We start from the raw sequence: 283,578 nt of genomic DNA, 5'->3' as shown, positions 1-283,578 counted from the left end.
TGATTAAAAAATGAGAAATTAGAGACATTTATAGCTAAATGGGTGCACATTGAAGCAATACTCTTAAGTGAAATAAATAGGACACACGTGTAAATATCGAATAGTTTCTCTAGTGTGAGAAACTGAAAGTGTAAATAAGGACTAAAATGTATAATAGATAATGTGAAATAGGAAGAAAAGGGGTAAAGGGGAGGGGAAGTGGGAGAGGAAGGGGAAAGGATAGAAGGAAATGGAATTAACATGAGAAAATGGAAAAATGGAAACAAAGTCTTTGTAAATAGGGAGGGATGGAGGGGTTGAAGGGAGGGCAGGGGAAGGGGGAAAAATAAGAACCAAGATGGATTATATAAAGGTACAAATTTCCAGTGATGAATGTCATTATATTGTATACCTAAAATGCACCAATAAAATAAGTTTTTTAAAAAAAGAATCAATAGGACAAAGCTTTACGTCATAATCTATTACTCGTGAGAGGAACTGGACTAAGCATTTTGCAGACCTTGGCATTTCATCTTCGCAACAGCTCTGGGAGGGATGAGTCCCATACAAACCACATTTTACTGATGGGGAAGAGAATTACTACTCAGAAAGGAGAAGACTCTTACCCAAGTCACACAGCTAAAAAGGGCAGAGTCAAGATTCTCACTTGAGGGCCAGGTATTTAGTTCAGTGATTCCACTGCCTGTCTCACAAGCGCAATGTCCTGAGTTCGATCTCCGGTACCAGAAAAAAAAAAGATTCTTACTCGAGATGACCTGGCACTAGCACCCAGCTCCCCAAAACCCCATACCAAGCTTTGCCCACAAGAATATTCAACATATGTTTAAACATAGTTTATACATACATGTATAGGTACATAAGTAAACATACACACTAATTATAAGCTATGAAAAATTGAATTCAGAAAAATGACTGAAAGCAAATATGCCCAAATATTAATACTGATTATTCTGGATGATGGAAGTGAGGGTGTTTTATCCTCTCCTGTATTCTTTATTCTTTTCCGTTTTCTGAATTTTCTCCAGGGAGTATGAATTGCTATGTTAACTGAAAATTTATTTTTAAATAAAGATATTCACCGTGGCTGCAGTTATATCACTTTCACAGCAGGTTCATAATGAGGAAAAAAGACAGGAAGAGCCTTTCCAGAAAAGAGCAGAAGGGGCAACTTTTCCTCCAGCCGGTTATTTCTGCCCTGCTGCTATCAAGAGCTGCCACCAGGTGGGGCTCGAGGTCCAGCCAATAGAGTGTTGGAGGACGAAGAGGTGCAGGAAAATCTCACCGCACTAAAATACCTGGTACTGAACAGGAGCTCCTGCCTGGCTCTGTTTGCAAACACATTTTTGTGCCTTTGGGCTTTTGCTGTTATTGCTTCTTCTGCCTGGTGCACCCTCTCCAACCCCCCACCTGACCCCCTGTCTGCTTAGTTTATCCTTAAGGTCCAGATAAAAAATTTTCTGTCAGAAAACCTAGCCTCCTGGATTAGTCTTGTCTAAAATAATATAAATTTTAATGGGCTTCTTTTTTTTTTTTGGTGCCAGGGATCGAACTCGGCTCCTTGCTCTTTCGAGACAGGTGGCGGAACCACTGAGCTAAATCCCCAGCCCCTGTGGGCTTTGCATTTTAAGAAGCCAAGCTGTCGATCATGCGCTTGGTGTAGGGAGGCATCAGAACAGGAAGTATTTCCAACATGAGAGACAATGGAACCCACGACAAAAGTCCACAGAAGGTGGGACCCTGCATCGTGGCCGGGCCCGTAAAGTGCCATGTTGCTATGTGTTCCCATTCTTGCCCACATACGCGCCCTGTGAGAAGGGAGTGAGAGGGAAGTTCCAAAGAAGGGGACAGAGAGAACAAGTCAAGGAAGGGCCCTGAGTGTTGGCCCAGGCAACGGGAGACAGTGGTGGTACAAGGTGAGGCCGGAAAGGTCAGTGTCAAGACGAGGCCTTTTCCACAGCCGTCGAGGTCTCCACGAGGGTTTGAAGCACAGGTCTCTGTTACAGAAAGAAATCTGGGGGCGTGAAGTAGATACATTTAGAAGTAGAAGCAGAAGGTCAAACACTGTTCTGAGCTTTTACGGGGTTCATCTAGCTCAGTGCTCACAGACACCTAGGAGGTAGGTAGCACTGGTAAGCCCAACTTAATGGGTGAGGAAAGAGCCCAAACCAAGCACCTGCCTGAAGTCACACGACTGGAAGCAGTGGCGATGAGATGCCACCCCTGAGCTAGAGCCCAACCCTTAGCTCTGCTGGGCCTTAGAAGAGTGTGGGAGCAGGATCGCCATTTTGAAACCAGGCAGGAGTCAAGGGGCTGAGGCCAAGACTGCAAGAGCGAGTGGGGTGTAAGGCAATGGGCCAGGGTCTGCCCTGCTCAAGCCACAGCCAGCTCCCTCGGCTCAACATTTCCCTTTTTCTGGCACCAGGGGCTTCAGCCTGGGCTCCCCTCCCACTAACCCAAGTCCAGAGGTCCCAGTCTCTTCCTCCCTTACTGTCCTCTTATCCTTTCCACGCTTCTTTCCCTCAGCCGAGGAGGGCACAGGGAGGCCAGGGTCCCATGGGCCTGGTCTACACATGAAGCCCTGGGCCTCTGTGGAAGGGGCCCCTGGGAACCCCGGGAACCCAGGCCCTGTGCTTACACATCCTTGGCCATCTGCAGTTCGCTTCTCTTCTGGGGCCCTTCCTCCGGGCACCCCTCTCCCAGGAGATGAGCTTGAAACTGCCATCGCCCCAAAGCTGGCACCTCTTCATCTCAGAGCAGCGACGCCCTCTCACAGAGCCCCTGTCCTGGGAAGTCTTCTGGAGGAGGCTGGCGGGGTGCAGGGGCCAGGTGGGCACCTGCTGGTGGATTGCCTGGGGGAGGGGCAGAGAGCAGTGAAAGTGCTCTCCGCAGAAAACTGGCTGCAGAAGAAGGCCTGATCTGGTCTGCTCCAAGAAAGAGTCTCAAGAAAGGAAGAGGAGCAGAGGAGGGGAGCCGAGCCGGGCAGGGGGTAATATTTGCTCAGCACTTCCAATATATCGGGAGCTTGATCTAAGCCTCCACACCGAAGAGTGTGATGCTCCATGATCTAGAACAGGAGCCAGCAAACTTTCTGTTAAAAAGCCACAGAGTAGGGCCAGGGATTTAGCTCAGTGGTTCTGCCACCTGCCTCTCAAGGGCAAGGACCTGAGTTCCAAAAAAAAAACCACAGAGTAAATAATTTCGACTCTGTAGGTTCTGTCACCATTACCCAGTTCTTTCACTGCGATGAGAAAGCTGCCACAGACAAAATGTAAAAAAATGTGCTAAGATGGCTATGTTCCAAACTTTATTTACCATGGTTGACCATTATACACCATGGCAGACGCCATGCTTTGACTGTGCTTCCCCAGTCTCCCATGTTGGTTCTCAAATTCCTATGTTCACGGTATTTGGAGGAGGTCTTTGGGAAGTAGTTAGGATTAGATCAGTCCATAAGGGTGGGGCCCCAAGATGGGATTAGTGGAAAAAGAAAGAGGAGGAAGAGGAAGAAGAGGAGGGGCAGGAGGGAGAAGAGGAGGACAAAGAGGAAGGAGAAAGAGAAGGAAGCCAAGCTGGCTTGCTTGCTCTGCCTTATCATGTGATGCCCTCTCTGGATGCTGCACCTCGCTCTTGGACTCCTCAGCCTCCGAAACTGGGAGAAAGAAACCTCTATTCATTATAAATTACCCAGTGTCAGGTATTCTGTTTTGTTTTGTTTTGTACCTGGGATCGAACTCAGGACCTGTGCTTGTGAAGCAGGCAGCGGAATCACTGAGCTAAATCCCCGGCCCTAGGTATTCTGTTGTAGTAACACAAAACAGACTAAGACAGATGGCAAGAATAGAAAAACAGTTAGCATTACCAAGGATGTGGAAAAATTGGAGCCCACACACATTACAGTAGAAATGTAAAATAGTGCAGCTGCTTTATTAAACAGTCTGGCAGTGGGCCGGGGATTTAGCTCAGTGGTTCCGTTGCCTGCCTCACAAGTGCAAGGACCTGAGTTCAATCCCCGCTACCAAAAAAAAAAAAAAAATAGTCTGGCAGTTCCTCAAATGGTTAATCATAGAGTTATCATATGACCCAGCAATTCTACTCTCGAGTGGAATGAAAATCCAAGAGAAATGAAGACATGTCCACATAAAATCTTATATACAGCTGTGCACAATGGCCTCAAAGTGGGAATAACCCAAGTGTACATCAACTGATGTGGGTAACGCAAAATGTGGTGCCTACATTCAATGAAATACTATTTGTCAATAAGAAGAAATGAAGTAATAGGCAATAGAAGAAATTTCTCAATATATAATGACATTAATTTCCAGATTGAATGGGCCCATTATATACCCAGACCAGAGAACAGGGAAAATACACACCAAGTCACATCATCTTGAATTATGGCACACAAGGAAGGAGACAGTCCTAAACCTTTCCAGAGAGAGAGAGTAGGAAGGAAATTGAAAACCACATGAAATGTGAAAGAGAACGACATGAGATTTCCCAACAACACTGGAAACTGGAAGGAAATTTTGCCTTGAAAATCATGAATCAAAGTGAAAAAGAATTCTATATCCAACCAAATTATCAAGTATATAGCTAGAATATTTTCAGACATTCTAGTCTCTTCAAAAATTTACATTCTACGTGTCCTTTATGAAGAATTAATATGAGGGGCCGGGGACTTAACTCAGTGGTTCCGCTGCCTGCCTCACAAGCACAAAGTCCCGAGTTCGATTCCCTGGTACCAAAAATAAAAAATTAAAATTAAGATTTATAACAAATATGGAAATTGAGGGGAAGGCATACTACTGGTAAACCAACCTTGAAAACATTATGATAAGTGAAAAAGCCAGACACATAAGATTACACCTTATACAATTTCATTCATATAAAATGTCCAGAATAAGCAAATCTGTAGAAATTTAAATGAAATTTGTGGTTTTCTAGGGCTTGGAGGCAAGAGGTGAATGGGAAGCGGTAGGTAATAGGGTTCCTTTTGGAGGATGATGAAAATTGATTACAACTGTGGATACACAACTTTGAATGTACTAAAAGCCAGTGAATTGCATACTTTAAAAATATTAATTGTATGGTGTGTGAATTATATCTCAATAAAGCTTTTCTTTTAAAATAGTCCAGATCTGCCCCCCTGCCATATAGTTTTTTGTTGTTGCTGTTTGTTTTGGGTACCAGGGATCGAACTCGGGACCTTGTGCTTTCGAGGCAGGTGGTGGAACCACTGAGCTAAATCCTTGGCCCTCCTACCATATAGTTTTTGACCTCAGCATGAAAAAGAGTAGTCAGATGTTGTGGACTGGTATCTGCACTCATTTTTGTGACCCTGGGCCACAACACTTTCCTCATCCAAAAAGTGGATCGGTAATGACCGTGTTTTGAGTTGGAGTAGGAAAAGTACCTGTACATCAGTGCTCTCTGACTATTTTTTTTTTTCTGGTGACTATGATGATGTCCATTTCAGAGGCGAGGAAACTGGAACTGAGACAAAGGGAGGCTTTTGTCCAAAGTCACAAAGTAAGTGGCAGAGTTAAAGTTCAAGCTTCAGGCTATCTGATGCCAAGTCTGTGTCCTTTCCATTCCAAGACTGTCACGCTGGCACTGATTGGCTATGTCCTAACTCACTGGCCTGTTCCTGCACACTCTGGGCTTCCATTTCCCTTATGCCAAGTGAGGAGTTTGACCCAGATACCCTTAAGAAGCCATCTGCCTATGACTTTTTTGAGACAGGGCCTCACTGTGTAGCCCAGGCTGGCCTTGATTCTCCTGCCTCGGCCTCCTGAGGCTAGAAGTGCGCCACCATGTCCAATTGGCTGTGACATTTTACACATCAGTGAAGAGCCTGCTGTGGAAATACCAGCCTTGGCAGGGCTCCATGCACTGTGTATGCTTATGCCACCAGCACTGGGCCTAGGGGAAGAATGTCCTGCCTCTCCATCTGGACTTGCATGCCAACACCCAGGAAAAGAGGAGGTACATGATACTCCACGTACGTGCAATAGAATAACAGCCAGGCATGTGAAGCAGCAAGCTGGAAAAAAAAATAACTGACGACATGATACCACCTTGGATTCCTCAAGCACTTGGGGAAGGCAGAGAATAAACACCAAATTTCAAATTACTTTTCCGAAAAGGTCAAGAGAAATTGAAAGCCACTGCACTCTCCTAACAACTGGTTTCTCTCTTGGAGAGCTGTCAGGGTTTAAAAATATTTTACAAAGCAATCATCTGTAGGCAATCAAGAGACGCCTCACCCAGGTCAAGAAGCGGGAGCTGTTGAAATGTATCAGCAGAGTTGTTCCAGGGGAAGAAGAAGGGGAAAAAAACCCCACGGAACACTCAATTTTAGCCTAACTTTGAAAAGCAAGTTTAAGAAAATAAACAAAGAAAAATAAATCCCAAGTGTTCCCAAGTGGCCCAATGTGAGAAGTCATCCTTTTCCTTGTCGGTTTAAGAGAAGTGAAGGAGAGGATTTCCTTCCATTTTTGCACACCTGCTCCCTTTATTCCCCATACCCTATCACAACCAGTTAGTTGCTAAGATCCATACTGGCTTCTACTGGAATTTACCAAATAGATTTTAAGATAGTTTGAAGAATATCTTCAGACTCTGGAAAGGCTGGTTATGAAAGTCAGACAGGTGGTCCAGCAGCCCTGTGGTCTCTTCTGTTGAACTTGAAGCATGTTTCAGTCAGGACAAGCTGTGATGTGCTACAGTGACAAACAGCCCCAAATTTCAGGGACCTAACAGAAGTCTATTTCTCAGTCACAGTTCAAATCCAGAACAGGGACTCACTCGTAATGACAAGCTAACAGGGACTCCATTTCAACATTACCAACCACCTTGGGAGGTAACAATGGAGACATGGTGAATCACACAGGAGTTTTTGTGTATTTTCTCTTTATGTGTTTGTTTTCATTTTTTCATAGTTGAGGATCAAACCCAGGGCCCTGGGCATGCTAGATCCTAGGGCCAACTGTTAGGAGGAAGTAGTGTGAGACTCAGATGGAGGGCAGGTCAAGCAGCTAGTACACGCCTGGTACATGGTAGGCGCGTGTAATAAACAGAGCATTGAGGCATTACAGTGTCACCTGGCTACAAAAGGATGACAAATAAAGAAACCTGGGGGAGCTGGGGTGTAGCTCAGTGCAGAGTGCATGCTTAGCATGTGTGAGGCTCTGAGTTCCATCCCCCTCACAGCAAGAAGGAGGATGAGGAAAAGGAGAAAGAGGAGACATGGGAGGTGGACAAGAATCTTAAAGTCATTTAGCCCAAGTTCCTGAATCAGAAATGGGAAGAGAAAGTGAAATGGGGAAAGGATAGACAGGAAGTGGGGAAGTGGGAGAAAAGATTCTTCTCACCTGCCCACTCCAAGAAACCAAGGCTTGGCCAATTCCCTGATGTTCTCTTTGTTGGGCAAAAAAAAGAGCACCATTCCCTCTTCCACTGTCTAGTCTATGGTGACAGCTGTCCCACGGGAGGGGACGCTTCCAAAAAGCCAGCCTCCCGAGGGGTAAAGGTCATGGTCAGGTCTGGATGTCTCCCTCCTGTCCCCACCCTCAAAGCCAACCTCGATGAGTGAGATCAGAGTAAATCAAAGCCCACTTCAAACTTCTTTCTTTTTTTCTTTGATACCAGGGATTGGAACTCAGGACCTTGTGCTTGTGAGGCAGGTGGCAGCACCACTAAGCTAAATCCCCAGCCCCACTTCAAACTTCTTTAGGATAAGTTGCCCTTGACCTGGCAGGTGGGGAGGACACTAACTTGTACTCAGGACCCTTTCTGAGGATGGGTGTAGTGACACAGTCAACAGTTCCTCTCATGGCCCCAGTGAAACACAGTCTTTGGCCAGTGCAACATTAATAAGTATGAAAAAAAGCAAAGACTCAAAAGCGCTCATACACTAAGATGTGCCCTCTTGGCATGGCCCTCAGGGAAGCCAGATGCCGAGCTATGAGATCGCTCAGGCAGGACTGCAGAATGATGAGCAGCCACATAGAGGAAGACCCAAGAATGAGAGGCTCCAGCCCCAGCTATGCTCCCAGCTGAGCACTGCCCATGGTGACCCCTGCACACTACAGCAGCAGAACCCCTGACAGAGCCCAGCCAAGCTCTAGAAGCAAGAGGAATACTAAATTGCCATTGTTAAGCCACTTGGTTTTAGGGCAGTCTGTTGTACATCAGCAAATGGCACAGTGACTTCCTTTGGTCCAGGTAAGCATACAGGATGCACACCCGTGCACCTGGACATGGCCTCCCTTATGTCTCAGGCTCAGCTGACACCCTGAGACTTCCTTCATTCCTGCCCTCTGTGCCCAAGCTTGTGCTGGAAGCTCCACATGGAGATAAGCAAGAAAAGGGCCTGGGGCCTAGGGATACACTGGTCCCCCGGGAGGCCAGACACACCCATTGCTGACATTAAGTGCTATAATAGAGAGGCATATGAGGTGCTCAGCTCGGACCTCTTGGCCAGGGTGGTGAAGCACGGATGGTTCACCAGGCAGATGGAGTGGTGTGGGGAGGCCCTCTGGGCAGAAGGACCAGTGTACACCAAGACAGAGTGTGAATGATCCCGGAGCAGTTGGCCACCTACAAGAACCGTGTTATGGCTGGAACATCTATATACAGTGAGTGTGGGGAGAGGGGGCAGCGGAGGAAGTAGGGCCAAGTTATTCAGGGGCTTGCAAACCAGAAGAGAGCATGAGCTCATGGATGCCTGAGGGTTGCAAGGTTCCTGTCACTCCGGGCTGGGCTGGTGGGGTGAGTCTGGAGGCAGCTGCAAGAGCCTGACCTATGTATGCATTCATTCATTCAACACATTTTCACTGAACACCTCTGCACCAGGCCAGGCTGTCCTGGGCATTGGGCAGTTGAGGACAGTGGGATGGAGAGAAAGGGGCAACCTAGAGATGTCTGGGAAGTGAGTTAGGGGCAGAGATCTGGGGTGGCCCCACAGCCGTGATCGCCCCACTGAGGGACGGATGGAGGATTTGCTAAAATGGAACCAGAAGACTCGGGTTTGAAGGATACCGGTAGTTGCGGACGTGTTGAATCTGAGATGTCTAGAAGCCAGAGGCAACCTCTCTTAGCTTGCATTTATGTCATGGGATCATCAGCCTGGCAGTTGGGGCCCCTGCCTTCAGCTTTTCCTGGCCTGTATTTCTTCTCCTGCCAGTGAACCCTGGGATGGGAAGTGTGAGAAAGTGTGGTATGCAATGGTGGGTTTGGAAAACCCTTTAGGGATTTGCTTGTTCAGAGGAGACAGGATGGAGGAGGAGGCAAACCAGTGTGCCTGAGCAATCTCGGGGGAGGTAGGGCAGCTGGACAGTACCCAAACCTCCTAGGGATGCCTGGAGCCAGGGACTCTCCCTTCTAGCCTCAGTGAAGTTGCTAAGGATTTGACCAGACAACCCACGTCAAATTCTTCATTAGAGGACAGGCTCATTATAACCCATCATAAAAGGACTGATGTGCTTGTTTTTATTAGCTTGTTAGACCCCAGAGCTGGGGCCCAAGCGCAGAAGGTTTGGGGAGCATACATACCGATTCAGTTCCAAGAAGGATTTTATAGGGCTGGGTAATCTAGAAGGGAGCTGAATGGAAGGGAGTCAGGGAAGGAAGACAGTTCAGAGCAGAGGATGGAGGAGAGAGGTGAGCCCCAGGGACAGACAGCGGCCTCTGGAACACAGTTCAATCAGCTAGGGACCCACCCACCATCCCAGTCCTGACACCTGCTCACAGCTCAGGGTTGGATGCTGTCACTGACCTTATGACCCAACTCCTGGCAACACCTCTTCCATCTCCTCCAGGGAGCCCCACCAGTGCAGCATGGGGGTCAGGGTACCAGGACCCCAGCAGTGGTAAGAGGAGTTCCTACAGGGTAGCACAGCACATGCGAGGGAGCACAGGCACCACAGGGATATGCAAGGGAGAGAGCCAGTATGGGGACTGTGTAAGCTCAGGGACACTGTGGACACCGTAGGACAAGCCCCAATACATAGCCACTGTCTCCTGTGCTCTCCTGAGGCTCAGGACTCAGAGAAAAGGCCCATCTCTGCATGAGGAGAAAGACTCCAGGGAGGAAATCTCCTCAGGCCCAGGGCTGGCATACTTGGCCTTCCACTGACCCACCCTGCCTTAGTTGGGCTGCTCTTGGGCAGTGGGCGGGGGTACTAATCTCCAGCATCACCACCCTTCAGGGAGATCCACCTCCAGCGTCTGAGAATAGAGAACAGCTCAGGATACCCCCACCAGCACCTCTTCCAAACTCAGCCTTTTCAACCAGGAGTTCAGGCAGGGCCCCCACGTATAGGCAGAGACCCTTGGCCCCTGGCTTCCTGGGGCCACCACTGGCCAGGTCACTGGGCGATGGCATTTGGAGGGTATGGCTCTAACCAGCCCCTTCCTGTGGCCCACAGGTTCCCACAGGGTACAGGTGAGTGTTGGAGAGGATGCCCCGCTTGGGGCATGCCAGGGACCAAAGGGCCCTGTGTGTCCTTCCCATCTCCACTCCTCTGCTCTTCTGATACCAGTGTGAGGGGTGAATCTGTTTGGAGGCCAAGGCAGTGCAGCATGAGGACCTTCTAACATCCCAGGTCACTTTCATTCAGCAACCTCGTGACCTCGGGACAAGAGAAGTCTTCCAGCCAGGCTGGTCCCCAGTGGTTCAGTTCCAGAAGCCGCCGCCATGTCTGCCTGCACGATCCCACCCACTGCTGCCTCCAGAAAACTCACCCTGACTCACTGTCTCTTCCCACACCCACCTGAGCCTGGGATGCCCCTCCCTGAATGTCCGTGTCCGTTTCCCTGGCACTAGTCTCTCTCAGGTTTATCTGTGACAGGGCAGAAGCAGCTTCCCCCAGAGGCCATGAGCTCCTGCGAGGAAACCTGAGTCTGAGTCAAGTAACAAGTGACAGTTGACGGAGGTGAGCACCTCTGACTAAGGAGCCAGCTGTGTGACCTGCTCTCCCTCACTGCGTCTGTGCTTAGGCCCGTGACACTATCCCCACCTCACCAGAGACCCAAGGCCATCGCTTGGTGAGCCGGTCAGGGACCCGCACAAAGCCAGGCCCTCTTGGCCATCTGCCTACAGCCCCCGCTGCTGCAGCTAGCTCTGGCCCCAGCTCTTCCAGGCCTCAGCTTCCATTTCCAGAAGGCCAGCTGCGGGCCTCCCGCTCATGTGTGGTATGAACTGGGCTTCTCTGAGCTGGAGCCCTTGGTGTGGGCCTGGAGTTCTCAGCAGACCTGGCCTAGGGTAGCCAAAGTGGCTGGGCCAGCTGCACTGCACACCCAGTCCATGTCCAGCTGCCCTGGCCCTGCAGCTGCTATCGGCTTTCAGCCCTCATATGGCTTCTGCTCTGAGGACACCAAGCTCAGTGGGCCCCAGAAGCACCATCAGGTGGACAGCAGCCTCTGAATGGCCTGCCTTACCCTGCCCTGCCACATTTGGGCTGGCTTCTCTCCCTTCCAGGTCATAGCAGGGCATTTTCCTCTTCTGGGGCAAGTCCACTGATGCCCTGGGTCTCTACCCAGAAGGCCCCTCCTCAGGGAGGCCAGCCCTGAACTCTAGAGTGCATCTCACAGCACCCCATTGGGCTGAGAGCCAGCTCCCTTCAAACAGGCACTGTCTCCTGTCCCTGGACCCCAGCACAGTGCTGGCACATGGACAACACACTAGGGCTAAGTACAGGGCGTATAGGACTCTGGGCTCCAGTGAGGGAGTGGAGAGAACATCTCGAAATGAAGGTCCACACTCTGGTGAGTCAGGGCAGGAAGGCTCACCTGAAGAAGGGCAGCTCGGGCAAAGGGCAGAGGGAGGCCCAGTATTGTCCCAGTGGACACGTGAGGGACATGAGGCTTGGCTGGTTACACAGCCTGAGCTCGCCCAGTTAGCACCAACCCTGAGTTCAAATTCAGTCAGTCCAATTCTATAGGCCACGTCTCCTGCTGTCCTTGCCACCCTGACCCCCTGACATGCCATCCTCTGGCTGGAGTCCACACACTAAGTCAGCAGAAAGAGCCTGAGACCTGGAGTCAGGCAGTACCCTCTGCTTCCTCAAAACTCCAGTATCCAGACAGGCATGGTGGCGCACACCTGTTATCCTAGCACTCAGGAGGCCGAAGCAGGAGGATCGCCACAAGTTGGAGGCCAACCTGGACTACATAGAGAGTTCAAGACCAGACTGAACCACACAATGAGACCTTATCTCAAAAAACAAAAACAAAACAAAACAAAAAATTCTTGTACCCCAGGCTGAGCCCCAGACCACAGCTGCTGAGGAAGCAGAATACAGAGTCAAGAGAATCTGCAGCCAGATGGGGCCCCTCTGTGCTGCCCAGACCTGGGCTTCCCCATCACAGCCCTCCCCCAGAGCCCAGTTCTTTTGTTGTTTAAGTGGGAGCAGCCATGCCTGCCTTGAATAGTTCTCATCCTGAGGGAACCAAAATAAAATACAAAGTGTCCTGCAAATGTGGGTTGCTGACATAGCACATCAATATTCTGTAATGCCTGAGGAGTACCTGGTTCCTGCTTCACAGTACCCTTTTATTATTCAGAGCATTTCACACTGGCCAGGGCCCACCCTCGGGCCCCCAGAGGAGCAAGCTTCAGGCCCCATCACCCTACTTCCTGGACTGGCGTACTGGTGCTCACCGTTGCTCACACTTCCGGTCTCCATCGTTCTTAACCATTCCATGTGCTCATTCAGCCACTTTGCGGCCAGGCTATGCTAGGGGAGTCTGCACAGCAGGGTCAGAGCTTCTGGCACTCACCGACTACTGAGGGGACAGGGGACACCGGTAGAGTGGCTAGTGCTGTGATGGGTGAAGAGTCGGGTGCCCCTCTCCTGGTCTGGCGTAGCTGGAGCTGCCGCTGAGCCCTCCTCCGCCTGTCCCCAATCTTGCTTCCCCTCGGTTGTAACTGGAGTGTAGAGTTCTGCAGGCAGCTCTTGGGCCCTGTGCCGCTGCCCCACTCCATAAAGCCGAAGTGCTTCCCTATCCCTGCCCCTCCCACCAGCCGTCAGCCTGCTCCTTTAGGGAACTCTCCAGGTGTTCTGCTGGAGGGAATCTCGTTAGTGTGGCCTCGGGGGAATTCCGTTTCCTTCCACAATAAACATTTAAGGTCAGAGTGAGAGTGGATACTGAGACTCTGCAGGAGGGAAATTTTGGTTTTATCTACAGCTGCCCTGGTTAGGGAGAGTGGCCACTAAGCCCAGCTTAGAGATGAAAGACTCGAGGCTCCATCCATCCATCCATCCATTCATTCATTCATTATCTGTTCCCAAGGGTGGGGGATGCAGTGTCAATCATGCAGCTGGGACCACTGTCCAATGGGAGCCCAGGACACTGAGTCATTCCTAGGGGGGGACCAGGAAGGACCAGAAGCCTGAGAACGTAGGCTGTGGGGAGGGATCAGGCAGACAAAGGTGGACCAGAAGGAGAAGAACAGCAATAACTCAGCAGACTGTGAGGCAGAGCCAAGGCTCACCTGCCCTGCTCTCCCAAGAGGTGATGTGGGAAGCTGGGCTTCGGAAGGTGGGTAGGAGTTCGCCTGTTGGGGGAAGTCCATCCCTGCAGAAGGAGTCTGGTTACAGAAGATCAGGTGAGAATGTGACTAGCCTTTGGGAGCCTCACCGCGGCTCCAACCGAGTAAAGTGAGGCAGGGCTTGGGGTACTGGTTCCATCGGGAAAGAGATACAGCCAGAGGGAGGAAGAAGAAAGTGGAACTGGGAAGGGACTGGGAGCCAGTCTGGGGCAGCTTTGGAAAGGGGAGCAGCTGCAGTAATTGAGGCGCGTGTTGGCGCCTCCATTCATCCCCGGCTCGGAAGCTGATTAGCAATTGTTCCTCCGGATTCTTAAGAGGCCAAGGGATTGCAGCGAGGGAGGGGCGGCCTGGAGGAGCTGCCAAGCTTCTGCAGAGGGATCTAGATGCAATTCGGGAGGCCCCTCAGCCTCACATTTCTACCCCTGACCTCTCTGAGCTCCCTCCCTTCCCAGCCAAGCCTGGGGGTGAGGAGGGCACTAAAAATACCAGAGGGAAAAGTGAAGTTTCTGCTGAGGCAGAGACATTTAAAGCCACAGAATCAGAGAATGCCTGGGACAACGAGAACAGAAAAATCCATGGAGCACGAATCAGACCTGAGTGTGAGTTATATCTGCAGTTAACCTGCTGTGTGACCTCTGGCAAGCAGCCTGACCTCTCTGGGTCTCAGGTTCCTGGTTAAGATCATGGAGGAAGTTTTAGGAGGCAATTGTGACACAGAAGTTAGCAGAACGGTAAGTGCTCAGTAAGTGTGCAAGTGGGAAGACTTGGAGTTTAATTCTGTCTCCATCCTCAAATCTCAGCGGGGCTGGGCCGCAGCTGGAGAGCCCCAGTGGGGAAGAGGTGTCTAGAGAGGAGAGCGCCACCACCCGACATTCTCAGATGCAAAAGCCCTGGCTCGGTTTGAGCTGGTTCCACCAGGACCTCAGTTCAAATCTTCAAATCGCAGCCAAGTCTCGGATGCCTGCCTCTGCGGCATGTCCACCCCCACCCTCCGCCCCAGGCCTGGCTCTGTGTCTGCCTTGCTCCCTCCCGCTCTCCCATGTGTCTCTCCAGACGTCTCTCTCCTCTCTGTCTCCAACGTCCCCATCTATGCCTCTTCCTCACGGTGCTGGTCCGTGTGTCCCTGTACCCATTTCTGGCTCACACCCTGTGTGTCTGTCTGTCTCTGTCTTTGTTTCTCCCTCACGTCCTGTTTTTCTCTCATTCTTTCTTTTGCCACTTTTGGGCAGCTTCTGTTCTGCCAGAGTGGAAGGATTGGAAGATCACCACTCTCTCCACAGTGCTCCAGCCCACCACCCACGGTGGCCCGGGCGGCACCTCTGACGTTGAGGGAGGATGGCTTCTCCACCCTGGGCCCCAAAACAGCCTGCTCCACTGCTTGGCTATCATGTGCCTGAGAAAGAGGCGTCCTTGGCCCCTCACCTCCCCTGCTGTGGCAATGAACTCAAGCTCAGTGGCTGCCAACTGCCCTTGCCCTGGGTCAGGCCATCCTCACGCATTTCCTCTGCCCCTCCCATCACCCCCACCATCTCTGAGTGAGCTTCCAACCTGCTCTCCCCACTCAGGGGCTGTGCATGCCCCCCACCCCCAGACCTGCCCATACCTGCTCCCTGGCCCCTGAGGGCCTGGGCAGCACCTGCCTCCCCAGCTGCCCACCTCTGTGCGGCCACCACTGCGCCCTCCAGGCCCCATCATGCCCTGACTCTCGTGTGGTGTCTGGGGCCCTTCAGGCTCATGTTCCAGCTCCCCCTCCGCTGTTCACCCCCAAAGCCCAGCTCCAGAGGTCTCTCCACGGGAAAACCATGACACTGGCTGGTCTGCTGGTCAGTCTCCCTGTCACACTGTCAGCTTCCGTTCTGAGAGGCTCTGCTGCAGCTGCACACACCAGCTGGCCTGGCACGGAGCTCTGCACCAGGGCACTTTTCCTCTTCCCATTCCCTGGCGCACTGACCCTGCTCCCTGAGGGACAAAGACACACCCCCCAAGCTGCCCGGCCGCTGACCTTGGGGCTCCTGTTTGGCCAGCAGCCATCCCACCCCTTCAGAGCCACCCCATATCCTCCAGAAGCCCTGGCATCAGTGAGGCTGGGGGGAAGTGTCATTCTTGTGCAAAGCAACCCCCAGTGATGGGGCTTGAGGTGCAAGGTGGAGGGGTGGGGTCAGCCGAGAATGGGGGACATGTGCAGCCCATGAGCCTTTGCTCCCTGGGGGCATCTCCTCTCTATGCCTCTTGTCACCACAGAGAGGAAAAGGAAAGAGGCTGTGGGGAATGGCTGGGGCCGGGAGGTCACTGAGCTGGGGTCCAGCCTTGGCTCAGCCTCTGACTTCAGACTGTGTGACCTTCTTCTTTTGGAGGATTGTTTCTCCAAAAGAAGAGCTGTCCCTTGAAGGGCTGGGATCTGTTGGCCCCTCTGACTGTCAAAGTTCTGGCTCGTGGGGTGTGAGAGGAGAACTCTGAAGTCTGCCCTTTGGTTAACATCAACCCTAAGTACCACCTTCTGCTTCCCCTGAGCCCCCAGTGCAGGATCTGGAATTCCCCCCGGAGGAGATCCCAGGGGCCATAGAACCACTGCTGACTTCAAACAGTGACAGTGGCGTCCCAGGAATCAACCCACCCCTGCTGAGAACTGTAGCCCTACACAAGTCACTGTGTTTTCTTTGTCCTGCTTCCCCTTCAGAAAAATGGGGATCATGGTGATAAGGAAGGCAGTCACGCAGTGGTAGGACGCACTGTTAGCATACACAATGTCCTGGGCGCCATCACACACACACACACACACACACACACACACACACACAGTGTTAGGGAAAATGCCAACTTGTGTTAAGTATTTGCTGAATATGAAAAACTGTTCTTAGTGTTTTATGTTTTAATTCATGGAATCCTCTCCACTGCCCTAAAAGAAGGCGCTATTCTCCTGTCTTGAGCGCTCCCCACCCCACAAGGTCATACAGCTAGGAAGTGGCAGATTTCAGCAAGGCTGCCTGGCTTGGACCCCAGGCCTGTAACCTTTCTGCCTGCCCAGCAGGGCGATTTCAGGATTGGATGAAGTAATGCATAAGGCCTCCATTCAATCCCCAGGACCACAAAGACAAACAAACAAATAAATAAAAGAATGAATGGTCTGGCCGGGCTCCAACCCAAACACGGCTGTCTATCTTCCCATGCTCCAGAGGCAGCTAGTGACCACTACATCACTGCCCCGCCCCCCCCCATTTGTCTTCTTTAGTCCTGTGAGGAAGTTCCTGCCTCAAACTGTAGAGGAGGAAGGGGAAGGGAGTGGCCCAGAGTCTCCCCAGCAGGGCCACCACTGGGTGATGGGACACTTGCTGAGCCACAGCTCTCAGCTAGACTGGTTAAGAAACATCAGGAGGCCTGGGCCTAGTGGTTCATGACTATAATCCCAGCACTTGGGAGGCAGAGGCAGGAGGATCTCAGGTGGAGAGTTTGAGTAATACAGCAAGACCCTATCTCAAAAACAGAAAGAGAGAGAGAGAGAATGAGAGAGAGGAAGAGGAGGAAAGGAGAGGAGAGAAGAGAAAAAGAAAAATAGCAGAAATGTTAGAAAGGAGGAGGCAAGCACATGGCACTGGTGGGCAAATGGCAAAGGTGAGCATCCCCTCCCTTTGTACTAAACCTGACTTTCCAGGCTCAGGCCCTGCAGCTTGTAGAGTGTTGAAGAACAATTATGACTAGTTGCCAACACTTAGAAACACTTACAGCTGTGAAATTTAACAGTAAAATCTGTAATCGTGCTGTCCTTTAAAAATCAAGGAGAGGCGTATGCCTGTATCACGGGGTAAATGCAAGGCCTCTGAAGTCAGATTACCTGGCTCCAGCCCCAGCTGTCCAGTCTCAGCTTGCTGTGTGTCTTCGGCTGAGTCACTTAACTTCTCTGTGCTCTGGTTCCTTCATCGGCATACTGAGGATAATAACAGCACTTGCTTCAGGATAGTCATGAAGGTTAAATGAGAAAGTACTTACAAAGTATTCCTATAGAACAGGATAAGCACAAAGAAGAGTTCAAAATGTCAGCTGTTGTTTTTCCTCACTATTTACTAGGATGGGCAGGAGGCAATGCTGATCCCATTGGAAATAAAAGAGCTGGAACTGAGTAACAGCTGTGCCCTTAGACAGGTTACGGTATGGTACGAGCTCTCCTGCTGCCCCCAGCCCCACAGACCCAGGCTGAGGCTGTTAAAAGGCGACACCATGTCGGGCCCTGACCCACGACTGCTGTGTGACTCCGGGCAGCCCCCACATCTGGGGCCATGGTTTCATCTCCAACACAGAAACACGGGACCCTGGCACCACGATGCTGTGAGAGAAGCCATGCACAGAACGCCACAAATCACGGGACCACGTTCACATGCAATGCCCCGATTCCGGGCTGCCAGGCCCAGGGACAGTAGGGGCTGCTGATGGCAGAGCATTTCCCTGGGTGGTCACCTGCGTGCGACTCTACTCGAAACCACTGAGATGTACGCTTCAGATGGCACGCTGTGTGGTAGGTGAGGGTCAGCTCAACTTTTTAAATTCCAAAAGTGCCTGCCTGGCACAGGGTATGATGGGAATCAGACGAGGAATGGGCTGCCAGTGCCAAGCCCGAAGTGGGCACTCGGGAAGGTGCCTGCCCAGCATCTGGGCCATAGCCGGCTTGGCCCCCCTCAAATGTGCTGGTTCCCAGCCTGCTGCCTGGGTTTCTCTGTCCCTCTCTGTCCCTGTCTATCTGTCTGTCTCTGTCTCTCTGCCCCCTCTCCAGGTCAGGATCTGGCCAGAGCCCTTGTACCCCTCCTGGGCAAGGCCACAGCTGCACTCCCTCTGCTCAGGAGCTTTCTGAGGGGCTGGCTGGCTTCCCCACAGGTAACAGTTGGCCGCATGTCTCAAGGAGCCCCAGCCCTGTGGCAAACCCAAGCTGCTCTAGCCTGGGTCTGTTCATTTCCTATGTCGGGGGCTGAAGCCACAACAACCTGTACCGGGGGGACCCATCCGCACCTCCCCTGTCTCTGCAGAGGCCAGACTGCTGCGAGATAGAGAACTCAACCCTAGTGCTGAACAGCCTTGTTCCAAACAGCCTCAGCCCTAAGCACCCGACCCACTCAGCCCAGCTCCCGCTGAGCCTGCCAGCTGCCTGGAGTGGATCAGGCCTTCCACCTACTCCTCCCCTTCAAAATCTTCTATGTGCTACAACTCCAAGGACCTGAACACATGTGGCCACATTACCCAAGATGGCGCCCAAGACACGGTCCACAGCTACGGGTCTGAGGAAAGGGGACATTCTCTTCTCCAGCCCCGCTAAGGGTGGGGCATGTGTCGCCATCTGCTCCAAGCTGCGGGCTGCCCTGGACACCTGGGAGGCCTGGAGGAGGGGCCTGAAGCAGCCGCCTGTGCTGAGTGAGGGTACTCCCCGCGTAGCTGCGCAGCCCTGTAAGTGCGCCCATGCACACATGCTTGCTCGCATGTGTGTCTATCCACATGGGGACCTGTGCTCACGTGGAGACTCTGCCCTTCCGCCCACGTCTGCACCTGACTAGCCACACTCGTGCCTTCCAGCCTTAGCAGGGTTCATACATGGGATGGGCCTGAACCCTGTCCACACATCTGGCCGTGTGCATGGGGCCACTGGTGCTCATGTCTCCATCCGTGTGGCTGCACGTTTATACCTGTCTGAAGGGGGGGGGGGCTGAGCTCACGCAGCCGCTGCACTCACTCACACCTGTGCATGTGTCTTCTCCGTGTGGAGAACCAAGCAGCACAGTGGTCAGGGCCCAGCCCAGTCCTCTGAGCTTTGCTGTATCAGAAGAGGCCCATTGCCTGCTGGGGAAGGCACAGATGCCAAAGGCTCACCTGCTCTGATGTCCCTTCACCAACAGGGCCAGCCCAAGCTGCCCCTGGACCCTGGGGTCTGCAGCCCACAGGACCCACACAGGTGCCATAGGTGGACCAGACCCCAAAGAAGAGGAGGGGACTGCTTGAGGCTGACCCACCATCAAGCCCAGGGGACAGGAATAGCTCAGGATGCTCAAGGCTGCGATACACATCCTCGTGGGTGGGGCTCCTGGAGTAGAGAGAGCCGCAGATGAGGAAGGACACCCCAAAGGTTGTGTACAGGTGGGCGAGGGATCCCAATAGAAGTGAAGAGGCACTTCCTGTCTGGAGAGTCTCCAACTCCCCAACCTGGGACCTCGGCCCCAGCACCTCCCTCTGTATCCACTGGGCACTCAGCTGTGGCCCCAGTGCCCAGCCTCTGGCTCCAGCAGCAACAGATGCAGGAAGCTGAGGCTCAGGTGAGACGGCTTGTGGGAGGCCGAGCTGACAGGTGGGGTGGGGTCACTGCTTCCCAAGGCAGCTGGCTCAGACCCTCAGGTTCACAACCTGAGGCCCAGCTGAGCACCCAGTCGAGGCAGTGACCTGCCTGGAATACCACATCCACCTGCTCCCGCATCAACCATGAGTGCCACAGCACCTGGCACCACAGGTCCTGCTGGGCATGGCTCAGGGTCCCCTGGGAAGGAGAGGGCCTGAGAACCAGCTCAGCCTGCACCTGGGAGGCAGTGGGCACAGTGGGAGTGAGCAACTCTGCTGGGGTGAGAAAGAGGAAGAAATGGCTGCCCAGAGACGGGAGGGGACCATGGGGGTTGGCCTGTCCAGGGAATGCCACACTTTTGTGACTGCAGCATCCTGGGATTACCCCTTGCATCCCCATGCAAAAATTCTGAATCAAGTCAGATCGTCCTCAGTTCTCCTGGAGCCCCAGGGAGTCCCAAGAGGCCAAACCTCCAGGGACAGCCCCAAGGACACGGAGGTGGCCCAAGGTTGCCCACCTTGCACCTGGGCTACCCTGAGCCTGTAAGATACTACACAGAACCCCACATGGTCTTCCCACCAAATCCCAGAGAAGGCTGCCCACTCACCCAAGGTCACAAAGCAGGAGAACTGGTGCTAGCCAATGGTCCGTGCTGGGCTTCTGGCCCCTTCCCTGGCTGCCCGGGGTGGCTCACTTCTCCAGGAAGGTCTCGGGAAGGCACTGTCTCCCCACACTGACTCTCCTGCTCGTGGTACTCTGGCTCTGGCCACCCCACCACCCCATCAGCAGCGATCAACTAGGGCCACACTTTGTCATATGTGGGCATGAGGCCTTGGCCTCAATTCCTCGTTCCTGGCTGAGGGCACCAGCATGCCAGCTTCTCTAAAGACATAAGCATGGCATTCCCAACCCTCGGTCCTGTCATTCCCCTCAACCAGCACCAGGGGCCAGGGACTCACGGGGCAGCTCTGGGAGGCACCCAAGGACAGGCCGCAGTGCCGCAGAGAGCTGGGGACACAGAAGCACGGAGAAAGCGTCCATGCCCTTTTTCTGCCATAATTCCGATGGGTCCTGAGGCCCAGAGAGCAAGGGGATGGACTCATCCCACGAGGCTTCGCGGGGGCACCTCCCCAGCACCTGCTGTAAGTCACCCGCAGAGACCCAAGCCCTCAGGATCACCTATCGGGCCAGCATCCTGTGCCCCTGCTCACGTCCTGTGGCTGTGGCTCCCCTGTGGGGCTGTCCTTCCGAGCTGGGTGGAGAGATGCAAAATGAAGGGGATCCTCAACAGAACCCCCGAGATTACGGGGCCCAGCTGCCCCACCTTGCAGGGAAAGAAACCGAGGCCCAGGTGAAATCAGGATCTAGAAACACACAGTCCTCAGATGCAGGGGCCTGGCCAAGGCAGGATCTGTTCTTCGGCTGCCCCCTTGTGGTCGTAGGACGAACTGCCACCCAGCCCCCGGGGGTACTTCCCTACTTCAGGTACTGGTCTCTTCTTCCCCAAACAGCTCCCTTCAACCCTGCCCAGGGGCCAAATCTCCTCCCTGTTTCTCAGTATGGAGGATCCTCAAGGGCAAAGAGCATCCGAGTGTCCCCACCCAAAGCTGGCCGCCTTGGACGGGCACTCCTGGAAGGCCGACCCGCTGAGGGCTGCTGAGTGAGCACGGATTCCTGGGCCCACCTGGCAGCCCCACTACATAGCTGGGCGCCCTCTGCAGGCCTCGTCTCCCTGCCCTCGCTGGTTTTCAGCGTGACTGGTCGAAGCCTTGTTCTTGAGTCTCTTTCTTTCCTAAGCGCCACTGCTGCTGCACCCAAACCCCACCCACCTCTCTTCCTGCCTCCCTGGTTGCTCCTTCTTGGTCCCTCTGAGCCTGACTGCTAGTGTTTCCCAAGCCTCTGGCCTCCTTGCTCTTGCCTGGACTTGGACCTGGGTCACCAAGCAGGCAGCTGCCTCGAGGCACCATCAGACAGAAAAGGAGGCACCAAGAAAGAGAGACAGAAGGAAACTGTGGGTTTCCATGATCCCAGAAATGTGGTGATGCCAGAATTTTTGTAATGCACATAAGTGCTTTGTTTTACAATTCAGCCCCCTCCTGTCTGCCATGCAGAAGCGGGGTGAGCACCATCCCTTTTCATGATTAGGGCTTCTCAGGGTCCTGCCTGGGTGACCACATTTACCTACTGACTTTGAGCATTCGTCAGTAACCTTCCAACTCACATGTGGCTGTCTCCAAACTTCATCTCAACTGCTTCCGGGTGTCACCCGTGGATGTTCCCTGGCTCTCAGGCTCGACAGATGGATTCATCACTTTCCCATCACTGGGACAAAATACCTGACACCTACAACTTAAAGGAGGAGAGGTTTATTTTGGCTCAGGTTTCAGAGGGTTTAGTCCATGGTTGGTTGGCTCTGAGGCAGAAGCAGCATGGTAGAAGAAGGCCCAGGTGGAGGAAAGATACTCAACCGACAGCAGCAAAGAAGTAGGAGAGGAAGAGGCAGAGAGAGAGAGATAGAGGGAGAGGAAGAGGGAGAGGAAGGGAAGTGAGAGGGAGTTCAAAGGCCAGCCCTCAGTGACCCACCTCTCTACCCGGCCCCACCTCCTAACAAGCACAGCTGAGCTATAAGCTCATCGATGAATTAACCCACTGAGAAGTACAGCACACCACGATCCAGTCACCTTGCAAAAGCTCTACCTCCAAATACACGAGACTCTGGGGAGATATTTCAGATCTAAACCAAATCAACAGCCAAATCACCCCCTCAGCATCATATCCGCCCCCCCCCCCCCCCCCGCAGCTCCCTGCCCTCCGTGGCCAATTCCTCAGCAAGGCCGACCAAGCCAGCCTGCTCAGCAGCTCTGGAATGGGTGCCTGACTTCCCACTGCTTCCCTTACCCAGTCCAGGCCACTGCTGCCCTCCCACCTGACCCTCCTGCCTCCGTCTGCTTTCCTTTGCCAGCTTTCCCATGCTGACTGCCATCTTCCTTGTCTGAGCCTGCCTCCGGATCCCTGTTACACCCACAATAAAGTCCATGCCCCCGAGCCCGGCTTGAAGACACCTCCTAGATGTGGCCTTGCCGCCCTCTGCGGCCTCATTTTCCACTTCCCACCAGCCAGGCTCTCACACTGATGCTCCAGGAATGGAGACGCCGTCTTAGCTTGACACGGTGTATAAACCACACGGAAGAGTGGCGGCCTGGGGTGAGGTAGGAGAAAGCTGGACATACCTCCATCACCGGAGGACTGGTGATGCCCTCTGATGCTGTCCCGGAGCGTGAGAGACCACCGACGTGAGGTGCTCCTAGACAAGCTCGCACATCTCCCAGGACGGGCAGCTCTCTCCCTCTCATCACCAAACAGGCCCTGCTGCTGCGAGCAAGTTCTGTGGCTGGAGTAATGGGGATGGGGGCAGGGAACTGGAACTCGAGGGAGCCTCACACTCAGGACACTGCAGTTCCTTTTTCTTCCTGAAACCACATCCCTGGGAGTCCAGGTTCTCTGCGTCTGGGTGGCCCCCCTTAGGGCTCAGTGTGGCTGTAGAAGTCAACCTGGGCCTGAGCGCTTTCCTAGAACAACCACCAGAGGGCAGTGCTGCCCCACGCACGGCCCCTGGGGCCAGCCTGCCTTTGTGTCTCCACTGTGAGTCTTCCAAGGAGAATCTGCGTCTGTGTGTATTTGACTGTGTGACTGTGTTGCTTCGGGTGCCTCCAACTAGGGGTGTCTATCTAAGCCAGTTGGCGTGTGATTGTCCGGTTTTTGTTCATAGCCGTGTGCCCCGATTCTAACCCTAGGAAAGGGTGTTCTGGTCACTTCCTGCCCGGGGCAAGATGCGGAGAAGCACACCCTCACCCTAGCAAGGGCCGAGCCATTGTCACCCTCACCTTGAGCCTCCCCGGCCACACCAGGACTAGCAGGGCAGTGGCCCAGGGAGAAGGAGCCGTCGTCCTTGTCACTGGCCTATGGAGCCCTGTGGGATGGAAGCCCTCGGCCCCCCTGCAGCCCCACATCCGCTCCACCTCCAACACCCTCCAGCCCCCGATCTCGCAGAGGAGCTGTGTGTGTGTCAGCCCTGAGCTGGTCACCAGGGCTCCCAGCGACAGCCCGGGCCCCAGGCCTCACAGGCCAGCCCCGAAGGGCTGCCGAACCTGGGAACAGGGTGCTGGGGCAGAGAGCTGTTGCAGGACCCTGGGGAGAGACAGGCAGGGTCTTTCCAGCCCTACAGTGGGAGGGTCTCGGAGCGCAGCAAGGGCGCAAGACCAGGCGTGAGACAGCACCTCATCCAGGGCCTGGAGGCAGTGGGCTGCGGCCTTGGCAGGAGAGGCAGCACCGGGAGGAACCTTTGGGGGACCGACAAGCCAGCCCATCCTCAGAGCCAAGCTCCCCACGGAACCGAGGTCCCCCCAACTGCCCTTGCTGTCCCCTGGAACCTAGGAAGGCAGGGAATTTCTGCAGGCCGAGTGGGGAGGCGGAGGTGACTGAAATTCGTCCGTGTGGTGCCGGGGATGGAACCCTGGGCCTCTGGGGGCTAAGCCGGCTGCACCCCGAGGTGTAGACCCGAGAAGACACCCCGAGGTAGACTGACCGAGAGAGCGTCTGTCAGGCGCAGAGAAAGGAGAGGAGAAGAGGGAGCAGGAGGGGAGAGAATGCGGGGGGAGCCCGGACGGGGAGCCGAGGAAGGCAGGCGGGGAGCCGAGCAGGGGGTGCATGCGGGCGGAGGGGGCAGGGAACTTTCTCGGCCTCCCTCCCCGCGCCCTCCCGGGCAATCAGGCCGGCAGGAGGCAGGTGGTCCGGGGCAGACAATGGCGCGGAGGAGTGCGGAACCTGGGACTAAATTTGGCGTTGGCTTTGCGGGGCGCGGGGCCGCCCGTTCATCTCCATGCAAAGGAGAGACGAAATGAATATGCAGCGCGGGCTGTAATTGGGCCGCCGCGGCCGCCGCCGCCGCCGCCGCACTATAATTTTCCAAACAGGATCTTGCAATCAGGGCCTTATTCATTAGCGCATAAACAATTTTGTTTCTCGGCACTCGAGCCTGTCAATCACGCCGAGAGGGAACATCTTGGCCGGAGGCGCGGGCCGCAGCGCGCGCTCCCGCGCGCGCCCCCTTGAGCGCCGCCAAGTGGCTTTGTGCCGGGGAGCCCTTGGGTGTCGGCGTGGAGGGGGACCCGAGCACGGCAACTGAGAAGTGGATGGCAGGGAACAGCGCCGGTTTGGGGGACCTCATCGCCTCTGATACCCGCGGGATCTGTCCTTGGACAGTCCCCTCCCTGCCTGCCTCAGTTTACCCCTCTGTGAGTCGGGCTGACTGCGCTTGTCCTGTAGGACCAGAGGGGCAGCCGATGGAGATGCTGGAGCTTTGGTTGTGATGGTTGTGAGGCCAGGGGTGCTGGAGATGTTGAGGGAGGAAGCCATGTAGCTTCATTTATTAACCGGTCGGGGCCCACTGTAGGATCCTCACCCCAGCGGCCCCAGCCAGCCCAGCCTCCGGGCACTGGTACCTCTGAAGACGCAAAGGGTTCTCCGAGAGCAGGGCCTGCCTGGGCTCGAGCACAAGGCTGCGCACTTGCGGCGTGGGCTCGAATGCTCGCCGGCAGGAGCGCTGTGTCCCAGGCACTGTGACTCTCCACACGGGTGTGGGACGCGCTCGAGGGCTGGCGCCGAGGTGGTCATCTGTGTGTGTGTGCGTGTGTGTGTGTGTGTGTGTGTGTGTGTGCGCGCGCGCGCGCGCGCGCGCGCTCCCTGAGAGAGCCTGGAGCTGAGGGTGGCTGCCACCTTGCAGTGGCTCCGTGATGGGGACCCAGCGTTGCTGTGAGCAGGGTTGAGCGGCTGTGTGTGTGTGTGAAGGAGTGGGGAGTGGGGGCTGAAGGCAAAGGGGATCGGGCCCAAACTTTCAAGACAGATGACAGCTCTGCCCCCCTCCAGGCCACCCACTTCCCCAGCAGTCACCAGGGTGTCTGGCTTCACCCTCCAGCGGGCGCCTCAGTGGGGAATTCACCCTCCCCGGCTCTCTGATGACCCCTGGCCCCATCCCAAGCTGCCCCTTGGGTGCCTCCCCGTGGCAGTGTGGAGAGACGGAGCACTGAGTGCTTCTGTCCAGAGCCCCCAGGCCTGCGGAAGTTCAGGGCCAACTGTTCCATCAACTCCATTTTACACAGATCAGAACACACCAGAGCTGGGCGGACTCACCGCACAGATGGAGAAACAGAGCCCCAGGACAGGAACTAGGAAAGATCTGTCCAAGGCCTTCCATAATTTGAACTCCTCAAAGCTGGGAGCAGAGGGCTGACTTACACACGCGCACGCGCGCGCGCGCACACACACACACACCACACCACACCAAACCAAGCCTAAGGGCCGTCATGGCAGTAGGGGCCATGGGGGTCTCCCACCCACTCCTCATCCCTGCCCCCACCCCTGCCTCCTCCTCTTCTGCTCTGTCCCCACCCCGCCCCCTGCAGTCCCCATGTGCAGAGACAAAGAATTTGAGGATGTGCAGGCAGCCAAGTGACAGCCCATCAGTCTCTGCCCAGACACCCTCTTGACAGCTCCTGCCCCAGCCCGGATGCCACCCCACCCGACGGTCACCCCCAGCACCAGGCCAGGAAGGGAGGCGGCCCGGGGAAGAGGGGGCTGTGGGGAAAGGCACGGAGTCCGGAAGCCCAGAGGAACAGTCTTCAACCTGTGGATCCGGCCGCGCCTGGCTCTGCGGCCTCACCGCTCCTGCACGTCTTGAAGCAGGGTGACCCCAGCCTGTGACTCCTAGGGAGCAGCCCGTGAGCCCTCTGTGTGTCAGGCAGGGGCCAGAGGCAATGACTCTGGACAAGGAGGCCAAGGTTTAAAACCCAGCCCAGCCACTTCCTGGTGGGAAGACCTCGGGCTGGTCACCATACTTCTCTGTGCCTAAGTTTCCTCCCTGTAAAGAAGACTCGTTTGACTGGCTTGGCACTAAGGGATAGTAAATTCTACAGTGAAAGAGCACTCAAAGGAAGGGACTCCTAACCCAGACTGAGCCCTGGCGTCTCGAGCCAGACACGGCTCTAGAGTTTTCACTTGTGAGGACCCCTGCCAGCCCACCAACCCCCAGCTGGTGACACCAAGTCAGGTTTCTATGCAAAACTCTCATGAGCTTCCTCCCTGGAGGACAGTCCCTTTCTGAGTCCTTGCTGCCCTTTCTTATGGATCATGTGCTTTCACAACCACTCCACCCATGCTATGGAGACTGAACTTGAAGCCTAGAAGGTCAAAGCCCCTTCTCTACATCACCAGCTAGGAAGAAAAGAGGCAGAACTTGAACCCATATCTTCAAGCAGTGAGAACAGCATTTCTCCTGTCCCTGCTACCACCCCTGCTGCCAGGTCGGTGGCGGTAACCAGTCACTGCCTTCTGCAGGATCCAGAAAGAAGAGGCTTTAAACTCAGATTCACCGGGAATTACTGGGCTCTTGGCTCTCAGGGACAAAGCTCAGGCCTCTGGGGGAACGGAGCTTGATGGGAACAGGGAGGACCATGTTTCCATGGAGGCATAGAGACCTAGAGGCAAGGGCTTCCCTGGGAAAGTACTCCTGTAGCTCCCACCAGGCCGCTCTCCTTCCTCCCAGTTCCTCACCCAACATGGCACAGGCAGAAGAGCTTCGAGGGCCAGGAGCTGGGAGACTTTCAGGAAGTCACTGGGATTCTCTGAGCATGGGCTTCCCATTTATGAGCTGGGAACAGAACCCACATGAGAACTACTACTCCAAGCTGATCAAAACATGTGGAAACCCAGTATTTTGTAAACTGAATAGGCACTAATAAAACAGACATATTTCTAAACACCTAGTACCCCGAGTTCAGTGCACTGTCCCAGCCCAGGCCCGCTGCTTCACACACAGTGAGTGTCCCATGAATGTCTGTCAAGTGTGCGAGGAAGCGAATGGAAGGAGCAGAGGAAAGAGGCTTCCCTTGAGCCATGTGAGGGCTTTCTCTCAGTCCTCACAGTCTCATCCAGCTAGTATCCCGGGGCACCTCAGCGGGCCAGGCCCCACCGCACCATATTACAGGCAGGGGTTCCGGAGCCCAGGGCCGGTCCGTGGCACTGACCACAGGTCTGAGCTGAGGTGCACTGTAGGTATGGACTACATATGGGTTTTTGAAGGTTTTGTGCCCCCAAAGAGGAATATAAAATATCTCATCAGTAGTTCTTTATATTGACAACCTATTGCAATGTACTATTACACTCAAACAGGGTTAAGTAAAGTATGTCACGAAACTGAACTTCACCTGCCTCTTCACACTGTTCTATTGTGTTATTCAGAAATGTAAACTGTCACATGGCCTGCATTTGTGGCTGCGCTCCATTTCTGGGGGACGGCAGAGGTCTGGAAGATGCCGCAGCCACTGACTGCAGAGGGGCCGGGTGAAGCCTCTGGGCATTTGGTTTGAATGGCCCCAGGCCCCTCCCAGCACACTCAGGTCCCCGCACAGCAGGTACCATCTGCTCCGATTTCCCGATGTAGCATCCTGTGTCCCTCCTAGAATCACCCCTGGCCTGACCCTAGGCTAGGACAGCACCCACACAGGGCCCCTTGGAGGGCTCAGGCATACGCCCGCTATGGGCCATCTCGCCAGAGATTGATCATCTTACCCTTCACACCTCTCTCCCTGCACTCCCTCCCTTTGATACTTCTCTGGTCCAGGCCTCATTCACTCGCTCAGCAGCTGATTGAGGCCCTGTATCCAGGCACTCTTCCCAGGCTCCACATGCATCAGTGAATGGAGCACCCAAATCCTCTGCTCCTGGGAGCCGACATCCTGGTGGGGACAACAGACAATAAACAAGCATTAAAGCGAGTACATGGCGTGTTAGGGGTTTTAAGTGCTAACAGAGACAAGATAGAGCCGGGAAGGAAGAGCAGCCACACTGGCCTACCTGCCATTGGTCTTACCCCTTTGACCCATACTCTGAGAGCTGCTGGAGGGATCTCAGGTCCACCCATGCTCTCTCCTTGCTCCAAAGCATTTGCTGGCTCCCAGCACCTCCAGGTTAAAGTCCAGGCTCCTTAGCCTGGCAGCCAAAGCCCTGCATAATCTGGCCCTGCCAACTTTATCACCCAGCCCAGCAGCTTCCTGTGTGCTCTCCAGCAGCTCCCAGGCTTTCCTGGAGTCCTGCGTTTGGCTTGTTCTCATCCTCACAGGCTCCTAGGCTGGGCTGCTCAGGATGGTTTGTGCCTGGCCACATGTGGCTCTGCACATCCTAGGCCAGTGGGTACACAGGCCACACGCCTGCTGCCACCACAGCTCATGCACATGTGTGTGGCTTCTCTGCTTGCAGGCAGGCCCCCTTCCCAAGTGTCCTCCCCCTCAGAGAGGCCCAGCCATGTGCAGGGGCTGCCCAGGTATGTCTGACTTCCCAAAGCCTCAGCAGGAATAGGCACTGCGATTCAGGAAGTCGCCATGGCAACTGCCGGGCCCTCATGCCATCTCCTGTAATCAGAGCTGGGACCCAGCCACCCGCTGGGCTTCCTGGAGATTTGTTCCCTATGGTGGGAGGCTGGGGGAGGGGGGCTGGGGGTGCCTCGTAACCCTCCCTCTCCTCGCCTCTCTTGCCTCTCCTCACCCAGCATGGCAGGGCTGCCAGGCTGAGTCAACGTGGCATATAGGAGAGGGTGGCCCTGGGCTGGAAGCAGGGACTGGAGTTCTGATTCCAAATAAGTCACTGACATCTTGTTCGGCCTTGGGTGGATCCCTTCTCTCTGCTTCCTTTACAAAGCCTCCATGGGGTCTGGGGCAATGACATGGCATGTATTAAGTGCTCATCTAATGCTGCTCTGGAAATTGAAGATCTAAAACAACCCCTTGCCTTTACTGGGCTTCAGGGTTCCTTCTCATCTGTCAGTTCACAACAGCCCTTGAGGTGGATGTTTTAACGTCCGTTTGCTAGAAGAGGAGCCTGGGGTCAGACCAGTGGAGAGAAGGACCAAGGTCACCAGCCGTGATTGGTCCAAGGTGGGCAGAGATCTTGGGAGGGCCCAGGAGAAAAGTTGTCCGAGAGGGGCAGCATTTGGGACCATTCTTTCTCTGCCAGTACAGACAGGTGACAACATAGCCTCTCCTCCATTCCTGATGCTCTTGTCCTGGAACCAGGGAGTGTGTGGGGAGATCCCTCAAGTCCCAGAGGCCCCTCACTGGGAGGCATAAATCTAGGCTGGTGACCTGGGGGACAGGGTCACTTGCCAGCACTACACCTCGCTTACCTGGTGCTCCAGATTAGAAGAGGAGCCTGATGACCCCAGTACATGTCTCTCTTGCATGCGCTGAGCTTGTTCCTATTCTAGACCCAGGCAAGCTCGCAGTTGCATGCAACCTGGGCAGTGCTGGCCTGTGAATTCTATTTCTCCATCTCCCTCCAGCTCTTGCCAAGTAAGGGGAGAAGGGACTGAGTGCTTGGCACTTGCCTTGTGCCCCTTTTATGCCCATGACCCCAATTAATCCTCACAACCACCAGTAGATCTTACTGTCTGAATTTCATGGGTGAGGAAACAAAGGCTCAGAGAAGTAAAGTGACTTGTTCAAGGTCACACAGCTCACAAGAGGCAGAGCTGGGATTTGAACCTGGGCCTCTCTGATCCCAGAGCCTAGCAGAAAGACCATCTTTGATTTCTGCTCTACCAAGTTGCTTCGTCCCACCCTCGATGACAGCTCTGTTGTGTGGGGCTCCTCCTTGGTCTGGGGCCTCAGGTGCTGGCCCTCCCTGCTCATTCAGGCAGGAAAGATGCTTGAACTCAGAACTGCCGAGGAGAAAGGGCCCTTCAAGGAGATCCAGACCGGCCCCACCTCACCAGTTCTGCCTCCACATAAGATGGGGAATCTGAGGCCAGGCCTGAGACCCAGCCATGGGGCCTGGTGGAAGGTAAGCTCCATCCCACACGACGGGAGGCTGCAGGCTCTCAGAAAGGGGATGGGTGCAGCTCTGGGGACATCTGTAGGGCAGGAAGGCCTGCGGGTCAGTGCTTGAAGAGTTTGGAACTGGGCTGGCAGATGGGACCAGGAGCAGGCCAGGCACAGGGTGGGGGTCAGCAGCCTTGGCCAGGCTCCCATCTCCAGCCCCAGGGTGAGCGCGTGAGGTGGAGCTGAAACATTCAAGCAGCTTCCTCTCCTTTGTTGGGAGTGATGTCGCCCATTTCCTGGATGTCCAAGAACTGGCTTCAAACAATAGCGCTGTCAGGAAGCCAGGAAGGGGCTGCTGCCCTGTGCCTGGTCCTGCCCCATCCCTCCCCACCGCCTGAGACCTGGCCGGCCGGCCTTTCTGCTTATCTCTTCCAGGCTGATGTCTCCCTCCACCAGCCAGATGTATTTCTGTGGACAGCCCACCTACCTACTGTGGGCCTCAGCTGCCCATCTGAAACTTGGGGACCTGTCTTACCTAGCAGAACCATCATGTTGGTGGGAGGAGGTGGTAGTAATAGTAGGAACAGTAGTGCAGCTGACACACTATATGTAGATAATACAGATTTGGAACATGTGAGTTGGCTCTAAATAATGAAAACTGGCAACCCTCATTTTTCAAGCCTATGAAGTGCCAAGCCTTTCCATGTATGTTACAATACATGTGTTAATATAATGTGTTAAGCTTTATAGTTTGGGGGTCAAACAAAATTGGAGTTTAAATCCCAGTTCTGCTACTTAACAATAGTTGTGTGGCCTGGGATAATGACATGGCCTTTCTGACCTTCAGTTTCTCCATCTCTGAAATGGGAATAACAAGAATACCTATATCAGGCATCATGGTGAGAAATAAATAGGTGGAAACTTGTAAACCACTTGGTGTGATGCCTGGCAGAGAGCTGGCAGCTGGTGGTTGTTAGACGCTACCATTCCCATCGTGGGCCTCCACAGCCCCTCCTTGGACACAAGTTCCCCTGCCTCCACACCCTACCCCTCAACTGTCCCTGTGTCCAGCTCTGCACAATCAAGAATATTTAGCCACAGGCCCACAGGTTGTCCAAAGTGGAGGAGTCAGAAATCTAAGCTCAGTCGTAATTTCACTAGTACCTGAGCCTTTTCCATGGCTGGGCCTCAGTCTCCCCATCAGTAGAGTAAAGGGAATTCCGTGGTCTCTAAGGGTCTCCTGATTCTGCTGCTCCCTGACTTACTCCCATCCCCAGATTCCTGACATGAGATCTGGCAGCCAATTGGAGCCCACACCCAGCTCGAGAGGGCGTCTGTGTCCTGGTTCACCAACAGAATGGAATCCTCCCCAAAAGAGGGGCGCTGCACAACTGCTTCAATCTGTCGCTAGGCCTGGGAGCAGGATGGGAGCTTTTGTCAAGAAACATGGCCTTTTCATTAATGCCATTGTCCGCCAATTAGGCCGATGCTGACTCAGGGAATGCGGTGCTGGGGGCCGCAGGTTCTGCCGGCCATGGCTGCCTCCTGGTTCCCTCAGCCCTGCTCCCCCTTCCCTGCAAAACCTGGCTCTGTTGCCTGTGCAGCTGGTCCCATTAAACTCCCTGCTGGGTGCACTTGTCACCTTGTCAGGGCCACACTAGTTGCACATCTACTTGGTATCAGATAATGTATAATTGGCTTGTTACTGAGTCAGCAGAAACACCCCAGAAGGGAAGCACTGTGTTCTCCACAGTTCTGGGGAGTGGGGGCGGTGGGGGGAGGCGAACCTCAGTGAAGGAAGCGCGTTCCTCAAGTCTCACGGAGGACAAAACCATCTCGGACAGAGCTGCCATTGGACCGCATTTGCCAAGTAAACTTCGAGCTGTGGCGCCTTGGACCAGTCACTTCTCTTCCATTCCCCTCCTGTCTCTTCACAAACCTCTGTCACCAATGACCAATTCACCAACTCCAAACTGACAACTCAAGAGAGAACCAAGCAACCTCTGCTTTGTGAACCCCAAGTCAAAAAAAGGAGGTAGGACAGCAGAAGGAACCACCGTGGCTTTTGACATACAAGGGAGCCGTATGGCATAGCAATGCCCCACGTCGGCATTTGTGGAGTCGCTTCAGGTTTTTCGACTGTTCAGGATTATATCGTGTGGTTCTACTGCAACTTGTTCGACTGTTGTGCTGCTGGCGGACACTTAGGTTTTCTCTCTCTAGCTCTGTCTCTCTCTCCATTTTTTACAAACAACGCATCAATAGAATCCCTGTACACATCTTAATGTACTCAAATCAGCCGTTCTGCAGTATAAATTTTTACAGGTGTGGAACAGTAGACACACTTCATGTTTTGATAAATGCGGCAAATTGCTTTCCAAACACCATGTATCAATGGATCCATTTATGCTTCTAGCAGCAGGGAAGTACCCATTTCCCCACATCTGGTTCAATACTTGATATTATCAAGGTTGTACATTTTTGCTGCATGAATAAGTGGCATCTCATTGTGGTTTAATTTGTATTATTCTGATTGCTAGAGCAGTTAAACATCTTTTCACATGCTATTCATGCTCTCTTCCACAGGGTGTCTGTTCACAGCCTTTGTAGGTATTTCTATTAGGGTGTTTGTCTTCCAACCACTTTCTGATTCAGTTCTGTCTGAAGTTTTTGATCCCATGCCTGTGCATTTTCGCTTCTGATGCTCAGGCCTCCTGTAGTAGTCCACCTGCCGTTCCCCATTCTGTAAATTAAACTTCTAAACCCGGCCCTCCACACAGCAAGAGCCTCCAACTTTACTCACCTTGAGTGCAAGAGGATGCACACTACACTGGGTCCAGGCAGAAGCAGTTTGAGTAAGGGATGATTTCCAAAAGATTTCTCTGTTAATTTTTTTTTTTTTTTTTGGTACCGGGGATCGAACTTGGGTCCTTGTGCTTGTGCAGCAGGCGGCGAAACCACTGAGCTAAATCCCTGGCCCTCTCTGTTAATTTTTAAAGCCAAAAGCTTTGTAATAATCCTCTAAACTAGTTCAATCTCAAACAACAATAAAGTTATGTAAAACTCTTTCTAATGAGGGAAACGGATGATGGACTCTCTGAATCTCTTCCATGTCTTGTCCTTCAAAATGTCAGTGTGGTTGATCTGTATAAAACAGAGGCCTAAGATGGGTATGGTGGTGCATGCCTGTAATCCCAGTACTCAGGAGGCTGAGGCAGGAAGAGTGTCACAGCTTTGAGGCCAGCCTGGGCTACATGGTGAGTTCAAGGCCAGCCTGAACTGTAGAGCAAAACCCTGTCTCAAACAATAAACAAAAAAAGAGAAAAGAAAACAGAGGTCTAATATGCTTTCTTGTTTTAGTGAAATTTCCAGAATGAACTACCCAGGTGATTAGATCTACAGTATTTCAAGAAAATCATCAAAATCTCACTGTTTCCCCCAACATATTGGCTAACAGAGAAATGATGCTTCACATAATTCTTGATATAGAAGAGTCCAGATGTCATCTTGGTCCTTATTTTACAGCTAAAGAAACTGACTCAGAGGAAAAGGTGGCTGGTTGCATGACAAATCAGAATGGAGCTAGGCATCCTCCAGCCTTCTCTTTCTAAAGAATTTTCTTGCAAGTTCTGGGGTTTGAGTTCCCCTAGGAACCTCAGATCCTTGGAAACCACCACAACAACACAAGATGCTGCATGCTCAACAGACAATCAGATAAATGAATCAATAAGCCTTTAAATCAGGCCACTATCACATCACAGAATCCCTTGGTTTCTGATGGCAAGTACAGGGAACGTTATTATCATTTTATAACATCAACTCTTCCACCTGAGCAGCAGAATTGATTAAAACAAGGCTTCCATAAAGGGCATGCCTGCTTAATTTGCATTCAACCCTCAAATTAAAGGAATACCAGCACGCAATTATATTTCTTATTACCATAGCCTAATTTGACCTTTTATGAATCCCTCCCTTTGGCTCACAGACAGCATTTTTACTGAAACTGCAACAGGGACTTGTGGGTCGTTATTTTTATTTTTTTAAATAAAAACCAAAAGCCCTAGTGTTCCTTCATCATTGTGTTCATCATTAAGATAGAATCCTAAGCCTATCCCCTGCTCCCAAATAGAAAATGCCCTTGTGTTATTTCTGCATATGGGGTTACAGATTTCATGATTAACTAGGCTATCTCTTTTGGAAAGGTGATGGTGATATAGCATTCGTTCAACAAATAATTATTAAGCACTGACTATGTATCCACCACTGTAGACAAAGGAGTAGATGGAACAGCAAGCCAAATACGGTTCTTGCTCCTAAGAAATAGGACAGCAGTGACATGTAAGATGCTCTTGGACAGAAAGAAGATGGGCATCTCCGGAGTGAGGGGGTGAGGGATGCTTCACAAAAGAGACCAAATTTGAGCTAAATCTTGAGATTCAACAAAGAGGTGGGGAAGAGCTTTCAGGCAGAGGATGAAGCAGGAGGACAGGCACCAAAGGTCAGGCTTTGGAGAAACAAATGTCAGACCTGAAAGCTGGAGAGCTCTTGAGTTAGACTCAGGGACACTGGCTGTTATGCTGAGTCTGGACTTTGTCCAGCAGACTGCGGAGACATCTATGACAGGAAACGTCCACATCAGGATAAAGGCAGATGTAAACAAGCTGCAACCTACCTCAGGCCTTCATGCAAACCATACTTGACCCAGAGGGCTTTTCTCTCTGCTCCTGCCTAGGGGTTTGCTCCCCATTTCCTAAGACTGGGACATTCTCCCATTGTCTCCTTCTCAAATACTACTTCCTCTGAGAGCCCTTCCACCACTTCTCTTTCTAAACACCCCAGCCCAGCTATTCACGATCATGTTAACCTCGTTTAGCTCCTTTTCAGAACTTTATCACAACCTGAAATCATCACCTTTCCACATTTGCCTGTTTATTGCCTCTACCATAAAACAAGCATTCCTTGGAAACAGGGCTTCTGTCTGCCTTGTTCAATACCCCGGCCCAGAAGGCAACATAGTAGGCTATAAAATATTGACCGAGTGAACTTACTAATTAATTAATGTCTTCCCAGAGTTCAGCTGCAAGTACACTCCCTTTTCTCCCACTGCATATACGAGTATAAAGGTGCAAGAGTGATGATTTTCACAAAATCTGTAATGTTCTAGCTACTCCCCAGACTAATTAAATCAGAATTTCTGCAGGTGGGATCCAGACACCAGTATGTCCAGGTCCCCAGATACATTCATTCAAAGTGCATCAAGGGCTGAGAAACTGATGGCCTTGAAGAATGAGAGGATGGCTACGAGAACCTTCATTTGTTTCCCAGGTCTACCACTTCTTATATATGATTGTATTTTATTTAAATATATGTGACAAATCTAACAAATGATCAAGACCCACAAAGATGTCACAACCCCAGATGGAAATTTCCTATGTGGTAGAAGGAACTTCTTAAAGCTCAAGTACATCATGATCTGTTTCAGGGAATAAAAATACATTCTGGCATGACAATAACGCCAGTTACTCAGAAGGCTGAGGGAAAGGATCACAAGTTCAAAGTCAGCCTGGACAATTCAGTGAGACACTGTCTCAAAATAAAGAAAAAGAGTCGTGTGTGGCTCATGGTAGAGATCCCTGTTGGTTCAATCCCCCATATCATCAAAAACAAACAAACAAACAAGAACAACCAACCAACAAGCCAACAAACAAAGAAATAACCATCCTGTCTTATACCAAAGCATTTCAGTTGGGATTTGACACCTACAAAGATGGCAGTTTAATTTCAAATAGTTACTCTTATTTCTACACAGAAAATTTTGTTTGTGATTTTGTAGCAAGGAGGAGGTTATTTGCTAGATGTGTGTCACATAGTGAGCACTAGGATAAAGAAAATAAAACAAGATAGAAGCTCTTACAACATTTTGACCAGGGAAGATAAAACTATACCGAGTGCCATGACACTGGTGTCATGTGTTTTGCTATCATTTATAGCACCATAGCCTGCACTTCTTGTATATAATTGGTTAAATCCTCATACTTATATCTGAAGGTAGGTATACTATCGTGCTTCCCCTTCTGCCTCTACAGATGAGGAAAATAAGGTGCAGAAAGGTTAAGTAACTTGCCTAGGGTTACAAGGCTATGACACAACAGAGCCTGGGTTCAAATACACACAACCTGACTCCATATTCCTAGAGCTCAGGCATCACGCTATATTGTGTCATGGGAACAGTGGGCCAGGAAAGATCACTCCTGGCTATAGGAAGGGCGTGCTTCCTGGGGAAGACAGCACTCATGTTTGCCCTGGGAGATAGGTAGAAGTTCAAGAGGCAGAGATGGAGGAAGGATTGTTTCCTGGCAATGGATAGTAGCGATGTAGATTCAGGAGTTGGAAAGCAATGAAGGAATGGCATTTTGTAGTGTGTAGGGTACATAAGAAGATGACAATGGGGGAAATGGCTAGCTAGGTCCGGATTGTGCAGTGTCAGAATTCCAGTAAGGATTTGGGCTTCAGTTAGAACACATTTGGGAGCCACTGAAGATTTCTGAGCAGCAGAAGCAGGTGCAGCAAATTGGGAGGATGGACTGGAGAGGGAGATGACATAGGACACCAGCTAGGAAGTTGTTTCAATCTAAGCAAAGGGAACAAAAACAGCCTATGACAGTGACAGTGATAAAACAGGAAGTGGCAATTGTGAGAGATTATAGAAGAAGCTCAACAGGACTTGGTGTTAGACTGGAAGTTGGAGAGGAGAGAGCGGAAGGAGCCAAAGATGCATCTCATGTTTTGATACTGGGAGGATGGAGACACCATGAACTCAGATAGGAAAGACAGGAATGGGCTTGGCAGAGGAAAAAGGGGCAGATAAATTTCCTTTGGGAATGTAAGGAATTAGTCTCATTATTGCCAAGCCAAACCAGCCGGAAGATTTTCTGTTACTTGAAGCCCTGTTCAGGGATTCTTCACATTAAAGGCTTCGAATTATTCTGTGGTCTTTTACCTACTGAAATTGAGATTTGCATTTGTTGTGGGGGATTTAAGAAAAAATTTAATTACTTACACCCTTCTGTCCTTGAAGGCTGTCATGTAATTCCATCAAGAGTACAGAAAAGCCAAAAGTTAGTTTCTTTGTTCAAGGAATTCAAAGCAAGTTTTGGGAGATGGGAGGGAACAACAATTTCTGTCCAAATTGGGCAAAAATTAAAACATCCTAGAATTGAATTTGAAACCTTTAACAGTTCAGGACGTTTGCTCTGATTTTAAAGAGGTGAGTTACATTTGAAGGATGATCAGTGCTAGACACTGCAGCAGGTACACTAGGCACAGATTTCTGCACTCAGAAGGACAGTAGTTTTAGTCTCTTATTACCCATGTGTAGTTGACAGGGCAGCAGCATTAGCATTGACAAGCTTATTAGAAACCTCAGACCTATTGGATCCAAATCTTCATTTTAATACCATCTCTAGCTGACTCATATGCACTCGTTTGTATTAAGGGTGTTGGCTTTGACATCAGATGGAACTGGGTTTTCGTCTCTGCTTTGGCATTTATAGTTTACTGACTAGTCAGTAACCTCCTGATTGGCTCCTTCATACAAAATTAGGCTCTGGCCCTACGCCTTCGTTTCACTCTAGAACTGCCTAGGGAATTTCCCCGAACTCCAAGCCCAGGACACATCACAGCCCAGTTAAATCAGAATCTCTTGGGGACAGGATCCAGACAACAGTATTTAAAGGTTCCTAGGTGAATTCCGAAGGACATCCAAAGCTTGGAACCACTGACAGCTCTGAAGGGCAAGTGCAGCCATTGGAACTAGACAATCTTCGCTTGTATCCTATATCTACCACTTTTCATACAAGGCTGGGGCTTAACCTCTTCCTAAGCTTTAGCTCCTTCATCCGTGCAATGGGTTTGACATACAATAGTATCTCTCAAAGGGCTCTGAGTACAGAAGATGGCACATCACACACTTGGCACGAAGCAGTGTTTAATGAGTGTTTGTTACTACTTATGCCAGATCCAGCATCCTTTGCAGAGTGGTACGTGGCTTGAAGTATCAAATAAACGCCCACCCACGGCCATGCTCACACTTCACTCAACACAGGTGACTTCCACAGGGAGTTTAACTTTGCCTCAGGTATTTTAAGAAGGCAAGAGCCAGTCTTGAGAAAGGACTTCCAGAACTGCGTTAGACAGTGGCAAGAATGACAGGATAAATACGTTCAAAGCAAAGGAGAGTATCTTGAGGGAGATTAATGGCAATGTGTCTTTTACTGTAATAAATTTTAAATTAAAAATTAAAAAAATGAAAAAAGAGCCAGACCTGGTAGTACATGCCTATAATCCCAGCACTCTGACTGAGGCAGGAGGATAGCAAGTTTAAGCCCAATCTGGGCAACTTCCCAAGACCTTGTCTCAAAACAAAAAATAAAACAGGAGTTAAGGATATACGTAACTCAGCAAGAAGAGCCTGGGTTCAATTGCCAGGACTGACCCCCACCCCAAGAGAAGGCAAGGGCAAAAGGCCCTGAACCTCCTCTGACCAATGCCTCACAGCCATCTCCCCTTTTCGAGAATCTAGAATGAGAGAAGTCTTAAGAAAGACATTCATCCAACTGCTTTACTTTATACACTTCTGCAAAGGAGAAACCACGGCGTAGGGAGGTGAAATGACTCAGGAAAGGTCCTGCACAATTTAAAGCCACAACCAGAAGGTACAGACTGACAGTCAGAGAGGAAACAGGCTAGTAGTGAAAAAGGAACAGAATCGGGGGAGGGGGATATAATAATGCTTTGAACCAGAGCTTTATAAACACTTGTGGCTCTAACCTGCCCAGGAGGTAGATAAGCATGTGCCCTTTAGTTTGTCCTCAAACTCAACCTCTCACAAGAGGTTAAGGAACACACCCAAGGTTGGAATTGACACTCAGACCTCCCAACTTCCTGGCTTTGGAGCTGGGAGCTCAGCCTCCACCTCCCTTGTCTATCAGGAAAAACATCTGGGTTCTAACGCTTGAGGATGGGCTATCAAGGGGAAATGGTGGAAGTTAGGTTCTTGAAGAAACTCCGAGCAAGACTGCCCAACACCCAGCCAGGAGCCCCTCCCGTGCCCTGAGTCACAAGGCTCAAACTTCTTTACGTCTATCCTGGATGCTTCCCTGGAATGACCTTTAAGGAAATCTTTCTACTTGAAATGCTGGATGTGAAGAGAGTTGAGACTTCAAAGTGAGCACACACAGAGGGGCCCTGGGGAGCTGTCTCAGGTAACAAAGCTCTTCCTTTACACCGCTTCTCCATGCTTTAACGTGGCTCCCCTGTGCAAAGCGAGAGGAATAGGCAGGACCACAAGAAGCAAAAGCAAAGGGAAGTCATCTTTCAAGGCCAAAAGGTTACATAAAACATAATAAAATACAACTGTTTCCTTTAAAACTTTTAATGGACAGGAAATGGTATAGAATAACTGCCAAGTTACATAAATTAACTTTTTTGTTAATGTTTGTGATCCAGGAAAGAACACACTATCAGTCGATGCAAACTACTTGGGCGTTTTTGCCAGACGCTGTCTGGGCGCATGACTGCGTGTGGGCCATGGATCCATCTTCACATGGTCCAGAAAAAGATGCGGCTGCCGTATTTGGCAGGCTTCAGGTCTCCTTCTATCTCTGGGTTGGGCTCCGGTCTTGGTCGTGAGTGATAGGGATTCTCTGGTAAAGGTCGATCTGTTTTCACTTTGGTGACCTGGGAAGGGTAAAGACAGAAGAGGCAAAGTTGAGAGAAAGGTTGCAGTCGTTTGTGACCATAAATGAGCCCTCTGGTGTCTCCTCTCTGCTCTTGCTGCCCTAGCTGATCTCAACTTTAAAGCCCCAGCAAAGCACATTTATTCCTTGAGCAAACACTTGGAAATCCTACTTTGCATCATTCTGCACAGTGCAAGCTGAGGATATAGAAAGAATGTGATACACCCTGTCAAGGGGCTTGCTGTTCAGCGAGGGAGAGAGACAGGAGTACCAACCAAGGCCTCTTGATTACCACATTATCCAACTACCATACTGGAGATACCATCCACACTGAGGGCTGGGGTTCTGGGCTGTTTCTGAGGAGTTAATGTTTAGCTTAAACTGGAAGGATGAACAGGAGTCGGGCAGGAAGATTCGGGAGGAACAAAGGGTACCTACAAAGATCGAAGTATGGCTTTAGAATGGCCAAAGCAAAGGCTGCAGGGATATCTAACCTGTTAGGGGGACACCTCACCAAGTTATTAACTAACCAAGTGTCATGAGAAATGACCTGAGCACATTACTCCACTTCATTCTTATACTCCTATTGGTCATTTTGCAGAGGTTCACTAGGCCTCCTCGCTAAAGTGGAAGGACTAGGACACAAAGCCAGACTGCCTACTGTGAGGCCTGCAGTTTTGGGGTTTTAATGTTACTGGCGACTGAACTCGGGGCCCCACCAATGTTAGACAAGACTCTACTTCTGAGCTACATCCCTATCCTTTTTGAGACAGGGTTTCACTAAGTTGTCCAGGCTACCCTTGAACTTGTGATCTTCCTGCCTCAGCCTCCTAAGTAGCTAGGATTACAGGCATGCTCCACTATATCCAGCTTAAAGCCTGCATTTTAAAATCCCATACAACACTAGTAACAAGCTGGATGATACAGGGTACTGAGTGATATACAAAGGTGTTTGGATTTTAATCTGGAAGCAGGAAAGTAACTAATCACATCTATCAGCTGGAAAGTGTGGAAGCTGGACTGGAGAGAGGCAAGACCAAGCTTGGGGAGCTGAGCCAACAAGCCAAGTGAGACGGTGAACTGTAACAGGTAGAGATAGAAGGTATTTACATCCACATCACCCTAATAGTCACCAAAATCTCAACTGCAACACTACCAGAAATAAGGTAAGGTGAGCAGACCATAGTTATCAGTAGTCTTCTGATTGTTTTTGTTTTGTTGTTTTTTTTTGTTGGTACCGGGGATTGAACTCGGGACCTTGCGCTTTCGAGGCAGGCACTGGAACCACTGAGCTAAATCCCCGGCCCTAATCTGCATATATATGTGTAAATTCGGAAACCACATGTGTGTGTGTGTGTGTGCGCGTGCGTGCGTTCAGAGCTCTCACCTATACAATCACAGATATCAGAACCGCCCCTAGGTGACATTCATCGCTTTCAGCCCACAGGTGAGGATCAGGGAGGCTGACTTGCCTAAGGTAAAGGTACATGGTAACATGAGAGCTGGAGCTGGAAGTAAAGTCTTCAGGTTTGGTTTTTTTTTTTTTTTTTTTTGGTACCGGGGATCAAACTTGGGACCTCGCACTTGCCAGGCAGGAGTCGGAACAACTGAGCTAAATCCCTAGCCCTATAGATTTGTTTTTATTTGCCTTGGAACAGCTTTCCCACCTCTGCATAATTACAGAAAACTAATGGTTCCTTATTGCTTGACAGAGTAATTCTAAATGCCTTTAGCTGATATTTGAAGCTTTTTCAAGAAACTCAAAATATTTATGAAATAAACCTAGAAAAATGTTTCTGAAACCTAAAGTAATCAAGAACCGCTTGAAAGAACAAATTGAAGAAAAAATATAAAGCAACTTCCTCTTCAACAACACCTCCAGGACATTAAAGGAGCCGAGGCTTACGGTCAAACCAATGACCAAGTAATCAGTTTGGGTGGCCTACTTCATGTTGCATTTCCCATCAGTAACATGGGGCTATGAGTAGCTCACAGGGTCACTGGGACAAAGTGGGAAAGTACACATAAAGTGCCTGATTGTAGTAGGTACTCCATTAAGTTATTTTTAATACTATAGTGATAGGGCTGGGGACATAAGCTCAGTGGTGCCGCACCTGCCTGGCAAGCGCAAGGTCCTGAGTTCGATCCCCATACTGCAAAAAAAAAAAAAATTATTGTGATGATGAGATTGTGGATGAGAGTGCAATTCTGCCAAAGGCCAGCAGGTCAGAAACTTCAGGAAATGGCTCGATGTCTAAGCTGAGGCCAGTTGAGTAAGGAGGAATTCACCAGGGGACTGAATGTAGGAGGGAAGGGCAACTGGGTGGGGACAGAATGCAAAAGTGAATGAAAGCTAAAATTTAGACTGTATCCAGCTCATTATCACTTTTCTAGCAAGAGACTAGACACTGAAGGATATATAACAAAACACGACAATCTGCTATATACAAAGAACAGAAAACTAAGCTTAACTGTTGACTGAAGTACCCAAGTACTTCATGGGGATTCATGATATAATGCTTTATCTTACAAGCAACTGAGAGTCCCTTTAAGGGTTTTTTTTTTTTTGGTACCAGGGATCAAACTCAGGACCTTGCGCTTGTGAGGCAGGTGGCGGCACCACTGAGCCCCCTTTAAGGTTTTTAAAAACAAAGTGATATAAAATTTATTTTCCACACAGAGCACTGCTATAGTGCAGTTTCGTACTAAATTCTTCAATTTCAGAGGATGAATTATCTCCTAAGGCTCAAAGTGATCCACCTTTCTCTCCCAGAATTGCAAGTACTTCAAGTCAAGAACTCCCCTCCAACAAGAAAATAGGGCCAATGAAAGAATTCAGAAAATATTCCAGGAGATGCTAATCTAATAATGACCATATGGAGTTAGCAAGAGTAATAAAGACAGTCAGGCTTCTAGCTCTGATGTTTCCACAGATGATACTATCACAAATAAGACAGGTAATACAGGAGAAAGAGAAGGAGAACACATTTTTTAACAAGCATGTACTGTTTAATCTTAGGTATGTTTAATCTGAAAAATTTGGCACAAGTCTGATACTATTTCCCCAATGAATTCTACAATAACCTCAAGGATGTTTCTGACTCAGTGTTTCCCTAACATTTTGTTTATCATCCTCTACTCTTCTCTTCTTCAATTAGCTAATTAACCAAATCCACACATGCTGGAAGCTCTAAAGAATAGCTCTGTTAAAAATGCTCCCTTTAGGGGCCAGGGATTTAGCTTAATGGTTCCAGCGCCTGCCTTGCAAGCGCAGGGTCCCGAGTTCAATCCTCGATACCAAAAATAAATAAATAAATAAATAAAAAATACTCCCTTTGGGTTTGCACAATCACTCCATAATTAATCTGTCTGGTAAATCTGTACTTCTTGCATCCTGCCTGCCTGTACTCATAGAGAGACCCCTCTCTGTCCCCTCCTGCCGGCCCCCACCCCTGGGTCACAGTGTTACCCAGAAGGAGCGATTTTACCTTTGACAGTTCTCCCAGGTCAGGCCGCACCCAGCCCAGTTTGTCCAGCACACACTCATCAAACTTTGCCTGTTGTTTGCGGCAGTTACAAAATGACTGCAGGCCGGAAAAATCAAGACAGGTCCAATATTCTGTAAAAGGTTCTGCACAGTGACGCTTTAGCTGCCTGGAAAAGAGGGGTGGGTTAGGAGGGTCTTTGCAAAACAGCAAAAAACAAAGAAGTGCAAAAGAAGCAGGCACAAATCTCAAATATATAGCCTCGTTTTTTGAAAAGTATGAGAATAAATACTCTTACCTCACAAGACAACTTCAAGACAATCAAGTTGATAAGCAGTATGTGTATACACACACACACACACACACACACACACACACGCACTCTCAGAAATAAAACCTACTCTTTTATACAGCAAAAAGAAAAGGCACAAGTATTCAAGTATTTTACTCAAGAGGTGAAATTGTCATTTGGGACCTATTTATTTTCTTAAAATCTAATTCTAAAGAGGATCAGCTCAGCAAATTTAGAAGAGAAGCATAGTCAGAGACAGGCATGCTGACAAAAGTCAGAGGTGACAGGCAATGTAAAGGAGCTAGAAGTTCGAAAAGTAAATACACAAACTAAGGAGCAGAAGATCCTGGGGTCTCTTTGTTATCAAGAAGATAGTTAATCCAGGCGCATGCCTGTAATCCTAGCTGAGAGGCTGAGGCAGGAAGATGTTAAGTTTGAGACCAGCCAGGGCAACTTAATGACAGTAGGATTCTGTCTCAAAATTAAAAGGGTTGGGGATGTAGCTAAGTGCAAAGATTCTGGATTCTACCCCCAGTATAACACAAAAAGAGGGGAGGAGAGGGGAAGAAAGGGGAAGAGAGGGGAAGGAAAAGGAGGGGAGGGAATCAGAGAGAAGGGAAGGAGTACCCAGAGGAAACTGTGCCTTTTATTCCTGCCCTTCAGCCACTCGGCTCCCCTCCCAGGGATCCAGCAGCATGACCCATTTCCTGGGGACCCTGGCAGCACTACAAGAGTAACCTGCACCCACACATCCTCTGCTCGAGAATAATCACTCTGGCTGGGAGAAAGCTAACGTTTCGAGGGGAGTTCTATCTTCTTCCAACTGCTGAGGTCAAAAAGAGGTTCTCCTGGCACAGATGCAGTTACCCACAACCAAAGGCCATCGTCTACTAATGCTACAAACAGCAACTTCAGTGGGGAAAAATTCCTTTCAGACAGGCAGTTAGGCAGCTTAGAAGGAACGACCCTCAAACATTTTACCTACTACTTCCTGGTCTCAGAAAAAACGTTCTGCCAAAGCTCTCGAGAAAATAAAAATTTTTAAAACAATTAAACAGAGGCAGGCATGGTGACACACACCTGTAATCCCAGCACTCGCAGGAGGCTGAGACAGGATTGCTGTGAGTTAGAGGCCAGCCTGGGCTGCGTAGAGTTCAAAGCCAGGCTGAACTACATAGCAAGACCTTGTCTCACAAAATAAAAAAAGAAAAATTAAATAACCATATACATTCAACCTTGCTTATAATCAAATCAATCCCAATTCAAACATAACAAAATATCATTTCATGATTAAAATGAATAATTGATAATTTGAAATAGGAAAAGGTCCAAAGGTGTAGGGGTGGTGGGAGGGGAAGGGGAAAGGGAAGAAGGGAAAAGAAAAATTATGAGAAAAGAAAAAAAAATGGAAACAAAATCTATGTAAATAGGGAAGGGTGGAGGGGGTGAAGGGCGCACAGGTAATGGGGGGAGAAAATAAGAATCAAGATATACCATGTACAGCTACAAACACCCAATGATAAATGTAAACGTACTGTATACCTAAAATGTACCAATAAAAGAATTTTTTAAAATATATCATTTCATACCTAAAAACATTTACATATCCACACCAGTACACAGTGCTGAGGACAGCATAAATTGACCCAACTTTAAAAAAATAGTAAGGCAATAAAATTCATGAGTTATTAATAATGTTCAAAGCTGGGGATTTAGCTCAGTGGTTCCACTGCCTGCCTCACAAGGGCAAGGTCTCGAGTTCAATCCCCGATACCAGAGAATAAAAAATAAAAAAATGTTCAAAGCCTTTTATAGATTAATCTCATTGCTGAGAAATTTATGTCAAGGAATTAAAATTAAAAGATGAAAAAGAGCTACATAAAAAGGTAGTCACTACAGATTTATCCAAAACCACCAAAAGTTGAAACCATTAGTGATGTTCAATAACAGGAATTGGTGAAGTATATTATGTTTGATTTATCTTTGGACGGAGTATTATACAGCCATTAAAAATGATCATAAAGACTACATAGCAGCTGGACATGGTGCTATACACCTGTAATTCCAGCACTCAGAAGACTGAGGCAGGAGGATCACTGGGAGTCTGAGGCCATCCAACCTGAGCTACATACTGTAGTGAGTTCAAGGCCAGCCTGGAATACACAGCAAGAAGCTGTCTCAAACCCCTTCCCCAAATGAAGACTACACAGCAACTTGAAAAAGTGTTTCCAATAAGACAGCAGAAGCAAGAAAAGGAAAGCAGATATTCTGCTAAGGTATTTAAGCTTTCCCTCTCCTATCATTATAGTGAACATCTATGGTTTCGCTAGCCAGCAGTTCCTCCTCATTCTTCTGCAATATCTTTGCAATTTTCCTTTGGGGGAGCAAGCCCTCCTAGTCTCGGCAATGTGGATGGATGACAGTTAAACTACTCCTTGCTTTAGGCCTGACCAATTGGGGCATTTTCTCTCCTGAAGCACAACTGGCTCAAAAATACACACAAGGTGTCACCCAGTGTCACCCAGTGTCAAAGCACTGAGACTCAGCGCAGAGGCTGTGCTCGAGCATAATGCTGGAGAAATGGCACTGTCTAGGGCCGCCAAGCAAGGAGCTAAGCAGCCTCGAGTGGCTGCCGGCCATTTCCACTACAGCAAGGTGAGAGTTTCTCTGAACACAAGGTCAACACAGAAAAGCAGGATTAGGAGATTACGGGAAGAAAACAGGAGGCAAAAAGACATCTAGGAGTTCTGAAATCATTGAATCCCTTGAATACAAACCTGCCTGAAGCCAGGACCATTTCTGGATGTTAGAGGAGTAGGCGCCACTTCCCTGAGTTGAGTTTCTGTCCCTTCTAACACAGCTCTACCCGTTATGGCTGTTAAAATGTTCTATAATTACACACCTGGGTTTTTGTACTTGCCGGTCGGGCACAGTGGCCTCCCTCAAAACCTGAGTCGACACACATTCCTTCATCACAAGTGTGCATTCTGCAGTAATGGTAACAATCTAGTGAATGCTTGCTGACAAGCACTGCGCCGGATTCTTGTTACGTGCCTTTTCAAATTTTTCACAGCAATACTGTATAAAATAGGTGTCATTTTTCAGTTTAAAAACTGAAACTCATGGAGATTAAAGAACATGCCATATAATAAAACCAAAAATAACTATTATTTACCTTGCTCTATCTGATTTCAAACCCCATGAAATTTCTACTAAAATTATCCTATCTCATTAGCTGGATGTTCACTTATTCAAGAATACCACATTTCAGGGCCAAGGATGTAGCTCAGTGGTGCCGCAGTGCCTGTCTTGCAAGCACAAGGTCCTGAGTTTGATCCCAGGTAGCAAAAAAAAAAAAAAAAAGAGTACCACATTTCAACTACACAGGCACTGGCATAAAGGACTCTTACCTGAAGAAGTCCAGAGTGCACTTGTTGACCAGCTTGCCCTCCTCCAGACAGCGCCTCGGGTCTTTCTCTTCCCAGCGGCACAGCATGAACTCCTTGTTGGCCTTGTCACACTGGGCCCCTAGGTGATGGGCGGCAGCTTTAAGCACAGCAGAGCTGACTCTCACCTGAGGAAGGAACGCAGGACAGAGACGGGACTGAAGCCAAGGGTCGCTTCCTCAGCGTTACCGAGTGTTGGCCAAGACAGAAGGTAGCACTGTTCTGACTTTGCCAAGACAAAGAAAAGATGGGGCGGCCATGATAATTCTCTAGCATCTCCGGTGCTTTAGCAAGCACAATGCTCTTTCACAGACATCATTTTCCTCATGTTTACAATAATCTCACTGAACGTGTATTACCGTGCCCATTTTAGAGATAAAGACACTGCAGCCCTAATACAATCTTGCTTAAAAGGAGAAGGGAGGCACGTGGAACGTACGGGGAGGAGCCAACTCTGGACGGCTTTGCTGAGTTTCCACTCTGGGAATAAAACAGACTAAGGATACAAAGCTGTATGATTCATAGAGGACTAAGGAATCACAGACGCTAAGAGATTGGAAGGGGTGAGAAAGAGCATCTAGTCCAGCGAACTATTATTAACAATAAATTACCGTTGAAGACATTGGCACAGGAAAAGACTTTATGAACAAAACCTTAGTACCATGGGAACTAGCACAAAGAATCAACAACTGGGATCTCATCTTATTAAAAAGCTTTAGCGGGCCGGGGATTTAGCTCGGTGGTGCCACTGCCTGCCTCTCAAGCGCAAGGTCCTGAGTTTGATCCCAGGTACCGAAAAAAAAAAAAAAGTTTTTGCACTTCAAGAGAAACCACCAACAGAGCTAAGAGACAGCGTACAATGTGGGAAAAAATTTTTAGCAGCTGTACCTCAAAGGACTACTATCTAGAATATATAAAAAACTTTAAAAAATCAGACCCTCCAAATTTAAAGACCCAGTCCAAAAATGGGCATCTGAAATGAACAGACATTCTCAGACAAAGAAGTAGAAATAGCAAATAAACATATGAAAAAATGTTCAGCATCATTGGTCATTCGAGAGATGCAGATGAAAACAACACTGAGATTCCACCTCACCCCACAAAGAATGGCTGCTATCATGAAATCAACCAATAACAAATGCTGGCAGGGTTGTGGGGAGAAAGGAACCCTTCTCCAGTGTTGGTGGGAGTGCAGACTGGTGCAACCACTGTGGAAATCAGTATGGAGATACCTCAAAAAACTAGGATTAGAGTCCCATTTGACCCAGGTATTCCCCTGCTGGGTATCTTCCCCAAAGAATTAAAAGAATCATACCACAGCGATATATGTGCACCCATGTTTATAGCGGCACAGTTTGTAATAGCTAAAGCTTGGAAACAGCCCAAGTGCCCATCAACTGGAGACTGGATAAAGAAAATATGGATTTTTTTTTATAAAACTGAGTACTACTCAACCATAAAGAATGAGAAACTAGATACATTTACAGCTAAATGGATGCACATTGAGGTCATACTCTTAAGTCACATAAACAGGACACACATGTGTAAATACTGAATAGGTATTTAAGGATTGTGTATATAAGGATTAAAATGAATAATTGATAATGTGAAATAGGAAAAAAAGGATCAAAGGGGAAGGGGAAGTGGGAAGGATAGGGGAAAGGAAAGAAGAGAAAGGAAAAAATATGAGGAAATGAAAAAATGGAAAAGTCTTTGTAAATAGGGAGGGGTGGAGGAGTTGAAGGGAGGCCAGGGGAATGGGGAAAAAATAAGAACCAAGATACATTATGTAAAGGTACAAGTTCCCAATGATAAATGTAAATGTATTGTATACCTAAAATGTACCAATAAAAGAATTTAAGAAAAAAAATTTTTAAAAAGGACAGAAATAGGTTTTAAATTCCTTCCTAATGCAAAAGGGGAATCTGCCTGCTCAGCATTTTCTTCCAGTCTCCAGTAAGAGGACACTGTGCGCGCGCGCGCGTGCGCGCGCACACACACACAAATAATAATTACCAGAATTAGTGAATTAAAAAAAAAATCATTTAGAGCAAATCCAAAGTCTCTATCCCTGTAACTATACCAGTCTCCTTTACTTACACTCCAGTAAGTTTTCTTGAAAAGAAACAAAGTATAGTCACAACTGGCTCATAGGGAATTGCAAACAATCCCAGGCCTATCTAATAGCTGCACCAGCAAAGGTCCTGCTGGCCTCTACTCTACTGCCTTTTCCCATATCAGTATCACATTCACTCATTCATTGAGGGTTTTGTTTTGTTTTTGTAAACAGGGTCACACTATGTAGTTCAGGTTGGCCTCATTCTCACAGCTATTCTGCTGCCTGAGCCCGCCAAATGCTGGAATGAGAGGTGTGCACCACTATTCCCAGACACAGTGTTTTAATTACCAGAACTCAACAGAGTATTTTGTATCTGGGAGAACTCTTCTTCATTCTTCCTTTGCAAAATCACCTTGGCGAGCTGGCATGGTGGGAGATGCCTGTTATCCCAGCAAGTGGGAGGCTGAGGCAGGAGGATCCCTTGAGTTGGTGGCCCGCCTGGGATATAGAGTGAGATCAAGGCCGGTCTGAACTACATATTGAGGATCCTGTCTCAAAAATATGATAAAATATGAAATCATCTTGGCTATTCTTTCAGAACATCCCCAACAGTCTGCATGTGAACTGCATTAAATTTAGTTACACACTACATTAGGGGAGAATGAATACTTTTACAATACAGGTTGAATACCTCATCTGAAATGCTTGGGATCAGAGGTGTTTCTGATTTTAGAAATATTTTTATATCCTGGGGATGGGACCCAAATCTAAACCCCAAATTCACCTTATACACATAGCCTAAAGGTAGTTATACAATATTACTTTGTACACCTGTTTTTTGGAGGGTTGGTTTGTTATTTCAAGACAGGGTCTTGTTGTATAGTTCAGGTTCGCCTTAAACTCCCTATGTAGTCCAAGATGGCCTTGAGCATGCAGTGACCCTTCTGCCTCAGCCTCCTAAGTGCTGAGATTACAGGCATGCACCACCAAACCTGGCTGGGTACCTGTGTTTTAACTGCAACCTGTCCTATGAGATCAGATGTAGGGACTGGGGATTTAGCTCAGTGGTTCTGCCACCTGCCTCGAAACCGCAAGGTCCCGAGTTTGATTTCTGGTACCAAAAAAAAAAAAGAGATCAGCTGTGGAATTTTCCATTTGTATTATCATGTCAGTGCTCAAATGTTTCAGATTTTAGAGTATTTCAGATTTCGGACGAAGGATGTCTCAACCTGTCTTGGGTCTCTGTTCAAATTTTATGTCCTCAGACAGCCTTCCCCTGATTACCCTGCATAAGCTACATCTGACTGCTAGAATGTAAGCCCCAAGAGAGTAGAGATTTTGTTTTCAATAGAGATCCAAAACTTTAAAGATATCAATTCTTCCTAAATGAAGCTATAATTAAATACATTTACCATGCTCCAACAAGCACCCAAAATAGTGTCTAGCACAAGTAGCTGTTGAACACCCACTCTGCCAGGCAATGGAGATGATACTTACAAAAGACGTAAGAAAACATTAATTCTCATCCAGAACATAGTAGTGCTTTCCACCTATCCATAGTCAGATCATTCCTGCCTTTTCGTTAAAATTATAATTTCCTTCACAAATGGACTTGCGCATTTCTTGTTTATTCCTGAATATTTTAGTATTTTTCATACTACCTAAATGGGTAGTAATGAGTTTTCAAATTGCTTATTGCTTGACTGTACGTTGTACATTCTCTCTAGCCATCTTACTGAATGAACTCTTGTTAATTCTGACATAAAACTTAAGAGGATTATTAGAAAACAATTACCATTTACAACTAAAAACTGTTTCTTTTCCTTTCCAATATTTGTATCTTTTTTCCTTCTTACTCTGTTTTCCTTACTTCTCTGACTAAACTCACTTGGACAATAAAGATGAACAGGAACAGCAGAACCGGGCATGGTGGCCCACACCTGTAATCTCTGCACTCAGAGGAGCCTGAGGAAGGAGGATCACCATGAATGTGGGGCCAGCCTGGGCCTCAGAGTGAGTTCAAGGTCAGCCTGAATTACATAGTGAGACCCTGTCTCAAACACCAAAATGAAACACCCCATGGCAACAGGAGTAGGCAACTTTCCCCCCTTAGACTTTACAGCAGTTTGGTAGTTACTGTTGATACCTGGGATAGAGCTGTTTAGACACTCCTTAAGGGTGTTTTTTTCTAATGCTAACTGGTTTTGCTTTACTGTTGCTGTTATTCTCTACAAGTCTAGAATTTTCAAGCTTCTTTTTATAAAACTTATAAATCTAATACAGAGCATGAACAGATTTTCTAAAACTGATTCATGTTTCTAGAATAAAATCTTGTTTGCCACTATATGCTATACTTTAATATACTACTGGATTTAATTTGCAAAATTAAGGACTTAACGTGAGAAAGTCTACAGTTTTATTTGTATGTACTTTACATGGGTTAAATTACTAATAAGATAAATAGCTGGAAAAGAGAATGAGAATAGGGTTATAATTACATCTATGAATATTACAACTATCATAATTATCCAAACAAAAGTAATGATGTAAGTCAAAACCGCCATGACAATTCTAATAAATTTATGTAAAAAAATCTGTAAATGTTTGTATTAAAGGGTTTTTTTTTTTTGGTACCTGGGATTGATCTCAGGACCTTAAGCTTGAGAGGCAGACATGGTGCCACTGAGCTAAATCCCCCGCCCTCTATTAAAGTTTTTTAAAATAAAAGTTTATTCAGGTTAACTAAGTGGACCATGTTTACTTATTATTACCTATAAACAGATGGGAGAATAAACTGAACAAACTTTTAAAGCTTAACACACTTAGAAAATTAAGTTAGCTATATTTATTTATCAAATGCTCTACAATATCCTAAGTGACTGCTATAATTGCTCAAATGCCCAATGGCAATCATACATAAAAAAAGCCTTCCAGCGGGCCAAGGATTTAGCTCAGTGGTTTCCCCGCCTGCTGTCCAAGCACAAGGTCCTGAGTTCGATCCCTGGTACCAAAACAACAACAACAAAAAAGCCTTCAGCATTATTTACTTTTCTACAAATGCGGAGATCTTATCAAAATGAAGGTGCATCTGTGTTGTTCGGTATATAAATACCATGAGAACTGTTCATGGAATCCATTTCCTAGCTGATGAACAAGAGGGATGGGCTTGAGGTGACAAGCTGGTCAGTGGCGACCTCAGAACTGGAACCAGGACATCACCGTTAGGGAAGAACTTGCAATGGTACCACATCCCCTCTCCTGCTTCCACACTAAGACATGAATTCCAACAGCTGCAGTGTCCTTTCACAGCTGCTCACCATGAATATGCTCTCTCAAATGCATTCGGTTCCCTTTTTCACAGGAACATGGAATTTCAACATCCTTCCTCATTCGGTCTCACACAGCCACCCTGCACAGCAGGAATCAACAGTCTGCATGGGTGGAAAGTGAAGCAGAGAAAGTTCCAATCTACAGTGTATCAATCTTCCAGTCCAAGCTTCCTGAAACTGGGTCTGCACCTCTGTACTTCATTTATGCCAGGTGACATATTTTCATTAATTTATGCAAAGTAAAGCATGATACTACTTATCTTATAGACTCATTGTAAGGATCAAATAAGACATGTAAGAGTACTAAGAACAGTGCCTGACACATAGAAAAGTACATCATCAATATTAGCTAGTATTTTTATTTTTATTCAAAATTGTGAATGTGTCCAAGGATTTTGTAGTCCAAAGCTTCTAAATACTTTTTCCACGAGATTGTGTCACAATTCTTAGTCAATGACAATGGGTTTAACCTGCTCCTCAAACCTGCTGCTTTTTTTGGCTTCCCAAGTTTTATTGTTATGTTGCAAATACAACACTGATCCACAACCTTTCCTACCTTTGTTATTAATCCACTGCTACGTCAGATCAATTCCAGATACAGGTACTGTACCTGTTCTTTGTTCTCTGTAAGCAGTCAGCAGTGAAATTAGGTTCACTAACATCTTTTTCAATTTTAATAGCCACTCAGACTAGTAATCTCGCTTTTTTTTTCTATCTTCAATCCATTCTTCATAAAGCTGCTGAAGTGATCATCCTAAATAACAGCCCTTACTTTATTATTAAAACAAATTAGCAGGCCGGGGTTTTAGCTCAGTGGTGCTGCCACCTGCCTAGCAAGTGCAAGGTCCTGAGTTCGATCCCTGGTACCAAAAAAAAAAAAAAAAATCCGAGAATTAAACCAACAAATTAGCAACCAAGCCTTCAAAGGATTCAGCCTTAATAGCAGAATAAAACCCAAACTTCTTATTAAGCATTCAAAGTTTTCTGGATCCAAACTTGCCAGCCTTCTCATCCACATTTCAAAAAGGGACTATTGGCTGTTCTCTCAAAATACTGAACTCACTGTTCCCAGAACTGATTTTTAGTCCCCTGCATTCTCTCATCTCCTTACCTTTGCTCATATCCTACCCCTGGAGTTCTTCCATCTCTGCCCATAAAAATGCCAGTCTTCAAGTGCCATTTAGCTATGTTTCACATTAGCCCGAGAAATGATGTTTCTATTCCCTTAATAGCCTCAGAGAATTGTACAGCCCAAAACATTTCCTACCTGGGTCAGAAAATGCTAAAAGCAACTAATCAAGGTGACTGAGTAGTTAGGCCTAGAAATTGAACTTCACAATAAATACCACTCTTTCCCTAAACCACGTCTTTCCCTCTTTCATAGTATTTAATTGTACTTTGTCTTATATTGTAGTTATTTACATAATTATCTTTCTCTGAGCTCAACTGCGTAAACTTTAAAGGCAAATTTATTCCAGATAAGAGAAATCTTGTATGAAATAGAACCTCAGATGTTTGTTGAACCAAATTAAAAGTCCAACCAAAAATACAGTAACTCAGCTGGGCTTGATGGTGCATGCCTGTAATCCCACCTCTCGGGAGGCTGAGGCAAGAGCAGAGTTCAAGGCCAGCCTGGGCTATTTAGTGAGTTTAGCTGTTATTTAGAGAGTTTAGGCTATTTCATCCTGAAATACATAGCGAGACCCTATCTCAAAAACAACAACCACAAAAACAGTAACTCAGGTTTAACCTGGCTTCATGGGAGGGCAAGAAATAAAAGACTGGCTCCATCCCAACACCCCTCCTAGCACCTCTTAGTAACTGTGACTTTCTTATGAACCCCTGAACACAACTGAAAATTTCTTCATCTGAGGAAAATAACAGCTGCCATCCTCACAGACATTTAAGACTAAGTGAAGTAATGCGGTACATCAACATAATGCCGAGCATGTATTTCTTTAGTCTTGCCCTCCCTCTCTAATATTTATTACTTTGTCCTGCATGTCAGTCTTCTGCCTTCAAATCTTCCATCTCTTCCCACCAACTCACTTACAGGGTCAAATAGAAACACATGGGTGTGGCCTGTGACTTTACTACCAAGTCCCACCTGAGACTGGTGTACCTCTCCAGGATCAGCACCTGCTACTTCCCACCAACCGGGTCACATCACAGGAAGTGGCTCCCTAAACACAGAAGGTCCTGCGGAGCCTTCTCATTTTACTGAGTTTTGCCCGCAATACAGTAGTTTAAAAGCACAGGTTTCAAATCCAGACCTGGGTTCATGTTCCAACTCCATCACAACCTAGGTATGTGATGTTGGACAAGTCGCTTCTACTTCAGGGCCTATTTCCGATCTACAACACGGAAAGACTACGGTGCTGCTGAGATGAATTTGATAAATTAATGTGTTCAAAGTAATTATTACATCCTCCCTGACTTCCAGGATTGGCTTGACCACGTCAGCTGTAATTAGTAATACTGTTTTTACTTCACTTCTTACAGCACTAACTACACTGTACTGCAACTGCCCCTTGATGTATCTCTCTCCCTATTAGAGTATTAACTCTATGACAGCAGGGACTTCATCTCTTATTTCCCAGGGTACGTGAGCATAGTAATTATTCAACTTTCTCTTAATAAGTGAATGCTTTAAATGTGTCCTGTTACCAAGCACCGGACGGCAGCTGTCAGCTCACTCGCCCTCCCAGTCCCGCGGTAATGAGTTCTGCACGGAGGATACTGCTGGAAGGTGACGGTCGCTCTTTTGAGTGTGAGCACCTGAGGCGGTATACTCACTTCACAGGGAGGTTTGAACGACAGAAAGAGGCCACGGTTGACGCTCAACTTAAAAGTACCATTATTATTCACGGAAGGAAAAGCAGTCGCTGGGGGTGGGGAGGTCTAGCGACAGTGGGAGGCGATAGGGTGCAGTAAGGGTGCGATTCCCCGAGCTGTGCAGGGGACGTTCGGGGTCAACCCTGTATGTTGACTGGTGGCGGGGGTCGGGGGTCGGGGTCGGGGGTCCGGAGCCCAGGGTCCGCAGAGGCGAAGCAGTAATAGGCCCAGGCCTGGGAAGCTGCAGCCCTCTTGCCACTTTAGCCTATCCTTCGGACGTGCCTCACCTCATCCACTTTCAGCTCTTCCAGAGTGGGCAGCTCCACTATCCCAGGCATGACGGCGGCAGCCCAGACCCCGGCGAGGAGCCCTCAGCCGTGTTCCCCAGGTCTCCTTGAACTTGCCTTTCGACCGCCGAGGACGTACACGCGGCGCCTGCGCATGCGCCGCCGGCGACACGCAGGCGCACTGCTCTGCCCAACCGGGAACGACAGACCTGCGCAGTGTCAAGTTGTTGCCGTTCCAAGGGGTGGGGCTTTGTCTTGGCCCCGCCTCCCTCTCTGGTTGTCATAGTGAGGCGGTATACATTGAGACTCTAGGATCCAAGGGCTGGAAACTGTTGGAAGCAGTCGCCATGGAGTACACGGGGAGCAAATTTGTCGGGGAATATGTAGATAGGAGGTAAGGGTCTCTTTGATTCGTTATGCTTTGAATATCTGGGACTGGGAAAAGAAGGCTGTCTTTTGCCTTTGCGAAGGCTCTTGCTGCAGGCACTCTCAGAAACTTACTCGAGTAACTTGCTCAAGGACACAAATCTAATAAGCAATACAGCTAAGATTCATTCATTCTGTACATAGGTGTGTGTGTGTGTGTGTGTGTGTGTGTGTGTGTGTGTGTGCGTGCGTTTGCTATCCGCCAGCTTTAGATATGGAAATTATAAAATCTCAAGATCCTTGCAGAGAGTATAGTCTAGTTGGGAGTGTATTGCCACAAACAAACAAATAAATAAAAAGATAATATCAGATGGCAGTAAGTGCTATGAAAACACATGGAGATAGAGGAAGAGGGACTGTAGCTACTCTGAGTCCAGTATACAGTCATTTCTGAGTATCTGAGGGGCACTGGTTCCAGGACTTCGCATGGATTTCTTTCTCTGTTAGCACTTTCACAGTTGGAAAATACTTGGGGGGGATTGCTTCTGTCCTGAACATGAACAGGACCTTTATTCTATTTACATAACCTTTATACTCACTTAGGTACTATAAATAATTTAGAGAATGTTAAAGTATATAGGATAATGTACAGTCAATTTTATGCAAATCCATGCCATGTTAGACAAGGGACTTGAGGATGCACAAATCTGAAAGTCTTCGAATCAATGCTTGAATCCAGAGTTGCAAAACTTGAAGGTACAGAGATCCAACTATACGTTCTGTCTTCCTTCAAGGAGTTACAATTTAGGAATTATTGGAAATATGTACGCAAATCATTGTATGGACTAATAGTAAAAACTACTTAATTCAACAAATGTTAATTTTTCTCCAAATACTGGGCCCTGAACTTGACCCTGGTCATAATTCTTACCCTCATAAGGCTCACTCAAATATAGTGGGACAAGTTCACATAACACAGGTAACAATTCATTGTGGTCAGCACTGTGGTAGACAGAAGCAGAGGACACACAGAGATGGCCGCTCTTCCTTACCAGCAACCCTGGATGAAAAGATGGAGTCTGTTTTATAGCTGGAGAGAGTGAGGCTGAGTGAGGTGAAGGAGAATGCCAAACAAGTGCTCGTTAGGGATATGAAATACTTTCATCGTGGGATTGTGGACATGGAAAAGAGATGAGGCGTCAAGATTTTGGTGGAATCCATGCTCTGTATTTACAGGTTGGTGGATTCACGGGCATTCTGAGTCCAAATGACAGCGAGATCTATGGTTTAGCCAGGGATGGGGGATAGATTTCTAGAGAAAGTAGAAGTATATATATGGGACGCTATCTCTAATCCTTAATCAACTTTGCAAGGGAGATGGTGTTACCTTCCACTTTCAAAATAAGAAAAGGAAAGCTTAAAAGGCTTGAGACTCTTGTCCAACTCAGCAGGTGAGTGGTAGAGATGCTTGGTGGGTACTCCCTATCACAGTGCTGTGAGATAGTTCACACTGATCTCACAAACAAAGGAACTAGGGTTAGGAGTAGAGAAATGACCTGCCACTATTATTGATTCACAGCTAGGAAACAGTGGAGTCAGAATTTGAACCCAGTTCTGTATCCAAACCATATTATTTATTCCCACAAGGCTTTGCTGCAGTGAAGATGGTAGAGTTTTGGCAGGTAGAGATGAAGGATCGAGCATGTTAGACACAAAAATTTGAGAATCTTGACTTCTTTTCAATGACTAGTGTATTGCAGCAGCCATGTCCATACTTTTGTCCTTGGAATCTGTGTCTGGGTTGGGTTTTTTTGGTACCGCCGGAACTATAGTAGGGATTCCCAGATCTGACGAGGGCTTCTCAACTTTCCATAATTGACAAGAAGTCAGCAGTTGTCTTGCTTGTTACACTTCTTTCCATAATTTGGCCATGTATTCTGTATTGAATTTGTTTTTTAACAGTAATTATCCAGAGTTGTATTTGGGGCCTCTCAAATTTCAGCATGTGATGAAAGAGACAGCATAGTACAGGAAAAAGTGCTTCAGCATGAGAGAGGTCTGGGCTCAAGTCTACCACTTACTAGTTGTAAACTTAATTAACATCCATTCCTCAGTTTCCTCATTTGTAAAATGGGAAAATAATGCTAGTCCATCACAATGTTCCAAGGGATATGTAATGGAGCATAAGGCTGTTATGTGTATGAGGTAAAGAACTAATAGGGTGTTTTGTTTGTTTTAGAGGGGGTAATTTCTTTTTAGAGTTTTGTTTGGCTTGTTGTTGGTGTTTGTTTATTTGTTTATTTGTTTGTTTTTTGAGACAGGCTCCGGCTTTATAGTTCAGGCTGGCCTTGAATTCGCTATGTAGTCCAGGCTGGCCTTGAACTCATGGCGATCCTCCTGTCTCAGCCTTCCAAGTGCTGGGATTTCAGGTGTGCACCACCATGCCCAACTTCGTCTTGTTTTTGAAATGGGGTCTCAGTACGTTGCCCAAAATGGCCTCAAACTCACAATCCTCCTGCCAAGTACCATTTCCTTTTAGAGTTTAAAGGTAGAGAATAGTCTTTTTATATACTGGGAACTTTTATTTTCTGTAGAATCCACTGCTGCTGGCGAAAATGTAAAGTGATACAACAGCTTTGGAAAAGCTTGGTGGTTTCTTTAAAAAATTAGTTAGTCTTTCCACTTCTAGACATTTAACCCCTAGAAGTCAAAGTGTATTTCCATACAAAGGGACATACATGAGTGCTCACAGCTTATTTATTTGTAATAACTCAAAGCTGGAAACAATCCAAGTGTCCCATCAACAGGAAATAAACAAATTGTAGTATATCCATTCAAATATTACTCAGCAAGAAAAGGAGTGGACTATTGGTACACATGACAACATGAATAAATTGCAAAATAATTCCGTTGCATGAAAGAGGCCATGAAGAGTACATATGGAGGACTGGAGATATAACTCAGTGGTACAAAGCTAGCCTATGTGTGTGAGACCCTGGGTTCATTCGCCAGCACACACACACACACACACACACACACACACACACACACGCAAAGAGTACATATTATATGATGCCAATTATATGAAATGTTAGAAAATGCACTAATCTATGGTGATAGAAAGCAGATCAATGGTTGCCTGGGCATGAGGGTTGTGGGGAGAGGGGCACAGATTATAGAAGGGCATGCAGAAACTTTGCGGGGGGGGGGGTAACAGACATGTTAATTATCCCTTGCCTGTAATGATGTTTTACCAAGGGTTGATTGAAACTTATCAAATTGTACTCTTTGGATATGTGTATTTTGCTGTATGTCAATTATACTCCAATAAAACTTTTTAAAATATTAAAAATAAAAAACATTAAAAGAGACATGTACCATGCTGTGTGAATATAAAAAACAGAAAGTTAATATAGGATCTGTCTGAACTCAAGATAATGGTTACCCTGGAAGAGTAGTACAATTGAGTTTAGACAACTCCATGGCAAAGCTCCATAAGGTAAGTGCCAAAGGAGCCTGCAAACTGAGGGGACAAAGGGAGACCAGTAATGCTTATGCAGCAACCACTGTGCTGCACGTGGGTTTGCTTACATATTCCCACCTCACAGCAATTCTAGGTGATAGATATCATTATCCTGTCTTACAAATGGGAAAAATAAGGCTCAGAGTAATTACATAACTGGGCCAAAGTCCCCTAGTTAATGGTATTTGGCTGAACAGGGACTAAAACCCACGTCTGACTCTAAAGATTTATTATAGAGCCCTACTGCTGGGCCCCTACAGAGGACCCGCCCAGCTCGGACAGTCCCCAAAAGCTTCATGGAGGAGATGGTATTTGAAATGGGCCTTGGAGTTTGGCTAGGATTTCGGTGGGCAGAGAAGCTCGGTGAAGAATGTTTTCCTGCAGAGGGAATGGCATGGCAATAGCTCAGAGGGCACATGTAGGGAAAGGCAGGCGGTGAGTTTGGCTGGAGGGTAGGGTGGGTCTAGAGGTGCTGTGGAAGGGGAAAAGGAGAGGTGGATTGTACTCTGGCAGGGAGATTTCAGTACTTTTCACTATTCTGGCAGTGGAGGAGCCACTGAAAGAGCCTAGGTAATGCCAAGAATTGGGAAATCTAATATATTTCAGCTCTGTATCCTTCCCCATTGCCCATATGTGTAGTAACACTCAGTAAACTTTGGCTGAAAGAACTAATAAGTGAATGCAAGGTAGACATTTAAGGTATGGTAATCATGTCCTCCCTGTGGATTGAAGTCACTGTAAAGCAGCCCTTTGCTCTTTTTAACTTGCTTGGAATTTTGAATAAAGTCTTTTTACCTTGAATAAACTTTTGAAATGAAAGGGAAGGAGAGACAGAGGAAGAGGAAAGAATGAAGAAGAAGAGGGAGACGGAGGAGGGAGGCAGGCAGAGGGAAGATGAGATCAGATCAGAGCCCACTGTGGTTGTCTCAGAGAGATACAGCAAGACGCTGGGCCAAGGCAGAAACATTGAGGCTGTCACCAGATCGAATGGATTCTTGCTTTCAGTGATAATGGAAATCAAACCTGAAACATGAATTTATAGGAAAAAGCTTTAATCAGAAAGTAAGGAAAATGACAAGGGATTTTAGCTTGAAAAGCTGACAAAGATTAGGCTGGCCCTTGACAAAGGAGGGTAAGAAAAAATAAGAAAAGGACTCCAACTTGAGCAGCTAGAAGGGGATCAGACTGGCCCATCAGTATAGCCCAGGAACCAGTTTTGTGGGGTGTTGTAGTGGGCTTAAATCTGATTGATCCTTTTCCCAGTCCTAATTTCCTAGCTCAAGTTGAATCCTTGGGACTGGAGGAGCAATTTTGTTCTCATTGGAGTTGTCCTCATGACTTGAGAGATAATTTCTTCATGTGCGGCGTTGCTGGAATCCAAGGTGACCGTAGCTTTAAGACAATGGAGACTTCTAGGTGTAGATGTTCTCTGTCTTGAACAGCAACAAGATAGCTAGGTACAATTAGGGCCAATAAACAAGATATTCCTTGAATGACTAATATCCCTATATACAGAGCTGAGAAGGATTTGACCAAAGTTTTACAACATGAAAGTCAAGCTTTTTTCTACTTTTAATTTTCTCCCATACATTTGTAGGGCCAGATTTTTCCAAAAAACATTTTTAAGCCCTTGTGTTTAACAGAAAATTCAAATCATGCTTTTGATAAGTAACAGGTTAAGGCCCCAGGAGTTTGTCTGTCCCCTGTCTTTATGGTGGTTTCTCACTATGTTGGGCTACAGGAAAGAGGAAAATGGAGGAGAAGTTTGGGGTCATTGACAGGGCCTGGCAGCTGGTTGGCTGCAGTCCCATTCAGAGACAGCTGTCAGCTCCAGCCCAGGGCCCAGCTCCAGGCTTTGAACCAGGAGGGTTCTGATACAAATCATGGAGACAGGGCCAGGGATTTAGCTCAATGGTTTCGCTGCCTGCTGTGCAAGCATAAGGACCAGAGTTCAATCTCTGGTACCAAAAAAATAAAAAATAAATAAACAAATCATGGAAACAGAGAGTTCTTAAGGAGGAGCTGGTCTGGGGAGGAGAGGATGAACTCTGCACAGGGTAAGCTGGAGACATCTGACCACTGGGGTCCAGTAGGCAGGAAAAAAAAGGGGTGGAGTGTGAAAGCTGAACTCAGAGAAAGCCCTGGGATGTTACTGTGGAGACAAGATTTCCAAGACAAAGTTCTCTCTCTTCCTTGTCTTGCAGTGGAGTAAAAGCTATTTATTTATTTATTTATTTATTTATTTATTATTTATTGGTACCGGGGACTGAACCCAGGACCTTGTGCTTGAGGAACAGGCAGCAGAACCATTGAGCTAAAATCCCTGGCCCACAGTTTTATTTTTGAGCTCTTACTCTGTACCCAGCCTTTCACTGTAGTTTGACTTCCACTCATTTCAGCATCTCAACAACTTTAGAAGATAATGTCATTGTCCTCATTTCACACATGAGAAACTCAGGTTTTAGGGGACGAAGAGGTGGGGCAAAGGTCATGGAGGGACAGGATGGTGAAGCCAGCTACATCCCAAGTCTGCCTGGCGACTTCACCACAGCACCTGGGACCTGTACCAGCACCTCCTGTCATCTGTTCTGTCAGCTCACTGGCTTCTGTGTCCTTCATTCCTGACTCAGTAGGTGTTTACAGGGAGCCTGTTTAAGAAGGAAGTGTGCACAAGAAACAACATCAAGAATCAACAAATGGGATCATATCAAATTTAATAGCTTCTGCACAGCAAGGGAAGCAACCATCAGAGTGAAGAGACAACCTACAGAATGGGAAAAAAATTTTGCCAGCTATACCTCAGAAAGAGTAAAGAACTCAAAAGAAATCAGACCCCCCCAAATAAAAGACCTAATCAAAAAATGGGCAACTGATATTAGTAGACACTTCCCAGAAGAAGAAATACAAATGGCCAACAAATACGTGAAATGCCAATTAAAACAACACAGACTCCATCTTACTCCAGAAAGGATGGCCATCATCAAGAAATCAAATAATCTACTCAGCCGTAAAGAATGAGAAACTAGAAACATTTGTAGCTAAATGGATGCACATTAAGGCCATACTCTTAAGTAAAATAAATAGGACACACGTGTAAATACTGAATAGTTTCTCTAGTGTGAGAAACTGAAAGTGTAAATAAGGATCAAAACGTATAATAGATAATGTGAATTAGGAAGAAAAGGTTCAAAGTGGAAGGGGGAGTGGGAGGGGTAAGGAAAGGATAGAAGGGAAAGGAACAAATATGAGAAAAGGAAAAAAATGGATACAAAGTGTTTGTAAACAGAGGGGTGGAGGGGTTGAAGGGAAGGAAGGAAGGGGAATGGGGAAAAAGTTAAGAACCAAGATATATCATGTAAAGGTACAAACTCCCAATGATGAATGTCATCATATTGTATATCTAAAATGTACCAATAAACTTAAAGAATAAAAAATAAATTATTACCTAAAAAAAAGAAATCAAATAATAACAAATGCTGGTGAAGCTGTGGAGAAAATTATTGGTAAGAATGTACACTAGTACAACCACTATGGAAATCAGTATAGAGATTCCTCAAAAAACTAAAACCAAAAATAAATAAATAAATAAATACTATTAAACTAGAATTTCCCTTTGATCCAGCTATTCCTCTTCTAGGTGTCTCCCCAAAAGAGTTACAGACATCATATTACAGGTATACATTCATACCCATGTTTATAGCAGCACAACTCATAATAGCTAAATCTTGGAAGCAGGCCTATATCTCCATCAATTGATGAATGGATGAAGAAAATGTGATATTTATTCACAATGGAGTACTACTTTGCCATAAAGAAGGATACACTTGAATCATTTATGGGAAAATGGATGCATCTTGAGAACATGATGTTAGGTGAAATAAAGCAAATACACAAGGTTAAATATTTCATTGTTTCTCTCTTTTCTTTGTTTGGTACCAGGGATCAAACTCGGGTCCTTGCACTTGCGCAGCAGGCGGTGAAACCACTGAGCTAAATCCCCGGCCGTCATTGTTTCTCTTTTATGAGAAACCCAAAATACAAGTAAAGATCAAAATAAAAGATAAATCACAGGAAGTGAGGAGATAGATCTTCAAATAGAGATGGAGGGGGGAGGGAGACGAAGGGAAAGGGATGAAAAACTAACTGAAAATGTACTACGTACACATACCAATTCACCATGAGGAACGTGACCATTATGTGCTACAAACACATACTAATAAAAATAAAAATTAAAAAGAGAAAGTAGTGTGATATGCATACGTACCAATTCCCCACAATAAATGTATTTATGTATCTCAAACATATGCTAATACATTTTTGTGTATGTGTGATACCAGGGATCGAATTCAGGACCTTGCGCTTGAGAGGCAGGTGCCGTTCCACTGAGCTAAATCTCCGGCCCTTACTAATACATTTTTAAAACATTAAAAAATATTAAAAGGAAAATTTTTGTATAAACCATTCAATTTTTAATAACTTTTATTTAAGGAAAAAGAAGTGTGAGCTGGGTATGGTGGCTCAGGCCTGTAATCCCAGCGTTCTGGGAGACTGAGGCAGGAGAATCTCCTTTGAGTTTAGTCTGGACAATTTCGTGACTTAGCAAGACTATGTCTCAAAAAGGGGCTGGGGTTGTACCTCAGTGTGAAGACCTTGTGTTCAACCCCCAGTACTCCTGAGAGAGAGAGAGAGAGAGAGAGAGAGAGAGAGAGAGAGAGAGAGAGAGAGAGAGAGAAGAGGGGAGTTGAGGGGGGAGGAGAGAGAGAGGGAAAGAGAAAAGAGAAGAGAAGGGGGGAGGGGAGGGGGGAGAGGGGAGGGGGGAGGGGGAGAGAGAGGAGGGACCTAAACTGAGGAGCCCCTGTGTTCCTCCGGAGAAGTGCACGCTGGAAATGAGGTGCACAGTCACAACACAGCGCAGAAAGTACTAAATCTCCCACAGAGGTTTAGCAGAAACCTGGAGAAGGTCAGAGCTAGGAGAAGTGGCTTCAGCCAGTGCAGAGGAATGGAGAAATGAACAAAAGCGTGATTCTTACGCACTCGCTGTATGGCAGCCCTTTCTGGGGGATCGCCATCCATCAGCGGGGTTAATCTCAGATTCCCTTCAGCCCTTGCACCCACAGGAACTGGGACAGGAGGCCAGCTGGAGTGTGGACCTGTGCTCTGTACAGGCCCCTTCTCCCGCTGCCCGGTACTGTCTGTACTTTGTGCAATCGCTTGCACACGTCTCCCACTAGGCTGTGAGCCCCGTGTCCTGAAACTGCCTCTGCCCCCATCGCTGCTGTGCTCTGTGTCACTTCCAGCAGGTCCAGCTCTCAGCACAGCACCGGGCTGACCTCAGGTGCTCTCTACATATCTATTCAGAAGGAAGGGCCTGAGGCAAGCAAGGAAGAAGAAAGAAGTTCAGAGAAATGTCCACACCTAGAAAATTATGGAGAAAGATTCAAACCCATATCTCCTGCCTCTAAATCTCTAACTTCAAATATCCAAATAACAATCAAATATTCAAATAACAAAGAACAGCGTGGCTTTGGGTACACCCCTGCCCTCTCCATGCCTAGCAGGAAGGTATTTCAGGGGACAGCAGTGGCTCCAGGTTAAACTGTAGGTGAAGGGAGGCTGAACAGACAAAACTCAGCCCCCCTCTTGAACAATATTGTTGAGACTTTGAGGGAAACAACAAAAACTTTGTTTTATTGCTGGGACAAGTAATGTCTGAGGATGCTGGGATGAAGTCCCCACCCATGCTCTCCCCTCTGGCTGTCACACGGGTCTCAGTAACTTCTGTGTCCTTGCAGGATGGAGGGCAATGCCGAATACATCCTCCCTACTGAAACAAGATATGTTGGGGAGATGAAGGACGGCATGTTTCACGGCAAAGGAACCCTGTACTTCCCCAGCGGGAGCCGATACGATGCCATGTGGGAGAAGGGACTGGCTGTAAAGGTGATCAGCCAGGGCTGCAGAGGGGAGATCCCTGAGCAGGAAGCGCTCCCCACACACACTGCCATGGTGCCCTGCCCTCGCTGCCTGGTGCCCACCTCCTTCCACTCTCTCTATCCTGGTTCTTGACCTCCCACAGCTCTAGAGTCTTCTTTCTCCCTCTGGATCTGGAAGAGCCCCTAATGGGGCTGTTAGGAGTTTCAGTCCTGTTACCCCACTTCCTGTCAGATGTGGAGCCCTTGATTTTGCCTCCTGAGACTCTGGGTCAGAAGTCAAATTGGGTCATCAGGGACACATTCCTCATGGAAGCTCTAGGGGGAATCATTACCTCACCTTTCCCAGTTTGTAGAAGCTGCACGCATTCCTTGGCTCCTGACCACACATCACTCCGACCTCTACTTCCAGCACTATATTACCTTCCCTTTCCCTGCTTTTGTCATCATCTCGCCTCCTTTCACCCAGACCTTGCTACTTCAGTCTTAGAAGGACTCTTGTGATTACCTTGGGCACACCCAGATAATCCAGGATAACGTCCCTCACTTCAGGACCCTTCATTTAATTGCATCTGAAAAGTCTCCTTTGCCATGCAAGGCAACATATTAAGTCCCAGCAGACATTGGCATGTTTAGGAGACTACTGTTCAGCCTGCCACAATAGTAATAGACATCTGCTCGGAGGATTGTGGAAATAAATCAGATAAAATGTGTGAGCATTTGGCCAAGATCCTGACATGCAGTAGGCACTCAATACGTGTTAGTTACTATTACTACCACCATCTCTGCTACTATCATTATAAATTGGCTAATTCAAAGATCCAAACTTGGGATTTGTGGACCATCAGTAGATTTCAGGGGTCGGTGAAACCTAATTTTTACACAAAAGTTTCTATGTCTATGGGACTGTTTTTCTCTGGGGAAAAGATCTATAGGTTTTATCAGTTTTACTAAGAGTGTGAATCCAAAAAGAAAGATTGTAAAAACACTTCTTCTTTTATAGCTTGGACAATCTAAGCCCCAGGAAGGGGATGTGACTTACTCAAGGTCACACAGTGAACTAATACTATTGTGGGAATTTCCACCCGTTTCCTGATGCCTAGGCCCACATCGTTTCTACATCCTGAGACTCCCTTTAGCACTAAGGCAGCAAAAGCAGAAGGCACATGTTTGGACCAAGGGCCATGGCTGATGGCTCTGACCTTTCTAGCTATGATAATAATAAAATAATAATATTAACAACATTTATGAGTGCTTACTATATGTCTGTTATTAGAGTTCTTCAGGAAAACAGAACCAAAAGGAGAGAGAGAGAGATTATTAAGAGGGATTGGCTCATGAGATTATGGAGGCTGCCCTAAAATCTGTCCTCTGCAAATTGAAGGCCCAGGAAAACCGGGGCTGTAGGACTAGTTCAAACTTGAAGAATGAGAACCAGGGAGTCAATGGTACAAGTCCTGATTAGTGAAAAGGTCCGGGAAATCAGGAGTGCTGATGTCCAAGAGGAGGAGAAGGGCAGGGGATTTAGCTCAGTGGTTCCACCGCCTGCCTCACAAGTGCAAGGTCCTGAGTTTGATCCCCGGTACCAAAAAAAAGAGAAGGAGAACATGGATGTCCATTCTTGAGCAGAGAACAAATTGGCTCTTCCTATCCTGTTTCTTCTATCCAGGCCTTCAAAGCACTGGATGCTGCCCACCTGATTCAAGGAGGGTCGTCTGCTTTCCTCGGTCTACATCCATTAGAACTGTCCAGTTGCCACATAGAATCAGCTACCACAATCAGGCACTGTGCTAAATGCTTTCCATACACCATCTCATTGAACTCTCAGTCCTCCATTTACTCTATACCAGTGTTATCCTACTTTGACAAAAGTGGATACCAAGGGCCAAGAGAGGAGGTCATCTGCTCAAGTCCACACTGAGAGTTACCTTACTGACTGGCAGGCACAGAGCTCAGAATTTACATTCCTCCACTCCTCACAACCATAATAATTGTGATAGTCATCACTTCGTATCTGTAGCAATGGGAAACCACCTTATTCGCAAAGAGGCTTTGGCTCCTCAGATGCATGTATGGTCTTGTATTCCAGGGCACGTATACTTTCAAAGATGGGCTGCAGTATGATGCGGAACACTGGCATTACTGCGACAGCTATGACCGGAGATTTTACACTGAGATCTGCTATGGCTTGAAGCCTTCAGGTATTCAGGCCCCTCCCCACTTCTCCACACGCAGACTTGGAGGGAAACTGGAAGCAACTTTAAATGAGTGACTGTGGTCCACTTGAGCACCTCGAAGGAGAGGAACTGAACAGCCGCAGAACCTAAAAGACCCAGGTCCTGGAGCCAGAAAGGACAGTCCTTAAATCTTAGCTCCTCTGGACTGGCCAGGGGACTGTTAGCAGTGCCTCAGTTTCCCTCTCCAAAATGGGGCTGATAGCATCGTCTACCTCCCAAGATTGTTGTCAGTAAGATAACTTCTATAAAGGGCTTAGAAGAGTGCCTTGTGTGCACCTGCCACCTGTTCTTATTTATGGTACCTGCTGTAACCCTAAAGATAGGTACATGCTTTAAAAGAGAGGAGGGCAGAGAGCAGCACTGACAGAGCATGTACTCTGTGGACCAGGTGCTAGCCGAGGCTCTCTGTAATCACTGTCTCCTTGACTCCACAGAGGCCCCTGCCTGGTCCCCTTCCCTGTCCGATGTCATAGAGGCAAAAGTTCATGCTGTGAAGTCCAAACATGTTTCCCAATGGCAGAGCTCACCTAGGGGCCTCTGATTTTCTCTCTGATACCCTCTGGATCATGCCACCCCTCTGCAGAAGCATGTTCCACCCCAGAGGGTGACATTTTGGCCAAGAGTCTGGCTTCAGAGAGTGGCAGTTTAAGGGATTCTCTGTATGTCTAAGACTAATGCTAGATCTAGTGAACCCCAAGAAGAGCATGGTTTGAGGCCCAGCAGAGACAATATATCAGAGATCACAAATGGCAAAATGACTTTTAAACTGTAAAGACAATCCCTGTGTAGTTGACAGAACATGGAGCCAGAAGGTCTGGGTTTGAGTCCTAGCGTTCACTCTCAATAACGATGAGCCCAGACAAGCCAACCTCCATTAAGTCAGAAACTTCCAGAAAACACTGAAGTCAGGCAGGCCAGAGTTCCTTGACCAGGATCCTGACTTTGTGACCTTGGACCTTGGACCTTGGATCTGTTGTTTGACCAAGTGGACGACCTTCTCTCCCTTTCCTTTCCTGATCCTCACACACAACAGCATCTCCTCTCCCTGCCCTCTGTAACTATTGATGCTGGGATTTCCCAGAGTTCCCTGGTTCAGGCCTTTTTCTATTCTTCTAAACTCTATGCCTAAACAACTAGATTCACTTGTAAGCCTTAAACTGTCATCAACTCACAGACTGAAATAAGAATGAGCCTCAGATTCTGCATTTACCTGTACAGGTCATTCCTCGTCTCCTCAGCACTGAATTCATCACCATCCTCACCAACCCACTCTCCCCAAGTGATGATACCACAGTGAATGTCATGTCCATCCACCTAGATAAGCCTGCCTTCCCTTCCCCCTTGCCCCATGTGTAGTTATCACTTGGCCCTGGAGATTCTGCCTCTTAAATGGAATCCTTCATTTGTTCACTCAGCAGATATTTCCTGAGCACCTCTATGTGCCGGGTGGTGTTCTCCTCATCCACTGTCACTGCTCTGTTCCAGACCTCCTTCATTCTCCTCTTGACTGAGTAACTGACTTCCCAAGATCCGTGCCAGTCTCCATTCTGTGATCACTTTCACCTTTTAAAAATGTAGATCTGAGCCAGCTCTGGTGATGCCCACCTGTAATCCCAGCATTCTGGGAGGCTGAGAAAGATTGCAAGTTTGAGCACTGCATGGGCAACTTAGTGACTTAGCAAGACTCTGTCTCAAAATACACAAATGGAAAAGAGGGCTCAGGGTGTAGCTCAGTGCAAAAGCTCTGGGTTCGATCCCCAGTGCTGAGAAATAAAAGTGGATCTGGTTGCCACCCACACATCCACCCCCTTCAGTGCCACCTATAACCCTCAACATGAGGGTCCACATTCTCAAAACAACTTATTGTTCTCTGGCTTCTGCTGATGTGTCCACCTCATCCTCAGGTACCCACTCTGGGTTTTTCTTTCCTTTCTTGCCATTTTTTCTTCTTCTCTCTTCCTCAAAGAGACCACCCTTTCTGCCATTTCTCTACCTGAAATCCTCTAACCCTCACATTTAACCCAAATAATTCCTTCCCATCCTTCAGGTCTAAGCTTTATGTCCATTTCTCCAGAATTCTCTTCCCTGAATTCCTAGACTAAGTGAGGTCCCCCTCTGGTATGTCACAGTGCAGCTGTGACCCTTTTCCCAGAGCATCCATGTTTATGTTTCCAAGCCAGCTGTGAGTAAGGACAGGGCTGGGTCTTATTCACAGCTGTATTCCCACTGCCTAGCCCGTTGCCTGCCATGTAAGAGGCGCTCAGTAAGGAGCTGTTGTCAAGCAGTGTCTTACTTGCTTTTCTCATTGCTGAGACAAAATACCTGGCACCCAAGGTTAAAGGAGGAAAGGTTTATTTCGGCTGTCAGTTTGTAGAGGTTTCAGTCAGTAGTTGGCTGGCTCCAAGGCAGGGTGGCATGGCAGAGAGGCAGCCAGCACTGAAGTAGCAAGCAGCAAGCAGCAATCAACAAGCAGCCATAGCAGCCTCTTTCTGTCCCTTATGTTATATCCAGGCTACCAGCCCTTAGGGTGGGCAGCACTCACACCCAGGATGGGCTTTTCCATTATCCACACCCAGAACTATGCCAAACCAATCAGTGGACTAATTTAATAATCACACACCCTTAATTCCAGCACCACACACTCTAGATTCAGCCACCCCTGAAAAAGCCCCACCTATGACCACATGAGGCTTTGGGGGGACATCTAGACACAAGCCATAATAAACAGGGAGAATAATACTGACACCATATTGGATGGAGGGGTACACTTGGGGACTTAAAGCAATAATATTAACAAACATTTCCAGTGCACCTCTTCCTTAGTTATGAAAGGTTCTAGACTTTATCTTGGGCTTGTCACACCAACTGAAACCCTTGAATATAAACCCCCTGCTCTCCACCCTCCTGTGTGGTGCCTCTGCAAGAAAAAGGCTGTAAAACACTTGGCATAGAAGAAGTGCTCAGTACTATAATCATAAATCCAATACACATAGGGTTAGACTAGGGTCAAGGTCAAGGTTAGAGTTAGGTGTATTATTTACCAACATTAGAGCACCTACTGTGTGCAGGACCCTTAGCTATGAGCATGGTACTATATACTCAGTGGGTGTATTAGCTTTTTTGTTGCTAAGACACAATATCTGACATCCACAATTTAAAGGAGGAGAAGTTTATTTTGACTCTCCGTTTTCAGAATATTCACTCCATGGTTGCTTGGGTCCAAGGCAAAAAGAGCATGGTAGATATTATGGGTTGTATCTAGATGTCCTCCCAAAGCCTCATCCAGTCATAGTGGTGGGGCTTTTTGGAGATGGCTGTATCTAGAGTATATGATACTGGAATTAAGGACGTGATACTGGGATTGATTCATGGTACAATGTTAGGATTAAGGGTGCCCCAACCCTTGGTGTGAGTGATACCTGCCCTAAGGGTGGGTAGCCTGGATAGAATATAAGGGACAGAAAGAGGGCTGCTGTTGATGCTGCTTGTGGCTTGCTGCCTCTTCACTACTTTATTGCTTTGCTGCTTTCTACCCACCATGAACTGTTTCTCCTCTGTGATGCTCCTCTGCCATGCCACCCTGTCTTGGAGCCAACCAACTATGAACTGAAACCTCTACAAATTGTGAGCTACAATAAACATTTCCATCCTTTGGATGTCTGGTATTTGGTCTCAGCAATGAGAAAAGTAAACAAGACAGAGGAAGAACCTGGCAGAGGTTTATCTTGCCTCACAGTTTTCAGAGGATTCAGTCTATGGTTGGTTGGCTCCAAGGCAAAAAGAACATGGTAGAAGGGTCTGATGGAGGAAAGCTACTCACCTCATGGAGACCAGGAAGCAGAGAGAAAGAGGAGCCAGGGACAAGACTATACTCTTCCAGGTCACACCCTCTGTGGCCCACCCCTTTCAACCAGGCCCCACCTCCAAACAAGACTTTTAGGGGACATTTTACATCTAAACCATAACAGTGATCATCTAGCTGTCTGTCCAGAGAACAGAATTATAGGGTGTACAATTACAGGAACCTGAGAACTTATTTATTATAACACCTCCCTTTATTCAGACCATAGCATTCCACAATACACACACACGTGCACCCACAGAATGCGTGACCAAAAAAGTGCACTGATTCCTTTTGTGCTTCCAGTGGTTCCAGGGTCCCTGTCTTGGAGCCACACACAGAATTTCTTTTCCCCTTCAAGTGAGCACTTAGCATTTGGGTCCCAGAGCCAGGCTGCTTCCTAGCTGGATAACTCTGAGCAAGACAGTTAGCTTCTCTGACCATCAGTTTTCTTATCCATAAAATGGAGTCACATGGTTGCTCTAAGGAGCACATGAAACAGGAAGAGCATAATGCCTGGAACATTAAACACTCAATAAATGCCAGCTGCACTGCTAATTTAGGTGAGAATCAAGGTTGTCCACTGACTCACTTCTTTTCTAGTGTTCCCCCGTATGTGCTTTACAAGGTTTCCTGAGTGAGGTTAGGGGCTTTGTGCCTGTCCTTTGCCCACAATTTGACTATCACCCCTCCCCTGGACCTGTCCTCCTGTTCACTTTGCCAATTCTGAGTCACTCTCAACGGTCACTCTGACTCTAGAACCTGTGCCCTTTGTCACAGTGTCCCAAGAAATGGAGGAGGATAGAGTCAGGTAAGAAAACAAAGCTCTAGTTCCCAAGATGCCCACAGAACCATCTTCAGAAAGCACCTCCAGGAGCCTGTTTCTCCTGAGTTGCCTCTTGCTTTGAATAGGGAGTTTGGTCCAACAGTGGAGCCAGGTTGTCACATGAGGATCCAGCCACAGGTGGGCTTACAGGGGCATTGGGTTTGTATTTGGCCTTGGTGGTGAACTAATGATCTGTTATGCCCTTTCAAGTTATCTGTCAACTCACTAATATGGACCCACCCAGAAAGATCCCCAAAGGCTGTTATGATTGTGGAGATGGCTTCTACAACCCGGTCACAAGGATCATCAGGGACTACAAGAGCCACTTTCTGAGAAATGCAGGTAGGTTTGTGCCAACACACTGCAGCATGCTCTCTCTTCCCTCTACCTCCATATAAGATTGTACATGTGTATGCACACATTCGTGTCTGCATTTAATAAGAAAAGAGGATTTTGCTGATAGAAGACAAAAGTTGGTTATCTGGAAATTTCACTATTTGTACCCCTGGTTGGCATATCTGTACACAGGCATAGAGTTATATCAAGAACACTTGCGATCTAAGTGTGACAGCACATTAAATGTAGCACTGAAAGGACCAAAGTATTTATTTTGGATGCAAGCATTCAAATAGTATTTCATGGATACCTACTGTATGCTAGACACTGTGGTTAGTGTTGGGGGTAAGACAGAGCAAAGCTAGACATGGATTCCTTTCCCTGTGAAGCTACTATTGCGACAGGTAGGAGACAAGGACTGTAAACAACTGATTACATCATGGAATAAGCACCATTGAAAGGGAAAACATGTCTCTCAGGGAGGGAGAACGGGCATCCCAGAGAGGTGGGAGTGATACTGCAGAAGCGCCATGAAGGGGTATGTAATGGAGAACTGGCACTTCAGAGAAGATTTGAGAAGAACCTGGTATCTAAATGTCACCAATTAACTGAGGGTTCTTTTGCTCACTTTGGATGGAACTCATGAACACGTGGAGTGTAGCTCTTTTGGTGTTGATAGCCCTGAGCTTTGAGTGCCCGTGGCTATCAGCTCTTAGTGTTAGCAGCCCTCTGCCACTGTTCTGGCAGCAAGAGCCAGCAGCTACCAGCAGCCCTCAGGAACTTGTCTGGTCACTGGAGATGGTAGCTCCCAGCAGCTCTCCATGACTCTGTCATTTTCTGCTGCTATCTGTCTTCCATGTCATCAGCCCCAGCTGCCGGCTGCTTTCAGCACCAGCGATCTTAGTATACCAGCCAGCCTGCTGCACTCGGGACAAAAATCATGAATAAGCAAAAATATGTCACCCAGAAGAGGCTTTATTAGGACTTATGCTGCATCAGAGAAGGGAAAAGTACAGGGACTGATCCACTAAGGGTGGCGGGGGGTGGTGTTGCTTATTACAAGAAAAGGTGGGCTTGCACATGTGTGGTGTTGGTCGTGGGTATGGGAAAAGCTCCTCAGAGACCTGATTAAGGATGGCTGCAGAGGGGTAGAGTCATCCAGAGAGGCTGTGGGGTGGAGTTATCTGGGATGGGCCTGACTGAAGCTTGCTGCAAAGCTCCAAAGCAAATGTCTCCCAGAGCAGCCTTGAGGTGGCTGACATAGCCGTGGTCAGCTGGGAGGTACTTGGGGCAGGCGTGGAAGAAAGGAAAAGTAAAGTATCTCTTGGGGAGTGCTGGGCTTTTCTGTCCAGAGTAACAGGGAATCAACCACAGGCCTGGGGAAGTGGTTCCCGGCCAGAGGAAACAGACCAGGTACAAGGTTAGAGGGGTGCAATACCATACAGTGTGTGAAGGCTGGTGAGCCCCTCAGCCAGCTGGAGGAGCCAGAACCTCACTTTAGTGCGTGAACTCAACGTTGATGAGACTGAGATGAACTGATTTACAGTGACTAAACTCACAGGAGACAATGTAAATAAGAACATAAACATCTTTCTTTAATGCAATGATCCTGACCTTTCCCTTTTCTGGAGTAAAGTCCTGCTAAGGAATAACAAAAACTATGAACCCTCTTCCCAGAAAAATGCCTACATGTGCTCACACACACATATATTTACACATGCACATGTGTCTACACACACACACACACACACACACACACAATTTTGCATACAGTCCTAAAGAATTAATTGTCCCTCTAAAGATTCAGGTCTTAGATTCAGAAACTTTGCTCTGTAATGAAAAGAAGAAACCAAATGGACTAGAAAGTTGTACTGGTGGTGGACAGCATCCTCTTTCCACAGAGAGATTTACTTGTCAGTCAGTGATGATCAGAAAGTTGTCCTGTGAGGCTGGCATAGGAGCAAAATGAATCATCACATATCCTGTGGCCCGAATCCTAGAGCTGGGTACCACTGGAGGAACATGACAATCACACACCCAGGGGCCTGGCTCACATTTCTTCAATGACTCCCTCTTTTCCATGAACTCAGGGCACTGCCATGTGGCACATTAAATTCTGCTGTATGTTAACACACTTATGTGATGTTTCTTGGTCCAGTGAGTGAAGAAGCTGTCACCTTAAGCAATGCTAAAACAGGTGTATTTACTGAAGGCTTCTTAGGACTTTCAATACACTGATATGATTTGCCCTTTTCCTTTGTGGCATTTTTTCAGTTGTAATTACCTATTTATGTAATGATTTGCTCAATGTCTGTCTCCCAGCAGACCGTAGGGACCATGTGAGAAGGGCCTCTGTCTTGTCTCCACTTGTGTTATCAGGGCCAATCAGAAAAGCAGAAAGAATGCAATATCAGGAGCTCAACCAACTGGCTCTTGGAGGGCTGAGAAAGCAGAAAGGAGAGGTTGAAGTAACAGGAAGTAGCCCCAGAAGGCTGCTCCCACCTCAGGGACTGGCACCCAGAGTAAGAGACTGGGTCATGAAAACCTGGAATGTCAATGCAGGGACCCCAGGGCCTGTAGCCCAGACTTGCAAAAGGAGGACACTGCCAGCAGCGCTGGCTCCCTCAGTGCTTCAAGGACAGCCCTGCCAAGCGAAGACCCTGACCTCAGAGGAGGGAGTACTGTCTAGCAGAGCCTCCTAAAAGAGCAATGATGCTGATTCTGCCAGTGTAGGGGAAAAACCGGAAACTGGAAGTGAAATGCCATGACATGACATCAGTGTGAACAGCAGGCCATCAGAATGCCATGCAACTCCTGTGTCTCTGTGCTTTGCAGCTCGTAACAAAACAGAAACACAGTTCAGTTAGTCTCAGCGCCTGCGCAGCAAAGCAGTCAGAAGGGCTGGTGTGGGGCCCACAGTCAGTAGCTTCTAACCAGCCCACCCTTTCCTTGCGCAGCACCCACATACACTCTTAGATGTTAAAACTTCAGAAGAAAAAAGAAACGTGATCCGTACTTGTATAACAAGTTGCAACTATCTTTAGTGAAGATTCTCATGCTCTCCCACAATGGGGACACCAAAAATGCCCAATAGACATTGTATCCATCTTTGAGTAATGTTGTTCCTCAGCATCCTACCTGAATGTCTATAATTTATAAGCCATTGCCAGCAATCCTTCTATAAAATAGTAAGGTGGGGGAGTAAACAAATCAGTTAAAACAAATATATATATATGTATATAGATATATTATGTAAGTATATAGAATGACCGATGACATAGAAATCTACTCATCCGTAGATATTTGCACATAAAAGCAAGGAAGAGGGCCAGGATTTAGCTCAGTGGTGCTGCTGCCTGCCTCGCAAGCACAAGGTCCTGAGCTCAGTCCCTGGTACCAAAAAAAAAAAAAAAGCAAGGAAGAAAAACTACATCATCACGATAGTTATCTTTATGCAAGTGGGCATTAGGCTGTAGATAATATTTATAAATATTTCCTTTCATTACCTACTCCATGTCCTCCACCCTATACTTCCATTGGCCTGGGTTTTTTTGTTTGTTTGTTTTGGTACCGGGGATCAAACTCGGGACCTTGTGCTTGCGAGGTAGGTAGTGGAACCACTGAGCTAAATGCCCGACCCCTGGCCTGGTTTTTTATTTGGTAGAGTAAACCACACTTTCATTCTTGAAGGGTCTGATTCCTTACTTGTCCTGCCAAAACTGTCCAAACCAAGCCAAGAGTTTGATTAGTTGGCTTCATTTTTTATTAACTTTTACTATTGATGTTGGAAGTACTAAGGGGTGGCCTGGGTTCTATATAGTGTCCCCTTCCCTCTACCAAATAGCAGCAACCCAGTTTCCCTGGCAATCAGGAACAATCACTCCAGTAGGATAGTATCCTTTTCTTTGCTTATTGTTTCAGTGGCCTAAGGAGCTAAAATGGCCAAATGGCTGTTTCTTCTTCCATTTCACTAGCACCATTGTGTCACTTGATGGGACCTTTCTCCTTAAGAACCATAATTTAAAAAAAATTTTTTGGTACCGGGGATCGAACTCAGAACCTTGTGCTTGTGAGGCAGATAGCGGAATCACTGAGCTAAATCCCCGGCCCAAGACTATAATTTTTGAGCTGGTAAAATTCAAAGTTGAAGGACAAGAAGCAAAAATTCTACTTAGACACTGCCATACTCGGTACCAACCACAAGCCTAATACATAGTAGATGTTCATTAAGTATATGTGAAACGGGGTAGGGGTGGAGCTCAGTGGTGGAGCACTTGCCTAGAATGCATGAGGTCCTGGGTTCTATCCCCAGCACTGTGAAAGAAAAAAAAAGTTATGTATGAAGCACATTAAACAAGGAATGAATATGTGTCAGGGAGATATATTTATTCCATTTTCCAAATGCATTTGAGCATGAAATTAGTTGGGAGGTGGAGGAGCAGGGAGCATTTTAAGGAACTAGGATCCTATGGAATACATCCTGGGGTGTTCTGGGATGGTACAATCTTTCTTTGGTTGCAGCACAATGCAGGTGATTCATGTCCACCTTTTTAGATTTGAATGTATTCTACCTCTGCCTCTCTGATATGTTGTGTTAGTTACTTTTCTCTCATTGCTGAGACAAAATACCCGATACCCAAAGTTAGAGGGGAAAGGCTTTATTTAGCTTGTGGTTTGTAGATGTTTCTCAGTTCATAATCAGCTGGCTCCAAGGTAGACTGGCACATGGCAGAGGGGCATTGCTGAGGACAAACAGTCCATGGTGGATGGACACAAGGTAGCAAAAACAACAAGGGGATTTTAACAGTGCCTTTCTGCCCTTTTTGTCTTATCCAGACTACCGGGATTAGGGCAGTGTCAAGCCAATCAGTGGACTGGTTTAGTAAACATACGCCCTTAATCCCAGCATCGCACATTCCGGGTTCAGCTACCTTTGACCGAATGAAGCTTTGCAGGGACATCGAGACCCAAACCATAACAACTAATGATATATGAAGGGAAGAAGAACAAGAGAGGAAGGCTGAGAGGTAGACAGGAGGTTAGAACAGTAAGAAAGATATGGCGTCCCTTTAACTCTTGAGCAGTGGGAAGCAAGGGAAGGTTTTAGGCAGGTAGCATAATGTGTTAGTCAGCTTTCTGTTGCTGTGACAGAATACCTGACGTAAATCATCTGAAAGGAGGAAAGGTTTATTTTGGCTCACAGTTTCAGAGGTTTCAGTCCATGGTCTGCTGGTTCCATTGCTTTGGGCCTGAGGTGAGACAGAACATCGTGGTGGTAATGGAGGTTGCTCATCTCATGACACCCAACAAGAAGGGGAGGGGGAGGAGACAGACAGAGGAAGGAACTGAGGATGAGATATTGTCCCCAAGGGCACACCCTCAAGAACCCACTCCATTCAACTAGATTCCACCCACCTCCTAAATTTCTGTCACCACCCAGTAGCCCATCAAATTATGAACCCACCAATGGATTGATCCATTAAAGCCCTCATGATCCAATCACTTCCCCCAAACTCCACCTCTAAATATTGCTGCAACACAGGAGCTTTTGGGGAATTTTTCAGATCTAAACCAGAATGCATAGTAACTGATTTTCCCTTTAGAGATTCTTCTCTAGTTACATACAGAGAAGCAGCCAAAGGGGTAAGAGTAGGTAGGAGATCCTTCTGGTAAGATGGTGGGAGAGGAGCACCTAAAAGGATCATGACCCAGGGTGATGGCATAAGAGACATGGATTCCAGGTCCTGGCCCCAGCCCTGAGGCTGCCTGTTCGCTAACCCTGGGCCAGTGCCTTCCCTCTCTGGTCCCTTTCTGTTCATCTGTAAAATGAGGGAGTGGGCTGGATAATTTCTAGGGTACTTCCAAACTTTAGAGTGTATGATGGAGGAGAAAGGTAGCCAAGAGGTATTTTGGTCCTGATATTATAGGAAGGACCAACTTCAGAGTGTCCTGAAAACCACTAAAAGGGACTCTCTGTCTCTGGCCACCTAGTCATTACCCCTGACTCACTCCTCGTGTGAGGAGCCGATCTGCATTTCTGTCCACCTTGTCTTCCTTGGGGCCCTTCTCCCCTGCATTCCAATCTGCCCCCATAAACAGTGCTTCCTGTTGGCATCCCAAAAGCATAGGTGCTGGCCCTTGGGGCCTGATCTGGGTGACTAAGGTCGTTCCTGAGTAAACACAGCAGCTTCAGCCACTGCCATTATGAAACACATGCCACCTGGGTGGGTCGTGTATTTTATAGGAGGTCATGGACTGGGGCATGAGTTGCTGAAGAGTTGCCTCTCTGTACTGCCTCAGCTCCTTCCTCGGCCTGCAAGGGCTCTCTACCCCAGTCAGAAACTTATGTTAGGGCCCTGGCTGCTGCTAACTGCAGCCACACTTGGCAAATCCAGGTTTGCTGGACCTGGGTTTTAGAGAATCTCTTTCTTAGTGAGGAGGGTGGTATCTGCCTTGCTGGATCACTGTGAGGTTTTCTTTCTTTCTTTCTTTCCTTTTTTTTTTTTTTTTTTTTTTGATCCAGGGTCCACTATGTTGCCCAGGCTAGCCTCAGACACTCAGGCTCCAGGGACCCTCCTCCCTCAGCCTCCCAAGTAGCTGAGACTAAAGGGGCATGCCAACATGCTGGGCTTGCTAGGAGAATTTCAATCTATCCTTCCACTCATCAAGGTTTTAAACATCTCCAACAAGCCAGGAGATCTGAGCAGTCAATGAATCCTCTGACTATGCTCAAACTTTTGTCCTACAGTAAAGAGTATTTTGCATCATAACTCCATTACACACAAGCACATGTGCACATATATGTGTGGTTTTGCACATGAAATGCACTATGATGTTTTCTATTCTATTTTTTTAATACTGGCTGCTATGGATTAAGTTGATTTCACAATCTGCTTAAGGGTCAGGAACAGTGATTGGTAGACCATTGTTCTAGTATTCCCTGACCCACCTCCTACCCTCCACTGCCTTAGGTGCCCTCTTCTATGACTTCACAAGCATCCCAATAGTAGCTAGCACATGACAGTGAAACATCTTAATGGGAGCTGCTTGAGGACAGGACCTTGTGACTATGTCTGATTCATTATTATGTCCCCAGAATCTCACCTAGGTCCCACAGGTTGGAGATAATTAAATGTAAAAGGAAAAGCAAGCAGGAAATGCACCTGCTCACAAGTCCCTCATATTCTTCAGCTAATTATACACAATTCAATACATAGTACACAATAGACAACTTATTATTTGGAATAACGAAAGCAATCCATTATATTTCTCTGCACCTCCAAGTTTTCAAAGCAGCATAACAGCCTAAAGAGGCCTCAAGCCAGAAGCTCTCAGGCTAAATCTGGCACACCAAGGTTTTGTTTGATTGGTCCAATGCTTGAAATTGCTTAGGTTTGAGCAGCAAGGTGGGCATGCACTGTCCCGGTCCCACCCACCCCACCTCGCACCATCTGACTCCCAGCAATATCTGTCATTTCTGTTCCCCACCTTAAAGCCTCTGAGCTCATGTGCTCTGAATCTCATGTAAACTTGCCATGCAGGCAGGGAGCTAGGAATGAGCACATCCTGGGATTAGAACACAGGTCTTGGTATGATGGACGAACTTAAACTCACTCCCATCTTACTACAAGCCCAGTGGTCTTCTCACTCATGTTGGGACTATAAAGCCATAAGTGATAGGGATAGTTGTTGTATATTCCAGTCAGTACAGTAAACATAAAGCAAAATCGAGCCTGGGTTAGGACCCTTTGTCCAGTAGGAGGCTGGAGAGTTAGTAAGGGTCAGAGGGACAGCATGGTGTGGTATTTGAAAGCCCTGGAACTCATACTTCTGCCTGGCCTCTATTTCCGGATCCACCACAGACCATCTATGTGATCACAGGTAGGTTACTTTTCCTTTCAGAATGGCAGCTTCCTTGTCTATAAAATGAGCATCATAGTAGTGCCCAACTAGAAGAGTTGTAGTTAGGAACAATGGATTAAGTATGCAAAAATACATAGCCCAGTGCCTGGACCAGGACAGGTGTTCAGTGATTGGTAGTTGTGGCTTTTGTCATTATGGTGATTGTTGACTCAGGCTGGAGGAGAGAAGTGAGTTTAGGCCCTGGGACTTGTTCAGCTTTCTCTAAGTGCTGGAGAGCCAAGGAGTCTCTAAGGAGACAGATGTGATTGGATATGCAAGGTCTTTCTGCCTCCTTGGGGAGTTTGCTTGGGAAATGAAATGCTGCTGCACCATGGGGTCTCCAGGCTCTTGGGTATAGCATTCAGAGCCTGGCCAAGCATTGAAAGTCCACTTTCCATCCTCCATTCTCTTCCACCCCCTGTTCTGGTCCAACCAGGCTGGCTGCCATCCACTGGTAAATACATACATCCAGCACTTTTTATTTCTTATTTTCATCTCACAAGCTCCCTAGAACAGAATGCCATTCCTCTTTTCTCTACGATCACAGTCCTCCTCATCTCTCAATGCTCGGCATATAACAGAAACCTGTGAAGTCTTTCCCTGTAATCACCAAGGAAAATGTGCAGCCTGGCCTGTATATTCACAGCCTGCAGAGATGAAGCTGAGAAAAGGAAGCTTATTGTGGAGGATCCTTGCATTTTACCAGCTTATCTTATGTGCTCTCTCCAAGTGGGTACCTGGTCTCAGAGAGGTTAATAACTTTCTTGTGATTACACAGCTAGTAACAAAATCAGAGTCAAACCCAAATCTTTCCCAAAGCCTGTTTGCTATGGTTTGAATATGGGCAGTCTCCCCCACAGGTTTGGTCCCCAGGGGGCACTATTGGTCTTTTTGGAGATGAGGCCTTATGAAAGGTCCCCAGGTCCTCAGGAGCAGGCCATCAAAAGAGACTGTGGGGCCTCAGTCTCAGTCCCTGTGCTTGGCTTCTTGGCTTGTGATGGAGGTAGTTTGGTCCACCTTGTGCTGAAATGTTCATTTTAGACTCTAAAGACAAAAATACCACAGTACCCAAAATGAGATGCTATTTTGTTTGAAAAGGGGTCCTTTATGCACTGTGAGCCAATAAGAAAGCATTTGAAGATATGTAGGATAATTACCTTAATATGATGGGAAATTGGCAGATTAAGTAACCCTACCCCCTCCCACACATCCCTTTCATTCCTGTCAGGAAAGATAAGCCAGAGCCATGTTGGCTGTTTGTACACGTATCTCTTTCACATAGCTGTTGCTCGCCTCAGTGTTACGAGTAGGAATCATTTGCAAAATAACTGTACCACTAATCCTTACTCCCTCCTCCCAATTAATGATACCCCATGCAAGTGTCTCAGATGAAAGGCACATTATTAATATTCAAAGAAAAAAACCCTCGTAACCATTTTAACATATACAACTAACAATGAACTAAATTTGCTTTGTGGAAGACAGAGAGTGAGCATCCCAAATTAGTTTATGTAAAAGCTGAAATTCTTCCCCGAAAGGTCTCAGTACCATCCTCAAAGAATATCCTGATCATCAGAAATGCCGTCAAGATTCCCGCCAACATTATCCCCTTTGTTGTCTGAAATGTCGAATCAAGCACATCTGGCAAATGTCCTAGAGCTCACAAATCTTTCAAACAGCGTATAATTCCCAATGGTTAAAGAGATAACGCCACCGCTTAATCGTGCTGCTCTTCAAAATAGCACCAACTTTCCTTCAATCAGAAACAATGGCTTTGGCTTCTTAAAAATACCACACACCAGTGATTATTTGCAGAGAGGGCCCTTTTGCATTTGAACCTGTGGATTCCAGACAGAATTTAAAATCAAGGCCATGAGCCTCATTTGAATGCACACTCCATTAAGTGGACAGTGGGGAAGAAGGAGTGTGAATTGCGGTCTGAAGAGTGACCTGGCTTGTACGATTCAGTCTTTGGGAGGGGAGGGCTGGCTTCACCAGGATGAGGAGGAGGAAGATGAAGATGATGCTGGCAGCTGAGCATTCCCAAGCACAAGACACTCCACTGGAGAGGAAGGGAGTCCTCACGTGAGCCTTGTTTGACAAGTGAGGAAACTGAGGCTCAGTGAGGTTAAAGAATTTCCCCAGGAAATTTGGCAGGAATAAGATTCACACTGAATCTCATCACCTCCTGAGGTTTTCCTCTTGCCATTTTGCCTGGCCAGCTCCAAGACTGTCTATCTAACAGGGCATGGTGAGGCCCCCAGACACAGGTTTTACATGTTCCCCAGCCGACATTAGAAAAGAGTGACATCTAAGCTGCAGAGTGAGCACCTGGAAATGAGAGACCACTGCAGTCTTCTGAACCGGAAACATCCCAAGTGCCTAACAAGAGGGAACTGGTTAAATGGCACATGGTATATTTTTTACAACAGAATACCATGCAGCATTAAAAACAGCAGTGGAGAAATTGATCTTTTGATATTCAAGTGTATCCATATTCTACTTCAAGGGCCGGGGATTTAGCTCAGTAGTGCCACCGTCTGCCTTGCAAGCACAAGGTCCCAAGTTCCAACCCCTGTACCCCCCCCCCAAAAAAGACATATTCTACTTCAGGTGAACAAGATAATAATGATAACCACCATTTACTGAGTGATTGCTATGTCCCAGTACCAGTTAAGCGCATTATACATATTATTTTATTTCTTTTCATCTAATCCTCATGGTAACCCTTGAAATAATTATCTTCATTATTCCCACTTTACAGATGATGAAAGTGAGGTGAAATGCCTTTCTCAAAGTCAACAGGTAATAAGTGGCCGAGCTGGAATTTGAACTCAAGTTCAGCTGGCCCCAAAGCTAAAAATGACATTTGAGCTGGTTCTGAGTGAAGAGTTGGAGTTTATTAATGATGGAAAGAACCAAGAGCCCAATGAGATAAAAATTACACACCCAAAGAGTGTAAGATTACACTGGTGGTTCCTTTTCCCAAGATAGTTCTCTGGCCACTTTATTGCTCAGATAGTGGCCAAAAGGCCTGGTGGTATAGCTCAATGGTTAGAGCACTTGCCTAGCATGCAGGAGGATCTGAGATCCAGAGAGGGAAATCACATGCCTGACCCAAACAGCCTGTCTATGCTGGGGCTGAGAAGAAACCCAATTTTCCCAATGCCAGCCACAGCTCCTTCTGAAAACCCAGCTCCCTCTGCACCGCACCTCCCTTGTGGTTTCTGCAAAATGGCCGAGGGAGTCTCCTGCGTAGCTCCCTCCCGTCATCTCTCCAGCGAGACAAAAGGCAATTTACCCAAATGTTATAATCACCTGGAGGCTGGCACGCGGGGGCATCCCTGTTTTATCTGTGGTATTGTTAGCAGCACCATAATGAAGGCTTTATGGAGGGATAATATCACACTTGTAACTGCCAGATAAAGTACCCGCACTGATCACACATCCCTGCCAGCAGACGTGGGCATCTGCTACAAGGAAAAGGGATAAGAAAGGGAGTGATAAGCACTGAAGCCTCCACTGTGCCAGGGACTTACCACATCCTGGTCCTTTGAGGAAATTCCATTGTCCCTATTTGGCAGATGAGGCAACTGAGGCTTGGGGAGTTGGTTATTTAATAATCCGTTCACTCCATTATTAAAAGGAAGGGGCAGGATTTGAACTTTCTGAAATTGAGGTCATGCTGTCAATCAGTGAAATAGACAGTGGCCTATACTAAGTCATGAGGCTCTTGCAGAACCTAGGCAAAGCTATAGATTCCAGAAAAATACACTTGAATCCACCAACAGAATTTTGCCTACAGAAGGCAGGACTGGCCACCTGGAAGCCATCCATAGGCTCCTGTCAAGATCACTACCTTAGGAATGGCAGCTTGCCCCTGTTTGCCACCCTGCCTGACCTGTGGAATTGCCCATTGCCATCCTCTCACCCCAGCTGAAAGGGCCTGGAAATTCCCCTTCCAGCCACAGTGCCCATAGGATTCTGATAACAATGCATTCCCCGCCCCCACAGCAGCCTCCTGCAGGCCTTCAGAGGACACCGCTTCCCCTTCCGCAGCTGGAATCAGCCTGGGCCAGGCCATCACCAGCATGGTTTGTTTGTCTCCTTTAATAGAAGTGCATGCAAGGCCAGAGCCCATCTCTCTTCCTTAGCCCATGCTCTAGAGCCAGTGCCACTGGCTGAAGCCCCTGGCCAGCCTCAGGCTCAGAGAGTCAGACAGGGTTATGAGCCAGGATTCAGAGCAGCTAGATCTTACCAGCTGAGACCTAGAGTTAGTCTCTTAACTTCTCTAAACTGCAGTTTCCTCATCTGAAAAATGGGAGTGGAAATAAGACCTGCATCATAAGGCTGTAGTGAGCACCAAGGGAGATGATACAGGGTCACCAAGAAGATGATATAGTGAGAACAGGGCCTGGCTGTGCCAAGCACTTGTGATTGGTGATTATTTTACACCTTGGGGTGAATAGTTGAAAAGCAGGGGCCTCCTTAACTCCACATCCCCAAAGAGAAGCCAGTGTCACCTTGGCAAGCTGCCCTCTGGCCTCTACTCTCTTGCTTTTGATGCCAATTTCAAGACTGAACGAGAGGCCTGTGGTTTCTGGATCTCTGCCTGGCTCCTGGCCTTCAGTTCTGGATGTGGCGCCTCATTCTCATCACAGCTCATCTACCTACAGCTTCAGACCCCTGAGCTCCCCCCAGACACAGATCCTCACTGAGCCACTGTGGACACTAGAATGTCCTCCAGACCCAGTACCCAACCTCCAAACCGCTGCAGAGCCAGGAGGACAGATGCATAAACAGGTGGTCGCAGGAGTGGCTTGGGGGTTCTCTAGACAGAAGCTGGGGCTTTTAGGGAACCTGAGTGCTCAAATGACTATAGGGAAACTTCTGCCCTCAAAATAAAGTTCAGGAATAAAAATAACATAAACCACCAAAAACATATGGAAGACAGACCAACACAGTATTACATTCCCAATCATGTTCCTGTTAATTGGAAATATCAAATGTGAGATTCTTTTCCCCACAAAACTAAGAGTGGCCCTGTTTCTCTGTTGCCCAGAGCTGGATTCACAGTGTGCTGAGGGAGCACAATGGAGTGTAATTGAGGTGGTGTTCTGGGAAAGGAGGGCCTGGCTAGGCCTTAAAGGGCAAGAGGTGGATTTTGCTGCAGGGAAGGGAACAGCATGGGCAAAGGCACAGTGCGATGCTCAAGATGGAGCAGCTGCTGTGTGTTAGAGGGTGGAGAGGGAGCGAGGAGTCCTCCCTCAGGCCTGATGGCCAGACTGGGTTTTGCTGAGGGTGTAGGAGTGGGACTGGGTTGGGCATTAAAGGCAGAGGGGCCCAGTGTGGGCTCCAGAGAGCCTTGAAACCTGGTTAGGGAGTTTGGTTTCTGCCCTTCAGATAATGAACAGTAAGGACAGGAGTTCCAAAAGGTTTCTCAGGGACTTGACTGTGACCCTCCACCTATCACTAGCTGGGCAGATCCCTTCACCTCTCTGAAATGTACTGTCTTCCCCTGGGAAACAGAGACAACAGCATAGACTTTGCAAGATCTCTGTGGGGATTCATTGAGTTCTGGTCTATGATTCCTCTTTTCTCCCTCCTGCCTGTCCCCACTGCCCCAGCCTAATTCAGCCCTCACATCTGCCAACTGGACAGTGGGCTCCCAATACGAGGCCCCTTTGGTCCATTGTCCATGTGCAGCCAGAAAACAGGGGCAAAAGGAACAAAAGTTCAGGGAAAAGGCTGTGACAAACTAGCTGCCTTAGTAGAGTAGCTAGGCGTCATGAATGTGGTTGGTGAGCACAAATCCAAGTGTTAGTGCTCAAAAAGGAAAAGTAGGGAACCAAGAAGAATGGCAATATAAACAGTGCTAGGGATTTTGTACCCTCATTCAACATATACTTGCTCTGGGGAGACTGAGTAAGCAATCTCTATCCCTGGGTGCCTCTCTCCCTCAGAGCATCTTGCTGCATAGAAGGCGGTTCTAGTAACTAAGGGTTAGTATCACCCACAGACTCAAGCAAACTACTTACTATGCATCTGCGCCTCATCTGCAGGTCTAATTCTCTGTCCCAGCGATGTCAGAATACCTGCTGTGTGGTACTTAACGAGGTATCCTCCTCCAGCATGGGGCCTCCCTATGAGATTTTCAAGGCTTACAGTGACTGTGGGCATTCCCCCTTTCCCACGGACCGGGGCACCCACAATTCCCACCTGAGACAATGCTGCGCTGTGCATTCACAGAGGTGTCAGTGAAAGTGCTTGAAGTCAGGCATGTAATGTGCCTGCCAGGCGTGGCCCTGCCACATAGAATACTAGGTATTCTATAATACTAGGTAGTTCCATTCCATGCCCAACTCACCCTTCCCTAGCAATAGCTCTAAGTCCTGCCCTAGCCCTGACCTTGGAGACCCTACCTCACTCACCTCAATACATTAAAACAAAATGTAACTACACTCTCATATTAAATAGAAATTATTTTTGCTGTGAAAACTTTTTTTTTTTGGTACCGGGGATTGAACTCCGGTCCTTGTGCTTGCGCAGCAGGTGGCGAAACCACTGAGCTAAATCCCCGGCCCGCTGTGAAAACTTTGAAATGATCTTTCTAACTTGCTTGGTCAATTGTTTGACTACAAGTCTTTAACAATTGACTGTGATTTCTTGAGAGTGGTGTGCTTACTGGAGAATTCTGGCACACTGAGGAAATAGAGCCCACAAATGGATTTGAAGTGTAATAAAATTGTTTTGATTTCTAAATTTAATAATTAATCAAGTCTGAATGCATTAATTGTAACATTTCTTAATTTCAGTTTTGCAGTTTCTCTTTTTGATGTCTTAGAGCCAATCACTTTTTCTTAGCCTCTTACGTTTGAATAGGCCTTGACAAGCTTATGGGTGCTAGGGCCTGCACCTCTGGCTCCCAGTGGGTGAGGTGGCTTGTCCTAATCCACCCCCAGCCTCCACCCAGCCTCCAAAAGGCTTCTTTACAGGGAAAAGCAGGAGCAGCCCCAAGGCCTCCCACTTGCCTATGGCGGGCTTTGCCTGGGCAATGACCCTTCAGTCAATATTGACGATGCTGTGCCTTGGCCTCTGGCCACCACCACGCCAGCAAAGTTCAAAGCCTCTTTCTTGTCAGGAGTTGTGACAGGGAGGCCGGGGCATCGCCGCTCTCGTGGTGGCATTGCCTTGGCCCTGCCCCGCCAGCTCACACAACCCTGCATTTGCACTGAGGGTGTGGTGCTTGCACACAGGCTGGGAGTGTGGTTTCCCGTGCTCCCCTGGTTCCAGCCAGAGTCCTCTGAGGATGGGCCTGGACCCTGGGAAAGAGGGCAGCTCCTCCATGACAGGACCCCCTTCCCTCAGAGACTCTCCATCCTTGTGCTCACCTGGCATCTCAGTTGAATCTGGAGCTGTCTCTGCAGTTTGGCAGTAACTCCTCCCTCTGCATGTGATCACACACACACACTCAACCTCAGGTAGTCACACACTGCCACACTCGGTAAGTTACATGTGTCACATATACACAAGCATTCCCATGCATCAGACAGTGTTCATGTTCACCCTTAAACAGAGCCACTCACATACTGAGACCACTGAGGCACACACTGATTCATGCTTATGTATGTGTGATGGAAACACACAGATTGGTGTATGTGTACACACTCCTGGCTTTGCTGAACATGACTGGTGCTGGGGCACATGGATCTTTCCCCTCTGCCCTGATAGAATGAAGAAGGCAAGTCATTGCACTCCTCTAAGACTCGGCTTCCCATCCTAGGTGGGGCCAACACCATCTCACTCACCAAAGGAGAATGAACCAAGCTCCCCCAGTGCTGACACACAGTCAGGCCCTCTTAGGTGCTCGGCCCCATGAGCCTCTTTCCCTCCTGAGGCCCTGAGGTCCTTCGGGGTCTCCTCCCTTTCCCACTCCCCACCCTGCCCCACTCACATGAGTGGGACCTGTGTAGCAGTGGTGACTTCAGGTGCACCCAGCCCAAAGGTGTGCCAAGAGGTAGCATAGATTGGCTTGTAGTACCCAGTGACCCTAATCTGCCTGTTTGTCCTCCCTAGGCTCTCATGCCCTGGCCTGCTCTCCTGGCTTTGAACAAAACTCATTAGCTGAGCAGTGACTTTTGATCCTTAAGTTTCTGATCCTGTGTAAAGACCTCTGCCCCAGGGTCCCTGCATACTAGCAGGGAACCAGAAGTCCTGGGGAGGGAGGGAGTCCCTTAAGGATGCTCTTTCATGGACGCCCAGTTTAGGAAGACCCATTAGAATGACCGTAGCTTCTACCTCCTGGGTGTCCAAGAGAAATTCTGGCATTTCTCATGCACTGAGGATGACATTAGTGCAGTCTGCATATTTGGGGCTCTGTGCCACTACCTTGGCCAGTGGCCTCATACCTCCACAGGTGTCATTTCCTCATCTACGAAGGTGCCTGCCTTGAAGGTCTGCCATCAAGACAGAGTGAGGTTATTCCTGAAGAGTGCTTAACACACACAGTTCATGAGAAATGCCCCAAAACTCAAAGGAAAGCTAGAGGTTGTCTTGCAAGGTAGGACATCTGGGTGCATGTGGCAACACAGGGTACACTGAACAGAGTTATTAACCAGACAGGCTTGACTCAGATGCTGAGCCACCAACCTGTTGGGAGATTTTGAATGAACCATTCCTCAGCTCCCAGGTAGCTTTGGATCTGAACAGATGGAAACAGAGTTCCTGTATGGATTGGGCCCTTGGCAGTGCTCAGTGCTGGCTTTCAGTCTTCCCCATTCCTAGCACTAGGCACACAGTAACCACAGGATTGGGCTTGTTGATTCATTTCTTCACTCAACAGGTATTGACTGTGGCCCTATTATGTGTTAGACACTCCTCTAAGCACTGGGGACACCACACAGGCAAGGCTCCTGGTCTCACTGGAGCATATAGTCTAGATTGAAGAGGCAGCATATAAGTAAAAGATTACAGAGAGTGGTGTGTGCTAGGAAGACAATAAAAGACAAGACAGAGTGACTGGGAGGAGGTCAGATGAGGGGTCACAAAGAGGTGACATTTGAGACCTGGATATCAAAACTTGTGACACAAGGGAGCTGTGAGAGAAAGGGGGTGAATGACTTTTGTTTTGTTTTGTTGATTGGTAGCGATCTCACCTGCGAGAGAGCACACTGGATCTAAATTACATAATTATTGTAAAGATGGTACAGCAATCTCGATATGGTTCACACCCAATTTCTCCTATTATTAGCATCTTTTTTTATATCCTTTTATTGGTACATTTTAGGTGTACAATATAATGACATTCATCATTGGAAATTTTCACCTTTACATAACCTTGCTTGGTTCTTATTTTTCCCCCTTCCCCTGCCCTCCCTTCAACTCCTCCATCCCTCCCTATTATTATTAGCATCTTACATTGAGTGGTATGTGTGTCACATTTAATGAATTAATCTTGATATTAGCATGGATGAACACAATGCCATAGTTTATTCAGATCTCTTTAGCCTTTTCCCATTTTCTTTTCCAGGATCCCATCCAACATTACATTTAGTTGTGTCTCCATGGACTCTTCTTCCATGTGATAGTTGTTCAGGCTTTCCTTGTGTTTGGTGGTAGTGCTGAAGAGTGCCGGTCAGATACTTTGTAGAATATCCCTTCACTGGAATTTACCAGATGGTTTTCTCATGATTAGACCAGGATTATGAACTTTTAGGAAGGAAGACCACAGAGTTAAAGTACCATTTTCATTCAAACATACTAAAGGTACACAGACTACTGAAATGACCACTGATGGTGAGGTTAACCTTGAACACCTGGCTGAGGTCAGAGTTCTCCACTGTAAAAGCAACCCCATCATTCCATACTGTACTTTTGGAAGTCAGTATGCACAGCCACATTTAAGAAGTAAGGAATTTTGCTGGGCATGGTGGCACACACCTGTAATCCCAGCACTCAACAGGCTGAGGCAGGAGGATCGCTATAAGTTCAAGGCCAACCTGGGCTGCACAGTGAGTTCAAGGCCAGCCATAACTACATAGTGAAATTATGCCTCAAAAAAAAAAAGTAGGGAATTTTGTTCCAACTCTTTGAGAGAAGAGCATGTACATAAATTCTTTGGAATTCTTAGAACTTGTCTTTTCTGATTTTTCTTCATTTTTGCCAATATTTTTATGCTAGGCTTTTTTTTACTTATTAGAAGCTCAAGAACCTGTTAGTATTTCTAGGAACCTAGAAATATTTTATTTACATCAACAAAACACATGACATTACCAAGACATTAAATTGAAGAGTAGGGAAAAAAAATCCAGTAATTATTTTAATTTTTTTATATTGTCAATATACATTAATGAAAGATTTGGAAAACACCAAAAGCAGAAAGAACTTCTGTAGTCCCACTTCTCATGATTTACACTTCAATTTATTATCTTTAATTTTTCTTCTGTGCATACTTTTTACATGAAACATACTGTCCATATAATTTTGTTTCTTCCTCTCTTTCATTTTCTTGGGTTATTATCTCATCAAAAACATTTCCCCTATATATACTTCCTAACTATCATTTTCAGTAGTGCTGAATATCCTCTCACATGGTTTACAGTGAGTGTCCACTGCCCCCCGTCCCAAGCTAACACAATTCCTGGCATGTAGCTTGTGTAAAGAAATTATTTGTTAAATGAATATATATAACAAAGTAATTATTCCCTTGTTTTTAGCAATGTATGTCATTTTCTTGATTCTAAGTAGTTCTGAGACAAATAGATTATTCCCTGGGACAGCATCCCAGAGTGGGATTACTGGGTCAATGAGGGCCCAAAACTTTTAAAGATAAATGCACCAAACCAGAAATCTTCCTTCCTTTCCCTGTGCACCATCAACAATTGTGCCAAAGAAGGTAATTTACAATTGATTAAAGAGTTTGTGAGGTGTTTTCCCATCTTTTTTTCCTTCCTCCTCTCTCCCTCCCCTCCTGCCAAAAAGGGGGAAAATTATCTGAGAAGGTGAAGATGTTCTCAGACAATCATATTAACATATTCCAACAATCGCAATTTGCAAAATAGTAATCACAACTCCCGGGATCTGGGAGGCATTAATCAAAGCTACAGGTTTAATTCCATTTTAAATATTGATGAAATATGCTTCAGCAGCCTCACCCTGGCGTGGCAGGGCCAGGGGAGCCGTGGAGGCGCAGGGGAGGTGGAGGGAGGGTGGGTGAGCAGCTGCCGGGAGGGGAGGCATCTGTGATTCAAATTGGTGGCTGTGCAGCCAGGTAGAGAGTGAAAGGGGTAGTGAAGAGGGCTGTTAAGTCCATTGCTGTCAATTTGTAACGATCAGGGAGGGGCCTGAGGACTGGTTCAGCACAATACACCCAGTTTGTCTGGTTTCAGGGGTTACCGCTGAAGAGGCTGCAGCTGCACTGATTCGAATAGCCTGGAGACTTCAGAACTGTAATTATCAACCAGGCTGTTCACAGTGTGGCAAAAGTGGGCTCCACCAGTGCTTAACTCCTTGTGTGCTGACACATCATCACCGCTCTCCCCACCCCTGGTTTGCCAGCCTTAGCCGGACTCTCAGGCAGCTTTCCCAGGGGGAAACTGAGGCCCACTGACTGCACAGAGTAGTTCTCAAAGACCAGAGCAAGCTAGCCAGCCTTTTTCCTTAAGTCATATGTAAGGAAGTAGGGTAGAGGAAGTAGTACTGGGTGTTTTGGAGGAAGGGGGGGTTCTCCTCAATACTATCACATCTGCCCTGGGGTGAGAAGCCACGCTAATAACTGACTGGTAGCTTGCTCAGCCCTTCTATAAAATGGGGGCATCTCTCTTCCCCTGTTGGGCATTACAGAGATTCAATGAGATGCAATGCTTGTAAAGCACCCACAAGGCTGTCCCTGAGGCTTCATCTCTCTGACCCAGGCCTGGGCCTTTTCACAGAAGAGGAAAGTCTCCCTGGGCAGGGGAGGGTACCCCAGGGGTGTCCCTGGGCAGGGGGATCTGATTCAGAGAGCAAGCTTTCACTAGCTCTCTGCATTTCAGCTCCCAGGAAGTCCTCTTGTTTCTTAGCTTCTGCCATTTGTCACCCAAAGAGGATGGAACATCTCATCTTCTCATCTCTTAGGCAGAAGGCGCTGGGCTAAGAAAGAAGAGAAGGTGTGATCTCCTGCCACCTATTGCCCAGAGGAGAATGGCCTGAGGTCCCAGATGACTTGGAGGGAAGAGGGATGAGGAGGAGAGGCAGGCAGCTGGTGTTGTGCAAAAGAGCATTGGCTTAGCTAGGAGCATCAGTGAAGAAATTCTGTGCACGATCTAGGACCCTACTCCTGGAATATGACCCCAAAGCAATTCTCCCCTGTATCCCTGAAGCGATATGCCTGAGAATGTTGATCCCAGCGCTGTTCCTGGTAGCAGGGAGCTGGAGTCGACCTCCATCTCCACCACTGGGAAGATGGAGAATAAAATGTGAGGGGAGCCAACCAGCAGTATCCTGGAAACATACTGTTGAGTGAAAGAAATGAGACACAAAGAAATTCACAGCACAATGCCATTTTTCTAAATTAAAAACATATTTGCACACAAAACAACAGCACATATTTCATAGAGCCACATGCAGTTTAGGCATATATATCCCACCATTAGAGTGGGTCCCTGTTGTGGTGGAGGAGGGGCTGGGGATGGGTTTGAGGAGAAAGGGGGGAAATAAAAATATAGTAAATCCTCAAGAGGTCTTGCGTAGCGTGTAGATGGTGGTGTTCTATGGACTGATGACCAACTCACTCAATTCTCTGTTTGAGGTTTTGAAAAGCAGCACAGGCTTTGTAGTTAGACAACCCTGGGTTCAGCTCCTGGGCTCTCTCCCACGTACTCACCCTGAGGCTGTGGACAAGTGGCCCAACCCCAAGAGCCTCTGTTTGTTGCTCTGAGAAGCAGTGGGAAAGACTTGCCTGTCAGGCAACCTCGGGACTAAGCAAAGGGAGATGTCTGTGTTAGGGGGCTCAGGAAAGACCCAGAGCTGCAGCTGCTCCTCTGTGGTTCCCCAGGGAGGCACCTGAGTCAGCAGGGTGTCGGCCTCCTGTGGAAACCACAGGTTCTTTGAAAGGTCACGAACAGAGAGCCCAGGAAAGAAAGTAACATCTGAGACTCCTGTCCCCCAGCACTACCAGCCAGGTCTGGCCCGGGTGAGTGTCTGAGTGTGAGACTGCTGCTCTCTTGGGATCAGACCAACTTGCCTCCATCAGCATCCACAGACCCTTTTGTGCTCAATTTCCCTAAGACCAGGTGTCTGCTGAGGGATTCATTTTAAATGAAAGATCTGCTCCAGACGGCCCCTCAGCAGACCATCAGCCTGTGCAGGAATGCACGCCAGCCCCAGGACTGAGTCTGGGGGCTTCTGGAGTACAGAAGTTCCCAGCAAACTCTAGGCATGACCAGCTCTTTCTCTTTCCCTACAGATGATGATGAGCACGAGTGGATCATCCGGACGTGTCGGAAGGGTGAGGACAAGATCGTGAGTCCCAAGCCCAAGCTGTGAACCCTATGGCCACTTCCACCAGAGGTTTCCATCTGCCCTGCTGGCACTGGCTGGCTTGGTTCTAGTTTTGACAGAAGAATAAAGCCTTCATACACTCAGTGGGTGCATGTGTTTGCCTTAGAAGACTGTTTCTCAGAAGGCACTCTCATTTCCCCAGCATCAGAATCATCTAGAAGAAATCATGAATAGCTGTTCCCAGGCCCCAGGCTAGACTGACTCTTCAGAATCTCTGGGAATGGGACCTGGCAATTTGCATTCCCAGGCATTTCTTATGCATATGAAAATTCTGAGAACTATTGTCTTACAGTAGATATATGTACTTGAGTGAGCCACTAATGGACTCAGGCAAGTGTGCATTTTCTCTGCTCCTCACAATAGCCTGCAAGGGAGGACTGCGCACTGCAGCATCCTCAGATGGGGAATCAGGTTCAGAGGGAGAGTGACTCACTTGGTCTCAAAGGGCAGTAGGCCTGAGTACTGTGCCCATCTTATAGCTGGTACATTCCCATAAGCCCAAGAATGACTACCAGGACTGCCTGTCCCTCTTACAGATCCATTCCAGCCACATACCATAGGCACAGGGTCAGTGTGGTGCCACCAAAATAATGTGGCTTTGGCAGCATCTATACCTGGATTCAAATCCCAGTTTAAACACAGGTATCACATAACCTCCAGGACAAAGCCACCATTACAAGCCAGTGCTGTGGAGAAGCTGGGGCCCTGTCTCCCATCCCCAATTCTCTTACCCCTACTTTATTAAATTCTTCCCTATCTTCCCAGCAGGCCCTTGGGCACCTCCCTCCTTGACCACCCAACCATAATCTTTTGTTCCTATTCTGTGAACTTCTCATCTGACAGCATCCAGCTCAAAGCCTCCCCTATGCCTCACAGAATGCTGGGGGTTGTCTGTTTATAGCACTGGCCACACTGAGAGCTCCTCTAGGGCAAGGTGGGGCTGAGACCTCTCTCTAAGACTGTTGAGCCTGCACCCAGCCCAGTAGAGAGCTGCCATTCGGGGAGCAGAACAGAGAACAGAAACCAGCCTGATTTTCTCAAAGCTTACTAAAACACAAGGGCGATGCAGTACTTAGAGAAGAAATCCATCATCGTGCCTTTGCAATGCACAGTTTACTAACAGGAAAACGGTATCTACTTTCCAGGGTTGCACTGTCCAACAGCCCAGATAGTCTAGGAGCCAGACACTTAACCCCTTAGCTAGAGAACAGGAAAGAAATGGAATTCCATCATGTTCTGGATTTAAGTGCCAGCACTTCTACTTGCATTAACTTTATTTATTACACAAATAAGACATTTACAAAGCACAACATGAAAGGTATGTAACAAAACAGACATTGGTTTTACAAAAAAGTGCTTACAATTTTTTTCCATGTGTGTGTTTTCCCCTTTTGTTTTGTATTTAAATAAATAGTCTCGAAGGTCTGTATGTTCCCAGGCTGCTCTTAACAAGGTAGTGAAGACGTTTGACTGCAACGTGCTACCGCCAGGTGATCCACTCGAGGAATAGACCCTGGGGGGAGGCTCAAGGCAGAGTGGGTCCTAGGTGACCCTGGACAGAGCTCAACTGGCCACTTACCATATGATTGTGATTGGGGCTTTGACCATTAGGAGTGAAAATCAAAGGAAAGATTTGAGATCCCCAAGGCCAGGGATCAGGCCCAAGTAGCTAGCTCCTGTTAAGTCAGTGCCCGGGGGACGGGGTGGGGGACATAAGTTTCCGTTGGATGAGTTCTGAACTGTGCTACACTCACCACATTGTGAGTGTTGCTTTCTTTGTCCTTAGCCAGCTGTAACATCTTTGGAAGGGAGGGGATTCAGGTTCCCTTCTCGGTCCACACTCAAGCCTAACCTTCCTCCAGGTCTCAGAGCAACTGGCTTATAGGTTCTCATTTAAGTGCCAACTTCAAGCATATGAATTCTGAAAGCTTATCCAGACTCAGTGAGATTAAGAGTGTTGTGATCAACTAGGGATGTCTGCCATGGGTGAAAATGGGGACAGCAGCTGCATATGTTTCTCTGTCCTATGGTCGTCTTCCAAAGTAGGAACGAGGACTTGAGCTAAAACATGGTTACTAGCAGCCTCTAGTGGGAAATGCACCAGGTCTCCAAGTAGTTCTAGAATTACAGGATAAGCTTGAAACAAATGGGCATCCCCTGAAAACATAAATCACGGTTGTGTATTGCCCAAGCCCTTTGTTCAGAGTGGAAGGGTTGCAGCAGAATAGGATGAATGTGAGCACAGCTATGTCTGGCCTCTGTTCTCAGGAGTGGGTGGGGCAGGGGCTGGGCAGGGCTCGTGGTACCAGCTGGAACCCTGGGTGTGGCATACTCACCTAGGCAATGGGCAGTGGGCACCTCTCTCTAATGACAGATGGTTCAGAATTAACATTCTGGCTGCCATTTCACCGGGCTCTGCTCCCTGACTCCCCATAAGTGGTCCTCCCCAAGAGAAGACTTGGCCAGGCACCCCTATCAGGAGTAAAACAAGTAGCCAACAAAGGTCCCCAGATCTAGCCTTCTCAGACATTCAGAAGTGTCATTTCTGCCATGATTCTGCATATGTGACAGATAATGAGATGGGGGTAAAGTCTCCCCTCCACTCACGCTTTCCCTTTCCGCTCCTTGGAATGGTTTGTGCTTCTCCCAATCCAGTGCCCCCCATCCCTCCCTGGTCTGTCTGCCTCCTGGTCCGGGCAGGCCTCCATCTCTGCCTTATTGGGCCTCTTAGGGCTGGTCAGTGTCTCTTCTCTTTCTGAATTAACTTGACATAACCAGACAGATGGAAATGATAAAATTAGAACACAGCTTTCCTTTGGGGACATCCCACAAACTGTAGAGTTTTCCAGACAAAAGCAACAGAGTGGATAACACTGGGGGTTGTTGGCTATTCAGAATTCAGAGATGGTTCCAAGGAAGTAGTGCATAAAGACCAATATGAGGGGAAAGAAAACCTGTAAATTAGGAGGCTGTTGGCGTTGTACGATTCCATTTGCCTTTTGCTATTGTGATCAGCTGAAGTTGAAGATGACTCCTGTTTAAATGGGAAAAACAGGCTGTTGTTTTCACCCTCATTCCAAATTTCAGGGAGCTCTGCTTTCCAAGAGGAGGACTCTGTGGTGCTCCTGGGGGTTTCTGGTTCTCAGCAGGAGAGGGAAAGGCTAGGCCTGGGGGGCCAAGCTTGTGGCGGGCAGGATGGCGGGTGGGGGTGAATGCGGAGGCTGTGGATCCTGGCTGTGACTGGGACACTGGATCTCAGCAGCTGAGGGGCAGCTGTGGGGTGCCCATGGGCAGATGCACAAGTGCCGGCAGCGTTAGTACTGAAAAAGGATGACCTGCAAGAGGAGGACATGGGAGGGGGCTGAGCTGGAAGCCGGCCCCACCAGGCAGCCTCCAGGGGACCTCAAAGGCATGGAGAACTGGAGAATGAGGTTGGGCTCAGGGCCTAGATTTGGGTTTAAATTCTGGCTCCACCAGTTTACTTGCTGTGAGAACCTGGGCAAATCACACCCCTCTCTGAGCCTATTTCCTAAAATAAAATGGGGATGACAGGAAAGATTCAGTAAGCTCCCACAGCAGCAGCAAAGGGATCTTGAACATTTTACCCTGCACCTTCCATGAATTATTTCATCGAAGCCACACCTTGACCCCATGGGGGAACCCCACCATTATCCCTATTTCACAGAGAAGGCACTGAGGCTCAAAGAGGTAGCAGTTGGTGAGCCCATGGTCACAGAGCTAGGAAGAGGTAGACTCAGCATCAGAACCAGGCCTGACTCCAGAGCAAGATCTCTTTACCCTACCGCCTCTACCTCTCCAAGGTCACCATGACAATAGCCACTGACTGTTTACTACCACCAGGCAACAGACTAAGCACTCCATGCATGCTTCATTTTGATGGAGACAAGAGGCATGTGACAACTTTCCTTCCTCCAGTGAGGCACCTAGCTGACACACTGCCACCCACACATCCAGCTCTCTGAAGTTCTGATCAAGAATTCCTAGCTGGTTTACCATGAACAGCTGTAGAATTTAGTCCAATACTTTTTCTCCAACTAGTGACAGGATCATATGGCTTTTTCCTTTCCTCTGTTAAAATGATGACTTTTGGGGGTGGATCTTCCAATGCTGAACCAACACTGCCATCCCTATAACAAAACCACTTTCTACATCCTGCCAGATCTGACTTCCAATAGTTTGTTTTGTTAAACAAATTTCTATCTGTGTTCATACTTTTTCTTCTATTATCTTTATCCAGTTTTAGGATTAGCACAATGTTGAGTTTCTAAAATGAGGGGAGAAGCGTTCCTTTTTTCTGCTTTAATTGTTTGATATCAGTTAAAATGTTTATGAGCCTGCTGTTGTCATATAGGTAGGTTTTCAAGCTAGGAATATACTTTCTTTAATAGGTGCTATTCAAATTTTATATTTCCTCCAGAGTTAGTTTCATTAATTTGTCTTCCAAGGTACTTCTTAGAAGTTGTCAAATTTATTTCAAAAAAGATTTTTGTAATATGCTTTCTATATCCTTTTAAATTCTGTAAAATCTGTGGTAATGTCTCCTAGATCTTAATATTGTAATTTTAAAAAATGTATAACTGATATTGTGTAACAGGAAGAAAAGGTCTAAAAGAGCAGGGGAATTGGGAGGGGTAGGGGAAGGGAAAAAAGGGAAAGGGAAAATATGAGAAGAGGAAAAAAATGGAAACAAGGTCTTTGCAAATAGGGAAGGGTGGAGGGGGTGAAGGGAGGGCAAGGGAAGGGGGAAAAAAGAACCAAGAGACTCATGTAATGGTACAAGATCCCAATGATGAATGTAACTGTATTTTATACCAAAAATGTACCAATAAACTTAATGAGGGGAAAAAAAAAAGTTTTGGGCCAGGGATTTTAGCTCAGTGGTTCTGCTGCCTGCCTCACAAGTGCAAGATCCTGAGTTCGATCCCTGGTACCGGGGAAAAAAAAGTTCTTATCTAAACAGTATCATATTGCATAAATTCTTTTGTCATTGATTTTACTTTTGGCATTATCGATATAGAAGCATGTTGATTTAGGTCAATTATATTAATGGCTTTACACTAACCTACTATACTAATACACTACAATTTATCCATTCCCCTACTTCGGGCATTTTAGGTTGTTTTCAGTTTTTCACAATTATAAACAAGGGCATAATAAACATCTTTGTGGAAAAAAAAAAAAAAAAGAATTCCTAGCTGGCTGGTCAATGGGATGTGCCTTTTCACAAGAAAATATGAGTGGATTTCAAGCTGCCCAAGGACATCTAGTGGGCACAACCACATGCTTAATATGCTCTGATCAGGAACAATTCTTGCCTGGCAACAGTCACCAGAGGAGCTGGGGGCAGAAAGCAATGATGATGATTCTTCATGGTACCCCCGTGAGTACGGTAGCTCTCCCCCATTCACAGTTTCCATAATCTGTGATCAAATGCAACCCCAAAACACTAGCATTTGTCATGGCTCTTTCAAAAGAGAGAGACTCCATTCATGTAACTGTTATTTATTATAATATATTGCTATAATTGTTCTATTTTGTTATTAATTACTGTTGTTAATCTCTTGCTGTGCCTAATTTGCAAAAGAACCTTTATCATAGGTATGCATGTTTGGGAAAAAAGTATATATAGGGTTCGGTATTATCCATGGTTTCAGGCATCCACTGGGGGTCTTAGAACAAATCCTCCACATATTAGGTGGGATTTTTGTAATCAATAACCAGAACCTATGGAGCACTTTCTGTGTATCAGGTACTGTGCTAGACTCTTCATATCATTGCATTTCTCTCCACAGCAGCTCTAGGTGGTGGAAATTACTATTATGACCATTTTGCAGATGCAAAAACTGAAGCTACAAAAAGCTTGTGCTTCAGAGTCTCAGAAGAAGGAGGTAGCAGATATGGGACCTGGGAATTCCAGAGCTCAGGTAACATTCATCACCTGGCCTCCGGTACTGTTCCCCTTTGCCCTGCAGGATATGTGGCTTTGGGCTCATTAAGAGAAGCTTGCTCAAAAGGAATGACCCTAGTCAGACCCTTCCCCTCCATGACCCTCAGTCTCTCCATCTGATCAATGGTTGCTTGGTTCTAAAAATCTTCCAAGGGCTATAGTTGTGGGATCAGGAAGAAATGTGGTTCTGGAAAAATCACAGGGATGTGTGGCCAAATGATGACGGAGTGGAGACAGGAAGCTCCTCTGAGAACATCCAGGGCATTGTTCTGGCCAGGCCAGTGCTGGTCTGGATGAGCGGGTTCAGGGACCAGCCCTAGCAGGGAAACTGAGTCTTCTCACAACTGGGTTGGCTCAGGCATGGAGGGGATTGGGAGAAAGCCGTGGGGTGCTGAGCTGACTGGCCAGCCCAGACCCTGTGACCCACCAGGATCTGAAGGTCCAACAGGATGTGAACAGAAAGATCCCTGGGAGCTGGCAGAAGGCCTCACAGTGAGAGGGCAGTAGGTCATGAAGGCGGGAGACACCCTTTAATGCAAAACTTCTGGATACAACACTGGGGACACAGCCCAGAAAGAGAGAATTCTGGCTCAGCAGACAAACCCAGGGGCCAGAAACCCAGAGCCAAAGCTGCCAGAGCCTTTCCTGGCTCATCTTTCAGGCTGAACCATACATAACCACAAACTTAGCCAAGCAACCAGGAGAAAAGGGCTCCTCTTTAAGTGCTGAGACCAGCCCCATACACTTCCATGCCCCACCTGCTTCCCTCAGTGGCCTTTCATTATATGGCCCCTGTCAGCTACCCCCAGTTCCCTGGGCCTCAGCCACACTAAACTCCCCACTCAAACCCGCTCCTCTGTGCTCCTGTGTGTACACTTGCTCTCAACGTGGAATGTCCTTCTTCTCCCCAAGTGTGACACTCCCCCTTCTGGGTCCTCCAAAGTCATGGTTGTCCCCCACTTGAGCTGCATCACACTGCAGTGTAACTAACCATGTCCTGCTCTAAGCCACAAGCTCCGTGTGGGCAGAGATCATGCCAGCTTCCTTCCTCAGTCGCAGTGCAAGTCTAAGAGGACGAATTCTCAAGGCAGGCAGTCCTAGGATTAAGGTCTGCTCATGCTCGGTGTAACCCTGGACAAGGCACTGTTTATGAGCCTCAGTTTCTACAGGTATGAAACACAGATCATCATAATCATCCTCCCAGAGAGGCTGTGAAAGATGATGTCAGAGAGACCACTATATAAACTCTCAAGTGCTACGCAAACTGCACAGACTTCAGAGCCCAATAGATCCACTACATTCCTGGACAAATTGTGTCATCTTTACTTGAGGAAGGCCATCTCCTTACCCACAAGGTGGCTGGGAGGTATCAACTAGACGATGTGTGCAAAGTGCTTGTCTCAAACAGAAAGAGCTCAATAAGCAGCAGCAGAGTGGACTTTCCTGGGGTGTTCTTACCTGCTCTCAGATTCTTGTGTTGACTACCACCATTTACTTGTAAATATATCTGCCCAACTAGGCTGTCTAGATCTCTACACTATAGACATTCCCTGGTGATGTCCTTCACAGAGCCCAGCACATGCAAAATAGGAGGCAGAGCTAGAGGAAATATCCTGAAGGAGTGCTCTCCACCCCACACTGCCCTTCAGAATCTCATGGGCTGGGCATGACACATGCAGATCCCTGTGTCCCTACTCAGACTTCCTTACTCAAATTTTTGGTTTGGGATCTATACCTTTCCAAGCTTCCCCCGTGATTCCAAGATTCACCAAGACCGGAATCCACTGGACTGGAGGGTCCATGAGGACCCTTTCATCTTTAAAAGCACTGACCTTCTCTGCCTAGACCCTGGTACCTGCTGACACAGGGTGGCTTCCTGCCTCACATGGCACATCCTTCCACCCAGCCTCTCAGAGGACCACCACAGTGATGCTTCTACAAGACCTACCACCTTCCTCCCCTGCTGCCCCAGAATGAAGTCCAAATCCTCCACCTGGTAGCCCCAGAGCCCTGTTTCTCACCGCTTTTCCCCTTAAGCCTTGTGCCAGGATCACTGAAGGGCCCACAGTTCCCTAAAAGTCAGGATGGCTTCTGCTTTCCTTGATATACTCTGATTCAGCTTCCAGGCTGGGTTCCAATGCTGCCTTCCTCTAGGAAATCTTCCCAATCTCTATCCTTTGCCCCACTCCTTCCCATATCCCACGGGTTCCTCATCACAGTTTGATCACTGACTTCCCTTCTAGTCTGTGGCCCTCTCAAGAGCAGTGACCATGCTTTGCTTATCTCTGTGAAGTAAGTGAATAAATGTACAGGTTCTCACCCAGGCCTTGACCTTGAGCTACGTGGGCCTCTATTTTACTACTTCTAAAATGAGGGTCTGCCTTAGAACAAAGGCTTTGAAGGCTAACTGAAGTGGCTCAGAGCTGAGAAAGAAGTGAGGCTCCTACCCTCTCTGTGGTTTCACCAAGCAGCTCTGTCTACTTTCACCTGCATTATGGATAAGACTAAACACAGGGTTCTAGTGCTCACAAAACAAAGCCCCCAAGCCACTGGACTGGTACGTCTAAGCACTCCTCTGGATATTTAGTCCAATGCCTGAACAACCAGAGATCCAGTTCCAAAGCGGGGGCCCTGCCAGTTGACCAAGGTCTCTTGCCAGCCTCCTATCCCTGAGCCCCACCAGGGATTCACTCCCAAAAGGCAGGAGTAGAAAGGAGGAAGAAGAAAAGTCAGTGAGACGACAGGAAGCAGAAATCTTCCCTGGAACCTCAAAGCTTAGGTAAAGGAAATTCTCCAGTCTGAAGAAGAGAAGGCCATGCAGCCAGTGTGGGGAGGGGGCCTGCAAGGGGATCTTTGGAGTGGCCGTGCACATGGAACAAACTGGCAGCTGCTCAATTGACTGATTCGAGGGCTCGGTGGGAGACTGAGCAGGCTGGGTAGAGATGGTCTGCCTCAGAGGGACATGGTGCCCGCTCAGTAACAAGGACTGCTGCTGGAAACCCATCCCTGGCAGGAGAGCTCTGACCCACCAGGCCCAGCATGGCTCCATTTACCTTCTCACCCCGGTTGGAGAGCGGCCCATCCATGTCGGCTTTGAGGTGGACGGGGGGCGCGGTGTAAGGCAGTCGGCAGTGCACCTGCCCGCACTGTACCTGACCTGTGGATGAGAGGATGCCTTGGAGCCCATCCCCCATGCTCCCCACAGGATCCCACCTGCCCCACGCTCTGGAAGCTGGAGCCCACCTTGCCACTTACCACCTGGGTGGCCCCGGGCAAGACTTTAATAGGTTGGCCTCCGTGCTGTATGTGTACGGCTCTAAAGAGGGCTGGGCTAACTGCCCAGCTCACCGACAAATACTCTTACATGAATAGGTAGTGAACACCTCTTGCAAGCAAGTCTATACCCCATTTATCAGAGCCCCACCAGAGATGATTTATCGAAAACCTCCACGAGGACTCTGCTCTCACGGGTCACCACCCTAGTTACAACTGCAGCTGAATACCACCAGCCACCCCTCTCCTCCTAGTCCTCCCTTTCACCTTTATTTTTCTTCTTTAGACCTAATTACCTCACTTACTGTGTATTTTTATTGTTTATTTGACATTAATCTAGTTTTACTAACTCCACGAAGGCAGGAATTTTTATTTGTTTTTTAGATTGCTGTAGATTTCCAGTACTAAAATGAGACATGGAATCTATCAGGAACTCTTTAAATATTTGTTGTATGAAGTTTCATACCCTATTCCAATATCTAAAGCTGTTGGGAAAAATACACCTTTATGTCTGATCCAAATCTCTCATGCTTCAGCCTGTTTACCACTACGATGGAGAAGCCTTTGCCTGTCTCTTCTCCAGACTTCCTCTTTGGTCACAGAAAGGGCTCTGTACAGAGACTCACAATTGATACATAATTTGGGACAAGTCACGGTGCCCTTGTGAGCCACAGTTCCCTTATCCATAGAATAAACCAATTGTATTAAATTGAAGATTTCTAACTCTCTGGGTTTTAAAGGAATCCATAAACAGGCTCAAATTACTCAAACAGCTATGCATCTGTGCAATTTTCTGGGGCCCAGTTCCAAAGCTTTCATTAGATTCTAAGTTCTAAGGCTTTAAGAAACTCAGGATCCCATAACTTTAGTTAACTGCAAAGCAAAAATTCATTTTTCTGGGGTCTGGTTCTAGCACTTTCATCAGCATACAGCTCTAATGCTTCAGAACATTCAAGATTCCAGGATTTTAGTTAACTGTAAGCAAACTGCTAGGGTGACCTTCAGTCATGTGGAAAGACGTGGCAGGTCCAGACCTCTCAAGCATCTTCTACCTCAAGATGGGCTCCACCTCCAGGGGAAGAGGGAAGGGTCCTCCAGCCCCTTTACTAGGCATCAAAGAGAGATCCAGACTTCAGCAATGGAAATGTGTGGACAGAGTCCTGGCTGCACTTCAATGGGGCCACCTAGATCCATTACAAATTCCACACCAAGCCTTAGCTGGTAGCTTAGACCCCTGGTACCTAGAGCACTCCTGGTCCTCAGCATCATTAACAAATATGTAATGGGTTCTATGCAATGCTGAACCTAAGCCACTATTTAGAAATGAGAAGGGAAAAGTGTCCCTCCTGCCAGGCAGATGGTTCAGAAATGGAACATATCGAGAGGCATGGTTCCATCTGGCAGCCTGGTGCTGCAGACAGGACTGTGCACTCCTAGCTCTTCCAGTCAACCCCACCGCCATCACAAGAGTAGCTAATACTTATCTGACACTAAATGTTGAAGACTTTACATCAATTACCTCATTTGATGCTCACAACACTGCTTTGAAATAGGTACTCTTATTGGCCTCATTTTCTAACAGATGAGGGAACTGATATTTAAGGAAGCTAAGAAACTTGCCCAATGACACCCAGCTAGTAAATGGCAGGGTGGGATTTGAAGTTGGGCGGTCTGACACCAAACCCCACATTTGATCAGTAAAAGGTACTGGCTCGCACTAACAATGGGCCCTTGGTTTCCTCATCTATTTAAACGGATAGTGATCTGTGATGTTTAGAGAGCACAAGCAATATAGTGTTCCGTAGGCAACAGCTCTCTCTGACCTCCCTTCTTTGCCTCTTTTAGTTGGAGCCAGAGAAGGGAGGGTGTGTGTGTGTGTATGTGACTTCTGGTTGTTTGTTTGTTTTTGTCATCTCCAGCTCTGGGGAAACAAACCCAAAGGGAAAGAAAATCTGTGATAAGCACCTGCTCAGGAGCAGAGTCACTCTGACTGAACACTTACTCTCTCACTTCTCCAGGTTCCTGTTCCAAGGTCTCTTCACCCGGACTGGCCCCACATTCCCCTCCTTGTGCTCACTGCCCATCCACAACAGCCCTCCCACATTTACGAGTTTATTGTCCACCCATCTCCTCGCTGGAAGGTGAGTCCTGAGGAGCACAGCAGCTGGTCTTTTGGGTTCACTGTCGTGTCCCTGTGCTAAAATCACAGGGGATACTCAGCATTTTTACAGGGTGCACGAATCCATCCTCACCCTCTGAGAGGCATTATTAACATCCTGGTTTATAGTTGAGAAATCGAGGTTCAAGGAGGTGAGGTGATCTGCCCAAGGCCTCACGGCCCTGGCTGGTCCTGCCACACTGGCCTGTTCCCCCGCACGCACACAGCCAGGAAGCTCTCTGGGCCCACGTTTGTCCACGTTCAGTTTCCTCCAGTCCACACGCCTCACTAACTCCTACTGACTTTTCCCCCTCCGAGGCAGCCTCCCCTCTAGCATCGCCACATACTTCCAGGAGCTTTCCCTCAGAGACCACTCCGACCGACCATCACACACTCTGGCTACCAGTCCATGCTGTCTCGTCCACCAGAACGCAGGCTCTACACGGCAAGAGCCTTGCTCATCTTTGTCTTTCCCTAGTCCCTCGGCCCTGGCACAGAGTGGGTATGAGAAAAACATTTTGGGAATGGCCAAATTGCTTGCTTCTACCAAGGTTGCAGCCCCATTGAGGCAGCACGGGGAATTTACTCCTTCCCTGCAACTCCTAGGTCCTGGTGATTTCGGGGCCCACATCTTCACCCAGGATGCTCCGCTAGGCCTCCCCACACCTTGGCGCCCACACGCGCCCCTCAGCGTCCCCTTCCCCGCAGGCCCCGCGGTCCCCGTGTAGCGGTCACTTACTCTCAATGTAGCCGTGCAGGGTGACCATGCGCGCCCTCTCGGGGCTGCTGAACGGGGAGTAGTGGATGTCGTCGGACAAGGCGGAGGGGAGGCGGGTCGGGGGCGCCCCTGAGGGCGGCACTGGGTGCTGCGGTGTGTGCTTTTTATGACGCGCCCGGCAGTTTTGAAACCACACCTGGAACAACAGCCTCAGCAGCCTCAGCCTCCCGGAAAAGGGTCACTTCTGCGCCCGGGGGGCCCCAGGCGGGGCTGCTTCGTCGCCTCCTGAGGACGGGTGGCCACGTGCACCCCCGACCCTCTGCACCTCGACTAGTTCCAGGGCTCCCCCAGGCCCCGCCCCAGACCTGAAGGCCCCACCCACCCGGGCCCCACCTGGATGACCCTCCGGCTCAGGCCCGTCATGTCCGCCAGCTTCTGCAGCGTCTGTGCGTCGGGGTTGTTGTCCTGCGCGAACTGCGCCTGCATAACCTGCGGGGCGCCGCAGGGCGATGAGGCAGGGGCGCGCGGAGGTCTCCGAGACGCCGGCCCAATCAGAGGCTCTGGACCCGAGGCCACGCCTCAGGCAGCTACAGCCCCCCCCCCCCCGCCGCGTGGGTCCAGGCCGAGGGGGTGGGGCCAGAGGGCCGCTCGGCCCCGCCCACGCCCCCTCCGCTCTGGGCTCGCCTGGTACCTGCAACTGCTCGGCTGTGAAGGACGTCCGCGCGCGCTTGGCCGGCTTGGGCTGACTGTCCTGTTCCGAGGGCACTGCCCCCTCCAAAGTGAGGCCGTTCCCTGGGGGCGACAGAAGCAGCTGACCACGCGTCCCCATCTCTTCTAGTGGCAGCCTGGAAAGGACGGGGGTGGGGGGAGCTTGTCCCTGGAAGGGTCAGGAGCGGAGTGGGCCGGGAGTGGGGATCCCAGGGTCCCAGTCCCTGAGCTCAGTCTCTGGGGAAAGGACTTGTGTTTCTGGGCGTCCATTCGATACTGTTCTCTATGTGTCACAGCCCCTAGGAGAGGTGGCATTATCCCCATTTTACATGAAAGGAAACAGGCTCAGAGAGAAGAAAATCCCTGCCTGGAAACTTCCAGCTAGGGTCTGAAAGCTGGCTGATCCTAATGCTCCAAACTGGGCTCCCTCCTGATTAAACTGGGGGAAACCAAAGGCTGGTGGAGGTAAGAAGAAAGCAGACCACAGAACTGTAACTGAAATTTTATAAAAACAAATGGAAGAAAGATGGAAGGATATACACCAAGCTGCTGGCACTGGTTTACCTCCGAGGAGTGCAATCATAGAGACCCTTTACTTTCACTATTTCGCCATTGAGGTCTTCGAGACAATTAAAATGTCACCTTACTTCTCTAAAATTTAATTTTTTTTTTTTTGGTACCGGGGATCGAACTCAGGACCTTCTGCTTTTGAGGCAGGCGGTGGAACCACCACTGAGCTAAATCCCCAGCCCTTTAAGGTTTAATTTTAAGATGTGTATTTTAGATATTCTCTTTCCAATTATGTTACTTTTACTATCATAATTGTCAACCACTAAATACCCATTTTATTTTTAACACTTCATTTTTTCTGACTACAAAATTAATACCTGGTCTTTATTAAAAGTCTAGAAAATTCCAATAAACACAAAAAAGGTGGAAAATCACCAGTAATTCCACCACTTAGAGATAACCACTGCTAACAATTTACTGTAATTTTTAAATTAGGACAAAAGCTATGTTGCAGGAATAAACACTCCAACGTACATAGATTTTTAAAAATCTGGAAAGATAAACACTAAAATGAGAGAGCAGAGCATTTAGAGTGATCTTGATTTTGTTTTCTTTTTACTTAACCATCTTTTCTAATTTTTCTATGATGAACATGTATCGTGTGTGCATGTGTGTGTGATTTTTAACAAACAAAACAGTAGCCCACACTGAGAGTTGATGAGTAAGGGAGATCTGAGGCCCCAAGTCTTCAACTTCTCATGCTCCCTGCACCACAAGAACCGGGTGTAATGGACAAGGCCATGACTAAAGGTGGTCCTCATCGATCCAGGTGTGCAAGGAGCCTGAGGTTATTGAAGATCATGGTGCTAAAGAAACTGACTCCCCAATTTCCATCTGCTGCCTTGCCTATACCACACTACAGATAACTGCCTAGCACCCCAAGTTCACATGCTCCCCACTTAGCCCTGATCCTAGCAGGAGAAGGTGACAGTCTTGGTTTGCCATGGCCAGGAACACTCTGGTGGTCCCTGATTGGTCCTTGGGCCAGGGCCTAGAAATTGAGCAAGGGTGGTCCATAACCTCCCCCAGAGGAACTGGGTGGGTGGTGAGGCAGAAATTTTGTGACAGTAATATCCCATAGCAAAGCAGACAAGGATTACTGTGCCTGTTTTTTTAGATAGAAAAATGAAATTCCTGGAGACAGCCCTATTTCAGCACCTTTCTGGCTTTATGAAGTCTGATTAGAGGGTCCTGGAGCCTGGGGGTGAGGTGGTACAGCATGCTATATTGTGCTATGCTGTGGAGTAAACAGCCTGGGCTTTAGCATCAGCCAGACCTATGAGCACATAACCTGTGGCAAGTTACATACTGCAGATAACCTCTGCCTTTTTCCTTACCTATAAAATGAGGATACAGCACCAATTTCCTAGATAAAGGTTATCTAAAATAATCCATGTTATAGGGAAAATAAGTGTCCACAGAATCTGAATCTGACAGGTGAGTTATGGAAAGGGTCCTTGCCTCTGCCCAAAGCCCAGCCTCTATTCCCTTCTCCAGCCCTCACTGCACCTGTGACTCAGCCCTCCAGATCCCTGGAAGAACTGGAGTCTGTCTCTGGGCCTGTATGTCTTAGAAAATCACAGTTATTAGAGCCAGAGGAAATTTAGGGATCAGATGATGCGATTGAGGCCCTGAGAGAAAAGGAAACTTCATATGTTAGCAGAGTATGCCGAAGCTGAGTCTCTAGACTTAGGGACTGGGTTCTTTGCCTTTATAGCCAATGGCGCTGGTCCAGGATGAAACTCCCACTCTCAAGCCTCTGGTTTAGTGTTGCCAGGATGGGAGTTGGAAGAACAGAGAATACAGCAACTCCAGGCCTGGCCCAGGCAGCTGGAAGGGATGAGCCCAGGCCCATGAGAGCTTTCCAAAGGTGGAGAAGGCTGACTCATTGAGAACCATCTGTCTCTAGGTATCATGGAGTACCTCCAGCCTTTACAATACATCGGCTCCTCTGTCTTTGAGAATATGTCCTGTCATTAGCCCCATTTTACAGACAGGTTAACACAGTTGCGGGGATTGGCAGCATTTCCTCCGGCTCTCATGCAAATGGTGGAGCCAGAGCGCATGCTCCGTGGCACAGCCCCACCTTCACAGTGCCTCCAGGTGCTCTAGGGAATGCCCAGTTTGCAAAGCAGTGTTGGTGGTATCTGCGGTGCTGGGTTTGGGTGGAAAAGGGCTCAGGACAGAGGTGCCTGACAGGGCTGGTTGGTTACCGTTCTCAGCGGCTCTCTTGAGGTTCTCGATCATGGTGTCGTAGTGGATGCGGCACAGCACCTTCTCCTCCACCAAGCCGAACTCTTCACCGGTGGACAGCTGGCGCTTGCACGAGAAGCAGGCAAAGCAGGCGAGGTGATAGGCATTGCCGCGTGCCCGCCGCACCCAGTCACTGGCGTAGATCTGCCGACCGCACCGGGCACACTTGGTCCCAAATCGACTGCGGGACAAGGGAGCAGGAGCAGGTTGGTAAGCCTCAGGCCAGCCATCTCTTCCCATCTCAACCCCACCCAGTGGCTTGCCGCACCCAGGTTTCTGGCCTCGGTGCATTTGCTCACTCATTAACCTTTTCTTGGATCCACTACCCTTCTACAGACAAGTCCCACCTACAAGGTGAGCTGGTAGGTGCTTCTATTTTCTTCTTGGTACTTTTATGACTTTTCCAAATTTTCTATGATGATCACTTACAGTTATAATGAATGTGATCATTAAAATATATCACAGCTGTTAGCAAAACGTAGTAATATTAATAGGCAAGTATTTGAGCACCACATGGCCAACAAGATTCTCTGTATTTTACATTGATTATCCCAATTAATCCTCATTTTACAGACGAGGAAAGTAGGAGTCAGGAACATAAAATAAGTTACCCTAAGTCACACAGCTCACAATGATAGGAATCCCAGCCAGGCTGACTGCAGAGATGAATAAACTATAGCCCTAACTGTACCAAAGCTCAGAGTTCCTTGAAAGGCAGAGACGTATTTACTGGCCCTGTGACCGTGGGAAAATTGTTTGACTCCTTTTAGTCCTTATTTTCCTTGCCCAGAGCTGAACTAGTCAACAGCAATGACTCCAAGTATTTGTTTAGTGCTTTACAGTCTATAAGATCCCACTAGTCCCAGACTCTGAAGAAGCCTTTGACATCCTAATAGTAAATGTTTAAAAAAAAAAAAAAAAGACAACAATAAAAGGCCCAAATCAAATGTTTCCTTAGCCCCTCAGGCCTTCCTTGATTCTGCTATTTCCCTTCTCCCTCCCTGCTTTGTGATGGGCTATTTTGTTAGCACCCCTCCAGAACGCTGCAGTCAGGCCCTGGCACCAGGGAAGGCTTGCTCAACCCTCTCAGCCTTGGTTTCCTCTGCTGTGCCATCACTGGCACTAAATCACACACTCCTCCCTCTTCAGAACTCCACATCCAACCCTCAGGGGCTTAGGGCTCTGGTTCCTAATGTCTCTGAGATTCATCTCCTCCTCTCCATCTCCACTGCCACTCTCCCTCTTAGACCACGTTCCCATCAGGCAGCCCTCTCTGCCAGTATCCCTAGTTTTCAGTCTCGCCCTGCCAACTCATCCTCTACACTGCAGCCACAGCAGTTCCCAGCATGCATGTTGGAATCCTGTGTACACCCTACCTACACCCACCTTTGGTGGCTCCACTCTCCCCTCAAGATCTCATCCACGTCACTTAAGGCTTAGAAAACTCAGCAGACTGCATCCTCTTCGGGCCCTCCTCCTTCCTGACCTTCAAAATCTCTCCCACCCCCATATCCAAGCATGAGTCCTGTCAGCCACAATGGAAGGTCAGTCCCAGGTCTGCTTGGCCCACTCTGAAGCACTTTGCCACCTCCAGGCCTTTAGTCAGACTAGTCCTTTCCCGGACATGTCTTAGCGTCGGTCACTTCGGTTTGTCAATGTCTAGCTCTCAGGTGGTTCATCCCAAGCATTCCTCGGGGGAGAGAGCAGATCAAGATCTGCCACTCTGTCTCCAGGAATGACACCCTTCCACTCCGAGGAGCATTAGGAAGCGTCTGTGAGTGGCCCGAAGAAACAGCGCGGCAAAACCGCTCTGGTTACAGCCTGCCTTCCTTGGTAAATTCAAGCAATTGACGGTTGATAAAAATGTTACGTTGTACTGAGTACGGGATAGCAGCGGCCTCCGGCTACCAGCAAGCGCCCAGGGAGAGCAAGGGTGCTCATCCGACACCGTCTTCCGGATGGGTTCGCTCAAGCCTCCGGACCGGGAAACTGCCTCTCCAGGGAGAGGCCAGCACGGCCTATGGGCTTTGTTCCTAATTCTGCAGCAAAGGGCCGAAGGATCAAACCACTTTGCCCATTCCAGCGGGATGAGGAGCACTTTCTGGCCTCGGAAGGAAAGCTGGCTTTCCACCATGTGTGCTTAGGAAGGATGGAGTGCCCACCCATGCGCAGAGCCCTTACTACGGATGGTGGTGAGGGGGGTCCTAGGCACAACGCCTTCTTTGCACACCCTGGCTTTTGTCGAAACCGCGTGAAGTTGCGACCCTGAAACCGATTTTTCACACGTGGCATTGGTGGTTCAGATACTGCAAGTGACTTAACTTCAGACCGCACAGAGTGGGCCCAGGGTTGAGTCTCTCACCGAGGCACGTAACAGATCTAGAACCTGCCGAGCAGCCAGTCTGGGTATGGGACGACCTAGGACCCCAGGAGAACGAAAAAGAAGGGGACCTGGTCTGGCCGCTGGGTATTACGCGGGCGTGGGTCGTGGTTTCTGAAAACTCTCGCGCGCAGGGCCGGGGCGCAGGCCCCAGAAGGTGGGAAGTGCATCCTCAGAAGACAGAAAAGCCAGAGGGGGGAGGGTCCCAGCCTTCAGGGGCAGGGAGGGAACAAGCGGCTGAGCCCCCGCCTGTGACCTCTGTGCGCTGCGCCAGAATGTGCGGGTCCGAGCCTCGCCAAGGCTGGGTGGGGGGATTCCTCCTCCGCCAACACTGAGGCTCCCCTCGCACCCCTGGTCTTCCTTCCCTGCGAGTCCCCGACGTCCGAGTCCGCACTGCGCCCTCACAGGTAAACCACAGAGCCCCCAACCTCTTGCTCCTAAGTGGACACTGCCAAGTGACCTATCAGCAACTTTCTCGCCTTCCGCGGATCACCCCAGAGGTCAGGAGCTTTCCCCGCCCTAGGATCTCGGAATTTGCTGTGACTCGGCCCGGTCCTGTCAACGAAATCGTCCTTGGAATGGGGATAGGGGTGTCATTATGTATGATTGGATGATCTAGGGCCGCTCCCGCAAAGTGTCCCCCACCCAGGACAAGGGTCTACTACAAGAACAAAAGGTAGGAGGAGGCTTACGATTGAGGCTCTGACAAACCGACAGACTCCTTCCTAGGCGGGCTTGGAGACTCGAGCCGCCCTAATGCGGAAGCAGCGAAATGGGCGGCCCAGACAACGAAACTTCAAGAAAGGGGTGTTCAGGAGCTGAGAACCGAGCGCCAAAAGGATTAGGGGCAGTTCCTATGGCAGCCCAGGCTTACTGTGAGGTCTGAACCTCGAGCGCTCTCCCCTGGGTCCCGGTGCGCCGGAGGTAAAGACCAGAAGGACTGAGGCTCTTTGGAGACGGAGAGGTGTCCAACCGCGGCGGCGCATCCTCACCGTCGCAGAAAGGAGTAGCGCGCGCCTCGCGCACCGCCAAGCCCTCTCTCCTCGATCTGGACGCTCTTGGCTGTGCAGCGGGAGCTGTGCGCCCTTGCCCGGGTCGGCTTGGAAACCTAGCAAAGGCTCAGTAAATATTTGTCGGATGAATGCGCCCATCGGAGTTTCGCTACGACCCCCCCTTCCCTCCTTAAAAAACCTACACCTTTCTTGGATGAGGAAGGAAACCGAAGCTCAGAGTGGGAGCTCCAGTGTTAGGAAGCTGGTGGATGAGCCGAGGCGCTGAAACTCAAACTGGAGTTCGCTCGTTTGGGGCTGCAGATGCTCATTGGACGGATGGCCTTAGAGAAATTCTAAGAAGCGAACAAGGAGGGCTGGAGGTGGAGCTTTGCTTATTCCCTGTGTTCCTTCCCTACTAAGCAAACCCTTAGGGGAAGAAGCCAGAAATACCAGAACCGGCAATGAAGAGGTTAAAGCGGCCAGCGCCCCGGAGGTCTCGGCCGGAGGCCCCTCCCCTTCATCTCCCCTCGGCTTTCCCCTAACATCTGTCCCCCAACAGCTGGAGGCTGCTGGGTCCGCTCTCCACCACCGCGGTGGGGGGCCCGCTCTCAGGCTCCCGACCTCCCCCTGGGTCCTCACTTTCAGGGAGGGGGTGGGGTTCTCCCTCTGGAGTTCAAGAATAGCGCTTGGGCTCAAGGTGGAAGGCTAGAGAAGGCTGGGGCCCTGCCTTCAGTCCAGTGGACCAAGCAGGGAACTGGAACTTCAGCCAGTCACCTCAGCACTCTAGTCACCCTACCCCTACGAACACAAGGAGGGGGACAGTTAACCCTTTATTCCCCAGTGCCACTGCAGAAGGGAAGAGGGACTCGGATTATCTGACCTTGGCGAAGTTGCTCCTCCAGGACTCCCAGGGCCACCGGGGGAGACAGCTACACCTAAGCTCTCTATGTGAAGCACTCTCTACTTGAAGGCATGTGAACGGGGTTGGGACTCTTGGGGCCAACAGAGAGGGACCTTTGCCATTCCACAGGCTCCACAATGCACAAAGAGGTGGCTGACAAATCTTCCTTGCACAAGAAGAGTATGAGGATGTCTTGGTGCAAGGATGGTGGAGTTAGGTGTCCATGGAGTTTATCTAGGCTACTACCACTAATTAGCTGCATGATCTCACCCTGCAGCCCTCAGTTTCCTCTCAGATTATGAGATACCCTTTTCACAAGGGGAACGTGAGGATTAAATGAGACAAAGCAGTAAAGAATTAGCAAGGTTCCTGGCATAGAGGACTCCATATATTCAGGTGATAGGTGGCCTCACTCTTGCCCTGGCCCTCTTCCATGCTCTTGCTCACTCTGTGACCTGATCACGTTACTTTCCACTTTCCCAGGACATAGGTCTCCCCAACTGTGCAACAGGCATGATGCCTCAGGAGGCTGAGCTGGCCACGCCCTATTTGTGCAGCAGGAGCTGCAGGTAGGAGGGCAAGAGGGGGCTAGGGAAAGATGTTCCGGATTGTGGCTGCTATAGGCAGTGAAAATATGCACGGCCCCAAAAGGAACACTATTTCTATCCCAGAGTTTTCTTCACTTTGTGTGTGTGTGTGTATGTGGAAGATCTTAACAGAAAAGTGAAGAAATTAAAAACCCTATTATATTTCCCTGTTGGTAATTTTTTTTTCCTGCAAGGATTCACAGACAGCAAAGGGAGGAGGTAGGTGGGAATCAGGTTGAGCCCACCAGGCTTGCAAGGTCCTTTTTAAACAGTGAATTGGAGAAACTGAGGCAGAGAGGTCCAGAGGCCTGGCCAAGGACACAGAGCCAGTGAAAAATCCCCCTACACACACACACACACACACACACACACACAATGAGCCAGGAGCAGCACTGGACCTTGAAGCTGCCAATGTTCTGCAGCCTCCCTCCTTGGTGCACTTGGAGTTCCTTCCTAATCTCTAATTTCTGAGTCACCAATGTTGGCTCTGCCAATGGACAGCAAAGGAAGATCCACAAGACAGTGTCCAGGAGGGCCAAGATAGGGCATAGAATCTTGGAGAACCCTTTCCCTATGGGACAAGATTGAAGGTTGAGGACCATGGGATGTGCAAGTGGCCTCTCCATGGGGCCTTTCCCACTCTTCTTCCCCGCTTTCCTCCACCCTGGGAAGATCTTGGAATCTCTCTGAGAAGAGTGCTCCAGCCCACATACCCCCAGGAGAGGCCTAGAGAATCTCAACACAGGACCCCTCCCCAAGCACCAGCTCTTAAGAGGAGAGCTACCTCCCACAGAACACTGTCAACCTTCTCAAGGAGGGTTGCTGCTGTTCAGGGCACACAACAGTTCTAGCCTAGCATTCTGTCAGCTTTTTCTTTCCCTTTTGGGAGGTTTTATTATTTTTTACACAGGTGGGGCTCCCAGAGATGGGTTATGCCTGCAAGGAGAGACCTGGCAGGAAGAGAAATGTTTAGAAGAGCAACAATTCTACTCACATCCCAGAGAATGTGAGCTTTTATTCCCTCCATTTTCTTATCCAAAAATCTGGCTTAGTTTTGCCTTAGGGGCTCTCGTCACTGGAAAAGGATTAGCACTCATCATGGACCTGGACACACTGTCAAGAATGGCAGTGTTGGTAACTGAGGCACTGGTAGCCACTGTCACTTAGGGGGCTTTTATGGAGACATCCCCTCAGTGGCCTCTTTGGCAGCTCAAGGAGATAATCTTGGAAAAGGAAAACTCAGAGCAGAGAGATTCAGTGACATGGCCAAGGTCACAACTGGCCTAGTAGAGATCAGTCCCCTGCCTCTCCCCACAAGGGCTGCACACTACCCTCTACCCCACTGCAGCAGGGCAGGGCATTAGTGGAAGCTCTGAACAATGAAATCAAAGCCCTAGTTTTGATTAGTAGTCCTTCAACGTCTGGTAAAACATGGCACCAAGGAGGCTCAGTCTGGCAAGGGCATGAAGTGGGGCTGGAGAAGCAGGGAAGAAACTCAGGCAAGGAGTAAGCAAAGCTGCCAGGTTTGTTGTCACAGGGAGAGCCTAGACATCTTCCAGTTGGGTTCCTTAAGCTCCCTGGCAGCTGATGAATCCAGGGGACCCCAAAACAGCAGCTGGCTTTTTTTCCAAATGAAATCAGGCTTAGAGTAGGGAGGTGCTAGACAGCGATTCTAACCTCCATTTCCTGCCTGGGCCAAATCAACAGTCAGATGGGACAGTGGGAGGAGACACTACACTGGGGTTACACACCACAAAGTGATAATTCTTTTCTGTATACATGTGCACGTGCACACACACATAGACACACACACACACACACACACACACACACACACACAGCAGACCACAGCTCACCCTTCCTCCCTCAGTGCTGGGTGGAGGGCCTGAGCAGGAAAGCTCCCACAGAGGAGGGGATGGGAGTGCAGAGTGACCAGACTTCAGAATCTTCTCATCACACCGCACCCTCCCACCTCCAGATCCTCATCCAGATATGATCCTGTTGTGACCACCTTGTGCACACACACAGACACACATGTATACACACTCATCAAGGCTCAACATTCATGTATAGACCCACACTCTCTACACTCACACATGAACTAAAAGACAAATGTTTGTCTATAAAATCCCACATGCTAGCCACAAACGCCTGACCCTGCTCAGGACACTCACCAGCACTACTTCGTGGATTCCAGACAATATAGACGCACATACTCTTTGCACCAGGATCCCTAGGCCACCTGGTAGAGCACCCCCACCCCCACCCCAGCTGCAGGCTCTCCTACTCATCACATAAAGGAAGAGTCTGCCTCTTTAACCATGCTTCTTCCGGTTTCCTCAGAGAACCCCAGCCCTAAATGCTTCCAACATACCCCTAGGCTCAAGGTCTCTTTCAAGGTCCCTGGCATTTCAGTGCCAAAGGGCAGGGAGCAAATGGGGCCAGCACTGCAGTCCACCATATTCCTGACCCTCAGAGGCTCCTTTTGGGGCTGGGGTCTTCCCAGGAAGACTGAACCCATGATTTCTCCAGAAGCAGGGGAGGAAAAGCTGTATATGGGTTGGAAGGGTGGATTATAGGGAGAGCAGCTTTCTCCACTTCCTGAGAAAGCATTTGGGAACAGGCATCCCTCCCAGGAACCAGTTCTACACCATTCTTCTAAGACTCCTCGGCCTGGCCACCTGGTCAGGTCTGGTTCATGCTTCCCACTAGAATAGGGCAGACTGCCGCAGAGCCTCCAACACTGCGGTGACCTCGACCCCATGACCGGGTCAGGCCAGGGCTGCATCGGTACAGGTGTGGCGCGCAAGAGTCTGAGAAGCCGCAGCTCGAGATTGCTACTGGGCAGCGACAGCGAGCTGCCAGTGCGGCGCGAAGAGGGTGGGCCCGGGTGATCCAACTCGACGTTCAGGGCTGAGGCGCCTGTTTCTCTGCCTTCTAGTCCCAGCGGCCCAAAGCCAGCGCCTAGACCCAGAAAAAGGCTGAAGCTGAGACTGGAAACGAAGACGGAGCTGATACGGAACAGGCACTGGGACCGGGGCAAGACCCCAGGCTCGAAATGCAACACTCCAGCAACCACGGCAGGAACTGAGGCGGAGCCGAAGACCAAGACTGGGGATTAGGATGAGCACCTGTACGTGGGCTAGGATCTGAGACGGATGCCTGCCACGCTGGGATTTTAGGGCCAGAGCAGATCGGAACCCAGGACAGAGCCCAGGTTAGAGCCTGAGCAAGGAGAGTCCGGGTTCAGCTTATGATCCCTCCAGGGACACGATTGCAGTCTGAGTAGGGCTGCAGCCAGAGCTGGAGAGCACTGGAGATGCAGCCAGATGACGCCTGGAATCCGGGCGGGGCTGGCCAGAGTCCGGGAGGTCAGAACTCGACCAAGGGGCGCGAGGTTGGAACTGGAGCCTGAGACTCAGGCAACGCCGAGACAGAGCCAGAGACGCGACCAAAACCCAGCGGGCTGCGGGAACCAGAGGCAGATCGCCCGCCGAGCAGCGCGGCCTGGAGCCTTGGGTTCCGGACGCTGAGAGCCGGCGGGCTGGGCTGGTACCGCTCAACAGGAGTGCACTCAAGACTCCAGGGCTCAGGACACTGAGACCAGACGCAGTACAAGTGGCCTGGGTGTGCGCTGGGGACTGCCTGCCGCAGCACTGCTGGCCCAGCGGCCACAGCCTACCTGAAGTAGTCCATCTTGCAGAAGATTTCCTTGTTCTTGATGTAGCAGCTGTTCTGCTGCCTCAGTGATGTCCGACACACGGAGCACTCAAGGCATCGCACATGCCAGATGAGGTTGTTGACCTGGAGAGGGGATAGAGATGGGGGTCGGCTTAGCACCCCCTAGCCTCCCCAGCCTCATTTGCAGACTGAAACGCTGAAGTCCAGAAGGTGCATGTGACTCCCTTATTTTCCTTCTGTAATACTGAGGTTCAGGAAGTGGATATGTACACTTCCCATTTTTTTCAGACGGAAGCCTGGGCGCAGAGAGACACTAAGGCTTGCCCAAAGCCACGAAGTTGGGCAGCTGCTAAGCCAATGTTTGGAATTACACGAACCTGGCACTGGCCTTGCTTCCCTAAGGTCCCCTGGGCTACAACAAACACCTGCCAACACCTACCCTGACTCACCTTGAGCAGATACCGGTCCAGGATCTCAAGGCCACAACTGGAGCAGATGTTCTTGCCGGCAGACGGCACGGAGGAGGCAGCAGAAGGTGGTGAGCACACAGATGGTGTGCTAGGCGTACATGGGGAGGCCCGGCCCTCATCCTTGTCCAGAGAGCCTGCCAGGGCCTCGGCGTCCGACTGTGCCTGCAGCGGGGAAGAAAGACAGCAGAGCACTGAGCCAGGGCCCACAGCTGCCCCGAGCACCCAAGTGACAACGAAATCTGTCTGGGATATCGCGCCGTAGGCTGGAGGACAGGAATGGAAGGGCCTATTGGAGAGAAAGGGACAGCCCCAACTCTTAACACGGGCGTCTGGAGTGCGGGGAGCGGTCAAAGCCCACATTTCTGGCCGGAAAACCGAGGCTCAGAGAGAGGCGGCGTCCATACTGTGTCCCCCACCTCACCGATAAGCGGTTCGCGGCCAGAAAACCGAGCCAGGTGCCCAGGGCTGGGCTGTTGGGGGACCAAGGGCCGAAGGCACAGCCGAACGGACTCACCATGGTGGGCGGCGCGGTCCCTTCGAGACAGCGGGTGGTCGCTTTGCAGCCGGACCCTGGCTGGGCCATCACCTGGGGGAGGTGGGGTGGGGAATGCAGGCGGCGGCGGCTGCAGAACTGGCTCCGCGCAGCCTGAGCCCAGCGCCTCCCCGCGCCTGTTATATAAACCGGCGCCGAACAATGAGTCCTAACTTTGTAGTGGGCATTTAAAGCCCTTCCCCACAAAAGCGGTGTCTCTCTAATGAAGCAATTTGAATTTGGATTGGATTTTTTCCCTCTCTCTCCCCCTCTCCCTGCACTTAACCCATGGCTCTTGAAGTAATCGCTTAGTTCCCTTGCAATCCAAGCCTCTGAGGGGGGAAAAAAAACACGCGCACACACACAAACTACCTGCAATTAGAAATTGTCGTGAATGCCCAAGATAAGAGGTAGCCAGAGTGTCAATTCCAACTGTCAATCAGTGAGATCCATCAGGCCGCCCAAAGAATTGCAAATTTGATTTTTTAATGGTAGTAATTAAAAATCGAATTTTTTCTCTCTCCACCCACCCCCCCTTCCTCGCTTCCTTCTCCTCCTCTCGGCACAAAATGCAAAAAAGAGTAAAGAGAGAAAGAAAGAAAATTAAAAGGAGATGGGGGTGGTAGTGGTGGTGGTGGTGGTGGTGGTGGTGGTGGTGGTGGTTGAGAAAAATAAAACCCGGAGCGCGGGGAGCTTCGGCCCGCCCGCCCGACTCGTGCCGCGAAATTGAAGCGGCGGTAGTGACACGGATTCAGGCGCCTTTGGAGGGTCAGTCCGAGGGAAACCCAGAGCCAAAGGGATCGAGATCGGGGAGCGGGGGAGCGGACCAAAAAGAGAAAAGAGAGGCCTCCAAGAGGAGGCAAAAGCACCCTCCAGCCCCTCGGCGCGCTCAGGACCGGCCCCGCGTCGGGATTCTCAGCGTTGCGCCCGCACAAGCCCCGGCGCATCGGTGCTATCAGCGCCTATTCAGACGGACAATACCCGCCTCGCCTCCTCTTGATTCGCCTGTGTCTTTGCTAAATCGCTTTTTGAGAAATTCCTCCAACATTTGCATAATGTGTTCCCGCTTTCCTCGACGCCCCCCCCCCCTTGCTCGCGCGCGCTCACACACTCACAGACACACTCTCGGGCGCACCCCGCACCCCTCCTCCCTGCCGCCGCCCGCCACCCAGCCCGGCCTGGCTGGGTCGCGGCCCCTGGCCCCGGTCGCTAGCCCGCTCGCCCGCTCCCTCGCTCACCTGGTCGGTGGCCGGGCCGCCTTCGGCCGGCAGCCGGCAGCCCTCGGGCAGCGCCGGGGCGGCGTTCTCATGCTTCCAGTACATGGGCCCTGGAGCGGCGGGCTGGGCGGGCGCGCAGCGCGGAGAGCCTCGCGGAGGGGGGCCCCGGCCGCAGCCGGAGCAGAGGCTGCAGCAGGAGCAGGAGCAGAGCGGAGGCGGCTGCCCCGCAGCCCCGGGCCCGGCCCCAGCCCCCGCCCCCGGCCCGCGCGCAGCCCCGGCCTCCCAGGCTGCCGGCGCCGCTGCCTCGGAAGAAGGTCCCGACAAACTTGGAGAGGGCCCTGTCCCCTCCTTCTCCTCCTCCTCCTCCTCCTCCTCCTCCTCCTCCTCCTCCTCCTCCTCCTCCTCCTCCTCCTCCTCCTCCTCCTCCTCCTCCTCCTCCTCTCCCTCCTCCTCCTCTCCCTCCTCCTCCTCCCCCTCCAGCTGCGGCAGCAGCCGCCCTGCCGCTGGAGCTCCGCTCGGTTCAAGATGAGTCATGCGTGACCAATCCCCTCCCCGCCAAGGAAGAGCGAGACACACACAACGAGGCAGAGACCCAGAGACATGCACACACAAACACAGAGACACACAGACTCTCGGAGCTGCTGACAGACTCCAAGACTCCCTAACATACAAAGACGCTGGTGGGCACACATCCACATGGCCCTCACTACCGCCCCTCCCTCAAGGGGCACTCAAGGTCCTCAGACACAGCCCCACTCACAGGTACAAGAGGGACCCACGGTGATCCCCGCTGCAGAGATGAACTCCATATGAAGTCACACATACTCGGTTGAGGTGAACACTGTGCCTGGTGCGTTTGTGTAGATCCTGATATGAGTGATTACCTGCTCATATCATTTAAACCGTAACAAGGCATCCACATATATGCCACCATGCAGATAGATACCTCTACTCCATAATGGCCCAGGAGCCCACCAGCTCCTAAGGACTGAATGGCATTGGGCTTGGTGGGTGGTTAGTGGGAGAGGAGGGTAGATTCCCTCAATTCTCTTCCAAGGGATTGCTTGGGACATTCCCCTTCCTCTCAGGATTTACTTAGCCACGGAGTCCAGTGCTCACCTTGTCTAGAGTTCTACTGATGAGGAGATCGTGGGGAAGGCAGAGAGGCTCAGGGGTTTAGATAAGAGACCCAGCCTCGAAACACAGACACCTCAGACTCAGAGACAGTCTTACACACACTAACGCCCTATGGCATACAGACATGAGGGACATTTATAGCCTCAGCTCCCTTCTCCACATATAAACCGAGCCCAAAGAGATATGTGTAAATAGACATCTTCTAAAAACAAACACACACATTCAGACTCTGATCTAGCTCTGCAACAGCAAGACAGCATACACACCATCGCCTCGCCTCCATAATTGCCCTCATTTACAGATGTTCTTACACTTGTACACACCTTTATCCTCAAGAGAGCAAGGGCTCTCGCCAACCCTGTATCACCTCATATCCTTCACTCGGGCATCCCCAAATATGCACATGCATCCTCACCGATCGCAGGCCATCTGTTCATAAGCAGAAATGACACACATGTATGTACATGTGGGTTCCCAAGAGTTTCAGTCTAGGTCTGCACACGCAGAGGCACATCCCAACTGCACAGGCACACAAGGAGGTTTGCATACCCACACAATACAAGAGACCCATGCCCACGTCCTCCAAAGACACAATCTTCTCCTTTACACTGAAATCATCCCAGCCCAAGCTGAGGCATCTCCCAGCCTCTGCTTTTCTCTTATTTATTGCTCTCAAACATGGAAACAGAGAGAAAAAGTTTCTCTCTGAATCATAAACCTTTTACTCTAGAGAACAGATTGCAACATGGAAGTGGATAAGGTATGCACACACACAGGTGTACACATGTACACACGCACTGTCAAACATGATCACAGATGAACAGTCCCCTTCCCCTCAAATATCTCTTTTACTTGGTAATCCCAGCTACTATTCCTGAGTACTTTAATCTGTGCCAAGCCTTAAAATGCCAAGTATTTTACAATCATGATCTCATTTTTCTTTTCACAATAATGAGGCTGGGCAAGTTATTCACAATGATGAGGCAGCATCTCTTATGATGTGTATTTACTGACAAAGAAACTGAGGTTTGAGAAATTATTTGCTGTGTCCAACATGGTGCCAAAGGATAGTAATTGCTGTCTTGATAGTAATTGCTATTCTTGCTAGAGGCAAGAACTTAAAGCCAGATTCATCTGATGTCAGAGCTCAAACTCTGGATTTCCAGGCTATACACCTGACTGTATTCACTCAGCATGTATACACACACACACGCCCGCACACACACACACACACACACACACACACTTACTTTCCATACTCTGTTAAAACACATGAATATGACTTCATGGGCTAGGCCTGCTTCTCATCTGTAAAATGGGAATAACTCCAGAATTCCCTTTATTTCCTTCTCCTCCTCCCCTCTGGGTTGAGGGGGAAATCAGGAGGTCAGCAACATATGATGCTGCACTTCTGTGCATGCAGGAGGACTCCAGGAAAGAAGAAGGGCATAGAGATTACAATGACTCTGCAAAACTTCTTAAGCAAGAGAGGTGGAGGAGCCTTGAGCTAAAACTAAAGAGCAGGTAAAACTTGAAAAGGTTCAAGGGACACATTGAGGAATAGAAGAAAGTATCCTGGTAGAGAGATGACTGCAAAGCTTCAAGGGTCAACACACAAGCTGTTGTAGTACAATGAAAAGGAATTGGAAGCATGTGCTCCTTGAGTGATAATAATAATATAATCACCATTTACTAAGTATTTATGTACCAAGTACTGTTTTGCATGCATTACCCTCTTTAATCCTCACAGCAACCCCACAAAGAGGTTATATTGTTATTCTTCCTCATCCTCACCCCAGCCCACTCCTGGTAATGAGGACTGGACCTAGGGGTGCTCCACCACTGAGCTACAACAACAGCCTTTTATATATTATTTTTAAGTATTGAGTCATGGTCTCACTATGTTGTCCAGGCAGGTCTCAAACTTGCAATCCTCCTGCCTCAACCTGTTGAGTAGCTAGTATTACAGGTGTGCCTTACCATATCTGACTTATTATACTTAAGGAAATAAACTTACAGGTGCTCCCATTTCAAGCTCCAGCACTCAGACTCTGAACCCAAACTCTTACCTCCTATGAAATTCTGCTCCTGAATTTTGATTAATCACTCAAAAAATCAAAACTGGAATAAGATGCATTAAACTCAGTAGTGAGGCACAAAGTCACTGAGCCCAGACTGCCTTCGCATTATTTGGGTAACCCTGGGCAAATTATTCAGTCAGTCACTCAGACTCAGTTTCCTCACCTGTGTTCTGGGGATAATAACAAAGCCTATCTCCTATGGGTAACCCCAGTCCTAATGGTAAAATTTATGCAAATGATTCATGTATGAGGGCTCAGAACTATGCCTGATGTGCAATAAACAACCAATAAATACTAGCCATCTTCAGCGACAGGGACAAGTCAAGTTTTCCAGTTGTTACCCTACTGGATGCCACTGCAAATTCTTTGTTGGAGCGAGACAGAGCATAAATCAATCAAAATTCTCCTGAATAACTCACTTAAGGAAGCCCATGACTTGCCTTACTCCAAAGAGGACAGAAGTGAAATCACTTTAGATAAGAAATCTCTCTTCTTGGACTGGGAATTTAGCTCAGTGGCATCGCCCTGCCTCACAAGCGCAACGTCCTGAGTTCGATCCCTGGTACTCCCCCCACCCCAATTCTCTTCCAACAACCCAAGACTTCAGCAGCAGAAAGAGTCTAGATAGGAGTGACTTTGGAAAAATCAGGATTAGTGAATTTAGTATGTTCCATTGGGATACTGGATTTCTTTTGGGAGACTAAAGACAGGTCACTTTGCTTCTGTGAGCTTGGTTTCTGTACTTGCAAAATGGGGATGACAATATTGACCTCTCAGGGTTGGAGTGACAACTAACTATACCTTAAAAACTAATATTTTTATGTATAATGTCATCTAGTTCTCACTTTAGTACTCTTCTTAGTCACTAAACAGGATGTGGTCATCTGGTCTGGGGTTGGGGGGGTTACCATCCTCCCCCATCTGAGTCTCTGTCTAGGGTTTGGGTTTGAAAAGAAGCTTCATTAGTAACTGGATAATTCTGTGGGAGTCCCCCAGCAGAGGTTCCACCCCGCCGGGGAGTAATTCTAGGAAGGTAATGTGAGCTGGGAGAGGCTGGAGACCCAGCTTCACATTTATTTACTCTGACAGCTAAATTGGTGAGCAAGGGGGAAATCAGATGAAAGCCATTTCAGAGTAAATACTAAATACAAAATTTAAACATTCAGATTGTGACAAATGGGGAGGGAGCAAATGGGGAGAGAGACAGGCAGCAGCCCCCTCCTGAGCCGAGGACCCTACCCTCACCTTGTCACTTTCCTGGGCATTTCCTGTTTGAAGAAAGGGCATAGAATGGGGAACAAACTGCATGACCCTAGGCCAGCAATTCACTTCTCCCGGACGCAGTATTCTTGGTGGTGAACTGTGTGTGTTGTTTGAATCAGATGCTATGAGAAGTGATGGACCGAGCCTTAGAGTAAGAGACCTGTGGTCAAATCCCAGCCCAGTCACTTCCTGGTTGAGTGAAAATGGAAAAGTCACTTAAGTTATCAGAATCCCAGTTTCCTCAGCTTTGGAGACAGTAGCAACTTTAGAGGCATGAATGAGATGATCAGTGAGAAAAGGCTTTTTGGACCTCCCAGTACATTGCAACTGTGTCACCCCAAGTTCCCCTCCAGTTTGGACATCCACTGATGTCGGTAGACATTTATGAAATATTTGCTCCATGCCAGGTCCTGTGCTAGGCACAGAAAACACAGAAGAAGCTGTCCTGGTCCCTGCCACAAGGAGCCCACCATCTACTGGGGGAGAAGAGCCAGCAAAGCAGTGTGGAATGACAGGTGCTACAATGGGTGCTATGGAAGCAAAAAGGAGGGCACTTAACCTAGCTCACAGGTGGGGTACCAGGAAAGGACTCCCAGAGGAAGTGACTTCTCAGGAAGTTCTGGAGGAAGAGTTGGTGTGAGGCAGGCAAAATTGAGGGGGAGTTGGATCAGGATGAAGAATGGATGCCCAGTAACTCTTGGGGCAACATTAGGCTGGGGAAGCAGGTAGGAGCCAGAGGGTAGAGGGCTGAGTGGTGGACTGAGGAGTTTGGCTTCAACTTGAAAGCCTGGGTTTGCAAGCCAGCAGCTCCACAGGAAGCAGGATCCTGTTCTCTGCCAATGAATCATGACACCATGTTAAGGCTTCTGTTAGCTCAAGTTGTCAGCCTGACTCTGTTACACACTGGCTCTGGGCTCTAAGGTAGGCAACAAACTCCAGGAGCCTTAGTTTCCTCAACCATAAGATGAGTATCAACAGAGAACCCATTTACAAGGGCTGGGATGATTCCAGGAGACCAAAATGCAACTTCGAGTTAAGAACTTGGCACTGGCCCAGCATCCCGTAAATTCTTAGTCATCCAAAACCATTGTCATCACTAAGAAGAGGATGTGATGCGTATAAAGAAGGCACTAGTTAAGAAGGGAACTTCAGAGGTCACATGTCCCCTCCTGAGAGAATTCTGCACTGAGCACACTATTCAAAATAAGTCTTCCCTATTGATCCTTTTTTTCCAGCAGAGGGTAGGTAAAACTTAAAAATAGCTGGACTGAAATAAGCCTTGCATAGCATGCTAAGGAATTTCAACTTGAAAATATAAACTGTGAGGGGCCATCAAAAGCCTTTAAGCACGAAAGTGACATGGGCACGTTGTGGGGGCGTTGTGGAAAGATGATGTAAGCAGGTGGCTGGAGGGTAGATTTGAAAGCTGTGAGTCCTTCACTGAGGCCTGAAAGTACTGAAATAATCTAAGGGAGAGATGATGAGGTAGCTACAGGAGCAAGGAGGATGGAGAGAAAGAATATAGTTAAAAGGTAATTATGTATCACTTTATTATGTTATGTGTGATCACATACCATAAAACTTTATTTCCATCTCTCTAGCCTCCTACGTAATCTACTTTACATACGTGATAATGTTATATAGAATCATATATATTTGTACATATTTATATTATGATTCTGTAGAATGTATTTAAGAATATATGTGTATGTACTCACATATGTAAATATAATTTTACATAATACAACTTTAATATATGATTCTACATAATATCATATATAAATTTATAAAGTGGATTATTTAGGAGGCTGGATATGGAGAACTGGGGAGTGGAAATTGTCAAAGGTAGCTACCAGGTTTCTAAATTTTTTTTTATGTAGCTTTCTTTTTTTTTTTCCTGAGACAGGGTCTCGCTACATACTTCAGGCTGGCCATGAACTCATGGTGATTCTCCTGCCTCAGCCTCCTGGGTGCTGGAATTATAGGCATACATCACCATGCCCAGTTCTAAAGTTTAATTTAGGTTTTTTTCATTAGGTTGTTCCCAAAGCCATGGAGCACAGGAGCAATTGGGGAGGGCCAAGGGTGGTTAATGAGCTCAATTTATGTGGCGGTGCCTGGGAGTGAACTGGATATGTGGAACTGTAACTCAGAATGAGGCTGGAACTGGAAGAGGGAATTCAGTGTGAGATTTCACAGAAGACAGGATTTAAACCACCTAGGAGGGAGACCAGAGTTGACTTGTCTGTTTTCTGGGAGGTAACTTGCCCCTGAGGCTCATCTTATTTCCAGTCAGAATCATTTTTCAAATACTAAAGTGTATTGTATAGTGACACATCCTGAAACAGAACTGGGTATGTAAGGAGCAGAAAGGTAATAACTCTCTTGGGCTGATCCTTGAGGATAGGTAGGTATCTGTGAGAAGAATGGTTGGATGGGGTGGGTAGAAAAGACTTTCTTTTCTTTTCTTTGCTTTGCTTTTCTTATTTTATTTTATTTTTTTGCTGTACTGGGGATTGAACTCAAGACCTTGTGCTTGCCAGGCAGGTGTGGTACCACTAAGCTATACCCTGAGCTACATGGCCCTAGAAAAGACTTTCTAGATAGAAAGAACGTCTTGTACAAAGGTGGGGGTCTTGGAGATTCTCTCATGTTCAGCGCATTATTCTGGTTTGGGAAATGCATATCACAGAATGCCTTATAAACCTGGCTTTCCTTATGGGTATAGGTTTCAGGAGTGTTGCAACTCCTTTTATAATTAAATCTCAAGCTGTCTTACTTTAGGGTTTTGTTCTTCCTCTGGTCCTCTTCTTAAGTGCTGGACCTGGCTTATGTTTTAACATCTTTCAGTGCTCAGAGCTTCCTCTGGGAAATCATCTACACCCTCACCTGCTGTCCCCAGCTGTATTAGGGTCCTGTCCTCTGCTCTCCTATAGCTCCCAAGTCTTCCCCTTATCGTGGTACGTGCCAGTGTGTGGGGACCATGCTTGATCTTTACACCCTCCATACCTGGCACGTGGCAGATGCCCAGTCTATGTCTGAGGGGTGGATAAATTTCCTTCCTATGAGATCACTCACCAGAAAACTTCTCAAATGGGGAAAGGTCTGTTTTCAGGATAGGAAGGCTAAATTTTTTTTTTTTTTTTTTGTACCGGGGATCGAACTCGGGTCCTTCCGCTTGCAAGGCAGGCGGCGGAACCACTGAGCTAAATCCTCGGCCCCGGAAGGCTAAATTTTAAAGTATTTTTTTTAGCTTAAGAAGGTCACAGGGACATTCAAATTAAAATGCCATTAGCATAATCAGTAATCCTAGCCAAGCAAGACTGAATGCAGAGGAAAGAAATATAGATCCGTGTCTTGGGGCAGATTCTTATGGATTTTTTTTGTGTGTGTGTGAATCTGGGATTCAAATCTCTCTCCAGAGACTACTAAGGAGAGCCTGCCTGAGAATGAAACCAACCCAGAGGGAAACACAATCAAGAGAGAGGTTCCTGGCTGTGGCATTTGAACACCTGGACTTTTCAGTTACAAGAGCCAATAAAATTTCTGTCATAAGGTAGTTGGACATGGACGGAAAGAATCCTGGCTGATTGCTCACATACTGGGGCTAGAAGTCTAATTTGGGCACATCCGATGCCAAAAGTTCTTAGGGGTCCGGATTCCTCACATGAACAATATGTTAATCAGTTTTTCATGGCTGTGACAAAATACCTGTGAAAAACAACTTAAGAGAGGAAAGATTTATTTTGGCTCACGGTTTTAGTCCATAGTCTTCTGGGCCTCCATTGTTTCTGGCCTGAAGTGAGGCAGAATATCATGGCAGCAGGGAAGGAGAGAGAGAGGAGGAGGAGGAGGAGGAGGAGGAGGAGGAGGAGAGAGAGAGAGAGAGAGAGAAAACAAGGTATACCCTTCCAGTTATACCCTCAGTGACCTACTTCTTCCAACTGGGCCTCACCACTTGACAGCCCATTCAGCTATGAACTCATCAATGAATAATCCACCCAAGTTTAGCATCTTCATGATCTAATCACTCTCCAAAAGCTCCACTTCTGAACACATGAACCTTTGGGGAGACATTTTTGATCCAAACTGTAACAGACAATGAAGGGATTTACAACCTATTGCAGTAGTGAAGCTACTAAGTTGAAATAGCCAATTTCCTATCCCAAAAGATGTATAAGGGTTCAGAGACGGGAATAAGAAACAACAATAATACTCATATATCATTCTGCCACCTGTCTGTTGCTTTTATTTTCTGCAGTTACTAGAATTTTTGATAACACAAAGACTTTAGTGCCTTCCTTTCTTTCTTTCTTTCTTTCTTTCTTTCTTTCTTTCTTTCTTTCTTTCTTTCTTTCTTTTTGGTACTGGGGATCAAACTCAGGACCTTGCACTTGCAAGGCAGGCACGGTGCCACTGAGCTAAGTTCCCAGCCCAGATAACACAGAGACTTAAAAAGACATTTCCAGTAATGGAATACTTTAGAGCAGGGCTTGTCAAGCTTTATAAAGAGACAGATAGTATTTTAGCCTTTGTGAGCTATACATTTTTTTATATAAGTAGCTGAATATGTTATTATACTGAGAAAACAGTTGTAGTATTGTCAATGCATGGACCTGTGTTCTAATAAAACTTCCTATTTTATGGACACTGAAATTTGAATTTCTTATTATTTTCATATGTCACAAAATAGTATTCTTTTGACTTTTTTCCTCAACCACTTAAAAAATGTAAAAAGCATTACTTGCTTGTGGACTGTACAAAAAGAGATAGCACAGGCCAGTCTGCCAAAGCAATGTGCACTTCACATGTGTTTGCATGTCTGGCTTCTACCTAAAGCTCTCTTTATTGTGTCAGTCAGTTTTATGATACTATAAGAAAATGCCTGAAGAAGGCTATTTATAAAGAAAAGAGAGGTTTATTTTGGCTTATAGTTTTGGAGGCTCTTCCAAAGTTGAGGGCCTGCCTCTAGTGATGGCCATCTTGCTGGCAGAGTCCTCGGGCATTACACAGCCATAGACAGGTAATGAATATGTGTATGTATGTCCTCTGCTCTCTCTTCCCCTTCTACAAAGCTACCAGTATGAATCATGGGGATTCCACCCTTATGATTTTACCTAATCCTAATCCCCTTCTAAAGGCCCTACCAGTAAACGACGCAGTGTTTAGGTTTCTGTTCTCGTCCTCTCAATCCTTCACAATGGGTATTAAATTTCTATACATGAACCCTTGAGGGACACACTCAAATCACAGCACCCATTAACTACATAGTCCGGGCCAAACTATTTTGTCTCACTGGTTTTCCATTTTTTCCACCTGCACAATGAGGGCTATTGAGATGGTCTCACAAGACCCTTGAACTCCCAAACACAAGGATTCTGATATTTAATCCAACAAGTATTTATTGATCATACCAGGCAGTGTTTTAAGTTCTGGTGAATCAGCAATGATATAGTTTCCATTTATTTTTGTTTTTGTTTTTTTGGTACCGGGGGTCGAACTTGGGACCTTGCGCTTGCAAGGCAGGCGGGGGAACCACCGAGCTAAATCCCCGGCCCTTGTAGTTACCATTTATATTCAACTTACATTCCAATGAAGAGACAAAATCAATTTATATATGATGTTGGGTAGTGATAAATTCTATTTAGAACCCCAAGAGGCAAGGATTGTGAAGTGACAGAACTATGATTTAAAAAGGGAGAGCAGGGACATATCTTAATCACTGACATTTGAATAGAAATGTGAATTAAAGAATAAAGTGGGCTCTGTGGTCAAAGAGCATTCCGGGCAAAGGCAACAGCCAAGGTGAAGGGCTCGAGTTAGGCACTCTCTTGAATCTGAGAACAGGGGGGCCAGTGTGGTCAGAGCACAGTGCACAAGGGAAGGAGGCTGTGGCATCAGAAGGGTGGCAAGGGCCTTACAGGTCTTTGAGTTTTATAGGTGTAATGGGAAGCCATTGAGAAGAAAGTGACACTTTCTATTATTTTAATTTTTTTGTGGTACTGGGGATTGAATCGAGGGAGTGCTAAACTACATCCAGAGCCCTCATTTTGAGACAGGATGTTCCTAAGTTGCTAGGACTGGCCCCAAACTTGTGATACTCAGCCTTCCCAACCAGCGTATTTTTTAAATAAATAAGATCTTGCTATGTTGCCCAGGCTGGCCATAAAATTCTGGGCTTAGGGAATTTGACTCCTTCAGCTTCTAGAGTAGCTGGGATCGCAGACATGCACCATGACATTTTAAAAGAATTGATCTGGCTTCTATGTGGAAAATTGACTGTAAGGGGGAAATAGTGGAGGTAGGCAGTTAATTAAGAAGGTATTGTAATAGCCCAGGTAAAAGATAATGTGGCTTGAACAAAACTGTTAGATGTGGACAGTAGTAGGATTTAAGGTATAATTTGAAGGTACAACTGATAGTACTTGTTCAGTACTGCAGAGGAGCAGGAAACAAAGGGTGAATTATTGGAATCAAATCATATTTTAGGAATACAGTGACTACATAGGAAATGTTTAGCACTTATAAGGCAAGAATTAATACTTTTATATCATATAATAGCATAAAAATTAGATATATTTACTGACTTGGAAATTAGCTGCTTTAAAATAGACACATGGCTGCAGAATACTTAAGTTTCATAAAACTGGGGCTGATTTATGACATTTAAGAAATCTATCCTATGTGATCCTCTTCCCTAAAACTGAGATGCCAACTATAGAAATCTACCTGGTTAGGGTTCCATTTTGCATTTGATAAGACAGGAACTGAGACTGATAGTTCATAGCCCTCTCCTATTTCTTTCAAACCTTTACTCTTGTAGAAATCAAAATGATTTAAGATTTTAGCAAAAATAGTAAACCAAATAATTTTACTTAGATACTTGCAATCTCTTAATAGTGGACCAAGTTAACACTTGTATGTCACAAGCCTTTCATCAGACTGCTTTCAGTGTATTGATGACACACACATTTATTCTTTTGGAACTTCTACTTTGAGATTAAATATGGCACGAGACTTGCAGAGACTTCCACTAACTTCCTTTCAAATAGTTACATTTGCAAAGAGAACAGCTAGTCCTTTTCCCATCTCCACCAGAGGCAGGCAGGCAAAAGAGTGAAGAGAAATACCTTGGAGGTGGACTCTGTAGCCTGATTCCACTGTAGGAAGGCATTTGGAGGCAATGCCCCTCCTGGACCCACTAGCCCGAGGCCTGGGAGAAACCCCTACCAGAAAGCTGGTCTTTATTCCAATAAATGGATGCGAAGATACAACCACACACACAAACACAAACACACACTGTCTTGCATTTATTCATATGGAGGGTAAGAATTGGTATAAATAAAAAAACATTGCTTTAAATACAAATAAATAGTTCTTGTTTCTAAAGAAAACAACTCTATATAGTCCTAAGTGTTTTCTAAGTTCCTATTAAAAATAGAAGGCTATTTGCATTAAGTTCTACTCCATCACAATCCTTTGGGGACTTAAGGATGAAATGGTGAATTCTATACTCAAAGACATCAGCAGAAAGTGGGAGACAGCACTCCCACTTCCCTGAACTATCCCCTAAATGGAAGAAGAGTTACTCGCATCACAGACACACACAGCTAATAAAAGGAGAGTGTTATTTGGATACCTAACATGACTGACCTTGGGAAAAGTGGTAAGAATGTCTCTGAACCAGTTCTGTGGCTTCTAAAACCTCACTATGCTAAAGTTTTGATTCAAGTTTTTTAACTTCATTTATACTCACAGGAAAACTTAAGTTCCTATAATGAAAGCTAGGAATGATAACGGTAAATACTCTCTAATCACTGTGAATGGCACCTGGAGTAAATACTAAAGTGATCTGCTTACTAAAGAAGCAATGGTGCTGCTCAGTGAAACAGTCTGTCAAGGCTGGCACCAAAATGACTAAAACTGTGTTGAAGAAACACATCCCCAAATCTGTCAGTTTATGTATCGCTCTCTACTGTTGTTTAGAATGTTCAGAGTGCCAAAAATATCTAGGGAGAAGAATGTCCTATGAATGAAGGATCATTTTCAAGGCATGCAGTCTTTTAAAACTATATCAGTGGTGGCAAACCTTTGGCATGCATGCTGCAGCCAGCTGTTTATCATTGAAAGCTCTAAAAGTTCACCATCACTGAACTACATAAAGCATGAGGTGACTACAATCTCGGTGCCTACTTCACTGACTGTGCCTGGTACAGGTTCCCTTCTCACCCTGCAAAAGATCATTCAACCTCTTCTACCAAATCTCCACATCATTATTATAAAGTAAATGTTTGATAGTGACCAGTGTAGCAATATTTAAGTTTTCAAAGAAATTTTGTTTTAAAAAGATTGATCATAATGTAATTCCAAATAGAACAATCTCATGCTATAAAAACAATCTCATGCAGTAAGTGCAATTTTAAAAGTCTTCTGTTAATAACAACATTTGGTTATTATAGAAGGCAGGATTATTTAGATTTTTTATAATGATCACTACAGAATAAAAGTTAAGTTGCCAAACAGAACTTCTGTTGTGGTATAAAATACTAAACTTGATTCTACAGTTTGTCGACACAAACAAGTTAAGATATACACCATGTTTTCCTAATTGGGATTTTGAAACAATAAGCATAATTCTTTAGCAGATTACTACATTTGCTCAAAGGATCAGCTTTCTTTTGCCAAGAACTTTATTTTTTAGTCCAGTTGGAGGGAGTTCCATAATAAATTCTCCAACAGCAATTCTAAACACAATTAAAGATCTGTCTCTCCTTTCCCTCTCTAATCACTGTTGTAAAAGACATGTGCAAGAAAAGTGCTGTATTTTTTAAGTGATGTTAATCAATTTAGTTTTGATTTAAATAATAACATTTTGTACATTTTCCCTTCTCTGGCACATTATATAGTTTCTGGAGTTACAAATTCAAATAGACCAGCCAACTAGAGCAACTCAGTGTTCAAATCACAATTTGGACACAATTCTATTTATTCTGGATGCTGCTCAATTTCACACATAGTTCAGAGAAGACACATCCATAAAACATCCAAAAACATTATGTTACCAAACTAACATGTGATTGTGCTCTGTTGGACAGTACCATTCACATCTACAAAGTACAAAGGCAGAAGAGGTCAGGTATAGAGATCAATTTGCTTTTGCTGTTACAGTAATTCACAATCATCATCTTCGAGATTTCCATGCCGTTCTAGAATAAGGAGTAGTCCTTTTTTTGTCTGGTGGTTTAAAGTAGGAATAAACAGGTGCTGCTGGGTACTCGGCATCAGGATTTTCTGCCATCATTTTCAGCTTTGCTTCAATGGCTTTTATCTTTGCAGTGACACTGGAAAAAGGACAGCAGAGGATCAGAATGAATCCAGGTGCAATTGGAAAACACAGGATATTTCATCTTCTTGTGCCTCTTACACATGCTAGAGAAGCAACAAAATATTAAATAATAAACATGTAAACATTTCATATAAGAGACCCAAAAATGCTCTCACTTTAAGGAAGAGATCAAGTCTGAACCACCTATTATGTTTTTCAGATAAGCCTCGGCACTGTTAGAAGTACTTCATATACCATTGTATCTAACTAGGCACAGATACTATTCAGCACCTCAGTGCTTGGCAGAATAGGCACTCAAAGATAGGCCTGAAGAATGACATGAGAGGGTATGTTGCATCGTGCAACTAAAAAATAGAGTGAATGTTCAAATTTTAAAAATTTATTACAGTAAAAGACACACTGCCATTAATCTCCCTCAAAGTACTCTCGATCACTTCGAACACACTTAGCATTCTTGCCACTTTTCTGAAGCAGTTCTGGAAGTCTTCTTTCTTGGGTGTCGTTAGCTGCACTGTCTTGGCTGCCTCAATGTCCTGAATTGATTCAAAATGTTTACCTTTCACGGTCATTTTGCGTTTGAGAAAGAGCTGGAAGTTACATGGTGCTAGACCCAGAAAATAAGGTGAATGAAGACATAAACATAATATTTTTAAGGGATAGAAATTGCCATAAACATTTGATCAATAAAGGGTGATAATAAAAAATGGTAAATGTTTAAAAAATTTATCACAGAAAAACACCTTGTCACTACCCCTTCCCCACTGAAATACTCCCCTTCGCCTCAAACACACTTATCCCATCGCTTTCGGCAATGTGTCTTTTAGTATACTTAATTTTTTAAAAAAATTTAAACATTCACTTGTATATTTCTTACTCTGCAGATAAAGAAATTGAGGCAGAGAAAGGTTAACTTGCCCAATGTTAAATAGTTGGTAAGTGATAAGGCTGACATTTGAATACAAACTGATTCTGAAGCCCGTGGTATTATTAACCATTTCACTGTACTACCTTTTGTCACTGAATAATAAAAGAGAAAACATTTTGGAAATCCTACAAATCTATCTTTTATTCGCAAATGTGTGTTACTTACAATGAGACAGGTAGAGTACCCAGCATTTTACTTACACTGCTTTTAATCCTTGTAGTAACCCTACAAAAGTTACCATCCACATTTCAGGGGTAAAGAAACAAATGCAGAGGCAGTAAAACACTCAGGGTCACAAATCTCACAGAGTGCAGAGCTAGGGTTCAATCCCAGTCTGTTTATCATCAAAGCCTTTGCTTTTTTCTTCTCTATCAGAAAGGGAGCTGAACAGACTTGACTTATACAGGAAGAGTGAGGAGACGCTGCAGAAGTTATGAGAAATTTGCTTCTGAGGGAGATCACAGCTATCCCTGGATCAGAATGCACTGAGGCAATGGGAATTTTTGGCCCAGATACCTTTACTTTCCATTCTTGATGCAGACAATGGTCTATAGCTATTGAGAGAAACTCAGAAGTGTATACATGATCATCTTCTAGAGATTTTCAAAAGGTATATATCTGCTGAACATATCCAAATATTCATGGGCAAGAAATTAAACATTAAATCACCATAAAGAAATGATTAAGTATTTGAGGAGAAAGATATCTAATTTCAGTATTACATGATGCATACATGTGTTGAAACATGACATAGCACCTCATAAATATATGTGTAATTTTTAAGTGTCCATTAAAAATTAAAAAAAAAACCCCTAAGTTACAATAAAAAGAATACTGAGGTATTACCAGGATACATTTTGGCACCTCTTTTATTAATGATAGCCACCCCTCCATTCTGTATGAGTCATGGGTGAACAACCTTCTCTAAGTAGGCATAAGTGGCAACAGAAAGATGTAAGCTGAGATTCTTCAGATTAAGAAATAGATGGGAAAACATGAGGCTACTTATAAACAAGTGGCAAATACTGATCACAATAAACTAAATACATGTTCACTGTAGCATGGAGACCATGAAGCATAAACCCAGTCATCCATGCAGTTAGATTTATGAAAACCTCCAGAAATCAATCTGTGATCAAGGTGGTTCAAATCTTACGGGGAAAAAAGCACTGTGGATATGCTTCCAGTGAATATAAGAGACATTATAATTTTTTTTTTTAATTTCTGGGAGCACAAAACAATAAAGGGAACATAAAATTAGTATCATTACACTAAACTCAAATGAGATGTAAAATTAACTTCAATTTACAAATTCACCAATCCTGAAAATATTTCAAGACTACCTTCCCTAATAGTTAAGTAATATTTTAAAATCTGTTTTGTTTGGTGCAAATAAAATCCAAGAAAGGCATTTTTCCTCCTGTCTGGTCCTCAATTCAAATAGGCATCACTTTCCTGACTTTATGACTTGATTTCTAATCTTCATGTATCATCGATGGTCCCCTATATATCTCCCCTCCTCTGGAACAGACTTTAGAACTGTATTCCTACATTTATAGCTTGCAATGACTTTGAAGTAGCAGCTAAGGACTGAATTTCAAAGTCCATTAGACCTGGCTTTGAATTTTCATTCTGCTATTTGGTACCTGCACAATCTTGACCAAGAAAGTTCACCTAAGCTTCAGTTTTCTCATATGTAAAATGAGTTTTATGATAATTAGATGACATACTGCATATAAAGTGTTTAGTACAGTACTTGCTTCATAGTAAGCTTGATAAACTCTGGCTATTGTTAGTGCTAAAATTTGAAAAAACGAAACAAAACAAAAAACCCCAAAAACTTTGTTAAAAGTTGCAAAACAAAACCAAAACCAAAAAACACAAACCTCCTCCTTCCTCCTTCTGCTCAACTACCCACTTAACTTCCCCTTTCTCTACCCAACCCTTGGTGCCCCTGTTTTGAATTAACTGCAAAGAAGTAATCGACAATTCATGTAAGCTAGAGCTAAAACTATTATAGTTGCTGCAATGGTATACAGAATTGAATGTCTGCAAACTAAAATTTTGTGCAAGGGAACTCATAGTTGGGAAGGAACGAGTGAATAGTGACAAATGCCAAAGGGACCCAAGGCCTTATTAAAATGCTTGTTTTCAGGGTAAGGGCTGTGTCTGATTTATCTTTGTATCCCCAGTGCCTGGTAGAAGGCTTGGTGTGTGGTAATGAAGCCCATCCTTTTCTGAGTGCACAAATTCTATAAATGAAGGGGGGGTTTACATGATCTTGGGAGTATGGAAGGAGAGGAAATGTTTACATTCTGGAGATTAACTGAACACATTTCTCAAAATGTCAAGTTAGTAACATTCTAAATTAAGAATCACTATTAAGAGAGTCACTATGGCATAAATGAAGGGGTGGAATGAAGAAATGGCTCAAGTTCTTGAATAACTCTGTCCTACATCACAATGTCTTACCTTAGGTTAGACTGCGTGGGCTCAGTGCTTGAGGATGGCTCGAGACTGATTGGAAGAATCTTATCATTCTTGTTATGATCGTATCTCTAGAAAAAAAGGGGGGGGCAGATTACTTTACTTGGTTGAAAACTAGCTCTTTTTTGCTGTGCAAGGGTTCAGAAACTCTGACCCCATCCAGGTTCATCATCATTCTAGACAATTTTAGAATTGCTGTACATTTAAAATTATTATGAAATTCTATGGTTTTTCCGTAAATGTTATAAGTTTAGAAAAAGAAGTTGACAAGAAGCTTCCATCTAGTCGTTAAAATCTTCCTTCTTTGGTAGGGAATGAATTTTAACACTCAAGTTCACAGATGGTACAAGTACATGCCAGGGTTACTCTCTTATATATATATATATTTTTTTAATTCTTTTATTGGTACATTTTAGGTATACATTTACATTTATCATTGGGTGCTTGTAGCTGTACATGACGTATCTTGGTTATTTTTTTCCCCATTACCTGCATGCCCTTCACCCCCTCCACCCTTCTCTATTTACATAAATTTTGTTTCCATTTTTTTTCTTTTCTCATAATTTTTCCTTTCCTTTTTTTCTTTTCCCCTTCCCCTCCCACCACCCCTACACCTTTGGACCTTTTCCTATTTCAAATTATCAATTATTTGTTTTAATCATTTTAATCCTTATTTACATTTTCAGTTTCTCACACTAGAGAAACTATTCAGTATTTACACACGTGTGGCCTATTTATTTCACTTAAGAGTATGGTCTCAATATGCATCCATTGAGCCGTAAATGTCTCTAGTTTCTCATTCTTTATGGCTGAGTAGTACTCCATTTTATAAAAAAACCACATCTTCTTTATCCAGTTTCCAGTTGATGGGCACTTGGGTTTTTTCCAAGCTTTAGCTATTACAAACTGTGCTGCTATAAACATAGGTGCACATATATCGCTGTGGTATGATTCTTTTAATTCTTTGGGGAAGATACCCAGCAGGGGAATAGCTGGGTCAAATGGGACCTCTAGTCCTAGTTCTTTGAGGTATCTCCATACTGATTTCCACAATGGTTGCACCAGTCTACATTCCCACCAACAACAGAGAAGGGTTCCTTTCTCCCCACACCCCCGCCAGCATTTGTTATTGGTTAATTTCTTGATAGCAGCCATTCTTTCTGGAGTGAGGTGGAATCCCATTGTTATTTTCATCTACATCTCTCGAATGACTAGTGATATTGAACATTTTTTCATATATTTATTTGCTGCTTTTACTTCTTTGTCTGAGAAATGTGTGTTCATTTCAGATGCCCATTTCTGAATTGTGTCTTTGAATTTGGGGGGGTCTGATTTTTTTCAATTCTTTATATATTCTAGATAGTAGATCTTTGTCTTGACTCCCTTTTTTTTTTTGGTACTGGGGATCGAACTCAGGACCTTGTGCTTTCAAGGCAGGCGCTGGAACCACTGAGCTAAATCTCTGGCCCTGTCTGACTCTCTTATAGTCTTATTTTAACTGTTGTATATCACCTCTTACAATATTTGTTTTATTCGAAACACTTTAAAACTTCGCTAGATTTTGCAAAGTATCAAGTATCAAGCAGTAATATTCTACTCTTAACAGGACTGAGTGGAGAAGTACTAACAGTTTTCAGTTGTAGATTCAGAAAATATTACATCATAGAAGAGTTTAATTTGATGTCAGACAATCACATGCTTCTACTAAAAAGGAAATATAATATTAAAAAGCAACTAGGAGCCTTTGTTCAAAAATGATTTACAGGAGAACCCTGAGGTAGAGATTTTCAAATGAAAGACAACTGAAGAATGATTTCTCTTGCATGCCTTTTCAATGAGATACAGAACAAGAAAACAGCAGCCAGTTTGGCAAATGAGACTTGATTTTCTTCTGAGTAAAAAAGCATTTGGTAATTTTTCTTGTTGTTTCTATTTTTTAGGCAATGTGTCCTAGAAATTGAGAAGGCTCTGTGGTTTCCTGAAATGCTCAGGAGGATTCAAAGTGTCTGAGCTTTGTTTTTCAGCTTGGACACTGCACTTAAATGTCAATTTAGTTCCTGTGACCCCTGACTGGGAGGCTTGTTCATAGAGGGTAGAGGGTCTCTGATCAAAAACCATGCTCATATAGTTAAAAGCTAAAGTTCTGAAGGAAGGCAATCTACTCGTGGGAGCGCTCCAGTCCACACTCTTTAACACCTCTGTGCCAGCTGGAACAGAGCATCTTTTTCTTTAATGGCTGCAGCTTTATTAGTGCATTCCCCCACCAGAGCAACTACAGGACGAACAGGGCAGTTTGCCATTTCTCAGGGCTAAGAGATAATAAAGGCACTACAAAGTCCCACAAACCCACACTCTAATAACGCTCAAGATCTCTAGAGTCAGGAGATGCTGGTGCTGTAAGCACTCACAGAAACTACCCATTTCTCAAATATTCACAATGATAAACAAACTCAAACTCTCCACAGAGTTGAGAGGCTGGGAAGAGTCTAATAATGCCTAGAGCAACTAATTTTAAAAATAAATATTACATTTTTTCCTCCAAAGAACACCACCCACCAAAAAAAAAAAAAAAAAAAAAGATAGAGGTCTGAGTATACACATCAGCCACATGGAAAAATCAATCAAAAACAGGAACTGTGGGGATGTGGAGAGAAACACTGAAGCAACTTAATCCCTCCTGAGATGCTTCTCAAAAGAACAATCTGGCAACACACGTGGTAAATACAAATAGGAGACCAAAAAGTATGGCAGTTCCAGATGTGAAGAGGCTGGGATGCAAATGAATTAAAGAAATGAGCAACTGTCTTTCAGACTCTTTAGGATAAGATGGGAGCCTGTCTTCTAGCCTCTGAGACATACCTTTATTTGGGCATGTGCCCATCGTACAACCAGCTTCTTAGATAGTGCCAGTTTGCCATTGAGACACTGGATGGCTTGCTCTGCTTCCTGTCCAGGAGAGGAACAATAGTTAGTCAAACATTCAAATGCTTAAGTAGCTATTTTTATTCTCACAAGACTGCACCAGCTTTGATGGTTGAATCTCTAACCAAATAGCTTTTGGCAAACACTTGGCAAAGAGTTTATAATTTTAAAAGGAAGAATAACAAAAAAGGTATGAGTTTTAAGAAGTCAGTCTGATAAAAATTCACATCCTAGCTCTGTCACTTGTTGGCAGTGTGACATTTGACAGGTTGTCTCTAGTTTTGTCACCTGTAAAATATGGATACTACTTATTTCTTAGTGCTTGTGATGATTCAAAGAGTTCATGTAAACCATGGAGCATATGGTAAGTACTCAATAAATGCTAGCTAATAGTACTGTTCTGATTAGATGATACCTTGCTACACACCTCTATTAGTTGGGGTGGCACTTATTATCTCAAGAAATGACACTCCCCCAGGGACCCTAGAACTGTATCCTGAATTAGGGCATACTCCTCCCTGGATCCAAAGTGAACAGTAATGGCTCCAAAGGATACAGGAGTGAAGGAAACTAGGGTGGAAAAAGTGGGAGTGAGTCACAGACTGTGAGCAAGGTGTCTGTGTGAGTCAGTCTATGCACCTGGTTTTTGGAGCCATAAGCTCCCTGACCCTTTCCCCCATTAGATACAGGAGTAACAAGGTTGAAAGGAATTCCTGAAGCTAGAAAATAGTCATTCTAGGTCACTCCCAGGAAACCTGGCTGTACTTTCCCATCCTGGCAAACCTTTTTTGTCCTATTTGTATCCAAGAGGCATTTAGCCAAGTAGCATAACCTATGTTTAGGAGGGGTAAAGAAACCCTTAAGGAGCAGAAGAGAAATAGAAGTCCTTCAGGGGAGAGAGTCTATCTGAGATTAAAGTGTAATGCAAAACAAAACAAAAGCACTCGAGTCTGGTTTTACTGGTGATTCTCTGGTTTGCTGGAGTTCACCATAATGACATTCAACAAACATTTATTCAGTACCCACTGTGTGTCAGGCACTGGATATTCACTGGCTATCTCTGCTTCACTACTGCACACAAAGTTAGAACGCTAGACAAGAGACATATAATTTTTCTTTTACATTTCACTTGGTGAATTAGCACTCTTGTTGGTTCTGAAGTAGCAGCAGTAACAAGATGCCAGCAGGGGATAAGTGTTTTAAAAAACAATTTCCCATCTTTGAAACATTGCCAATTGTGTTTTCATATGCACTTTTTTTTTTTTTTGGTACTGGGGATCGAACTCCAGAACTTGCGCTTTCGTGGCAGGCACTGGAATCACTGAGCTAAATCCCCAGCCCCTTTATATGAACTTTTATATATGCGCCCATCTTCCTACAAGGTAAGCTCCTTTCTGACCCCAACTTTTACATGACAATTAAGGCCAAAAGAAATTAAGAGACTTGCTCAAAGTTATTAAGGAATTAAGTATTTAAAAATGTTAACCATATGTGCATTATTTCACTTCCTTCAAAAAAACCTGAATAGTTAGACTAATAAAATATCACTTATCATCTATAATATTTGCAAATATTAGAGGAAATTAAAAAATACCCAGGGCTTGGGATGTAGCTCAGTGGCAAAGTACTTGTGCAGCATGTGCAATGCCCTGGGTTTAGTCCTCTGCACCACAACAAAACAACAACAAATAACAACCTAGCACTGTTAAGGTCAAATGACACTCTCATAATAGTCTCAGAATATACTGACACATCATTTCTTAAAGACATTTTGGAAACTATTTTAAGAAAAAATGTGCATGGCCTTTGATGCTATACACTTCCATAAATGTAGTAAACAATACAGATAGAGCTAGAAAGATACTCATGACTGTGATGTCTACACTAGTCAATCATTGGAGCTAACTCAAATAATAATTGAGAGTCAAAGAACATTCATATAGTGAAATATTATTTAGTCATCAAAACTACTGATTACTTTTCAATTGAACCCTGTCACACATGTAAAATGCACTGATCTCAGATATAGATCAATGTTTTTCTATGTATACACCCACATCCATATATATGTACACAACATATACCAGCAAAATCACAGTATCACATTTTACTATTACCTTGATGTGCATTAGATGACAGAAAAATTTTAATATGGTTTGGATGAGAAACATAATATCTTATTTGTAAGTTATAAACTGTTTATGTGTTTACATGTGTGTGAGAATGTGAAGAGACTGGAAAAATTTACAGCTAAATATTGCATAATTATTTCTCTGTATTGAGCTCAGTGACTCAAAAATATTTTGGTTATCTTTATTTTTTATTTTTTTTGGTACTGGGGATCGAACTCGGGACCTTGTGCTTTCGAGGCAGGCGACGGAACCACTGAGCTAAATCCCTGGCTCTGGTTACCTTTATTTTCATCCACAATAAGCATGAATTACTTTTATAATTAGAGAAACATCCATATATGTTATTATTAAATAACAAAGCAATGTTCTTTCAAATGACAAAGTTATACAGTACTAAGCAGCATCTCAGTTACAGCAGCATTTCAATTCCATTGAAATTGCATTTCTTTATCAATACATTTCTGCTCCAATGACTAAATTTTTGTTGTTTTTTGTTTTTTTGTACCAGGGATCAAACTCACGACCTTGCGCTTTCGAGGCAGCTGGTGGAACCACTGAGCTAAGTCCCTGGTCCAATGACTAAATTTTGATACAAGAAGATATACGAACACATTATGGTTGAAGCTGAATGCTCCTGTGCATATATTAAAATCTGTATGCATTTGAGAAGGATACTTCCCTTTCTCTCTGTTTTTTGTGCTGGGGACTGAACCCATGGTCTTGTGTGTACCAGGCAAGCGCTCTATCACTGAGCCACAACCCCGGGCCAGCGGGGGGTGTGTGTGTGTGTGTGTGTGTATGTGTGTGTGTGTGTGTGCGTGTGTTTTTGGTACCGGGGATTGAACTCGGGTCCTTGCGCTTGCGAGGCAGGCGGCAGAACCACTGAGCTAAATCCCTGGGCCAGCAAGGTATATTTTTAAGAAATCAAAATAGTTTGCGGGTGGCTCCCAGACAGGGTTTCTGTACCACTGAAAGAAGAGGAGGCTTTGCTTGCCAGCCACTAAAGAAACAAAACAGGGTTGGTAGGGAGATGTCCACATGCTCGATATGTGCATCCTAAATCATTTGATCAGTAAACTGGGTCAGTCACCTTAGACCCTGAGCTTAGAGGGAGACAAGATTCTGTAAGCTGTTCACTAATTCATCTCTTCACTGAGCATCTCTTTCACCACTCAGTACAAGGCAGAGAGAGAAGAATCAGACACGGCTCCTGCCCCCAGGAACTCCTGGTCTAGTAGTCAAGAGATATGCAAATAATCATGACAGAATGGGGAAAGTACCATGAAAGAGGGAAGAAGTTCAATTACCTGCTTAGTTTCAAAGTTAACAAAACAGTAACCTCGAGGCTGTCCTTCCAAAGCACCTGACTTGTGGAAGAGGAAGTCAAACTGCTTCACCTTTCCAAACTTCTGGAGGAGCTTAAGGAGGTGGTATCTGTGGAGACAGAAGAGCCATGAATACGCTACAAATTTTGTTCGCCTCTCAGCCTCAAGTGCAAGATAAAAGACTTATCCTAGGGATCAAATCTATTGCCCTTGCCCTCTGCCTTCATCCAAATGGCTGTGTTAAGTTTGTTTGGCAAACAGAGTTGTTTGCCTCTATTTGGAATGGGAACTAGAACTGTCATGCCTATGCATCTGTCCAACATAAAAATACCAAACAAAAAAACCACACCTAATAAACAGCTGTCTGGCCCACAAGTACCATTTGTTTTTCCTTTGGAGAAAAGCTCAAAAATAGTGTCTATTTATTTATTTTTAATTTCTTGGCAATAGGACAATATTTGTGAATAACGGTAACTCCATCAGAAATACACGCCCACACTCCAAAAGCCAAAGCCTACTCCATCTCAAAAACCAAGTAACAAACGCATACACATTCACAGAAACAAAAAAACAGTCTTAGAAGATGTTCCTATTAGATTTTGTAATCAGTCATTAGACCCAAATTATTCTTGTAAGAAACTGCCAAAACCCAAACTACAGCTAGTGGCACTTCGATAAGTACTTGCCTCAGCTGTACTAATATAGTTTACATTCAGGCATATGGTTAAGTAAAGAACACAGACAGTTGAGGATGAAATTTATTCCTGGAAGGATTGTTCACTATCATAAGTTATTCCTTGTCATTCTGCTCCCTGATCCTTTTCTTGGATTCCTTACTGTAAAACTGACTTAGTTTCTATAAGGCTTTTAAGTTATTCAAACAGATGTGGCCTTAACAGGTTGCTGTGGCCAATCTCAATTCCGACTTCCTGTCATCTGATGTAAGGGTGAGACAAACCAACAGCTCTCCCATTTCCTTTTCCTTTGGCCTTCCTCCTGGCATCCTCCAAGCTATTCAAATGGAGTCAAGGCTTTCTCTAAACAATGCTGTCCCTGTGATACTAAAAAGGTATCACCCCACATGTTAAATCTGTTATTACTGGGAATTCTACCCCACAGGGAGTCAGTAAAGTTGTTGTTATGGCCACATTTCTATTTACACTGTTTTCTAGGAGAAACTCATCAAACTTTTATTCTTGAACAAGAAACTCCTTTGGGAGGGAGAAAGATATGAAATAAATCATAAGCTATACTAAATTTGATACTAGCACACATCAACAAGCAAGCCCATTTATCCTGGATCAGGCATTTGACACCGGAGAAGAAGGGAGACGTAATACAGGTCTAGTGCTGGGGCAGGATGGAAGGATCCCCAGGCATATTGTGGATGGATAGCAATCTGGTCTTTGGGCTGTTTTGAAAGGGAAAATGACTGCAACTCCTAATTTCTCAATTCCCAATTCTCATCAGGAAACCTCAACTACCAGTAAGAATGTAGGTAGTAACTCTTTAGGGTATGGAGACACCTCAAGTGTAAATTTCTGCTTTTATTTAATTTTCTGAATAGGCTTACAGCAAGGGTGAGTCTCTCAGATACGGAAGGATGGGCTAGCAGAGCATTCCCCAGGGTCTTTAATTCACAGCTGTATCCTCCACTTACCATACCCATTCAAACCTGTACACCCTGACAGTTGCTATAGAATGGTGGGCCAAGCTCATTAAAAGAAAAAAAAAAAATCTAAGGCTGTGGGCTGACCATCATCTCATTAGCTCCATTCTGCTTAATAGCAGGAAGGTAACACAAATTGGCATTTCCTAGGAAATGAATTTTAATTTACTCAGAAAAAAAAATATGCCAACAGATTATTCATTGTAAAGCTAACAAACACACTCTGCCTAAGAAGTGTGACCTTAAGATTCCAGGAACATCTGCTTAGGTCTGTGTCTTTCAACTTCTCCAGGATTTCTTTTCTTGTTTGATAATTTCTTGAAATTCTCACAACATCGAAACAAAAAGAATGAAATGTTTACTATTTTCCTTCCTGGAGATGGGGACTGCAAGCTCTGATAGTGAAAAAAAGCCTGAAGGGTTTTTGCTTTCACATCTGCAAGCACTTTTATCTGTCGCTGCAATATGGGCAAGCTCACTACTCATCAGAGGCTTGCTTCACTTAAAGACACGGGTGCCCTGCTGCCTTCAGAAGTGAAAGAATCAGTACATCAACCCCATACACATTTCTGCAACTTAATAAGTGCTCTCTGTAGTGAGTCTTTAAAACCTCCTCCTTGCCCAATGGCACAGAATCTACATGAATGTTAAAACAGACACCTACTGTGTGTCAAGAAAAGTATGGAAAAATAAAAGGGGGACTATTAGAGAAGGAAGGGAACAGGTGCTGAAAGGGGAAGGGAAAGAAGGGTGATGGGGATGTGTGTGAAAATGATCCAAGAATGTTTTATGCATGTATGAATTTGTCAAAATGAAACTATCTGTATAACTACTATTACTACTACTACAAACCAATTAGGCACTTAAAACTATGCAGATGAATAAATCTTTCTCCAAGGATATCACATTCTGGTTAGAGGAAAGCAATATGTCATCAGTTATAAAATGGTGTGACACTTGTACATAGGAATATGTATATGCACATGCAGATGAAGGAAGCTCAATGTGTAAGGAAGGTGGTAGCTAAGGAAAACTTTGTGGAAGGCGTGATGACTGAGCAGAGTGTGTCAGTGTGAGTGTAAAGTTATAAAGGTAAAAAAGATCTGACTCACTGGGACAGAGTGGGGATAGGGAGTTAGAGATGAGGCTGAAAAGCAGGCAGGAGACAGGGTGTGAAGAATACTGTATGCCTAAGGGATTTTAATTTGATATTGTAGGGAATGGGAAGCCAATGAAATGACATTTAAGTTTGGTTTTAGTACATAATTTGTTTTAAAGAAATTTTCTTCATAAACATACAGAAATGTTAGGGAGGTCTTTATATTCTGTGTAGGTATCTTACTAAATGGTTTTATTGTGTTAGATTTAAGAAAACAGACATAAAAAGCACAGATAATGAAGGAACAAAAAGGAATGGACTGAGAAAGAAACAGGTTTCCTCAGGGATAAACACACTGTTCTCATACACTTGAACATTTACTTTCCCTTGCATTCCAGCTTATCAAGTTAATCCCTGAAAATCTACATCAGGATACTTTCACCTGGTTGGCTGGCCACTGGTTTTGTTTCTTAACAAACTGAACTCCAACTACAAAATGATGGCCCTTTTCAGCTATCCCATGGGCAGTGGGATCATGAGTTGTCCACATTCCTCAGGCAAGAACTTTCAGGTGCTCAAAATCCTGGGTTCAGTCCCTGGCACCACAAAACAAAAACAAAGGTCATCTTCAACTCTCCACTTCTCTTTATTCACATGTGTCACATGTAAGGTTCACTCATCAGTCTGCAAGCTCACTGACTCTATAGGTGACAGTGACGGGAGGCCTGGCTTATGTAGTCTTTCCTAACCTTCATCTTCAGTCTCTGCCCTTCCAATTCATCTTACGTAGTTGAGGTCTGATATTCCTACTAAAATAATTACTTTCAATGTGTTATTCTCTTATTAAACACCCACAATAAGTCTCTTTGACATGAAATTCAAAGTCGTCTGAATAAATTTTAAAGGCCTTCTTAACCTGATAGTATTCTACAGACCCACTACTCTATTACCATGTAGTATTCAACCTCTCTTTAAGCCAAAAGTATTCCTAATATTCTGTTCATACAGAAGAATCTTTCTGTGCTTGCTTAAGCAGCACATATACTAAAATTGGAACAATACAGAGATTAGCATGGCCCCTGTGCAAGGATGACATGCAAATTCTTGAAGTGTTCTGTAAAAGGATCTTTTAAAAAAAATTTTATTATTTATTTATTTATATATTTTTTGGTACCAGGGATCGAACTTGGGACCTTGCGCTTGTGAGGCAGGTGGTGGAACCACTGAGCTAAATCCCTGGCCCTCTAAAAGGATCTTTCTTATTCTTACACACTTTTATTTATGATTCCATCTCCACTTAATATGCTCTATTAGAATTTCTACTGGTTTTGTTCTCTCTCACATTCCTCCTTTTTATGTATAATGCAGTGGTTATTTGGCTTTCTACATACCATATTCAATATTTAAAAAGAAAGAAAGCCAGTTATGAACTCTTTCAAGAAAATCACAATATGGAAAATAGATTGTCTAAGGACATTAACTTTCTTGGCTTCTCTGTTGAAGACAATGGTAATGATATTTTGAGGTACTATTTAATGTTATAGTTCCATTGGATCCCACGATTTAAAATAAGTTCTCATATCTGTGTGTTGTTTTTTTTTTTTTGGTACTGGGGATCGAACTTGGGACCTTGTGCTTGCAAGGCCGGTGCCGGAACCACTGAGCCCCTGGCCCAATAAGTTCTCATATGTTTAAATTTAAAACAGGATATTTTATTAGCCAGGCGTGGTGGTGCACACCTGAAATCCCAGCACTCTGGAGGGTAAGGCAGGAGGATCGTTGCAAGTTTCAGGCCAGCCTAGACAACATAGTGAGTTCAAGGCCAGCCTGAACTACAAAGAGAAACCCTGCCTCAAAAAAACAAAAAGAAAAAACAAAACAAAAAACAAAAAAACCCAGGATATTTTAGGTCATGACTGTTCAATTACTCAGACTATTAGACTACTTGTGCAAAGTACACTAAATTAGCTAGTGGGAAATTAGTCCTATTAGTACCTACTTCAATAAATTAAGCCAATTCACTTAACTCTTCCTATAGAATATCTGTTCCACTTCTTTTTCCAAGTTGTTATGAGTTTAATGAAGAGGATTTTATACAATATTAAGAGTTAGAAGAAATGTTCATATCATTTAGTTGAATGTTCCCATTTAATAGGTAGGAAATATGAGGTCTAATATAATTGAGGAATTAGAATATAGTGAAAAAGAACATGGGCTTGGATTTCGCTGCCTCCAAAATAAAAGTGTATCATCACTCCCTCAGATCCAAATCTGTAAGACCTACTGAGTCATACAAATACTTCTGGCACATAGCATAGCTCTAAAATGGTCAGAATTGCAACCACAGAGTGGACACAAACAAGAAGCATAATATTAGAGTTCTAAACAGGAATGCATATTCTGTTGAGAAAAGACTGATGGATATTCTAGTTTAACTTGAGCAAGATTCAGATTAATAACCAAGAGTACTCACATAAAATGACTAGGATTAATCACATAGTAAACTCAGGATTACACCTGTAATCCCAGCACTTGGGAGGCTGAGGCAAGAGGATTGCTGCAAGCTTGAGGCCAGCCTCAAGGTTACACAGTGAGATGCTGTCTTAAAAACAAAAACAAAAATAAAAAAAAAAACCCTCAGAAAAATTGAGTGGGAAAGTGTGGTTGTTCGTATAAAACATTTGTATAGGAGGGGCAGAAAACAGTTTATGACAGGGACAAGAAGAAAGATGGTAAAGTATAGGAATATACACAAAGAAAGAGAGATAAGAAAGGCCCATTGAAGGGTAACAGCAGGAACTGGAAACAATTTGTGGATGGGGGTTAAGTTTAACTAGGAAAACTGAAGGATGCTCTATAAACTTTTGTCAAGGGTCATTAGCAGTTTAGAGATTTGGATTCAACTAACAGTTTCTGAGATTGGACCACAAGACAAGAATCCTATGTTCACCTAAGTTAGAGCTTGTAACCCTTCAATGTTTGGGGATGACTGTATTTTAATTATTCCTCTAGGCTCATCATTCTCTACTGTGAGAAAAGCAAGATCCAAAAGTTTATATCAGCTTGGATGGAAATTATGTGTTTCCATAAGACTTACTTTACTAAAATGTTAGGTTTCTTTGCTATAATTAAGTAAATTAAATGAAGTAATACTAATCACTTCATGTTAACTATAAGTTGTAATTGGTAGTTACATCTTTAAAAATAAATTAATTACTATTCAATAAATCTGTTTGATAGACAACATGTTTTAAGGTAAGGAATCCCCAGAAGAAAAATAGCAAAAATGGTGATACAGAAGTGGAGATGTTGTAGGTAGATCACAAGTACTTCTGGGTAGCAAGGCCTTGGTACTTAGTTTGGTACTTGATGTCTACCTTTGGCCTCATGTAAAGAACAACATGTAAAGAACAACAACATTAGTGGGAAAGTTTTGATTCTGTTTCCATTAAAGTTCTAACTGAAAAAAAAATTCATGTACTGCTGAACCATCCTGAGCCTTCCTGATAAACACATGCTCATCTGAACCTTCCTGATGAGCAGCAGGACACAATTAGCACAAAAGTCTCATGACGCAGAACTGCAGCCAATCCAATATTGTTTCCATGCTTTAGCTTTCCATTTCGACGAGCAGAGGTGGGAATGGAAACCTCGCTTGGAAGTATCCCTCATAGCTTGGGATTTAGATGATGGAAAAAGCTCCTTTGATGAATGGATGAGAAGTTGGGCAGATTCACATATCCATTCTCAAAGCCATGAATGATAAGAAAATAGAAATAAATGCAATCTATGTTCCATGATCCCTGTGATCAAAGTTACACAATATGGGGGCAATATATCTTAAATACCATCATAAATTCCACAGGGAGCCAAACATCTACAGTTAGCTGATTTGAGTTTGAGCAGGTTTAAGGGGCTAAATTTTCTGTCATGATCTGATCTATAATTTTATTTTACTTCCTTTTCATCTCTCCTAATCCTAATCCTTAAATATACCTCGTCTCATCTCAGACTCAAGTAAGCAGGTTCTCCTCTCATCTTTAACACTATTCCAAGGAAGCAATTTCTCAGACTGATGGCATAGTCTATGCTTGCTTTAAGCGTTGATTTCATGCAGGTTAATCCACTCACCCTTCACTACTCTTGCCACCAAGCACCACCTATCCCCTACCAAACAACTACAGAAGAAAAACCTCGCAATTCTCTGCTAAGAAATTCCTTCCCACTATGATGGCTGTGAAGAAAACCATGAGTCAGGACAATTCAGGGTGGCAGCTGGCAAAAGGCGTTGGGCACATCTCTTCCTGTGATCACAGCAGCTCTGAGCTTTTATCTTATATACTGCTTCTGATGACTCTTACTTTATGACAGGGCTCCTCAGATTTAAAACGTCTGAAAACTGTTTAGCATGGCACTTAGCACACACTAGGTACTCCAATCTTTAATGAATGAAAACCAAAGGGACTGGCATGAGATCTAAGATCCCCTCCCATTCTCACCTTCCATGGTTCTGTGGCTGCTTACAGGAATTAGTCAAGAGGTACCCCTTTGCCTGCTTGCAAAGATACTAAGACTTCTGCTTGTTCCTTCATTGTGGGAGAAAATATAAACACCCATGGCTGATTCTAGAAAATAATTCCCAGTAGCCATTGCAGACAAGGATTCAAATAGTTGGGAATAAAAAAAGTCATGGGTTTCAAAGGATACCAAACATTGTGTCCTTACAGTAGCAGAGTACAGATGTAAGAAAAGGGACAAGATAACAAGCTAATAACATTATCTATCCCTCCAAAGATAAAACATAAATTAAAAGACCAAAATATATTCTATATTCCTTGAACATTATTTTGAACATCACAACTGCAAACACTCCAAATTTGTGGGTAATGAATTAAGGTGACTTGGACTTACTCTGTGATTTTGGGGTCCAGGTTGCCAATCCATAATCGGTGTCCTTCCTGTAGAGAGCCCTCTGAAAGGATGGATGCATTTTCCAGGGGAAGAGTTTTAGTTTCTGCTTCCATCAATCTCTATAAAAAACTAAAAGCAATGTAACATTCAGACAGGGTAAGAGCAACCCTATGTGAACATGATGCTTCAAATTCAACCCAAGAAACATTCAAGGTGGGTATGTCCTCCAGCCAGTCCAGGGCCCCAGAACCAGTTCCCTTAGGACAGCTCCTCTGGCAGCCAGAGCACAGAAGCTGCCATTTATGGTGAAAGAGGAGTGGCTATGTGGAGAAACTCAAGCTTTCCCCCTCTAAAGCCAGAGGCTGACTGGGAAAGAGGCCAAAGTCTCTATTACTACATGGTACTCACTTCAATAACTGTCACCCAAAATAATCCCTGGAAACCACCAGGAGGAGAATTTTTTTTTAAGTTTATTGGTACATTTTGGGTATACGATACAGTTACATTCATCATTGAGATCTTGTACCTTTACATGATGTATCTTGGTTCTTATTTTTTTTCCAGTTTCCCTGCCCTCCCCTCAACCCCTCCACCCTTCCCTATGTACAAAGACTTTGTTTCCATGTTTTCCTTTTCAGAAGGAGTCTTAATGACACTGAAGGGGATAGGTAGGGAAGAGCAGCATTGTATCACCTGTCCTTATAGAACAGGGAATACAACAAAGAGAAGACAACACAGGAAGTCTATCCACTGGGCTGAGAATGTAGCCCAATGGTAGAGTGCTGGCCTAGCACGTTCAATATTCAGCACCATAAAAACAAAACAAAACACAAAACAACAAAAACAAACAAAAGAATACACACAAACCTACCACTGGGAAATCTATGAACAAGTTTCATAGTTAGAGCTGGGTTTGAAAGCAGATTGTGTGACTTGGTGAATTATCTGAACTTCCTAGGCCTCAATTTCCTCAAATATAAAAATGAAGATAATAGTTCTATTTTATAGGGTGATTGTAAAAATTAAAGATAGTACACACAAAAAAATCAACACCTACTGTATCTAACCATAGTAAGTAATCAATGTGTACTAGCTATCTTAGGAGAGGCTGGGAAGAAAAGACTAATTTCTTCCTAAATTATTCCAGTTTGGCCATTTGCCAGTTGTATAACTTTGGGCAAGTAAACATTTTCTTGGTTTCTTCATCTGTACAATGGAGCTAAAAACTCATAGAGTTCTGCAGATTCACTGAGTTAACACTTCTAAAACATTTAGAAAGCACGTGGCACCTAGAAGCATTGAAGACTGGTAAATTACTACTAGTCTCAGTTCCTGAAATTGCTCACCTCAAAGCTAAGGAAAATGAGGGTTTTAACGGAGATAGTAATGGAAAGAGCAGAAAAGCTGGACCTCGTGCACATTCCTAAAATCCCAGCACTCTACGAAGCTAAGGAAGGAGGATTACAAATATGAGCCGACTCTGGGCAACTTAGCGAATTAAAAAAAAAAAGCAGAAAGCTTGGTGTTAGACCTAGTTTCCAACTATAGGACATCTACTGGAAGTCATTTTTCTCTGAGCATCAGCTTCCTCATTTTTAAACTTTGTTCTATTTCTAAGTTGTTTGCTGAGATACCAAAAATTGGATGAAGGATGAAAAATAAAACTTTAATAAATGTACAGTGTGATAGAGAAAGAAAAGATAATGGGGTTGAAAGATGGCAGGCTGTGGCAGACTTCAGAACACTCTGCTGGAGAAACACATGTGCCCTACATATCCAGAAGTGTCTTAGGGCTCAGCAGGAACTGTGTCTCAACAAAAGCTGACATGTATTAACACTGCCTATTCATCTTGGCACATCCTACAGTCTAGCACACAGCAATCTCTGGGTTAACTGTTGGAATACATTTACACATTTATCTGTTCCTTGGACATAACGGTATTTTTCTTCCTTCCCCACTCATACCTTTAATCTGTTCAGCAATGTGTGTCAAGCAACTACAACTTGCTAACTCCCTTTTTCTCTACAGTTCACGCCCTCAAGAAAAAAAAAAAAGGATCGATTTTCAACTTTCTTGGCATCTTCTAATTACTGAGGTCACAGCAGTAAACAAACAAGAATGCTCACATTTGGAAGGTGAGCAGGACAAAACAAAAGCAAAAGCAACAGACAAGACGTAATTAGTGAAAAATGTTGCAAACACAATGAAGCAGAGATGCGACATGGAGTTGGACTACTTTATACTTTAGATTGGAGAGGGAACGGAGATGACATTTAAGTTGAGATTTAAATGATAAGAACTTCTTATTTTCTCATGTCTAAAAAGACCAGTAGTACCAAAAGGAAATTTTATATTCCCCAAAGGTGCCAGATGTAGAATAGGGGCCAAAGAAACCTGCATTCAAATCTTAACATTTGCACTTAGTTACTGTGAGACATTAGTAAGTCACAAGATTTCCTTTAAGTATTCCCAACAGGGTTTCCCTACCAGCCTATTTATTTTCTATCACAGCCATTTTTTTCTTCCTATATAATTAAATGAGTTATTTAATGTTTTATTTTTTGTTTCTCTCACTAGAGTGTGAGCTCCAAGAGGGTAGGGCCTTGTCAATCTTTTTTTTTGTTTTTTGGTACCGGGGATCGAACTCAGGACCTTGCGTTTTCGAGGCAGGCTCAGCACCACGGAGCTAAATCCCCAGCCCCATCAATCTTGATCATGGTTCTATATCACCAACATTACGCTGTACTGCTTGGTTCTGAGCTGGTGCTCAATATTTACTGTGAGTGAATGAATGAAGCAGGCCATTTCACTGGGAACCTCGGGTTCGTCTTTCTTCCTAGAATGGGTAGAATTATCCTTGTCTCATGAATTCGTTTTGAGTCTTAAAAGCACAGACTCAAAAGCTTTTTGAGGAACGGTACAGTGTAACAAAAGATCAAGATGGCATGTGACTATCAAAGTCCTTTGGGTTTGCAATGGAGACAATCCTTACATTAACAGTTTACAAAATGCTTTTACATCCTCCCTGCTAAACTGCAACAACCCTGGAAGCCAGGAAGGCTCACTGAAGTCCAGAGAAGCAAAGGCATTCATTTGTTCCCAAAAGCGAATGGTGGGGTCAAGCCTGGAACCCCGGCTTCCCAAATCCTGGCAGCAAATCCCTAGAGGTAAGGGGTCATTACTCGGGTTATTTCCGGGCCAGAGCCAGGACAATCCGGGGCGGGGCCTGAAAGCTCTCCGCGAACGCAGCATCTGTAAGCCTTCCTCGCGGGGTTGGCGCTAGCGACGGGGACACGTCGCGGCGGACTCACCTTGTGGCCTCGGCGTGCTGCCCTCTGCTCATGCCCCAAAAGCGGGTTCCGACTCGTGGATCCGACGGCCGGACTAGGAGCTTCTGCTTCGACTCCGCCAGCTGCCAGGCCGCCCGTGACGCGCTACGCCTGCGCCGCCGCGCCGCCTCGTGACGTCATGACGCCCGCGCCGCCGCCGTCACTGGGGTCGCACGAGTCTCCCTTTAGTAACCTGGACGGTAGCTGGTGAGTGGCCTCGAGGTGTCCGGAGGCTCGCGCGTGGTTCGTGTGCAAGAGACTCATTCAAAGACCTCTAGGGGGTCCTCAGGGACCGGACTCCTTCTACTGACTCAGAGTCCGGCCTGACCTTAAGGCTGGGGGCGGGGCTTGTGGCCTTGTGGCATCTCACGGGGTGGGAGCGGAGCCCGTCTTACTAGCTAGGAATTTAGGGAATGCCAAGGGACTTTGTAAATAGTAGCTGATGTGTAGTAACACACCATCTGCCAGGAACGTTTCATTTTCAGAGCGATCCTGAGAGAGTAGGTATTATTTCCCATAATGAAGAAACGGAAGCTCGGAAATAGTTTTACCAAGGTCACGCGGCCATTAAATAAGTGATGGAGTTTAAATTCAAAACCTAGGTCTGACTCTAAAGCCTAAACTTTTAACCACTGTTCAGTGTTGTCCAGTTGGAGAACAGTTGCCATTTCACTAACCTTTCACCATTTACAAGACCCGGCAAATTTTGCAGGTGAGATTGAGGTCTAAAGAGTTTGACTAGTCTAAGGAAGTGCTGGAAACAGGACTCTTCTCTAGGGTTAGTGCTCTTTTACCACACTCTATTGCATTTTCCAGAATCTTGGAGAGCTTTATAGTCTGACCCCTTTATAGTTGAGAAAACAAAACCTAGACAGAAGAAATGATTTGGTGCATGCTATAAGCCAGGGGCAAGTCATCAGTAGAGTTGCCACAGATGCTTTTTGAATATGGGTGGTAATGAATCCAAAGGAAGTGGATGGCCGATTGGGATGAGGTGGAATATTAGAATCAAAATCTAGCTTTAGGCAAAGTGCTCTCTCTCCACTTGTTAACATTTTTCATCCATTCCTTGGCTGTGCCAAAGATACAATGATTCATTGTAGACTCAAATATTATGGATATCTTTCTTTACATGGGACTGAAGAACATGCAGCAATCTGGCACAAGGGGTAAGGGAGGCAGTGTTGAGAAGTAGAGCCTAGGAGCTATCATCAGAGGTGTAGATTTCAACATTGGTGCCACCATTTTGACCCTGGCCAAGGACTTGATTCCTCTGGACTGTTCATTAGTGTATTCATTGCATTTATCCAGTGTCTCCTGTGTTCAGGCACTGTGCCAAGTAGACATGCATGATTACAACAGTGAGGACTACTATAAATTAGTCCTTGTAGTACTTTTAGTCTTAAGCAGGATTTAGATAAATAATTACACATATATTACTTGTACTGTTAAAAATTAAGTGCTATGATGAAGTCCACAGTGTTAAACTGGGCTGCAGGACACATGACTGCATTGGGTTGGAGGAGGTGGACAGGAAGGCATGCTCTGAAGAAATGGTAGTTAGACTTGAATCTCAAAAACTGGGAGGTAAAGAGTCGAGAAGATCATTCCAAGAAGATTCAGTGGCATGTTTGAAGACCTTGGAGCAGGAGGAGCTCTTGAAGAAATGAAGGATCAATTTGTTTTGTAAAATATGAATGGTAATCAAATACAGTAACATGTGAAAGTATTTTATTTCCAAGGTCCTATGTGTATATATACTCATTTATGAAAATGTGCATATTGTGAGTTATATTGGATTGAAAGGGGTTGCTGGGCAGTGGATGAAGCCAGGATGTAGGTTCATCATCTAGTTCTTTCTAAAGTTAAAATGCACCTTCTGTGAAGAGCAGGAAAGTTCAAGTTTTGAGACCTCAACTTTGATAAAAGAATGTGTGTTTCAGATAGTTTAAAAATATTTATTTTTTTGGTACTGGGGATTGAACTTGGGTCCTTGTGCTTGCGAGGCAGGCAGCAGAACCACTGAGCTAAATCCCCGGCCCAGTTTAAAAATATTTTAACAGTTGGGATAATAAACATTTACTATTGTGCATCTATTGCATGTAAGACATTGTACTGTTTTATGTACCTAGAATATAGTATAGTGGTTAATTAATAGCACAGATTCAAGCTATATTGCCTGAGTTGAAGTCTTGAGCAATATTTGCGCTTTTGTTTTCTGATCTGTAAAACGGGGATAATCGGTATTTATAGGGTTTGTGAGACTCAAATGTAAAGCACTTAGAATAGTTGTGTCACATTGGTATCACTGTTATCAGTGTAAGCTATTGTCAGTGTTACAATCATTTTTTTTTTCTGGTACCAGGGATTGAACTCAGGACCTTGTGCGTTTGAGGCAGGCATGGCGCCGTTGAGCTAAATCCCTGGCTAAATCATTTTTTTAAAAGCTCATTAATATCACCATCGTAATGAAGTGGTGGAAAGTGTACCTCAGACAGGCTAAATGATGTAATCAAAGTCACATACCTAGTAAGTAGGGGAACTGAGCTTCCAGTTTTAGACTATGTCCAACACTCCTGTACTTTTGCCACATTGTTTCGGGGTATGGGTTACTTTTGTTGGATGATACCTGAGCTCTCATAGCAAGTTTCTTTTCTCAGTTTTAATTCTTTATCTGTGCTGAGCTGAATGTTAATGTGTAAGTCCTTAAAGTAAAAGATCCAAAGGACTGACTGCCTTTACTGAACTTCCACTTTAAAATTTCCTGACTTCTGTGCAATTAAAATCTATCCCTTAAGCATTTCAGCAATGCGGTTTATTTATAGAATTGTCTTCCGGTTCATGTGTACTGGGTCTGCTTTAGGGTGCTGCATTTTCTGCCAGAGGTTGTTTATTTCTAACCCATTTGGATTTCCTGTTGCTTTGTGGATTGGTATTATGACCTGCAACAGGAACGCCAGTAAACCTGTCATAAATGGAGCAGCCAGATTGAGACAGTATAGATTAAAAAATTTTTTTAAACCATGCATTATTATGCGACCATATTTGGATATAAGTATGATTTAGACATTGGCTATATTAGGCAAAAACCTAAATACAGAAACCTCACTCTGAGCCAAGCTTTTGCTTAAGTAGGGTTGGACCATTAGCTCCAAATTCTTGGACAGTGATAATCTCTCTGAGCCTTCGTTTCAGCGTCTGTAAAATGGCGATTATCATATTTTCTTTATGGCATTATTGATAGAATTATATGAAATAATATGAGTTAAGCAAGTAGCCCAGGCCTGACCTCCGTGAATAGTAGTTACTGATAATAAAGAGGAGGAAAAGTAGTCCTTCAGTTTTCATCCAAATCTATTTGTACAGACTTCATAAATTGCTATGACTAGCATCACTTGCTATTAGAAATTCTGTGAGGAGAGATTATTTGCCTTTAGTTCTTAGTTGCTTTTCTTTCAAAAAATGATAATAAAGACAATCATATTAATTAAGCAGTTACTGTATTCCAGGCACTAGGCTAGGTGCTTTTATATGGATTCAATATTTCATTTTAAGATCAGCGTTATTTCTCATTGATCTGGAAAGTGATTCCCAGAAAGGAAGAATAAGTTACTCAAAGTGGAGATTTGCTTTTAAGCCTAACTGACTCTAGGCCACCTTACACATCAGTAATGACATGCACACAATTTCTTTATTGTGTCTGACCCTGGCATGAATGTGTTTGAAAAGAAAGATAATAGCTATCAGTAGATTTTAGCCTCCTCCTGTCTATAGGCACTGTGTCAAGTGTTACCTGCCTAATGACATTTTCCCCAACTCTAAGAAATAAATATAATTATCCTCATTTTACAGTAGAGAATGTCAAGGTACAGAGATACTCAAGAGCATTTAGTCAGTGGTAGAGTTGGGATTGGATTCTGGGTCTCCCTGGCTGCAGAGTCTATGGTTTTATTTACTCCATCATACTGCATCAAAATTTTAGGGATTTTTTTTTAAATGATGTGTGGGACTGATTTTTGAAGATAGCAGCTTCCAGGTATTTGAAGATAATTGTTCTTAATTTTCAGTGGAATGATAGCCAGATTCCTGTCAGAAGCTATTAGTGTTACATTTGTCAGCTAGGACTGTGTTCTATCTGAGGTAGTTGTAGGCTATAGCATCTTTCCATTGTCAAAAGACCTCAGAAGTATGCCATGTAACTTGTATTAATCCAGTGGAAGGTGGCATTTTCCAGAGCTTTAGCTCTATACCATGGAAGACCTCAAACCTCAATCATGCTTCAGACTTACATTAAAGTGCATTCTAATTGGTAATCAGTGCATAAGGAACCAAAGAAAATTTTAATTAAATGCTGTCGTGTATATTTTCCAGTCATTTTCTGCCTGTTGAAATAGTTTTTTTGTTTAAATCCTCTTGTAGTGCTCTGCTCTCCTTTTTAAACCTTTATCAAGATATTGTACTTTTCCTTAGGTGGGGGTTTAATTAGCATCATTAAAGATTTAGTTGATGTACATTTGATTAACAGGCATTTTGGTGTAGTGGAAAGAACTTGGGGCTCAGAGTCATACAGACTGTATGTGAGCCTCAGTTTCTTAATCCTGTAAAATAAGGCTAATATTTCCTTTTATGACTGTTGGAAGGAGAATTAGAGGTAATGTGTTTAAATTGCCTAGTACTTAGCTCTGTTCATAGGAATTGCTTGATAACTGATACAGATATTTTCTGAAGTTGCAGTGGTATCTCTTTCACTTAGATCTCCTTTTTGTCTTATTCTTTTCAGAGGATATTCACAAGGATTGTGTTCAGTCATGGCCTTGGGATTAAAATGCTTCCGCTTGATCCAACCCGCCTCTTGCAGTTACCTTGGAGTCTTGATCAGACCTGTTTCAGAAGTTGCACTGAAGACAGTGAGTGGAAGACTGCCTGACTGTACCCAACACATGGTCTATCAGGCTGTGCCAGTTTGCCATTTTGCATCCAAGAAAGCCAAAGGTAGAAACTTAATGACCTCCTTTCCTTCTTCACCCCTTATATTTGGCCCTTGATTTATCACAATTGTTATTGATCTCAGACATATATTGAATTTCTGCCAGGTGTGGTGGTGCATGCCTGTAATCCCAGCACTTGGGAAATTGAAGCAGGAGGATCACAGTGAGTTTGAGGCCTTGTCTCAAAAAACCAAAAAGAGAGAGAGAGAGAGAGAGAGAGAGAGAGAGAGAGAGAGAGAGAGAGAGAGGTACTGAATTTCTCCCTTGTCAACATGACAAAATGATGCCTGTCTCAGTTGAATTGATTAGCTTTTAAAAGGTCACAGTGACAGACTACATTAGAACCCAAGGCCTATTTTCTTATAACTCATTTTCTTGGTGGCTTAGAAAATGGCTAGTTTATTTCTTTTAGATTTAGAATTATAAGTACCAAGCAAACCAGAACTCTTGTGGCAGGGATCAACATATTCTCTCCTTATAGGAAGATCCCTATTGAATGTATAATTAAAACCAGAAGGTTTTTGGGTAAAGAGGGTATTAGAGCCATGGATTTAGATGGATGATCTTAATGGCTTGTGTCATCCAAGAATGAGATTTTGATGTACTGCAGGTCTCAGTTTAAATGCCACTTCCTCAGGGAAGCCTTCCCTGACCTCTTAAACTAGGTCAGGTCCCCTGTTACATGCACTCATACACACTGTTGTTTTACCTTTGATGTACTTAGAACAGCAGTAATTAATTAATCAATTGTAAGATTAATTATTATTTGTTACCTGCCTTCCACATTGGACCCAGTGAAGAGAGCATCTGTTTCTTTGTTATTTTACACCTAACAGGGCCTGACACATAGTATGCATTTAACAGTTTTGTTGAATGAGTAAATGAGTGACAAAAATTATCAAGCACCCCAGTTATTTCCAGGTAATCCATTCTCAAGGATAGTGCTAGAATTATGCTGCTGAACATTTTCCTACTGACTTTCCTTTTCTAGTTCCATGCTCCTTTTTGTTATTAGGAAAATTTACAAGTTGCTGAAAGAGCATTAATGCTTAGAAGACTTATATTCTGTTAAGAGTGATAATAATAATATTTTAATATGTATATGGTATTACATTTTTTAAAGTTCCCAACATTTACTAATTTGATTTATATTTTTATCTGTTGAAGAAATTATAATTTCCAGTGAAGAAAAATCTTTGTAATTATCTAGTGAATCCAGATTTTGCATTTTACACATGAGGAAACTTAGGTACATTTGTAAAAAAAATTTGCACATAGTTGTGTTTAGTTAGTGGAAGAACAAGAAACCTGGACATGTTGGCATCACATAGCATTGCAGTCTTCTGGACACTAGACACTAGCCTGTAAGCAACATTTTTTCGTATTCTATGGGCTGCGCAGTATTGTCATCTTTTGATTGCCTCCTTAAAAAGTTGGTTCTTTAACTTTTGTTGTTGTTTTGTTTTTTTGAAACAGCGTCTTGCTATGTGGTCTAAGCTGACCTTGAACTTACTATGTGTTCCAGGCTTGCCTTGAACACGTAGCAATCTTCCTGCCTCAGCCTTCTATGTTGTTTGACTTTTGAAAAGATTTATTGGAGTCTTTATATTAGGGATACTCATCCTTTATTAATTATGTTACATGTATCTTGTTTGCTTTTTACTTTGCTATGGTGTTTATGTTAAAAATAAGGGTTTTTTTTTTGGTACCGGGGATCGAACTTGGGACCTTGCGCTTTCGAGGCAGGCGCTGGAACCACTGAGCTAAATCCCCGGCCAAAAATAAGTTTTAATGTAATCATTCTTTTCCTTTATCATTTGTGCTTTTTGTCTTCTGCAAGAAATTCTTCTTGTCCCTCGTGTGGTTCCATTCTGCGCACCTGTTTTCTGGGGCATTAGCTGTTCAATTCCATCTGCATTCTCTGCCACATGAGTGCATGCCACCATTCCACGGAAGAGTCAGTAGATATGGACATGAGGCCCCTGAGGCCCCAGAACTATCTTTTCAGTTGTGAAATAAAGGCAGACAAAGATTATACTTTAAGGTGGATAATAATGAACACGAGCACCAGTTATCATTTAGAATGGTCCATTTAGGGGCTGGTGCAAAGGATGAATTGCACATTGTCTTAGCTGAGGCAATGAATTACAAAGGCAGTCCAATTAAAGTGACACTGGCAACTTTGAAAATGTCTGTACAGCCAACAGTTTCCCCTGGGGGCTTTGAAATTACACCACCTGTTGTCTTAAGGTTGAAGTGTGGTTCAGGGCCTGTGCATATTGGTGGACAGCGCTTAGTAGCTGTAGAGGAAGATGCAGAGTCAGATGAGGAGGAGGAAGAAGATGTAAAACTCTTAAGTATATCTGGAAAGCAATCTGCCCCTAGAAGTGGTAGGAAGGTGCCACAGAAAAAAGTGAAACTAGCTGCTGATGAAGATGATGATGGCGCCGATGATGACAGTGAAGGTGATGATGACAGTGCTTTTGATAATGAGGAAACTGAAGAGAAAACTCTAGTGAAAAAATCGATACGAGATACTCCAGCCAAAAATGCATAGAAATCAAACCAGAGTGGAAAAGACTCAAATCCATCAACACTAAGATCAAAAGGCCAAGAATCCTTCAAAAAACAAGAAAAGACTCCTCAAACACCCAGAGGACCTACTTCTGTAGAAGACATTAAAGCAAAAATGCAAGCAAGTGTAGAAAAACGTGATTCTTTTCCCAAAGTGGAAACCAGGTTCATCAATTATGTGAAGAATTGCTTCCGGATGACTGACCAGGAGGCTCTTCAAGATCTCTGGCAGTGGAAGAAGCCTCTTTAAGAAAACAATTTAAAACAGCTTGTTAAAATTTTCCGTCCTATTTCATTTCTGTAAGAGTTGATATCTGGCTATCCTTTTTAAAATGCAAAGTGAGAACTTTCCCTACCGTGTTTGATAAGTGTTGTCCAAAATTCCTGTTTAGTTTTTAAAGATGGAACTCCACCTTTTGCTTGGTTTTAAGTATGTATGGAATGTTATCTTAGGACATAGTAGTATTGGTGGTCAGACATGGAGATGGTGAGGAGACAAAAATATACTTGTGAAATAAACTCAGTATTTTAGTACAGTAAAAAAAAAAATTCTTCTTGTCTCAAGCCAGGCGTGGTTGTGCACACCAGTAATCCTGGCACTCGAGGCTGAGACAGGAGGATCCCACAAGTTGAAGACCAACCGGGGCTACATAGTTCAAGGTCACCCTGACCTGCATAGTGTCTCAAAAACAAACAAACAGGGCTGGGGATTTAGCTCAGTGGTTCCACGGCCTGCCTCGAAAGCAGAAGGTCCTGAGTTTGATCCCTGGTACCAAAAACAACAATAACAACAAAAAACAAACCAAAAAAACCCCCAAACAAACAAACAAAAAGAAATCCTTTTTGTCCCAAGAGCATTTATTTCTGAATATGGTGTGAATTAAGAAATCTAATTCTAGGGTTTTTTTCCCATAGAGTTCATAAGTTATGTCACCATCATTTGTTGTCCAGGTGCATTGAACCTGTGGCCCAAACCTGCTTATCCCCGGCCCCATGTGGCTCATTCTTTATGCCAACTTTGTAATGACCTTTCTGCTGTATGTCAGGTTCTTTCTGTGTTTTGTTTCTGAGCTCTTGTTTTCATCTAACTACTCATCTCTCCTTGCACTGAATTCCTTGCTGCCTGAATCATTGTCACAAAGTCTTCAATCAACTGGCACAACCCGCTCTCCCCAATCACACATAGAGTTTTTCTTCTTGGATTTTTGCTCTTCTATGTGAAATTTATTCTCATATTGTCAGGTTTTCTCCAGAAAGATTTGCAGTTCTTCAATCAGGTTTATTTCTAGGGTATCATTTTTGTTACTGTTACATGTAATACACTAAAATTTTTTGAGTTATAGGTACAGACAAGTACATACCTAAATTGTAAGTGTATGACTGAATTTTCATTAAGTGAGTACAACCATGTAACCATCATGCAGATCAAGAAATAGAATGTCACTTGTTCTCTGGAAACTTGCCTCATGCTCCTTACACTGCCACCCTCCAAAAGATAATCCACTATATTGACTTTAACACCATAGATTAGATTTGTCTTTTAAAATTTATTTTTGTTTTATTTTTTTATTTTTGGTATGGGTTATTGAACTCGGGACCTTGTGCTTGTGAGGCAGATGGTAGAACCACTGAGCTAAATCCCCAGCCCTAGTTTTGTCTTTTTTGAACTCTATGGATTCTTTTCTGTCTGCCTTCTTTCAGTAACTGTTTGTGAGACTTGTCCATTTTGTGCATGTAACAATTGTTTGTGGGTTTTTATGCTTTATAGTAGTCTACTGAATGCATGTATGGCAGTATATTTTATTCATTTTACAGTTAATGGACATTGAGCTTGCTTCCAATTTTGAGGTAAAACAAATAACTGCTGTTACAAGCATTCTTGTACATGTGTTTTGGTGCATGTATATGCCCATATGTTCCCTTTTTTACCTTTTCATCCTCTTCCCTCCAATGTTGCCTAGGAACTCTAGTATAATTTGAAAAAAATAGGATTGGTGATAATGGGAATCCTTGTTTTATTTCTGATTTTATAGGGAACAGTTCTTACATGTTGACATCTTGAATTATGTTTGCTTTGTGTTTTTGGTAGTTTTTTTTTAAGCAAGTATTTTCTGTCCCTCTTTTGCAAAAAGTTTTGTTTTAGATGATGTGTTTTTAACATATTTATTGAGGTAATTATTGATAGGATCCACCACCCTCCTTATTTGTATTTGGGATTTAACCCAGAGAGTGCTGAGCTGCATCTCCTGTCCTTTTTATTGTTTTCTTATTTTGAGACAGGGTCTTATTATATTGCCCATGCTAGGCTTAAACTTGTGATCCTACTTCCTCAGCCTCTGAAGTAGCTGGGATATAGGCAGGTGCCACCACACTCATGTTTGTGTGTGTGTGTGTGTGTGTATGTGTGTGCATGTGTGTGTATTGCTGACGATCAAACTCAGGGCCTTACCCATGCTAGGCAAGCACTTTACTACTGAGCTATATCCCTAGCCCTTCCTCTCTTTTAATATATTAATGTGGCAACTGAGCATCAATAGCTTTTCTGATATTAAACTGCTTTTGTATTCTTTCTATGAACCCTACTTGTTTTTGATATATAATTTGTATATACATTAATTGATACATAATCTATATATCTGATTTATTGAACCTATATGAGTAAAGATTTTTGAGTCTATATTTGTCAGATTAATCTTAATGTAATGTTCTAATATTGATAAGCATTACTTTCTGTGATCCTTGCTGGTTTTGATATCAAGACTTTATTAGCTTTGTTACAGCTTGTATCTTGATGTTCCCCCAAAGCCTCATGCAGTCATAGGTGGGGCTTTTTGGAAGTGGCTGGATCTAGGGTTTGATGCTGGGATTAAGGCTGCCCCAACCTGGGTGTGAGTGCTACCTTCCCTGAGGGTGGGTAGCCTGTGTGGAATATAAGGGACAGAAAGAGTGCTGCTGCTTGCTGCTTACTGTCTGCCCTGCTTTGCCGTAAAGTGTTTCTCCTCTATGATGCCTCTGCCACACTACCCTGTTTTGGAGCCAGCCAACTATGAACTGAATGAAACCTCTACAAACTGTGAGCTACAATAAACCTTTCCTCCTTTAACTTTGGCTGTCACATATTTTGTCTTAGCAACAAGAAAAGTAACTAAGACAAGTTTCATGATGTGAATTGTCGTGCATCTCTTTTTCATAATGGAATGGTCTGTATAAAGTCAGGATCATTATTAGTTCCTTACCTCTTTAACAGAACTTACCTGTAAAATCATCTGGATCTGAAATTTGTATGTGCATATGTGTATGTAATATGTATAGATTCATAGATTCAATTTCTTTAATTATTGTGATTAGTGATGCTTAGATTTTCTCTTCTTGACTTAGTTTAAGTAACTTGTATGTTTTCAGGAAATTTATTTTTTCTGTGTTTTCTGTGTTGTTGCTTTGAAGTTATTCATAATAGTCTCAAGATTAGTAAGACCAGAGTGTGGTGGCAGATGCTTATGATCGCAGCACTCTGAAGGCTGAGGCAGGAGAATTAGAGTTTGAGGCCAGCCTGGGCTATGTAGCAAAATCCTATTAAAAAACAAAAGAAAACAGGCATGGTGATGTGTGCCTGTAATCCCAGTATTCAGGAGGCTGAGGCAGGAGCAACACCATGAGTTCGAGGCCAGCCTGGACTGCATAGCAAGATCAAGACTAGCCTGAACTGGTTTTTGAGACTGTCTCAAAAAAATCCCCCCCAAAACAAAACAAAAAACCCATTTACTTAATAGTCAAGCAAATTAACGTATCCATCATTTCACATACTCTTTATTATTTTTTGTGGCAAGAATGCCCAAACTCTGTTTTACCAAAAATCTCCAATAACAATATAATATTACTAACTATGGCCTTTATGTTATACATTAGATGTTGAAACTTGCTCATCTTGTATATCTGATGTATATCTATATACAATCTTTGTATTCTTTGATCTCTGTCACTCCTTTTTCTTCTCCCCCACCTTTTTTATTCTCTATTTCTGTGTATTGCACTTTTTTTTTTTTTTTAAAGAGTCTACATATAAGTAAGGTCATGTAGCATTTTCCCGTGTCTGGCTTATCCATGTTGGGTCAAATGGTAGAATCTCTTTTTATCCAGGCTGAGTAATACTAAAAGAAAAAAATGCAAATATATATATACATATGTAGAGCAAGAGAGAGAGAGAGAGATTCTTTATGCATTTTCCTTTGACAGACACTTCAGTTGTTTTCCATATCTTAGTTATGAGTAAATGCTTTGTTCTTTTCTTTCAAGTACTTAAGACTATATAAATTTCTATTTAAGTCCGGGAACCTAGTTGACAATAAATATAGGCTCTTTTTTTAGGTCAGAGATAATGTTGTATAGCTGTCCAGCCCTTGACATTTTGCCTTGCACACAGTAGGCACTTCACCAGTTGCTTACTGTCTGTGTGTATGCTGCTGTTCTTCTATTCACCGAATGTTTACTTTCTAGCCAAAGGGAAAGGACAGTCCCAAACCAGAGTGAATATTAACACAGCTTTGGTTGAAGATATAATCAGCTTGGAAGAGGTGGATGAAGAAATGAAGTCCGTGATAGAAGCACTCAAGGATAATTTCAATAAGACTCTCAATATAAGGACCTCACCAGGTTAGTTACCAGTGTTTTGGGAAGGGTCTGGTAGAAAGAGCGTGGCTTTGACAGAGCTGAGTTTTAGTCCTCACTTTGGCACTGACTCGACTGGTGACCATGGGCAGTTATTTTGGGTCCTCAGTTTCCTTGTTTCATTGCTACCTTGTACCTTTAGGGTGGGTTTTTAAATAAATAAGGTGACATGTATAATGATTCTAGTGCAGTGCCTGACATGTAGTTAACACTACCATTTATTTATCCAATCAGCATATATTTGTCTACTGGTGCCCAGTAGTGAACAAAAATAGTTGCCATTGCTCTTATGAAATTGTACTCTCAAAAAATAGTTTTATTATGACTATACTATAAACATATCTAGGTATTTAGCCTCACCGTTCTGACATCTTTGGTCTGATATTTCCAGTGTGTCCTATTTGGCAGTTCTTATCCCTTACCGGGAACCAAATAGCTCCAAACCTGCCCACCTGAGGCCTTCCTATACTCCTGAGCTTGACCAGGACGATTCAGCTTGGGTTAATAGCTTCCTGAAAGTGGCTTTTCTAAGTGGGAAATGTCAGAACTGTCTAGGAGAACTGTTTGCAGATGTGATGGAGAAGTGAGTTGTCAGCTAATGGTGCAAGCAGGCAGGAAAAATCCAATTGCTGTTAAATTGGCCTTTTGCAAATTGTCATCATCCTATGGTTCAGCCAGGGACCCCCTCTGAAGTATCTGTGGGAGTTGAGGCTGCTCCCACTCACATCTTGATTGGGAAAATTCTTAAGGAAACTAGAAAATATTTCATGTACTAGTTTTTAAGAAAGCCAATGAAAGATTCATAACTCCATTTATAAACACTATCAGAAACATACTGAGTTCAGAGATGAGATCCAGTGTGAAACTAGAAGACCATTCTCATCGTTTGTTAACCTCTGGGCTGGGGCACTTCTGCCTTTGCTGACAGTAGAGCGTGCCATTCAATCTCTCCCAACTGTTTATTTTAAACTTGCTTATTATTTTAGGTATGAAACTGATAAAGTGTTCTCTCTCCCCTGTGCTTTCTGGCCTGTTAACATTCTGCAGTCGAAACGAGAGAGCAGTTTGAGAGGAGCTCCGGGAGAAATGTGATACTTAAAATTAGCCAGCAAGCTCCACTCTTGTTGAACTTAAAAAGATGATGGGCCTGGAAAGAGGTTGGGAGTGTAATTTGTTAAATGTTAACCTCTGAGAAAATGAGGGGCAAGAACAAGGCTGAGGGAGATTCTCGCTAGGGACAGATTGAGGGAAAAGGATTTGATGCATTATGTCAGTACAGATTTAGGGAATGGGAACCACCACAATTGCATACCTAAATGCCCATATTGGGACTTCTGTGGCAAAGGATCTTACGGCAAATCAGGAAGACTAAATTAAGATCCATTTTCAAAAGGCCTCCCATTGGTATTTCCTCTTTGCTTTTTCTGTAGGGTTATGTTTGTGTAACGGTCTGTGTAGAATTTGGAGCTCTGAAAGGACTGGGTGAAATAGGCAAAACATATCAAGTCCTTTTTTGCCAGATTCTTCCATATCTTCTTTCGTTATTATCTGAACCAGCAGGCACTTTTCCTCTTAAACTTCTCCCTGTCTTCATCTCCTCCATCTTGCCACCATGTACTGTGGATTAAACCCAGGCCTCACACATGCTAGGCAAGTGCTTTATCACTGAGCTCCATCCCCAGCCCTAGTTGATACCTTTTAATAGCTAAGATACAGGTTTATATTGTGTGTTCATTCTTGTCTTCTTTCCATCTGTCCATCCATCCCTCCATCCATACTTATTCTGAGCTGATTACTTTAATAGGTACTGTGGGTACAGAAAGAGAGGACATTGTTTTCATATCTCAGGAGTCTAGTATGAAGAGTTAAACAAGTAAAGCAACGTGTATAAAGGCATATGGCAAAATGGAGTGGTGAAAATTGTGGCTTTGGAACTGGTCAAATCTGGGTTTGAATTCAGGCTCCGTTATTAATTTCTTTGGAACTATTATTCCATGGTCTTTTAGAGGGTGGGCTCTTTTTTTATTAGTACATGTTTTTACTACATAATGATTACATTTATCATAGGGAGTCGGTACCTGTCCATAACACATCTTCATTCTTTATTCATCCCCTAACCTTCCCTGCTCCTTCTATCTCTTGGTCCCTTTCCCATTTGCAAAAGCTCTGTTTCCATTTTTTTCTTTCAGTTCTGTGTTTTCATCCCCTTTACTTCGTCATCCCCTCCCCTCCCTCCGTTTTTTGTTCCTCTTCCCATTTGAAAAAGATCTTCTTGCTTCCTGTTATCTATCCTTTATTTTTCTCTTTATTTATATTCTGAGGTTCTCATTTAAGAGCTCTTATGTCTGATTTATTTCACTTAATGTTATGATCTCAAGGTGCATCCATTTACCTAGAGTGCCCAGGCTCTTTATCATTTTATTTTGTTTTTTCCGCTGTGCAGTTCAGGGTGGCCTTGAACTTGTGATAATCCTCTTACCTCAGACTTCTGAGTGCTGGGATTACAGGTGTGCACCACCATGCCCAGCCCAGGCACCATTATTAAGAGCTGTTGTGGGGTGGGGAATTTAGCTCAGTGGAGGCACACCTGCTTCGCAAGTGCAAGGTCTTGAGGTCCTGAGTTTGATCCCTGGTACCATACACACACACACACACACACACACACACACACACACACACACACACACACACACACACACGAAAAGAGCTGTAGTGACCTTGGGCAAGTTACTTTCTGCGCCTCAATTTTCCTCATGAGTAAAATGGTAGAAGTAATAATAACTGTATCATAGGGTTTTTGTGAGAATGAGAGGATTTAGCATGATGTGTTGCTCATAGGAAATGCTCAGTCAATTTAGGCTATTGCTATTTATGTAAGCATACATAGGGTGTTGGGGGACTTGCAAGGGGTCTTTAATCCAGCTGAGGCTATCAGATAAGATTTCTGAGATTAGATGCTACTGTTACTGAGTGTTAAAGAGGAGTTATCTGAGCAGAAAAGAATGTCCTCAGTAGAAAGAAAATTTTAAGGAAAGTTCCTGAGGCAAGATAGAATAGAGTGTATTAGAGCAAAAAAAAAAATTTTGCGGGGGGGTCCGTATTTTGAGACAAGGTCTCTCAGGCTGGTTTTGAGTCACTATGTAGCCCAGGCTGGCCTTGAACTTGTAGCCATCCTTCTATCTCAGCCTCCCAAGTGCTGAGATTATAGGTGTGTGCCATCACACCTGCCAAGAAATTATAAGTGGAGTATTTTAATTAAGACAAAGAAGAATGTCAAGAAGCAATAGTAGTTAACATTATTGGGACACAGTTGTAGATGCTTTTCCTATAGTCTTTCATTTAATCCTCATGTCGTGAGTGGAGAGAGGTGGAGAGTCCCCGCAGTCCCAGACATGACTCCTGATGATGCAGAAGGTTGCGGAAGAATCAAGTAGAGACCCAAAGCGTAGAAGCAAAGTTGTACTGTTATTCAGCAAGCATGCAGGAGTGCAGTTGCCTTCTCTCAGAAAGACAGGCAGGGATGCCCGAAACGGAGCCACCATTGAAGGGGGGCTCAAGATGCTGGTTTTGTAGTAGTGGGGGCCTATCTTGGCTCTGGGCTGAGGGCACCCCTACTTGATTGGTTAATGATTAACTTGACTTGTTACTAGGGACAACAGGGAAGGGTCTTTTCAGGGGCCTTTTACATCTTAGGGCCAAGGTTTTTTTCCTTTTGATCTTAGCAAACCAAGCTTTGCAGGGTACAGCATGAAGAGGAGGTGCAACCACAGACTGTCAGCTTTTCATGGGTGGTTAGGCCTGTTCTGCTAGCTATCTGAACTCCTTCAGCAGGGGGTGAGGGTTCCTCATCTCTCCCTGCCTATGGGTCTCTATCCCTACACTCATAAAAATCCTATACAATATTTATGTCCCATTTAGAGAGCAGGAAACACGCATAGAAAGTTGAAGGGATCTGCCCAGGATCTCACAGTCTGGAAGTGACAGAATTGGTATTTGAACTCAGATCTTTGGTTTTCAGAATCCTGGCAACTTTTGCCATTAGACTTCCTGGACTTTGCCAGTTTGAAGTCAGTGTGGTGTCAACTTGCTTATGACATTGAATCTGATTGAATACTTCAAATCGGGTCTTCAGCCCATAGTATGATACTGTATTATTCTAACAACATATTGCTGGAACAACTCTAGTTTGTTTAAAAGATTCATTCTATCCTCCCTCCTTTCTCTTTGTGTCTCAGAATGAGCCATCCAGGAGTGGTTCCTACCGTGAATGGTAAGGGTTTTCTTCTAGTTCTCATTTGCATAGGAAATCAGGGAGTTTGAATAATGTCCCATCTGTAACTGTGTCTTTGTTGCTTACCTTCTTGGGTTTCTGAAAATTTTGCTCAGGGTTTTCCAGAATTCAGATAAGGATATGGTAACAATGAATTTTTTTTTTGGTACCGGGAATTGAACTCAGGACTTTATGCTTGCAAGGCAGGCACAGTGCCACTGAGCTAAATCCCTAGCTCTAACAATGAGTATTAATAGGGTTTTTGTTTGTTTGCTTTTTTAAGTGAGCTTGTTTCTGAAGGGGATCTAGGCATCAAAATCAAGGGTGGTATCAAGGAATGATTCTAAACTGGACTATGTGTCAGATCATGTGGTGAACTTAAAAATCACAGGATCCTGCAAAAATCACAGGCTCTCAGTTCTCCACAGAATCAAAATCTTTGGTGTCTAGGAATCTAAATTAAAAGGCTCCCTAGTGATTCTGAGGCATGAGCAGATTTGAGTTCCACTTATATAAGGTAAAGAACCTTGATTGAAAACTGAATTGAGCACACCTGAGTTTCAATCTTGGCCTTTGACTTTCCTTTTGTTAGCTCTATCATCTTGGCTCATTTATCTTAAGTCTCATATTCTCATCTATAATATACAAGTAGTAATACAATGTTATAGGATAGTTATAAGAACTAAAAGGGATAATAGAAAACTTGTTTATGCTTAGATTTTGGTCTTTATTATGTACTTGGTTGTTTATATTTAGTTACAGTCCTTTAGCTGCAGCCCCTACTTTAATTCTAGAAGGTATTTTTTTAACTGAGTTGGGAACTAAGGGCCAGAGAAGATAAGTAATTTGTCAGAGATTTTATAGCTAGTAAATGGTTTAGTTGCTGTATGGGTGATCAACTCTTTCCAGTTTTGTTTTTTTTTTTGGTACCAGGGATCGAACTTGGGACCTTGCGGGCAGGCACCAGAACCACTGAGCTAAATCCCTGGCCCAACTCTTTCCAGTTTTCTTTCTTTGTTTTTTTTTTTGTACTGGGATCGAACTCAGGGCCTTGCACTTTGTGAGGCAGGTAGCGGCACCACTGAGCTAAATCCCTGGCCCTCCAGTTTTCTTTCTAAAAGCTCTGTGTCACAGGAAACCTCTTGGTCCCAGGCAAGCCAGAATAGCTGCCCACCCTAGTTGCTAGCTGTTCACATTTCAGGCTCTTTCCATCACATGAAGCTGCTGCTCCTACTAAAGCTCCTTGAACAATCTTGTCACTGATAAAGGATCCCTGAGTGTTTGTAGAATCTGAATTAGATAGAGACTTAGCTGTGGAGCTCCTAAGGATATTTGGAATTCTAAAACTATGTAACTTTTCTTTTAGGATCTCTCGATCATATTGCTGTGGTAACTGCTGATGGGAAGCTTGCTTTAAACCAGATTAGCCAAATCTCCATGAAGTCACCACAGTTGATTTTGGTGAATATGGCCAGCTTCCCCGAGGTAAGGTGACCTTTCTAAGAGGGTCCCTCTCTCCCATCTCTTTTGGAATGGAGGAGGTTGAGTCAAGTCAGGAGGAAGTGATACCTTCAGCTTGTGACGAAACAAAAAAGAAGACTTAATAAAGGGAACTCAAGGATAAGGAAAGCTCTCTTCCTCTTTGAATTCCTTTCTTGTTAAACTCAGATGTGATAGAGGCCAAGCAAGTAATTTAAATGCTGAAATGAACTTCCATCTAAGAAAAGCAATAATGGAGATACAGTGATTGACGCTTGGCCAATGAGGGGGACTCTGGTAAACTGGAGAGCCTGTTCTCAATCTGAAGGGGGCACTTCTGCTCAGTTCCTGCTCATCATCATCATTGCTAAGCAAAAATGTAGGCCTTGTAATTATCGTTATCAGATATTATGATTTTATTTCCATAAGAAGCTATTCACTAAATGTTGATGACTAATTCATTTTTCTTTTTAAAAAACTTTGTGGCAAATAAAACAAATTAATCAACCAGAAATGACATGAGGGACCCCAGTTTGTGACCTCTGCATTTGTATTCTGCATCTGTATTCATTTGGAGCAGACCCTTTAGGAATCATATACCTTTTAAGCTAAACTGACCTTTGCAGAATATTGCACAGAGCATGATGGGAGACTAGAAGATAGGTTGCATTAAATCATCGCAGCCTTGGAAGGTATATGATTTTAAGTCTAGTTGGGGAAAATAATTGGGCCTCTCATCGATCCACTAGGAATCGGCCTGGGTTGAAAGTCCTAGAGGAACTGGGAACTGGTCCCATCTCTACTTCTAACTGGCTGTTTGACCTTGGGCATTTGGCTTCACTCAGTGGGCCTCCAGTTCCACATCTGCTAACACAAAATGAAGAAATCTTCCTGTTCTCATGGTCTGTTTCAGTAGTCTGCCCTAAAGAGGTCGGCCAAAGTTGAATATGCAGGATTTGACAGAGTAGGTTAGGGATTGTAGAAAGGGAGAGCTCTTACTCTGGACATACTGTTTCGAATTAGAGGGTTCTTGTAGATAATGTCCGGCACACCTGTGGGGATGCTGTTACTCACCACTGTTGTACTCCATTCTCCATTTATAGCCAGGGTGAGCTTTTAAAAGTATTGTGTATATTGGACTGTATCACTTCCAGGTTTAAGTCTATTAGTGGATTTAAGTAATCTTTAAGAAATTAAAAGTGCAAAATCCTTATTGTAGCCTAGAAGACTTCTCATGGTCTGGCCTCCCCCTGTCTTCATTCTTTCCAGTCGTGTCCCACTGTCATCCTTGCATATTGCTCTACCCACATTGGTGTTTCAGTTCTTCAGATGCACCAAGTCCTTTGTACCCTCTGGGTCTTTGCATATACTGTTCTTGTTGCTTGGGACACTTTTGGCTAATTAGTACACTTATTTTGGATCACAACATAAATGACACTTTCTCGGGGAACCTTTTCCTGATTTGCCAAATCTAAATTATTCTCCACACTAAGGTCTCACATGCAACACAATATTTTTAATTTCCCTTACCACTGTTAATAGTCATACATGTATTTACATGCTTATTTCCATCTCATTTTCACTAGATTACAACTTTGAAATACAGGAGTCATATCTAACTTGTTTGTTGTGTCCAGTTCCAAAGTTCCTGGCACAAGGAAGTACTCAATAAATTTTCCTTGAGGGGGATGAATACTTGTCATTAGGTTGATGGAAGGGTGGCACTCATTCCTAGAGTTACTGAGGAGCACAGAAATGGATGAAAAGGAAACTGTCACTTTCCTTTACTGGCCCTTTCTAAACTACTGAGGCCTCTCTCTCTGCCTTGTTCATCTAATTCAGTAGGCACTGTGGGCCAATTTAGGGAATAGCTTCCCAATTACACAGTTTGAAGACCTCAGGCAGATTGCTTTTCAGAGCCAGCCACTTCTGTTATTAAATAGCAAATGGTATTCAAAAAAAAACATCTGATTGACCACCAGAGCATATTAGGAGGCAGGGGGAGGTATTCACAGCTTAGTTTTTTCTTAGGAGGTTGGAGTATACCTTTCATCTTTTGACCAAGGCATGCATCTTTGCCATCTCTCCAAGTTGAAATACCCTAGCTTTTGCAAAAAGCTTAACAAGCACCTCAGTAGAGAGGTTCATTTACAGGGACAGAGTGAGGAAGTGTGAGATACATTGTCTTTTGAATTCCTTTATCTCATCTGGTGTATATATTAAGCAAATAGCTTTAACTAAACATTTCTTTCCTCTAGCTTAGAAGCTGTCTATGGAGTACCTAGTTTCATAGCTTCAAAATGCTGAGCTAATCCACTGTGTTTATATAATTCCTTTCTGTTTCACATGCAGTTGGTTTTCTTTCCAAATATGAGCATTTCTGTGTCATACCATAGTGACATGATGCAGATTTACATGCATAATCTTTTTGAATGCATTGAAGACAGAAAACTCTGTTGCATTTGTTTAACACGTGTCCTGCTTGATAAATGATATATGTGGTTGCTGCCTTCCATAAACTTGCCTAAAGCTAGAGTTAATGATGGAAAAGGAAAAAAGGAAACAAAAACTGCAGCATCATTTGAACAAAACATGACAAATAAAAGAAAAAATTCCACAGGCTCCATTACTATTCTTGTGGAAGGAAAAGAGCTAATATGTATGGAGTGTTTGTTGTATTGCCAGTCACTTTCTTATCTCGTTTCACAGGATCAACAGCAAAAATAGCATTATTATTCCATTTTATAGGTAAGGAAATGGAGGCTCAGAAGTAAAATATCCCTAGATTCACTGTTGTGATAGAACCAATTTAAACATAGCTGTTTGACACAAAAGCCTGTTCTTGCGCTGTTCACTCATAATTCACATATTTCTGAGCAAGTGATTAGGTTCATTTGAGGTTCCAGGAATGGACTGATAAGTAAGACAGACTAGATCTCTGTTTTCATAGACCTTATATTCTAGGGATTCACTGGGGTATAAAGAAAATGAAAGGCAGGGCCAGGGATTTAGCTCAGTGGTTCTGGTGCCTGCCTTGCAAGCGCAAGGTCCTGAGTTTGATCCCTGGTACCAAAAACAAAAAAAGAAAGAAAGAAAATGAAAGGCCGATAATTGATATGGCACTGACAGAGTTGACACATCATGGTTTATATCTAGATGTCCTTCAAGAGCCTTATGGAAGAGGATTGGACCACTGGGTCACTATAGCTTACTGTGATGTTAGGAAGTGGGGCCTAGTTCAAAGGTGGTTCACTGGGGTTGTGACCTGTTGTGGAATATACATCTCCTTTGTGGGTCCTCCCTTTTCTCTCTGCTTCCTGGCTGCCATGATCTGAGCAGCTTTTCCTTTGCTGTGCCTATCTACAGTGCCTTCCTGGCTTGGAGCCAGCCTATTGTGGACTGAAACCTATAAGAACTGTGAGCCAAAATAAACCTCTCCTCTTTTACATTGTGCATGTCAGGTTCTGTGTCCCAGTGATGAGAGACTAAGACAGATTGAACCCAGGTTTTCAAGGACTAGTCTACCAAAGTTTTGTCATCATTTGGTTAGTGTTCTTTTGCACTTGATCTTAGCCAAAAGGCCGAGAAGTGATGGTTAGTGTTCTTTTGAACATAGTACTCCAAGCAGTCATAACCAGTTGGTCAGTGTTGCCACTTGAGAGCAATCAGTTTTCCCTGGGATAATAGTGAGTACCCTTCTGTAGTAAGGGGATAAAGACTAAGCTGAGAGATGGAAATTCTATAGGGATATATGCCTTTTTTGTTTGTTTGAACCATGAGTAGCTTAGGCATCATGTTGGGAAAATTACTCCTGAATTCCCTGAAGTTTTGCAGCCTACCATGTCAAACCAAAATATACATACCTAGAATATATTAGAAGAACTGCTTCTTTCAGTAGATTTCTTTGCAAAATGAAACTGCAGTTGGTTAATATTTTTTGGCCTCTGAAAAAACATGGAAAAGTTAAAAAGTATAAGTCAAGGTTTTGTGGGGTTATATACATGAAATAAAGTAAGATGAATTTTTCTAATATAACAGGCTTTTACTGAGCACTTACCATGTACCTGTCATTGTGCCTAGTACAAGAAAGGTATAAATATTGAGCCATAGTTCTTGGCCAGCTTGCTAGTGTTGGTGAGCACAGTCCTCTTATCCTACAGGGAAAAGCTGTATGGAACTACTTGGGCCAGACTGTGAAAAGGAGGTGGTGGTGATAGTGGATTATTAGCCACTCAGTGAGAAGCCACAGAAGAGGATTTGGAGTTTTGACATCAGGATACCCCTTCAAATCGGAGATTATCCCTTTATAGTTAACTCCAGAAACCAATGCTTATTTTATTAAGAAGTATGGTTTTTCTCTTTTAGAGGAAAATTAATTTCATTTCTTTTTCCTGCTAACTTTAATTCCACATTATTTTTGGCTAGTTGAAAAAAATCAACTTTTTAATGCCCTTATTACTGAATATATTGGGCTTGGGCATCTGCAAAAATATAAAATAGTATCATTAGACTAAATCTCCTCTTAACTCTGCCAGTAACTGGAAGTGTGATGAGTTGGGCCCTCACATCTTTCTTGGTTCTTAGGGAAGATCATGTCTGTGCTTAGGGATGTGACCTTAACCTGCAGTTCCCTGTATACATAGTGAATGGGCTGTGCTTGGTTATGCCAATGCTTTCCAACTCTGAGAATTTGTGGTCAGAGGTACTATTTTAGGAATTTACTATTCTAGGCATTGACCACAGATTCTGTGCATGGCCTCCCCTGGGAATTACTCATCTCTTTGTAGAAGTTCTAGTTTATCTTTTTGACTGTATAGTAACAGCTTATATAGGTGTAGAATTAAGGTCATTTTAAAATGAAATTTTTATTTAGGCACTTCTTCCCATACAACAGTAACAAATATCTGAAAAAGTAAAATAGATGTGTATCAAACCCCATTCGTTTAAATTATAAAGTCTAGGGAGAACTAAAGGCCAGGAATTGGCCTGTGAATCTAAGTGATGTTGATTGGCTCTGCTCAAGCCTAAAATTCTTTTGAAAATGTCAAAGGCCTTGTTTTCATGAATTCCACATTGTTGTGCCAGTGGAGTTAACTCTCTCCTGGGCTGCTTTCTTTTTATCCTTTAGGATTCCATACCAGGTGTAGTTGCAGTGTTGATCAAGTATGAGGCAAGACACTTTGGTAAATCAGCATACTGGTGTGCCAGCTGTCATATTAGTGAGCAAATCTGTCGGTGAAGCCCTAAAGGATGTTGGGTAGGACAGCAGTGCATCAACTAAATGATGACCTCAACTCATCCTTATTTGGTGGTTTTATGTGTTTTTAATAAATGTGTGTAATTTATTTAATAACTGCCCTGACTGGTGTTACTATGTGCCAGGCACAGAGCAAGACATGTTGCTCATCTTACCTCACTACGTATCAGGTTTAGGTGGCACATCTTCTCAGATTATGAAAGGGTGGCTCAGAGAAGTTGTGCTTGCTGCTCAGGGCCATGTGATTATCAGAGCTGGTGTTTGAAGTGAGTTCCTTCTGCCTCCAAAGCCCATGCTTTCAACTACTGTACTGTACAACCTTCTCTAGAGCCCACACCAGCTTAGATATTGTACACCGAGTGAGTTTGGTGTGAGTGTAGATGTGAATGAGTTAAATTAAATTTATTTACTCATTCCAAATTGGCACTGGTATATTCTGAATGTAAAATGTCAATTGGAATTTTTAACGTATGAAATCTTTCATCTGTCTTTACACCAATCTTTGCAGAGACCAGGCCTCCTCCCTTGAGGATTTATTGTGGTTTTGATCTGTGTTGCCTCAAACCATTGAAATCTTTTCAAAGAAGCAGAGCTGTTTTCTTTTTATTTTTTCTTCTTTTTTTCCTTCCGCAGTACACTGGTACCAGGAGTGGACATAGTTTGCTATTCAGCTTGATCAAAGCACTCTACACCAATGTAACTTCCTGATCTTACTGGTAACAGAACTAAATGTTTCCATGTTCTGCTAAGATGGGTTGCCAGTTATCGACAGAGGGCTTGCATCTGGTAATAATTATTTACTAATTCTGTTTACCTTTTGATCTGGTTTTCAGTGTACAGCTGCAGCTATCAAGGCTATAAGAGAAAGTGGAATGAATCTGAACCCAGAAGTGGAAGGGACGCTAATTCGGGTACCCATTCCTAAGTAAGTTTGGCTGAAATTCACATATTTCATGAAATGGGGTGATGGTCTTTGGAAGGAAACCAATGCCTTACTGTACTATCAGGCCAATAGCATGTCTTACCTGGATCTTTTATTCTAACAAACATCTTTTGAAATCAAGTTTACGGATTTAGAAATATTTATTGAGTGTCTGTTATGTGCTAGATGCTGGGTATGTAGCAGTAAGCTTGAGAAATACCTTGTCCTCATGTAGTTGAGAAGTCAGAACAAAAAAAAGGAGGTAATGAAATGCTATAAAGAAAGACAACCCAGTGGCATCCAATAGAGAGTGACTTGGTGAGGGTGATTGTGGCAGGGGCAGGTTAGCTTGGGAAGACCCTTTAAGGAGGTAGCATTTCTGCTGAGACCTAAATAATCTGGGAAGAGCATCAGCAGCCTAGGGGAAGATATCCCAGGCAGAGTGAACAGAGCACAAAGGCTCCAAATCAGAAAAACACCTTGACACTTGTAATCTCTAATCCTTATTTCTTGAAGAACTATTTTTATAGCCCTCTTTCTAGTTGAAGAATTTTAGGCATGAGAACAGAACATGGTTAGTTATGTAAATAAATAGAACTTGAAAATGTAAATGACTAAAAATGTATGTTCATTTTTAAATCGAAAAAGGAAATACCTTGGCATATTCGAGAAAGCCAGTGTGTCTGGAATTTAAGAGAGAGAATGGTAGAAAGAGGATTGACCTGGTCAGGAGAAGCTGATGATTTCAGTGTAATAGGCCATGCCAAGGAGTTTGGGCTTTATTCTCACTTTAATAGGAAGCAGTTGGATTGAAACAAAGGATTGATTTGGTGGTGGGCTTTGTGAGGGTTTCTCTGGCTGCTATTAACATATGGAATGTAGAGGACAGAGTAGACACAGGGAGAGTTTTCTTTCCAGTTACAGGAATTTAACAGCTGGGGATTTAGCTCAGTGGTTCTGTTGCCTGCCTCGTAAGCACAAGGTCCTGGGTTTGATCCCCGGTACCAAAAAAGAAAAACAAAAAAAGAAACTCTCCAGTTACAGGAATTTAGGTTCTGAGAGGTAAAGTAGTATCTCTGAGCCCATACAACTTGTACTGAAGCTGAAACCTAAACCCAGGTTTAGTAGATTCCAAAGCCTCATTATCACAACAAGAATTAATCCCAATACCGACAGATGCTAAACTTTTTCCTGTTTTATGTTTGCTTGTGTCTTTAGTACTCTATAAGGCTGAATTAACACCGTGCTTTGAAATCATGTACATTGGAAACAAATAACCTAGTGTTTATAATCCATGTAGACCTGGGGTCAAGTCTAGTAACTATTTGCTTGGTAAGTTCGTTGATTTGCTCAATGAGTCTTTGGAGAATATGTGTTACCAGGCTCTGCTGGGGAGTTACAGACCTGATGCAGTGCCTTTGTGGAGCCCACAGGCTGGTGCGAGGCCCTTTGTGTGGGTTACTGCCAGCTTATTGCTTATTTGTGTAAGTTACTGTGACCCACAGTTGATAGACTAAAAAACTGAAGTTCAGAGAAATTCAGGGTTGCCCAAAATCACATAGCCAGTAAGTAGCAGTCAGGATTCGAATCCAGAGTTGTTCTGTTACTCTCTGTGTAGATGAGTAATTCTGGAAAATGCTAAACATTCTCAAGGACATTAGAACCAAGGTTTACAAGTTTGTCAGCAGGTTTCTTTTCTAGTTCTTGCTTTCCTGTCTGTACAACCTTGGAAAAGCCACTTTGCTTCCCTGAGTTTTAGTTTCCTCAAACACCAAATGAAAGGGTTGTTCTTGGGTCCCTTCTGAAACTCCAGTATTCTGTGATGCTGTGGATTTGTGCACCTAAATGTTCATTGCTGACTTGGATTCATCTTAGAGCAGCCCAGTTGTATGGCACATTTTCATTCAAGGATCAGTAATACAGCACGTACCTCTGCAGCCCCACAGAATTTCACAATTGCCTTTGGTGCATTGTGTGCAAGTTTGAAGGATCAGCTATTATAATTTGAATTTCCAAAGATGTGGACTTTTTTTTTTTTTACAATATTTTATCTTGGTTAATGAGTGTAATCTAAGAGAAAGTTGGTGGACCAAAACCGTCTGCTGCAGCACACCTCATTTTTTGTATACTTTCTTTCCTTTGACAAGGTGGGTAGGATCATGAGGCCCCTTATTGAGTTACATGTTTGGTAGTTTTCCAGATAAAAAATGAATGATCTGCTCTATGTTATGGAGACTGTGTCACGTGAGAGAATAAAGGTTGATTTAGAAGTAAAGAGGTCCAAGGTTTTTATTAGATTTTGGCACTGACTTCCATATGATTCTGGGCATCATCACCTTACTGGCTAGTTGCTGCCTTCTAGTTCTTTATTTGTAAAGTAGGTAGAATTGTACATAGTAATAGGCAGAGGCTTGGTGAGATTAATACAGTAGAGAATAGATTAAGTAGTATGAAAGAAACCACAAAAATGTAAGTTGCTAAAATTATTTCAGTAAACTTAATTTTCTATTCATATATAATTTTGGAGAGAAGGAAGGAGCAAGAAAGGGAGCTAGTTGCCTGCCTCGCAAACGCAAGGTCCCGAGTTCGATCCCTGGTACCAAAACAAGAAAGGGAGCTAGTAAGTTGAACACCTATTCTGTACCAAGAACTTTTAGATGCCTGACATACACAGGGAAAGCAGAAAGGTACAAATATTTATGCCTTGGTGTCACATAAGCATGAAATTCAGTTTCATCTCTTCTGCTTTGAGTTTGTGACAGTGGCAACTGTCTTTGCCTTGCTGAATCTCAGAGAGCTCATCTGAAAAATGAGTATTTGTGGAGCAGTGTGATAATGTTCACAGAGCTTTTGATGCTTAATATATACCCAGTTAATGCTATCAAATGTTGCTATTTCCTTACTTCCCTTTCACAAATAGGTAAGAGCATCATTCTCTTTTAGGGATGAGGATATTGAAATTCAGAGAGGTGAACCATTGGCTCTGGGTATGCAGCTGTTAAGTGGTAAAGCAAGTTGTGTTAGGAGTTTGGGAGGAACAGAGAATAAAAAGCATAAATTCCTAGGATCAGTTTCATTGTGGTGGTGGTGGCTGTGGTGGAGGAGGGGTTTCTGAGGAATGAACCAGGGAGTGCTAAGCTACACTCCCAGTCCTTTAAAAAATCTTTGAGACAGGGTCTTCACTGAGTTGCTCAGACTGGCTTCAAACCCCTTGTCTTCTTGCCTCAGCCTCCCTTGTAACTGAGATTACAGGCATGTGCCACCATGTCTGGCTGTTTCTGATTGTAAAATTTCAAGTTTAGTTCTGAGTAAATGTGCCTTTCCTGATTAATCATGATTCTTCTCTGCCTAATGATAGTTGCAAGTTTGCTTTTTGCCTTAACTCTGGTTGCCCAGAACTAAGTTTCCTTTTCATTTGCAGCAGATCTCAGCTACTATCTCACTATTACTACACTCCTCTGATTCTTATATTCTTATTTAAATGAGTCTGTTGAGCGTGTTACTCTTAAGATGATCTGCTTTCTGATCTTTTTGGGAAGTAGATGGAAGATAAATCCTAAATCAGTAATAGGTCAGGCATGGAACCTGAGTGGTCCTTTTCAAATCCTTTTTGCAGCCCCTGAGGATCAGATGTATAACTGTAAGTTTTTTAATCATGGCTCTCACTCCAGATACTGTTGTGCCTCAGAGACTTTGAGTAAGATTATTTGAGTGACAATGTATATTGCTTTGGTTTTCTTCTCTGGCAAATGTTCTTTGGAATTTTGGAATACTCTTTTCTATTTATGTGATCATATTTTGGGTACCATTTATTAACCACCTCTACTAGTGTCACTATGCTGCTTGATTGCTTTAATGCTTATTTGTAACAGATTTACATAGTGCTGAGCTACTTACAGACATGGACATTTCAAAGCCAGACAACCATCCCAAGTGACCCTTCCTTTGGTCTCCTGACTTAAACTTGATATTGCTCTTTTAGGAAACCCTAGTCGTATTTGGATGTATGAAAATACTAAGTAAAGTGACTGTGTACTAACAAACTGCTGTATTTAACTCATTTCATTCTGTTACTTGCTATTTATTTTCTTGGCCTAAAAAAGGTTAAGTAATTTGGTGAAGTTCATTTAAATAGTAAACATTGAGTTGAGGAAGGAACTTGGATCTGTTTGGCTTCAAAGTCTATATTCTTGCATCTGTGGACTTCAAGAGTACTTTCTGTTTTTATTTTTGGTTTGCTTGTTTTTGTACTAAAGGGCAACAGTGATATTTAAAAATTTAATTATTGTGTTAGTTTTTTGCCACTGTCTTAGTACTTTTCTTGTTGCGATACAAAGTACCCAACACCCAAAGAGGAGCAAAGGTTTATTTGGCTCACGGTTTGTAGAGGTTTCAGTTCATAGTTGGCTAGCTCTGGGGCAGGGTGGCATGGCAGAGGGGCATTGCAGAAGAGAAGTAGTCCATGGTGAAGCAGGGCAGGCAGAAGACAGCAAGCAAGCGAGGTATAAGTGACAAGCCTTTAATTCCAGCATCATATTCTTGATCCCAGCATCTCATACTGTAGATCCAGTCACCTCCGAAAAGCCCTACCTATGACTGCATGAGACTTTGGGAGGATATCTAGATACAAGCCATAATTGTCACTGACAAAATACCTGAGAAAATCAACTTGCGGAGAGATTTATCTTGATCATGATTTCAGAGATTTCAGTCCATGGACCGCTGGCTCCATTGGTTTTAGGCCTATGGCAAGGCAAAAACATCATGGTGGAAGAAAGCACACTCACATTCTCACTCCTTGGCTCCTTTTTCCCCTTGGTTCAAAACACACACACATCATACACACAGATACACACACAGGATGGTGCTGTCCATATTCAGAGTGGGTCTCCCTCATCAGTTTGTTGTCTCACAGGCCAATCATTGGTCTCTGGAAACCTCCTTACAAACTCACCAAGAAGTGTGCTTTACTAATTTCCTGGGCAGTTCTCAGTTCAAATTAACAATCAAGATTAACCATCATGGGCCAGGGATTTAGCTCAGTGGTTTCGCCACCTGCTGCGCAAGCGCAAGGACCCAAGTTTGTTCCCCGGTACCAAAAAAAAAAAAAAAAAGATTAACCATCACATTATATAATACAAACTATGTGGAACATAATTACCAATGCTCAAATCAGGATGCATGATCTGACAATGAATTTGTATGCTACTTTTTGGTTAGAGAGGCAGTCTCGGATACAGGATACTTTTTAAAAGTCCAACCCTCTGAGGTGTAACGTACATGTGGTAAAATGAACCTGTTGTACATGTTCATGATGATGAATTTTGAACAGGTATGTATGTTTCTGTAACTACTATCTCAACATGATATATAGCAATTCAGTCACCCCAGGAAGTCCCCCCAACCCCTGCAGCTCAGTTCCCAGTCCCCCTCCTCTGAGTCCAGACAATCATTTATCTGCTTTTATAAAAATATAGAGGTTTTTATGCTGAAATATAAAATTTCTAGGAAATTCATAAATTTATTGAACAGATATTTAGTGAGTACCTCCTATGAGCCTAGTTTTAGACACTGAGGATAAAGTACTAAACAAGCCAGGCTAAGCTGGGGAGGTAGTCATACTCGTGCGTGTGTGTATGTGTGTGTGTGCGTGTGCACCTGTGCCTGTGGAAGAGATAGAGACAGACACATGGGGTAGTATCTTTTATTTAAAGATAATAAAAGGAAATAAAGAATTCTGTGGCCGGGGCTGGTTAATAGTAGAACATTCATAGACATTTTCAAAGGTGATATTTGAGCAGAGAACTAACTTAAGGGTAGGAGGAAATGAAGTATGCTCATATCTAGCAGTAGGCAGAGCAAGTAGAAAATGCAAAGCTCCCGAGGTAGGAATCTGTCTGGGATGTTCAGGTAACAGCAAGAGGACTCATATGGCTATAGTAGAGTGAGTTTAGGACAGAGAAATAGGAGATAAAGTCAGAGTGGAATGGGGAGACCAAATCATGTAAGGTCTCTACAGAGATGGCAGACCTTTTAGAACTTTCAATAACAAACAGCCAGCAGCAGCACTCATGCCATAGGTTCGCCACCACTGCTAGACTGTGATTTTGGTTTCTACTTGGCGTGAAATGAAGAGTTTTGAACAGGAGAGTAATATGACTTAGGTTTTGAAAGCATCATTCTGGTTGATATTTTGAGGATTAATATGGGAAGGCAAGGGTGAAAGCAAGGGACAAATTAGGAGTACTGTACAGTACAGGTACAGTAACCCAAATGAGAGATGATGATGGCCTTGATTAGTGTAGAGATGGGTGCATTGGCAAGAGTAGTCAATTCTGGATGAGTTTTAAAGGAAAAGCTGGTGGATTGAATGTGGACTTAGAAAAATAGGACTCAAGGATGACAAGGTTTTTGGCCTGAGCACCTGCAGGAACGACAGTGTCTTTTTTTTTTTTTCCCCCCCCCCCCCCCCCGCCACTTTGTTACTGGGGATTGAACCCAGGGCTTTCACACTGAGCTATGAGCTACATCCTCAGCCCATTTTTATTTTGAGACAGGGTTTTGCTAAGTTCACCAAATGCGGTTCTTCTGCCTCAGCTCCCCAGACTAAAGGGATTATAGATATGCACCACCATGCCTGGCTTTTTATTTTTAGTTTTTGTTTCATATCTTGTATATATCTTTTCATGTTCCCCCCCCAACCCCGTGTGTGTGTGTGTGTGTGTGTGTGTGTGTGTGTGTGTGTGTGTTTGTGAGAAACTGGGCATCAGAACGTTTAAGTAACTTGCCCAAAGCTACAGATTAGTAAATGAAGGAATCATTATTCAAACACACACTTGTCTTCTTCCCAAGCCCATGTTATTGCCGTATGAGCTCATTCTTCCTTGGGTTGATGACATAGGTCCCACTTCTAGATCTGGCCCCCTTGTGCTAGCTTCTACATTACCTTGTAGATCTTGTTACAGGGCTAGTTTGTACAGTTGGCACACTTCGGGGAAATATTGAAAGCCAAACAAAATAAACTACAAAGATTGCCTAGTGACCTGACATGGGCCGAGGCAGCCACAGCCTGCTTTTGAGCAATCCCAGTCACTTTTTCTGCCTTTGATTTCACTATGGTGGCTCTGTGGGGCCATTTACACCTCAGCACCTGATCAACACAGTCTCTTTCTACCCTCTACCCAGAGCAGCTGTGTGTTTCAGGATGCCTGCCTTGTTCTGCTCAGCGTTGTTCCTGCGTAGCCTGTGGGTTTTTTAGAGGTGTTTTGCTATTACAGCTCCTCAGTGTGTGCCATGAAGACTCCCTTCCAGCACAGTTGTGCTGATTGAAACATATGAGGAAGTGCAAACTAGAATCAAAAGCAGAGCCTGGAATGAAGAGAAAGTTGGCACTAATACTTAAACAAAAGCTGCACACAAAGGATGGGCTCTTCCTCTGTGTCCCTCCTGTGTTCTTCACTCTTTCAGTCATGCACTTATTTCCAGTACCTAGCAACTGACTGCTATAGGTTGAACCACTATTCCATCGCATGCCTGTTTCTCCCCGATACTCTAGGATATATAGGGGAGCTGGAGGATAGCAGTGAATTCCATATCTTAATGTAAAAGCAGCACTGGCTGTTTGTATTACTACCACTAGTAGTTGTCTTACACCACCCGAATTGCCTTACACCAACAGGAGAGAAGTAGGCAGAAGGCCTGGAATTCAAGAGTCAAACTTCACTGGGCACCAGGTCTACCAAGAACTTTTTGTGTGGCCTTGGGCGGATTATTTCTCTATTTAAACCTCTCCTTTCTAGTCTATAAAATCCAGGTAATAACGCCACTAATATCATAGGAGTATTGTGAAGATTCATTGAGCTAGTGCATGGAGAATGTTATTAGCTGAGAGCCTGGGCTCTGCAAATATTGTTATTAGTCTTGAAGAAGAGCAGATGACACCAGGGTCAAAAGATAAGGCAAATATAAACGTGCCTTTAGTGTAATAGTAATAAGATCATTCCTTATCTCCTTGTTTTACTTCATTTTTTTCATAGCACTTATGTGGCATTTTACCTCAGTATTTCCTTATGCCTCTGTCTCCCCTTCACTAGAATGTGAATGTTTTGCGAGGAGAGAGGAAGAGTTTGTCAGTGATGTATCCTTATCCCCCAGAACAGGCCTAGCACATAGTAAGTATCTAATAATGCAGTCAGTGTTTGTGGAATAAATGAATGTAACCACTTACAGTGTGCCAAGTGCTGTTCTAGATGCTATTTGTGTATTAGCTAATGTGTTCATAACAGTCTTTTGAGGTCAGCATGTTACTGTCTTTATTTTACACTGAAAACACTAAGTCACGGGAAGAAGGTTCTTTGTTTCCAGTGTCACAGTTAATAAGTGGAAGAATAGGTAGTCTTTTTCCCAGACCTGTGCCATAATGCTATACTTTCTCTCAGTAGGAAAATCACTTTTGTATGTGTGTGTGTGTGTGTGTGTGTGTGTGTGTGTGCACCTTCTAGATGTTAGGGATGCATCCTTCCACTGAACTACGTCCTCAGCCCACCATTCATGCTATTATGTATGTTGAGTATATAAAGTTCTTTAACTACCATCTCTTTTATGCTTATACCACTGTGGAAGAAAGGTAACATTTTTAACACCAACGCATCCCTAGTCTCACATTCGACAGTTGAGAAAATAATAACAGATGATGTTTATTGAGCACATCACTATATGCCAACACATTTATTAGTTTGTTTAAGCCTCACAACAACCTGATTAAATAAATGATATTATGCATACTTGACAGATATGGAAACTAAGATTGATTTACTTGCCCAAGGCCACATAACTTAAAAATAGTAAATCTGGGCCTTGAACTGTGACTTCTTCTCTCAAGCACTTCACCAGACAGCCTTTGTGCAAGTCAGAGAGGATAAGCCGGTGTCCACAGTTACTCAGCTTGCAGCCAGCAGAGATAGGTCCGGAAGTCAGGTCTGCTTTGACTAAGGAACCTTAGGCAAGAATTATGTCTGCTTATTCCAGTGCTTAGATTTTCAGCCTTCTGAGCCACAGAGAAAAGGCAAATGACTTAATCAAGGCCACTCAGCTGAGAATGTGGAGCTGGGACCCTGACCTTATTTCCTTTTCTCTTAATGTTTTGCTGGTCTGTATTTTAGGATGGTTTAGCCAGACTTCAGTTCCAGAAAAGCAGGTGGCCAGTTGTGTCTCCAGAGAGAACTAAAATTAAGTAGAAGTCCTTCCCAAATGTATAATTTCCTTTGGTCTGATGTCTTTATGAGACGTTAATGTATGTAAGACAGGCTAGTGGGAGGGGTAAGGTGGTGTACATCGGAAATCTGGCTGGGCTATGCAAACAAAAACATTTCCTTCAGGGCCAGTGGCCACAAGGCATTGGGCAGCTCCCCCCAGTGAACAGTGCAGCTGGGTCTGTGTCTGCTGCTGATTACAGGCAGTGCTCCTACTTGGGGGAGATTCCCACCAGCATAGTGAGGAGGTGGCAAGGTTTTTGTCAGTGGAACTATCAGAAATGGGCTTCAGTACACTGTCCCTGGAGTGCAGCTTCCTTTGCCTTCAGCCTGTTTCCCCAGCCACAGGAGCAGAACTTATGGCCCCACAGCTGCTGTCCTCTCTTCCCATTTTGGTGTTTTCTGCTCACATCCACTCCATGCCAAGCTCCAAGTGATCAAATCCTTTTTGAGTGCTTTTTCCCATACCAGTCACATCCTGTTGTCTCCTAGTCCTGGAGATTCTGTAGTATGAATAACAGAGTAGTCAGGGGTTGAGCTCCCGCAGTGCATATATACTGGCACGGTGCCAAGCCCATCATTTTGTTAATCTTTGTGTCTGCTTACCCAGTAATACCCATCCTTCCATTTTATACACAAACTAACTGAGTTTAAAGTTAAATTGCATAGTTGATGTTCTGAAGCTAACAAGTGGCAGAAGTAGATTCCAACTTACATCTTCGTGGGATTTAAGACATATCCTTTTGTTATTTAAAGCCTGCTTTAGTGATCAGAGGTCCTTCTAACATTGAGTGTCACATTATAAGTGGTGTTTCTGTACTTGGCCAATATGAGCATGGCTTTCTCTGGTGCTACGTAGCTTTGTGCATGTGTTCCATTCTTGTTGCACAATGGGAAGTGTCGTTTCAGCTAGTGGGATTCTCTGTTGTGTTAGTTACCAGCGGGGCATGCCCTCTGCTTATTGTTCATGGGAACATGCTCAAGGAATTTTCAGGAAGGCCCCCAGCCAGGATGTTACTGGAAGATCTGTCTGGTGGAGCTTGTACAAACAAAGTGTGACCCTGCCAGCTCAGCCGCAGACCCTTCCATATGCTGGGAGGCTCACTGACCCCAGCGGAAAAGGCTGCTGTCTTCACCAAGCCAAAGAGCCTCTGCAGGGTGGGCCCCTAGGTCCCCATCTACTTGCCCAAGAGCTTCTGCACAGTCTCACCATATACCCAAATTGGTCTGCACATTGTGTCTATGGAAAATACAAGTCTGGTTCCTGAAACTCTCCTGTGGAGTGCCTAGGGAGAATCTGTTAGGAATCTTATATTTTTAACTTTTAAAAAATTGTAGTAAAATATACATTAAAAATTTATCACTTTAGTCATTTCTAAGAGTACAGTTCAGTGGCATTAAGTGCATTCCCATTGCTTTTCAACCAATCTCCAGAATGCTTTTCATCCTGCACAACTGAAACTGTACCCATTGGCTAACTCCCATTCCCCTTCCCAGCCATGGTAACTGCTGCTGCTCCATGAATTTGACAACACTAGGAATCTCATGTAAGTGGAATCATACAGTATTTGTCCTTTTGGTTCTGGCATATTTTACTCAGTGTAATGTCTTCAAGATTCACCCGTATATAACAGGTGTCAGAATCTCATTGCTTTTGAAGGCTGAATAACATTCCATTTCACATGTATACCTCAGATTTAATATGACCTTGAAGGGCTTATTCCAGTCCTTCCCTTGCCAACCTCTCCAGCTTTCTTATTTGGGACAGTCATTAACACCTGTTTCCTGTACTCTAACCACACTGCCTTTTCTCCAGTCCCTCAAGGGCAATATCCTTATCTGGGAAAGCAATGCCTTTCCATATGCCATTCCTTCTGGTGAGAATGATCTTCCACCAGTGTCCCTTCTGCTCTTCCTCATCTTAACTTAAATATAATGCAGCTTAAATATCTCCACCTTTAGTTCTGGAGTTCCAGGAAAATTTACTCAGATTCCTTTCCTGCACTAATTATTTTCCTACAACTCTATTATTATTTTTATAGTGCTTGTCATAACTGTAACTTAGTTAATAGTTATACATGCATTTCTTTAATGACTGCCTGCCTTGCTAGACCCTAAACTCACATGTGTTCAGTTTTATATCCCCTGCCTCTACCGTAATGATGGCCTATAAAGTTGCCCAGTAAATACTTGTTGAAGAAAGCTGTAAGTTGAATGAATGAATGAATGAATACTAGAAAGAAAAAATTTCATGGCAACATGCCGAACATTTGATTTTGAAATGTGTATGAGTTGTTCAGATCTCAAAAAGTCATCTAGCTGAAGCATAGACCTTTGTCCTATCGTTTCTCTGTTGATGAGAACTTTCATGAGTAGACTCTTCGTTATTTGAAGATGCCCCAGGGGTTGCCAAAACCTAAACAGAAGCAACAACAAAAGACAGCTTACATTTTCAGAATGATTATTCTCTACCAGAATGGTGCTGGCTACTTTCCATGTATTATTTCATCTGAGTCATGCAATTACTCTGAAATAGAGGTACTGTTTTGTTTCTTTTTAATTTTTTTCCAGATGAGAAAACCAAGGCTCAGAGAGTTGAAATAACGTATTTAAGATCACTAAGTGTGTAAAAGGCAGGCCTACACATGGGTTTGGAACTGAGCTTTTTAGCCTAGGATAGAGCACCACCCTTCCCGAAGGACCCTTTTCCTCTTCAACTGGACAGTAGTCTCTTTTTACCTATTTTATAATGGGGTCTCTGCCTTGGTTTTCTTTGAAATCAGGATTCTGTTGCTAAAGAACTTGAAAACTCTAGTCCTGCAGAGCAAATCTTACCCTTTCTGGGCTCATATTCTCCCATTCTCCCACCATGTGTCTCCTCAAAATGCCCTTTCCTGTCTTCAACAGTTAGCAAGTTACTCTGATCTCTAGGCATTTTCCAGATCTCAAGGCAGGAGAGTTGTGCTCTCTGCATGCTTTTCCCATAGAAGTTCCATTTCTCTGTGACTAGCAGCAGTCATAACCTTTATAAATAATGGCTTACAAATTTGTTTCCATCGCTTGACTGAATCTGGAAAAGTTGGACCAGGCTTGTCCCTTCTCTGGAGCAACTTAGCCTGGCTCAGGATGCGGAATGGAGCACAGGGAACTCAGCCAGAACTGGGTAAGCTAAGTTAGAGCACCAAGTTAGAGTGGGTCCCGGAACCAACCCACTGAGCTCAGAAGCCTGTAGTACAAACCCAAGTGTACACACAGAACCCCATGAATGTGAAGTGCTGATGATCAGATGTATTAATCACTGGTTAAAAAAGGAATTAAAATATTTTCATAATAGAATATGTTTCTTTTTAAAAACAGATGTTGCCTTCCTGTTTCAGGAGGAAGTAACTCAATGATTAAAAAATTCATAAGTGCTGTCATTTATTCAGGGCTACTATATGCTACTGTCTTGACTGGTACTTTATATCGGTTGGATCTGCTGTAAGACACCCTGTAAGGTGTCTTTTAAATGTTTATTTTAGAGATAAGGAAATGGAGGCTTGGAAATATTAAATATCTTGTCCAAGGATAGTCACCTTCTGAGTGATAGTTAGGGAGTTAGACCAGTCTGTCTTACTTCAAAACCAGAGCCTTGCCATTACCTGAAGCACATGATCTAGTATGTTAGATGCCTTCTAACTCAGCCCCTGATTTGGCATACTTTGCCCTTCTTCCTCCCAGCCTTTACTGTGTCCAGCATCCCTTGGTTCTTTCCCTCCTTTCCCCCTCCTTATTGCAGTTCCCTCTCCTTCTTTTTGAAGACTGATTCTGTATTTGCATCCTGGAATGGAAATATTTTTGATAATGTCAATAATGATTGTACACTATCACATTTAAAAATTGATATTAATAGCATGGTAATACCACATTTGCATTAATAAATACAGATACATTTTATTGAGGCTAAATTGCATGTAATTACTTTTTTTTTTTAACACAGCCTTCTAAGATTTTTTGAATCCCAATTTATATTTTTTAAAATGTATGTTTTTCTTCCATTTAAAATATAAATATAGCCAGGGATTATGCTCAGTGGCTTTGCCGCCTGCTGCGCAAGCGCAAGGACCCGGGTTCGATCCCCGGTACCAAAAAAATAATAATAATAAAATAAATAAATAAAATATACATATAACAAGGTAGTGAAAAGTAGATTTGATAATTTTTATTACAGTTTTTTTCTAAACAGTGGGATATCTATTTCAAATTATATGAAATAGAAGATTGAAACACTTCATTGAGGTCTTTGTAGAGAAGTTTAAGAGGATTTTTTTTTTATAGTCTTAAATTCATTTATTTTCTGCCCCTCCTAGTATTTCATTAGAATTAAGTTTTTTGAGTCAGTGGATCAAGTTTTAATTTTCCTGTTTCTTCCTTATACTGACATATGCTTTGGCAGAACAAAAAAGAGACCTACACATGTCAGCATGATTTTTGTTCAGTGAATTAAAAACCATAAAAAGTAACAAGATCTGATCCAAATCCCTAAACTCCTGACATGGTGGTTTTGTTCTTTTCAGTCCCAAGATTCATATTACTGACTTTGAGATGTTTTCTGCCTGGAAGCATAAGTACATGATTTATTTGGAATAGATTATAAGGGTAAGCACCATGGAGTAGTGGAAAGAATATAGGCCAGAAAGATTTAGACTTGAAAACCAGCTGTGTGTCACTCAAGCCCCTGGGCAAGTCACTCATCTGTGAGCCTTAATTTCCTCATTGGAAGAGGGGGTGTTACAACCTAATTTGAAGCATTGGTGTGAAAATTAATGAGGTAACATACTTAAAAGTGCTCACCTGGCATAGATGGGTTTAATAATGGTAGTCATCAAGATTATTTTTGTTTCGAGAATACGTCCAAGGAGCAGAATCCAGAAGGATTTATTTATATCGTAACAGTCCATTTTGTGTTCAGAGCTTTTTCTTTCTCAAAATTCTTAATTTTTTTTTCCTATCAGAGAAAATACCAGATAGATTCCATTAAATGTTTAGAAGCTACTCATCACTATTCCACACTGAATATGTGCCCAGAACTTGGGATTTTCCTTACTTGGCAAAAACCATGTTGATGGGAAGGTCAGGAAGCATGTACCAGTGATGATCATTCAGGGCAAAGGAATTCTGTTATACTCATACCATTGGCTTTTGAGACAGGCCAGTCTGGGCTTGCTTATGAATAAGATTCCAACCGTCTTTGGGCCTCATTTTGCTCTTCTAAAATGGGGTTCGTGATCTATGACCCTCTATAATGTGGCTGTCCAGCTTCTTCTCTTGTCAATCCTTTCTTTCCTCCAGCGAGTTCCTTAAAAGACTCATGGTCTCTTTACAGCTTAAATTCTTATACGTACTTTTTCTTCCTCCTGGAAATCCTTGCTTGCCCTGCCTGATTTGGATTAAACTCTTCAGATCCTAGTGAGGTGTATTAGTCAGGATGGGGTGGGCTGTTCTGCAGTAACAAGCAATCCCCAGATCTCCATGCCTTGTTAAAGAGAAGTTTATTTCTGTTTCATGCTACATGCTAGATACTATTTATGTTAGTCACACTGGGACCTGAGCTGATGGAAACTACTTCAGCTTGTACTATGGCCAGGGGAAACAAATGTAAAAACATTAATTTGCTTCTACAACTTCTATCCCAAGGTGACATCTATCATTTCTGTTCACATTTCATGGGTCACTGCAACTTCAGAAGGGGTGGGGACACGCATTGCTACTATGTTCCCGGAAGGATGAGAACCAGAATACCAGTGAACAGAGCTGATGAATACCACATTTAGATGTCATTTGGCCAGGAAAGTCTTCCTTGACTGCCTTTTCCTTAAATTTGGACAGTTTCTGGTGAGTTAGCTGAGTGACTTCTCTCCTGGGGCACCTTGTCCTTTCTTCTCCTCTTCCCTTACTGTAGTGCTTCCTGTACTGTATTGTAAATGTCTCTTTACTCGCCTCTTTCCCTAACTAAGCTCAAGGCAGGACAAAAGTCTTGCCTTTATCATAATACCCTGAGGACCCAACACTGTTTTTTTTCCTTCCCTTCACCCACCCCCCAACACTGTTTTAAATAGGTCAGCTTGTGCAAGATGGGGAAAAGAAGTTGGGACAAATATGGTAGGCTATTTTGCTAGGTTGTCAAGAGACTGAGGCAGGAGGATTCCCTCACTTTCAAGGCCAGCCTGAACTACATAGTGAGTTCACAGCCAATTTGAACTACATAAACAAGACCCTGTCTCAAAGTAAAACAACTGCCTCATGAGGGAGGTTACTGTAAGGATTAGTGTTTAAAGTACATATCCCAGTGATTTATTATTGCTTGGTGTTATGATGAGAATGTTACTAGTAGAAACAATTGACATTTATTAAACATTTATAATGCACTGGGGACTCTCAGATACCTTTTGGAAATTAACTGGTACAGTGGTTCTTACATGTTATGTTGGGATTCATATTGTTTCTTTGTAAATTTTGAAATGGTTCCCAAGTAATTTGTCATAATAATTAAACATTATGAAGAGTTGCTACCTGTTAGTTTTGGGTGATTTGCAGATTTAAAGATAATGCTAATTCTATAGCATCATCACTTTCTTATATTGCTTTCTTTAGTGGGAAAGAGGTAGAGTTATGGCTGACATACCAAGGTCAGTGCTAAACAATTCACACGCATCATCTCATTTAATCTTCATACCACCCTTGTATCCCCAGTAGCCAGATGGGAACTCTAAAGAGAAGAGTTCCTGAATGCATCTTATAAGTGATGTGGTAAGGATTTGGCCCCAAATCTGCCTAAAGTCCTGGGTCATGCTCTAAAGCAGGACTCTTGGCAGAGGAGCAGAGGCCCCCAGCATTGAGCAGCTGAGCCTTTCAGGCTGCTGTACCACCGCCCCCAGCACAGAGGAGCAGAGCCCCACACAGTGCCAAGGAGGTGAGTCTTTTGGCCTGCTGAACCACCACCCCCAGCACTGAGGAACAGAGGCCCCCAGTGCTGAGCAGCTGAGCCTTTCAGGCTGCTGTACCATTGCCCCCAGCGCAGAGGAGCAGAGGCCCACAGCGCTGAGGAGGTGAGCCTTTTGGCCCACTATACTAGCACCCCCAGTGCAGAGGAGCAAGCCCCAACCAGCACTGAGGAGGTGAGCCTTTCCAGTGCCACCAGCACACCTCCCCCCCACCATTGAAATGAGAAGACATGTAAACAATCTCAAAACCAGACTTCCAGATCACCTAAAGCAACCCCAAAGGGAAACGAGATGGAACAATCTGATACTCAACTACCTGGACTCCCTGAACTGGAAACAAAAGAGGATCTGAAATAAATGAAATCAGAAATAATTTCTCAGATAACAGCAGAGATTGTGCCCATAGTGCAAGACATGAAATCTAGAGAGGACACAGATAAAAAAATAGAGGAGCTGAGGAACATGATGGAATCCTAACATAGGAAACAAATGGAATCCATAAAACAGATGCAAACAGATTTCCAGGAGATTAAAAACTCCATTGAAAGTTTATGAAGCAGAATGAACCAATTTGAGGACAGAATTTCAGATATAGAAGATAAGATTGCAGTTAGTGACCAGGAAAAGAAAAATTTCTTTAAAATTGTAAGGGACCATGAGAAATCAATCCAGCAGCTGCTGGACAATGCAAAGAAGAATAACAAGACTGATCGAAGTCAATGAAGAAACAGGAGAGAGTGCAGATGACATAAAAAAACTGTTCACAGAAGTGATGGCAGAAAACTTTGCAAGCAGGGGAAAAGAACTTGACATACAGATAAGTGAGGCATATAGGACTCCAGCTAGCCTTGATCAAAAAAAATCTACACATAGGCATATAATAGTTAAGATTCCAGAAACTCAACAGAAGAACAAAATTCTACAAGCAGTGAGAGAAAAGAAACAAATCACATACAAAGGAAAGCCCATCAGAATCACAGCAGACTTCTCAACCCAAACCCTCAAGGCAAGAACAGCTTGGAGTAATGTATTTCAAGCCCTAAAGAAAATGGCCTCCAACCCAGATTGATGTAACCCTGCAAAACTGTCTTTCAAAATGGATGGAGAAATAAGATACTTTCATGATAAAGAGCACCTTAGGACCTTCATGAATATCAAACCAGCACTCCAAAAAATTTTAGACAATATCCTAGGAAAAGACAATGAGGATCACAACCCCAGGAAGCCCAGGAGAATGAATCCATCAGGCACAACGAGAAATTAAATGCAAAGGGGGAGAATCCAAGAAACAGAAAAATTCATGACAATGGTAAGTCAATACGTACCCATTATAAACATCAGTGTTAATGGTCTCAATTCACCAGTCAAAAGAAATAGACTGGCAGAATGGGTCAAGAAGCAAGATCCAACAGTACACTACATACAAGAAACACACTTAATTCAAAAAGAAACTCATAGACTGAAAGTTAAAGGGTGGAAAACACTACTTCATGGGACTGGAACGTGAAAAAAAGCAGGAGCAGCTATCCTCTTTGCAGATCAAGTGGATTTCAAACCAACACTGATTAAGAGAGACAAAGAAGGCCACTAGATCCTTGTAAAGGGAACAATCCAAAAGGAAGAGATGACAGTCATAAATATCTATGCACCAAACACTAGTGCACCCAACTATATAAAACAAATATTAATGGAGATGAAAAATCAAATAAGCACTAATACAGTGGTAGTGGGGGACCTCAGTACCCCACTATCACAAATAGATAGGTCAACTACAGAAAAAATAAGCAATGAAATACTAGAACTCAAACTCTTGAACAAATGAAGTTAACAGATGTTTATAGTGTTCCACCCCACAAAATTAGAATACATATTTTTTTCAGCTGCACATGGGTTGTTCTCTAAAATAGACCACATACTTGCTGCCAGAACATGTTTAAGTGCAAAGGAATTGAAGTTATCCCCTGTGTATTATCAGACCATAGTGCAATGAAATTGGAGATCAATAGCAAAAGAAACTGCAAGAATTTGATAAACATATGGAAATTGAACAACACACTTCTGAATTACCAGTCGGCCACAGAGGAAATTAAAGTAGAAATCAGGCAGTTCCTTCAATTAAATGACAATGACAATATCAGAATCTATGGGACACTATGAAAGCAGTGTTATGAGGGAAATTCATAGCAGTGAATACTCATATTAGGAAAGCAGAACCTCAGGCTTCTAGAAAAAGAAGAGCAGGACAAACCCAAAGCTCATGCAAGGGAGGAAATTATAAAGATCAGAGGAGAAATGAATGCAATGGAGACTAAGAGAACGATACAAAAAAATCAATGAAGCCAAGAGTTGGTTCTTTGAAAGAATCAACAAAATTGACAAACCCTTAGCCAACCTTATCAGAAAAAGGAAAGAAATGGCCCAAATCCATGCAATTAGGAATGAAAAAGGTGAAATTACAATGGACCCAGCAGACATCTAGAGGATCATCAGTACCTACTTTGAGAACCTATACATCAGTAAGGTGGAAAACACAGAAGAAACAGACAGATTGCTAGATAAGCATGAATTACCAAAGTTGAATGAAGAAGACCTAAAAATTCTAAACAACTCAATACCAATCAATGAAATTGAAAACGTAATTAAAAACTTACCAACTAAGAGAAGCCCGGGTCCTGATGGCTTCACTGCTGAATTCTACAAGACATTTAGAGAGAAACTACCATCACTACTGTTTAAACTCTTCAGTGAAATTGAAAGGGAAGCAATACTCCCAAATTCATTCCTGGAAGAAAGCATCACCTTGATCCCCAAAGCAGAGAAAGACACAATCGAAAAAGAAAACTATAGGCCAATCTCACTAATGAACATAGATGCAGAAATCCTTAATAAGATACTGGCAAATAGAATGCAGAAGATCATCAAGAAGATCATACACCCTGACCAAATGGGATTCATCCCAGGGATGCAGGGATGGTTCAGCATACGCAAATCAATCAATGTAATACACTATATCAATAGAGCCAAGGACAAAAACCATATGATTATCTCCATAGATGCAGACATTTGACAAAATCCAGCACACATTTATGATAAAAACCCTGCAAAAATTGGAATTGATAGTCTCTACCTCAATCTGATAAAAGCCATCTATGAAAAACCAACAGCCAATATCATACTAAATGGTCACAAACTGAAATCCTTCACACTAAAATCAGGAACAAGACAAGGATGTCCACTATCACCACTCCTGTTCAACATAGTTTTGGAAACATTAGCCACATCAATTAGACAAGAGAAAGAGAAAGAATAAAGATAGGAAACGAAGAAGTCAAATTGTCATTATTTGCAGGTGACATGATACTCTATATAAAAGACCCCAAGAACTCCACCAAAAGTCTTCCTGACTTAATAACCAAATTCAGTAAAGTAGCTGGAAACGTCAACACATAAAAATCATAGCTTTCCTCTACACAAACAACAGACTCACTGAGAGAGCAATAGGGCAAACAATTCCTTTCACAATAGCATCCATAAAGCTGAAATACCTAGGAATTAACCTAACAGAAATCAGAGACCTCTTCTGGAAACTATAACACTCTGAAAAAAGAGATTGAAGATGATATCAGAAAATGGAAAGACATCCCTTGCTCCTGGGTACAAAGAATCAACATTGTGAAAATGGCCATACTTCCGAAACTTCTACATACATTCAGTGCAATCCCAGTTGAGATCCCAGCAGCATACTTCATGGACCTTGAGAAAACAATCCAAACGTTCATTTGGAACAAGAAGAGACCTGGAATAGCAAAAGCAATTCTAGGTAACAGAGACATGGCAGGGGGTGTTACAACCCCCAACTTGAAACTCTACTACAAAGCTACTGTGATAAAAACAGCATGGTACTGGCAAAGAAACACCTGAGGTCCAGTGGAACAGATTAGAAGATGCAAAAACAATTCCAGACACACTCAGCCATCTCATCTTCGACAAAGGAGCCAAACACCATCACTGGAGGAAAGATAGCTTCTTTAATAAATGGTGCTAGAAAAATTGGGTTTCAACTTGCCAAAGATTTAAACTAGACCTATATCTCTCACCATGCACTCATCTAAAATAAAAATGGGCTAAAGATCTAAATATTAAAACAAACGCTGAACCACCTGGAACAGAAGTTAGGTAGAACTCTTGAAGACATTGATATAGGAAAAGATTTTATGAACAAAACCTCATTTGCCCATGAACTGGCACAAACAATCAACAGGTGGGATCTCTCCTTGTTAAAAAGCTTCTGCGCAGCAAGAGAAACCACCAACAGTGTGAAGAGACAGCCGACAATGTGGGCAAAAATTTTTACCAGCTGTTCCTCAGACAGAGGTCTACTATCTTGAATCTATAAAAGTTTAAAAAATCAGACCTCCCAAAATTGAAGACCCAATCCAAAAATTGGCATCTGAAAGGAGCACACATTTCTCAGACAAAGAAGTAGAAATAGCAGAGAAACATGAAAAAATGTCCAATATCACTGGTCATTTGAGAGATGCAAATGAAAACAATGCTGAGATTCCTCCTCACCCCAGAAGAAATGGCTGCTATCATGAAATCAACCAATCACAAATGCTGGCAGGTCTTTGGGGAAAGGGGAACACTGCTCTACTGCTGGTAGGAGTGTAGACTGGTGCAACCACTGTGGAAATCAGTATGGAGATACCTCAAAGAACTAGGACTGAAAGTCCCATTTGACCCCGCTGTTCCCGTGCTGGGTATCTTCCCCAAAGAATTAAAAGAATCATACCACAGTGATATATGTGCACCCATATTCATAGCAGCACAGTTTGTAATAGTTAAAACTTGGAAGCAGCCCAAATGCCCATCAACTGGAGACTGGATAAAGAAAATGTGGTTTTTTTACTAAAATGGAGTACTACTCAGCCATAAAAAATGAGAAATTAGAGACATTTGTAGTTAAATGGATGCATATTGAGGCAGTACTGTTAAGTGAAATAAATAGGACACACGTGTAAATATGGAATAGTTTCTTTAGTGTGAGAAACTGCAAGTGTAAATAAGGACTAAAAGGTATAATAGATAATGTGAAATAGGAAGAATAGGGAGGAAGGGGAAGTGGGAGGGGTAGGGGAAAGGAAAGAAGGGAATGGAGTTAATATGAGAAAATGAAAAAATGGAAACAAAGTCTTTGTAAATAGGGAGGGATGGCGGGGTTGAAGGGAGGGGAGGGGTGTGGGGAAAAATAAGAACCAAGAGAGATTGTGTAAAGGTGCAAATTTCCAATTATGAATGTCATTATATTGTATACCTAAAATGTATCAATAAAATTAATTTAAAAAAATAAAGTAATATATATTTTCTCTGGTTGGCCAAAAATAAAAAATAAAAAAATAAAGCAGGACTCTTACCAGCTTTCCTCAGCTGATTCTCCAGGAATGGTATTTGACTCTTAACATGTCCATGGGCATGAATGTGTCAGGAACATGAAGCTCTTCAGCTGACAGAGTAAGGTTACAAATTGCTGAGCTAGTGAACAGAGTAGGCTGAAGTTCTTGTGTAGAGGTTAATGTATAGAATGATTATGTTGAATTTTTTTTTCATCTTTTATTAGAGTAACCAGGGAGCACAGGGAGATGCTGGTGAAATTGGCCAAACAAAACACCAACAAGGCCAAAGACTCTTTACGAAGGGTTCGCACTGATGCAGTGAATAAGCTGAAGAAGTCAAAGGGCAAGACTTCAGAGGATACCATTAGACTCATAGAGAAACAGGTATTATTGCCAACAAATGTAGTGCTTATGTATCTGACCCAAAGGATCATTTGTTTATATCCGAAGTGTAAACAGTTAAACTAAATTTAAACTAATGTTTTTATTCACATGATCACTATTGACTAACTGTATTCTGGGTCTAGCTACATGCTATTCCGAGGAGGAATCTGTAAAAGAGGATAGGATACTATTTACCTTTTCTTGTGTGCCAGACTGTGCTAAACACTACATTACTTCATTCATTCTCATCAATCCAGTGGTTAAAAACTATGTGGTAGCCAGGGATTTAGCTCAGTGGTGCCGCCACCTGCTTCGAAAGCACAAGGACCTGAGTTCGATCCCCAGTACCAAAAAAGAAAAATAAAACTATGAGGTAGGTATGGGGGTGTATCTCAGTGGTAGAATGCTCTTCTAGCTTATATAAGGCTCTTGGTTTGATCCCTCACACTTCCCAAACAAAACAAACTGTGAGATAGGGAGGACAATGAGGTTGAAAGAAGGTCAATAACTTGCCCGTGTCACACTGTCATAAGTGGTAGAACTAAGAGCTCATTTGCTTATGCTCTACTCTCTGGTTTTGTGGTTGTTAAGAAGTGAGTGCTTCTCAGCTGAGTAGTGGAACTTGAGCAAGTTTTAAAAGAGCTCTTGGAGTACAAGAGTGAGAGACAAGAGGAAACATAGAACAGCATGTACAAAGGTACATGTGGGATATAAAAGAAGGTTGTTCACTTAGATTAGTAGGGCCTGAACCTAGGAGGAGACTACGTGATGAGTAGAGAAGACAGACTGGCTAGACCATAGCAGGTCTTATATTTCAGGTTGAGGTGTTTGAACTTTAACATATCCAAAGGATCCCACATTGTCTGTGTGTATGTGTCATAGTCACTTTCCTCATTGCTGGGAAAAATGTATGACACCTGCAGATTAAGGAAGGAAAGGTTTATTTTAGCTCGTTGCATAGTTGCCTGGCTACAACACAGGATAGCATGGCAGAGGTGCATGGCGGATGAAAAACTGCTTACCTCATGATGGACAGGAAGCAGAGAGTGAAGAGAAGAGTCAGAGAAGAAAATATATCCTCCCAGGCCCGGCCCCAAATGATCCACCTTTTCTAATCAGGTCCCACCTCCTAACAGCACATTTAACTACAAATTCATCAATGGACTAAAATCCCCTGATGAATATAGCACCTTCATGATCCAGTCACCTCTCAAAAGTCCTGCCTATGATTGCATGAGGCTTTAGAGAGACATCTAGGTTTTAACTATATCATTCTGCCCCTGGACCCCAAAAGACTCATATACTTATCTTTATGTAAAATGCACTTAGTCTGCCTTTAAGAGTTGCCAAAGTCCTAACAGTTTCCAAGGTTCTGACAGTTTCCGCATTGCTGAAAAGTCCAAGTCCAAAGCCTCCTGTTAGCTGTGAGCCCCTGTAAAAATAAAAAAGAAGGTTAAACACTCCTAACATGCAGTGGCACAGAGTAAACTGTCCCATTCAAAAACGGAGAAGTGGGGATAGAATACAGTGGGACCAAAGCAGTATCAAAACTCAGCAGGACAAACATTAAATCTCGTGGCTCCATGTATAACACTTGGGGTAAGTTGTGGTAAGTAGACGTGAACCCCAAAGGGCCTGGGTGGCCCTTCCCCTACCACATTGCTGGTGGTTGTAGCTCCCTTGGCTTCTCTCTTGGACTGGCTTTGCTTGCTTCTTGCACCTTTCCTCAGACATTCCATTTTCCTGGCTTCTCCAACTTTCTGGGGTCTCATTGTACTTTCAGTTTCATTTTTCACAGCTTTATTGACTACCCTTTCAAGGGTACACTGCCTGGGCTCTCAGGCCTTCTTCTGACCCCAGAACTCTTGGATGGTACATGCCTATAAAACCAGCACCACATGGATGACACCAAGGTAAGGTCTGTTGCCAACTTGAGCAGTAGCTGGGCCCTTTTGCATCATGGCTGCAGAGGCCTCTGAGTACCTGGATGGCTAAACATGGTAAGCTGAATCCTGGGAACCAGTTTCCTAGGCAGTTCTCTTAGCCATTCACTAGTAAGGTGCCCTGGGGCTCTCTTCTCAAAGTAAAGTCTTTCAGGCTTGCACTCTTGAGCCTGCAGAGGGAGGAATCTTATTGATTTCTACCATGCTGCAAGCTATTTTTTTTTCCATTGTCCTGATCCAAAGTACAGTACTTGGCCTCTTTTAATGCTAATCTTTTTAGGATCCAAACTCTCCTCTGCTTCATCTTTGCAGGTATTTTCTTTCTGATAAAACTGAAATCTTTTTAGCAGGCTTTTTGCTCCTGTTTCTCACAGTATATATCACTAGAAGCTGTGGGCAGTGTTTATGCTACTGTCTCAATGTTGGATTGCCTTGAAATTTCCCCTGCGAGATGCATTAGTCTGCCACCCTTAATCTCAGTCTCCCACAAAGTCTCAGGACATGAGCAAAATGTAGACAAATTTTCTGCCAGAGCATAACACACATGGTCTGGCATCCAGTTGCCAATGGAGCCTTGTCCACAACTGAAACTTTCTGAGCCTGGCCTTTTTGGTCTTCTGAACTCCATCCAGAATCTCCCATCAAGCTTGGTTTACAACATTCTAGATCTACTTCTCAGCCAGCATCTCCAAACCTTTCCAAACTCTTCTTGTGAACCCTTTCCAAAGGATTCTGAAGCATGTGATCAGATGTACTCCTGGCACTGATCCCACTCTCTGGTACCAAAATCTGCCTTAGTCACTGTCCTTGGCTCTGGGACAAAATACCTGACACCTGCAGCTTAAGAGTGGCGAGGTTCGTTTTGGCTCACATTTCAGTCAGTCTGCTGGCTCCAAGGCAGGCCAGAGGCATATGGGAGAGGAAAAGCTGCTCACATCATGGCATCCAGGAAACAGAACAAAGGGAGGTGGCGGGGAGGAGATATACTGCACCTCCAGTGACCCACCTCTTCTGACCAGGTCCCACTTTCTTTCTTTCTTTCTTTTCTATTACTGGGGATTGAACTCCAAACCTTGCACTTGCCAGGCAGGTGTGGTGCCACTGAGCTACATCCCTGGCCCTAGGCCCCACTTTCTAATGCCACATTGAACTATAAATTTATCAGTGAATGAATCCACCAGTGAGTATAGCGCATTCATGATCCAGTCACCTTCCAAAGGCCCTGCCTGTGATTCCATGAGGCTTTGGGGGGACCTCTAGAATTAAACCTGAACACTGTGCATCTGTATCAGTCACCTGTGGCCACAACAACATTGCATGAACAACTACCCCAAACTCGATGATTTCTAGTTCTAAACTTTATTCTTCCTTTCTGTGGGCCAGCTGAGGTGTAATTGTTCCAGGCTAGGTTCCCAGTGAGCTTGGCTCCAGAACTCGGATTGGGTTCAGGTCTGCTTTGATCTCTCTCAGTTTTCCAAAGACAAGTTTCCTGGGGCATTTTTCTTGGCTACTAAGTCCAGCCACTCAAGCACTTTTTTTTTTCAGTTAAGAAAGTTTTTATTAGAAATGAGAAGAATAGGGCCAGGGATTTAGCTTAGTGGTTCTGCCGCCTGCCTCGCAAGCGCAAGGACCCGAGTTCAATCCCCGGTACAAAAAAAAAAAAAAAAAAAAAAAAGAAATGAGAAGAATAGCTTGGATTCCAGAAAGAGTCCTGAGTAGGTAGCCACATGACCCCTCAATCCGGATCTTCTTGTAGATAAGCAGAACACAGGAATTGCTCATTTGTTTAGTGGCCACCTGTCGTAGGTGGCTCTGTGGATTTAAAATGACCAGTGGTGGGCAGGGGATTTAGCTCAGTGGTGCCGCTGCCTGCCTCGAAAGTGCAAGGTCCTGAGTTTGATCCCCAGTACCAAAAATAAAATAACCAGTAGGAACTCAGGCTCTCTAACCTAGTTCCTTAGCATATAGTCAGGCACATTTTAAGCACCTGCTCTTGTCACAGCCCATTGGCCAAAGCAAGTCACTGGACTAAGCCTAATATTGGTACAGGCAAGTACTGTATATACTGTATGTTCACAGATGTCTGAGGGAATGAATGGTTGTTGAATAATAATCTAATCTGCCATGGTATCCTGCTTACTTGAGGAGCTTATAAAAATCCAGGTATCTGAAGCTCCACTCCCAAAGATGAAGTCAGTGAGTATGTGGTAGGGGCCAGGAATTTTTAAATGGTTCCCAGGAGATTTTCATACATTAATTTTCTTGAAAAAAAATTTTTTTTCAGATAGTGAGATCACATGTGTTTATGAAAGATGACTGTGGTGGCATGGTAGAAAGCAGATTGTAGGGAGCAAGACTAGAGTCAGGGTGACCAGGGAGGCTGTTGCAGAAATCCAGCCAGGAAGTGATGATAGCCTGAGCCTGAGTGGTGCCAGGTGAGGAGAGAGATAGGAAGGTTTATTTATCAGCTTTTAGGAAGTGGGATTAGTGGTGTATAGTGTAATGTAAAAGGCTTGATAGGCTCCAAAGCTTCCTTGTTCACAATAGAAGCATCATGTTAGGAAGTTTGACTGGAGTGTGGGCAGGTTGCAGAGTCAAGAAGGAAGAGGTCAGAGTGAGGAGAGTGGTTAGGACCCCTGGAGCAAGGTATAAGGTGACTGCTGTCCTTCTGGGCCGCCAGGTAGAATGATAGCTGTAGGCCAGCCACAACGGACCTTGGGAGTATTTTAGCTGTATTCCTGGGCCTTGCTCCTGCATTTTCTGATTCTGTGTGTCTGCCTAGGAATGTATATTTTTAAAATGCATCACACATAATTCTGCAAGCACACACATGGAAGATAAGGACCTAGAAGCCTTATCATGCAAAAGAAAAAGACTGTTCTTTGTTGATGACCAGTGACCTTGGGAAAGTTATTTGACTTCTTGGGTTTTTTGTTTTTTCCCCCTATATGGAAAAAGAGATTGATAATTTCTACCTTGAAGGGTTTCAGTTTCTAGCTTGAAGGGTTTCTCCAGGATGGTTGAAAGCACTCTTGAAATACCTGACACCTAAACCCTCAGAGCTCCCTACTTGCTTTCTGCCCTCCTCTTTCCTAGTATCAGCTCAAAGAGGAGTTTCATAGTTTAGGCTGGCTTTCTTTTCATTTCTTTCTACATCCCTAGCGCTTTTTATTGTTTTATTTTGAGAGAGGGTCTCACTGAATTACTAAATTCCAGGCTGGCCTGGAATTTGTGATCCTCCTGCCTCGCCTTCCCAGAGTGCTAAGCTTACAAACATGCACTATCACACCTGCCCAGGCTGGCCTTTTCTGAGCACTGGTGAGGCCTCGAAATAAACAGGGCCCTAGCCCTATCCCCAGCTGGGCTAGCTTCTTGTTCCTTTGCTAAGGGATTCTGCCTGTGCCATCTGCCATCTGCACCCTGCATTCTCCTTGCTTCCTCATGGTAAGCTTGTGGACCTGGCAGACACTCCTTCCTCAGCAGTTGAGGCATCTGCCTCAGGGACCAGAGTCTGCATATATATATGTGTGTGTGTGTGTGTGTGTGTGTATATATATATGTATATATGTGTGTATATATATATGTATGTATATATACATATATATATGTGTGTGTATACATATATATATATATATATATATATATATATATATATGCTTTGTTTTTTTTAAACCGAGAATCGAACTTGGGACCTTGTGCTTGTGAGGCAGGCGGCGGAACCACTGAGCTGAATCCCTGGCCCTGGAATACCCATTATATTAAAGATACTATCATTTAAATGTTAGTTCCTTCCTATTGTTAGTACTTTGGTTTACTGTGATATGATGAAAAGTTGGGGTAAGAAACAGCCTTGTGTGCTCTTCATTTTGGTCTTTTTCCCTGTCAGAAGGCACCAACCTGGAGTTTATGGTATAGGCTTTTTTGTTTTTTATATAAACAAGGGTGCTTCATCAACAACTATAAAAAATTTATTTGTTTACTTTTATTCCTGATTATCAAAGTAATATCTGCTTATTATAGAAAATATAGAATACAGAAAACTTTAAAAGTGGGGAAGAAAAAAATAAATAAAAATGGGGAAGAAATTCATTACATCAGCTCACATTGCAGAGCAGCTGCTCTTCATGGTTTGGAATACTTAAAAAACTAACACTGCATAGTTTTAAACTGTGATTGAGTACATAAAATATATATACAATTTTGCATGCAGCTTATAATTTTCTATTTGGTATTAAAGGCATTAGCACTTTTTGTGTCTTGAAAACATTTTGTGAATGGTCATTTCCAAGGGCTGCTATCTTATGGTTCATTTTTAGAAGCTCTCTTTTTGGACATTTATTTTGTTTTAATCTTTATATTATAAAAAAGTTGCAATGAATTATAAGCTCTTGTGTTTCCTTAGGGTAGAACATCCCAAGAGTGGAATTACTGAACAGAAGAAATATGTATTTTTAAGGTTCTTAGTACCTACTGCCTAAATCACCTAGGGATTTTGAGATATGTATATTTAAAAATTTTTGCTTTTTCTAATTTCTAACACTTGAACCTAGAATTTTTAATGAGTCTAAAATGTTGATTCTCTTAGAAGTACTGCTTTTGCTCCATGCTTTACAGAAAAGATTATTTTTATATAAATCTATATAACCTTTCTAGAGGATAATAAGGCAGTGTGTAGCAAAATCTGTATATTCCTGATTCAGTAACTTAGGAATTTATCCAAAATAAACTGTCAAGAGTCTTACATACAGTGATGTTCATTGATGTATTGTACATAATAACAGCTGGAAATGTCCAAATTTCTGACAGTGGGTGATATGGCACTCATTAGAATCTATTAGAAAGACAGTCATAAAAATATAATACACACATGGACATTTTTTAAATTAACTTTTTTTGTTTTATTTTGCTGTACTGGAGATTGAATCGATGGTCTTTATACTGAGCTATATCCTCAGCCCTTTTTATTTTTTACTTTGAGACAGGGTCTAAGTCTCTTACATTGCCCATGCTGGCCTCAAACATGTGACCCTTCTGCCTCAGCCTCTCAGAGTGCTTGGATTATAGGTATGCACCACCACACTTGGCCTAGAATTTATTGTTTTAAAATGGTAGTTTATAATTCCATTTTTATAAAGGAAAGTCAAATACGTGAAATAGTTGGCAGCTTATACATATCAAAATCTAAAGGTGGTCATTCTAGGTGATGGGAATGTGAACAATTTTTATTTTAGTTTTTTGTGAGATTTTTTTCCTTTTAAAATTTGTTTCCAAAATTCTTTTGAGGTCAGAGTTTTAAAAAACTTTATTAGAACAACATTTCTTTCGTTTTTGGTGTGTAAGAGTGAAGTGACTCACAATAGTTCCCTCTCTGACATTGTGTCTGACCCCAAACTTTCTCCAGCCCTCCAAACTAGTCAAACCCCGACGCTGGCCAGCTCTGCTGAAGAGGGACCAGGGTCCTCCTGCTCAGGACTCTGACATCTGCCAGCCTGCTGTTTCACCTTCACTTTAGTTTGCTGTAAATGAGCCTGCTAAACATTAAAGCACTTGGCAGAAACCACCAGTAACTCTGGCCAAGATCCTTTCACTGCCGCCTGTCTCTGAGAAGAAGCCTGCTGCTCTGAAAGGAGCGAAGCTGGGTGCTAGTGGGACGAAAGGAGAGGGCTCCTGCCAACCTGGGCAGCAGGCAGTGGATGTTCTGAGCCAGGCCTCTGGAAGGATGATGTGTATGCAGACCTGCCTGGAGCTGCACTCTGTGTTCCTGCCATTCCCCTTGTGGCCCTGCGTAGCAAATGTGATGATGATGACAACAGTGATGTCAATGATAATATTAGCTTTATGAGGTTGCATGTGATAATGGAAAGGCCTCTTGTTCTAGATTCAGACAGGCTTGGATTCAAATCCTGCTCTTTTGCTTCTCAGTTGTGATGGTTATTAGCAAATGGCCTCACTTTTCAGAGCCTCTCTTTGTGCATCTATAACGTAGAAGCAACTGTGCCTGTCCCACGGGATTTGTAACATAGCAAACTTAGAAGTGACTGTGATGGTCGGTCACTGGTCTTAGCTAATTTTCACCCATTTGTTTATCTCGCTCATTTTCTGAACTTTGACTTTAAAGGCTCTGGGCTCCACTCCATTGACTTTGCCACAGCCCGGCTGAAATGAGAAAGGACTAGGCCAGGTGCTATGGCCACAAGGGGAATAGAAGCACCAGACTGGCCAGAAGTAGGTGAGCTCCTGGCCCAGCCATACCACTAACTATTGATGCAGTCTTGGGCAGAGCAGTTAATGTTCTATGCATTGGTTTACTCCTTTATAAAATGGGGATGGTTGATACCCACTGCATGTGCTTTATAGAGGTTATGTGAGGTGGTTAGATTTAAATAAAGTAACAGACAAAACACTTTTGCATAGTAGAGACTATTATACAACAGGCAGGTGGAATAATGTTCATAATATATTAAAAGAGATGCCAGTATTTCATATGTTGTAAGGATTAAGTACAGTAATGCATGTAAAAGTGTTAGCTCAGTATCTAAGTGTAGTAAGTACTCAGGAAGTGGGAGCTTTTGTTGCTGTTAATCATTAGTATTTTCAGAAGTCTGATGAAGATGGAAAAGATGAACTTGCAGATGAGACTGTTCCCAAAGACACTTTGTACTTTATATGGTAAAAACTTGGTAAATATTTTCATTGATTAATTAATTTGAAAAGAAGTCAGGAAGTGGTAGTAAAAGGCATAGTAACACAACTAACACTTGAATAGCAAATAACAAGTTTTAAACATGCTTCTATGGTCACAATTTTGTTTAACTCTCATAACTGCTCTGAGGGAGGGACTGGCATCTACCTTTGATAGATGGGGAAACTGAGACTCAGAGTGGGAAAGTGACTCACATTGCTCCCCATGTCATCACATTCTCACCTTGGATACTGCCTCCTCTCCGTCTCCATCCCTGTGCCCAGACTACCCTCAGTGCTGTTCCTGCTACCCTAGGCTGACAGCCCCTAGCTGCAGGGGGCAGAAGCATCTCAAGTTTGTGGCTGGCTCAGTGAAGAGACACGTAGTTGCCATTCTTGAGTCCAGCTCCTTTTCCAGAGTATCTGACAGCCCCAGGAACTTTGCTTTTCCAGCTGAAAAATGTGCAGCTGTTGCTATGGCAAGAGGCTGGCTGCCTCCCTGCCTGGGACCAGTTGTTGCACGTCCTCTTTAGTTTCTGCTCTTTCCAGTGCATTTAGTTCCTGATTCCTGGCCAAGTCTCATAGTTGGCAAATAAAGATGTCAAACAGCCACTGTGCTGCTGTGGGGACAGATCCTGGGCACCATGCCGCTGCCCTCTAAGCTTCCTGCCTTTAGTCCTATTGAGATGTAGGAGGGAGGCTCAGCACCTACTAAATTACATTGTGTTGTGTTTCATTCTTGGAAGGTGTACATGCTTACTGCAGAAAATTTGAAAATGTAAAGAAACCCAGAAAACATTGATAATTATTCACTTAGTAAATATTTCCCAGGAGCTTGGTTTGTGCTAGGTCCTAGGTGAGATGTGACAGATACTGACATTGCTAATACATTTCCTATCTTCCCATCACTTAAAGTTAACCACTGGTAGTATTTTGGCAAATTTCCTTCCACTTTTTAAAAATACGCAATTTTTTGTTCGTGTATTTTATAGATCATATCTCCTACAGATATACAGAATTTTGAATCTTACTTGTTCTTTAGTTGAAGCATACCATGAGCATGTCTCCACAGTATTATAAGTATCCTGAAACATTATTAAGTCAAAAACTTTTTTCTGATTACAAATGTAACTCATGCTTGTTTTAAAGCATTTAAATATTTCAGGAATAAGTACTGAAATGTTATTCATGTGTACATCCTCTCCATATCTTAACCGTTTTTAATGACTGTATTCAACTACTTCCCCATTCTGTGACTTCAAGTTTTCTGATTTTTTATTATTAAAAATAAAGCTAGGATAAATATCTTTGCATATAGAACTTAAGAAAAATTTTTAGGTCCTGTTCATATGATAATTTTTCAGTTGAAAAGTTTCAAGGGTTAGATGGTATGAACATTTGCATCAGTTTGAATTCCTATCAGTGATACATGAGCTATCCATTTCACTGTAGCTTGCTGGCATTGAATATTATAATTAAAAACCACAACATCAAATTTTGCTAACTACGATAGCTGTACTGTATCTTGTTTTAATTTGCATTTCTTCAGTGTCTATTGAATTTTCTATGTTTGTTAACCAGATGTATTTCATCCCTTTTCAAGGCTTTTTTTTTCTGCTTAATTCTTGAGAGCTTAATATTCTCGTTATTGGTTCTTCTGAAGGCTTTCTATAGCAGAGTAACTGAGGTATAAGGCATTCTGGAGGCCCATGGAGAGACAAATAGGCTAGCTTCTCTGATTCATATAATAGTTAAGAATGTTGGCTATGGAATCAGACTTCCATGGATTAAATATTGGAATTGCAACTCTCTAGCTTGTACCCTGAATAAGTGAGGTAAGATTCAGTTTCCTTATGTGCAAAATGGGTATAATAATAGTTATCTCATAGGGTTGCCGTTGGGAAGCAAAATAAGAATGTATCTGAAAAGTTCTTAGCACAGTTCCTGGCTGGCACTCCATTAATGTGAACTTTTGTCACCATTATTGTTTCCCACATAAACCCTTTCACATTTCTGGAGCATTTGTCCTCCTATCCTTCTGTGATCCCAGTTACCAAACTATCTCTCTGTGTGTTCTTCCAGATCAGCCAGATGGCCGATGACACCATGGCGGAATTGGACAGGCATCTGGCAGTGAAGACCAAAGAACTCCTTGGATGAAAGTCCAGCAGGGCCAGCCACACTCCAGAGCCCAGGTGCTGATGGATCTCATAGATGGCAAATTGGCCCCTCTGTCACTCCTCCATTCATGTGGAAGGCTGGTGCAGTGCTGTCAGTCCACAGGAGGCTCAACCTTTCAGTGGGGCACTCAAACTTGTCATTCTCTTCCTCTTTCCCCTGCCTCTCCTATTCTGCTCTGAGCCTTCCAGCAAGATGGCCCTCAGAGAGCATCTGCTGCTGGCAGAAGATCTTCACTCAGGCATTTGCTTTACAGTGATGTCGCCAAGCGATTGGAACCATTGGCAGCTTAGCACCACCAGCTCATCACCTTGGAAATCTCCTCTTCAGACAGTGAGTCAGGCCCTGTCCCTGATTTTAAACTCTGCTCAGACTCATGTCAGCTTTCATCTGTGTCTGGGCCCCTTTGCTAGAGGCTCATTTTTACCAAGTGCTAAAATCTAAATAAGTTGGAAAGAATAACAACCACAAAGGTGGAAAGGACAGAGTTGGCCTGGATGAATGATTTCTAAGAACCTGTGTATAAAACAACCAAGACTAGTGCTTTTGTCTCCAGGCCGTTTTCACACATGCTGTGCTCTCTGCCTGGACCACTGTTCCGCTCCTCTCAGGCCAGTCCTTTTCACCTCGACGTCACATCCTGTGGAAAGTCTTCTCTCCACTCCATCTCAGAACCCCATTATTGGCTCTCTCTCATAGCTCAACGTACTGGTTTTATTTGAACCCTAATTATTCTTTTTTGCTAATTATTCTGTATCTTAGCATAATACCTGGAACATGTAGGTATTCCTATATTTGTGTTGTGAATAAATTACATGTAGTAGCTACTCTACAAATGCTGACTTCTTGTCTTTTTCTGTTGTTAACACTGTCTTTCTGCCATTTTTCTTTCTTGTTCTTGCCCTTGATGTTGATATTTGCTTGATGATGAGATACCTTTCCCCAAGGCCTGACTGTCGACAGACAAGTGCTTAATTGTGGTCCATCTTTGGGTAGTTAATTAGGTTTTCCCCCGAATTATTTTTCATTCATTCATATAGCCATCACAAGCTAGATTTGGTACTAGGCATTAATGGTAGTCTTCACAGTAAATTTAACAGATGTATATATATTACTGCCATTTACAAATAGGAAAACAGACTTGACAATGTCAGGTAGATAATCTTTCCAAAGTAACAAAGCTGGAAAATGGTAGAGGTTTTCATTATTCATTATCAGTTTCATATTTCAAAGAAGTGAGGTTTCTTGCTCAGGGTCATACAGCTTGCAAGTGGCAAGGCTGGATTGAGACCTGATCCTAATGTCTCTTGTTCACTGATGCCAGACGGAAACAGCGAACTCTTTTTCAGATGATACTCACACTCAACACAGAACACTTCTGTGACCAGATGTGTGAGACTTTCTCCCTCACACCAAGCACTTCTCTGGTGTATATCTTATACTGTAATTCAATTCTGATGCTATCTTCCCAGAGATAGTGTTGATTCCATGGATTGTGGGCTCGGCCCCACAAAACTGCTCCCACTTTTGATACCAATTGTGACTCTGAGCCATTTATAATTCTGATAGACTAGCTACAAACTGGGTTCCCAACCCCTTCCTTTGAGTCAGTTAATTTGCTAGGACAGCTCACAGAACTCAGGGAAACATGTTTACTGAACTGATTTATTATAAAAGATACAGAAAAAGAGGTACCTAGGGCAAAGTAATGAGGGGAGTGTTACACAGCTTCCATGGCCCCTCTCAGCACACCGCACTCCCAAAACCTTGAGTACTCAGGAACCCTGAAGGATCTGCCACCTTGGCAAGCATTTAGTAAGCACCAATCATTTGTCAGTGACTGTGCTATGGGTTGGGAATACAAAAATGGGTAAGATGTGGCCCCTGTCTCTGAATGGTGCCTGAATTATATTGCTGTCTATAGTGTGTCTGCCTTCAGCAGGGACTGAGTTCCCTTGAAGCAGCATCTGCCTTCTGTTTGCTGTGTTACTCTCTCCAGTCTTTGTTCTGTGCTAGAGGTAATAAATGATGTACTCCTCCCTCTGCTTATCCTGGTAGAACCTGCTGTGAAATAGCCAGTGAAAATTTGAGGTCAGGTTTAGGTCAAGGATGAAAGGAGCTGACATAGTCATCTGCCCAGTTTATCTGTCCTCCAACCCCATTCACTGGCCCTTAGTGGACATCATGCAGTCTGTCAGAAGCCAGTTGGGAAAGCAGAGATACGGAGAGCAATGAAGGAGCCCCTTTTGGAGCGAGCCACATGGCGGGGCTTTGCCACAGTCTATTGTGAGTGGCCGAAGTCCCCTGCTCACTGCAAATGTTCTTCTCAAAGATGCAGGATTTTTTTTTTTTTAATAAACAGAGGAAATGATAAATTATGTTGTAACCCCACTCCAAAGGCATTTGGTTCTTAACAGCCAAATCCTCTGTAGTCTTTAAATAAACAAAAACTTACTTGGTGAACAGACGAGGGGGAAAATGAAAGATTTTCTGTACTTGGGTTCCACATGTCAACAATTTCTCTCCTGTGTGTATGTTGGCCAAAGCCGTACATCATGATGAATGAATAAAGGAAAACCTCGAGTCTGGGGCAGTCAGACGGCTCAGCAAATGGCTTTCAGCTGATTGCTGTATTTCAGTTGACATTTATCAAAGAGTTTCTCTGTGGCTCTGCATGTCAAGGGTGCAGTGGTGGCAGGGACGAAGAGACCACCTGTTCGGATGCCCTGAGGAACGCGGGTGCTGGAGTAATTCATCTCCTTCTCCCTCCACAGTCTCTTTCACGAGGAAAAACTGGGTGTGGAGATTCATTTGCCAGAAGAATTAACTACCTTCTCTGTCAGTTCAGCAGCTTTGAAAATCCCATGAAGAATTCAGGCAACTTTTTTTCCTTTTTTTTTTCTGATGTGCACGTTGGAAATTACAAAATAAACAAATACAAAAAGTTCAAATACAGCTCTCCAGTCTTACCTCTCTTTAAAATTAGGTTTCTACTCTTGCAGAGTTTTCTCTGTGCATTAATAATTTTTTTTTTTTTTTTTGGGTACTAGGGATCAAACTCAGGACTTTGCCCTTGCAAGGCAGGCGGTGGAACCACTGAGCTAAATCCCCGGCCCCTAATAATTTTTAAAAGGAGGGAAAGGAAATATTCTGTATATATATTCTGGTTTGCTTTTTTTTTTTTAGTCCAAAAACAATTGTGACCATCTATTTATGTGTGTGCATATAAATATAATTCATTCTTTCATTGCAATGCAATATTTGATAATAGGGATCTACCATTACTGTTTTACTCAACACCTACCATATTTTTTTTTTCATTGTTATTGGTACATTTTAGGTATACAATACAGTCACTTCATCATTGGGACCTACCATACTTTTTAATAAGTGCACTGAAAGATATTTCTATTGAAAAAAAAATTTTTTTTTTTTTTTTAGAGGAAAAGGATTGCTGTTTTAAGATTATCTGGTGAATTCTACTCTTCCTCCTGCAATCTCAAGACTAATATTTAGTGAATGTTTATTGTGGACCAGGTATCGTGCTATATGTGTTACATTTAAACTTACCCTAGTTGATGTAAGTACTACACTTATGTGTTTACATATGAGAAAACTGAAGTTCAGAAAGGGTATTTCTTGCCCACAGTCAAAGCTAGCAAGTGCTGCAGTGCAGTTTCAAACCCAGTTCTAACTGGGAAGTGGGTCCTCGATTCGTGTGCTTCGTCGAGCACTTACTGAAGATGTGTGTAGTACTGCTCTGGGCCTGGACAATGATGTAAGAGAAGCTGAAGTCTTGCCTTACAGAATAATTAGAAAGTTATTTCTAATAAAAGTGCAGCTAAATAGCCTAGTGGTTGGCACATACTAAACACTGAAGAAGTAGTAGCAATTATGGAGACGGTAAAGATGACATTCGTACCCTGCCTGATTGGCATACTTCTCTAAAATACATCAGAGAACCAGTCAGTGAAATGATGACAAAGCAGTGAATGCCATAACAACAACAGTAGTATTTTGGTTTTTGTTTTTTTATTTTTTTGTTTTTTACAACAACAGTAGTATTGAGAGCATCAGTAACAAACATTTGCTTGGTGCTTTTTAGTTTTCAAGGTGCTTCTATGACCTTTATCCCATTGAAACCATCAACTGAGACTACAGTTAGGAAAAGACTGATCATAAAACCTTGTGTCCTCAAAAGCCACTGATCCTTTATTTGTTCTAGTAAATGGTCACTTTTCATGATGTACACTTGAAGTATTCTCTATTTGGGGGCACATACACACACACATATAAATATATATATAGTTTATAAATATAGTTCATAAATTATTGTTTAACTTTTCTCCTTATTTTTTGACCATTGAAGCATCTAGGACCAAAAGTGGTGTGTATCAGTCTCCTATTACTAACATTTCTATTTCTTCTTGCATTTCCTATAATTTCTGTTTTATGAAACTGTTTCTGTGTTTGATGCCTAGCTAGACTCCAGACTCACATCTTCATGCAGTGCTGAGTCTGAATTCTGTCAGGATCACAGTCCTTGCTTGCTTGTTGTTTACGTTTGTTTGGTATATCTTTCCCCATTTTTCCATTTCTAGCCTTTCAGTATCACTATGACTTGGATGTGTTTCTTTTTCAGCATTGAGTTTTGTCCTATGAACCATTCTCAGACTCCTTTTTTTCTTATTTTGATTTTTATTTGTGGTAAATTATACATATAATGTTTATCATCTTAGCCATTTTAAGTGTACAGTTCAGTGTGTTAAGTACATTCACATTGCTGTATAATCAATCTCCAGAATTCTTACACCCCCATGTCCACTAACTCCCCACCTTCCCCACCCCCAGTAACCACCATTCTTTTTGTCTCTATGAACTTGACTACTCTAGGAACTTCATATTAATGGAACCAAACAGTAGTCTTTGTCCGGCTTATTTCACATAACATAATGTCCTCAAGGTTCATCTATGTTGTAGCATGTGTTAGAATTTCTTCCAAGGCTGAATAAATATAATGTATGTACATAGAAGATTCTTTTTAATAGGCAACTTTAAATCACTTACACTATTCATAATGCTCATCAATTTAGAGAAGCTATTTACTCTTTATCTTGTTTTTTTGTTTGTTTGTTTCATACTGGGGATTGAATGCAGAGCCTTGCTAGGCAAGTATTTTACTACTGATTGTATCCTCAGCCCTTTTTAAAAATTTATTTTGAGACAGGATCTTGCTACGTTGCCCAGTCTGGTCTTAGGATCTTGCCTTAGTATGGCAAGTAGCTGGAATTATAGGTGTGCACCATTATGCCCAGCATCTGCTTACTGTGTTTTACAGTTAGTATTAACACTAAGTGATGGGGTGTGTCATTCCTCTGCAGTTAGAGACTCGAAATCAGATTGAGGAGAAGGGTTGCTTCCACATAGTTCAGTTCTTGCTGAAGGAAGAAATAAGTGACGTGCCCTGTCTTTTATATTCCATTCTTCAGATCTCTGTTTCAGTCCATCCAGTGCTTTCCATCAGGTCAACGTCCTGTCAATTCGCCCTTCAAATTACCTCTACTTTCCTTTCCATGGTACTTAGCAGGGAACATTTGTGCCAAATGTCACAAGCAAGCCTTGCCCTAAGCCTTACCCTCCTTAGAGGCAGACAAGACTCTCACAGGAGCCTTGTGTGAGCCCCTGCAAGAATATTCCCTGCACCTTGTCTTTGCATCCCCTGACCAACACACTGTTTGTTGGCAGAGCAGGTGTGGAGGGGATATTTTGTCCGATTCTAATGGGCCTGCTGGGTCCTGAAGGCAAATGGAGTCACATTTACACCCAGAACCCAGAGTTTCTCTAACTCCTCTCACCTGCTGGCTCAAGACCTTCAGCCTCATCTGCTAAGTCTGCCTCGAGTTTCTGGACACCTCTTCAAAGCCCCACATGGTGCCCACAATCATGGGAATCTACCATCCTCTGTGCCAGGCTCCACTGCTGGTGTCCGCACCTAGGGACGCCACTTGAGGAAACTTCACTTTGGCTCCTGCTGGGAGTGTCGGTGTCCATGTCAGAGTGCTGATTCCTGGTTACCTGAGCATGCTGGGCATGCAACAGTGAAGGAGCAAGGAATACTTTCTATTATGAAATGACAAGAAGTTGGGGATCTTAAAAAAATCCTTACTTAGAAAAATGAAGAGTTGATCATCTGTTGGTTCTGTTTTTTGTTTTTTTTGGTTTTTTTGTTTTTTTAAACTTCACTGATGCATGAATCCTAAAGTCTGGGAGCTAGGGGACCTCACGCCTACTCCTGCTGCTGATGTCCCTGAGGCTGTCATCCAGGGGAAGCTGGAGCTGTAACTAGGGAGAGAGAGAATGGAGGGAGGTGGTTTGACCCATGTGGGTGTCAGGGAGGGACACCGTGGGTGAGCGAGCATTGGCTGGGAGGCCGGGGTTGGAAACAGGACAATAGTCAATCAGGAGGGTTCAGACCCAAAAGGGAGGGGGGAGGGGGAAGGGGAAGAGGAGGTGAGTCAGAGGAGAGAGGGAGACAGAGACAGAGATACACACGGACAGGGAGGGAGACAGAAAAAGGCAGCAGAATCAGACAAAAACGGAAACAAGGCAGCAGGCATGCACACAGATGGCACCAAGATCCCCACATGGGGACCCAGCAAGAGAGGTGACAATGGCCACAGAGACAGGTGGTGACGGAGACAGTAACAGAGAGTGCCATCTATAGAGACCACAAGACACGAACACAGGCAGTGAGATAAATGGCGACACATACAGAGGGAGGGACGTCCAGCACACACGAAGAGAACAGGTGACAGAAGTCCAGGGAGAGAGCCAGAAAGACAGTTTTTCAAAAAGGAAGAGAGAAAAATGGAAAGACACGTATGAATGAAGGCTGAGTGAGGCGGGCAGAGACAGGAGGGAGGGGGCGGGATCTGGGCAGCCCAGACCCTGCGCAGGGTGTGGGTGGAGGAAGCTGCGGGGCTGCAGGGACAGATAAGGCCGTGGGCCAAAGGAAAGCAGGGGAAGGAAAGACGCTTACAGCCCCCCCACCCCAGGGGAGAGGGCCAGGGAGGCTGCCCCAGGCCCAGAGAACAATGGGCACTTGACCCCTGTGGGTCGTTAATGAGACAATTAATGGAAAGAGCAACAGAAGCCTCCCGGGGGAGGGGGCCTGGAGTAGATAAGTGGGATTACTGGGGTGGCGGGTAGCCCTGAGTGGGGGCCTTCCCCACACTCGCTGATGTCCAGTGTGCCAACGGCAGATTCCCACCCCAGGCTTGGGATCCCGCTCCCCGCCCTGCCCTCACCTGTGCCCAGTCACCTCCCAGCTTTCCTATCCCTGCTTTTGCTTCTGCCACTCCCTCCACCTGGAATGTTGGCCCCTGATTACACCCATCCATGGAACCACAGTCTTTGATAGGTAAATAAATGTGGTGCATCTATAAGATACTGGTGAGCCAGGGCCATAAATTTTAACAAGAATAGCAGGAGGATCAGCTTGGGCAAGCTTGAGCTCAGCTTGGGCAACTTAGGGACTCTGTCTCAAAAAAACAAAAAGGCTGAGGATGTTGCTCAGTTTAAAGGCCCTGTGTTCAATCCTCAATACCCCAACACACACAGAATACAGCCCTCCCCCCAGCACAATGGACAGTGGAGAAAGCAAGCATGGTCATATACGTAGTATGATGCCATTTAAGAGCAACACAACGGCAGTTCTTTTAAAATTATTCCTATTTTGCATTATAAGATTTTTAAAGGGAAAAAAATTAAAAATTTTAAAAAGTGTCGGGCCGGGAATTTAGCTCAGTGGTTTTGCTGCCTGCTGTGCAAGCGCAAGGACTCGAGTTCAATCCCCGGCACCAAAACAACCAAACAAAAAAAAATTTTTTTTTAAGTCTTGTGAGGGATATCTATTAAATTCATAATGGTAATTGCCACTGGGGAGTGGGAGGAAGATTTAAACTGCACCTTGAAGTCATCATACACATATGAACAAGTGCCTCTGTGTGTGTGTGTGTGTGTGTGAAAACTTGAGATAATGTTAATTTTGAGCTGTGAAAATTAAGTAGTTGTTACCTTGTTTTGTATTTATTTCCTCTGTGCTTTTAGGTTTAGGTTGTTTCTTTGTTTGTTTTTTGCATGTTTGGGGGGGATCCTAGCTCTCTAGACCCAGCCCAAATGCTACCTCCTGCAGGAAGCCTTCCAGGCAGGAGCCCATCCACCATTCTGGTGTGGTCTTTCTTTTTCCTTGCATCAAGATCTCAGGACTCTGCACTTTCTTCATGTGCTTCCCCTTGTGATGATCATGAACTGTCCCCCAGTGGATAGCAGCCCCCTTGAAAGCAGGGACCTCTAGCCAGAGGTGGCATCCAAAGGTATGAGATTGAACCTTATTCTGCCATCCTACCACTGTGGAAAGCAAGCCAAGAGGGCTGTGGTCACATCTCAGATGCAACAGTGACCATCAACCAGGGCTGGGGAGGTGGGAGGGCAGGGCTCCTGAGCACCAAAGCGTCTAGAATGGAGATGGGAGCCTAAATGTTCAATGAGGGAGGAAGAGGCTGTGTTTGCTATAGCCAAGGAATCACCCCATTGCTAGTTGGTAAGGCCTCCAGCTGGAAGCCTGACATTGTCCTCTGGTCTCACCCCAGTAGGGTGGAGAGCCATTTAACTCTTTCTACCCAAAGCTATAGGTGAAAAAAAACCCCTGATTCCACTGGCCCTGATGAATCCTAGTTGATGGTAAAATGGAGCCATTGTGGAACAGGAACAAAAAATCAGTCCTGATTTATTGGTGCATCTGGGCAGCCACCATTTATGGAACACTTACCTCGTGCTTGCCCCCTGAGCTACATTCTCTAATTTAATTCTCACAACAGGCCTCTGGCTGAGATTGCACCACTCCCATTTCAGAGAGGAGGAAAGAGACTCAAAGGCTAGCGGCCCTGCTCAAGGTCACAGCATACAGCACCTGTTGGACCTGGGGCTCACATCTGGCCTGCTGGGTGGCACCAGGTCTGTTGTGGGTCTGGACAGTCTTAGCCACCCCCCAGTCTCTGGGCAACTCCCTTGCTATGCAAATGGGGACAGTGAGGCACAGAGCAGGGAGGAACTTGTCCACTGATGACAAAAGTGAGTGGCAGGCCTGGGACTTGACCCCAGATTTCCTGACTACTTCCTGCTTGCCCCGGCTGCCCAGTGGAGTTTCACGGCCAGCAGGGCAGACCTCACGGTGCAATTTTTAAGCCACTGGGCTTGGAGATGTCTTTATGCCTTCATGGGACATAAAATTGTAGGGTCTGGAGAGCGGGGAAGGGCTTTAAGGATCATCTCGTCTGACTGCCTGTTTGAAGTGATGAATTTAAGGCCTAAAGAAGGCAAGTGACTCACAAAGACCCTTTGATGTCAGAAAGTCCTTGCTGAAAACAGCAGCCTCGTGATCCCCAATCTCTTGGATTCTCAGAACCGACTGTCTCCAACTTAGAACCCTTGTTAATAACAGGTAACCTGGCGTCCAAACCCAGAGCAGGTTGGAAACTACAAATTAGAATGTGGGGAAGAGCAGCTTCCCCACAGAGACGTCTGGAATGCTGAATGTAGGCATGAACCCAGGACTGGCTGCCAGGCTGATTTCTGCCTCCTACCTGGTTTCCCTCCCTCTGCTCCATCTCTTGCTGTTGCATTAATCATCTTAAAACATAGCCTTTGTGATGACATGGGCCTTCCCTGGAGGACCGATAGCCTCCTAACTGAGCTCTGTTTTTCCATAGCTGGCCCTCTGATCCACTCTCAATTTGGGGAACTATTCAAAATGTAACTCATGCTACTCCCTGTCAGTAAATCTCTGTTGCCCCTAGGAAAAAGTCCAAAATTCTTAACTCAAGGTCTTAAGGGCAGGGTTTCACCTGAACTGTCTCTCTGATCCCTTCTCTCTCCAACCTCTCTCTTGCTCTGGCTCTAGCTACACCAGTTTCTCTCAGCTTCCCACACATGCCTGGCACGTCAGACTTTGCATGTTCTCTTTCCTCTTCCTGGGACACTCCAGACCTTGCTGGCCTTGCTAACTCCTCCGTATCCTTCAGCTCCCAGCTGCCCTCAATGCCCCAGGCAGCCTTCCCTGACCTCCTATTGTTCCATTGATTATATATAGTGCCTTTAATAGCTGTCTCCTGAGCAGGCCATGAGTTCTGAGAGGACAGGCCTTTCTCATTTGCCTCGCACACTTTGTACCTTCACCAAGCCTTTGCCCAGGAAACAGATTACTCCCTTGGCATTGAAAGGGATGCATCCATCCAACCCACATTTCACCATCTTAATCTTTGAGTGCTGACATCCCCTGAGCCTCAAGTGTGATTCTGTACCTTCCCCAGGGGTGAGCCAACCATCCTGCAGACCCTAACTACATGGAGCACACAGTCTTTTGGGAGAGGCAGACATTAAACAGATAGTCATAAGGCCATACCAACTGTACCTAACTCCATGAAAGGGAACAAAGGAGGGTTAAAGGGTTAGAGAATTGGGAGGGGCAGTGAAAATTTAGATGGAGTAGTCAGGGGGTGCCTCTTAGAGGAGGTGAGATCTCAGTTATGAGCGAGGACTCATGAATAACACTGACCCTCCTCTACCTGGGCCGGGCCCAAGGTGTGTCCAGGTGTGGCAGTCCCAGCTCCTCAAGCCCTCCCTGCCTCCTGGCTGGAGCAAGATACCCAGAAGGAGCTGCTGTCAAGGTGGGTGCAGAAGCCCCAGGCTGCTCTTCACCATAGCCGTGATTGGGTTCTTTCTGCATGGCAAGAGGGAGCGATTGCTTTTGCACTGAGGCTGATTGTGGCCGGGCGATTGGCACCCACAGACAGTGGCCGCCCGGGTTTACCACGCACCCCCAGCGCCGTGGCGGGCCGTGCGCAGCGCGCCAGCCCAATCTCGCCTCCTGTATTCAGAGTTGATTAGACGCTATTTCTGCCTGGATTTTCAGAAGGCTCAAGAGCTTTTTTAATCACTACAGTGGCTCATTACGGTTTCGCAGTGACACTCATGTCCTTCAGTTCTCTTCTCAGATTAGATTCTATAGTCAGATGAATATTGGATGATTTCATTACATACAAATGCAATCAACAGTTTTGCATAAATTTCTTCTCTTTTCTTGAGTTTCAATTGACCCCAGCACCCATGGTGGCAGGCGCGATCCACATGCAAATGAGCTAGGTTTGCAGCCAAGGAGAGGGCCGGGAGGAGGCGGGCACTCGCGGCGGCCCAGGGAGGCAGCCAGCCCTGATTGCTCAGGCTTTGGGAGAGGGGCCCCTAGGAGGGGGTGGCCCTCCGTGGGCAGCCTCTGCGGCTCAAACCGGGCTCCCCGTTCAGGATGGTGTCCCTCTGGGCGAACTGAGGCACAGGGCTGCTCTGGGTGGAGTAGGCTGCCTCTCCAGCCGCGAAAGGAGCTTGGCATTCTGGGCTGGCAGCTGGGCCAGAAGGGGTATGCTCAAGATGCTTGGGGCGGTGGCTATTTAACAACTGATATGGATGAGTTTCAATATTTTAACAACTGCTAGGGCTGTGCACTGTATTCCTGCCGGCTGCTCCTTCCTCTGCCCCACAGGATGCTGCTGGTGGTGTCCCTGTTATTAGTATCTCAGGCATCGTTTTTACTCTTTTCTGAAGTCTTAGAAGGGCAATCAGCAAAAGTCAAAAGCCAGCCCAAGGCACATGAGAAAAGTCAGAGCCTGGGACAGTTGTTGAGGCATCTTGATTTCTCTACCTCTTTTGTGAGTAGCTGGACAGAGTATTGTCAGAAGTGAGCCTCAGAAGGCTCCTCACCCATTATTTCTTGAATGCTTGGCAACTTCTGCTTGTTCTCTTTGGTGGGCGCGGTGCCCCCTCCCCTCAGAGGCCTGCCTCTGGCTCACACGGCTCCTTGGTGAGAAGGTGCTCTCTGTGACTTTGGAGACACTCCTCCCTGGCCCGAGACTGTGCTCTGGACCCCATGACAACCCTAAGGTCAGCAGTGGGGACCACATTCTGCTGTCACCCAGGGTTGAAGCTTCTCCCATCTGCTGACTTCCAGATGTTCCTGGTGACTGTCATAGGTCTTAGACCAGGCTGGACCCCAACCAGGCATGAGGCTGGAGGACACAGGAGGAAGGAGGGGACCCAACTGTGTACCTCACACTCCCTCAGGGGCAGCATTAGCCCTTCAAGCTGGCCAGGACTGGAGTCTTTATGCCCCAGCATCTCCTCCTCCAGGCAGCTTCTTCATGAGGTCTCCGAATCTGGACACAGACAGTGGAGGTCCAGGGCCCAGAGAGAGAGATGTGGATGTACAAGTCACCAGGGACCCATCAGGAGGGTGACCAGATCTGTCATCATCATGGACACGATGGAACCCTGAAGCGGATAGAGCCGTGGCCAGCCTCTCGGTGAATGATCCCCATCTGTGCTGCACAGCCCCAGGCTCAGGCTCCTTCCTACCCCTGCCCTTGGCTCCCTGATCGGTGTTGTAAAGGTCCAGGAATCTAAATTTAAGCAGGAGGCTCCCATGTTGTCAGTAGGACTACTGAGGTCCAGAGAGGGTTAGGTCTAGCAAAGAGTTGCACAGCATTGATGCCAGTCGTTGATATGGTCTGGGATGGCTCCTCTTCCCCAGGCGGACTCTGGGGACCATTTTCTCATCATTCTGTCCTTCTGGGTGTAGTCACCAGCTGGATGGGCCCACCCCTTGGTGCCCACGTGGCTGCTTTCTGCTTTTCCTCCACCTTCCTAGCTCCTCTTTCTGTGTGCCTCTCTCTGCCTGCCTCTGTCCCCCAGTGTGACTGTGTTCCTTCTTCTTCTTTCTTTCCCTGCCTCCCTGGCCCTTGCTGCATTGCTCTGTCTCTGACGGCCAGGTACCTCTGCCCTCCGCTGCATGGGTTGCCAGAGCTGGCCTCTGTTGGGAACAGGTGCTCTGAGGCCCACGGAGGCCCCTGTTAGAGCTTTGGCCCCCAAAAGGAGGAGTCTGGGGCAGGGTTTGCTTCTGCATTTTCTGAGCTTCCTGCTATGTCCTGCACTGGCCTGGCCATCTTGGCCTCCCAGTCATCTCAGACCTGTTCTCCCATGGGACTGGGGAGGAGGCTTGGAGCTGTGAGTGCAGTGTAGCAGAGAGGACTCAAGGGCTCCCACTGACTCCTAGGGCAGACTGGCGTTGTCCTATCCAGGGCCCTGTCTTCAGCTGGGCCCAAGCAGGTCTCAGTTTGTGGCCAGCTTCCCTAGGGAAGCTCCCCTCCTGAATCCCTGACCCTCAGGACCTCTTGACAGAATGAACCTGTTCCCCAATCGATTTCAGCCTCCTCACCTCTCTCGCCCAGGCCCAGAGGGGTGCTTCCCCTGCGGGTCTGCGTTCTGGCCCTGTGCCGTGGTGCATGCAGACTGGAGAGGAAAGATCTGGGCTCTGGAGGCTGATCGGTGGTGGTGTGCCAGACCCCAGCTGTGGGTCATCACAGGTGAGCAACTTCACCTCTCTGAGCCCAGCTCCCTCCTCTGTGACATGTCCACCACACTCCCCCTTCCCTTGCAAAGCTGCCATGAGGATTAACTCAAGTGAAAGTACTGGTACAGAGCTGGGCACAAAGCAGAGCATTTATTAGGAAGTGAAGGAGTAAATAATGCATGCATTATGGAATTTAGATGTGCACCATCAGGGCATGGAGAGGGAATGCCAGGTGTCAGGAATGGCACGAGAAAGGTCACGGAGAGGCAACCAGGAGGCATGAGTGCTCAGTGCATGCAGTAAGGAATCCCACAAGGAAGCTTCTGGCAGGAGCTAAGGCTGGGGCCATGGTCCTGCAGACTGGAGGGCAGGCTCGGCGGTTGTTTGGTTTTGGTTTGATTTGTTTGTTTCTTTTTTTTGGTCCCAGGGATCAAACTCAGGACCTTGGGCTTGTGAGGCAGGCGTTGGCACCAATGGGCTAAATCCCGGCTCTGTTTGTTTCTTTTTTGATGAAGTCATTGTTTCAAGGAAAGGAATGGTCAGAGGACCTTACTGAGTGTTGACAATGTACCTGGCAGCTAAGAGCGACAGCGGTGGCAGCTACCACAAACAGAAGCCTTGTGCCAGGCAATCAGCAAGCATCACCTCACCTGCTCTTCACAACAAAGGAGGGGCCTTGCTTAGTCCACGTTAGAGATGTGCACACTGAGACCCAGAGGAGAGAGATCATCCCAGCCAGGATTTGAACCCTGATCTAACCAACTGCAGAGCTGATGCACAGCCCCTTCATGCCTCTCAGCTGGAGAATGCACATCTCCGGGTAGGGGAGGCCACATGTATGAAGTGGCTTCAAAACACCTTCAGTTAGAGAAGGCAGGCAGAGAAGACATTGTTGCAGGGTCTGAATATCAAGAAGGTGAACTGGGGAGGGCTTCTGGGAAAGAGAGGGGCATGGGACAGGAAGACAGCCCAGTGGGAGGTGGGGATGGAGGCTGTCACCCTGAGCCTGAGGACAGTGCTCTGGGGCCTGGGCCTCTTGGCCTGGTTTTGTGCCTCCATCTTGCTGGGCCCTGAGAAAGTAGAGTTCTGGTGAGTCTAGCCCAGGCCCCATCCCAGCAGTGCTGCTACCCTCCTGCTGGGAGATCTGGCCAAGCTGACACCTCTTTCTGATCCTGACCCACTCCGTATGTGAAATGAGGTGAACAATGCCCATAGGCAACTGCTGGGGAATGCTGGTGCCTTCTCCATCCCAGGCCTCCTCACCCTGGGCCAGGCCTGGAGTTCATTTCATCACATCCAAAGCCAAAAGGATGTGTGTGCAGTGATCAGACTCTGAAGCCCCCTTCCAGCTTCTGTCTGGCTGTGTCACCTGGAGTGTGACAATCTTTTTATCCACACAATGGGGATTAGCCAGGCATAGTGGTGAACGCCTGTAATCCCAGCAATTGGGAGGCTGAAGCAGGAGGATCATGTGAATTCAAGGCCAGCCTGGGCTACATAACAAGACCCTGCCTCAAAAGAAAAAAAAAAAAAAAGACAAAAACAAAACAAAACAATAATAAAATAGGAATTATAAATTCAAGGTCTCCTCTAAAACCTGTGAGGTCAGATGGGTTTCAGATGTTCTTCTACCTATACAACTAATACAGAGCCAATCCATAAGTTGCATGATCTCCTCCGAGGGTCGGGGCATTTCTTTCAACAAACTGTGAACATACACACCAGGTGGTGAACCAAAGACCCCCAAACAACCTTTCTTTAGGTTCAAGTCAGTTTCAGTATTTTAGACCCAGGAAAAATCTGTTGTTTGGTCACCAAAGCTTTCAAATTTCAACGTGGGAGAGGATAAGGGGTGGAGGTCCAGGGTCCTTGCTTCCTGGGGCTGATGCGTAGATGAGATGAGTTACTTTGCACAGGGTGTTCGCACCTCACCTGGCCCATAGTGAGTGCCCAAGACATCCGAACTGTAGCGGGAGTCCCTCCCGTGCTCTAAATCTTCCTGGGGAGCTGGGTGCAGCTTCGCACCTTTGGGATCCTGAGACTGGGGTTACTTCAGCCCAGGAGTTTGAGGCCAGCCTCAGCAACATAATGAGACTTCGGCTTTAAAAAATAACCTACAAACAAAACAACAACTTTCTCAGGGCTCCCATGACCCCAGGATAAGTGCTAACTGCTCAGCCTGGCATCTGAGACCCTTTGTTGTAGGAGCCCTGCCTGCCTGGCTCTAGTCTCTGGTGCCTCCTCCACCCCTCACACCCCAAACCCGAGCTTCATTTTGTTCAGTTCCTCCTACACACCAGGCCCTGTGCCGGCTGCTGCGCTCGCTGTGTCTTCTGCCTGGAATGTCCCCTTCCCCATCTCCTTTTCTTATCTCTCAGTCATCCTGCAGGTCTCTTGACCTAAGCCAAGCATACATCATGTGTAATGAAAATTGTAGGTCTCTCATCTGGACTCTAACCACGGAGGGCAGTGGCTCAGCGCATGTTCACATGGTCGCTGTGGGATAAATAAATGAATGCCCTCACCTAGCAATAGGGTTGCTTTTACCAGAATATGTTTGTTGAGTGAATAAATGAAACACAGCTTCCGAAGGAAGGTCCCCTCAGGGACTCCATATGCACCCCAGGAGAAGATTCCTCAAATGCTTTCCTTCCCTCCCCAAATTCCTTAAATGATTTTTTTAAGAGGGCCTCATTTTGCAGGGGGGCCTCCTGGATCAGGAGCCTGGGGGAGGTGGTGTCAGTACATTAGGCAGAAACCACTTGTCTGAGTTGGTAGAGGCCCTTGGGGCCTGGGGAGCAGAGGCGGGGCGAAGGAGGCCTCCAGGGCTCTGGAGCAATTGCTATAAAATAAACTCCATAATCAGGTAAATGCGTTTGTGCAGGGGATGGTTCCTGAGCATCTGCGGGCGTCCTGCGGCCAGCCGGAGGGGACCTGTCTAATCTCAGGGTAATGAAAACGTGGGTCTAATTATGACAGCGGGCCAGGGCCTAGGCTGAGACTGGATTGGGGGAACAGCGGGGCCCTGGCAGCGGAATTAGAACATTTAAACTGTCAGGCCGAATCCGGGAGAGGCCTGATTACCTGGCCCGCAGAGAGGCCTCTTTGGTCTGGTGTCGACTGTAATTTCCTGGTCACCGGCTGTGAAGCCAGGGGCCACTTTCTCTCCCCTGCGATGGGGGCCCAGGCTTTGCCTCTCTGACCTCCTTCTGTCCTGCTGGACACAGCCAGGCCCAGAGGAGCTGCCCATGTGGAACAGACACGGAAACCGGCTCGCACATCCCACAAGCTGGGTGTGTGCGATATGTATCCAAAGGTCACAGGTAAATGACGGAAGGAAAGTGCACGCTGGTGGGGACAAGTGACACACGCCGGAGGTGTGTGTGGTGTGCACATACATTTACTGTGTGCACACCACAGGGGAAGCGTGTGGGGGTGCAGGCACGCAGGGTCTGAATGAATGTACTGGTATGAATATATGGAAGTGATAGCAATAGCAGGGGTGTGTCTGCACTTGGAGGCTGGGGGGTACACAGTGTGCTCCAGATACCTGCATAGGGCGATGTGCACACCTCAGGGCCGTGTGTACACAGGCTACATGTGGCCTGCGCTGAAGGTGTTTGGGGGCCATGAGACTCCTCCTCACTGCCTGCTCTCTGGGGCACAGGCTCCACAGGGAGTCCTAAGGAGGGCAGCTAGGATCCAGGCCTGCCTCCTCTGCTGACAGCTTCCATGACCTGAGTGATCATTTCACCTCTCAGGAACCTGATTTTTCTAGTCTGCCAAATGGGTGATAACAGCTAACACTGCCCACTCACCGTGTGCCTGGGATGCCATAGGCCTATCTGTTGACTTTGCAACAACCCCAAATAATAAGTACTAAGTAAATGGGGAAAACAAGCTCTTGGCATCCTAGGTAAGGGAAAGCAGTATTCAGACCCAAGCAAGCTGACCACAGGGTGGGCTTTTCACTGCCAGGCAGAACGGGATGCCTTGTCCTGAGGTCTGCGTGACAGCGTTCATGGAGCACATCTCCAGCACGTACAACATGAACCCAGTGAGCTGGAGGCATTGCTCTTAGGGCATGTGATGCATGTACCCAGTACATTTAAAAAAGCGTCAACAGAGTGTGTGGGAAATGCGCATGAGGCATATTTATGTGTGTGTGAGCACAGAGGTGACACATAGAAGACATAGATACGAACATGGGGAATATATATACTGTGAACCACGCATGCATGTGGTCTAGTGATGAAGATATATGTGAGGTGTTTATCCATGGGATGGAGATATATACATATATATATAATCTCACATGTATACATTTACATACCCTATGGAGGCACAATGGTGTAAGCAGGTTATACATTCATATAATGCCTTATTTATTGAATATACTTTTGATATGTATCTATTTATTTGTGATCCATGTACACCTTTAGTTAAAATATCAGTAACCACCCTATTTAAGAGCCCCAAATCCCCACATCCCTCTTCAAGTTATTGCTCCTTGATGCAATACAAAATTCAGCGGCTGAGGATGTTCATTGTTTTCTCTCTCACTAGCACATAAATCTCGGGAGGTCAAAGGCTTTTCAGTTTTGTTCACTGCTGATTTCTCCGTGATTCCTGTGTCTAGCACAGGTCCTGGCAGGGTGCAAATGGCCAGTCATTTTTGTGTGCGTGTGTGCGTGCGTGCGTGTGTGTGTGTGTGGACGTCTGTTACTGAGGGTTGAACCCAGGGCCTTCTCACTGAGCTGCATCCAGAGCCCCTTGTTTTTTTCACTTTGAGACAGGGACTCATGAAGTCACTGAATTGCCCAGGTTGGCTCCAATTTGTGATTCTCCTGCCTGTCTCCCAGAGGCCTGGGATTATAGGTGTGTGCCCCTATGTTTGGTTTAAAAAAGTGCTTCATACATGGTAGTATTTTTGTGGCAGCAATACCGAAGATTGAACCCACGGCCTTGTGCATGTAGACAAGAGCTCTGCCGCGAAGCTACATCCTTAGCCCTTTCTAGTTTTCATTTGGAAGCAGGGTATCGCTAAAGTGGCCAGGCTGGCTTCAAATCCTCCTGCCTCAGCCTTAGTAGCTGGGATCACAGGCTTGCGGGCTCCCCCGCCCCCCCCCCCCCGGGCCTATTTAAAAGGTCGGACCCTTGCCCGGTGGCCTCCGTCTGCAGCCGAGGCCCCTCCCTGCCGGGCTCCCGGGGCGCGACCCCGTGTACCCGCGCGGCCGACCCTGCCCGAGCACTTCCCGGTGGCCGCAGGGCGGGGAGCGAGCGGGCCGCGGCAGGGCGGGCGGCAGGAAGCGGTGCATTGTTCGGGCCGCGGCCCGGCAGGGAGTTCCCGGCCCCGCGCGGACTTAAAAGGAGAAAGCAGCGCCCGCGATGGCCGGGCAGCCAGCAGCCTGCGCGCCGGAGGAAGCGCGGCCCGCGCTCCGCCGACCCCAGCATCCGCTCCGGGCCCTGCGGCCCGGGAAGGTGGAGCGGCCGCGCCGGCAGCCGGCCAGGCTCGGGTTCGAATCCCGGCTCGCCGCCTCGCGGAGCCTGGAAAAGTACGGGAGCCGCTGGAAGCCCATCCCAGGGAAGCCTCGTGTCTACCTCATCCCCTCCCAGCTTCTCCTTGCCCGCACCCTGCTCAAAAGCCCACCCCGGGCATCAGAAGAACAGCAGGTGGGGCCAGGTGTGGTAGTTCGAGGCCAGCCTGGGCTGCATAGTGAGTTCAAGGCCTGCATGAACTATATAGTGAGACCCTGTCTCAAAGCAAAACAACAAAACCACAGGTGGTGAAACCAAATTTCAAGGGAAACGTTTTTTAGTTTTTTTTTTTTTCTGGTACCGGGGATCGAACTCGGGTCCATTGCGCTTGCGCAGCAGGCAGCGAACCCACTGAGCTAAATCCCGGCCCCCCTAGTTTTTTAGTTTTTTATGTTGTTGTTCTGGGTGGGACTTGGCAGGCACTGCGATGGATAGGGAAACTGAGGCCTGGAAGGAGACAGGCTTGTTTAAATCATCACTTACAAAAACCTTATTAGGTGGCATTTTTACAAACCTGGGGCTTTCTCCCTGTGCTTAGAAGTACAGCCACCTAGGGTGGGGGATTTAGCTCAGTGGCACCATGCTTACCTCTTGAGCATAGGTCCTGAGTTCGATCCCCAGAACCAAAAAAAAAGTAAAGAAGTACAGCCACTGTGGGTTAATAAAGATGGTGGAATGGCACTGTGACTGGGGTCGCTGGTCCATCCCCTCTACAGATCACTGTCTTGGCCAAGCAGGCTGAGGAACGAGGGCTTTTGTTGGTCTGTTTGGAGAGATGTTAATCCCCACCTTGCTGGCACCATAATTTTGGGCTGGGATATATTTAAGACCTAATCAAGGCAGGAAAAATTAAAGGATTAGCAACTCCATTCCAGCCCAGCCACCAGCAATGAGCTTTGCCCTCTCGCCTTGGACTGGACTCCTGCTTCATTGGGTGGGTGGCTGGAGGGGAAGCTAGGGAAGGAAAAGTTTCAATCTTTACTATTCTCACGGGGGCCCAGAGAGGTTCAGTGGCACTAGGTCACACAGCACCGTGGCTGTGAAGCAGAGCCCCTAGCTCCACCCACAGACATCTTCCTGGGGGAGAACCTTCTTCCTGCATGGTAAAATGTTGGGGACCTGTCCTCAGGTGCTTTCACCAGCCAGGCCAGGAGATTCTGATTATGGAGAGACAGCCTCCCCTCCATCCCTGCCCCCTGCCCAGCCTGGGGAACCCTACACCGGGGGTGGGGGGGTAATTGAGATCAGATGCGGCTGTGACCCATGCTACGCTCCCCGGGAAGCTGGAAGCATTTATTGTCTGGAAGGGAATCCAGGGCCCTCTCTGGGCTGGCCGTCCGGCCTCCCTCCGTCTCTGCCCCAGGCGGCCCAAGGTGGATGGGCCCCAAGGAGCCTCGGGTGCTGCCTGGGGGTTAGAGCCTGGCCTTGATGAATACGACTGCTGAAAGCACCTTCCTGGCTTCCTCCTTCCTGGGGATACAGTTACAGGGGGCCAGACTTCCTGTCCTGTCCGGGCCCCCACCTTCTCCAGTGCAGTGCAGTCCACAGGCTCCTGGGCAGGGTGCCACCCCACCTCACCTCGCAGCTGGCCCCGGCTCTCAGCTCAAATGTCACCTCCGTGGGGAGGCCCTCCCTGACCACCCTAGGTTCCAGCCCACCTACTGGCAGTCCCTCCTGCTTAACCTGCTTCCTTTTCTTCCTATCACTTATCTCTAGCTGGATGGTTCATTTATTTTCTTATAATAACACTTATTTTCTGTTCTCACTTTAAGAATCTGAGGCCTGTGAAAGTGGCGACTTTGGTGATCTTAGGGCTTGGAATTGTGCCTCACACACAGCAGGTGCTCAGTAAATACTGGCTGATGAACATGGCTGTGAATGAGCCCCCGTCTTTGGCCTTTAAACTTGGAAACTTGAATCTCTCTGCTCTGCGCTGAGATTTGCCACCCTTGACATCCAGCCTCCAGTTTGTTCTGATTTCACACTGTTTTGGTGTGAAACACCAGTTTCTAGTGCTGTTCTTCTGCCTGCATTTGACTGCCTCTGGCTCTCACCTGGGAGCTCCAGGGCGACCTCTGACCTGGTGTGCCTGATCCCTCTTCCTTGCCCTACCCTTTCCAGTCTCTTCCGTGTGGCTCTGTGTCAGTCTCTTGCTCTTCCTGAGCTAGAATTCTTCTAACAGCAGCTTACATGGGAAGCTCAGTGTAAGACAGATAAAGGGTGAGAGGTGGGAAGTGGCCAGATCCTGGAGTCTCTGGCCTTTCCTGTGGCCTTCCTCAAGCTTTGAACAGCTTGGAAACTCCAATTTGAGGGACTTTTAGTCTCTTTAGTGGTGTAATTCTGCAGAGCTCTTACTTAGGTGTTTGGTTTTAAGGGCCCATTTCATCAGACATTCATGGACCTCAGTTGCGTGCTGGGCTATATTCTTTTTTTTGGTACCAGGGATCCAACCGAGGACCTTGCCCTTGCAAGGCAGGCATGGTGCCGCTGAGCTAAATCCCTGGTGCTGAGTTATATTCTAGTCCCTGGTCTCCAGTTTCTTGTATCCAGTTTTCGCTCACCAGCAACCTGGAAGCAATTTTCCTGGTGGGGCCTGAAGTCTTAGGGGACAGGGCAGGGTACCTGCTGGCCAAGCACCTTTGAGGACCAAGGACAGGTCCTTTTGATGACGTAGCCCCACTGGGCCCCAGCGTGACTGGCAAAGTGACCTTGAGTGAAGAAGGTGACCGTCTTCTTGGCTGGCAGAGCCTCCTACTGGGTTTAGGTTGGTGGGATCCAGATGTCTTGTGCGATGCACAAATTTCAAGGGTGGTTCCTGGGTGTGTGACCCCTTGATTGGTTTTATGTTTCACTGTCATCGTCTGGAAATTTTTGATACTGTTTGAACCAAGGGGCTGTGCATTTTCACTTTGCTTTGGACCCTGACTGTTCTTGGCCAGACCTGGGGGGCAGAAGCTGGTCTACCAGCTCCCAGCTGGGCATCGGAGGCTGAACATGCTCTTCTATGGGGGATTTAGGCATGATTACAACTCTGTGGGTGCTCAGGATCAGGGAAGAAAGAGATGCGGTCAGCTTGTGTAAAGTGCCCAGCCATTGCAGGTGCTTGGTGCCTGCTGGGAGACTCAGGTGCCAGGTGCCAATAGGGTGTGTGTGTGTCTGGTGGTGTGGGTGTGGATTGATTCTTTCCACCAGAGGCATTAGAGAGGGCTTCCTGGAGGAGGTCCCAGGGACCTGACATTAAAGGACAAATCAACCAAGAGAGGTGGGTAGGGCATTCTCCCAGGAAAGTCTGGGAAGGGCATAGACACCTGGCCTGGCTGGGAGAGTGAGTGAGGGCAGAGTGGCCGATGGTGAAGGCTAGAGGGGAGTAAAGGGGAGTAAAAGCAAGAGGCCTGGATTTTATCCTGTGGGCTTGGGAGATCCCAGCTCCTCTCCTGATGGAACAGAGCAGTAGAATCCTATTCAGTGTTATACATGGGGTAGAGTTGGCCCGGATGGGGATGGCTTTTTAAGATTTCATCTGTAAAAAAAGAAAAAGACATTGCCTCTAAAATATGTTTAGAAACTACAACTATTGGGCCTGGGGTGGGTGAGTGGAAAGCTGGGGAATTACAACTGAGAGGGCAGGCACGTGCTCCTGGGTCATGGCAGTGTCTAGACCCCAGGGCTCCTGCCTCCACAGCCAGGGCTCTTTGGACTCTGTACCTGCTGGAACTTGCCCATGGGAGCAGTTGGCTGAGACCTCTGTCTCAGTGCCCTGCCGTCCAGGCACATCTGCATCCCCTGCAATGAGAATCCTTCCTCCCTCCTTAGCCATCCGGGTCTATCCTGGGAAAAGATGGCCTATGCTGCCATCTGGTGGTCACTTAGCAACACTGTCCTGCTAATTAATGGTCCAGAGAAGGGACTCTTCGCCCTGGGTCAGGAGAGGCTGGCTTCTGGGGCATTGACCCCTTTGGGACTCTGGGACCCTTAATGGTGGTATAAACCATTAAAAATCTGTTTCCCTCCTGTTTTTCCCAGTCATAGAGAGTTAGCACCTAATTCAGAAGGCTGGGTTTTACTCAACTCTTCCCGTTCCTTTCTGTGCTGAATGCAGTCTGTTCCCAGGTCGCGTTGTTTCTGCCTTTCAGGTAGATCTGGAGAGTGTCACCTGCTCTCCATCCCCAAGACCAACTCACCTCCACCCTCTCCTGTTCTCTGCAGTCATCTCACATTCGGTCTTGTCCCCTTGGGCCTGTCAGCCATCTGCTCTGCATGCCGCATCCTCAGGACCTTGCTAAACCCCACAGCTACTCACATAACTTCTTGCTTAACCACCAACGACTCCCCATTGCCCCAGGACAAAGGCCAGACTCCTCATCAGGGCATCTCTCTGGAAACAGGGGCCCTCTGCAGGCCCCCAGCCCTGCCTCTCGCTCTTGCCTGCCCTCTCTGGGCAGTGCCACAGTGTGGCTGAGACCTGGACTCTCGTGCCTGGGTGCTGCCTCAAGGTCTCATCTTTGTCAGTGGATAACTATGTTACCTCACTCAGCTTGCTCCACTCAATTTCTTAATCTGTGAAGCAGGTTAATGTCAGGTTACTTCACTGTTTCCCAAGCAGTAAAACAGCATGCATGACAATAATGCCTCCTGCAGGGGGCGATTGTGAGGCTTAACCCAAATATGGAAGAACTTGTGCTAGATTGGAACCAACTACAAAGGCACAGTCTCCACACAGGGCCACCTTCTCCGCTGACATCCAATTAGAATTGCAGGAGGTTCTCACAACCACCTTCAGTTTTGATCATTTGTTAGGGAGACTCACAAAGCTCCCCGAGAGCTGGCAGACCACAGAGCTATGGTTCACTACAGGGAGGGTGCACAGCAATGTTGGCTAGAAGAGATAGATAGGCAGAATCAGGAGGGCTCCTTCCACATGGGAAGCTTCCTTTGTCCTCTGCCCACAGGCTCAGGGCATGAGGTCCCCTCGAATTGATGTGACAGTGTGCACCCAGTGTAGCCAAGTAGTAAGCTCACCTGAGCCTGTGTTCCAGCCAAGGGCTGATTAGTTGGTTGGTTGTTGTCTGCCTCAAGGTTGACTGCTGTGGCATGATCCAAAGCCTCCAGACCCTAAGTTACATTTTTGATCTCTCTGGCATGGCCAGCTCCCATCTTAGCACTATCCAGGTGTGGCCAGCCCACCCTGTATCATACTTCTATGACCTAAGCTGTTCTATGAGACATAGCATGCAGTGGGGCCAGAGATTACTTCCCAGAAGCCCAGGGCAGAGGCCAGACCTTCTTTTTTGGGCAAAGCCAAATCCATAATCCCATAGAAGTGGTGAGCATGCTGCCTGGCTTCATAAGTTATCAGAGTATTAGCTGTTCTCGTACACTAACTGCAGTCTGCTCCTCTTGGTTCCCCCCTGCCTCCAGGCCGTTGATGTCTGTTCTCTCTGCAAGAACATTTTTTCTCTGGGGAGACCAAGTTAATGTGTTTCTTCCCCTTCTTTTCCTCCACCCCCCACTTGTTCCATAGTGCTGGTCTGGGCAATGGCCAATGCCTGTCTCCTCCATCAGAGTGTGGCCACCTTGGGGAAAGGGACCATCTGACTTATTTTTTTCCCATCCCCAGTGCCCAGCAGAAAATAAGCACTAGTTATTAATTTTTGAGTTCCCCATTATAGAACTTAAAAAAAACACAGAAAAATTAGACCCAGAGAAAGGATCTAGAAATAGTAGAACTGTGGCCAGAGCTGGGGCATTTCCTTTACCTTATAATAGTAACTATTATTATTATTATTAATTAAATGTCAGACTCTATGCCAATGCTTGCCCACATTATCTCTTTTCAAATCAGAAACTCACATATGCACAATTACCTCCCTGTTAGAGGTGGGCCCAAGCTCCCAAGGTCATGTAGCTGTCGAGGGCCCAGGCGGGACCCATGCCTGCTAGAGGAGCTACCTGCGTAGCTTCTTGAAGCAATCACGCTGCTAAGGAATGTGATCACCACCTGCCTGTCTCTCCAGGGCCATCAGGCAGGGGAAGTGACCCTGGCAGAGGGCTCCAAAAGCAGCAGCATCAGGGTCAGCGGCAGGCCAGGGAGGCAGATTTCAGCTGGTGTCCAAAGACCTTCTGAGAACTGAGCCTGGCAAGTGTGGAGGCAGCAGATGGGCTCCTGCTTTACATCTCTGTCACAGGGACGAGGCCTGGTGTGTCCTGAGGTCCAGACACAGCCAAAAGTAGGGACATCTCCTGCCTCCCCCATCTCTGATGGCCCAGGCTCCGGGTGGGGAGAGGGGTGCTGGGGAAAAGGGAAGGAAGAACCACCCAGGCAGAGGTCAGTGAGGAGCAAGAGGAGGAGGGAAGGGCTCCATCTCAGCTCTCAGGCCTTGCTCTGGACTCTGAGGAACAGGACACTCCAGGGTGGGGAGCAGGCTGCTGGGTGTGACCTCTCGGGCAGATCAGGCAGAAATTGAGCCCCAAACAAGCTCCCTCTGATAGCCTCCTGGGGGAGGACCTGATCTGGGACCCGGAGGCCTGGATTCCAGTGGGTTCTCTGCTGTGTGTCCTTGTGTGGACCCCTTCCCCCTCTGGGCTCAATCTCCAGATCTGTTGAGTGGAAATTTGGGCCCGGTGACTTGAGGCCCCTTCACTAGAGAGACAGGAAGCAGAGGCCTCGGGGTGGGGAGGGCTCTGGAGGTCAGGTTGGGATGTGTTCTGGCGTCCACTGTCCGCAGGCTAAAGCCTAGTTCCTCCCCACCCCTCCCCGCTTCTCTTCTGTCCCCCACACAGACCACAGCCTCCTCTTCTCCTTTTCTATTTTCAGACAGAGTTCTGAGGAAAGCCCAGGATGGCGCCTGCCCAGGAGCTCTGAGTTGCTGAGGGAGGCATGTCCAGCAAAGAGGGCACCATGTGGTTAGAAGTTCATGGCAGACATAGCTGGCCCTCCCTTCTGAGCTGGAGAGCGCCTGGTGGGATGCGTGGAGGTGTGAGGGGTCTTTTCCTGTCCTCCCTACTCTGCCCCAGCTCCCAGGAGACACTGGTTCCTGCTGCAGCCTGGACTGCCCAGGGGGCTGGTGGTGGTCAGGGTGGGATAGGAACACCGACTCAGCCCTTATTCCCTGGGCTTGCCCTGACCGGGACAGCCCTAGGGGCCTACAGTTCAGTGGCTGTGCTCTGGGTTCAGTCTGTTACAGTCCCAGCCCCGTCCCCCACAGCCAGCCAGCTTGGGTGCTGGGGCTCAGACTCTTGCTTCCTCTTCTGCCCTGGGCTCTCAGAATTGTGCCTGGGACCCCATCCCTGAGAGGTAGAATGGCCAGGAGTCCGTGGTGGAGGACTTTCACCAAAGAGGATGTAGACTGCTTCCTGTCCCTCTCCTCTCCACTGTCCAGAGGAAGCATTTTACTTTAGGAGAGGGAGGGAGGAGAGAAAAGAGAGGAGACGGAGAGAGAGAGACAGGAAGGCACTGCTTCATGCATATGGCACGGAGCAGCTAATGTTTCCTCTGCCCTCCCCCCCGCCCCGCCCCAGCCAGGTCGGTACCCAAATCTCCCTCCTCTGGGTCCAGAGTCAAGATCTCCAGTCTTGTGGGGCCTCATTCTCATTCCACTCACCCCAAATGACCTTCCAGGCCTTTGGAACTGGAACTCACCCTGCCCTCTGATCCCAGTTCCCTGCAGACCTCAGCAGAGGGGAGAGGCTTCATGACCATGGGGCGTCATTGAAGGGTAGGGTTACCTGGCGAAGTCAAGGATGCATAAAGGTCATTACCAGTATGGGGAAGTGATCGGGTTGGGAGAACAGCAAGGACACAGGAAAAATTTCCTTATCTTTCTCTAGATCAGTCATTAACTCTGTATCTCACTATTTAGGAAATGATGGGGAATCTCATAGGAGGGAGGAAGTAGAAGGAAAGAAGTGTTGGGATGAAGGTGGAGATTCAGAGAACTGTGCTGGGCTGGGATGTGTTGAGTAGAATTATGTTGAGTCAGTTGAGTGCATTTGGTTTAGTTTGGCTAAAAAAATCAGAGTAGGGTAGAGTTGTGTCATGTCATGTTGGGATGGGTTGAGTTGAATTGTTTGATTGAATGAATGGAGTTGGGTTTGGATTTAGCTAAGTGTAGATGAGATGAATTGGTCTGACTTGAATTGACTTTAGTAGAATGTTGTAGTTAGGGTTTGGAAGGGAATAGATTTGATACAGGACACATAAATTTATAGGAATATCTTATAATATTCACCCAAAAAGTCAAATGCAGAAGAGTGCAAGAGATCTGTCCGTACATTGAGATCCGAAGAAGCCAGCTGAGGGCCTGGATCCCATGGCAGTGTCCCGTGTGAGTCCACATCAGAAGGCCGAGGGATCTGCGATGGAAGACTGAAGGCCTGTGGCAGAAGCCAAGGGGCCAGTGCTGAAGGCTGGAGAGTCTGCTGAGAGCCCTGAGATGACACCCAGGTGAAAGCTAAGTCCGGATCTCCTCCCAAGAGAACAGCAGCCAAAGCTCAGCAACCTCTGCTCTTCCAGGAGGGAGGTGAGATGCTCTTTGGAGTCCGGCAGCTCCTACAGGTGAACCTCAGGGAGGCCTCCAGGATTCTGGAGTAAGGCCCTTCCCAGGAAAATCAGCAGCATGCACCCTTCCCCTCTGCTTCTCCTTTCATGTCATTTTTTTTTTTTTTAAAGAAAATGACAAAGTTTAGTTATGAAATACATAGAGTGGACAGGTGCAGGATTGTACATTTTTGTAGGGCTTTCACCATCCTTAGACAGCAACCAGAATCAGACAGACAAACAATAGGACACAACTGTTAACTTTTCTATAAATGAAAACTGCAACAAGTATTCTAAATAATATAGAAACATAGAAGATTGTTTGATTTTAATAACATGACATAAAGCCCCTAGAATTGATATAATCATTATGCAAAAATACATAGATGAATACTGTCTTCTTTTAAAAATATAAAATAAATAAGACGTGAAAATAGGCAAGTTTCTACTAAATAAATGAAAACTTTAAAAAAAGAAAGTTTTCCTTTCCATGTCATTTGAAGAAGGCAAATTATCATTTTAAACAATATTCAAATTTATTAAATGAATTAAAAAAAGGTATTATAAAATGCTTAACTTTCATCAGCTTCAAGGTTTATGTGGCTGCCAAATTTTGCAGATAATTGAACTTTCAAATCTGCTAACTCCCAGTGAATTGATTCTACTCTGGGCTCTAAGGCATCGATTTCTTCTTGCAAATTTTTCTTTGCTTCTTCTAACATGTCTTGTGTTTCTTCTTGAGAACGGCTAATGAAAACGTCACCAATCTGGTAAGGTATCATTAAGCTGTCATCATCTGCGAGTATGATGTCATCACAAGCATCTTCTAAATTCTGGAGTTGTTTCTTTTTTACTTCTATTTCTTCTTTTAGCTCTGTGATTCTACTCATATTCTGTGCAAATTTGTTTATCTTTTGTTGATCTTTGAAAGTAACATTGACTTCTTCTGTAGTAACCTTCATCATGGTGGCCGCCATCTTGGGATTGCTCCTTACGTCATTTTTGACAAAGATCCTCAGGTGGGTCTTCCGCAGCCAGAGCTAGGCCCACTCAGTTCAGCTGGGCATTCCCACTTAAATTGACCATACCAGTCAATCCACCTCATAGAGTTAAACTGAGTCGGGTTGTGTTGGTGTGGTTGGATCAGGTTGGGTAGAATGGAGTTGAATTTGATTGAACTGTGTTAGGTTGGGTTTGGGTGGGGTGAGTGAAAGCACATCAATCTGGGTTGATTTGAGTTGAATTTAGGAGAGTTGAGATGGGTGGAGTTGAGTTGAAATAGGTTGGGTTGGGCCATAAAAAAGGATTAAAATACTCCAAGTAAATGGGAGCGAAGAGGAGCCCAAACCCTGGAACCATGTCTCGGGAAGGTGGAGTGAGATCCCAACAAGGGAAGATCTGGTGACGGGAGGTATCCATGGCTGAGATCTAGGTAGATCTGTGAATCTGAGATGGTCTGGCATAGAATGATCTGTCTCAGTGTTACACTTCCACTGGTAATGGAGGCTTACAACTGTGATTTACATTTTGGCACAGGAAGGAGAATCTGAACCACACTGGATGTGTGTGTGCTCACATATGTGTGTTTCTCTGGGTATGTGTGTAATTTGAACCAAAATCCATAGGTGATTCTTAGACGCTTTCCAGGCTTGGGGCTATCCCAGCTTAGAGTCAAGATCCCACAGAATTTTCACTCCTGTAGACAACAAATTAAGTTTGGGGGAATTTTGGGGCAGGAGGATTTTTTTTTTGAAGGTGAGTGAAGGGATGGGGGTAGAGATCTCTCCTCAAAAGACCTCCTTTGGTTTGTATTTATTTATTTATTTTTGATACTGGGGATCGAACTCGGGTCCTTGCACTTGCGAGGCAGGCGGCAGAACCACTGAGCTAAATCCCCGGCTCCTTTGGTTTTTAAACCAAGCTCTTGGGTGGCAGCCTTTGGGGGAAAAAAGAAATGTAGTATTTATTGTGCATCTACTGTGTGCTATTTTCACATCCATTGCTGTATTAAATCCTCAAATTTACTTGCCCCAGATACTTCCATTTTATAGTCGCAAAACTATGGTCCAAAGAATTTAAACAATGCCAAGGTCATACAGCTGGTGTGATGTAAGCCAAGGTCTGTCAGCCCTTGTATGCCAAGAGGGTGAAGGAAGACCAGAGGAGCTTAGATGCGAAAAGGAGGTGAGAGAGATGAAGAACCAGAAGGTGGGCTGGGGATTTAGCTCAGTGGTTCCGCCGCCTGCCTCGCAAGCGCAAGGTCCTGAGTTCGATCCCTGGTACAAAAAACAAAACAAAACAAAAAGGGGCAGAAGGGAAGGAATGGACTAGGGGAGAGGAGGCAGCATCTGAGAAGATCAAGCTGGGGGCAAGGTGGATAGGAGGGTCAGAGGAGGGGTGAAAAGATATGAGAGCGTGTAGCCATGCTGACGGAACCTAATCATGGCGCCTGTGGCTCACCCTGTTGTCTACAGAGGTAAGTTCTAGTGGCCCAAAGGGAGCCACCGTTTCATGAGTATTTATAGAATGAGTGGAGTGGATCAGGAAGGAGTCCCAGAGCAGTGAGGTCACTCCTGTTCCCTGAGTGGTGGGTGTCCCAGGTGGCATGGAGGAGGGGTGGTAGGTTGGAGATTCTGGGGAGACCACTCTTCCCTCATTCACTCACCATGTTCTTTCTCTCTTTCTCGTGGTCCTGTGGTTCCGTCCGATGGCTGAGCTTCCTTCTCCTGAGCCTCTGCAACTCATTCACCCTCCCCATGTGGGCAGCCCAGGTGGGTTGGAGGGGAGACTGGTTTCTCACAGTGACGGTGTGGGAACAACCTCACCGTGTCCAGGTCCTCTGAGAGGTTGAGGTTCCTGCCACAAAATGCAGAGAGGCCCGAGTGTGGCTCCACTCTTCTCTCTGCCTGTGTCTCCTCATCTGTACAAGAGGCGTGACATTTTCTCACAGGACAACAGGGAGGATCAAATGAGATAACAAATGGAAAAAAGTGTACGAACTTTAATGAGGAGTCTACAGCTTACACACACACACACACACACACACACACACACACACACACGGCTGTCATTTATTTAACAGATACTGAGATACTGATGCAGGCTTATTACACACCAGGCAGTGCCCTAAGCATTTTACTAGAATTAACTCATTCAATCCTCATAACAACCCTGTGAGGATGGTACTGGCATTACCTCCATTTCACAAATGTGGAAGTGAGGCCAGAAGGATCATGTAACTGAGTTGTTTGATTTTGGAGTATTTCGTTCATTCATTCAACAAACACTTTAAAAAGTGCTTTCTCTGTCCCACAGAAGGGGCCCAAACTTGCTCAAGGTGGTTGTGGTTCTCCTCTGGAGACACAGGTAGCTTCTTGGGGTGAAGGTTGGATATGCAGGGGGGAGACTTTTGGTTGTTGTCATCACTGAGATTATTACTATTATCCAGTCAAAATTTCTGCCCTTGGTAGGACAGGCCTTCGCAAAACGTCAAAAAATTGAATTGAATTGAAAAATCATTAAAGAAGAGAGCACAGACTTTGGAGACTTCCGGGCCTGGACTGAGTCCCAGCCCTCTCATTTCAAGACTTGGACAAATTGCTTCACCTCTCTGAGCCGCAGCTCCCCTCTCTGGAAACACAGTTGGAAACATTTGGGACATGCAGTGCCCGGTAGTATCAGGCAGGCCTGGGTTGCTCAGCAAACACAAATTCTTTTTTCCTGCTCAAGCAAATGCCAGGAAGTGCAGAGAAGCATAGCTTTGACTTCCAACCTGGCTGCAATCCCTTCTTCCTCCTTGAGGGCTCAGAGGGAAATGCTCCAGGAGGCTGAAGCAGGCTGGGCTCTGGGCATGCAAAAATATTGTCACTCCCTTGTCTCTCCATCCAGGGCAAGGCCAGAGCCCAGTGAGCTTGCCTTGGACACCAGCTCTGAGGCTGCCAACAAAGCTGCACAGCCTCTCTGAGCTGCAGCTTCCTTGTCTGTTTGCAGGAGAACGGAGCACGGCTGGGTACCAGCCCGGCATCCCTCCCCTCCTTTGATAATGGCAGCCTGTTTTCTTCTGGGAATGTTCTGCTCCTTTCTTAATCACACGGGCACATAGTCTAGGACTGATGGTCACAGTCAGGACATTCCATCTTCCTGGTCACAGCAGTTGGCTCGAGGGTGGACACAGGACAAGGCCAGAGCAGTCAGAAATGTCCCACATCTCTTCTTGGGGATGCCAGGAGATGGACACTCTCTTTCCTTAGGGGATTGGCAATGAGGACAGGGTATACTCATGGACCAAGTCTCCATAGTGTCACTTTGGAGCACCTAAGACGAAGCCAACAAAAGGAAAAGAGAGAAAGAGGAAGAGGAGGAGGAGGAGGAAGAGGAGGAGACAAACTGATATCTGGGTGCAGCCATAGGTGTCCTTGGATTTTCAGCAGGAGAGTTTATTCCTCCTCTTCTTTTGCCCAAATCAGTTGGAATTGCCTGTCACTCGAGTTGGGAACAACTCCTTATTCAGGGGATGAACACATTGACATCAAAGGGTTGCCATGTGGATCGCAGGAGAGTATCATGCAGTGGAAATGTTTTTCCAAGCTGTGATTGGTTAGATGACAGTGAGTTATTAACCAGGCATTGAAGTGGGGACACACATTCCATGTGCAGGACATGTCAGTCCTCGTCTAGTGGCCAGGGTCCAGAAAATGGACCTTCACAGCTCTTGCCTGAGAACTGAAGAGTTGTTTGGACGAACACATTTTTGCCTATAACTTTTCATTTGATGGGGTACAAGTCTACAAAGAGTGAGGTGCCCTTGCCTTGGGACACAATTACTTTTCGTGGAACTTGTTGCAAGGCTGATGACTGCCCAAGAGGCCACAGGATGCAGGGAAAAGATACCCAGCTGCACTCGGAGTCTGTCTGTCACCTGCTTGGGGCTGGACTGGGTCATCTCTCGGGAAACCCTGGCTGTGACTTTCTGGACAGGCGAAGGCTGCTCACCTTGGAGCATGCCGAATCTACTTGTTCCTGAGTTCTCCAGAGAGCCACCCTATAGCAGAAAGGGGCTCTTGCCTGGACTCTGGCAGACAGGGGTGGCTGGCTGGCCCCGTCTCCATTTCCGACTGCCTGTCCCTTGCCTGCCCATTCAAAAAATGCAATTTCCCAACCTCCGTGGCAGCCAGCTGAGGCCACGGGACTGTGTTCTGGAGAAAGATGTGTACCTGGTAGCCTGCCTGTGGGGGCTGCCTGTTCCCTTCCAACCTTTTCCTGCTTGGAAGATGGGACTGAGGCATGGCCCTCAAAGATGCAGCACACTCCGACCAAGGAAGCTGAGCAGGAAGGTGGGAAGAGCCCGGAAGCCAGATGGCATGATGGAAATGCCTGGCTCACTCAGAGTCCCCCCTCCTTTCTTTGGTTTAAATCTCCATGTTCTGGGGTTTTGTTACATGCAGTCCCCTAAGACACTGAGCCAGCACTTCCTGCAGCCCTTCTCTCTTAAATTCTTTCTAAGTGTCTAGAATGCCCCCCACCCCAGCCCCTGTAGGACCATAATGACAGAATTGGATTAACTACGTAATTATCAATTGTAATTATTCCACCAGTAATGATCATTTGTCAAGCACCTCCTGAGGGATAGGAATTGAGCTAAGTCCCAGGTAATAGACACTATTACTGTCCTCACTTTCAATGAGGAAACCAAGGCTCAGCGATGACAAATGACTTGCTCAAAGTCACACTGGCAGAATTTGGAAGCTGGCCTCCTGACTCAAGTCAACCTGACTCCCAAATCCCTGCTCCTCACCTTCAGCACTTCAACAGGTAATTTAACAAGAAGGGAAACTGAGCCCCAAGAAGGAGCGTCACTTCTTGACAGCCACACAATCATTTCAGGGGTTTCTGTTCCAAGAATAGCAAATGGCAGGGGCTTAAAATCCAGGCGAAGGTCTAGGGACAGGGGGAGCTAGTGAAGGTTCTAAGCAAAGTTAGGAAGGTATTTTGTATGTCAAAGGAGGCCACCTCTTTCTTCAACTATAGAGGAAGGGGAGGAGGAGGCAAGAAAGGAGGGGACTAATGATTTACAGTCATCACCCAGGCAGTTCCTCTTTCCCCTGGCTCCTTGGTCACAGGCCACTGGGCCCCCGATCCCAGGAATTGATTATCTGATGCTCTGTAGATTACCCTGATGGTGAGGGTGGGGAAGACGCCAGCTGCACGACACTCAGGCACACTGTGCCAATCAGATGGCTCCAGTACCCAGGGGAGAGGTCTGTGGGACCGGGGACCCTACAGTGGAAACTCCCCGGATGAGCTTGGGACTCTCTGCTTACCAAATTCCAGCATGTTTATCTTTTTCTTTTTTGGTCCATCCCCTCCAGGATTTGGATGTTTGTTTTAAAGATTCAGGGTTGGGGATCCAAGAGAGCCAGTGACAAGGGTGTAGCAAGGAGTTAGGTCTGTAATGTAATCAAACAGAGCAGGACTCAAATCCCGGCTACCAACTGTATAGCCTGTGGCCTGTAGCAAGTCAGTTACTTTTCCTATTTACAGAAATAGGGACCAAAAGAAAATCTACCCATGTAGCTGTTTATAACTATAAAGGACCTGATACCCTGAAAGCACTTAGCACCCTGCCTGCCACTTAGAAAGCCTCCCAGCAGTGGCTAGAGCTGGCCCCATCTGTCCCCGTAATCTAGGAAAATCTTTGAACCCCCTTTTGCATAGTGGAGATCCTGATAGCTTCCTTTTGAAGCTGTTGTGAGGATCTCAATAAGAAAGAAAAGTAAAAACATTTTGTTACTCTCAGTTCTCAACTGGACTATTTCATTTAAATGGACCACCCTAACAGGGATTTTTCTTTTCTTGCAGTACAGTTTTGTTTTGTTTTTTTCCTGGTAGCGGGGATTGAACCCAGGGCTTTTGCACTGAGATCCATTCCCAGCCTTTAAAAATTTTTTTTTTTTGTACCTGGGATTGAACTCAGGACCTTGCACTTGCGAGACAGGCAGTAGAACCACTGAGATAAATCCCTGGCCCTTAAATTTTATTTTGTTTTGAGTCAAGGTCTCACAAAATCCCTAAATTGCCAAAACTGGTGTCAAAGTAGCCATCCTCCTGCCTCAGCCTCCCATGAGGATGCTGAGATTACAGGCATGCACCAGCACACCTGGCCTTGGTCCAATCTTGAGCAAACTACTTCATCTTGGGGCCTCAGTTGCTTTTTCTGTAAATGGAAGTGACAATGCTGACTTCACAGGGCTGTTGAGAAAGACAAATGTAAGAATGCACGTAAAACACATATCCCTGTTGGGGGCACAGTACATACTCAAGAAATATTAGCCATTATTATTACTGCATCCACCGCTCTGGCACTGGGAAAGTGAAGAGGAGAACTTAGACACTTTGCTGCTCAGGTGGGGAATGGCAGTGAATGGTGGTGATGAACTAACACAGAGCTCCCACTGAGGCTGAGGATTCACACAGACTGCCTCAGTAATGCTTGCAAGGGTGGGATTATTAACTCTGTTTCATAGGGGTCCACAGAGGTCAGCTGGCTGCTTCAGGTCATATTAAGAGCTGGGGACAAGGGTTTGAGGCTGGGATTTGCAGAAATGTTGGGCTCATTCCAGAGCTTTACCGTCTGGCCATGGACTTGCTTGCAGAGGTGGGGCTGGGTGGGGCTGGGCCCTTGACTGACTCAGGTGAGTCAGCTCTGGATTTCCAAACAGCGGATGGGGCTCTGCAGGGGTGAGACCTCTTCCCGGGCATTCCGATCTGGGTCCTAGATAGGGTGGGCAGGAGGGCAAGTGAGTGAGGCAGAGAAGACACAGCCTCACCCTGTGTCAGGAGTGTGTATGGGAGTCCTTGCTGCCTTGGCTGGGAGCTGCTCAGGCCATAGAGTGGAGCTGAACCTGTGGGGCAGGTATCAGGCATGCTGGGCAATGGGCCCAGTGAGGGAAAGCAGGGAAACTGAGGCAGGCACCTGCACTTTTGGGGTTCACCACAATGAATGGGTGGGTTGGCAGCCACCTCAAAAAGGCTATTCCTGGACCCTCTCTCACTCATAGAAGGTCTGTTTCTTCTTGTGTTCAGTTATTCTCATAGGCACTTACTCATTTCTTTATCCAAGCAACCAGCATCACTGATGCTTTCTATTTGCTGGATCCTGTGCTTGGCTTTGGGGATACTGGAGTAACCCAGACACTCACAGCCCAATAAGGAGGAGAGAGGGACAAGGGGAGCCAGCTCTACTGTGACCGGGGAAGGCACAGGGGCTGCCTGGAGGAGAGAAAGCAGGGAGGCAGCTCAGAGGAGGTTTCCAGGGGACCCCAGGGTGGACATGTGGAAGTTCGCCGTTCTGAGGGCTAGCAAATCTCCCTGCATATCCAAGCCTTCAGCTTTTCACTTATTACTGTTTTACTGGTGCACAGTAGCTATGCAGAAGAGCATGGCCACTGTGTACATTGGTATATGCATGTGATATTTTATTATTGTCAGCCCTATTACCTACTTCTCCCTTTCCTCCCTCTTCTTCTATCCTCTTCCCTATCTCTGCAAGTCCACCTTCTAGTTTCCCATCATCTCTCATTGATTTTAGTTGTTCACTTATTGTTATTATTTTTAGATTTCTCATATAAGAAAACATGCAATATTTAACTCTCTGAGTCCCAGGCTACTGGCTTTGGAGCAGAAGGGCAGGGCATGGTGACCTTGCATGTGGCCCCTCTCCCAGGGCTGGGGCAAGGGCAGGCCTTGACCTCTTTTGCATACCCATACGCGCAGGAACTCTCCCCTGAGATGGGCCAGATCCGGACCCCACAAAGCCCAGCTGGCTCCCCACCCCCACCCCTGCTCATTACTTGCAGGGTCAAGCCAGAAACCTGTGTGTTTTCCACAGCTCTCTTCCCCCAGCTCCAGTGCCAGTGAGTCAGTGAGCCCTGCTCATGGTTCCCACCCCATACCCAGAGACTCCTGGGAGCTGGCACTGGGGTCTTTGGGCCCCTCTGGAAGACCTCGTTGTGGGGCTGGGTGTGCCAGGGAAACTGAGGGAGAGAACCTCTGGGTGGGGGAACCGGTAGACTTGTACTCTTGGCTCCATCCTTTGGCCCTTTTAGGTTCAGTTTCTCCAGCTGTGAAAAGAGGAGCCAGGTGCTGGAACTCTATAGCCAGCAGGTGGATTCCATTCCAGCTAGAACATTGAACCTGGCCAGCCCTGGAGTCTGAGTTAGGGGATCTTTAAGAAAAATGTCTCCTGCTAACTGAACGCCTACTGCCGTGGAAATTCGTGCATACTGCTGCACTGAAATTTACACCCCCCCTCCTCAGGGCAGGTTTGGTTATTATGCCCATTTTATGGATGAGAATATTGAGAACCTTGTCCTGGGTGACACAGGGGGTGAAGCCTGGATTTGAACTCACATCTCTTGGCTGGGAATCCTTGCTCTTCCTGCCTGGCAGAGTCTAGCCCTGAGGTGGGAAGGCAGAAAGTCCTCCCTGTTGGACCTTTTTGAGAGCGGTCAGTTCCCCAGCAGGGTACCACCTGCGGGCCAGGCTGGACTGCTGTCTCTGACCCCCTTCTTCTCTGTGTGGCTGGGTGTGCCGTTCCAGCCTCAGTTCTGACCTCAGTTCTGATCCCAGCCCCGGGGGTCCTCAGTTTCACGCATCTTCGTGGAGCCTCAGTTTCCTAGCTGCTGAATGGACTCATTTTTGGCACCACCTGGCTTTTAAGGTCAAGTGCCTTAAGGGACTCGGGTGAAAGCAGCCTAGGTAGCAATCGCCGAATTAATACAAAGGTCTCGGCTGGGGCGGGAGCAGAGGAAGAAAGCGGGTGGCCGCTAAGGTGACAGCTGGAGGGAGGGGCGGGGGTGGAGCCGTGGGTTGGGGCGGGCCGAGCCCGGGCAGTGTTAGAGCCACAGCCAGGAGCCAGGAGTCTGCGTCCAACACCCATCAGCCGCTCTGCCCGGCGCCATGAGCAGTGAGTCCGACCCCGGTGCCCGCCGCGCGCCCCGGGATCCGCATGGCCTCTTGGCCGGAGCCTTGAACGCCGAGTTCAGCTCCGCGTTCCTCTCTCCTCTGCAGGGGAGAGTCTCTCGCTCCGGTTCCCGCTGCTCCTGCTCCTGTTGCCGCCACCTGCGGTCCTGCCCGCGGACCTTGGGGCGCCCACACCCGGTAGGCGCTCCCTTCCGTGCCTGCGCGGAGCCTCGGGTCCCTGAGACTTTCGGGGCTCCCTCGCTCCTTTGCAGCGGGCTCTGCTTCCCTTTCTACTAGAGGAGCCTGGGGGAGGGGACGGGGCTGTCTGGTGGTGGTAGGGGGGCTCCCTGAAGACCCCCAGAGGGGTGGCCGTGGCCAGGGGGCCACGGACTCTTTTGGGGCGAACTGCAGCCCGGGATCTCGCGCCGGCGGGGAGCAGGGACAGCTCCTCTCCCGCCTCCTCACCTGCTCTGGGCCCCCAGATTTCCAGGCCACCTCCGCCCCAGGCAGCCCCGCAGTTTCCTGTAGGGACCTTGCACAGGAAGCGGCAGGGCCCCGGGGCATGCCGGCTGGGCAGAGCTCCCTCTCCAGCCTCTTCACTTTCTGGGGGTCCATCCCGTTGCCCGGCCCTAGTGGGAAGTCTCCCCGGTGAAGGCTGAGGGTACACCAGACCTTGCAGGAAGACAGGAGGTAGAGATGCGCTGACAGAACAGGGCCACTTTTTCTGGGTCTTAATCTTTACCTATGAGATCTCCAAGGAGCAAATGGGGAAACTGAGGCTCAGTAGGTGCAGATACCCCCCCGCCTTCACTAAGTACATGGTGGGCTGGGGATTGGAACTTAGGTTTGTCTGATTCCAGGATCTTTGCAAAGTCTTTCCACCGAAACTCTCCTACTCTGTACAGGCACTACCCTGAGCCCCTTTGGGTTTCACGGGCTGAGGTCTGATGAGAAAAGTTGTATCTTGTGCAGCTCCCCTCTCCCAGCATGTACCAGGTTCCGGGAAGAAATCCATTTCTTATCCAGCTGACCATCCACTGCCTTACTGCATGCATGTGCACATGCACATGTGCAGCCAGGACATTGCTCCTTCCACCAAACTAGCTGGGCCCATCCCTGTCTGAGCCCCCATTTCTCATCTCTAAAAAGGGGCCAAGAGAGGATGGGAGAGGCGAAAGGGAGTCCAAGCTTTCTGTTACGAGGCTTTAGGGACCTGATCCTCAGAGCAGAGAGGAACCACAGGCATCTACATGGGCTGCGAACCCGACCGGGCTTTGTGGAGAAGAGGGTTTCAATGGGTAGCATTTGGGGAAGAAAAAGAGGATGGAAGATGCTCCAGGAGAAGGCTTGTGTTCAGCAAAAGCTTGGTTGTGGGAAGAGGAGGAGGAAGACCCGTGTGGCTTGCACTTCACAGTTTACAAAGGTTGGCTGTGTGTGTCTACTTCTTTGGTGCTCACAATAGGAGACGTGTTAGACCCATTCTGCAGAGGAGATCACCGAGGCCCAGAGCCGGGGAGCCTGTGTGTCTCAGACCCCACAGTGAGCTGGAAGCGCAGCTGTAGCTGACCAGACTGCCTCAGTGACTTATTTTGTCAGTCGTCAGATGAGCCCAGGATTTCCTTGGAGGCCCCATCCAGCCTCATCTGGCCCCTGGGTACCCAGGATCTGGCCTGCCTGCCTGTCCCTGTTGTTCATGCCTCTCTTGAGGGGGAAATGGAGTGCCGCACGGAGGGCGAAGCTGAGCCAGGGGATTCAGGTGCCCAGCCTTGGATTTGACTTAGTGCCCTCTGCCTAGGTAGGGCGTGAACTCAGAGCTGGGGCGTGAGCTGTGTTCTGAGCCATTTCTTTTCTTTTTCTTTGCCTTTTTCACTTGCCTTTATATCATTGGTGTTTTAATGGAATTGCTTTTTTCATTCCTGAGGGATTGCTTTGTGCCAGTCTTTGGCTGGGGCCTGAAGACAGAGCCAGGAGGAGCTTGCTGTCTGACAAAGGAGGCAAAACAGACTGTCATGCAGAGGCATTGGAGCCAGGGACGAGGGAAGCACAGGGGTGTGCAGAGCTGGAGCCCAGGGGAGGAGCAGCTGCCCTCAGTGTGAGGAATTGAGGGAGCCTTCCGTTGGAGGTGGTGACATTTGAGCCGGGCCTTGAAGGAGGTGGCACGTGGGGAGCCTGAGGCTTTCCGATGAAGCAGCTCTACATGGGTCTTTCTGGTAGGAAGCAGCGATTTGAGCTGAGGAGCAAAGGTCTGAGCAGGGAAAGGGGCCTGGAGAATAGGAGCAGTGGACAAGAGGCAGGGGCTGGATGTGCAGGGCTGTGGCTGAGGGTCATGGAGAGAAGAGCGGGAGGGGGATGGAGGTGAGCCCTGGGTCTGCAGACAGGTCTGGAGGCTCCTGCAACGATCGGGGAGAGAGTGGATGATGAGTCAAGTGGGGTGTAGGGGCAGACGGTCTGCCAGTAAACTGAGGCCCCAGGAAGCCAAAGGCTGTGTTTTTCCCTCAAGGAGAATCAAAGGAGACTGGGAGATGAAGAGACAGGGCTGCAGGCTCCTGCCTCTTGCAGGGGAGGAGATGGAGTCCAGCTTGGGCCAAGCCTGAGCCAGAAGATTGGTGATGCTCAAGTTCACCCTCTCCAGCCCCTGGCTTTGGCTTGGCACTCTCTGCCTAGGTAGGGAGAGGGCATGGCCTGGCTACCAGAGCTTTGTGCCAGGCAGAGGGGACTGAGGCCAGCTAACCCTGGTGCCCGGGGCAAGAACCTAGCCTGCCAAGCCTCCCTCTGCCTGCCTCCCTCTGCCTGCCTCCCTCTGCCGCCTGCTGCCTCCTATCTCCAGCACCAGCTGTAGCTGTGGGCCTGGAGGGGGCTTCCTCTCCAGCCAGACTCCTGCAGCTGCGGGGTGCTGCTGGGAAGGCCTGGTGTGCTGGCGCCTGGCCTCAGCTCCCTGCCAGCTAGTGCAGGGGCTGGGGTCCAGGCCTGGTGCTGCTCAGGGCTCATTTTGCTCTTTGGCTGCCAGGCCCCTGGAGCTTCTGTAAATATTATTCTTAGGGGATTTGGGTGCAGCCTCGCCTCTTGCTGCCTGCCGCCTCCGCATCCTGGAGCACTTGGTGTTCCCCGGACGTGCCTGTCCCCTAGTCACGCTCAGCCTTGAGCCCCAAGCCTCAACTCTTGGGATGGAGGACATTTCCTTGGCCAAATGCTTGGAAAGGCTCTGGAGCCAGACGGTCCTGGATGGTGTCATCTGCAAGAACATGGACTAGCTCTCAGCCTCTGGATCTGTGTCACCAACAGTGTGGGTGGCTGATCATCCCTGCCTCTCGGCCTGGAGCTCAGGGCCAGAGCTAGCTGTAGAGGTCTCTGCGGAGGGGCAGGGAGTCACACTGATGCCAGCAATGGAGAGGGACAGCTTGGCTCCACCTAGAGGGGGACAGGAGGGCAGAGGGGAGGCCTCGTTGGAGCCACCTGCTCTGTCCCCTCAGTGGGACATACCTGTCCAGGAAAGGCCCTGAGAGTGGAAGGGAATTGCCCAAGGACACACAGTCAGCAATGGCAGCCACTTTCTGATTCATCTTTCTTACTTGGTGCCTGGCCGGTGCCAGGCGTGGGGCACTCAGGATGAGTTAGATCCAGCGCCAGCACCTCCCCTGCTCTCTTTCTTGATGATTTATTATACCGTCGAGAATGATGGTAGGTCTCAGTTCAGGCATCCTCCACTGAGCACAGAGTGGGCTGCCATGAAGCATGCACGGTTGAAGTTAGACCGGTGGAAGGCCTTCCTGTATGAATTGTTCCCAGGGATCTGGTTGTGGTAGGAGATGGTGACCTCAGGGGTCCTGGTTTCATTCATTCAGCATTTTCGAGGTCACTGGGAACCTCCCTCACCAGTAGTCATTCCCGGGTGTGGATCAAAATGACACCCCTTTCCCATCTTTCCCCCAAATCCAGGCCTGGGAAGTTCCAGGAGGAAGACAAGGGGATTTAAATTTTGGTTCTGTAGCTTCTCAGCACCGGAGCCTGGGCGAGTCTCCTGCCTTCTCTGGGCCGTGTGTTCTTCATAGGTGCAGCGGGAAGCTCGGGTGCCCGCCCTTCCTCGGGAGAGCCGGCAGGAGACATGGCCGGTGGGACTGTGAGGTCACGGACTTGCCGGTTACAGCCCCAGCCTTCCCAGCCTGGCCGTGACAGTCCAGCCACGGTCAAGCAACACCCAGTCTCCACCCACCTGACTCTCTGGGGCCTGGTGGCAGCTGCTGTCTTTGCCAAGGAGGACTTTTCCTGCCCCGGGGCAGCTGGTGTTTATGGAAAGAGAGGAGAGGGCGGAGACTGCAGGGATAGGGCCTTTCTTGGCTGGGTGGCTCTGGGGTGGGCAGCCACTGCAGCATCCAGCCCTCCACTCCTCTGTGAGCCGGGGCAGAACCAAGGACCATGCAGGCGGCCTCAGAGGAGGCCTTTGAAGACAAAGGTGTCTCTGGCCCAGCCAAGTGGGGAGTGGCCAGTCTCCCTCCGTCATTCTGTTAATTCCACAGACCAGACGTGTGCTAAGCTCTGGCCACCACATGGACTCCCTGCGTGTCTGGGTCTCCCTAGGACTTGGGCCGAGCCCAGACTGTGTGGGGAGGAGGATGTTGGGAGAGGTGTGGGCCCTTTTCTTGGAAGCCTGTGGTGGAGACGAGCCGCGAGGAGGGGTTGGCAGGGGTTAGACTTGGGGGGTCCTGGAGGGCAGGGTCAGGTAGATGGGGAGGAGGCTTATGGAGGAGCAGCAAAACCTGAGGGGAATGGGGAAGCCCTTGGTCCCTGGGCTTGAGCTTCAGGGACCCCCTAAGGCCCTGCTCCTGTACAGACAGGGAACTGGGGTCCAAGGAGGCCTGGGCCTTAGTTCTGTGCTTGCTGAGGGACAGGACCTGAGGGCCTGGAGCTGGGCTTGGGAGCTGAGTGGTGGGGAGCTTCCAGGGCTCCTGGTAGGTGAACTGGGTGGGAGATCGTGAATAATCTTTGAGGAAAGTCCCAGCAGGGGGAGGGACGCCCCTGAACCAGCTGGCAGGGCGTGCATGCTGAGCCTCTCAGCCTTTCTGGGCCTGCAGCTATGGGAGGCAGAGGCTGGGGTCCTGCCAGGGCCCTTCCTGGGGTCCTCCCTACCAGGTCTGCCTGCTGCAGCCTGATAAGGCTTTTTTGTCCAGCCTTCTTTCCTGGCGCCTTCCTCCTTCACCCCTGCTGGGGCCACATAGATGTCATTGTCAGGCTATGAGGAGTCACCAAGGCTTAAGCAGAAATGATTTGCATGATTTTTTGAGTTTTGCTTGTGTGTGGGGGTGGAGGCCTCTCTTGTGGGGAGCAGGTGGACACCTGCTGTCGAGTGGGGATACTGAGACTAGAGGGACCGGGTCTTCCCCAGTGCCGTGGCCTCTGACCCAGTACGTGGACATGACCCCGAACACTTCACCCCAGGGTGCTCCCGCCTTTCACTACCTTCTTGACCCCCCCCCCCCAATCATCAGTTACACAAAGAGCTGGCCCTGAGCCCAGAGAAGGAAGTATGTTTGCAGAAGCTATTCTGGCATTTGGAGTGGAGGGCTCCGCCTGGGAGCCAGGAGTCCTGCGTCTGCCTGGCTCTGATCTGTGTTCTTGGCCAAGTCTACACCTCACCCTGAGCCTCCATTTCCCTTGCTGAGCAGGGAGGTGCATTCTTCCTGGCATGGGGTTCAAGGGAGCCTGAATAGCCGAAAGGGTCTAACTTTGCTGGTGAAGAATCACTGAGGTAGTGCAGATTGAGCAAGGGGCGCTGGTCAGCGGGATCTGGGTGAGATGCAGGGAAGGACTTCCTTGGGTGCTTTCTCCAAGAGGCAGGAAGGTGGCTGCAGGGCTCCAATTACTGTCTCAGGATATTTTCTAGCCCAGGCTCTCCTGTTCCCTTCGTTTATGACCTTCCTCAGGATCCTGGAGCCTACCTTTCACCTTGACTCAGGCTGAGTCTGGGTCTCTCAGGAAGCTGAGACCTTGGAATTCCCCTCTTCTCTGCAGCCCTCACTCTGTGCCCAGGGTTCTGGAGAACATCTTCTCTTGATTGTTGAGCCTGTTGGGGTGGTGGGCAAGTGAAGGCTGCCTAGTGATCTGGAATGACCATTTTCTGGTGACCTATCTGCCTTTCCCTTTTTTCTGGCCTCAGTTTTCCCACCCACAAACTGGGCATTCTGACACCTGCTCTTCTCTCCCTCCCATGCAGATGGAGAGGTGGTGGTAGAACTCATTTTTCCCAATATCCAGGTGCTCAGAACTTGGGGACTGGTCTGGGAGAAACCCCGTCCCTGTGTTTGTCCCTTGTCCAAACCCTGCAAACCCTGCCCTTGTTGCTGTTCTCTGACTAGGCAGGAAACCTGTGGCTGGAGTATTTTAACAGCTGCTTCCTAGCCTCAGTGTTACAGCTCAGGGTCTGGACTTTTCCCTTGTCCCCATTTGGTGACAGCAGGGAAGGAAGGGGGACTTCCCCTGAGGCCCAGTGTGGGCTAGGCAGAGGTCCAGAGCAGGGGCTAGAAACAGCAAGTTGGGGCCTTTATGTTCATGGCTTGGGACTGGGCACAGGGTGGCCTTGGGGGAACTCAAGTCCGGAGAGGGGCACCTAGTGATTTAAGCAGAGCTGTCAATTGAATCCCCTCCTCTGGGCCCTTCTCCCCCTCAGGGCTGGCTGGGTCAGGAGGCTCCTGACATGGTCTCTGATGCTTGTTTTTCATCCACAGCGAACCCCTGTTGCTACTTTCCATGTCAGAACCAGGGTGTCTGTGTCCGCTTTGGCCGTGACCACTACCAGTGTGACTGTACCCGCACGGGCTACTCCGGCCCCAACTGCACCGTCCGTGAGCCGGGATTCCAGCCCCGCTTCTCTCTGGGCCCTCATGCCCCCCAGGACCCTCCTCCTAGATCCCACTCTGGCCTTTGTCTCTGGCCATGGTTCCCTGCTCCCTCATGGCCCTGACCCTTTCCCTTGACCTGGGTCCCATGGGAGCTCTCGCTCCTGGGTCACCCATACTCCTTGGTTCTGGGCTCTGTGGGGAGTTACACTTTCCCTCGCCCTGCCCTCTGTCCTCATTTCTGGTCTGGCTCTGTCTTATGCCACTACTCCCAAGGCTGCATCCTTGTCCCTACCCCCAAGTACCTCCCTGCTCCTACTTGCCCGGAATCCCTAGTCCCACCTTCTGCCCTGGCCACTTCTGGTCCTGCCGGGAGGTCCCACTGAGCAGCTCCCACTGCCCCTGCAGCTGAGCTCTGGACCTGGCTCCGGAATTCCTTGCGGCCCAGCCCTGCTTTCTTTCACTTCCTACTCACACATGGACGTTTGTTTTGGGAGTTTGTCAATGCCACCTTCATCCGAGACATGCTCATGCGCCTGGTGCTCACAGGTGGGTGTGGGTCAGGGCCCCTCTAATTTGGGGAACAAGAAGTCTTGCCAGTTCTTGGGATTCTTTGGGTCAAATAAAGGCATTGGATGAGGAGTCTTTTAGATGCCAGATAAAACAAGCCCCACGTCAAGCTGGGGCAGGAGGGGGAAGGGGGTGTTCCTGGGGTGGGAACATCCTTGTCATCATTATCTTTGCTCTCTGCAGTGCGGTCCAGACTCATCCCCAGCCCCCCCACCTACAATTTAGCGCATGACTACATCAGCTGGGAATCTTTTTCCAATGTCAGCTATTATACTCGAATTTTGCCCTCTGTGCCCAAAGACTGCCCCAAACCCATGGGCACTAAAGGTAAGGGGGTCAGGGGAGGAGCTGGGGATCACAGTAGGTGCTCAGATCTCCTTTTGGGAAAAAGCAGGTAGAAGAGCATTTAGTGATCTGTTTTACAGATGGGTGGACCAAGGCCAGACAGCTGACATGACCAGAACCAGGGATAAGGACAGGAAAGAGCAGAAAAGGTCTCACTTGAGATCATCCAGAAAGTCAGGGACAGAGACAAACTAATATTTTTATATTTTTAGGGTATCCCTCTGCCTGAACCTTTCTACCAGTGAGGGGGATTCTGCTGGGGTGGAGATGACTTCCAGGTTGAAATGTAGAATGGAAGGAACAGTGTGGTGTGGATTGGGAGCTGACTTTGTGTTTGGTTCTTTAGTAATGTAAACAGTTGTCTGTGCTTCACCAGGGTAGGGTACAAATCAGGTTTTCTTTAGTTGTCCAAGACCCACTTGGACTCATTGGCAGAGGTCTTCCTCCTGAGGCCTTCTTTCCACTCCACCTCTAGTTGTCCAGAGATCTGGTGGGTACTCAGAGGCATCAGTTCAGCTTCAAGGACAGCAGAGGACCAGAGGCTCATCAGTCTACCACTGCTCTTCTTGACACATGGTGTCGCTATTGAACAGCAGCCCTGTGCAATCCTGTGATTGTCCTTTGGCAGGTTTTGAAACCTGCACATATATATTGCTGTCCTCGCTTGGGTCTCCAGGGCACTACTCTGATGGTTTTCACTGAGATGGTCAGCTACTATTCCTAGAGCATGACCAATTCCACTAGGACAGCTGAGTCTCACCAACACTGGCGGAATCAATTCTTGCCTAATGTCAATGAGTGAGGATTCCAAATTGTGAGCTGTACGCTGCTCCTTCCTATTTTTCTTTTTATGAGTGCCTTTTAGGGTGCTTGATATTGCCTCCTGCCAGAGACATGCAGTTGGCCATCTCAACAGAAAGTTTCCATTAATCTTGAACCTTTAACATTGGACCTCTCCTGAGGTATGGCGAAGGAATGCCTTTATCAGACCACAAAAAAATCTCGTTGTTCCTTTCTGTTAAGGGCTTGGGTGCCAACTCATCTGATTTTGACACAATTAAGGAAGGATTTCCAGTACTTATTCTCATAATAACAGACAGCTATCATGACTTACTATCTTTAACCTAGAAATAGAAAGACTGGCACCATTTAAAATATGTTGGTAAACTACTGCCTATAGGCCAAATCCAGCCCACCTATTTTTGCAAATAAAGTTTTATTATGACACAGTCACTTTTATTTGTTTACATATTTCCTATGGCTGCTTTTCTGCTATGAAAGCAAATTGAATAGATGCAACAGGGACCATATGGTCTGCAAAGCCCAAAACATTTCCTACTTGGCTTTTTATAATAAAAAGTTTGATGACTCTTGGTTGAAAAGATTGGACCTCACCAGTTCTCTGTCATGCTTTTATCATTTCACATAATCTTCAAATCCACTGTATAAAATAAGCACCATTTGCCTTATTTTACAACATGAAGAAATGGAGGCTCACAGAGATGAAATGATTTGCCCATATTCTCAAAGGTAGCAAAAAACACGACCAGTTGCAAACACAACCTATCTTGCCTCAGGGCCAGGGAGTCCAAGATTTAAAAAAAATGTTTTTGGTTAATATTTGATTATGCAAAATTTGCAAATATATACAAAAATTGAGAGGAAAGTATAATGAACTATGTACCCATCTCCCAGTTTTAACATTTACCCACAAATTGCCAATCTTATTTCAACTATCTCCTGTCATTTAAAAATGTATTTTAAAGTAAATTCCAAATATTATGCCATTTCACCCATAAGTACTTCTAGGTCTTTTGGTAGAGAGGGTACAGGGGCTACCTGTGGAGGTCCAGAGGACAATCTTGACTTCCTTTCTGGGCCAATTTGCCTTCTGAGGCCAGAAGTCCCCAGGGCAGGAAGGTCCAGACAGGACCTAGGCATCTACTGAGTTTTCCTACCTTCCCAACCAGGGAAAAAGCAACTGCCAGATGCAGAGCTCCTGGGCCATCACTTCCTGCTCAGGAGGAAGTTCATCCCTGATCCTCAGGGCACAAACCTCATGTTTGCCTTCTTTGCACAACACTTCACCCACCAGTTCTTCAAGACTTCTGGCAAGATGGGTCCTGGCTTCACCAAGGCCTTGGGCCACGGGGTAAGTACTGAGGGAGGAGGGACTCAGGACCTAACTTGGCACATTCAGATCATCACTGGCTGGGCAGAACCTGGGCAATCTGAGTGGACCTCTCTGTCCTCAGGTAGACCTTGGCCACATTTATGGAGATAATCTAGAACGCCAGTATCACCTGCGGCTCTTTAAGGATGGGAAACTCAAGTATCAGGTAGTGCTGGGCTTGGGGGTGTGCTGTGGGAAGGGGTCCCCTGGTCTCCCTGGCAAAGACTGCTGGGAGGGGGCTGGAGCATGTCCTGAGAGAGCCAGCCATGGGAGCTGGGATATGTGCCAGTAGGAGAGGCAAAAAACCCAAATGAGGAGTAGACATGGCCTCCTGTGTCCTCTGGGGAGGGGGATTCAGAGCCCAATAGAACACGGAAATTTGCTGCCTGCATTTATTCACTTAATTATTCCACAATATGAATTGGGCACCTTGATGTGCCTTGAGCAAGGGATTAAGCAGTGACCATCATAGCTATGAACCCTGCCCTCAATGACCCACAGCCTATCAGGAGTCACAAACATAAATTCTAGGATGTGAGTTCCATAGGGACTTCTTGTCTAAATCAGCACTGTCCAACAGAAGTATAATGTGAGCCACATGTGTAATAAAATTTTTGTAGTAGCCACATTAAAAAAAGAAAAAAATTAGTGTAATGGATTTTAATAACATATTTTACCTGATGCAGTATATCCAGAATATTATCATTTCAACATGTAATCAATACAAAAATTATTTTATTTTATTTTATTTTTTGGTACTGGGGATTGAACTTGGGACCTTGCACTTTTGAGGCAGGCGGTGGAACCACTGAGCTAAATCCCTGACCCAATACAAAAATTATTAATAAATGATCTCACGTTTTTTCCACACTAAATCTTCAAAATCAGATATACATTTATATTCACAGAACATTTCAATTTGGATGCTACATATTCTTTGGAGATACCCATGTGTAGATTTCATAAAATTTATAGTTGAATAAATAGATTCATGTACCTAAGGTGTTCCAAACATACTTAAAGGTTTTCCAGCAGCTGAAATATCAGTAAAAGTAAATTCAGTTCATTCACACTAGCCAGATTTCTGATATTCAATAGTCACATGCTACCATATTGGATCACGCAACTCTAAAACAAAAACCAAAGCAAAGTCCTCTCTAGAATCTTTAGGGCTAAGAACACTACTTGGCATATAGTAGTGCGGCAGTGTATATTTAATGACTAGATACAACTGCCATGTAACTAATGACACTTGTGATGACTGCCACGAAGGAGAAGCTGGGGCACCATTACAGTGTCCACTAGGTAAGATTTCCCTAGGCAGTTACAGAAAACGAAATCTACATGAAAAATGAGGAGATGGTAAGGAGGCCCAGAAAGGGGAAGGCTTTCCAGGTAGGAGGTGTAGCAGGTATAAAGGCTTGGAGGGAGGAAGCAGCTCGGGAGATGTGGAGGGAATGTAAGAATGGGATGGTTTGCTGAGACTAGCAACTGAGGATAGGATCGATTCCAGATGAGCATAGAGATGTCTGTAGGAGGCTGTGTTAAGGATTTCTGATTTCTTCCAAGAGCAGAGAGAGAAGTTGGAAGGATTTCAAGCCAGTGTCTGATACTAGATTTGAGTCTTTTAAAGATTGTGCTAGCCCCAGTGTAGAGAATGGACTGTCTGGGGCAAGAGGAGATGCAGGAGCCCACTTAGGGACAGGAATAAAGGAGGAAGATGAGGGTGCGGTTGGATAAGGGGATGGTAACAGAGATTTGGAGGGGTGGGGACAGATTTGAGGAGATTCAGGAGGCAGAACCAGGAGCATGGCCAAGAAGGACAGGCTGCTGAGGTAGGAGCAGGCGAGAGTCAGCTGGGGCAGATGCAGGCACCCAGTGGCCAGCTTGCCAGGCCGTCCCATTCCACAGGTGCTGGATGGGGAGGTGTACCCGCCATCAGTGGAAGAGGCACCTGTGTTGATGCACTACCCACGGGGCATCCCGCTTGAAAGCCAGATGGCCGTGGGCCAAGAGGTGTTTGGGCTGCTGCCGGGGCTCATGCTCTATGCCACACTCTGGCTGCGTGAGCACAACCGTGTGTGCGACCTGCTGAAGGCAGAGCACCCCACCTGGGAAGACGAACAGCTCTTCCAGACTACCCGCCTCATCCTCATAGGTGAGAACTCTGAACCAGCCCTGTTTCATGTGCTTTCCAGCTTTGAGATCTCGAGTGGGCCCCTCCATGTCCGTAAATCTGTACTTTGGGCAGAATGATGGTTGTAGGGATTTACTGAGATAATGAATTCCCGGGAAGTCACCTAGCACATAGTAGACCTGCAGAAAAGGAGGGACTGTGATGTTGATTCCTAGCTGGGTGACTCACAGCACATCTGATCAGCCATCCCAGGTCTCAGTCTCCCCTCCCATCACACCCAAATGCACACTTGAAGTCCCAGTACACACAGGGTCAAACCCCAGCTTGGCCAGTGTCCAGGAGCCTTCGTGTTTCCTGCTCCACATGTATTTGCCTTTCTGGAGTTTCGTAGCTTCTAGGTGACTCAGGGATAGGATATTTTTGTGTCCCCTACGGGGGCGTGTGCAACCTGAAATGTCAGATGGTTTCCTGCCTGGGAGCTTGGACCCTAACATCCCCATCCAGACCATGTTCTCTCTGAGTCACTAGCTACTTCCTCTCCCTACTTCTGGGCACCACTGGGCATGGCTGGTCCCAATTATAGTGCTTGGTTCACTGGAGGCTGGGAGAGCCAGGCATCAGGGACAGGAATAGCTTGAAGGGTGTGAAGGGACTGGTTCTGAAGTCCCAAGCATTGTAGAGAGCTTGACCAGGGAGGGAAAGTGTATAATTGGAGGCTGCCCAGCACACTGGCTGGTGACCGAAGGCAAGACTCCTTGGGTATGGCCCATCCAATGATTCCTAACAACTTTTTTTCTTCTTCTTGGTACTGAATATTGAACCTGGGGCTTTTGTATTAAGCTGTATCCCCAGGCTTTATTTTTTAATTTTTAGTTTGAGACAAGGTCTTGCTAAGTTGCTAAATTGGCTGAGTTTGATCTTTCTGTCTTAGCTTCCCGGGGTGCTGGGATTAGAGACATGCAGCACCACTCCTGGCTAATCTTGGGAATCAAATGGGACTACTTGTGAAAATTAAGATTCAGAGAGGTTAAGGGAATTCTCTAAGGCCACTCAGCCGAGGGAGACTTGAATTAGGTCTGACTGCCACCAAAGTTTATGCTACTAGCATCCTGTTATGAGGGATCACAACCTTCTTTCTGAGTAGAGAGGGGTTGCAAGCCTTACTCTGGGCTCTTGTGTCATGCTAGTACTTAATCCTCCTGCTTCCGGTCCATATATCAACACTGCCTAGCATGCCCAGCCCCAGGGCCACCAGTTTAGATGCATTCATGGTCCACTTCACACCACCCAATGCATATTCTTACACCGACATCAATACCGTGCACATCTCATAGATAAGTAAAGTGAGGTTCAGAGAAATTAAGTAACCTGGCTTAAGGTGAGGTGGCTACCACGGTGAAGCTGAGATTTGGATGTGGGTCAGCTGATTCCAAATTCCGTGGCTCCAGGTCAATTCACTAAAAGCCAGTGGCCAAAATGCCAGTTTCTTAATACCTTGCTGACCAATTTTCATTTTGTTATGGAATGTTCAGTTTGCTTCTTCCTCAGCTATTGGCGTTGTAGCCGGTTCTTGAGGGGGCAGAGAATTCTATCCATCAGAATTCTGATATATGAGCATATAAGAAATATGTTTTTTCAAATATGTTTAGGGTTAAGCACACCTGTCCTCATGATCCCTCTTTGACTGCTGTAGCAGCTGTGAGTGTGGTCTCTCTGAAACCCCCTGTGTCACTGAGGATGCCAGCATGGTGACAGCCTTTGCTGTCAGTCTCCCACTCTTCTATCTTTCCAGGAATCTCCAGATTCTTTTAATGGGCAGTGGAGGGTGTTCTCCCAGGGTCATAGAGCCGATTCTCAGACCCTTCCTTTGCATGTCCTGCTTAGCTGGTTCTAAAGCTCCCTCTAGAATGGGGCAGCGGCAGTGCTCTTGTCTTGAGACCCCAGCCAAACCTGAGTCAGAAAGTTCCATTTTCACATCCTGTTACAAAGAAACAAAGTGGAAGTGGTGACATAAAATTAACAACAACCGCAATAAGGAGACAAAAAGGAAGCACTTTTTATGGGCCAGCCTGCTTTCCAGGTTGGGTGTCTCGATTATCAGTCACTGTGTTCTGCTGATCCTGTTTCTTATCCTTCCCTGTGCAGGAGAGACCATCAAGATTGTCATTGAGGAGTACGTGCAGCAGCTGAGTGGCTACTTCCTGCAGCTCAAGTTTGACCCTGAGCTGCTGTTCCGTGCCCAGTTCCAGTACCACAACCGCATTGCCGTGGAGTTCAACCACCTCTATCACTGGCATCCACTCATGCCTGACTCCTTCAAAGTGGGCTCCCAGAAGTACAGCTATGAGCAGTTCTTATTCAACACCTCCATGCTAGTGGACTACGGAGTCGAGGCCCTGGTGGATGCCTTTTCTCGCCAGAGCGCTGGTCGGGTGAGCCTCGGAGGAGTAAGGGTGAGGGTGTGTGGGCTCCGGGATCCAGCAGACCTGGTCCAAATCCATTTCCTCTTCTGTCAAGTGGGGGCAGTTGCAAGCATTCCTTGTGAATTCTCTTGTTCATTGGAAAATCTCAGCCATTTCTTCAGGTGTTGGGGATATAGTGATGAACAAGGCTAAAGTTTTTCTTGGGTCCTTGTCCCTCTGCTGAGTGCACCTAGAGAGGGAGGAGAATTTTAAGAACATGTTAAAAGCCACAATACAGAAAGGCCAGAATGCTCTGGAACTCAGAGGGGCTTTTGGCCCAGAGGTCAGGATTGCAGGAAAGGAAATGACAGAAACTGAGCAGAAATTGGAAGGGTGCACAGGGATTTCCTGGGCAGAGGATGATTGTGGTCCAGATACAGAGGACAGCAGGAGGCACAGTAATTTGAGGAACAGGAGGGGACTCAGGTAATATATGTGAACAATCCTGTATATAGTAATTGCTTATTAAATCAGAGTCTCTGTAAATGGGCTGAGTTGTGCAAAATGGCAAAATTCATATGCTGAAATCCGAATCCCCAGAACCTCATAATATGACTGCAATTGGAAAAAATGTTATAAAAGAGGCAATGAAGGTTAAATGGGAAAATTAGGGCCCTAATCCAACATGACTATTGCCTTCATAAGAAGAGGAGATTAAGACACAGACACATACAGAAGGAAGACCGTGTGAAGTCACAGGGAGATGACAAGCCAGAGAGAAAGGCCTCAGAAGCCAACCCCACTGACATCTCCAACACGGAAGACTTAATTCTCTGTATTTAAGCCACTAAGACTGTAGGACTTGGTTGTAGCAACCCTGGAAAATGAAAACATCCTCTTTTCCTGGGATTCTAACCAACTCCCTCTTAAATCTCTCCTTCTCCACATTTGGAGGCTTCCATCTTCTTGGTCTTAGCTCTCTGAATCTCTCATTCTCGTCGTCAGCCCTCTGCCTCCCTTCAATCCTTGTCCCTATGCTCTTGTCCCTAGGTCTCCATCTGGTAATTTGACTAGAGTTAGCAGACGTGCCACCCATGCAGCTGGGGGCTTTTGGCCTCTGCTCCCCAAGAGGCACAGATCTGAGCAGAGACAATAGCCTTTGTATGTGGCTCTGTGATTTCCAGAACATTTTAAAGAAATGGCCAGGATGAATGTAGAAAGGGCCCAGCATTGAACATGGCACAAGGCAGAAGGATAGCGGAAGTGTGTTGACTCTCAGGATATTAAAAAGAGCGTGAGAAGTGATAAAACAGGACTCTCCATGATAATCATCATGCATGGGGGTGATCCTGTGACCAATGCTGTGATAACTGCTTTGCATCCTTTATCTCGTTTATTTTACTAGAACCATATCAGGTGGATGGTCTTACTTTCCCCATTTTTACATATGGGGAAACTCAAACTTAGCTCAACTAACTGCCCAATGTCCCTGTAATTGTTTTCTTGGGTTGCCATAACGAAGTACCTCAAACTCACTGGGTTAAAACAAACATCAATTTCAGCTGAGAGTGGTGGCGCCCATCTATAACCCCAACACTCGGGAGACTGAGGCAGGAGGACCACATATTCTATCCCAGCCTGGGCAACTTAGTGAGACCTAATCTCAAAAACAAAACAAAACATTAAAAGTGGCTCGGGATGTAGCTTAGTTCAAAGGCCCTGGGTTCAATCCTCAACTCTGAAAACCTAAAACCAAACCAAACCAAACCAAACCAAACCAAACCAAAAAGTAGAAATTTATTCTTCCACAGTTCTGGAGGCTGGAGGTCCATGCTCTAGGGCCATGCTCTAGGGAAGAATCTGTTCCATGCCTTTCTTTTAGTTTCTGTGGTTGCTGACAGTCCTTGGTGTTCTGTGGCTTGTAGACTCCAGTCTCTGTCCCCATTGTCACAAGGTGTTTTCCCTGTGTCTCTGTTCTTCTCTGAGAAGGACACCATGACCGGATTAGGGCCCACCCTACTCAAGTATGACCTCATCTTAACCCAGTTCCATCTGTGAAGACTCTGTCGTCGTCACCTGTATCCATGGGCATATATCCAAGACCTACAAGTGGATGGCTGAAACTGCAGAGAGTAGTGAATCCTGCATATGCTATTTTTCTCCTATACACACATACCTATAATAAGTGTCAAATTTATAAATTAGTCACAGTCAGAGATTTGTAGTAACAACTAATAAAATTGGATATTTATAGCAACATTCTGCAATATTCTGTTACAAAGTATGTTGATGTGACCCCATCCCTCACCCTGAGCTGTCTGTCTCTCTTTTATTTCACTGTGCTTATCCTTGGGATGATGTGAGGTGATCCAGTGCTTATGTCGTGGGACTAAGGGAGATGCAGGACACAGGCATATGATATAGGGTTAGTTTACTGCATGAAGGTTAGCTGGACATGAGGGCTGTGATATCATGACAGTCGATCTGATAGCCAGGTCAGCTGGCACCATAAGTGGCTGACAAGCAGGTAGCATGTATGGTACAGATATGCTGGACAAAGAGATGATTCATACCCTCGGAAGGAATGAGTACAGCTGTGCTAGATTTCATCATGCTACTCAGAACATCACGAAGTGTAAAACTCATGAATTGTTTATTTCTGGAATTTTCCATTTAGTGCTTTTGGAGGACAGTTGACGGTGGGTAGCAGAAACTGTGGAGGCAAAACCACCCATAAGGGGGACACTGCAGTGTTTCCAAATAAGGTCATATTCACAGGTGCTGCAGGTTAGGACCTCAGAGGGGGACACAGTTCTACCCACAGCTGCACCACAGCTGTAAATGCTCTAGCAGGGGTGGGTGTCAGACTCTGCTTGTTTTGTTTCAACTGTGCTTTGCTCCAAGTTGTATGATTTTATTTAACTATGCTTTTCTTCGTCCAGCCCATTATACTTCCATTGAACTATTAACACTGCCTGAGGAACAGAGCTTTCTTTAGACCAATGCTCCTTCACTGGAATGAATCAGAAGTGTTTTCTTGGACTCTCTTTATCTTACCAGGTTACCTGGGCTTTGATTCTTATTTTTCCTCCCTTCACAAGGGCTTACACCACCTGCTGGTGTGACTCGAAGGATGGGGGAGCAGTGTAGTTTTTGAGTCACTACGTAGATTCTCCTGGGCCACTACATACTTCAGCAATGGGGAAGCTGAGACTCTCAGGGGCTCCTGGAGAGAGCATGATTTGGCGAGGCCTAGGGCCAGACCACCCGCATTGTGGCTTCTGGGCTGCACCATTCTTTCTGTACAGGTAGAAAGACTCCTGACTCGACACTGTTTACAGGCCCTCACAGTCTCCTCCATGATGTGTCCTGGCTCTCAGGTCAACAGCTGTGCTTATCTCCTGGCAGATTGGTGGGGGAAGGAACATAGACCACCATGTTCTTCACGTGGCTGTGGAGGTCATCAAGGAGGCTCGAGAGATGCGACTGCAGCCATTCAATGAGTACCGCAAGAGATTTGGCATGAAGCCCTACACCTCTTTCCAGGAGCTCACAGGTGAGCAGCTGCTTCCTGGACATAGTCCCTGTCCTCGAAGGACTTGCAGGAAAGTGAGAGAGACGTGAAGCAAACAGGATGGGATAATACATGTGGCCGGCACTGTGACTGTGTGGATTATAAGAAGTAGTGAGTGTGGCAGATATCCCTATCAGGGAGAAAAGGAACTTTTCAGCTAGGTTTGAGGAATAAGTAGGAATGTTCCAGCTGGAGACTAGAAGGAGCAAAAGGAAGTAGAAAGGCATAGAGGTTAGAAAGTAGGTGTCCATTTGGAAGAACAGTCACAGATGTGGTTGGAGCAAGGGGTTTATGTTTGGGGGTGGTTCTGGCTAGAGAGGGAGGGTTGGCACCAAACTGTGGAATCTTGGGTTCTATGTTAATGATTTTGAGTTTTAGCCTGCATAGTAGTTTTAAAATATTCTCTTATGGACCAGCTGCATAATTTGACAGCTAATTAAAATATCAGATCTAGCTGGGGAAGTAGCTGAATGTATAGAGTGTGTTTAGCATGCACAGGGCCCTAGTATCAATCCCCTGGATCAAAACAAAAGAAAAATACCAAAAAATGATATACAGAAAAATCTCCCAAGTCTCAAATGCCTCTCCCAGAGATTCTGGTTCAGTAGGCCCATGTGGTACTCAAGAATCTGCACACACACACACACACACACACACCCAGATCCCCAGCTGTTGGACACCCAGGTTGGAAACACTTGTCACAGATAATCAGGAGCTGCTGAAGCAGGTGTGACGTGACACCTCTACAGTGTTCTAGGGAGAGTGGGTTGATGAAACGGAAGCTCCATGTCTGTCTCTCTTTGGTCACTGTCTGCAACCTTGTGGGTCTCCTAGACCAGAGGAGAGCCTGGGGTCAGCGGTACATTCCCCGTGAACAGTACCTGGAACAGTAATCTGTCACTACTTAATCCCCATGACAAATGATCCAGCAGGGGAGAAAGAAGACTGGCACTGATGTTTGTCTGAACTTGGACCCATTATATTGTATCATTATATTGATCCTTAACATAATAAAGGGGCTTGGACCCAGAGAAGACCCTGAAATTCTCCTGTGAAGGAAGCAAGCTAGGCAACATTCTTGTAATGACCAGATATTTCGTGCTCAGAGACATGGGATGAGCTGTTTGGTGGGAGTTTTAGGCCCTTGGAATCTTTCTTCCCTAGACTCAGACCAGGACAAGGGCCAGCTTGTGCTCTCCTTCCCAACCATTTCTGCAGCACCAGTGAGGCCAAATTTAAGACATTTGCTCAGTTGCCCAAATTATTCTTCTAGAGACTCTATTATCACCAGAAAAAAGGCAAGAGTAGAAGATTCCCTCCCCAGATTTACCTTCATGATAATATGGCTCTGACTCTGGCTTCTCTCTTTGTAGGGGACAAGGAGATGGCAGCTGAGTTGGAGGAGTTATATGGAGACATTGATGCCTTAGAGTTCTACCCAGGGTTGCTTCTTGAAAAATGCCTACCAAACGCCATCTTTGGGGAGAGTATGATCGAGTTTGGGGCTCCCTTTTCCCTCAAGGGTCTCCTGGGGAATCCCATCTGTTCTCCAGAGTACTGGAAGCCAAGCACATTTGGTGGTGAGATGGGCTTCAATATTGTCAACACGGCCACACTGAAGAAGCTGGTCTGCCTCAACACCAAGACCTGTCCTTATGTTTCCTTCCGCGTGCCCAGCTCCAGTCAGGATGATGGGTCCGCTGTGGAGCGACCATCCACAGAACTCTGAGGGGGGCAGTGAAGTGGCATTCTGGAGAGCAGAGCTTTGTGCTGGAGATTCCAGAATGCTGAGGCCAGGGTTGATGGTCTAAAGTGTCGGTTTTCTGGTTTGGCATTGCAAGTGTGGGGGCTGACTTTTAGAACTTTGGGTCTCACCTCTGATCTGGGATATTGTGGGGGTTTTTTGGTCAGTCTAGAATGCTGAATTCTATGTTAACCCTTCAGAACATTAGGAGTGGTTGGTTCTCACTGGATTTTCCAGAACACTGGGTTCTTGGTTAACAAACTATAATGTCAGAGTTCTGCTTTGACATGTAGACATTCTAGAATATAGAGTTCCTAGCATACTCCTAAAAAGTTAAGGGGTTCTTATTTTGTATTCTAGAATCTGGGTGGCCCTCCAGAACATTGACTGCCTGATTGGTGGTTTGGAATGTTGTGTTCATGGTTGATGACCCAGAACAGAGGCTGGTAGGCCAGATCAGTCCTGAGCTGTGTCTAGAATGTCAATTCAATTCCTTTTCCTGTCTGAGGAAGTAGCTATGGGGCAAAAGATCCTAATTACCAACAAGAATGCATTGCCTGAATTTGTTCCTGCCCCAAGGGTCAAGCAAGTGGGGTGTTTTTCTTGGGACCCCCACTTAGATCCTGGTCCAAGGATACAGAGAGAACAGAAGGGCTTTTCCATACCGTTGGTTGGAAGCTGCCAGAGCTCTGTCCCATCCACATCTTGACTTGTGGCAGCTGTCATGAAGCTAATAAAATTCTCTTTTCAAAGTTGCTCGCTATGAATGTCTTTTGGTTCCATCCCTGAATGCCAAGACAACACTGAAGTGGTCTTTCTCCCAGCAACAAGTTAGGCATGCTAGAACTCAGCATGAGGCTTTCTGCAGGGATCCCTATGGCCCATCCTTGTGTACATGTTTCACTGCTGATGCTTCATTTCTTCTTGTGCATAGGCACTGCCTTTTCCTGGGTGCTTTTCTAAAATACCCAATTCTCCATCTCTGCAGATACAGCATTCAGGTCTCACCAGCTGGTTAAAACAAGTCCCTTCCTTACAGAGCAGACAACAGGGACAAGGGGCACCTGTGGAGGAAAGTGCTATGGTACACCAACTCTACACACTCAATTCTCATTTAATTTACACACAAACAGTATGAAATGGTGTGATCCCCATTTTAAAACTGAGGAAACTGGGTCTCATAGTGTCAGGTGACTTATCTTCCCTATAGGTGCCAGAGCTAGGGGTGGAACCCAGAGTTTGTTCTCTCTCTCCCTCTCTCTCTCATTCTCTCTAGGTCTCTGGGTCTCTGTCTCTCTGTCTCTCTGTCTCTCTTTTTCTCTCTCACTTAGACTTTGTGCTGGGCCTGATTTTGCCTCTCTGGCTCAGGATCAAAGACAAGGTGGGGTATAGCCTCCACCTTACATGCCAGCTGCTCAGTCAGTCACATGAGTTTACTTTCCTAAGTGCTTACTGTGTGCCAGTTACCTCGATGGGCTTGGGAATGCAGTAGTGAGTGATCAGTATAGATAAAAGCTTCTACCAGTATGGAACACACATTCCAGTCCCCACTGGACAGTAAATAAAAAACAATGAAACAGGATAAATGCTGGTGAGCATGACTTTTGTTTTCACTCAGTTTGCTTGGTCAGCCCCAACTTCACTCTTGAGACAAGAATGGGGCAGTGGGATCTGGCAGTCAGCCTCCTTTTCCTCCACTTCAAGCCTGAGATCCTTTCCCCAGTCACAGAGGCCGTTGTGTGTAGCAAAGAGAGAAGCAAGGTCAGAGGGGTAAGGTATGAACTTAGGAAAAGGACTTCGTGTAACACTTGGGACAGAGCATCCCTCAGGAAAAGCTATGGGCAAGAAACAACAGGGGGAATTGGGATTTAAGCTGATGATCTTTGGGGCTGGGCCTACTATCTTATAGTATGAGAAAATCTTTTGTTTCTCCTTAGTTGGTAAAAGGATGCTTCAACCATTCTTTCCTGGCCTTGTGGATGCTGCCCCAGTTGCTTTGATGTAGAAGGTCCTTTGGATCTTGGAAGTAGCCATGGAGTGGCTGTCTTGTCCTTGTTTGCCAAGTATCTATTTCCCTGTACCTAATACCCCTTGCTTTGCCAATTTCCTTATCTCTCTTGTTAATTTCAGCCTCAATGGTTCATCAAGAGCATATTCTGAACTAGAGATAGGGCCAATCCTGGGCAATCACACACCTGGACCCTGATAATTGATGCCTGAGTGGGATTCCATGTAGACTGAGATTCCTGACTGATTCATCTCTGCAGCTGCGCTCTGCAAAGGCTATTCATTAGTTCCTGCTTCCCAGATCCCCAGGACAGTCTAGATTCCTAACCTTCTCCAGACTTTAGCTTTTCCTTCCATCCTACGGACTGTGAGTTGCTTATGCCAGAGTTGGTGTCTGTTGCTTGCTAGCAAACTTTAATGACCACAGGCCCAAGGAAACAGGCTATAATGGTTCTTGGGGGAAATTTAATCAAGGGAGAGGCAATAAAACTACTGTTTTGGAAAAAGCAGCCCCTGGTTGGTATACAGCAGAGTGGAGCAGGAAGGACAGGCTGTGGCTGTTTTCCAACCCAGAGATGCTGGCAGCTGGGGCCAGAGGAGGGCTGTGGGAATGGTGGGTAAGATGGCTTCCCAGGAGGACTCCTCTCTTGAATGTAGAGGCCTAGCTTAGGTAGACTTTACTTGGCATGGACAACAGTGCATGGAAGTTTTGCAGGTAGAAACCTGTCAAATGCACCAAGAAGGTTTCATCAGAGTGAAGGGTCTTACGGTTCATATATATATATATATATATATATATATATTTTTTTTTTTTTTGGTTCCGGGGATTGAACTTGGGACCTTGCACTTGCCAGGCAGGTGACGGAACAACTGAGCTAAATCCCTGGCCCTTTTACTGTTCATATTTTGAACACCCATTCCTGGAGTTTTGCTTCGGTAGGTGTGATGGTTAGTTTTATGTGTCAATTTGTCTAGGCGATTGGGCCCAGTTATTTAATGAAGGACTAATCTAGGTGTAGGTAGCCATGAAGGTATTTTATAGACATGATTAGTATCTACAATTGGTTGACTTTAAAGATTGCCCTTGGAAACATGGATAGGCCTTTTTAACCCATTGAAAGGGCTTCAGAGCCAGGGATTTAGCTCAATGGTTCCGGCACCTGCCTCGCAAGCACAAGGTGCTAAGTTCAATCCCCAGTACCAAAAAAACCCAAAAACAGTGAAAGGGCTTCAGAACAAAAACTGAGATTTTCTGAAAAATGAGAAATTCTTCACAATTGCAGTATCAGCTTCTCCTGGGTTTCCAACCTGCCATTCTGACCTATGGATTTCAGGTTTTCCCACCCTAGAAATTATGTGAGCCAATTCCAATATATGTATACACATGTGTGTGTATGTGTATGCATGTATGTATATTCCTCCCCTTTATGTATAATATATTCATTTTTATACTCTATTTGTTCTATGTCTCTGGAGGACTTGGATTAATACATTGGGTAACTCATTCAGGGATCTCAGTGCAAACAACAGAATCTTCTCTAGCCCTTTTAAGTAGGAAGAGGTTTATTAGAGGACATTGTGCAATTCATGGAGCCATTGAGAGGGCCAGAAAATTAGACTTGAAGGCCATGTGCCTAGGATTAGTGGCTGCTGGTCCCATGCAGATACCTCTGCTATTGCTACTTGTTGCAAGTATCTCTAACTGAACCTTTGCTGCCAAAACCCCATTGTTGCCGCTCCCCCAAACTGGCAGCTGCTATAATTACTTGCCAGAAAATGTGATTCTACATGGTATCCTCTTTTCATTTTCCTGTACTTAAAATTGTTTATTTTGTATTTGATTGGTGGAGCTTGGCTTCAATGTCTGTCCTCCCACTCCAAGAGAGGGTGGTAAAGTGAATTTCCTGGCATGAGTCTTGGAAAGGGGGAACTCCTCATGTGGAAATTCCTTATATATAGGAAAGGTGTCCAAAGCGGGTGGGAAACATGAGCAATCTGCCTCGGTGGGTCTGAATTTTTCTAGTTCTGCTTTGCCTCTGTGGGTCCTATCTTTAGGATACTGCAAAGACCATAAAAATGGCATTACTATTGACCTGGTAGCAGCTCAATGTAGTTGCTGACTTCCAGATGAGGAAGTAAAATCATGCTAGGGTAGAACAGCAGAGAGGCAAAGACTGTAAAGTACAAACAGTCCATCTGTTAATAATGCTCGAGTAAAAGAGTAACTGAAAGTGTAAATAGGGACCAAACTGTATAATAGATAATATGAAATAGGAAAAAATTGTTCAAAAGGAAAGGGGAACTAGGGAGTGGGGGGAGGGGGAAAGGAAGGAAGGAAAAAGGAAAAATTGGAAACGGGGCTTTTGTAAATAAGGAGGGAAAGAGGGGTAGAAGGTAGGGGAGGGAATGGGGAAAAAAAAAGTGGACTCAAGATACATCATGTACAGGTACAAATTCCCTGTGATGAATGTGATCATTATGTATATCTAAATTGTATCATAACATTAAAATTTAAAAAATGTTAGAATGCCCTATAATTCACCTTTCTGCTTAGTCATGCTTTTCCTATAAAAACAGACTCCATTAAAACAGCTATGCGTGAGTGACAGTAAGAAAAAATAAAACTTAAAAGATAGTTTTATTAAGCACTTTTGAGGAAACTACAACAAAGCACTTTCCTTACTAGCTTCTCACTGCCAGTTATTCTTGTTTCATTTAAAGTTGGGTCCCGAGCCTCAAGGTCAAATTATACTTTGTCTTTCAATTTTTATACTTTTAGTTAAAAGGGTTTTCGAGCCATTTACACAACTTCGGACTTGGCATTTTTGGGTTTTGGGCAGCGTGGTCAGTACATCCTTGTAGACTCTTTTGGTAGCCCCTCCCCCCATTTCAGTATAATATAAAAGTGCAATAATCTTAAGTACATACCTCAGTGAATTTTTACACATGTATAAACCCAAGTCACCAAAGAAATGGAGATATAGGCCATTTCCAGAACTCTGGAAGTCTTTTGTACTCCTTCCTAGTCAACCCCCACAAAGGTAACCACTATTCTGGCTTCTATCACTATTGGTTAGTTTTTTCTACTCATGAACTTCATTTGAATACAGTCAAATTGTATGTACTTTTCTGTTCCTGGCTTCTTTTGTCAATATAATGTCTTTTGACATCATACTGCTGTGTGTATCAGTCAGTTTTTTTTTTTAAATGCTGTGTAAGTACTTAATGTATACCACAATTGATTTACCTAGTTGACTGTTGATGGACATTTGGATTGCTGCCATCTTTTGACTATTATGAATAAATGTACCTCTACAACTCTGGTTAAAATGTCATCTTTTACACACATTTATTGTGGGAAACAGTCCCTGTTTTCTTTTCATAATCCACTTCTGTGTCTTCTCTTCCTTTATGGCCTGATGGAAAGAGGAAATGGATTCATGAGTGAACATGCACCACTGGAAAAAGAGAAAGAGAACTTATTGAAGCCACACTTATTAAAAGCCTGCTCCACGGCATGTTCTTTACCTGCCTACTTCATTAACTCTTCCTAACAGCACTATGAGCAGGGTTTCCTGTTTCACAAAGGAGAAAATTGAGATACTGAAAAAATTAAATGACTTTTCCAGAGTCACAGAGTATGAAGTGGTGGGAGGTAGTTGTAAAATTGTAAAACATGGCCTTTTTCACCATGTGCCTCACCCATGATGTCCAGAACCAAAATCCCAGTAGGGCCCCGGGGAGTGGAGGGTGTGGGGTGTGCTGGGCATTGGTGACGTTGGCACACTTTCAGATGAGTCGACCACTAAGCCTCAGATGGAGCCCTCTGCAGCATATCGTGCTGCCTTGTGGTCGTTCTTTTCCTCTGTGGATGAGTGACGTTGTCTTTCCTTTCCCCATGACTCACTTTTTCCAGGCTTGCTATCTCCTTGCTGATCTGACTTGCACTTTGCACACCATGATGACATTTACTGAGGGTAGCTGCTTCCGAGTCTGGAAGGCAGTACCATTTATCTTCCTGCTCCTTTGGTCTTCCCTCCCTTGCCTCTAGCCATACTAAGTGATGGCCCCACCTGAGCTCTACCTCTTCCCCTCAACCAGACCATGGTGATACTCAAGTGTCTGCTTTTGCCCTGGTTCTCAGTTCTTGCCTCCATCCTAGTTTGCTCCTCCCCACTCACTTCACTGGGTGGAGAAGGAAGTCTCTCCGTTGTTTTTCTCTTATGTAGTAAAATACATGTCATATAAGCTTCACCACTTTAATCATTTTAAAGTGTACAATGGAGTGGCGTTCAGTGCATTCACAGGGTTGTGCAATCATGGCTCATATCTAGTTCCAGAACATTTTCATCATTCCACAAGGAAACCTGTACCTTTTAAGCATTCACTCCCTATTTTCTACTCCTCCCAGGCCTTGGCAACCATTAATCTTCCCCCCCCCACACACCTGACAGTGTTTTGAGCACTTTCTACATGCCAGGCATTGTGCTAATCTCATTGCACACAGGCCTAATTTTCATGAAAGTAGCTCTGTGAAATTTTGGCTCTTCCATTTTACAGGTGAGGAAACCGAGCCTCAAATAGATTTATGCAAGGTTACGAAGCCTGTAAAAGACAGAACTCCATTCAGAACTACCAACCTAGTGCTTTTCTCCCCCCAGCCTGTGCCAAATGATGACCAAGATCTAAGAGCTCTTTCTTGGGATGAACATGAATGACGCAGGTCTGGGTGACTCCTAAGCCTACGTAGTTTCCATTCTGAAAGAATATTCCTTCTATTCCATGCTAAAAGTCAGTGGAAACAAAAAAAATGTAGCACATATTTAAATGACTTACACCCTAGGAATTTTCTAGGATTTGGGATGCTGGGTTGAGGAAAGTAATGAAATGGCATGAACCTAGAAAATGTGACCCAAGAAACTGTCGGTTACCTTTACAAATCTTGGGATGGCATGAACTACAGCAGAATAAGAAACAGGACTCCACATGTGCCACAGGCAGGAGGGGTGTCATGAAGGGAGAGGGTCTAATACGTGCCAGATGGCTGACTCTTATCCACTGGGCACTGGAGGCTCTCTCTTCACAAGCTCAGGCTCCTGGATCCCACAACCATGTAGGCTGACTTTCCTTGTGACTGCAGAAATGGAAGAAGCTATTAAAATTACCACATCCACAAAAAATGGAGTGGGGGAAGTACTAGATTTTAAAGGAAAGTTACAACATGATATGTAATCAAGGCACTAGTCTCTTGACCTCTGTGTTATTAAGACGAATCTGTTTTGGATGCCTCAACCTACATCATGCTAAGCATATTAAAATGCATCCATATTTTGCTAAATATGCACATTTAGTGTAACTTACATGTGTATATGTTGAGATAGTTTTTAGTGGACAAACATAATACATTATGTATACATGAAAAAGCATTTATAATTGCAACTTTGTCATATTATTTTAGTATTTTGGACAATGCATTCTTTATTTTAACTCAAATAATTCCATAAGCCTTTGAAAAGCTGAAGGGGTCAAGCAAGTGTTCCCTTGGGTTTCTTAAATAGCTGGGCTCTGTGGGCTTCTCTGAATGATAATTATTGTTGGGTAATATTCTGCTTATTCATCTAAATTGAATCATCCTTATTACATAGACAAGAGATAAATGGTGAAGTTTCTGCTGATTTGGAAAAATACTGTTATAAGTTTTCCAACTAAGGACTCCAATGGAATAGTTTTAGCTATTCTAGATTATAAATATAGCAGGGCTTGTAGCTGCTATGAAAATGGCAGCTGATCTAGACACTAAATTGCTAGTGAATGAGAGAGAGCAAGGAATCTCATTACTGAATGGACTTTAAGCAATGTAAAAGTTGGTAAAGTATAGAGGACTTATGGGCATACTTTTGCTAGTAGAAGAACAAGGAACAGGTAAATTGTCAAATATGTAACTTGTGGTACATAATTAAGGTATATTTTACACACATTACAATGTACAAATCTTGAATGTACAGCTTACTTTTTTTTTTTAACCTATAAATGTGGCTGCTAGTTTGACTACTATCCTACTAGGCACAAAGTTTAGCTTGATTTTGAACTTCATATGAATGGCATCATACTGTGAACACTTTGTTTCTTGCTTCCCTTGCTCAATGTAAGGTTCTATAAATGTCCACCTTGTTGCATTTATCAGAAGTTCTCTTTTAATGAGCAGTCCTCCATTGTGTAAATATGCAGAAATTTATTTGTCCTTTTACTTGTTGATAGACTTTTAGGTTATTTCCAGGTTGGACTATTATGTATACAACTATTGTGAACATTTGATACAAGTCATTGGAGATATATATATATATATATATATATATACATATATATATATATTTTAGTTTGTTTTGAGTAAATATTTGAAGAATTACTGAATCATATGATGGGTTTGTATTTAACTCTTTCAGAAACTGCTAAATCATTTTCCAAAGTGTTTGTACTATGTTGTACTCCTCTCAACAGCGTACGACAATTCTGGTTGTTCCATATCTTTGGCAACAATTGATTACTATAAATCTTTTTAATGTAGGCACTCTCCTGTTGGGTATTAAGTGGTATCACACTGCAGTCTTAATTTTCATTTCCCTGACAACTAATGATGAATATCTTTTCATGTCATTTGTATGTCTTATTTTATGATGTCTTTTCAAATCTTTGCCTACTTCTTAAGGAATTGTTTGTCTCCTTGTCAATATTATAAGTTCCAGGCATTGCAAATATTTTCTCCTTGTCTGTGGCTTGCTCTTTCATTTTCTTAACATAACTTTGAAGAACATAATTTAAAATATTTTAATAAAGTCCAACTTACCATTTTCCCTCAGTGTATTTTTTAAATATTTAAGACAGTCTACTGCAAAGTCACCAAGATATTTTATATTTTTCCTAGACATTCTAGTTTTGTGCTTAGGCCTAAAGTCTGTTTTAACTTAATTTTTGTATATCATGTAAAATAGTCAAGTTTTATTTTTTCCATTGGACATACTGTGTAGTTCCTCTAGCATCATTTGTTAAATTGACTGCTCCTTCCCCATTTAATTGTATTGTCACTGTTATAAAGAATTAAGTCATTGTATATTTATGTCTATTTCTGGAGCCTCTGTTATGTTTCACTGATTTATTCATGCTTATGATTAATCGCACTAGTTTGTAGCTTTATAGAAAGCAGCTATTTAGTAAATCCTGAAATTGTCTAACACAAGTTCTCCAATTTTGTTCTGTTTTTTGAGATTATTTTGGCTTACTAGGTCTTCTGCTTTTCTATTACAAATCTTAGAATTATCTTGTCAATTTCTATAAAAAATATCTGGTACTATTTTGACGGACACAATGTGGAATCTATAGATCAAATTGGGTAGAACTGATGTCTTAATATTGAGTTTTAATTTATTTTAAGACTTTTAATAATATAAATGGAATTGTCTTTAAAATTTAATTTGGATTGTAGTTTTTGCTAGTATATAGAAATATAACTTACTATTTGTATCCTTGCAAAATTCAGTTTTAATAGATTTTTTTAAAGATTTCTTGGGCCTTTCTATCTGGATGGTAGTGATGGTAGTCACTTTTGAACAAGAACATTTTTACTTCTGCTTCAACATATGTGCCTTATTTTATTGCCATGCTATATAGCTGTGACTTCTAGTACAAAATTTAATAGAATTTTTGAGAGATGATATCCTTCTCTTTCCTCATCTTAGGGGGATTGCATTTAGTTTTTATCATTAAGTGCGATATTAGTTTAGTGTTTTGTGGAATGGCCTTCATCAGTTTGAGAAAGTTCCTTTCTACTGTGGGGTTATTGTAGTTTCTATTTTATCACTGAATTTTTAAGAAATGTTTTTTCTGCATCTGTTGAGATGATCATGCTTTTTCTTTTTTACTCTGTTAAAAAGGTAAATTACATGGGTTGATTTTTCAATGTTGAGCCAACTTTGCATATTTTGGGTAAATCATCCTTGGAAATATGGTCTTACCCTTTTTATATATTGTTAGATTCAACTTGATAATGTTTCAAGTAGACCTTTGTGTCTACGTTCATAAAAGATATTGGTCTGTAGATTTCTTGTAATGCCTTGTTTTTTTTTTTAAATTAGGGTAATGGTGATCTCATAAAATAGATTGGGAAATGACCACACCTTTATTTTTTGAAAGAATAATGAAAGGTTGGAATTATTTTTTTTCTTTAAATGTTTGACAGAATTTAACAATGAGACTATCTGAGCTTGGAGGTTTTTTTTTTTTTGCTTTGGGAAGGTAAAAATCATGAATTTAGTTTTTGAAAGTGATATAGAGTTGTTTAGATTTTTCATTTTTCTTGACTCTGTTTTTATAACTGTGTCCTTAGAGGAATTTGTTTTTAGGTTTTTAAAATTTATTGGCATGAAGTTGTGCATAGTATACCTTTATTATATTTATAATATCTGTAAGACATGTAGTGATATTCCTCTCTAATTATAGATATTGACATATTGAAATTTTGCTTGAGTTTTGGACATGCTGCACTGTGCAAACTGGAGAATGCCTTTAACATAAGCTGATTGAGGGTTAGGATTTAGCTCAGTGCCTGCCATGAAAGTAGCCCCGTACCCCAGTACCCAGGTGGTTCTCTTCTTGCCAGGTGAATTCCCTCATTTTCTCTGTGCTTTTGGTTATGTTCCAAAGTCTTCAAATAAATATTATCTCCCAGAATTTTCCTTCCAATAATTTAAAGTTATTAATATAGGAGGATCAGACTGAAACAAGATACTTTGCCATTCCTGGAATCAGAATTCTGCCTTTTGATTTACATTTCCTCTTTGCCCTAACAGTTTTCTTCTCTCTTTTCTTTGGTCATCTTTTGAATTGTTTTCATTATTGAATTTTCATTCCACTATTTTCTTGTTAGTTATAAATTATTTGTATTCTTTATACCCTACAATATTATTTATTTATTAAAATCGAATATTTATTTGTATTTTTACCACTATTAAGGTCTAATGCTTATTACTATTACTGGCTTATCACATAGCTAACCCTTCTGGATAAGTTTATGGGGGAGGTCCTGTCATTCTTTGTTTTGGTTCATTTTAGAGACTCTTCCATCTTCTATTCTCCCCGCCCTTGCCATGATTACCGTTATTTTTTAAATTTTCCTTTTCCCAGCAGACTCCCTGCCAATCTCCTTTGTGAGAGCATCCTCCAAAAACCTCTGTCTAGCAGCACAGCACCCCAGTTACCCAGATCAGTACACTAATTGCAACAGTAAGCTGATGTTAAAAGCACAATGACGAAGGCCAGAGACTTAGCTCAGTGGGACCGCGCCCGCCTTGCAAGCTCAAGGTCCTGAGTTAGATCCCTGGTACAAAAGAAAAAAAAAAGCACAGTGACAAGAATTATTAATCCTGCTTAACTTCAAGAATAAGGAAGATGCTCAGAGAAAGCAATAGAGAGAAAGTCAGGCCTTGAAGGATGGCAACTGGACACTGACCAAGTGGAGAAGTGAGGCAAACATAATGCTGTCGCATGTAAAAGCCTGGTGGGGTGAAGCAGTGTTAAGAGCTCAGGGATGCAGCCTGACCCAGTGCTTTCCATAGGGCAGAGTTGGAGGATATACAGCTGGTCTGCTACGATCTCTCCTAGTCCATGTCCATCACAGACATTGCTAATCCACCACAAACATTATTTCTCACTGGGGTGCATCAGAGAATATTTTGTGATATATGAAAGTTAGATTAAACTCAAATTTCAGGGTGCATAAAGTTTTAGTGGGACACAGTCATGCTCATTTGTTTAAGTACAGACACTCCTTGTTCAGTGACTCAGCTCTGTTCCGATGACTAGGTTGTTAAATTAATTGGTCGCTAGCTGAGGTCGCTAGCTTGTATGTTACAATATTCAAAACAAAGAAATGGTCAAAGGAAACTCCAACTTGATGACTTTGCTTTTATTTGCATAACTCTTACATACAGTACTGTAATGTCTAACAGAACATAAAACTACAGTACTGTAAAAAAATAAACCTACAGTACTGAACTGTTCAGTCCAATCTGCAAAAATCGCAGTACTATATAAACAAGTTACCAAAAAAGACATTGAGGCTTTATAAAACAAGATGTACAGAACTGTACAGAAAAAAAAGAGATGAGTCTTAAGCCCAAACACTGCGCCTTGGTCGTAAGTATAGTCATTAAATAGGTAGATCATTAAACGAGGAATGTATGTATTATAACCTATGGCTGCTTTTGTACTCTAATGACAAAGTTGAGTAGTTGTGGCAAAAACTAAATAGCTCACAAAGTTTAAAATGTTTGCTAGATAGCTCCTTATGGAAAAAAGTTGCAGATTCCCATAGCAGATCAATTGAAAGACAGTTGAAATGTTAACAATATTGATATTTCTGACCTATGATCATGATGTATCTGTATTAGAGTTCTCCAAAGAAACAGATCGATAGGTTTCACATATGTACATTTGGGGAGATTTATTTTAAGGAATTGGCTCAGGTGACTGTGGAGACTTGGCAAGTCCAAATTTTACAGGGTAGGCTGGCTGGCCAAGGCAAGAGCTGCAGGTCTAGTCCAAAGGCAGTCAATGGACAGAATTCCTTCCTGTTCTGAAATGTTTGTACTAAATGCCTTCCTCGTGCTGGGATGACAAGGATGCACCACCATGCCCGGGTAGACATTTAAAGATTTTATATACCATTGTAAACATATTTATGATTTATTTATATATAATTGGACAATATAGTTATTTCCTGTATTTTTTTTTTTTTTTGGTCCTGGGAATCAAACTCAGGACCTTGCTTTTGTGAGGCAGGTGTGGCTCCACTGAGATAAATCCCCAGCCCAGTTATTTCCTGTTTTTTAAGAAGATATTTTATAGTTACCTACATTTTTATTCTGCTAATGCCTTTCTTTTCTTCCTAAGATCCATTTGTTTATCTGATACAATTTCCTTTCAACCTAAAAAAGTTTAGTCTTTCTTGTTGTAGTGTGAATCTAGTGGAAACAAGTTATCTTTGATGATGATGATGATGATGATGATGATGATGATGATGATGATGATTTGTAGTGCTAAGGATCAAATCTAGGGTCTTTGGCATGCTAGGAAGCACTGTACCAGTGAGCTACATCCCCAGCCCTCCTTAGCTTTTGTCTATGTAAAATTCTCTTCACTTGGTTTCATATTTGAAGGGCATACTATTTACATTCATATTAGGGAGTAAGTACAGGTACTTAGTATATCTTAATTCTTTTTACTTCCCTTCTCCTCCCCTCCCCCTCTTTCCATAGATCTTCTTCCCATTTGTAAATGATCTATCTCCCCGTTTCTTATCTTTTATTTTGTTTTTTAAAATTACTTTTACTTTTTTGGGGGTATAGAATCCTATGTTGATCAGATTTTTTCTTTCAATTTCAAGGTGATGCTGTACTGTCTTCTGATTTCCAGTGTTCTAGATAAAAGCCATATGGTTCACAACTTCTCTTGCATGGAATACATGTTTCCTCTGGCTGCTTTCAATATTATCTTCTTTCCTTTGGTTCTCAGCAGTTGACTGTGCCATGCCTGCATATGTTTTCTCTGTG

General features: G+C 45.6%; 6 protein-coding genes, 1 non-coding gene and 2 pseudogenes across 13 annotated transcripts; 5 read left to right on the top strand and 4 right to left on the bottom strand.

The window, feature by feature from the left end:
* Nucleotides 1–40,147: 40,147 nt before the first annotated feature.
* On the bottom strand, nt 40,148–56,387 carry Ndufa8 (NADH:ubiquinone oxidoreductase subunit A8). The gene is made up of 4 exons (XM_004849440.4): nt 56,201–56,387; nt 47,655–47,818; nt 43,956–44,121; nt 40,148–40,468 (listed from the first exon to the last, which is right to left on the bottom strand). Exons 1-4 carry the CDS (start codon nt 56,249–56,251, stop codon nt 40,331–40,333), a joined length of 519 nt encoding a protein of 172 aa, XP_004849497.1. The 5' UTR covers nt 56,252–56,387; the 3' UTR covers nt 40,148–40,330.
* Nucleotides 56,388–56,423: 36 nt separating this feature from the next.
* On the top strand, nt 56,424–94,783 carry Morn5 (MORN repeat containing 5). The gene is made up of 5 exons (XM_004849434.4): nt 56,424–56,594; nt 65,882–66,029; nt 68,109–68,220; nt 73,134–73,265; nt 94,606–94,783. The coding sequence occupies exons 1-5, from the start codon at nt 56,548–56,550 to the stop codon at nt 94,683–94,685; spliced, it is 519 nt and encodes a 172-aa protein (XP_004849491.1). The 5' UTR covers nt 56,424–56,547; the 3' UTR covers nt 94,686–94,783.
* Nucleotides 94,784–95,934: 1,151 nt separating this feature from the next.
* Nucleotides 95,935–121,753, bottom strand: Lhx6 (LIM homeobox 6). 2 transcript variants are annotated; one of them, XM_004849437.4, is made up of 10 exons: nt 121,130–121,753; nt 119,874–119,945; nt 119,339–119,521; nt 118,891–119,012; nt 110,309–110,529; nt 107,509–107,609; nt 107,211–107,306; nt 106,839–107,013; nt 103,722–103,825; nt 95,935–98,035 (listed from the first exon to the last, which is right to left on the bottom strand). In XM_004849437.4, exons 1-10 carry the CDS (start codon nt 121,640–121,642, stop codon nt 98,015–98,017), a joined length of 1,608 nt encoding a protein of 535 aa, XP_004849494.2. In that variant the 5' UTR covers nt 121,643–121,753; the 3' UTR covers nt 95,935–98,014. The 2 variants fall into 2 exon arrangements, with proteins under 2 accessions (XP_004849494.2, XP_004849492.2); XM_004849435.4 differs by lacking the exons at nt 119,874–119,945; nt 121,130–121,753 and having other exon boundaries at nt 97,389–97,734; nt 119,339–119,798.
* An 11,133-nt stretch (nt 121,754–132,886) lies between these two features.
* On the bottom strand, nt 132,887–155,856 carry Rbm18 (RNA binding motif protein 18). Of its 2 annotated transcripts, none has more exons than XM_004849432.3 (6): nt 155,718–155,856; nt 152,406–152,534; nt 144,709–144,835; nt 141,207–141,293; nt 138,333–138,418; nt 132,887–134,930 (listed from the first exon to the last, which is right to left on the bottom strand). In XM_004849432.3, the coding sequence occupies exons 2-6, from the start codon at nt 152,516–152,518 to the stop codon at nt 134,771–134,773; spliced, it is 573 nt and encodes a 190-aa protein (XP_004849489.1). In that variant the 5' UTR covers nt 152,519–152,534; nt 155,718–155,856; the 3' UTR covers nt 132,887–134,770. The 2 variants fall into 2 exon arrangements, with proteins under 2 accessions (XP_004849489.1, XP_004849490.1); XM_004849433.3 differs by having other exon boundaries at nt 152,406–152,524; nt 155,718–155,847.
* LOC147826101 (U6 spliceosomal RNA) lies at nt 148,515–148,618 on the top strand. The gene has a single exon (XR_015439889.1). It is a non-coding gene; the product is annotated as a U6 spliceosomal RNA (small nuclear RNA).
* On the top strand, nt 155,803–215,062 carry Mrrf (mitochondrial ribosome recycling factor). Of its 5 annotated transcripts, XM_004849428.4 has the most exons (8): nt 155,885–155,942; nt 156,376–156,447; nt 160,516–160,727; nt 167,792–167,947; nt 173,599–173,717; nt 179,802–179,893; nt 201,742–201,901; nt 212,608–215,062. In XM_004849428.4, exons 3-8 carry the CDS (start codon nt 160,544–160,546, stop codon nt 212,683–212,685), a joined length of 789 nt encoding a protein of 262 aa, XP_004849485.4. In that variant the 5' UTR covers nt 155,885–155,942; nt 156,376–156,447; nt 160,516–160,543; the 3' UTR covers nt 212,686–215,062. The 5 variants fall into 5 exon arrangements, with proteins under 5 accessions (XP_004849487.1, XP_021117782.1, XP_004849485.4 ...); XM_004849430.4 differs by lacking the exon at nt 156,376–156,447 and having other exon boundaries at nt 155,803–155,942; nt 212,608–213,539; XM_021262123.1 differs by lacking the exon at nt 201,742–201,901 and having other exon boundaries at nt 155,874–155,942; nt 212,608–213,539.
* LOC147826100 (nucleophosmin pseudogene) lies at nt 162,652–163,722 on the top strand (annotated as a pseudogene).
* Nucleotides 215,063–240,805: 25,743 nt separating the features above from the next.
* Nucleotides 240,806–241,210, bottom strand: LOC101699209 (prefoldin subunit 4 pseudogene; annotated as a pseudogene).
* Nucleotides 241,211–250,102: 8,892 nt separating this feature from the next.
* On the top strand, nt 250,103–270,723 carry Ptgs1 (prostaglandin-endoperoxide synthase 1). The gene is made up of 11 exons (XM_004849427.4): nt 250,103–250,197; nt 250,302–250,391; nt 256,913–257,029; nt 257,432–257,572; nt 257,777–257,920; nt 259,909–260,090; nt 260,194–260,277; nt 262,023–262,269; nt 264,394–264,680; nt 268,059–268,206; nt 269,598–270,723. The coding sequence occupies exons 1-11, from the start codon at nt 250,191–250,193 to the stop codon at nt 269,951–269,953; spliced, it is 1,803 nt and encodes a 600-aa protein (XP_004849484.1). The 5' UTR covers nt 250,103–250,190; the 3' UTR covers nt 269,954–270,723.
* The last annotated feature ends 12,855 nt before the right edge of the window (nt 270,724–283,578 follow it).

This window comes from Heterocephalus glaber, unplaced genomic scaffold (genome assembly GCF_053883595.1).
Source record: "Heterocephalus glaber isolate CG9 unplaced genomic scaffold, H.glaber_assembly_v1.0 deba00001479, whole genome shotgun sequence".
NCBI lineage: Eukaryota > Metazoa > Chordata > Mammalia > Rodentia > Bathyergidae > Heterocephalus > Heterocephalus glaber.
The sequence above is the reverse complement of the archived record's forward strand: the minus strand, read 5'-3'. Positions and strand labels throughout refer to the sequence as shown.

What these genes read in the sequence shown, in the direction of transcription:
- Ndufa8 (XM_004849440.4), bottom strand. Translation starts at nt 56,251, where the DNA reads ATGCCTGGGATAGTGGAGCTGCCCACTCTGGAAGAGCTGAAAGTGGAT. An exon ending in TGCACTCTGGACTTCTTCAG is followed by an intron (nt 44,122 to 47,654) that starts GTAAGAGTCCTT and finishes CCTCTTTTCCAG; the next exon opens with GCAGCTAAAGCGTCACTGTG. An exon ending in ACCTGGGAGAACTGTCAAAG is followed by an intron (nt 40,469 to 43,955) that starts GTAAAATCGCTC and finishes TACCCTTCCCAG; the next exon opens with GTCACCAAAGTGAAAACAGA.
- Morn5 (XM_004849434.4), top strand. Translation starts at nt 56,548, where the DNA reads ATGGAGTACACGGGGAGCAAATTTGTCGGGGAATATGTAGATAGGAG. An exon ending in AGAAGGGACTGGCTGTAAAG is followed by an intron (nt 66,030 to 68,108) that starts GTGATCAGCCAG and finishes CTTGTATTCCAG; the next exon opens with GGCACGTATACTTTCAAAGA. An exon ending in CCACTTTCTGAGAAATGCAG is followed by an intron (nt 73,266 to 94,605) that starts GTAGGTTTGTGC and finishes CTTTCCCTACAG; the next exon opens with ATGATGATGAGCACGAGTGG.
- Lhx6 (XM_004849437.4), bottom strand. Translation starts at nt 121,642, where the DNA reads ATGACTCATCTTGAACCGAGCGGAGCTCCAGCGGCAGGGCGGCTGCTG. An exon ending in GCGGCCCGGCCACCGACCAG is followed by an intron (nt 119,946 to 121,129) that starts GTGAGCGAGGGA and finishes CACCTCCCCCAG; the next exon opens with GTGATGGCCCAGCCAGGGTC. An exon ending in TGCAAGATGGACTACTTCAG is followed by an intron (nt 110,530 to 118,890) that starts GTAGGCTGTGGC and finishes CTTGTCCCGCAG; the next exon opens with TCGATTTGGGACCAAGTGTG.
- Rbm18 (XM_004849432.3), bottom strand. Translation starts at nt 152,518, where the DNA reads ATGGAAGCAGAAACTAAAACTCTTCCCCTGGAAAATGCATCCATCCTT. An exon ending in GGGCACATGCCCAAATAAAG is followed by an intron (nt 138,419 to 141,206) that starts GTATGTCTCAGA and finishes CTTTTTTTCTAG; the next exon opens with AGATACGATCATAACAAGAA. An exon ending in CCCACGCAGTCTAACCTAAG is followed by an intron (nt 134,931 to 138,332) that starts GTAAGACATTGT and finishes TCCTTTTTCCAG; the next exon opens with TGTCACTGCAAAGATAAAAG.
- Mrrf (XM_004849428.4), top strand. Translation starts at nt 160,544, where the DNA reads ATGGCCTTGGGATTAAAATGCTTCCGCTTGATCCAACCCGCCTCTTGC. An exon ending in CAATATAAGGACCTCACCAG is followed by an intron (nt 167,948 to 173,598) that starts GTTAGTTACCAG and finishes CTTTTCTTTTAG; the next exon opens with GATCTCTCGATCATATTGCT. An exon ending in TTAGACTCATAGAGAAACAG is followed by an intron (nt 201,902 to 212,607) that starts GTATTATTGCCA and finishes GTGTTCTTCCAG; the next exon opens with ATCAGCCAGATGGCCGATGA.
- Ptgs1 (XM_004849427.4), top strand. An exon ending in CAAACCCATGGGCACTAAAG is followed by an intron (nt 257,921 to 259,908) that starts GTAAGGGGGTCA and finishes CTTCCCAACCAG; the next exon opens with GGAAAAAGCAACTGCCAGAT. An exon ending in TACCCGCCTCATCCTCATAG is followed by an intron (nt 262,270 to 264,393) that starts GTGAGAACTCTG and finishes TTCCCTGTGCAG; the next exon opens with GAGAGACCATCAAGATTGTC.